The sequence below is a fragment of the Falco punctatus genome (genome assembly GCF_963210335.1).
Source record: "Falco punctatus genome assembly, chromosome: 2".
Lineage (NCBI taxonomy): Eukaryota > Metazoa > Chordata > Aves > Falconiformes > Falconidae > Falco > Falco punctatus.
Window position 1 is genome coordinate 22,842,071 of NC_137581.1, and position 286,908 is coordinate 23,128,978.

Consider the following 286,908-nt stretch of genomic DNA (forward strand, 5'->3'; position numbering starts at 1 on the left):
TTACTTCATGCATTATTAAAGAGTGCATTTTGTAGCACTATTAAAATCATAAACATTCTACTTTGTCTTTATGTATTCATACAGAAAACCAAATTCAATTTGGCACAGTGTGAAGATAAATTTAAATTTGTGCTTACTGGAATTCAGCTAATACTAAGTAGAAAACATTTTACTCGAAATAATACCAGCAATACTTTATATAGCCCTTTCTTTCCAGTAAGATTCTTTGCCATTTCATAAGCAATTAAAAATAGTCATGTTAATGGCTCTGATTAGAACAATTAATGAGAAATGCAAATGGCTACCTCAGACACCAATATGCTAATTCAATGCCATAGAGTATTTATAGAATAGAGAATGATTCCACCCCCACTTGTACTTCATGCTGTTGCATCCATCAGGCATGCTGCCTTTTAAACTACAGCACCTGGTGTTAAGAAGTTGGAATCATCACAGACTCAAAACAATCCCTGGCACCTATGGAGGTCTTTAGTCCAGTCCCTTGCTCAAAGCAGGTCCAGCTAATTCAGGTTGCTCAGGGCTGTGTTGAGTTTTAAATAGCTCCAAGGATATAAATTCCATCATCTCTCTGAGCATCCTGGTTGAGTTTTTGACCAACTTTACATTAAAAATGTTTTCATTACCCTGAGTCACAAATTTCCCATGTTCTAACCTCTATCCATTGCCTCCTTCTACTGTGCACCACTGAGAGGTGTCTGTCTCCATCTTCTCTACACCCTCCCATGAGACAGCGGAAGAGAGGTACTAGGTTTTCTTCACCTCTGCCAGTTGAGGAAGCCCAGCTCTTTCAGCTTCTTCTCCTGTGTCCCTGTACTTCAGCCCCATGACCATCTTGGTGGCCCTCCACTGGGCTTGCTCCAGTATGTCCATGTGTTTTGGCATACTCCAGATATGGTCTCGTAAGTGCCAAAGGGAGAGGAAGAATCCTTTGCCCTGCTGGCTAACCTCTTGCTAATACAGTCCTGGATGTAGTTGACTTTGCAGCAAGGGCATATTGCTGTTGTCCACCAGGACCCTCACATTCTTTTCAGCAAAGCCTCTTCCCATACAGTCAGCTCTCGGCCTGTCCTGTTGCATGGAGTTATTCCAACCCAAATGCAGGACTGTCCTGAATGTCAAGGCTTCTGTCAGCCCATTTCTCCAGCCTGGCTCAGTCCCTCTCAAGAGCAGCCCTGCCCTCCAGTGCTTTGGCCACTCCCAAAAATTACGTATCATCTGCAAATTCACCTGTGAATTAGCACCCCAAAAATGTTTTGTAATATAGTTTCAGTAAGATGTCATCAGTTCAAACTCAGTGTGCCGCTACAATAAACTGCTCATATATGATATTTTTACATCAGGTATTATATTTCAGCAGCAAAGCTTATATTCAGATCTACTTAAAGTTAAATCTCTTTGCCTTCCAAAGCTAAGCCTGTCTTGAAAAACCAATTGGCATAGGTTGAGCTTCTGTTAAAATTACACTTTATAGTGCATAAAATAGTCACATGCTAGAAATCAGATAAGGAAAAGGTCAACTAAGTCTGGCCCTTGCCGGTCTGCAGTTTTTCCTAGAGTGTATTTGTTTTGTTTTGGCCAATCTATTTTAAAGTGATTAAAGGTCAATTCTGTCCTGTTTATTCCTTATAGACAAAAATTCTTTGAACACACTGAAAGTTCTGCCTGAGCAAAATCGTCAATATATGAGAACCAACTTTGTGCCACTGAAATCACTGAGAGGCCTGCTATTGCCCGAGTTGTCTCCTAGTTCCTGGCTAGCAGGTTAAGGACAAGCACTGAAACATTCACAGACAGAAAAAAAACCCAAAACATTCAGCCCCAGGAGGTTCATGTTTCATGAATTGTGATCATCTTCAGTAATAACAGGAAGGATCTCAGAAATAATCGGTGCACAGTAAGTAAGCTAACTGGGACTATTGTGTACAAATCTGATCCCTGATACTCAAGAGAGATGTTTGGGAATGGGAGCAAATGCCCAGAGCCTGCTATGTTTCTGGAGGCTGCCAGAGCCTGGATTATTTAGCTTAGTAAAATGAAGGTGTAAAGGGGATATTCTTCTGTGTAAATAATTACAGAAAAAGGGCAAACATTGCTGTTATTCTAGCTAGAAATACAAATAAGATCAGACATAAATAAATGAAGATAAAATAGCAGTATGTTCCTAATCATTAAGCCAGTTATTGCTTAAGCTGTAGTTAATAGCTCCCAAGAGGGCTTGCAAAGCGCTTAAGGGGAATTGTGAAAGATCAGATTTTTAAAAAATGTATTTTAATATTAATTCTATACTTTTATTCAATACGGTATCAGAAGAAAATCCCCACATTATGCAGATTTACTGCTGGCAGCCTCTCAGTTCCTCCATGATAAAGGGGGAAAAAATATCTGTAATTACCAGCGCTGTCAGCCAACAAGTGGCTAATCACCTTTAAGCAAAACAACTAAATATACATTGTCAGCTGATGCTGACAATATGAGGAGCTGCTTGTTGCTGGCTAGATGGTTTGGACTCAAACAATGTTACAGAGACAAGTGACCTCAAAAAAGTAGTAACATTTACAAGAAGTTTGAGAAAACACTGTATTAATGAAACCAGTTTCCTGAGAAGCTACTCCATTAGTAAGGGAGGAAAGGAACATTAATTGCTTTTGAAATGAAGTTCGACAAATGGATTATGTTATTTGGTACCCATGAGAAGCTGGTCATAGTTACACAACAGCTTCCTTGGAATGTTCCTGATGATTTCTGTATGGTCAGTAATGCAGTATTCACTGCAGACATATACAAGTAGAATGCCATGTCATTCAAATAAGCAGTTGAATTACAGAAGTTGTTCAGTATTTCAGATTTTACGCGGCAGTCAAGATAATGATGAAAGAAAGGCCATTTTTTTTGGCTTCAGTATCAGCCTACCTGCATGAAGTAACATTTTGAATTAGCAGTTAGTGTATAAGTAACCTTAGTGTAACGACGTTTCACGTGTGTGACATGCTGGGCCCCATCAGTTTTTGGTCTATACAGTTTTTGCCTTTTCATTTCTCTCAAAGGCAAGCGGTCATTGTTTTCCATTCCTCTCTCCATGAAACACCTCACTGGCAATGCAGCTCAGTACAGCCACCTGTACTGGCACTTCTGTGTGCCCATTTAAGGAGTTTGTCTGCACAGTCATTTTTGGAAGGTGATTGGTTGCTTAGACACAAATTTTACTCATTTTAACTCCCATGAACCTAGGCTCAGGCTTATATTTACAAAATGGATTTTGTGGATGAGGAGTTGAACAGACTACCAGAAATAACTGACTACTAGAGCTAGGATCATCAGGAAGCTAAAGAGAGCGTGAAAGGGGACGTGTGCATGTCTCAGAGCATGACTCTGAGATGCCACATAGCACGATCCTTTTGGAAGGAGTGAACAATGGAACAACAGGATCAGCTTAAGAGGTGACACATAATACCTTTGGTCAGTAACTTTTTGATCAAAAGCACAGCGTAGATGCTGCACTTCTATGGACGGGTTAACCAATTCACTTCACAATCCTGATTTTCAGTTTAGACTCTTGCTTTTGCAGTTTTATCACAAGAAGAACTGCATTCAATCCTCTTTATTTAACCTCTATTCTCAGTTATTTGTTAAAATTTTGCTCTAGTCCTAATCAGGCTTTTTTTTTTTTTTTCATGTAATGAATGCATTATGTGAGACACAGGAGACCTACACCCTACTGAAAAGGAACATTTTTCATTTTTCACCTCAAAGCCCTTTACAAGCTCTTATTAATTTGAATTCCTTCCACACCCCTGCTGAATAACCTAACACAAATGGAATGTCACACTTGGGATCTGTGTGTATCACTTGGTCCTCTGAGCATAGGAGCGAGCCAGATCCCACTGTGCATTAAAATTTCAGTGAAGGACTGCTGACAAGCCCATGTGCAGAATTGTCATAGCACATTTATTTAGAGAGCTGTTGTCCAGACAGATGCTGCAGAGAAGGGTCAGAAACAAAATGGAGTTCTCCCAGAAAAGATACCAGAATTCTGACTGTGGGAGCTTGAGTACTGGAAATGTGGGGGGGGATTTGGCATGCTACTTTCCATCTGAAAAGCAAAGTGATGTTTTTCTAGTGCTCACTCTTCTGATGAGCCCTCTCTTTCAAGCTCCTTTCCCCAGCAACTTTTGAATTGGCTCCCATTGAAGCTGCTTTCCCTGTCTTGCTCTACCTCCAAGCCAGCAAGAGTAGCAGCGAAACATGGTCTACCATGGTGTAGCAAGACTTCTAGAGTATATCAATGGGTGGAGCACCAGCCTGGGACCTTCACAGGGTTTTAGATCTTCACATTAAACTGAGCACTGCCACTGGCATTCACCCCAGTCTTGAGGATGTGGTGTTTCTGAAGCAGAAACAGATGTGTCTGCTCTACAGCTTGGGAGAAATTGGAATCTGTATCCTACAACTGCAGTTTGATCAAGCAAGAGCAGTTTAGGCTAGCTTTCAGAGGGGATGAAGCAGGGCAGTAAGGGGAGCTATCTGCAGTCTGGAATGTAGAGCTGCAGTTCTCCCCAGTATCTGCTGGATTGCTAGCTCCAGTTTCCAGACCAGAAGTCACTTCACAACTTGTGCGCCTTTATCTGCTCGAGACAGCCATTATTAAGAAATCTTTTTATGAGCAACATACAAAGGCTCTGCAGTCTTTAAGTGGTCAGTAGGCCACAGTTTTGGGAAACCATGTATCAAATGTTGGTAGATAGGATGGACTGACGGACTTCTGGATCAGACCCAGACAGCATGCCCAGTGAATGATTCAATGGAGACAAACTGTGAAACATGACTGTTTCTTTCAAATGTGGATCTCAAGAAGAAACATGCTAATCGAGGTAAATGCTATGAATAAACACATACTGAAAATTTTGAATAAACCTATTGTGCAGTTTATTCAGGGGAAAAATGTAGCAAATCCTGAATGTCTTACTGGGCCCCAAATAAAGCAGAGTTCAATTAAGTTCACAGTTACTGCTCCCTTATGAATTACACTTACATGCTGTATACGCAGACATGAGTTTCAACACGTGGAGCTTCTTCCCCATTCCATCCTGACTGATGTGGAGATTTGCTGTCTATGTAAATCACTGGCAAAAGTAAGGCATTCACCTCACTGAAAACGCCCATCTTCCTTTATTCAATAAGGCATTTTAGGATTTGGCTTCCTGTCTTTACTTTTCTTGATATCCTCCCTGAAATCTGTTTTCAGCATGCTTCCCCACCTAAGAGCTGTTCAGGCTCTTATCTTCACACTTGGAAAAGTTTCATGGTAGGCTGAATGCATATTAAGTGATAGAAATTTTCTTTGCATAAGCATCAGATGCTGTAAATTCTAGATTTTTAATAGTGCAGGGCTGAAATACACTTTTTTTAAGTATAACATTTTACTCCAAGAGATTTTGTGTGTGGAGACAGGGCCTCTTCTGTTATAACATGCCCTACCAGCTAGCTTTACAGGCAGAACCTGATAGTGTATTTAATCCTCCATATCCATCCTTGTGATCCATAAATATTAAGCTAGCTTTAAAAGGATGATAGAGCTTAAGTTTTGCAAGACTACATTAGAGTAACTGTGAAGTTAATCTGAGGATCAAATATGTTTTTATATGCCACTTTAACTAATCATCCCTCCCCTAAATTAAGTAAGTGCTTCTCTTCATTCAAAACAAAAATTCCAGCAGTAGGGCAACTTCTCGCTGAGGCAAGTGTTGAACTGTCCCTGCCTGCTGAGCTCAGGGGAAGGAGGCCCTCTTTTGACTCACTCCTGCCTGCCATCAGCTTCCCGTGATGATTCCTATCTGCTCAAATACTGACGATGCACAACCACGATGAGTCACACTGTCAGCTCTGGAAGCTGCTCACCGGTCCACCTCATTTTCAGGCACCGCACTGCTGATGCAACCTGTGGCTGTATAAAGGCTCTGCGTTGAGAATCCATACTTATCTTTGTGGAAACATCTGCCACACAAATTGGAAATTACGGCATTAGAGTAATAAGAAACCTCAAACCTGAGCAGCCTCTTTACTTCTGCTGTTGATTTGCTTCTCCCACCACGCTTTTCTGCCCAGGGCTACGTGGATCTCCAGCCAGGCAGCAGTGACTGTCACAGTGTAGTGGAAAGCTCACAACACTGCAAATGTAAATGTCAGTGTGCTTCTTTAATGTCATACAAAAACTTCTGGGCCGTTTATATATAAGTGCAAACACAATTTCCTAGGGACGGCGGACCCGCCACTCCACCACAGAACTCGCCCCTCAGGATCCCGAGCAGACACCTGCCTCGTTCTCGCGCTTCCCCGCCGCCCCCGCTGTCAGACCTCCCTCACGGTACAGCCATGGAAACACCGGCATTCATCCCTGATTTAGCGAAAGGGCGGGTTAGTTCGTGGTTGCTTATCAGGATCGCCCGCACCAGGGCTTCCTTCAGCAGATTTGCCTCAGGCAGGCAGGCAGGCAGGCAGGCGCCTCCCCGGGACTTTCTCTCAGGCACGGCGCGGGCAGCCGCACGAAGGCCCCGCTGTTAAGCGCGGCCGCGGCGCCGCCTCTTTCTTTTTCTGCCCAGGCGCCATTTTGTAGGTACCCACGGCGAGGTGTGCCGGGCCCTGCTCGCCGGCCTCAGGTGCCTCCCTGACTCCGGGTGGTGGCGGGCAGGCCGGGCTGGCGGCGGGGGTCCTGAAGCTCCGTCTGGGGGTGGCATGGCCTAGCTGGGGCGGGAGGTTGGGGGAGCGAGGAGGCCGCGGCCTGGAGGCCGCGGCCTGGAGGCCACGGCGGGCGGCCGGATGCTGAGGGAAGGAGGGAGGGAGCGAGCGAGGGGACCGCCGAGGCAAGCGGCGGGTGCAGCTGCGGAGGAGGGGAGCTCCGCCGAGTCGGTGGTACTTGTCTGCGGGCCCGGTGAGCCCTGCGGCCGCTGGCGGGATGTCGGGGCTGGGGAGCGGCCCGGTCCGGCCCTGGCAGCGCGGCTGAGGCGGCGCCCTGGCGTGGGGACCGCCGGCTGCGGCGGGGCTGGGGCTTCGCCGCCGTGCCTGGTGGCAGGCGTCCCTGTCGGGCCGCGGGGCGTGTGCGCCTGGTATCGGATGTAACAGTGGCTGATAATTCTGGTACTGAAGCTCTTGCCTTCTGAGTGCCTGCTGAGAAGAGGTTGAGGGAACTGGACTTAGACGACCCGGAGCAGAGGTGTCTTTGGTGGGCACCTAACAGTGCCATGATCCAGACGATGGATCCTCCTGCTTGGCAGGGGCACGTGGCTGGAGTGTGAGACAGCTGGCTTAAGTCAAAATGCGAATCTCTGGCAGCATATAAGGGAAAATTTTTTCTTCATGATAACAGCCAGGCCTCCATACCAGCTGCGCAGGGAGGCTGTGCAGTAATCTCTCTCCATCCTTGAAGGATTTCAAGGCCTGACTGGATAAAGCCCTGTGCAACCTGGGTTTATCTCATAGTAGGCCTTGTTTTCAGCAGGAGCTTGAGCTAGGTGACTTGCTAGCATCCATTCTAACCTGAGTTAACCTGTTATCTTACTATATAAATACTGTTTTCTATGAGTGTCCAAGCTAATAATGTTGCTTGAATTGACCCTACAATTTCAGAGAGGTGTCATTGTGACTAGGCTTCAAGACTTGATTTTTCTGAAACATCTGAAAGTGTCATCAGTCAAACTTTTAGTGAATGAACTAGTAGTTCTGAATAATTTGCATTCATTTTTGCAGTAATCAGCCAAAATGACGAACACAAAAGGAAAGAGGAGGGGGACACGTTATATGTTCTCAAGGCCATTTCGCAAGCATGGTGAGTATACCTTGTAGTAAGAACATGGTGTGAAGTTACTGACATGTTGGATGTCAACAGTCCCTAAGTAGCATTTGTAAAACGATGGCTTCTGTCTAAAGGATTCTGACAACTTGGGCTAAAAACTGTAGAATGATGTGCAAGTAAACTCTCAGCTCTTAGAGCTTGTGCATTGGTATTGTGATTGCTTGACAGTAGTAACAATGCTAATTTCATCAGTGTTTGAAAACTAATTTGAAGGTGAACAAAATATTTCCACAGTTACACTTAAGTAAATGTACAGTTTTTTGCCTCTTAGCAATGAGCAGTGATAACAGCTGTATCCACAATGAAGTAGTGAATAGTTTAGGAATGAGATTAAAACTAATTTTTCCGGACTTGGTTGGATTATTTTTTTAAAAAATTGGGAGTTTGTGAAGAATTAGTTGCTTTTTTTAAAAAAAAGATGGGTTTGATTTCTCAAGTTTATGCCTTTGCAATGGAATTTAAATTTGAGGTTTTTAAGAAAACTTGGATCAAATGCATGAACTGTGTCCCCCACCCCATTTTCTGTGTGTGTGAAATTGTGGGCTTCATAAGTATCCAAATTTCTATTTTTTAACAGGAGTTGTCCCCCTGGCTACCTATATGCGCATCTACAAGAAGGGTGATATAGTTGATATCAAGGTACTTTCTACAATGCCATATAATTAAAAGCTAAAGCGGTGTAATCCTTTTCAGTCTCCAGTTTCTTGAGGTAGTTTTTTTTTTTTTTTTTTTTTTTTGTTACTTGGGTCATGTGTGTCAACACAAGTATCTGCTGCTCACTTCTGAAGCAATACTGGAATGACTGTGCTACTGAACCAATAGTAATACTTCAGCATCACATGCTGTTCTGTGTGGGGTTTTATATATACATACATACATATATAAAAATTGGCTGTGCTTCGTTACTCTGTGTTCAGCTGAAAAAGTGAGTGAAAGATGCCATGTCTAATACTCAAGTTGCTGTGTAATGCTTACTAGCACTACTTCCATAGGAACCCTGGCTGTCATTTTAATAGGTGTTCTGTTTTGCGTGACTTGCACCTGCTGTTCAGAAGAGCCATAGTTCATGATGGTGTAGCTAATAGTTACGTCTGTATCATTGTAGGACTGTACTTAAGTATGTACAGGGATGGTGATGGCAAAGTCACATTAAAACTAGAAACCAAGAAATAAATGTAAGAATACATCATATTTATAAATATAGGGGGGAAAAGTGGAGCATTAAGATCAACTGTACTTTCAAAATTAATTTGTAGTGTATCTGAAAGCCTTTCATCAAGGATTCCTACTTTGTTGAATCCTTCAGTTCCATTTCAAATGCAGCATTCTCTTAACAATCACACAGAAGATGGTCTGTAATATGCTTGTTTGTTGATTGACTCTTAGAGAACTGCACTGTTCAAAATTAACGCTTCTTGATGCACTGGAGCTTAATGATGATTGTCTCCCGTGATTGCTTGCTGAAAGCAAAGTGATCCGTCATTTCACCGACACTGAAAGCGACCAGAGTTGTCATAGCAAAATTTGGTAGGCTTCAGATACAAAATGCATGGTTATAAATTCTAATGTACTAGTGAAATAGGAGTATTTTTAAATCAGTCTCAAATAATTGGAGATGTATACTTTAAATAACTTCTGAAAGAAAAGTCCTTGATGTTGCTTTTTTTTCCCCCCCAAGTTAAAGTTTACACTTTATTCTTGTTTTACCTCTTAACAGGGTATGGGCACTGTTCAAAAAGGTATGCCCCACAAGTGTTACCATGGCAAGACTGGAAGGGTATATAATGTTACTCAGCACGCTGTGGGCATTATTGTTAACAAGCAGGTTAAGTAAGTAATAAAATTCCTTGTATTGAAACTTTGGGAAAGTTGATCTGTAATTGCACCCTCCTTTCACTTTGCCAGTTAGACAGTTATTGTCTTGATTGGTCATTCAAGGTGGGTAAAGTGTATATCCTTTTTATAACCCAAGCAAATGATGCTTATTTGACTTGGATCCTGTCAAAGGAAACAGTTTTTATTTTTCTGAGGAATACTTTAAGTGATGTTAGCTAATGGAGATTTTCAGACAACTTTCACATTGGTACAGAAATCCTTTCTAAATACTAATTTATATTTGTAGCTGTATTCAACTGGATTTTGTACAGTTTAGTCAGAAGAGGACAAGTGTGGGATTTTTTCCCCAGGAGCTGGACTGGAGTACAGTGGAAATAAAATTATTTGTTTGTATGCTATAAGGGTAAAAATATGTATTTCCCATAATCTTAACCCAAAATTGTCAGCACGTTGTTATATATTAATAAGCTTTCAGTTATGCAAGTTATATCTGATTTGTATCTGCAGCAGTGTATTTTGAGTGATTGCCTGTTAAAGAAAAATTAACTGTAATTGCGCTTATGGAGTTAACTCATGTAAGGGCTGTAAAACTAGCTTGGAAGTAGCCTTTTTTCCAAGTGCAGTAGATTAAAAACTGATTCCCTTTCCTAGGGGCAAGATTCTTGCCAAGAGAATTAATGTGCGTATTGAGCATATTAAACATTCCAAGAGCAGAGACAGCTTTCTGCAGCGTGTGAAAGAGAATGAAAAGAAGAAAAAGGAAGCAAAAGAAAAAGGCATTTGGGTTCAACTGAAACGTCAGGTAATATTTTTATGGTAGTTGACACGTTGATTCAGCTCACCAAATAAAAAACAGCTAGAACTAAAACCATTTGAGTAAGATGTTGTTTTCTTCCAAAGCAACGGTATTATGCTGTAAACGGAGCTCTTTCTGTCTGGTTTTGAAAAGCAAAACAAAACCAAATCCCCACCACACTTGAATTAAGCTGCTTACAGCATTCTGAAAAATCCAGGTCTGTGGCAGATTGTGTTGGAAGTGTCTGCTGCTGCCACCCTCACTTTGATTCGCAATCGTTTTGAGGGAGGTTACTCTTTGAGTAGAGCGGCAGCATGCCGTGTGTCTGCATCGGAGCTGTCAGATATGTTTGGTGCCTGAACAGAGAACTGCAATGTTCCTGGATGGAAATTGTTGCCTTGGCTGTGACGGAGGGACAGATGCTTCCTGTCCTGTTGCTGATCTGCAGCAGGAGTTCTGGCTGGTTTCTAGCATCAGTGTTGTCTTTAGTTTAGTTGAATTTAGCTGCAACAGTTTCTGTTGTAACCCTTTAAGAAAAGAATGAATAAGTAGACTTCGGAGAGGAGATAATGGCTGTTCCTTCTGGAACCTCCGGGTACATTACTTCATGTTAATGTGGTTAGTAAATTGCAGAAGGTAAATTGTAGCGTTTTTTCATTCAGCAATGAAAGTCAAGCGCACTTCCTAGCAGATCATTTTCTTACTGCTATTCTTTGGAGCAAATTTTAAAGAGACTAGGAATGGTAAAATTGCTGTAAATGTTTATATAATAGTATGTTAAATGGTTGTCAAAATGAATTTTCAGTAACGTTGCTTTTGAGTTTGTGCCATGAGTTTTCTTTTCTTTCTTTTTCCTGTTTACAGCCTGCTCCACCGAGAGAAGCACACTTTGTGAGAACGAATGGCAAGGATCCAGAGCTGCTGGAGCCAATTCCCTATGAATTCATGGCATAATACATATTTTAAAAAAAATAAATTAAAGATCTGGTTTTGGACAAGTGTATGTGATTGTGGCTGTTTCCTTTACTTTTTTGGAACAGATGCTTTAGAAACCTTTTCTTCCATTGAAGTTTATTTAACTTGTCTTGCATGGTGCTTGTTTATTTAAATCATCTGCAGCTCTTGCTGATCAGTTTAGTCATTTTTATAGACCATAAATTCTGGGAACACTGAAATTTGCTAATGCTTAGTGATTATCATGAGGTAATCGTGGCATATTTCACCAGCAAACTAAGAGCATATACCAAAAATTGTATAGTATCACTTGAAGGTTTAATCTTTTTTAGTGGGAAATGAGGTAACAGGCTTCACACTTCATTCATACAAACTTCTGGCTAAGGGGCCTCAGATTAATAACAAAGAATTGTGGAAACTGTTTTTGAAAGCAACCTTGAAATGGCTCTGAGTGGATTTTGGTGTTACACCATTGTAACCTGTAAAAGAAGGGGTTTTAGAACATCCCCAGGCCAATAAGCATCCTTATGAAATAGTAGCTTAGAAAAGGCCTTAATTCCAAACTGCCAGCCTTTGTAATTTGATTTTTGTATTATTTTAATTGGCTGGTATAAGTGAACACTTGCATTTTGTATGTTTATTGCCTGACTATTGAACCTAAACACCTACCTGGATGTTCTAATGCATTCCTTCCATCCCATTGATTTATTGATGCTTCACAAAAACCCGGTGCTACCTGCTCAGTGTTTTTTAAATGGAAGAACGTCTTCAGCCGACTACTGAACTAACCAGTGCTGGTTTTGTGAGCTTGTTTGAAATGGTGTGAAGCTTGCTAAAGAAACTGCTGACGGTAACCTGCATGGTTAGATTTGAAAATGTATAAACTCAAGCTTAACTGTGTTACAGCTGCGGATAAATCATATTTTACCTTTGTAAGTGTAATGTAAGGCATTGCTTAGCTACCACAAGTAAGTGATATAAAGGTAATGTTTGCATGTAAAGAGAGTAAAATACTAGCGAAGCTAACGACCTCGAGCAATTTTGTAGGTATTGACTGTTGAAAATTATGGAATGGTCAATTGCAGGACAGCTAATAAGTTTGGGAGTAAGAAATGGAGAGATGATAAGATTTGCTTTTTTCCTTAATTTTGAGGTGCCTTAAGCAGAAGAGTCAAGCTGTACAGATTACTTATAAATTAAAGGGTTAATGGATGTTTGCGTTTACCTAACATTCAATTGTGGGTGATTCCATTCTTATGGAATGTAGTTGTAGGATGTTGAATTGATTGTCTGGCTTGGCCTGGTATTAAGGGTGGCAGGCTTTTTAGGCACAAGAGATTCAAAATCCCAGTGAGCAGTTGCTGTGTCTGAAGTTTCTCCAAGCCCCTGTCTCAGAAGATGAAGCAGGCTGTATAGTTGGAATGACTTTGGAAATGCCTTGAAGATGATGGAGCAAAGCCTACCCGTTAACAGACAGATACAGTACCTAGTATTGTATATTTTGACACTGCATGGATTGGACATGGAGTGCACCACCATCTCCTGAAGTGAGGTTGACGTGTTCACTGTAGCAGCTTATGCGTGTAGTTTTTATGATCAAGTGGGATTTTCTGGGAGCAGTTAGATTTGCATACTAAGCCTTAGACCTTTATCAGCTGTTTTGGCTTGTCAGTTTCCACAACAAATTAAAAATCTGTGTTTGGCTCACAAGCATTGTTTTCCATTAGGGTTTGCATCTGAAGGAATTAAGTGGGAGGCTTTCTTGGGTACAAGCTGTGGTGATGGTATGTTAGATTTATTTTTTTTCTCATGCACGCTTGTGTAAGTTGTTTAGGTCTGTGTTTGGTTTGTACTTCTCAGTATTGCAGTGAATTATCAGTAGCAACATGATGAAATGGTTAACCTTCAGTGGTGGGTAGTTCTAAATTTCTGAACTTGCTTCCAACAATTTGGAATAGTAAGACTAGACAGCATATAATCTCACTTAAGAGCTGTGCTTCAAGAGACACTGTGCATTACAGCGGTTTCCAATTTATTTGGTTTCAGTGTTTTTAAGGTCACTATGCCAACAGTAGATGCTCGTGTATTTGGAAGCTGTGTGTGGGCTGGGAGGAGAAGGAGAGGATGCTTCCCTTGGTCAGGATTCCCAGAAATGACTGAAAATGAAATTGTTTGTACCGGAAGAGAACAGCTTTTTTGGGGGTTTTTACTGTTTGAAAACAGAACAAGTTAACTAAGGTTTGGTTGGCCTGTCTTGGGTGTGTAGATACTACCTGTTAGTTGCTGTCAGTGCAGTGGTGGTTTTCCTGGTAGTCTCAGGTTTGCAGAAGCACAGCCTGGATATTTACAGGTCCTGGTATCTGCTGTTGAAGTTTGCTTCCCTCGTGTTCAGCTGCCCTGTTTTTGCACAGTCCTGACGAAAGAGGGAGATCTGTGAATTGAGAAAAGTTGAATAACTGCCTGTCAGGACACCTTCAGTCATGAAACTAGAGTCTAACTTGAAACGTGTCCTTCTCGATGGGATAGTTTTAAGTGCATGTGGGACTTGCCAAAGGTGTGGGAAGAAAGGGAAGTGATTTTGGCAGTTCAGCCTCTCCACCCCTCTGGGTGGAGAAAGTGTGCTTGCTTGTGGTGGTTGGGTTGCAAGTTCTCCTCTTCGGCTTGCTCTGGAAGGGGTTTTGCACACTCGACCCATAAGCTGTAACCAGTTCTCTGTGGTCCTGTTCTGAGGCTGTGCTTAGCGTGCAAAACCTCGCCATGAGCACGTCAGCTACAAGCTCTTCATACCATGACAGCCGAACTTTGTTTCATTCCGTGATACTTTGAATTGTGGAGAGCTGTTGTGAAATCTGGAAAGCTATAGGTTTCCCATACAATTGGACACGCTGTGAGCTAGCAGAATTCAGGAATCCCTAGTTCAAAAGCCAGTTTTGCAGAAGTTTGGTGTATGTTAACCTGTCGTCCAGTCCCCTTCTAGCACAGAGGCTTCGTTACTCCAGAGCTGGTGGACAGGCGGTTCCTATCCAACGCGTGGAGAGTGAAGTGGCTGTGGATTAGCACAAGCCATTACACTTCAGTGTGGTGCTTTGTCGCTGTTTCGCGGAGCCTAATTAGGAGGTGGGGGCCGAGCTGTCTCCTTACCAGGTTTTACTGCCTCGAACCTTTGCAGCTGGTGCCCTGCCAGGATGTCATGTGGTCTTTAGACAGGCAGGGAAGCCGCCTGAGCTGTTGGCTTTGTCCTTTTTTAGTGTATCCGTGACACCAAGACCTCAGGTTTCCCGAGGGCTGTGTAGGCAGTGTTCATGCTAACACTGTGTGTGGCCAGGAAGGTCAGTGAAAGGACCGGGGAGCAGGAACCATGCCCATGCAAAGGGGCTGTGGGCTGAGGGCCCTAGGAGGGAGCAGGTGGAGTGTGCGTGCCTGAGGGGAGCAAGGGATGTATGGACACCTCCATCCCCATTCCTGGTGGGGGGCAGGTAAGCAGCTGCCGCGGGGACATGCTAACAATTCATGCTTATGTAATCTTCCTGTTGGATGTATCAGATGGGGGAAAACGGTCTTGACCTTCACTCAGTTGTCCTCAGCGCAGTCCTGGACTTGGCAGGTTCATGGCCCTCATGATGAAAGGGGCGTCTAGCATCCCAGACACAGATCCTGTGCGGGGGTGTCCTGGCTGGTCCAGAGGGTGCCAAGAGCAGCCTGTACACCTGCCAGAGGAGGTGACGCTCCCTGTCCTTGCAGACTGCAAGGCACCATGGATTCCTGTAGTTCAGGTGTGTGGTGAAAAGACAAGGTTGAACTGAGCTCGTCATTGTCTGGGTAGCCCCTCATGACTTGGGGGGTGTGTGTGCGTGCGCACGCGCATGTGTGGGTAGTGTCTCCCACAGTGCAGGGGGCACCTTCTGCTGCACACAGTCTTCTCCTTGCATGGGAAGAAGGTACCAGCTGTCCCTGCAATCCACAGGGCAGTGGTATGGAAGACGCAGATTACGAGCTCTTCCTGTCCATGCATCTCCCTTGGTGGACGTACTATGAAGGTCTATGTAAGAATCAACTTGTAGCTGCTGGGATTTATGTTGTCATAACCATCCTTGTTGAAGCGTGGGGTAGGGACATCACTCCCATCACCACCCATACAGCTCAGGAACCCAGAAAAATACAAAGCTCTGGCTAAGGTTGCCGATTTAAGTTTCCACTATTTGGGTGCTGGCCCTTGGGCCCTCAGTCACCTTTTTGTCCATGCCCACTCCAAACTCCTTGGCTGTTGATCAGCAGGCATTGGGGAGTCTAAGGAATACCTGCGGTCTTGCCTTGTGCTCCTGAAAGTTCCTAGGAGAGTGGTGAAGCCATGCCAGCTCACAGCAAAGGTTCTTGCCAGTGCTTCTCCACGTGGAAAAGCTTTGTGCTTGCTGCTGGTTATCTCACATGGTCCTACCATTCTTAAGCCCAGAACTTCTAGCTGACTCCGCCACAGCAGCAGAGACTCCCAGGAAAACACTGTATTCTGTTTCTTAGAGAAGAGCTCCAGAGGCTCTCGGGACAGCCTTCCTGCTGCAGCCACAGCAGTAAGTCACCTACTCCCTCCCCCCAAAGTACCCGCTGTTGATTGTTGCCAGGGCTCGGAACAGGGAGGTGGGTCAGGCAGGTTGTGGTGTCCCTGGGTCATCGTGTGAACAGGAGTGAGTGGTGTTGCTGTGGGAAAGGGGATAGTGATAGGCCATAGGGATGGTGGCGTGGGCCACCTGCATGGGATGGATGAAAGTGCAGCGTGGCACTTCCAAATACAATCTCCAGCTGAGAAAGGAAAGGCTCCTTGGGATAGCTTTGAGGTTCATACATCCCATGGATTGCTTAGCATGGGGACACCTAATCTGAGCCCCCCTATGTGAGGAATCTGAGCCCCAGCTGCTTCGGCCTGCTGAACTGCTCCTGTTGCACCAGAGTAGATGCTGATGGAGAGACAGCTCATCACCCCCCTGGAAATTAATTCCTTTGCAGGCTTCCCTACCTGGGTTTCTGCACTGTCATCTCCGTGCCTGACCATCACCGTCTGCCCTTTCAGGGTGCTCTCAGCAGCAGGCGAGGCAGCATGAGCTCTACAGCTGCCCAGGAAAAGAGTAGCTCCTAAGTTTTGGGAACGGTGTTATGTTAATACTACTGCTTTCACAGCTCGGCACCTGGGAATCATCTGCCTGGAGTGGACTCTGTTCAGTAGCCTTCTAAGGGCATGCTGCACTGAGTCTGATAGCTCTTTTGTAAAGAAACGTGTAAGAATAGCCTGGCTGGCACTGCGAGCGAGGCCAAAGACAAGTGGTCCCATGACAATGAGAGCAGATGACAGTAGCATGAACCTCTGGAAACCAAAAGCTTTTAGTGGTACAAGAGAAATCTTGTTTATAAAATGAAAAGGGCTCACTGGCGTGGTGGGAAGTGTAGAAATTTTAGAGGCAATCAGTTTTTGAAGGTGAAAAGTGCCCTTGATGTTAGGGGTTCTTAGGCACTAGAGTAACGCAAATAATCAACAGCACTTCTTTCACTGTGCTCTTGTGCAGGCACTGCTTCAACAGGTTAATTAGCATGGCCTTAACTTCTGTGAAGTGTGTGCAACCCTTCAGCAAAGAGCAGCATGGAATCACCACCAGGTAGATCATTTCTGGGGTGCCAGGGGAGGATCTTTAAATAGGGCAGAACGTTGTTGTGGGGGGTGGCTGGTCCTTTGGCTGCTGTGGGGTGCAGAGCCTGAGCTATGCCTCTGCTCCCTGCACAAACTCCGTGCCCATGGGCAGCAGGGTCCCCACCCTTGTCTCCACAGTGCCAAGTGTTTACTTTCCTCAGTGACATCTTTGCTCTGGCAGAGCAGAGCTGGCAGCATTGTTCTGGTGCCCTTGTTCTGGGTTGTCATGTTGCTGGAGGGACTGGGGCTGAGGATGTCCAGAGAAGTGCGGAGCAGGTTGGGTACCTGGGCCCTGGCAGGGATGTAGGGAGAAAGCAAGAGGGAGGACAAGAGGAAAGAAAGGAAATACATGACTTGTGTGCATCTCCAGAGAGCTGTATTGAAGGGAGCGCAGCAGCAGCACACAGCCCCACTACTGCTGAGGTTCAGCTCTGTTGCCTGCATGCAGGTGACCAGGGGTGCCTGGGCTGCCCGCAGCAGTGCCGTCACCCCATGGTGCTGGGCTGTGAGACAGCGGTGAGACTGCTCCTTTTGAGTACCGGCCTGCTGGCCGCCTCCATCTCATTTCCTTTGTGTGTATCTCCCAGATGAAAATGAAACAGCCCTTGAACGGATTATTCATCTTGTGAACACTTACACGCTTGCAAAGCAGCGTGCTGCAGCAGTGGTTTTACAGGAGCCAGGGCAACCATTGGCAGAGGCTGGAGCATCTGTGCAGCTGTTCACGGCTTTGAGACTCCTTTAATGGCAGCCTGTGGTGGAGCACCTTCTTGTTTGGAACTTTCTTCCACTTTCTTCCACAAAAAATCAAAGGGCCTCGTCCAGACCTTAAGGCCCCCGTGGACTGCTTTGGTTTCGGGGCTGGCTGTTGCTTGATCCACAAAGCTGGGGTTTTGGGGCTGGCTGGGGAGGGATGTGTCCGGGTGTGGGAAACAAGTTAGCCTGGGAGAAAAGAATAAACCGCTCCCTTCTTTTCGTGTGGGGAGGGTGCAGGAAGCAGGAGCCCCTTGCAGCGGTTGGGGCCGGTGCGGGGGAGCACCCCGTTACTGCCCGGCGGGGGTGATGCAGGCGGGGTGCCGCTGTGCCCGGGTTGCCCGGGCTGTCCCCTGCCCCGCTGGTGCCTGCGCCCAGGGCGGAGGGATGGGGATGGGGGCGCCCCGCGGCCCGAGAACGGGGCAGGGGGTGTTGGGGAAGGGGCCGGCTACAAGCGCGGGGGGGGCGGGAGCTGCGGGGCGGTACCGCCGGGGGCGGTGGCCGGGCTGGGGGCGGCGCTGCCGGCGGAGCCTTGAAAAGCCGCTGCCGGGGGAGCCGAGCCGAGCTGAGCCGGGCCGGGCCGCGCCGTGCCTCCCATGCGCCTGCCCAGCATGTCCCAGTCCTTCCTGCTGGCGCCCATCGCCGAGTGCGCCCCGGGGCCGCCCGGCGCCCAGCTCCGCCTGGCCGTGCTGGGCGCCCGCGGGGTGGGCAAGAGCGGTGAGTGCGGGGGGGGGGCGGGGGGCGCGGGCTGCCCCTCTCCCCGCGTCCCCCCGCCTGACGCGGCCGCTCTGTCTTGCAGCGATGATCGTGCGGTTCTTGACGAAGCGGTTCATCGGCGACTACGAGCCCAACACAGGTGAGGCAGGGGGCGGCGGGGCGCGGCGGGGCCCCCGCGGCCGGGCTGGTGCCTGACGGCTCTCTCCTCCCCAGGCAACCTCTACTCCAGGCTGGTCCAGCTGGAGGGGGACCCCGTCGCCGTGCAAATCCAAGACACGCCGGGGTGCATCCAGGTACGGAGATGCTTCAGATCGATCGGTTCTTCTCCGCCACCTGAAGGCTCAGCTTCTGAGCCCCGCTTTCCCAGGGCCAGGGTGGGCAGCTCTGTCTCCTGAGACTGAGCTCAGCCTTCCCCTTGGAACCGGTGCTGTCTATAGTACAAGCTCTATACTTTCACGGCACGACACCAAATCTGGGCTCTCTGTTGTACCACAGGTGCAGGAGGACTGTGTGCAGGTGCTAGACTCCCTGTCCAGGTGTGTGAAGTGGGCAGAGGGCTTCCTTCTGGTCTACTCCATCACAGACTACAGCAGCTACCAGTCAGTCCGACCTCTCTACCAGCACATACGCAAGGTCCACCCAGATGCCAGGACTCCCGTCATAATTGTGGGGAACAAGGCAGACCTCCTCCACGCCAGGCAAGTACAGGCGAAAGAGGGACTACAGCTGGCAAACGAACTGGGCAGCCTGTTCTTGGAAATCTCCACGAGCGATGACTCCCAAGGTGTCTGTGATGTTTTCCAGTATCTTTGCAAGGAGGTCAGCAAACTACAGCATGCCGGCAGCACGGACAGGAGGCGGTCGTCCATCATCCCTCGGCCCAAATCTCCCAACATGCAAGATCTAAAGAGACGTTTCAAACAGGCTTTGTCTTCCAAAGTCAAATAAACCCCCTGATGAGATCCTGTGTGATTCGATAGACTTTATTTTTGTAAACTTGTTAATAAAAATCTTTATTTTTGTACTAAAGCCAGCGGTATGGAAGTAAGTATGTTGAAGCTTGTCATTTTCTTGCCATTCTCTCTTGTTTGACTGGTTGAGTTATTTAAAAATAATAAATAAAAAAAAGCTGCATTGCAACTAAATAGAGGGAGTTGGAGAAGGGTTTTTTTTTTGCCAGGAGGTTTTGATTCCATTTCTGTTTTGGGCTGGGATATGCTGTTTTTATCCCGCTCAGATACTTTTTTGGGGCCTCTGTTTCCTGTTTGTAAAATAGGAGCGATAATGATGTAACACTCGCCTGCTGTTATAAAACGCTTGGAAAGCCTTTGATGGAAAGCTTTATATGGAGAGAAAAAAAGCTCTATTAAACGTGAAAATGTAAAACTGTCTGTAAGAATTCTGGTTATAGTAGGATCACTTTCCTCCCTCAAAACTGCTGTTTTGCTTGCACCTGTAATTGCCTGGATGATGATAAGCTGTTAGGAATGAATTTTGGTTTCTGATGTTCTTTAGAGATGTATCCCACAGAATTAATCTTTTGAGCCCCAAGCATTTAACAGGAGGGTTGAGTTTCTCCTAGTGATTACCACGGGAGAAAGTGCTGAGCAATCCGCAGCAGAGGAGTGTGTGGGATGGCTCTTGCTTTCTCTGGAGATGTGTGATAGGAAGGACTGATGCGTAGGTTCCCTTAACAGAAAATAGCTACATTTAAAAGGAATTGCATCTTTTATGTTCCCCGGGGCAATTTTGTCGCCATTGGAAACAGGTCAGACTCTACTCTTCCTTCACATAAGCTCTAAACCATACTAGAATGGGTTTTATTAACTGCTTGCTGGGTGTCTGAGCTTGGAATGTGGGGTTTTGCCCTTCAAATATGCCTCTGAAGCATGTGCATGGTGTTGGTAAAAAATAAAGCTCTACTCCATGCTCAGTAAGTGTGGAAGTGGAGTCATCTGTACAGGGCAAAACTTGCTGTCCCCACTCAAGCTCAACTCCAGTAAGAGATATTTGGATTTGATTTGATTTGATTATTTTAACCTCATAGATTAAGTCCAAAGACTGTTTTCTTCTGCCCTTTTCTTAGGAAAGGTGGCAGGTAGCTGCTGTGTAACTCCTTGTACTGCAGGGACTTGGCTGTACCTTGCAGTTAGCAGGCAGCCTCTGTTGTTTCTGACCCCTGGGACTTGAAGCTTTCTGGGACATCTCCGCTGCTGATCTGCAGGTGAAAGTCTTCTTGATGGTGGTAATTGAGGGAAGGGTGACTGAGCAAGTTAAGGATGATGCTCTACAAGGAAGCATCGGAGGCCCGTGTTAGTGCTGGTGTGGGATGCCAGTAGCACTATTCCCCATCCAGGGCCACGTGCACATCAGTCCAGGCATGTTACCTGTATTATCTCGTCTATGAAGGCCCTGTGCTGCCCTACCAAAGGGAACAGGAGAGCTCCAGACCTTCAAGAACAGACTGAAACTGGGACTGCAAACTGGGTCCAAAAGTCTTGAGTTAATTCAGTGAAGTGCAAAAGCATGGTGGCAGCCTGGACAAATCAGAATATTGTTTAAAACACATTTTAAATATTTCTTTGCTGTGAGAGTTGCTCTGCCAGGCCCAGAACATTGGGCTGGGGGCTCAAGGGGAGCAGGGCTGCAGGGTTGATGAGAATGACCACATCCCTAGCAGGCTTGAACTCACCACATGGGCCACACATTCACAGGGAAATTTGAAGGGGAGCTGAAAAATCACAAGTGAGATATTTATGCAGCATTTCACCATCCTGAAACAAGTGATAACAAATTGTTTCCAAGAGAACTCACCACTGTGATAACAGTTTTGGTTGTTTTTTAAACTGTAGCTCTTGCCTTTGGAAATGCCAAAGCTTGATTCCCTACTCATGGATCCAGTACAGAGTTTCACCAAGAAGCTGCTAAAGGTATCCAGCTCCTGTATTGGCACAAAATATGCTAAAAGGGCAGGTAATGTACTGGACCTGTCCACATCTCACTGTGGTCCTCAAAGGCCAGGTTATAAAGAGTGTTTTGCACCAACATCTGGCACCTCCCGTTGCCCCTGGTGAAGCAGGAGCTCGGGGCCCTGCTGTGGTACGGGGGCAGTTTGTGCAGGAGCTGGTGGGCACACGGAGGGATGAGCAAGAGCAGGAAGGTAAATACAGTCATTTGCCCCATCTTTGCTATAGGAAGAACCTAAAGAGATGCCCCTCGTTACATAGGCACCCATGTTCAGGTGGAGGTGCAAACCCTCCGGTCCCCTCCCTGCACTTGCCATGCTGTTGGGCTGGTTCAGCTGCGTGTCAGGGGCAGGATGAGGGGCATATCCTCGGGGATATAACAGGGAATCCTGTCAGCTAATGTATGCCCATGGCAGGGAGGGAGAGCTGCTCTGACCTGGCTCCAGTCTAAGACAGCAGCTGAGCCGGGGCATTCAGGATAATGCTTTTGGGTACGGGTACAAAAATCAGGCATTTAGGCTGTTTGTCAGAATTTGCCCTGGCTGGCACAGATTTAGCTTCACCCAGGAATTTTCAGTCCGTGTGACCCTGAGCTGATAGGCAAAGCTCAGGAGGAGCCCACTAGCTCCCAGGTCATTTTGCCCTGGCATTTTTTTCAGTCCAGGGCAAACGGGCAAAGAGGGGCACGTCAGGGCAGGGAGGGAAAAGCATTTCTCAAGTGCTAGCAGAGGAGCTCCAAAGCCTTGTTTCTCTTGGCTACTCATGCTCTCCCTACCGAATACTCGCCGTCACGTTTCTAAGCCCTTCACCCAGAGGCCAGGACAGCTTCAGGAGGGTAAGTGGGGCATGGCCCAGCCTTTCTCCTTGATCAGAGGAAAATAAGTGTCTGCCTCCTTCCTCCCACCACCTCTGCTGTGAAACAGAATCACAGCAATTTCCCCTGACAAGAAGGATGAGTGGGTTTTCAGGAGGGAAGTGTGCGGCATCACGCATTATTATGGCTGCTACTACATCAGCATCTCCCCCGTTGGGCTATTTTGTCTAGTTATCTCCAAGCACTGAAATCATCCAGTAACGGTTTAAGACTTCATGAATTTTAAAACACTAGCTGCCATCAACCTGCTCTGCATGCTTCAGTTCCGGAGCCACAGATCCCCAGACAGACATAGGGATGTTTTCTTCAAAAGGCTTTATGGATGTCCCCTCGCTTTCTGCCCTGCTTGAGCAGCCTGGACCCAGGCTGCTTCCTCGCTGTGTCTTGGCAGGGACTTGGCTATCAGCACATGCCGTGCTCAGTACTGCAGGTCCATCCTGTATTTCTGTGGTTTGTTGAGATGAAGGACTGTGAACAAGATGGATTGTGAGCAAGGGTTGCATTCACACTGTAGGCAAGAGCTGGGTTCCAGCTTTGGTCAAGGAGCAAAAGCGGTTGAGGCTTGGGTGGACAGACAACTGGAAACAAATGCGCATCCCATGCCTGGACCTCCTATAAAACAATTTTAGTCCTGGGGGACTTCAACAGCTTTTGGTGAAGCTGCTGTTTATTTAAGAAGGTCTGAGTAGGTTCAGAATAAAGTCCTTTAGGGAAAGTTGACCTTTAGCAGCAGTTGTTGCACTTGGCGCATGACCACTAGTGATTCACACCAGCAAGACAGCAAGATCTCTTCAGTTGCTCCTAAAGTCAGGATCTGAAGCCAGTTGTCCTTCTAGGAGCAATATCTCCAGGGGTGATGCTGTCACCACATCACTGCACCAAGGTACATGCAATCCTCCAAAGAGCTTTCTTCCTGAGGTACCTTCAGGGTGATGTCCCTGAAAAACTTATTCTGAGTTAAAGCACGGCTCACAAAGCAGCAGCTCAGCTTCAATTTTGCGTTATTAGTGATAACTCAGACTTCCAGAAAACCCCATTGATTCTCAAATTTGCTCTTCCACCACTCTCCTCTTTCCACCTATCCAAAAAGAAGGAGAAAACGATGCCTTTTTGTTGAAACTGGTTTTGAGATAATTGGTTTATGAAGTTTTCTTCATTGTTTGGTGGTCTTGACTGAAAGAAATATAAATGCATATTGTGGCTTCTTATGCCAGTGTATATTGTGGAGCATAACCAGTTTTATGATGTCATCCCACACTACTAAAAGAACAACTAGGCTATAGAAATTGTGTAACATTTCATTGGCCTGTAATACTTGATTTACAACTGGAAAGCTATGTAGTAAACTTTGCATGATGATTATAGAGCTCCACAGATGCTACAGCTGCTGTTTCTAAAAATGCATTTGGTTGTTTGCTATCCATGTTTTGCTTTCGTTTTGCTTTCTTGACTGGAAATAACCATCCAGAGGAGAAATCCTCACCCAGAGGCCCTCATGGAGTGAGCTGCTGTGTATAGGTGGCTGCTTTAGCCCTATGCCTTATCCTCTGGGCTTTGCTGGGTAAGTGCTTGGACAAAAGCATCTGCCCATGTGTGGGGCTTGTGGGGTTATGGTTCAGTGGACTGAATATTTTGCTCTTATCTGTGCATGATATTGACATTAAAGTGTATCTGTCCAGGAAATTGCGCAAGGTTATTTGTCAACCTGCATTACTGGGAAGTGGTAATTAATTCTTAAAGCTGGAATATTTCTCTTCTAAGGCGTTTGGCTCTTTTCCCATTACTAAAAAAGGCGTCTTCTCAGGTTTCAGATGGGCCTTGTAAACATTTCATAGTAATTTCCCCTCTTGGGATGGTAAGCCAGTATCAGCAAATATTGTTTCTGGGAGCAGCTCTGAGAAGAGGGGACTAAAGCCTCTCCCAGTTGGGGCAGCAAGGTGAATTACTAACTCCAGTCCCACAGCTGGTATTTCCTTCCCCTCCTGCAAACAAATCCCAGCACAGGCAGAGACATGCCTGTTGTCTGGGGCTCACAGCCCTGAACCCTCCCAGGAGCCTTCAGGAGCACAGTTTGAACTGAACCACGCTTAGCAAGCAGACTTTGCACTGATCCCATTTCTTTTGATATTAAGAAGTCTGAAGATCTCTCTAACCCTGCGAGATAGAACCGGCAGAAGCCTGAGGAATGCAGAGATCACAGAGAAATCACAGCAACAGCAGCGTGGTATTGGCAGCCCCTTAGGGCCTGAAGCAGCTAAGGAGGTGTTGCCTACCTGTAACGCAAGAGCAGGCCATAAATTTGGATACGGTTAGGCTGATTTGGATGAAAATAGATGGGTTGCACTCAGCTGCTGGGAAGGAGAAGGTCTGGTGGTCACCCCACCAAGCCCAGCACCAGTGACAGGGGCAGCTGCCCCCCCAGCCCCCAGGAGTTAGCCTTGGGTCCTGCCAGCAGCAGGGGGGGGGACGACTCCCCTCACCTGAACTGAGACATCTACAAGAAAGACATTGGGGTGCTGGAGCGTGTCCAGGGAAGGGCAGCGGGGCTGGGGAAGGGGCTGGGGCACAAGTCTGATGAGGAGCAGCTGGGGGAGCTGGGGGTGTTCAGCCTGGAGAGGAGGAGGCTGAGGGGAGACCTTATCGCTCTCTGCAGCTGCCTGAAGGGAGGGGGTAGGCAGGTGGGGTTGGTCGGTCTCTTCTCCCAGATAATAAGTGATAAGACAAGAGGAAATGGCCTCAAGTTGCGCCACAGGCAGTTTAGATTGGATATTAGGAAAAATGTCTTCATGGAAAAGGTGGTTAAGCATTGGAACAGGCTGCCCAGGGAGCTGGTTGAGTCACCATCCCTGGAGGCGTTTAAAAGACGTGCAGATGTGGTGCTTAGTGACATGGCTTAGTGGTGGACTTGGCAGTGCTGGGTTAACAGTTGGACTTGAAAATCTTAAAGGTCTTTTCCAACCTAAGTGATTTTATGTTTCTACGATCTCAGCAGCTTCTGAGCAAAGCATCCTCTACAGCCCATGAAGAGAAGGAGGCACATGTGACCATTTTGCTCCTCCACAGGGAGGAACCACTCTGCGTGAAGTCCACATCTTGGGCAGCCCCCCCAGTCTGTGCACCCCAGCCATGAGGAGACAAGTCCATGGTCCAGATTTCCAGTATTTCATCATTCTTCACTGTCGTTTAGCAGCCACGTTTCCTCCACCTGCCTCTAAACTGAGTTGGGAAAAAGCTGGCCCTGGCTTTAGACATGAAGTAACCACTCCATCAGTACAGGTAGGAGGGACATTTGAGGATTTTTTATCAGAACTATGATTTTATTTTTTTTAACCCTTTCTCTTACCCCTTCATGTCTCAGACAGCCTATAGAGGCTAAATCAGAGAGCTTTGTTTGGGTTTATTGCATTCTTCAAGGTGCCCGGTATCCCATTCAAGTGGCAATGTACCTGCAGATTAAGGGTGCTTAAAACACAGCACTGGTCAAGAGGGAATTTTTCCATCTGTCCAAGTGCTGCTCACATATGACCTATTAAAAGACCTCCTGATGGACTGTTTTGTGGCTGTTGCACAACAAGGCTTTGGCTGTTATTTAGAATGTGCAGATGAGCTACAGCACCTGCTCTGTACTAGGAGCCCCAATCCCGCAGCCACCCAATGGAGGGAAAGGTGCTGTATCATTTTAAGGGTGGCCTCAAAAAAGCACTGGTGCTTTTGGAGTGAGCACAAGCAGGTGCAATTCTGCAGGTAGGTTTGACTCGGTTTTCCTTTAAACACGTACCAGCAAGTGTTTAACTGCATAAACCTCGAGACAGGACATTTTATATACCTTTTTAATAGCATGGTATATATAAAAGGTATATAAAATGTCCTGTCTCGAGGTTTATGCAGTTTTTTGGCACCTAGCAATTAGATGAAGATGGAGTGTGACTTCTGCAGTTCCTCTAGTATTTAAATAGGAAGATACAAAGCTAAAAGATAGTCTGAGTCTCACGTGCCTATCTCATGCCAGTGATCTTGGTGTAGAAGAACCTAACTAGCACTAAGGGCTGTTAATACGAGGCAGAGGTCTGTGCTAATTCAGGCTCATACCTTGAAGATAAAATATGCATCTGATTGTTAAGGTGACTGCTAATTTTAGCTCTGGTTTTGAATAATGGAATAGCATTATTATTCTGATGTAAAACTGTCCACGTTTCTTATGCAAAATTGCTACCTCAGTAGTGAAGCAGCCTACTTTGATTTTGCCTAGATACTAAAGAACGGCACACAATAAATATGCATGCAATTAGGCTAATAGAGTGAACAATGAGGTATTGCCTAATATAGCTAAAATTCCAAGAACTGATGCATCAGATGCAATGAATTGTTTTCCCTGGCTTTTGATTGTTTCAGGGGTTTCTGAGCAAGCTTGCTTAGAAGACGTTATAGTCCATTTGCCTTTGTTAATGAAATGTTCAGGTACGAAGCTCGTAAAATGTAAGCAAGATCTGAAGCAGAACCGTGTTATTTTAATCTGGGCAATGAGCTATCTTGCTGCCTGCATCATCCTCTTGCACAGTAAGGGGAAAACACAGGAGGAAACTGGCGCTTCCATGGGTCCACCTCCACATGGACACAGCAGAGAAGGAGAGATATGGAAAGGTCACTTCAGCTCCCCACCGTGCTGCACAGACACATGCCTCTGAGCTGTACAAAGGGAACTGGTAATTATAAACGTTTCTTACTTAGATGGAGGTAACCTGGTGGGCTCCACCTTTCACTGCTTGTGCCCTCCCTCATCTTCAGCATCCTCCTAGTAGGGAGCTGAGCTGGGGGAAGTGACTTACAGCCACGGGGGAGACTTCTCCTGGCAACTGACCACAAGTCCCCATGGTTGTGCCTATGCTGGCGGCTGAAGGAGGGCTGGTGACTTAACCCCAGGCCCAGGGCCCAGCGGACTGGCCCATATCCACTCTGCTTAAAGCTAATTGTCCTGCGATCAGCCAGATCTACATGAAATAGCATTCCAGTCCTGGGTCTTTTCTGAGCCCTCTGGGATACTCAGGTCCCTTATGACAATTTCTTCCCTTTTTTTGTCCCCTACAGTTCAAAATATCCTAAATTACTTGAGAGCTGGGTTTGAGCCCATGAGGGTGGTAATTTCATAATGCAAAACAGGTTTTTTGTTGTCTTGCACGAGGCTTGTCGGAGGCATTTTAGGATGCAATGCCCCGTACGGTGCTGTTAAAGGTCGTGTGGGAGGAACCTGGCACCACCCTGTCCGTGCTGTCTTTTGGGGACAACTTGTGGGCATGAGCTGTTCCTAGAGCAATGCCTGGGCACTGGCTCGGAGGGAGCTGCCTGGGCCAGCCAAGGCAGAGCTAGGCACTGAGCTGTCTGCTGGAGTGAGTGGTCAAAGGTCCACCACAGATGTCCACTGCATGACACTCCTTCAGGCCCCTGAAGAGACAAGCCTGGTCACTCCAGTGAAGACCGGGGCTCTTCTGTAGAGCTCACCACTAATGTGTAGAGTTTGGCTCCATTGTCTTTGTCATTGCCCTTCATGTAGGTGCAGGCTGGGTTTAGACCACTCCTAAGCCACCTCTTTGCCAGACTACCAAAACACATGCCTCTCAGCATCTCTTTGCAGATCATGTGCTCTAGGCCACCATCCATCTTGCCAGCATTCTGGTGGACTTCCTCCATTTTCTCAGTGATGTCTTGAACTGGGGGTCCCAACACAGGACGACATTTCTGGGGCAGCCTCACCAACACTGACTAGAAAGGGAATAATAACTACCCTCCGACTGCCAGTCACATTGCTCCTAACGCATCTCCAGTATAGAGTTTGCCTGATTTGCGTTAAATGCTCACTGAAGACTCATAGTAAAGCCCAGGTCTTTTCCTGCATGGCTGTTACGTAGGCAATAGGATGCCATCCTATACCAAATTGTGGGGTTTGCACTGCTCCTGTTGAATGCTATGGGGTTTCTATTGACACAGGTCCCAAATTTGTCAAGGTCCCAAATTTCTCAAGGTCCCTCTGGACTGAAACTCTACCAGGTCTGCCAAATGGAGATGGATGTCATTGCTTCCAAGCTATTACCATCTGTAAATGCGCTGAAAGTGCCCTCTGTGTTATCAGCCTGGTGACTGATGAAAATATTGAACAGTATCAGCTCCTGTGTCATTCCCTGGGGTCCTCTGTTCATTACTGGCTGCCAGATGGCCTGTCACAACATTGATTACCATTCTTTGACCTAATGGTCCATCTAATTTTCAGTCCATCTAACAGTTTGTTCATCCAACTCATGTTTGCTCAGGTTGACATGAAAATGCTGCAGGAGACTTTCCACTGGTCAGAGCTGTACCTGATCATGGAGTTTCTGATGATGGACAGCAGCCATGAAGTCACCCTCAGGTGAATCCCATCTGCTCACCTGGATCTGAATACTTACTTCTCTAGGTAGACCTTCATTTGTTGCTCCACCCATTGGTTGTTCCTCTCCTTCCCAAATTATGCTGAACATGTGAAGGTGTGGGATTAAGCTTTGCCAATGAAAATGTTTGCAAAAAAGACATTAAATGTTTTGGTCTTTTGCTTATCATGTGTCAGTAGGTTGTCTCCCCCATTCGTTGGTGGACCCACAATTTCTCCACAGTTTCCTTTTGCTGCTAACATATGTTTAGTACCCCTTCGTGTTTCTCTTTGTCCCTAGCCAGCCTAAGCTCCAGTTGGGCTTGGTCCTTTCTGATTTCATCCCAGAGTGAACGAACAGTGCTTGCATGCTCCTTTTGGTCGCTCCCTCATTTCCCCAGCTGTTATCTCTTATTTGGCATGTCAGTTAATTGAGAAGATACCTGCTTAGACAAACTCCTGGTTTTCTGCACAAGGGGATGGTTTGCTCCTGAGCTGTCATTTTCATACTCATTGGGCCACAGTTACTTGTCTCTGACCTCCCAGGCCTTCAGCTGGGCTTGGGATAACAGGCCACAAGCATTCCTAACTTGGCATCCCACCTCCAGACTGCAATCCCCCCTCTGTTTACACCCTGGGGCCACTGCACCAGCTCCCGCCTCATCTCATTTCTGAATACCGCAGGATTAGTGCTGAGGAGCCCTCCTGCCCTCAGGCATTTCCAGCAGCTCAGCTCCCTCTCACCAGGGCTTGTCTTCTCTCCTCCATGTCAGCTGTTGAGAAGACAGCAAATAATGGATGTAAGCTGCGGCACCGGGATTTAGGCCAGAAATTTGGAAATAATTTCTAAGGGTCTGGACAGTTGGCTTTAGAAAAGGAGCATGGTAATCCCATAAAATCTCACCCTTCATAATTTTTAAGAATAGTCTAGAGATAAATAAAAAAAATATTAAAAAAAAGAAGAAGAAAGAAGAGCGCAGTGGGGTTAGATGTTCCTGCTCTGGGGCTGGCCAAGCTGGATGAGTTCCTGAGCCCTGCTCAGCCCCAGCTCTCTGCCATCTCTTCAGTGCACCACCTGTTTTGTTTAGCTGTGAGTCTCTGCCTATTTCAACTACTTTCTCCACATGACCTCAAGGATCCTCCCCGACCCTCATATTTTCTGGGCTAGAGACATGCGTTTTGTTCCTTCACCAGGAGCTCCATCTCTTCAAGACTTGATAGAGCCATGCTAGAGGGTGCCTGTGAGAGCACAAGCTCCTGGGAGAAATGGCCTGTCACCTTCCTCCGGGGAGGTGAAGGCTGCCCACCAACACATCACCTGGCATTCCTGGAGCACCTAGCGAAGCACAGGGTGGGTGTGCTGCTGAGCATGAAAAGGATCTGGAAAAGTAAACCAGAACAAACCTCCCACCAGCACAGCTGCCTCCACTAGCACTGGGATTATCACTGGTGGGGATGGATCTGGCACCCTCCCTCTGGCTGCTGGAGCAGCTCCCATCTAGGGGGGAATCCATGCCCTCAAGCATGACCATTAGCTGTGGCTTGGACACTGCCAAGGGGCATTTTTAGGTTACTTAATTTAGAGAATCACTCAGCAAATACCAGCAGAAATCTGGTATAGCTGTCATAATTTCTGTTCTCAATAGTAACTCTTTTTGGTCTCCCCACGCTGAAAAGCAACAGAGCTGTGGCCTGTGGGCCTGTGCTCAGGACACTTTCTCCATCTCCAGTTCAGCAGTGTATCATGGAAACATCGAACCACCTCATGTCATTATCAAATGCAGGATGCAGGGCTCTGCAGGCCCTGGAGAGGAAAGCCCCGGGGCTCAGGGTGCAGCTCAGGTCCCCAGGGGATGCTCCAAGGGCTGCCACCCACATGAGGGCAGGAGCTGCCCCCACCTGCGCTGCCCACCCTCTTCTTCCCCAAAGCTTCAGGCAAGCCTGGGCTGAAGCTCTTGACTTCGGTATGTGCATCTCCAGGAAAAACAGTGACACCTAATCACATTCACCCTTCCCCAGCCCTCCTGCAGGTCAGTTTTACCACACGAGGTCATTGTTAAGGACACTCACTGCCATCCAAGTCACAAGTCAGTGTCTCTGCCCCAGCTAGCTAAAGCCAGGTGTGATAAAACAAAAACCAAACCAAACCTCCACTTTTCCTCATGAAATCAACATATTCCTTGGTATCTTGTGCAACCTGCAGTTTCACAGCTCTTCAAGTGGTTTAGAAAAATATTAACCCATGGGTGTTCATTGCTTTGTTTTAGTTCTCAGTGAATGCTTGGGACTTGCTGCAAAACTGTAAGTTTTGGGATGGTATTTTGCACAATGCAACAGGTGAGGGAAAGGAAGATGATGTTTCTTTTCTGGATCAAGTATTGTAACTTGTAACAGCATGCACTCAATGAAATTATGGACCCTACAACACAAGTGCTGTAATAGTTTATAGTATTTAAACAACACTTTAAATGTGGAAACCTCAGGAGACCTCCTGCAGTTTGTCAATACCAATTTGTATCCTGAGGACATTTTAGAGCAGCAAAATCCTTAATAAAAGATCTCCCAAAGCAAATGGAAACTTGGAACACTTACGTTTCTTATATTTTTTTTCTGCTTGTGACCATAAACTCTGTATAATATCACAAGCAGGTAGATAGAGAGAAGATAGTACTACTGGCAAACACTGACAGTGTTTCTCCTGCCTCCATAATAAAGACAGATTCACAGAGACATTGCTGCTGCTCTCAAGAAAATGCAGCTTTCCTCACCAGAAATCAAAGGCAAGCCAGACTTCTTTTCTTATTAATTTTTCTATATTATTTCTGATGTTATATATTTTTGCATTCACAGTATAAGTCCCGTGATGTGACTTACTTAAAAACCCGCTGCTTCTGGAGATGAACGTCTCCTGTCATTCAAGGCAGATTTATAGCCTTCACACACGAAAAGAAAAGTGATGGGCTATGATGTAATGTGACCCAAAGGCTCAGAAAATGAGAGGGCATCCTGAGCTCCAATGCTTATTTTTCAAATGCTGTGGCTTTGAAATCAAGCTACTGATGTGGAGTCAGAAGTAGGAAGGAGGGAGGATGGCTTGCAGTGATTTTTCTCCCTCCTCCAGCTTTTCTGTACTGTAAGGGAATGGCCATGCAATCCATGGGAGTCATCTGGGGGAGCTGCGGCTCTTGAGAGGAGCCTCCTGGGAGCACTAGACAGGGGCCAGCTGTGTGTTGGGAAAGGAAGCAGTGGTTACTGTACAACATCTGCTTGCTTTCCTGTTGCCCTTTTCTTCCTCCAGGATTGTTGAGCCCCTTGATTCATCCCTTATGCTTGGAGAAAATGTTGCTCGCTAGGGACTTGGACAGCTTTGTTTAATCTTCCTGGGGCTGTGCTTGGAGGCTTGAGCAAGTTGTTACTAGCAACAGCTCAACTTGAACCAGGACCTTGTGGCTATCAGTCAGCACCAGGCAGAGGGTCACGCTGGGAGAGCTGAAGCAGGCGGCCAAGGAAGGAAACCTGCAGGAAGCAGAAACCTTGTGGGTACGAGCCTCAGCGGGGGCTGCTGCCTGGGGGAGGCTGCGCGGAGAAGGATGGGAGCTACTGACAGTGCCTTAGCCCTGGCTCAGAGAAATAAGCCTCTAAAGAGGGTGGGATGTGGGCATTGGTCTTGTCTCCTAAAATGAGCTCAATTAGCACCACAGGGATCAATGACATGAACAACCATGGGAGGCGTTTGTGCCAAGGCTAGTAGGGTCCATCCCCACCAGAAATTTATAACGCTCAGATAAGTCTTTCCGAGTCTTATTTGCCTCCACACACAGGCTGACACTGAGCCCAGGAATAACAATGCACCTGAGCAAGATGTATTGCTGCAGCAGGGAGTACCCTTGACTGGGTTTTATTTTCCTGGAGAAGGGGATGAATGGAGGAGCTGATGGGTCATCAGGTAATTTGGTTTGTCTCTGCTGCAGTGACCTAAGTGAGTGATGGATGGTCCAGCCAGGCAGGAAGGATGTGCTGTCATCCCCTGCTAACACACCTCCTATGCTCTCTCAGAGTGAAGGGGTCTGGAGAGGGTAGCCTTCGGGAGCCTTCTGGAAGGGAGAAGCATTTGCGCACATCCATGGGGACATCCTTTACACCTGCTCAGTCAGGACACTAAGGCTTGGAAAGTGTTAGGTTTACTTGGACTTTCCTGCTCTGGCGCCACACACCTCCCCAGTACAGTCTCAATGTGCTGGCTGACATTTATTTTTTTCTTCAGAAGCCTCAGTTGCAATCTCAAACACCAAGTTTCCAACTCCCGTATGCCGGAGCCCTCCTGCAGAGCCACCTCTGGCATGCAGCTGCTGCCTGGCTTTAACAGGGCTGGGCTCAATGCCCGTGGAGCCCGGACTTGCCTCCTTCGGTCAGCAGGACACAGTGGCCCACGTGCCTGGGCTGCTTCACTTTGCCCTCCAGAAATTTCTGCTGGTCATTTGAGGAAAGAATTGCTGGTTTAACTTCCAACAGATTACTCTGAAGACACCAGTCATGTTGCAGCTGGTTTGTGGCTTTTAAGGAAAGTGCTAGGAGGTTTCTGCAGTGTGGCTGCTGAGCCAGAGAAGCTGGGAGAGAGCGAGATACACTGGGAAATGCTGCGGTGGGCTATTTCACCACCCCTTCCTTGCAGGGGCAAACAGCACATACCCTCCAACCTCATTTCCTACTTGATCTGCCCACCGCAAATGCCCTGCAAGGACATCAGGTTTGATGAGTGGCACTGGAAGAAATTTTTTCTGTTCTCAAGCGCCGCTCTGCTGTCCCTCACTGACTAAGCTGCTGCCAAGAGCAAGTCGTGATGATGGCACCAGTGACCGCAAGTGTAGGGGAGTGCGTGTCCATGTCGGCTCCTGGTGCTCTCCACCCGCCACCCTGTGTCCTTTCACAAGCATCGGGGAAGATGTTTGACCCAAACATTTTCCGCTTAAAGGAATGAAACAGGGTCTTGATGACATCATTTGCCAAGCAGCTGCAGATAAACAGAACTTTAAAAAAAAAAAATTTAAAAATGGGGTTACAAGTTGTTTTCCTCCTACCAGACCCAAGTGTACCCCACGCCAACACCGCTCAGTCCCGGGGGACCCAAGGGTGCTGGAGGCATGGAGGGTGTGCTCAGTGCCACGATGGCTGTGCCGTGCACCCTGTCTGCTTGGTCATGTCAGTAATGACACCGCTGATGTACCGATACACCCACACGTGGCAGGAGGACTCGGCTGCTTCCCTTCCCCTTCACAAGTGCAAACAACTGGTTGAACTGGCCCATCAAGCCTGCTTCGGTCTGCTGCTGTTTGCAAAGCAAAACCTCCCAAACCTCCGCACAACACAGGGGAAGAATAATTAAATGAGAGGAGTGGGTCAAGGGGCCCTTTTCACAGCTTTTACCTTCTACCTGTTGAAACTCTGATGTTCCAACATCCAGGCAACTTTGGTATTTGAGCCACTAAAATCTGAGCCAAATATTTTTAAATTTACTTTATATATACTTTACAAAATGGTAGTGAAGTGCTTCGGCTGCCCTGGATTGCTCAGCTTCCCCACCTGCTTTGCTGAGCAGCCAGCCCATGAGCCTGTGATGCCAGACCTTTCTGGGTGTGACACCTTTAATCCCCAAGGCCCCTGCTACGCTTTGCAGAGAGGTGTTCTGATGGTGTTGCATCAGTTCTGAAAATTGTTCTCTGTAATAAGAGCAGAATTACATCTTAGAGCGTGAAATCTTACCGCTTCTGAAGGCAGCTGAAGGGGTGCGGTATTACTGACCGTGGTATCTGACCTTTAGAAAGCACAGAAGGTTGTAGTGGAGGCAAAAGCCACTGTGAAGACCCAAGTGCTGAAATGAAGGTTTTATTACATCTTCTGTAAAGATTTATTTTTGTATAGACATAGATAAGTTTTGGGTTGCATTTAATGTGCTTTCTTATTTTTTATTATTTTCAGATTACTCCCACGTACAGTCTGATAGCTCTGCTGTGTCTTCTTGCAGTCACTGGCTGACTGCATCATGAGCATCTGTGTTGAGTTCACAGCCGTGCGTAGAAGTGAACTGAAGAATCAGGTTTGACACAAAAAGAATGTCAGAGGATGGATACATAGGTCAACTCCTTTTTTTTTGTGTGTGTGTGTGTGTGTAAAGATGAAAACTATCTTTATTATTCAGGAACAGCAAAGTGGTAGTATTTCTTTTATGAGAGTACAAGTAAAACCAATTTCACTGATTATGGTTAAGAATGAGACCCAAGAAAAAACAACCTTTAAGTATAAACCTGTTTTTATGCTACTGCTCATTTCACAAAAGCTTGCCGAGTTGGGCAGCCTGAGGGGGAGAAGGATTACATATTCCACACTAAGATGACAGAAAATGCTTTAAATGTTTAGCTTGGTTTTTTTTTTGAGAACAACTCAATCTTCATTGATTTTTCTAGAGATCAAAGCTGAACATACGTAACTGGAAAGAATAGCCCCAGGGAGAGCCGAAAAAAAAGAAATACATGACACTTTACATTGATTTAGCCATTATGTTCTACCGGACAAATGGAATATAACAAGAAGAGCCATTACACACAGTTGTTCCCAAAGGTGGCCTTGATATTTGCAAGTACTTACACACAATTACAGCTTTAAGTACAGTAGCAAGTGGTAGAGCTTTGCCCTTCCCTCTTTATGTCATAAAATTACACACAGTGTTTCTTAGTCCTCCAAAGGATGCCACAGGGGTGGGCAAAGAATCACTGTGTTCCTTTTTATAGGGGAGGTACTAAAAAGATGGATAGAAAAAACCCTAAGCAGATACAAAGAAGGAGGAAGGCTTTTTCCATGCAGGACAGATGCTCCACTGGGTCTAACTGGCTGCTGGCAGCTGAATTTTTCAAAACCCTTTAACTCCCAGTTACTGTGGAACACATCCAAGGTACTGCTTGAGGCACCAAAGAAGTCAGAGTTCGAGCTGGGGTTTGCAATTTCCAGCTTCACATGTTGGGCAGTGGAGCATGCCCAAATCCACCAGCTGCTTAAAAATCTCTCCTGAACAGAAGGAAGTGTTGTATGAGAGCTACTTCAGACCCATCCACTGATTTTAGAGAAAGAGTTGCCACCAACAGGTTTGCATTTCACATTTTGGTCCCCGTGGAGAAGGGATGAACTCAAGTTGCCTTTAACTTGACAAAAATATATTCAGGGGTCAGGGATGGGAAACACTGCACACATCTCCTTCAAGAGCAACAAAATCTGCTTCCAGCCCAGGAAACCTGGTAAGTCTTATTTGGGACTGAATCACTCCTCAAACTTTTATGTACATAACCTCATCTCTATGCCCTGATTCATTTGCGGGCTTTCAACCCTATTCTATTTCCAGTATCGTGAGCAACTTCATAACCTACCTCATGTGATCGTGAACCCCTTTTTGGATCTGGAACTCTAAGAATATGCTTATGGCTTGAGGATAGACCAGCTGTCCACGTACTGAATACCCAAAGTGTGCATGGTTTTGTCCATATTGCTGAATACAGAGGAGACTAGACCGAGAGATCTGGAGACTAAATACTGCTGGAAATGGACGCCCAGCCTCACTGCCACGCTGCTCTGCGTGTTCGCACTGCCCAGGGCTAGTCCTTCTGTAGGAGATTTCTCTTGGAAAGAGCTAGTTGAAGACATCCAGACTGGAGCCAGGGAGTGAGCTCAGAGTGTGGGTGACCATGGAGTGATCCAGTGCTTGAACTCTCTCCCTGTCTCTGTTTTACTCAGTAAGGTAGGCGCATCCTTTTAGACTCCTTGTTCTTACACTTTCAGTCCTCTTGTTTATGTGTTTTTCACATAAGCAAGTGTGGGCCTTGACCAGCAAAGACTGGTTTCTTAGAGAAAAGGTAGCAAGTTCTTACTTTAGCTCCCTTGTACAGGGTCCTGGATGTGGACAGCCTGTGCCAAGCATAGCCTTGTAGAAGTCACTTGTGCTTGAGTAAAAGTGCCACTGGGGTTCAACTTCTGCCTGGCACAACAAGGAAAGGGGTGGAGGTCAGAGGACAAGGGAGTCACAGATGACCACCTGCCCCGTCTCCTGGTTGACCCTTCAACCATGCCCCTCTGTAGACCATATCGGAGAAGGAAGGAAGGGATGGATGGATGGGTGGATAGATGGATAGATAGACAGACAATCTGTTTGACATGCTAATTGCCTGAACTGCTTTGTTCCCTGGTTGCTTTCTGTCCTTCTTAACAAATCTTTAGAACAGAGCAGCAGAAAAACTGAGCTAGAGCTTGTCAGAAACATAGAAGAAAATGGGGAGGGTGAAGAAAATGTCAAGTCGTGGTCACATATTTGTTGGTCACAGTTGCCTTTGAGGTTGAAAAGGATACCACCAAACACACAGTGTGAGTACAGTAATGCCTGGATCTAGCCTCCATGACTTTCTGTCTTGTGGGGAAGTCCCACAAAATTCCATCTGACCCAGTAAGATCAGCAGCTGCTGCCCGCAGCATCATCTCACGCATTCACTGTTCGGCCACCAGTACTTCTGCAGTTATTTCCCTGTAACCTGCCTGCACTGCAGGCTTGCCCCCTCTCCTTTCCAGACACCCTCTCTCTATAAGCAAGGTGTGAGGACCTTACCTTTGCTAAAAGAGTATCTGCTTCATTCTGGGGACATCTGCAGGTTAAGCATCGGGAGCCTGCGTATCACCTCGCATTGCTCAAGGACTGTATTGAAGTTCAGGCCCTCGCCTGCGGTCCCTGCCCGAGCTCCCACCTGTGCCTGGCCATGTCCTCCGCTGAGCTCTCACTCTTGCTGCTCCCTGACGAGGAGTGCACACACTCAGGACACAAAACCAAGCAGAGGCCAGGATCTTTTGACCTGTGTGCTGATGCAAAGTATGTGCAGATCTGTGGAACAAAGAGTCATCCTACGCTTTGTCTCCATAATGGTCCCCTGCAATTAACTGCGCTGGATCCTGTGACATTTTAGCTTATGTAATTGCCTGAAGGTATAGCTGTAGGGCTGCACGCTGCCGAGCTGCTGCTCCTCTGCCACAGTCGTGGAATCCTGTTTTTGTTGGATGGCTATGCGATAAAGGCTTCATTCACTCTGTAGTGCTGTTGTTCCCTTCCAAGTGGCTCTTATGTTTCCTCTCCCTTATTGCGCTGCTGCAAGATCTTTGTTATGGGGAACTAAAATAGAACTAATTAATTGTTTGCTAACAACTCCAGCATTTGTGAGGCAGCTGCACGCTTACTCTCCATAAAATAAAGAATTCCCATCATCGTGGGCCTGGCTTGGCCCTCTCTGGAGCCAGTATGACTTTGTTTTGATATGAATTAAGCCTCAGATGCTGAGGCTGATATCAGTAAGTACAAAAAGAACAAGCCCAGCTCCCAGAAGTATTGTATAGGATAGGCAGAAGCACAGCTGCTTCAGAGTTGGGTACTGTGCTTTCTGGTCAGTGGGGCTGACCTTGATGTTCACAGCCATGGGCTGCCCTCCCAGAAATGATGCTGTTACTTAGCATGGATTTTGCCTGCTGGAAGCCAGTCTCTGCTGTAGAAGAGCTACAATGAGGTTCATGAGCAAGCAATTGTACCTGATGTTTTATGAAACTGTAGTAAATGTATCTTCACAGCTCTGCTGGAAGGAGTATTGGGCAGGCAAATACAAAACCAGAGCAACTGCCTGGTCTAATTCTGCAATCCAAAGTGCATGGCATAACTGTAACTGCAACTGATGGTTTTGGGGTTGGTTCCCTCTCCTGACACTGTCACCAGCTGCAATGTTCCTATGCCAAGCTATCAATCCCTGTTGATTTGGTTGGCCACTGCTTGGGGCAGTGATCTGAGTTTCCAGACTGGCTTCCCAGGCTCCTCAGTGTCCATCAATTCCAGATTAATGGCCTTTGTGGATATATAGTGGATCCGCTGCTTCCCTGACATTGGAGAGCAATTGTGCCAGTGCTGGTATATTGAATTGTCCGAGAAGAGACCCTGGCAATCTTGTCTGCAATTATTTTGAATAATATAGTAAAGCTGACCAAGTTTTGGAAAGGGCGTCTAGATTTCCATGATGTTTTCAATTATTCCATCAGACTTACGCTTACTTTACTGATTGCAAAGCAAGCCTGTTCATTGTTTTGACTAATGTGGTATGGTTCATCGACAGCATGTGGTTTTGGAGGAGCCTCTAGTTTTTCAGGAATGCTCTGCGTTTCATAGTTTCTTCTCCTGGGCTGTCTCCTCCAGCCACTGTTACTAGACCTGCACCGGTTCACTCACAGCACCTATGGAAATGACCCAGTGACTCTTGGACAAGGAATCTAGCAATGTTTTGTTCTCAGCTTCCCTAGTGCATTTCTGCCCACATGATTTTTTTTTTTTTTTTTTTTTGCTGTAACTAAGTGTAATCACAATAAATATCCACTCAGGTATAAAACAATCACCTACCTCATAAAGGCCTCTGGTTAAATTGCCCATGTTTGTGTGGGAGTGTTTTCTTTTCCACTGGCAAAAAGTCCTTATAAGGAGTAATAACACTGAAGAATCTGTTAAAGAAAAATGTGTATTGAAGGTTTACTATTTCACAGGTTTTACTGTAGAATCACTTACGCAAAGCCATGAGTCACAAGCTGAAGTTCAGTGTCTGAAATTGCTGGCAGAGTGAATGAATTTTGTGCATGACAGATCAATAATCTGCATGCATTACAGTCAATTCATAATTGCTTTAAAATCACATGGTAAATGATTATAATTAGGACAGGAGCTGTTAAAATCAAGAACAAAAGAAGGCCGGAACCTGAAACTATTTACTGCTATGTTTCTCCTCCTTGAAGGTTTGTGAAAGGCATCCTAACTGGAAAGCACAATAAAAAACATCAGTGCCCCTTCCAGCTGCTGCGGTGTCAGTAAGTTTGGCAGAAACGCCTGCAAAATGCCACATATGCTCGTGGTACATGTCACAGGAACCTAGGCATAAAGACCCAAAATAGTCAAGTCTTGACAGCAATAACTTCATTGTCCTGCCCGGATGGCCAAGCCTACCCAGCAAATTGAAATGACCTCTGTCTGGGGCTCTTCTGTCTCCTCTGCATCCGGGGCGTGCGATACCTATTAATACAGACCTGCCTCTAAGGGGTTCTCTCTCTAGCAGCAAGGAGGAGAGTTGTCTGCGTGTGAAGGGAATATCTCCAGAAGTGAAAGATGCCTTGGGAAAGTACATGTCATTCTTGAAAGAGGTGACTATCCATCAGCCCCACAGACTGGAGAAGGGCTGAAACCACAGCTAAATGACTAGGAAAAAACAGAACAGAATGAAATTCTGAAAAGAGGTATTTTGGTGATAGAGGCTATAAACCAACCACCACCACCTGATAGTGCAGATAGTGATCGATTACTAGTCAATAGGTTAATGCGGTGCTGATGAATGAACGCAGCCTACACAAGCCCCAACTGCCTGGCTGTGAGATCTTGCCATGGCCCCTGTCTCATCAGTGGTGCGGAGACACAGTACCTTCCTGCAAGGTGCTCAGTGCCTCTGGACATGGTGGGAGATAGCAAGTCTCTTGGCAAGCTGCGGTGCTGAGGGAGACACTGGGACAACCTCAAACACATGCAAGGTGGTGATGCAGCGCATCAGCAGTGGAGATATTGCCCAGACTTAGAAGCCATCAGAGCAAAGACAGGATTTTAAGGGGGACTTCATTGTAAGCTACGGCTGTTGCTTCTGGGTATTTGTGTTTTATCCGTGCATGACAGGCAGGGTGGGAGGCAGTGCCCACGTGAACGGTGGGCTGTGGGGCAGAACAGCCCCACCGCTTCCAGCAGGCAAGCTCCCCCAGCCCCATGAGGGTGAGAAATTTTCTGAAGATAGCTCTGTGCAGGAGAAGGATGCTGACTCCAAAGTGTGTAGGCACAACCGAATCAGAGAAGTGAACTCGCTCAGTTTACAGCAGCTGGTACAGATCATTATTTAACTGAATCAGAGCAGAGCAAATGCTTCCTACCCCAGAAATCTAGATGAACATGATTAATTCCTGGGAGATGTTATTATCAAGAGATTATATTTGCTCTTCATATAAGAATTTGGTTGAGGGTCTTTTTTGGCAAGGTCAGCTGTTGTGCCAAACCTGCTTTCTCACCTGTCTAGCTGTCCCCAACACAGCACTTCGTCATGGACACAAGCCACAGAGCTGCCCTTTAGGTGATGTCAGCCCAGGGAGTGAAGCCATGGGCTAACCCCTGCCCAGGAAGGGGACCGTTGCCCACCCCACTCCTGGTGTATGCAGCAGTGGAAGACCCGTTGCTCTGCATCCGAGAGATGCCAAGACTCCCACACCCCAGCTTTGGTTCTGTTCTTTACTGCAGCTTCCATCAATATGCCCAAGAGAGGGCTAATATTTTCTCTTCACAGATGAGACAGAAGTCATATCAGCAGGCAGTTGCTGCTGCCAGGGGAACATGAGTCTCCAAGCTGGGAGGCCGCCGAGTCCTTCAAACAAGGAAGTTTTCTCTCTTCTAATGACTCCTTGGATGACGCAGCAACCCCTATTACCTGCTAGCCTGCAGTTTATGTAAGAATTGCTTTAGGGCCCCTCTAATGTGTGCTAAAATAAGGTTAATCTGAACAAGGACCCTTGCTGAGGCTCTGATCAAGAGGACTTTCTCTAGGTGAAAATACTCTGAATCAGACCATCTTTTTGCTCTCAGCAAGCCCAGGCAGGTAATGCTCCTGCCAGGTTTTCCCTTCTTTCTGCCATGGCCTCTGTAGGAAGGGAAAGGAATGGGTAATTCTTGCCTGCGTGAGGCTGACCCCCTTCTTCTCCTAGAATTAAGAATACTGTCAGATGTTTTGGTGGGTAATTTAGTAACCTTCTGGAACAGCACAAGGAGCTCCAGAGCCTGGAGGAATTATATTTAATACTAACAATCAAGCATGCTGCCATGGCCAGATGTAGCCTCCGTCAGCCACACAAGAACTAGAGAAAAGAAACTTCAGTACGATCAGTGCATTTCCAAACCCAGACAGCACAGGATCCAGACCGATGCTCTTTCAAGAGGCATGTGCAAGTCACTGCAGGTGCTCCCAGGATGTGAAGCGTTTGGAGCGATGCCCAGAGGTCAAGGTGCCTACGCTCTGCAGCAGTTCAGCAGCAGTGAGGCCATGCAATCTGCACCATCTCAGCAGATACAGCTGGTACGATGACTATGGAAACAGTACTAGTTAGGAAGAAACATATGTGCTGTCTATCACCTGTGTGAAACCAAATGTTGTGAGCGTACATTTGTGGCTAGCTGGCTGATCAGGTGAAGAATCCTTCATCTGCAGAAACAGGAGACTTTGGCATACGGCTGTTTCTTTTGACATGTCAAGGAAGAAGTGGGATGCATCTCAGTTAATTGGTTAAGTGCAGGATAAGGTGAAGGGAGCAACAGACCTGAGACCAAAACCACTAAGTACAAAGAGGCGGTTTAGATTCCAGGTGCTTTGAATTTGTGCACTTGTAAATAATTAAGGTGATCCTTAAGGGGTTGTGATAGTGTTTTTTATTTCACCAGCTAAATATAAAACAAACTGCCTATCAGGTTAGCCTTTGCACACATGTCATGCTCCGCAAAACCTTCAAGTACAGAGCTAGAAGGGTCCTACGCAAAGGCTCCAGAAAGTAAGTCCTCTCTGACAACTCACGAGCCAAGTGGTGGGCACGAATGTGAGCAGCTGGTTACCAACTTGCTCTTCTGCCATGATCTGTGGGCTCTAAAGGTGGTTTAAAGTCGTGTGTCCTGAAGAATCACTATCAGGGTAGTTGTTCATTGCTGGGATCACATGGTTATCATTTAAGACCAGAAAGGCTTTTTCCATCATGGTCATATCACAGTCCTTATATATGTTTGTTTCTCAAGCCTTTCTTGCAAGCCAGGCTTGATGCATAACATTCTGTCAAAGCACTTGTGCTTGTTTCTTCTCTTCTTTTCTCCAGATCTAGAACAAGATTAGTCTCCAGTGAGGTGTGGTAGTTCTGTAAGAGGGAAATAGTAGTCTAGGGCAGCTTTAATCCAAAACTCACAAGCTTATACGGTCTCTGTTCATCCATTGGAGAGACCAGCAATTAGCAAAACAGACACAGGCAATGAGTTTTATCATGCTATCCGTAACAGGCAGGTGCTGTGAAGTCTAGCTATGTTTCCTGCATACACTTGAAGCCACTGGGCTTTTGTTTCCGTTTAGAAAAGATCAGTAATAGGCACTATAAATGAATGGGATGGGATATCTACATCCTGCATGACAGTAGTGTAGCAAAGGTTCAGAGAGGCTTCTTACCATCTCGGCTGCATCCCGCAAGTCAGTTCAGTGTGGCACAAGCAAACTGAGTCAGGGTATGCCATTATTCAGAGGGATGTCAAGGCTGTGATGGGCTGAGCAACACGGAAGGAAGGAAGCAGCAAAAAATGCTAAGGAGCACTCTTCAGGAGCACTCCTCAGCAGCTGAATCTTGAAGACTGAATCTGACTTTATTCCCTGACTTCCTTTCAAGTGCGGAGAAGATGACAATCAAAATGAAAGCCAGAAAGAAGCCACACTGGAAGAGATCTAACACTGTCCATAGGATCACTGGATGTCAGAGTGCAGTGGGACTCTTATTGCCAGAGAGGGGTGAGACATCAAACACAAGGATCACATCTCATGGGAAAATTGTCCTGCAGATGTTCCAAGCACTTTTTCATACTTGGCATGTAGAAGATTCCCTAAGGATATCAATTATTAACCATCTAAAGGGACAGACACTCAAAAGGAAATTCCTGTCCAGAGCATCTTCAGTGTTGGAGGAAGATGTGCATCCAGTTGTTTATTCAACAGGCACGTTATTAGAAAAAGCACACGGCTGAAAATGGCTGGGTTTCTTTATGCAACATCGTGCACTACTGGTCTGAGTTATACAGGCTTACAGTCAACTTCTCTGTCTCCTGCCAGCAAGCTTTCCAATCTCACATACCAACGCAGTTCATGTTCAGGGTAGATTTATTGAATTTCTCTCAGCTAGTGGCTACCCAGCCTCATCTGGTTTAGTCTTAGGTTTTTCTCGGGTAGTAAAGGCACAGATTTCTACATTTTTGAAGAATGTTTAAGCAATTTCCAGGAAATAGATGCATATCTGGATGTGCTCTAGCATTACCTAAATGGTCCTTAAGAAATAGGCAGCAGATGTTTTAAGACAGAAAACCCCAGCATTTCACAAACAGTCTCAAGTTCTGTTTATTTAAGAAATGTACTTAATAAGTCCATTGTGAGCATAATCATAAATAAACTGGATGCATTTACTGTGACACTTTTAGCTGGAACTCTTCTGCATTTTGTTTTCTTTGGAGTTCAGCGAGAGCTGAAGACTGAAAAGGTGACCTTCATAATTCATTAATCATCACAAAACACTTCCCTGAGGGAAAGAAATATGAAAGGTATGTGCAGCACTGGAAGAGGGCGCCTTGCTTCACGCAGATTTGAGAGCCCAGGCTCCAAGCCAGAGGATGGTTTTTCTTGAACAAATGGCCCATCCAGCCCTCATGTGCTCGGTGGGTCCATCCAGCCTGGTGTGCAGTTGTTCCCCCTCTGCCCTGCCTGCTCCTTCCATCCTGACACCTCCCGCTCACTCTGCAGGGGTCAGGGCTCACTTCTCTTGGCAGCTCAACTGAAATGGGTGGGATGCTGGCCTGGCTTGTTACTCCAGCTACATCTTAACTCCCTCTGCCAGAGACCATCCTTGCCCTGCTGTTCCTCAGCCAGTTTCCAGCACAGCCCATCTTCTCCTGGGCTTCCTTTTGGTCTCTGGTTGCATCTGTGCACATAAACTAGAAAGGGACGGGTCATGGGCTTTCACCACTGGCCTGTGGCTGTCCTGGCATGCTCCCTGGCAGGGCTTTGGGCCCTGGCGCTACCCCTCTGCGCAGCAAATGCCCGGGCACAGTTCAGCTCCAAATAAACCAAATGAACTGTGTGGATCTGTACCTTAGCTGCAGGTGAAGGCACATTAGCCGAGCGAATGCAAGCTGTGCTCTTGCCACTTACCCTCTGAGGCTGGAGAAGAGGCCATGGACACGTTCACTTCACATGTACAGCTCCAGTCAATGGAGTCCATCCTTCTGCACTGCCCTCACACTTGGTTGCTCTTAAGACAAGCAGAAACAATCTCTCCTGGTACGGAGGAGTCAAAAGAAGCAGTCAAGCATCCCAGAAGAAAATTTCTTTGGCATTTTGGGCTCAGTAACACAAGACTTGTGAGTTCTTATCTTGGCATGCTCTTCCTCAGCCAGTTTCCAGCACAGCCCATCTTCTCCTGGGTTTCCTTTTGGTCTCTGGTTGCATCTGTGCACATAAACTAGAAAGGGACAGGTCATGCTAAAAATAAGCCTGACAGATGTAAGCACCCAGATCTAGCATCACTTTGGAGGTTAGGCTGCCCTTGGGTGTTTCAAGGATCCCAGGAAACTCTTTCACCATTGCTGCCAGCAGCAAGCCCGGGCCTCCTCACCGTGAGCAGAGCTATGGCTGCTCTGGTTCGGTGAGTCCATGTGCCGTCTGCAGCTGGGGCAGGAGGGCAGCTCCTTTAGCACACACCATTTTCCACCGTGGGACCACTGGGTGTCCACTCTTCCCCCACTCATCTTCCTGCTCTCTCAGCTGTGCTTGTGGCCACTTCACTATCTGACCAGTGCAGATGAAGCCTCTGGTGAGTGTTGCGACTTCTCACGTGGTCTCCTGGAGTTCAAACATACTGATTTCTTCAAGCTTGTGCTATTTGAAGCAGTCACCAATATCTGTCTGCCTTACAGTTCTGTACAAACAGACGTGAAGAGCCTCAGCTCTTTCTTCCAGGCCATGTTTCATCAGAAAGCACAGCCCAAGTACAGATTTGTAGAATTAGCATTACACTCCTCAGTCTATACTTGGACATCTAAATAAAGTAGATCAGTCTTTCAAGGCACTCAGCATTGAAGATCCCCCTGATTTTGTCAGCTGTTCATTTAAAAGGAATGAGAACTGATTAGCACTGAAAAGTAAAACTCTTTATAACTCATCTGGGATAACTCTTTGTTTCCTCAAGCAAGTCTGCTTTTAGCCTCATTTGCTACAGAAGGGAAGCTCGTATGACACCATGGTTTAGAAGAGCATGCGTGCAGGTGTTCCTCTTTATTACCGTACCATCAAACTGTGATTGACATGAGCCAATGTGCCCCAGAGCTCAGTTTTTACAAGTTCCACCAAACTAAACGGCTAAGTAGAGGAGAAAAAAAAGACCCTGTGAATGTCTCCATGGGGAAGCAGGAGAGAAGGACCAACATCTTTGCAGACACCAGGGAAGCTCTACAGGAGAGGTACCTTAGGATTACTTCAGCCATCGGAAAAAGTCTGGGAGCTGGCACAAAACAATCCAGTGAACCAGCAGAACACACACACACACACCCAGGAAACAAGTCCTACAGTGCCTGCTACTCACTTCACCTACATTCCCACCATAAGTCATATTTTCTCAGAGTAAACTCATGGCCAAAGCTATCTTCATGCCCCCACTTGTCCAAGTGCTCTTTTTAAGCTAGACAGAAGATAACAAGAATGTGACCTGGCTTGGAGGACCATGAGCTTGTTACATATGTCCCAAACGCATGTAGGGAGGAGAATCATAGAATCACTTAGGTTAGAAAAGACCTTTAAGATCATCAGGTCCCACCGTTAACCTAACACTGCCAAGTCCACCACTAAACCGTGTCCCTAAGCACCACATTTAAGTATTTTTTAAACACTTCCAGGGAGAGAGCAGGTACAAGAACACATCTGGAGTCCCTGAGTGACAGTGGGCAGTAAATCAGACAAACACATGCAATAAAGCACACCCTGAACACTGTTCACACACATGCATTTTGTCATGGCAAAATGGGTGAATTTTTTTTTTTTTTTTTAACGGGCTTGATGCAGAGTAGGCAGAGCCCTCTGGTCCCACTCCAGCACAGCAGCTGAGCAAGGTTTTATTTTAAGGGCATGTGTAATCTCAGCAATGCAAGTAGGATTACTTGTGTGCTTAAAGTTAAGCACAGGTCGGAAATTGCTTCTCTGGCTGTGGGCCAGGGTGCTTACCATGCAGGTCATCCTTGCTGCCTTCACAGCTTCTGGGAGTGCACACTGGACCACCATCCTGGTGGGATGACAGAGTCCAGAGTCCAAGCCACAATGTCAGGAGACCAGAGCGATCAATTTAGAAGGGAAAATCACAAAGCTAAATAGGGTTTGTCTAAAATGTAACACAGTGTGTGGGCAGATGTTAAAATAGTCTGTAGATATCTGAGGAGAGTAAACACCGTTGATAGAGAAAAATTGCTTAGGCAAACATGCTGGCAGTGTAATTAGGGTAAATGAGAGGAAATTAAGAAAAGGAAAATTCAAATTAAACACTACAAACGTATTATTGATGAGAGTTTATACTGTGAAACTGCTGTCTACAGTTCTGTTAACTTCTGCAGTTCTGCTCCTCATAAAGTCATCAGGCTGGAATTGAACAAATTAACATTAATACTGTGGATTTTTAATTTGCTTTTCATTGTAATTAAAATGTCCTTGCATGGCTCAACGTATTTCTGTTACACACCAGACCACTTAATGACACCTCTACAAGAAGGGAGATAATGAGCCAAATTATGCTCTGAATGACACCAGTATCATTCTTCTTCACCTTCACTGGTGTTGGGGAAGTGATGTCAGAGCAATGGAGATCAGATGCTGCCCCAGGCTGTTCAGGTTTAGGTGATGTAACACATCTTGGATGTGTACTTTTTTCTTTTTTTTTTTTTTTTAAATCTTTCAGTGTCAAAGAGCTTATTATACCTTCACATAATTACTTCTATCATCTAAAAATAGTTGACATTTTACAAAACTATTCACACAGCTCTGTCGCATGGCGAAGCAAACCACACGCTGGGATTTTAATACGAGCAATCTGTCTAAATCTTGTGATTGAAGGAGAATCAAAGGCTGGCCCCGATGCCACCTCCTGCAGCGAAGGTAGGCCTGCTGTGATCCGTGGGTTTGAGTTTCAGATAGCTGATGGCTTTGCTTTCACAGAGGACATGTTGCGGGTTGACAAGCCTCTGGATCCAGATCCACGGGATAATTTGGCCCCAGTGGGAGGACTCCAAATGCCTGTGTTGAGCTAGGCAATAGCATACAGAAGAGTTTGTGATGAAGTCATCACCCCCTGGCAGCATTGCATCCTGGTTTGAGGCAGGGCATATCCTGCTTCTGCTCCCATCCCTGCCTTTCAATTCTGCTTTTGTTTCTGCACAGGAGTAGCCTGTGCTGTAGGATGATGGGAAGCCCAAACAAACATCACCCAGAGCCCAGACCCATGGGCACACGTGGCCAGCAGAGCAAGAGCAGAGCTGCAGAGGAATTGTTGCCACTGGCAACATCAGCTCCTGTTTGCCTACAGCCCGATCACCACCATGGATCCCTTGGGGATGTTGCACCAGAGCTGGGCAAAAGGGACTGCTGCAAGGACATAGCGCCGGCTCCAGTCACAGACCACGCCATCCCTACCTGGGAACCGGTGTGCAAGGGCAAGGAGGGGTCCCAGCCCAGCCCAGCCCATGTGTGCAGCCCCCTCTAGCATCCCCAGCCTGCTGCAAAGGCAGAGGGACAGCAGGTCCCGCTCTGCCAGCGAGGCTGCAGGGCAAGCAGGTCACCCCAGAGCTCTGCAGATGCTCCTCCACCCCCGGTGGGGGTTAAAATGTTAAAAGCACAAAGTGTGTTTTAGGGCTTGATTCATTGCTGTGAGTAACTTTCTCTGCTATTTGCCTCCTTGGGGTTGCTAGAAGAAGCTGCCATGAGAGCAAGGTCGGAGGCTTTGTTTTTCTTCCCTGCTAATCCTTTTCTTGGCAAAAGCACCTCCCGTCTACATAAGCAGCTGGTGGCTGAGCAAATAATTTCAGGGGAGCTCAGTTTCTGAGGAAGCATGTGCCCCTTACTGTAACACTCCATAAACACTGGTGTCACTGTGAGATCGGACGGCAGTTATCGCTGTGTTTCATGATAAACACAGATGGTGTTTATGTTTAAATATGCCAAATGTGGTAATGAGAGCAAACTGAAAGGATTTATTTTTATGTTGTTTCCATTCTGGCCTCTGATAATTAAGGCTGCTGTGACCTGCCTTTTGGAGGAGGGAAATACATTTATGCAGTGCTATTCAGGTTTCTAAATTAAGTCAGGGAGGTTTTGTTTGGTTTTTGCTGAAGGACACTGAGCTCCTGTTTCCCAGAAGGTTTTATTGCCTTGTATTGAAAACTGTAGACCAAGGTTTACAGAGATAATCTGGCCGTTGGTTTATGAACATCTTAACTGCTTCTAAAGCATTATTTTTTAAAGGTGTTTGGTTTTTTTTCCTCCAGAAAATGAGATTAATGTAAGAGTTGGAAAAGTTTTACTTTATTCTGTGTAGGTCCTTCCACCATGCTCACACAGTAGCATTGACCACCAGTGAGGAGGGTGTTCAGCTGTGTATCTGTCTTCTGGGGCACATCTCTCATCTCCTCTGGAGGCAAACGTTGTTGGGAAACCCTGTTTCAGACAAGCGTTGACACATGCAAGTACGCATACAAGTGTTTATGCTAGAGGCAAGTTCTAAGAAACAAGTTCTACACTCTGTGAAGAAGGTGACGGTATTTCCCAGAGGTGTCTCCAGAGTTACGAGCATCCCCGCTCTCCTTGTCCCTATGGAAAGAAGCTCCTCTGTTCTCCTGCAGGGTCGAGCCCGGGTTGCTTCACGCACATATTGCTGCCAGCTCTCTCAGAGGAGCTCCTGCTTCTCAGCAACACAAGCACAAAACTTCCCTAGATTATGGTGTTGAAAGCCTGGAATAAATCCATGTGAGGCTGCTCTGAAAGGGCAATCTGACTGCCTGAGCTGGAGCAGACAGCACTCGGATTTGTCTTCTGTCCTCAGGACAATGCACAGGCTAATGCCACTTTGTGCCACTAGCATTGGCATTGGATGCTTGGACTGAAAGAAACGGGCTGTGACATTTCAGTGGGGTCAGTGTGGAAGAGATGCTAATGTGGCATATCAAGCAAGCTATGACAGACAGCTCCAGAGATGCCTTTCCTCCAAGGGCCCAGCACCAGCCATGCTGGTTGTGGGTCCTCAGGATTTAAATTTTGATCCTTGTTATCCCACTATTTTATTGCACTAAAGGTCACAGACTCCCAGGCACCTCTTCTGTTATCAAATATAACCTGTAGCAGAGCCTCTTACACTGAGTTCTTAAATAGCTGTGCCTAAATGTCACTGTTCTGGGAGGAGACTGCATGCTCTGTTGGTACAGAGCTACTGCAGACACAGCAAACTAAGCAGAATAAAAGAAAAAAGTATAATTTCTTCATATTGTTTTAAAATTTTGAAATCATCTTGAGGTGACTATGTAATGCAAACAGCTTTCTAACCATTTGAACTTCCCAGAATACTGGCTTCTTTAAGGAAAGTTAAAGTCTCACTGCATAATTTGTGTCTTTGAGAAAAATAACTTTAAAATCTGCATTCTCCCTTCCCATGGCTTGCAGATACAGTGAGAAAGGCACTGGGATGTTTTTTTCTTACCATTTAAATTGTGGCCAACAAGAGCTGGGTGTAATGGTACTTAGGAGTCTATACGACAGCAGCTATGTTAGAGACAGCTGTATCTGTTTTCATCTTTACTTCAGCTTGGCATTTATAGCTGCATTTATAGATTTGCACAAGAGGCCTCGTTTCCTTTACTGCCAAGCATCTTCAGCTTGGATTAGAGCTTGGATTAGGGGTCTGAACACTGGAAGTGGGAAATACTGACTTCCATGGGTACCTCGGCATCACAGCATCGATCAGCAAGACACTCAAAGGCAGACACAGAGCAGGAGCGGCTGATCACACCCATTTCTCTTTCTTACACATAAGTCTATAGGATGCTACTGGTCTACAGAGTCTGTTTCCTGTAAAACCTGACCCAGCTGAGGACATTAACTTATTCTTTAGGGGCAATGCAAAAGTTACTGTTGAAACGACTGGATCACTTGAAAGAAGGTGGTGTAGATACGGGGATGTTACATGCATTGAGCAAGTAACCTATGATGAAAGCTTGGGTAAAGGTTAACTTTTGCATGTGTGGAAACCCATGAAAAAGGCCTGGCAAACTGGTCACTCACAGAGGCAAGCTTAAAATCAGGTCCAAGTGAGTTCCTACAGTAGCTGCTAAACACTCAAGAAACTTAGACTTTCAGTCCTGGTTGTCCAGATCCCCTATGACCTTCAGCGTTCCGCCTCCTACTAGATTCGTATCACCTAACTTTAGGTATTTAGGCACCCTCTGTTATCTATGGAGAGAGAAAGGCACTTCAGAGATAATTCATCCTACTCACCTCCAGGAATAGGTGACCTCTTGGTGTCCTTTCCTGAGGTTGCCCCAGCCGGTCAATGTCTGTCCTGTGTTGAGGCACCCAAACCTGGATGCAGTACGAAGGTGTCTAGTACATAAATGGTCTATGAGTGCTGATTAGGGGGGATTAATCCTTTCCCTCAATCCACTGCAATGCTCCTGTTATTTCAACCCATATGAGCGAAGGCTGAAGAATGGTCCACGTGCCTCATCCTTTTGCCCAGCTTGCATGAAGTGATGGGGCCATAGGGTCTTTCCCTGGCCCCGTCTCCAACCCATGGCAAGAGCAACTTACAGCTCCACTCTGCATGGACCTCCAGGCTTCCCCAAAAAAATACAGATGAGTTTTAACATTTAAATTCAAGCAGGACTTAATTTTACAACCAGCCTCAAAGATGGGAAATGTCTGGACAGCAGTTTACTAGGATGTGAGCAATACCAGTGCAGCAGAAAAACTCTGGTCCACCTTGTCAGGAAGGTCCTGGCATTTTCCCTCAAGAAGCCCATCGTGATAATGCAGAACTCAGAATAACTGATTTCTTAAAATAAACACTGGAATTTGGTTTGATTTTGCAATGACTAAGTTACAAAAATAGTCACAGCCAAACATTAATCCAAAAGAAACGAGGCATGAAGGATTAAGACATAGACATCACTAGATTTTCCATGTCACTTGATTTTAAACAGTTGTTAGGAACTAAAGGAAACAACAGAAGAGCTTGTCTTTATAAAAACCAAGTTTTTGAGGGAATGCCAACTGCCCTCCAGCATCCTGAGCTGAATCCTAAAATAGGCTACTGAAGTGTGACACAGAAACATGAAAAATATTTTAAAGAGCAGTTGGAAAAGACTGGGCTTGAAGTCCTTTCCTAGAAACGGGGAGCAGAGGTCCCGGGAGCCTGTTTAACCAACTCTCCCAGCCCCAGCCGCGGCCGGTTTCACTGGGTCCGTCCTGCCCCCTTCCCCTGGCTGCTGGCACCACCTTGTGGCATCCCAAACGATGCGATTGATAGAGAACCGATTTCTTCCAAATCAAACCCAGAGCACACTTCATTCCACCGCTCAGAGCATGATTATTAGGAACGATCAATCAAAGAAACTTGCTCTAATCTCTTTCTTATCCAAACCAGTCACGTTGCGCGCATATCCAAATTCCTGGCAGCATCATAGCTGAGCAGATTTCCAAGGTTTTCACATAACTGGTATTTTACAGAATACCACTGACATTTATACAGCTGTAAATTCCAAAGGACTTCAAAAGCAATAATTATAAGGCGCCATTAATTTTTTTCTGGGCTGGAAGATGTCAGCTGGGGTAGGTGAGCAGAGCATCTAACGGGAAATGCAAGAATTTTGCCAAAGGTCACCTGAGCTAACTCATGTTGTAAAAACCAACCAACCAACCAACAACAAAAAAAGTACAGGACCTTAAAATGCAGGAGCTTTCCTTATGGGATCTTACCCGAATGGGCACCACAAAATAAGCTTCATTAAATTTCAGGCAGTCTAACATTTGAGATCAGACATTAAAGCTGCTGAACGCTCGCTCTTCTTCCACATGGTTGACAATCTGAACAGATAATTTTCTGCATGACTTCCACTCTTGTATCTCCAGAAGGAGTTTATTTTATAATTCACGAGATGAAGCATAACATTACTCATTTGTCTCACATGTAAAATACACAGTGCATGCTTGTAGTGTCCCAATCTCTAGCACTGACTGCTAACTAGGGGGAGCAGTGACTAATGGATGAGCTAGCACCCTGCTTTGGAGCGTAAGGAAGCTTTCTTGGTGATCAGATGGAGGTAATCTGGAGAGATTTAGATTAGAAAAAATATAAAAGAAGTAATAAAAGCAATTTAACTGGGCTTAGCAGCAGCAGTTGAGAACTATAAATCCGCAGAAGATACATAATCAAGGAGGACTGAGCTGAGGTTACTCAGGAGTACAGGAGACTGGGGAAGCTATGGGCCCATTAGTCTGCATATCCATGAAGGGCTGAATCATGAAAGCCAAGGAAGTGGACATGAAAGAGTAATAAAAAAGAGCATGGATATACAAAAGATAGGTCACACCAGAAAAACTTGCCACCTTTTTTCATAGGGGAAAAGCAGTATTTAGTCTCTGTGGGTATCTGAAAAGCATCTCATTGGATGTCCTAGGAGAAATTATTAGGCAGGTTATAGAAAATGGGATCCAGCACACCACGTATGTAAGGCTTCAGAGCAACAGCAGATAACCTGCAGCATTCTTCAAGGACTGGTCTTGGAAAGAATTTTCTCAGTGCTCAAGGCAGATAGCAAATAGCTCTCCCCTCTCCAGCTCACTTGTCAGCCCACATCACAACTGGGCATTTATTCTTGCTGGTCCTCCAGCAGGACCCCTCCTGTCCCAGTCTTGTGCTTTAGGAGTTGACTATAGGTGTGATGAGATAACAACATAGGAAAAGAGGATGAGCTGGGTTAACATTTATGGCATTGCAGATATTGCAGTGGCTGCGAGTGCTATTATACCATGTGAACGCCAAAGTACTGCTTGTACAGTTGCTACAGCAGCCTCACCTTGCCTAAACATTCACAAATTACATGCCAGGTGCCAAAATAATAGAAGACTTAAAAATCACAATATTTGAAAGAACAAGTGCTGTTTACTTCCTATTTGCCTTTGAATTCAAGTCTTTAAGTACTGTAGAAGAATTTGCAAGTAACCAAAGCAAGCTTCAGTCTCATGCAAGAATCAAGATGCGAAGCAATACTGCTGCAGTTACAGCCTTCTGGCCAGGCACTTGTACCCAGCTGTATCCAGCCAGAGCAGTTTGTGAGGATGGATCCAACTGTTATTACCTGAAGCTTAACTATAATATTGCATCACACCAGCTGGCACCAGCTTGGAACTACTTTTTTTAAAAGGAGCAGGTATTTCCTTTTTGCAAATATTTGTTGGATTAATAATTATTATGGGTTTTGGAGGCAGTTAGGCAGTTGATTTTTGGTAATGTTACCTTCTACTCTTCAAAAGGTAAAAAAACATTAGAGAAATGACCATTGGTTTGCCATTTTAGAATAAAACCTAGGACCAGTGGCAGCATTTTTCTGTAAAGAAAACTTCACTGGTTTTACTTCTCGTGTTTAGTTTTGGTCTGGATGGTTTGTGAATTTTCAGTGAAAGAAACAGATCCAAGATCTAATCTTAATTAGAGAAGAATAAATCTCAGGGGAATAGATTACAGGGGAGCAACCTCTATTCATGTTTAAAGATTTCCTACAGCTTTGCATGACTCCATTTGAAAACCAAGTCTTGGCTTTTTGTCAAAACCTAGAGAAGGGCCCTGACGTGGGGCCTTCAGGCAGTTATAGAAATAATTATTGGCTTTTACTGGGATAGTTAAACTATCAGTTATGACAGCAGACAATCTCAAGTTTCTCTTACACAGTTCTGTTTAGAGTCATAAAAGCATAAAAGGAAACTGAAGGCACAATCGGTAGATGTCACCCATGCACCAGGCAGCAGGGACGCAAGCCTTAGCCCATCCCGCCCATAAAAGCCATCTCCCTGCTGCAAGCAGGAGCCAAGGCCAGACGGTGAGGCTGGAGAGGAAGGTTTACTTCAAAAGCAGCCCACGGATGGTGGAGGGATGTTCAGAGGGTGGCCAGCCGCGGTGGCCATGCACATTGGCCCTGGCAGCCCCTGTGCATCCTCCGACCACGTGCCCGGGCGAGCTGTGGGCATGGAGTGGTGTCAGCTCCCATGACGCATGTGGACATGGGGAGAGTTCCCAAACTTTTGCCTCCGCTGCCTGCACCTGTGCCAGGGGTGAGCCCACAAGGGAGGAGGTGTTGCTGTCAGCTCCGTCAGGCACAGGGGGACCAGCCCTGAGCATTGCACCAACTCCCAGGGGACTATCATTACGATTTCTGTCCCTGCTGCCAATGGGGGTAGCAGGGATGGGGCTAGGGATGTCCCCAGCAGTGTCACCCCCTGCAGCCCTGTGCGCTGCAGGACTCATGATCCTCAGTGTGACAGCTGAGGCTGCTAGCCCCTGTTGCTCCTCTTTACATGTGTCTCATGGAAATGAAACTTCCAGCTTGTTTTTTCCCCTCTAAAAATCAACTGAAAGCAGCTCGGTGCTATCCAGCTTAATTATTAATAAGCACTGCGTTGTCTAATAGTGTTTGTTCAGGCTTGCCATAAAACATTTAAGAATAAAACCCTGCAATACACCCCAAAACCTGTTCCCAAGAGTCTCATTAATCCCAGACGTAAAGATGCTGCTCAGCCCCTGCATTTTTTATTGCAAGAGATTTAGCAACAGTCAGGCTTACAGCCTGCTCCACTTATCACAGGGTCGTTAGGGCTTGGCCCAGGGTTTTGCCGCTCGGGTCTGGCAGAAGACAGCTGCTTTGGCTGAGCAGCTCCTGCATCGCACCAGTGTCTGGCGCTGGTGGGGAGCTTGGCTGTCTAACCAGCCCTCACATTTTATCAGCTGATAGTGATTCCTGAGCAAAACATTGGGAACTTCCAGCCTAAAGAAATGGAAACAACCTCAGTTGGATATAGCAGTGGCTTTGGCTGTCGCTTTGGGTTTTGTGTGTTGAGCAAGAGCCTGGAGAGTAGGAGCTCCCATCAATCTCTGTGGAGCTCTGTGCTCTGGTGTGCAAAAACACACACTTTTTGAGCCACCTCTGTGGTTTACAGAAATTTAGGCATTGAAACATAGGACAGAAAAACCAGAATTTAAGAAAGCAAATCGGCCAAGCAGTGTGAGATGTGGACAACCTTGATTATATCACATTGACCAAAGAATATCATTGATGTTTCTAGGGTTTTTTGCATGTCAACAAAATGGAAAGGAAATTTTCTACCACACTGATTCTAGCTAAATAATCCCTCCAGGATCCCTGATCACACACATTGAGAGTAGCAGCCACAGTTACACATTGCCTGCAACAGGCATAATTTTTTCTAGACATAGTAAGAGGGTTTGGAAAAAAAACATGTATTGCTTTTCTGACTTGCAGACCTAGACTTCATTTCCCAAATCAGCTTTGGAAGGGGACAAGTCCACTTTGTTTTCCTGACAGGAACAAGAAACTGTCAACAGAAATCAAATGAATCTGATGGAGCAGGTTCAGTCCTGCATTCCCTCGCATGTGAGCAGGAGCTCCTGACCAGTAGTGCTTTCTGTGGGTGCCACCGGATAACGATTTCAAAGCAGCTTGCTCTTCTGCTCTGGCATTGCCCAGCTCAGTTCAGTGCCACAGGACCTTCCCCTGGGGGATTCCAGAAAGAGGAGAACGGTCTGTTGTTACCATCCTGCTTTATGTATGAAGAAAATGGGTAGAAGCCATCTCCCCTGGGTACAGGTGGGACAAAGAGAGGGCCATTTCTACATACAGAAACCCCACAAATACCTAGGTTTGAAGAGCTGCTGACTTGCACCCTCTCCTGGGCCATATCCCTTTTGCTTGCTGAGCACCTGCCCCCCGCCAGTGCTCCCATTTGGCTGACCCAGCTGTGGGTAAGCCCTTGGTCCCCAGGTCTGCTCTGTCTGATGCCTTCCTATTGCCGCCCGCTCTGACCGCATAAAAGGTCGTTTAACTGCCCTTTGCCTCAGTGAAAGATGCTTGTCCTGGCCTTCAACCAGCTCTCTGACTGTCAGTAAAACAGAAATAAGCTGTAACAAATAAAACCTTTTTTCTTTTCAATAGTAACACAAATATTACCACCTTTCACACGTGCTGTACAGGTTATCTTGAGCTGCGGGCAAAGAGCCAGGCACCACCCCACGCCTGTGCTGTGTGCCCGCAGGGGTGACACTGCTGTGACTGACACTGAGATAAAAGCTTTCATTAGACCAGTTGGACCAATGTGGCAGCAGGTATGATGTGGGGCACAAGGTCGTGCTGGGGTTCACTAGCCACCCCACAAAAGCCTCGGGCAAGCTTCCACGAGGTGGGGCTCTGTCCCCAAATTTTGCAGCTCTTCCTGCTCTCCTGAAGGCATCTGCAGCTTCTCCCTCTGGGGCACTGAAGGTGGTGGCAGTGGTCCTGGGGAGAAATATGGCATGAAATTTTGGCTGGCCTGTGATATGGGTTGCTCAGCGTCGGGGACGCTTAGTGTCAGCCTCCTGAAAGGAGTCGACTCCCTGCAAGTGCTCAGCACCATCCCCACCCCCTACCCCGCACCCCAGCCTCTGCAGCCCAGCCCTGGGGGGGCAACTCAAAACAGCACCCAAAGTCCAAAACACCTTTTTTGCAAATAAAAACACTGAGCTGTTGCTTGGAGGGACCCTGCAGAGGCTAAATCCTGACACATACTAAACACCTTTCCACCTCAGGTACTGAGGATGTTGGATCCAGGGAAGATGCTTCCCACAAAAGAGTTTTCTTGGCAGCAATGATTTGCTTCAGGTGGTGGTCACACAGACACGGGCATTTTCTCCATTTCCCTGCACTTGATAGGAGTCATGTTAACATCCCAGTAAACTTGTTTTCTTTTCAGCTACACTGCTTGTAACAGTATTTGCCCGAATTACAGTGAGTTTGCTCTGCAAACTGCATTTACCTTTCCCAGATACAGAGCAGCTGTTCCCTGTACGTTCTCGCAAGGTCCTTGTTTGCACAGACCTTTGTCAGCAAATACACCCCCCTGAACAAGCCACTCACTTTGACTTTCCAGCACTGATAGGGGAGTTGTGGGCCCTGCAAGACACCTTCATCCTTGTCTTCTTGTTTCATTAACAGGCACCTGCCTTCGAGACGGCGCCAACAAGGCTTTGCTCATGCCATCAATCATGACACCAGGGTTGACAGAGTCCTGCAGAAGTGTGAAAGAAAGAAGCAAACATTATTAATCCCTCCTTCAGTGAAAGCTCTTCCATCACACAATGCTGACACTTGCTACATACCCCCACCAGCACAAACATGAAGGTCGCCAGCTCCCAAGTCAGTACCCAACGGAAAACACCGTCCCCGTGCCTCCCCACGTGCATGACAGCATTTGCTGCGACTCAGGTGGAATCACGGTCTGTGGAAAGATCCAAAGCAGTGGTGCCTGCCGTGATGGTGGAGGCAGAGGGGGCTGCCCTGATCCCCAGTGAGCAGAGCCAAGGGCAGAGCGAGGGCTGGCTGTGAGCCCTGCAGTGACAGAGGTTTCCAGGCTTGAACATGAATCTGCTGGAGTCAGAATATTCTGCAAAATACACTCATTTCAATGATGCGTGGACACACATCCACCAGGTGTGGGTGTGAGAAGCTGCCAGCTTGTCTTGCAGGCAGTGAGGTAGCCTGGACTCCTGGGCTCTGCTGAGCCAGGGCTACCCATGACACGCTGGGGACCTGGTGGCTTTCAGGGCTTGTGGATGTCTATTGCAGAGCTGTAAGATGGAACCCAGGCTCTGAGGGAGCCAGAGCTCTGATGTCCAGGAGAAACCATCATGAGCATGGATCCTTCTTGCGGTGGTGTCAGTGTGACCATGACAAGTATGGAAATGCTGGCATGTTGGTGTGTGCTGGGGTCCTCATTGCTCCCACCCTTCTTGTTGTGCATGCAGGAGACTGTGCTTCTGGTTCCAAAATTGGCATTCCAGTCTCTTCATGTCTGCCAGACTTCAGCCTGACATTCAACCTCTGAGAAATGTAACGATCGCTTGGATCTGATGGCAAGAGAAGCCATGAGTCACCAAAGGGTGTTCTGGGTCCAGACAAGCGTTGTCGTCTTTATGCAGCTCCTGAAGGGAAAAGATTTTCACGGATATATGTGAGGGGAGGAAGATACAGGAAAAGTGGAGAGGGAAAAGACAACCACCAGGGGCTTTTCTCTCCATCTTTCACTATCTGGCATATGTCCCCAAGATACACGCTGGGGCCCCCAGAGAAGGCCACCTTCTCCCTTCAACCCCAAGTTCAAGAACTGTCCCGGACACCTGTGGGAAGAACCACTTTGAGTTTGTTGACAAATAAAGTGTCCAACCACTGGCTTCCTCCATTTCTCAATCCACCTCTCAATTCTGCCACAGAATATTTCAGTTTTGAGGTGTACTAAGCTGGAATACCAAGTGGGCCTTCATGTCATCTGCTGTGAGCATCCCATTAAACTGGAATTCAGAGCATCTGTTGGAACCTCTTTCTTACAAAGCCTGGGGAAGAGGTGGCTCTGAGAGGAGTTAATAAGAGCATTGATCACCATCTAGGGCAAGAAATTAAGGTTTCTTCAGACTGCTTACTAAAGATGCCATTACATCTTTGTCCCTACACTGATTGTAAGGAGTTTTGTAGCTGCAGAGTAGGTGGTCTTGCTCAACCACTGTTCTCCCACCTCATATACATGAGAGTAATCAGCAAATGCAGCTATAAAGGACCTGTCCAAAGTGCCAGAGAGAATCTGCAGTAGAGCCAGCAACCGCACTTTCATCTACTAAGTCCCCACTCCATGCCTTAACCTGGAAACTCTCGTTCCTCACAAACAATTGTGTCTGATGACCGAGTGATGTGAATGAAACGACCGGAGAGAGAGGAGATGAGACACTGACGGACAAGACACACACAGTGCCATTGCACAGCTTCACTACAGCGCTGCTCTGGCATCTGAGGGGGCCAGGTGCCTGAGGGGGGTGTGCTGTGCCTGCCTGCCTGGGCAGCGCAAGACAGGGTTTAACTGGAGGCCCCACCACAGCACGCTGCTCTTGAAAGACCCTGGTTTGACAGTGCCGAGGAGACACACCTTCATCATGTATTGAGATCAAGTGAAGCTGCTGGCTGTCGCCAGCCTACCCCAGCTGCCCACAGCTGGGCATCTGGCTCTTATCTTCCTAGTCCTGAGGAGGTCCACACTTACTCTTTCTTCTGCTCTCAGGGTCAGGTACACCTACCAGCATACACAGCTGTGGTCTTCTGACCCCAGCTAGAGCTGCCAGATCCTCAGGCCAGCTCGCAATGGTTCTTTGAAATTTATTTAAACACTTAGTCTTCATCCAAGTCAAGTTGTTACCTAAAATAAGAATGCAGTTTATTACAGCATCCATGGTTTCATGCCTGTTGCAACCAATTCAGCTGGCCCCAGGGCCCTCAGAGAGCAAAACCAGATGCCCTGGCAGATGTGTGCTCAGGGACATCTTCAAGGGCAGGTCCAGCTTTCAGGCAGATGTGGGAGGTCCACCATCCCATACAGTCAGTACCCAGCGAATCTTCCCAGGACATGTTATTTTCCTTGCTCTGAATTTCCTGTCACAGGAGATCGCCGCCGCCTTTTAGCTTGAGAGGGCTGGCTGTAGCTGCCTTTAAACTTCAGAGGGGATGAAGGCAAGACATGGTGCTCCTCCTGGAAAGTGCCTGCAGCAACCCCACCCTGTGAGCTGGCTTGATACTATCTGCAGTCATTCAAGCAGACATTGCATGAGTAAAGAATGTTATACATCAGCCACACACTAAAAGACAGTGCACTAATGGTATTTTACTTCATCCCCAGTGGCGTGAGCAGTTGTTCTTGGCTTATCCTAGTCAGGGGACACATTCCCACCTCCTTGATAGCAGTCAGGCACAAAGCTGTTACATTAGTGATTCATGCCCTCAGCGAACTCTACAGTCACGTTCAGGCCCAAGACTATTAATCCAGACTGTTTTTAACTGACCAAAGTTATTTTAGAGGCCTCCTCTGACCATGATCCATTGAGAGATGAGGATGTGGTGCTTGTTACAGATGTGGATGCAGGCAGCTCTCCGATACGGGCTGTGGTGCTGTGTTACCAGTCTGGCTGAGCTCAAGACTATGAGTGCTGAGGGCAGAATGACAAAGGCTTTTTTCCGCACTGATCATCCAGTGCCAGGAAGAAACCACAGTGACTTTCCCCCTTTTAAATGGAGTAGCTGAGCCAGGTAGGTTGGATGGAGCTAGAGCTGTAATCCAGAGCCATTTCTCACTGGACACTCACAGTTCAAAGCAACTGGAGTCAACAGAGAGGGATATTTTTTGCTATCTGATGAAAGGTTAGTAACTTCAGTCCAGTTCCCTTTGGGCAAGCATCTACCACCACAGCTAACATCTGCAGGTGACCCAGATGGCTCTCGGCATAGGTTGATTACATGTAGAGGCTTGCAGCTTGTAGCTCAAACTCATCTGGGAGCCCCTCAGGGCTGGAGCTTTTTAGCAAGGACTTACTCTGGTTCATATATCTAAACCTGTCAACAAAGGATGTTTTAGCAGCAGCAAAGTGAGATTGCATAAAGGTCATGCGGCACCTCTTGCTCTACTGAAAGGTTATCTCAGCTGGAAATCTCTGACTTGCTGCATTTCCATTAATATACCTCTGTGCAATAGATATAATGTTCCACTAGATGTAGTCTTATTTTCAACACATGTTGGTGCCTTTTCAAAGAAGTTTGACGTTAAAAGAGGTCGCTTTCTGTCTGTATTACCGCTGCCTTCTGACTATACAGGCCTGTGAAGTTGACAGAGCACCAGAGAGACTTTATAACCAAATGATCATGCCAGGAAAACAGAGCCAATGATAATTTAAGGCTATATCAGCCTTAATCAAGTAATCTATGAAAAAGGCACAAAAACCGCCTACCATGTTATCGCTTTTTATCAGGCTGGGATTTGCTTTGATGAAACATCTCAGTTCATCATATTAATCAATGGTGAAGAAATCTGGGGGAATGTGAGGACAGTCACATTAGCCTAGAAAGGTGTTAAAATGAACCGATGAATCCAGAAAAGGAGAATGAAGAACTAGGGAAGTGTAACATGGAACATGAACCATTTGCATAGTCTTTAGATTATATTTACTGAGTAATTTTGGTCGTGTAATGCATATGGGCAGGGCACGTCCCTTATTATATGTCCAAACAGCAGCTGGCTAAATGGCAGATAAATATCATTGATGATAATTTTATATTAATAAAGACAAGCATAAATGCAATGGAAGGTGAGGTCTTCATGCAAGAAATCCTTCACAACAGCAACTGGCAGAGTTTTAAGCTTGCTGTTCACAAGGACGTAGACAGTGTTCAAAAGAATATACAGAAACTGTTCAACACTGGAGTTAACTTAGACCATAACTGCTAAAAAATTAAAATATGTACCACAAAATTTCAATGTAAAAAGGAGTAGGATCCACCTCTATAATGGAAAGGAAGGGAATCTTTTCCACTCATTTTTTAAAAAGAAAGATTTCTTCTTTTCTAATACAGGCAAATTTGTTAGTTCTGGATTGTGAATGTTAACACAGAATAATTTAATCCAAGTAAAACACTTTGATGACTACAGAGATGCCAGCTAATTTTTATTACATAAGTGTAAAGACAGAAAGTATCGGAAATATTACTATTTTTGATTATTTTCTTGGTTTTGTACAAGTAATGTCATTTTAAGACAGTGGCTATCAAAGGATGTTTCAGAAACATCACAAGGGCAATACGTAAGCTCATCTGTTGGTCTGTCACAGTGAACAAGTGTGGTTACATATTTCCTATGTAGCTTTCTGAAAGTGGGAGGAGGTTTCCTGATAATTAAGATATTAAACAGAACTGGCCCCAGTACTGAGCCTTGGGGAACACAGGTTGATTGGTGCTGGGAGGCAGTGAAACAACAGACCAGTGCTCCTGTATCAATGGCACTGATTTCCCTCCAGGGACATCCATCCATTAGACAGTCTGGAATCAAGCACATCACCCTCCTGTACCATTTAAAAATCCAGCTCAGGTGACACACAAGGCATTTAGCAGTGTCTGTGTACCTGTTCCCAGGCATGTGGCAATCTAGCCATCCGTGGGAGCTGTAGGAAAAGTCCTTTCTCCGGCCTTGCATGCCCCGCAGGGCAGAGAGGGTTTCATCTGGTGGCACAAGCAGAGCTGCTTCACCCAGGCCATGAGCTACAAGCAGGGTTGAGAAGGTCACATTGCAGGGGTTGGCCACTGATAGGCAGCGTGTCTTCCCTCCCTGCTTGCATGCCTGGGTTTCCTTTGAGGGCAAGCTGGAGTGTGCTGGGAGCCCACCTTTGGTCCTGACAGTCGGGACATCCCCCGTGTAAAACCAGCCCCACAACGTGGGAAAGGAAGTTTTGACACATGATAGGCGGCAGCTGGAGCCGGGCACAAAGCATGAAGAGGGGGTCGTGCATGGGGATTTTCACAGGAGACAGCTTCAGGTCAAGGAATAAACCCCAAACTCACAGGGAAGGATCTTGAATGACTGCAGTTATGCTTCCACATGGCTGTACCTTAGTCACCATGAGCAGTTCCACAAGTGATGGCTTTTCCCTGGTGTAGGTATAGATGACAACCAAAGGTAATGCATATTTGCATTATAACCATGCTGCACAGGAGGTGCTGGACAGAACACCCCTCTCCTGGACTGAGGACTGCTACAGTCTCAGCTGCACACCGTATGATGATACGCACAGATCACTGTGTTAACTGGAGCTGAAAAGATAGGAAAGAGTCCTTTTTCCTCATCATGACTTTGCTTGTGATTTAAAACACATCAAATATCTTTTTACGCTTCTCATATTTTGCTTATTCCAGGTTTTCTCGCCCGTACCTGAGTCCTGAAAGTGATGTGCTCAGGTTTTTCAAATTTTTACTAGCTAGTAACTGGCAGCCCATGGATTTACTTAACTTAAATTTGAAATTAGGCTCTTACTTCTAGATGCTGCAGAAATGGGACCTCCTGACATGGTCCAAGTGTCTTTCACGGAGCATCAAACAGCTTCTCTGGGAAGTGAAGGCACATGGCAGCCCAAGGAACTGGGTCCATAGTGAGCTTTGCCTCTGATATGCAATGCCTTTGCTCCCTGTTCGCTGTGTCAGACGCTTGATCCATTGAGGGATCATAAAAGAGGTAAGTCACTCGCCCAAGGCACATCAGGGTCTGAAAGGTATGTGTCTTTCATGCAATTAATTTGCTTTCAGGCAATAAACTAAACATCATTAATTAAACTTGATTTTTGACTACTGTAAGACCGCAGGAGGATCACAGTCCAAACCATTCATCAGCTAACATGCCACGGCCAATTTGAGAAGCACCGTATGATTCAGTGTGGAACCGTCTCTCAAAATGTATCAATCCTTCCTTTCTCTTCCTCTCAAAAGCATTTTTGTAGCAACTCCACAAGCAGCTCATCATGCATCATGCAAAGAACATAGTCATGGCCTGCCTGGTTCACCGCCCCTTTTCACTGCAGTGTTGCTTTCACTGTGTAACGCTGGCATTGCTCTGGGATAATGTAGTGAGTGAGTCAGACCCACAGGGATAATACAGATACACTTCATTTGAAGATTGCAGTGGTACGTTATGTGAGCTCTACTCTTTCGTGCATGCTGAGTCTCTGGGTTGAACAGAATACAGCCAACAGCTCTGTGGTTTGCTCCGTCCCTCCTGCACACCCACCTCCTGGCTGCAAGCAGAGGCTCTACTCATGCAGGAATCTGGGTTGCATCCTGCCAGCTGCCAAATTAACCCCAAAAGTTTCCTGCGTTGCAGCAATAGAGAGAAGCCTTCATATTGCAAGGCAATTGTGCTCATGAGCCTGGAGGTTAAAGACCTTCACTGTACCCCATCTTTTCCCACTGACTTTCTCAGTGCTGGGATACAGCGCGGCACGCCTAGTGTCTCGTGGTGTCAGCCCACCAGCTCCCCTGGCCCAGCCAAACTGCCCTGGCTCTCACCAGTCTTAGCTATAAGGGCTCTAAACATAAAGCCATTTCCTTGCAATCAGCAACTGAAACAATTTAGTGGTAAAATCAGCAAACATTTGCAACGTCAGGCTTCTAGAGACCAGAGCAGAGCCCAGGAGAGCTGAAACCAGCAAACCAGAGGCCACCCTCTCTAGCCACGGAGCAGACCCTGCGGACACGCATCATTATCCCAGAACAGGTTACAGCAGTACAGGGGGAAACACAGTTGCCTCAAAGAAGCACACAGCCCCGAACCTTGAAGAACCATTCAAGCCAAAAGGCCAGCAGCGTTTCAGACTGGAACAGGACACTTGGAGTATATTGTTCTGCTCAGTGAAGCAGAATAAAATGGAGGCTTGTTGAAGCTGGCCAGTGTGGCAGTGGCCTTCTCCTCACGCTACGTGGTAGATGTAGGTCAGCTTCTGTTTAAGAGAGCTCAAACAGGAGCAAAGTCTGAAAAGACATACATTGGGAAGCTGCTCAGGAACCCAGCTCTGTAAACAGAGGATTTTTATTGGCTCTGATTGCAAATACAAGGGAAAAATTGTTATTTTGATGGAGGTGTGTGTACAGATACAGCAAGAAATACCAAATAAGAGAGAAATCCCAGAAATTCTAGAAAAGCATGAACTGGGGAGAAAAGTGTAGATTGCAAGCTGGAGAAAGTGCCTGACATAAGGAACGCCAACACTGGTCCCATTCCTCCATTCCCACAGGCACCCCAGTGTCTGTGTTGGTCATCGGTTTTCTTTTTTATTTTTTTTCCCCTTCTTTTTTTTAAAATTAGTCAAGAGAATTGTATTGCAGAATTGCCTGACTCTTCCCTGTCCTGCTGACTGGCTGCTCAGGCCAGAAGCGGCAGCCTGTTTCAACCTGAGAAGTTATGGACAAGCAAAATCCTCAAAGTGATGTATGCTCAGGGACATCATTTTATTAGGGACCACAAAGCTTTGGAGTTAGTGTACTTTGATTTGTTGATCAAATAATACCCCATCACTAATATCCACCTTAATTCTGATCTGGATAGGTCCCCATATCAGCCAGAGCATCACCCTTACCACTCCGCACTCGGCCCAGTAACAGTGCTCCTGTGCTTTTCATTATCAGGGTGACAAAAAAACCCAAAAGCTGGAGGTTGCTCTGGGGTACACCAAGTCAACTTGGACCCACCAAGCCACTTTTTAAGCTGCTCTGGCCTTTCCTTGGGATAAGTCACAACTGTCTTTCACAGACTTTCCCACCAAGGGCAACACCTTAGAAAACAGGTTTCCTCTGATACAGACCACTATAGAAAACACAGTTGTTACTGTACATAAAAAGAGATATATATAAACCACACAGAACTAGGATGAAAGAAAGACTCCTACAAATCCAACTTCTATAGATGAATTTTATTCTTTGCAGAAGAGACAGTCAGTCAGGTGATCTCGTCCAGAACAACCAGCAAGCAAACAGCCCTCGAGTCACTGCAGTGGACCTCGTCCCCGTCAGCAGCTTCATGGCCGGCCCTGCCAGCCCACCCGTGGCAGCTGCCTGCCGCTTGAGTGCCTGTGCTGATTAAGACCTGGAGAGTAAATAGTTGTCCACAGCTGCTGGAAATTGAGTCCTCACTTAATGATGCTTGAAGCTACCCTCACTTAGAGTGGCTGAAACATGAGTTTCATAGGTTGGGGTGTTTTTTTGTACTTAGTGTTTGCCTGTTTACAGGTTTATACTGTTCTGGCAGGTTCAGCTGTTTGCAAGGGGATTGAAGCCACTGCCTAAGATCAGTGGGGTGCACTGTGGGTCCTTCCTCTGAGCACAGCACGGATGGAGTTATGATCCCACACACCTTGGGGAAGGGCAGGCAAATGAGTCATGCCAGGAATCAGGCACCACCATGCTACCATCTGAGCACAGTGGTGCCTGAAGATTAAATATTCCCCTTCCATTGCAGAGGGAAGATAGGCACTATCATCTCACCCGTGGTTGAGTTTAGACCACTCTGCAGAAGAAAAAGTGACATGTCAGGAGGATAAGGTGGGCTCCTGGGTAGGAGCCTGACATCGTAGTCCAGGGGTGAAGTCATTTCCCTGAGAGGAGTGAAGGGTTGCTGGTATGACTCATGTGGATCCGTAATCCTCTGAACATGGTCTGCAGGTCCAGAGAACAAGGAAGAGGGACTGGGCTTGCAAGTAATAAATTTAATATAACCTTTATGTACCCTATCTATGGTTGAAAAAAGGAGAGGATACAGCATGTCCCCAAGAAGAGGTCATTTGTCCTGAGTAGCCCTTGCAAAGCTGTAGGCAACCCTGACAGAAGTCTTGACAAACACTGCAAAAACTCTTGTTCCACTTTCAGACAGTGAAGGTAGAACTAAGTTTAAGAGGCTCTGGGCTGTACCATGCAGGTCAGGCTGGGTGGTCTGCATCGTTTGTCTGGCCTTCAAAACCTATGAGTGTGTCTAAGGAGAAAGGTGGAATTGTAGAGTTTGTCCAATTCATTGCGCCAGTATAGTAACACCCCAGTTTGCACTTAGTGAGTGATGCTTAGAGCTGCTCAGTGTTGCGCATTGTGACAACCCAGTTAATGCTGAACTGACCCGCAGCCAGCTTACGTGATGGCAGAGAGACTGTGGATGGCCTCGTGCCCCAGGTTTCCTCATGACGTCTTTCCTTGTATCCGCTGGATCAATTTTATCTGAAATGTTTGCTGCCCCTGAGCAGTGGTAAGGAGGCAGGAATGCTAAAGATAACTCAGTAAACAGGGAAGGCATGGAGAGGTCAGAGCCTAGGGGAAGGATCAATATGTTGGCTTAACTGAGGAGATGAACAAATTGTATCCGAGGGCTACGTAGACCTCCTGAAGAGAAAAAGCAAGGGGCTTTCTGTCTTTAAGAGAAACCACAGATGATTTTTTTGGCTGTTTAAGGCGAAGGTCCAGATTCATGGGAAAATTGGGAAATAATAGTAATAATATTAATAACAGTACTACAACTACAACCAGTAATAATGGTAATACTAATACTAACAGTAATAATAGTAATCCAGACTGTGCACCTACAGAAGAGGCAAGCAGGGTGAAGACTCGGGCTGCCTGTTGCCTTTAGAATTGAAATGCAGCATGAGTCTGGGGACCTGCACACCGGGGACGTCCCCTACAGCCTTTGAAGGGCTTGCACAGGTACAAAGGCTGACTTCCTCCAGTAGCCAAATCATCGTTCCTTCCTCTGTTACCTTCTCATCAGAGGCATCATTGTTGAGAAAACAGGGTCCTCCATCACCTGTTTCTGGCTTTTCTCTCTCCTCCCTTCAGGCCCCCCTTTGCCCTGTTCCCCAGCATCTGTAGCCTCCTCCCCTTTATCCCCTTCGCTGCCTTTCCTCCCCCTTGCAGCTCCCAGCTCCCTGCCCTGGGTGGGTCCCAGGCCCTCCCCCAACAGCCACTAAAACTATCCATCATTAAATGGTCAATACCAATATCACTTGAGGCTGTGGGGGCCAGGGAATGTATCCCTGAGAGCACCCAGTTTGGGGTGCAGGGTTGTTCCTGCAGGGAGAGAAGGGAGCAAAAAGAAGAGTGGAGCAACAGGGTCGGAGGGTCCTGGTCACATCGATCAACTCCTTGGACTGGGAAACAAAACATCCATTGCTTGGGAGAACAAGAGATTAATTTCAGGTTCGACTCCCAGTTAGCTGACCACCAAGCAGATCTCCTGTCCTGTTCTCAGAAACATTGGGTCCGCCTGGGCTGCTCTTCATTGCAGGGATCTCTGCCTCGAATAGGGTCTGCCCCCCAGCATGGTGTCCTCAGCCCAATGGACTTTCCCAAACATCACTGAAAGTATCCCTAAGAGCTTTTCCTTCATAGCCTCTCCTCTTCCTGCAGCCTCCCCAGGGGCTCCACTCATACCCAGCACTGCAGCACCGGCCAGAAAGCCCCAGCCCTGATGGCAAGGGGAGCACAAGTGCCCCGGGACACTAACAATGGCCACTTCCAAGCTCATTTAACTACCACCAATCCATACTGAAATCATAGTTTTAATGCCAAGAGGGTCCGGGGTTTGCATTTTGTGTTTAAGAACTTGATGAAGTATCAAGACAAGTGATCCTGACAATATCCTCGCCATCTGGTTGGGCATGGATTCTCAGCTATAAAGCCATCACCACTGTCCTTGCTCCAAGATTTCCAGCTGCTTCTTCATTTTCTACCCCTGGCCACAGCCCTGGCAACCCATGCAACAACAAGAGAGATTTTCCACCAGGGATTTCTCCTGCCCATTCGCTGGGTCCTCCCTCCCCTGCCCCGTTTGATTAATTGGTGAGCCACCGGCGCACGCAGCGGCAGACACCCCATCCACTGACGCAAGTGCTTTGTTTTTCCATCCTCAGCACTGCAATATGATGCTGATTAAACAGTCGTGGGTATAAAACCAGGTTAAGGCTCCTTTCAGGTCACAAGATGCTGTTTGCCCTTCCAACATGAAGCCCTGTGGGAAGGGGTCCCACTAACACAGCTCTCTGGGAGGCTGGCAGCAATAGGTGGTGGCAGGAGGGACCATCTTGCTATCGAGGTGGTGGGCAAGTACTCAGAAAGGTTGTGTCCATCAGCTGTCCAGCACTGGCTTGGAGGGTCACCCTGGGCACGTGGTGCTGCCTCTCCAGGCTCTGGTTCCCCAAAAGGAGAAAGTTTTCCCCAAATCCATGTCTTGCCTAGTTGAACTGGGAGCTCACTGGTTTGGGTACTGCCTGCCCCAGGCTCCCAGCTGCCTGGAGAGCCTCAGCACTGCGTCACAGCATCCCGTGTGCAGAACTGCGGGTGTGGGTTAGTGCACATGTTGGTGCCTATGCTTCAGTGAGTGTCTGGTCAGGAGCACCTCTCCTCCTGCACCCCTTTCCCTTGCCCCATCTCCACCAAACGTGGGAGCAGGGAGTGGGCAGAGGAGACCTCAGTCCTGGGGCAACACCTCTGCAGCTTAGCAAGGCCATGCACTCTGGACAGGGGATGAAACCCTACCGTAGGGACTGCCAGAGGCTGCACAGCGACTGCTTGGCTAATCCTTAGGTCCCAGCTTGGGGGGTGCTTTGGGTGTCCCCAAGAAAAGCATGTCACAGCCAAATGGCTGGGATCTGTGCATCATCCTCACGCAGATGGAGTGCAAAAGACTTCATTCAGGAAGGAGGTGCTTTCAAACATCTGACATGGCCTCCCCAGGGGAGAATGATGGAACAGGGATATTTTAGATCAAGCACTTGTTTCATCTTTGAAAACTGTGGATCTTTCTCTGGTAGAAAAGGAACACATGAAGGGATTAAAAACAGTCCTACTGCTTTTAAAGTCATCTGGAGGCCAGTAAACCTCTAGTTCAGGAAGGATTTGAGGTTGCCTTGTAGAAACCAAGAGAACATGGATGGCAAAGAGCCGTAAGAAAAACCAGCCCTGAACAAACACAAGTGAGATGCAGGGCTCTTTGCTTCCACGACGACAGCAGCCGCGCTGCTCAGAGAGCATCCAGGTGATTCCAGCCCTGGGAAAATGGGGACGTTATAAGCTTCTGTGTAAAAGTAGCGTCTATCTTTGCTTCCCTTTTAACAAGATTAGTCTTGCTTTTCTCTCCCTCTTTCTTTTGCTGTCTGCCGGCCACCTCCGTGCTCTCCCACTAATGTGATTAGCGGTGCATGGGGACCATACTGGCAGCAACTGTCACAAAGATCTGTGCTTACTTGAGTGCACCTCTTTCCTCAATGAAACATCTTGTGTTTATGGTCACAGGGGGTATTGTTAACTCCTGGATTCGAATAGAAAGGGATATTTACGACCCTCCCATAAAAGTTGATTCAGGGAGACATTTAGGAAAGAAAGGGACAGAAGACAGATGTGTTTCCTACCACAGATGCTGAGGAGGTTCAATTGTTCTGCATATGTAATGACTTTTTATGGTTCCTTACAAACACTTTCCACACTGCTAGAAAGGTGCCAAAGTCAAATACGCATAGTTGCTTACAGAAGACAATTTAGTGACCATACGGGACACTACAACTTTATATCTTGTTAAATATGTTGGAGATGGACATTGCTACCTGTGCTACACAAAGGGGAATCTCTGCCTGCACTGAGTCATGGCTGCCTTGCTGCCTTCCCCACTGCAGCTCTGCTTTCATTTAACATTTCCTGAGGCTTTCAGAGCATTTTTACTGTCATGTCCACACGGTTAACACTTAAAGCACCTATGGATTTTTTTCCAAGAAAGGCACGTTATCAGTGTTACATCGCCAGCTAAATTCCCTGCAGTTTGTGTCTTCCCAAAAGAGCAGAAAATAGAGCTGAAACCTTCCTAACTGTACAAACAAATAAGTACTTGTAGGTGACAGGACCGGAAAGGTTGCTGGATTATAGGTCTGAAGAGAACAGATGATCAGTGACTAAAGCATAATTACAGGCAAGAGAGGAGAAGGGAGATGGGAAATTGCTATGTTATCCTAACAGCAGCCAGAGGATGCTTGGCTACATGATGCCTCTCCCCGGGGCTGGCTGGTTTTACTCTCAGATGTGATCTCCCACGGTGTGACAAGAGGTTTAAGGTGAGCGTACAGGTGGAAATCTGTATCTCAGGTGGTGAAATGAGCTTGTGACTATTTACAGCAGTGGAAGATCTGAATGAAGCCACTGACTGTGGTCCCCTTTGCTCTTGTGACAGAAGAAAAGCCATTTTCCAAGAGTTCTTACACCAAAAATGTTGTGCAAAAAGTGTCTGTGAGCTGAGAAGCCTGCAGAGAAATGCAGCTCTTCCCAGCTGCACCCACCATCCTCCCGCTGTCATCAAAGGAAGCAAAACTAACACTGGCCGAGGACAAAGTCCTCCTGTCTTGATGCACACAGAAGAAACAGGAAAGATGGGCAGCATGAGATCATCAAGGAGCTTGTGCAACTCCCTTTGTGCTCAAACACAAATATTTTCAGCTGGCCTGGGGTTTTGCAGCGTAACAGAGCTAAGGGGGGTTTCATCTGGACAGCTCACACTTTTACCAGGTTATCTATGAATTTAAAACCCAGGCAGGGCAGGCTCATGTTGGGAATGGATGGATAATTTTCAAATGTCCAGACTGAGTCAAGCTTATTTTAATTAAGAGCTGAACTGCCATTACTCAGGCAGTGCCACCAGGGTGGCTGTTGCTGCCAGGCTGTCTTCCTGCGGTGTGGAATTCTGCATGGGAACATCACAAAAAGTGTGATCGGGTTCCTGGTGCAGACAAGCAATTTCTAGTGATTTTGTATCAATGGATGTATCTTTGTCTCACCGTCGGGGATACAAGCGTCACTCCTGCATTCTCATGTCATGAGCGGCCATCCATTACCCTACTATATCCTGACCACAAAGAAAATAAAATGTTCCCAGATGGGGAAGTTTTCTTTCTCTGGTAAATAATTAATAATGAAACTACAAGCTGCTGCTTGTCTCATACGCTTATACAACAGATGATACTTCCTTTGCCTGTGAATAAGCCAGGTAAAAACCTCATGGGATAAACAGTATGGCTGCAAAAGCCAAACCTCACTTGCTAGAAAAATCTGAGCTAAAATGACAGGGGAACAGCCAAGTTTAGTAAAGGTTGGAGTCAAAAAATGTTACGACTCACAGAAGTCCCTGCTCAGGGGAAGCTGAGCTCAGCCACAGCAATTTCCTCTCAGAGGAGAGCTCAAGCGTGCTCCATCCAGGTTTCTTCTGACATGGATGGTGGACATCCACACTGGCCTGGGGTTAACCTAACCATTCCAAGTAGTCAAGGCAAGAGGAGAGGTTTGCAGCCCAGCTGCCACATCAAGCTGAAGTGAGACACCGGTGAAGCCTGGAAGAAGGGGAAGGCCCATTGCAGAGAGTGTCAGACCCCATCCTGCCAGCAACACAGCGCTGCTGCTAATGCAGGCTTTGTTAATGTTCAACCACCTTGGGAGAAAGTAAGCTCTGACGTGTGTTTCTGGTTTCTGAGGTTTTTGCATTATTTCCAGAGTCAGAGAGTCTTACCTTGTCCTCCAAAATGCTGCATTTTCGTTACCAATCACTCTCACTGCATGCTTTGCAGGCCAGATCCTTTCATTAGGTCCTGTACCAAATCTCACTGAATTTTCAGGAACAAGCCCCTTTCTTTGAGAATGTATTTCTCTGTTTCCTTGCTTTTGATGTGAACAGGAGTGAAGTACCTGCTGATAAGGTAAACCCCTGGCTGCCAGCCCAGGACACCTGAGATTAGTGATATTGGTGGCAGCAGCTTTTCATGCATCTGCAGACTGTGACTTCTGCAATGGCCCCAAGGAGAGGATCAAACAGGGCCGTGCTGGGCAGAGATAACCAAGCTGGTCCAAAGCACATTAGCTCGAGCACTGCAAGCCATAAGCCCAAGGTGTTTCTCTGTGTTTGTCCACAGCCCCAGCCCCACACTGACAGAGCCCTTCCCACCACCCACTACTCAAAGTCACTGCTGTCCTGCCTAGGCAATGGGGATATGCCTCAACAATGGTGGCTGTAAAAGCAAGTTAAGTTGTTACCTAGCCCAGATTATCCTTGTTTTAACTCATGTAGGATTTCAAATCCCAGCTCTCTGCTGGCCCAGTCATTTGCTTCGCCGCGTCTGAGCTCACAGTGCTGCCCAGTGCATCGGGGGGGCACAGCCCTGCCATAAAGTGGGACTGCTGTGAGCGGTGAGGAAATGAAGCCAGGAACGCTGCGAGTTCTTGGCCATAAAAAACATGCTGCAGGCTGTGTCTTGCTGGGCAATGTTAGTTTCCAAAGTTGTTTTCCCTAGTTGTTGTCATAAAACTTCAGTGAAACCACCTACAAGCTTCAGAAGTTGCATGGGGGAGGGGGTATATGTTGAGAGTCCATTGTTAGAGCCTATAGAGCCTCTTCTGCTTAAACTGGCTTGTACTGGTACGGCTTTGCTGGGCTCAGTGGGATGGTCAGCGAGTCAGATCCCAGGAATCAATTAATCATCATTTTTTTCCTTGAAAAGAGATGACTCTGCTAAGAGAATTTTTGAACAAAGGAGTCTGTGCTGGGCTCCAAAACTTTGCTCTTTCATCTTCCTTTAGGGACAGGGCATTTATTTAGCAAGACTGTTTCAAGTGTGAGGTAGAGCTGTAAGCTGCTGGCCAGCCAACATACTGAAATACAGAAAACAAATAAATGAACTCAGCTGACAGGCAGTTTTACAAGGGCGATTGCAGGCACCTCTCTGTGCACATGTACAGCAGACTGGCACTTTCAGAGTATGGCAAATATGTAGACATGCCTCTAAATGAACACTTAATGATTCAACTGACTCCCCTGAATATCATTAGGTAATTGATGCAATCTCCCCTTCTGCCTGCAAACCATCCCCAGGCTGACAGCAGCTCCCCACAGCCATCCTTCCCGGCGGCTCAGCGGCTGCTGGACACTTCATGTCGGAGCTGCAGAGAGCGTTGGTCCGTTCTAACGGGCACCCAAGTGGCACAGAGGTGCGCATTTTTCACATGGCACAACAGTAGGCAGGATCAAGACACAGCATGGCCAAAAGGAGAGATGCAACAGAGAAAGGATGTGCAGATGGAGCAGAGAGGAGAGAGCCAGGGAGCCCGATGAGCAAACCTGGTTGATGACTTATCATCCAAATTGGTTGTAGTCACGGACTTATTAACAGATATGAGGTAGAGCTGTGAAAAACATTTGGTTTTGCCAGCTTGATGCAGAGCTGAGGAAGGGCTTATTTTTTCTTCTTACTGCGCTGGACAGATGGAAATTTTTCAAATTAAACAAAAAGTTGTTTTGCTTGGAGACCTTTACAGAAAGCTCAGTGTATGTTTGTCCAGCTTCCAGCACTTGGAGGATCTGGTGAACTGGGTCTTCATAAAGAGCTTTCTGTTTAAATACATTCAGAATTAGGCCTTTAAATTAAAGATTGACCCTGGCTATGTGTCACAGCCAGCACCGTGGGCTAGCTACAGGCTTTGGACCTGACTCTAAAGTGATTAAAGAGACTCAAATGAACTAACTTGTCACCCCCAGGTTCATACTCAATTAACCGTGGCCAGAGTAACACCTTCAGATGAGAGGGTAAGAGAGAACCATGAGGCATTAAGGCACTTGCGCTGTATTTGTAACAGCCCAGTGAAAGACTGGAAACCCTGCTGTGCCATGTGCTGGACAAGCATGTAGCACAACCTCTTGCCCCAGATTTTAGTATGCAGATTTATGAATAGGCACAAAATGTGGGTGAATTTTTCACCCACAAATGCCCAAAGGGAACTGAGAGGGTCTGGGAAGAGGAACACATAACAAAATGAACAAAGCTAAGTGTGGTAGAGATCAACCATAATCAGGTAATAGTTGCAAGGAATTCTTGTTTTAAATTATAAGCCTACACAAAGGCATTTCTGTTCCTTTGATGACCACATTGTCCTTTTTCTCCTTCCACACCCTTTGCTCTGGTAGCTCATTACATCCATTATTTTAACTTGGCTTAATTATGGATGTGTGAAACTACCAGGATGCTGGTGATGAGTTCCTGGCCGGGACTGCAGGTACGAACAAAACATCAAGTAGAAAATGTCCAAAGAACTATGTCATCTGATAAAAAGAAAACCTTTCTGTGTGAACGAAAGGGAAATTTTGGCCTTTATTTTCCAAAGAAAAGCAGAAGTCAAAGGCTAATCCAAACATGTAGGGACCCCAAACAGATTGTTTTGCTTTGCAGTGTTTTGTGGTGCACTGTTGGGTTTGTTTCCATTCTGAGTCAAACCAAACTTAGCAGCTGGAAATTTTCCACAAAACTGGAGCTCAAGTCCTTCCCTTTCCCAGCACGGCTTGGTATGGTTTAGTCTGCCTCTGCTTGCCCTGAGCTAGGGTGACGCTGGCAGCAATCACCCTGCTCGCTGCAAAGCTGAGGTGGTGGTCCCAGCCCCGCATCTTCAGATGGCCTCCTGTCACATTCCCACAGGTATCTCCACCCTCGTGCTAGGAAAGCGCCACTCCGATGGGATACTGTGCTGCCGCACCTATTTCAGGTGCTTTGAAGTGTTTTTTTGCTCCTGGCACGAGGTGACAATTCTGTCTTTCGGCCATGAGAAAACCTCATGGGGTAAGGAGAAGACCTAGGCTTGAGGGCTCTGGTTGGGACACAAGCACTCTGCCCTGGAGGTCCACCCCTAGGCGGTGTGGATATGGTCTAAGGCACCCAAACACTCCACATCTCAGCTTTGCTTGCAGCACAGATGGGGCCAGAGCTGGCTTTGGTCTCTTTCTGCCCTTGGGCAAATGGTCTCACCTCTGAGCCTCCAGCAGGAAAATCTCTTCATTCCCAGAAGTGCTGGGAGACCTGGACATGCTTGGGAAGGGTAACATAAAAGCTATGGTGGCTACCTTATCACCCACTTCATAAGCTAAGAAGTGTATTGAAATTAGCTGAGGAACAAAACCTGCTAAGTAACCTCATTATCCCTTTCTTTGCAGAGTTTACTGTAAAACGACAGGCTTTAGATCTTAATTTGCTGGGAAGTGCAGTAATGTAATTAGCTAGACTGATAAGAGCTGAGTTGTGTGAACTCTTCAGAGGAGAGAAGGAATGTGCTAGACAAAGAGAGAAGGAAAAGGAAGAAATAAAAACCACGCTTCCTTTGCCAAGAAATGAATTTTTTTCAATATGTTATTGATACAAAATTATAGAAGTATTTTGTTCTGGTCGGAGAGAATGCCATGCACAAATATTTCCTTACTTTAAAATGACACAATTTCCAGAATCTTTTAAGTATTTTTTTTTAAATAATATCCACACATGTTTTGAAATAAAGTATTCTGATTTTTTTTTTCTTTTCTAAGAAGCAACTCCCCTGTCCTAAATTTTTCCTTGTTTGGCTAAAGCATCACAAACCCAGCTTGGGGAAACCATCTCTCCACAAATATAGCCCCACCTGCCCGCTGCACAGCTGGGGTCAAGCTCTGCCTGCGCCTGGCCCCCTGCCCTGCTGGTGAGGCACTGAGGGCTCGTCCCAAACCTTGTCAATGACCCAAGTTGCCTTTTTGCTGTGTGCTGCCATCCCTGCTCCCAAAAGCTTTGCTGAAGACCATGCTGCTAAGCTCTGGCTGTGTGAACCTCCTAAGTTTTAGCCATGCACAGCCCTGGGAGAGGGGCTGCCCATGCATTGAGGACTCACCTGTTCTGGTGACAAATACAGACTTTGGGGGGCTTGCGAAGGTCTTTCGCAGCATGAAATGAAGAATTCATTTCTCTTGTCACTAGATGGCTCTATCTGCTTTCACTAAACACACACGGTTTTCTTCTTGCAGGCCCAAATGAGCAGCAGCCCCAGTGTGAATGCATCTCTGGGAGGTGGCAAAATCCACTTGGGTTTTGATTATGGTTTTCATTATGTTCTTGTTAACAGCCCTGAGCAAAAGGAACACTTCTGAGAAACCTCACGGTTTAAGATCTGTATGAAACAATCCCCTTCGGGAGAAGTTCTGGGTTTTCTTCATCTCAGACTCTGCCAACAGCCATTGCACTCCAGCCTCTGTGCAGATTTGAACGAAAAAGGGAGGAATCTGGGTGGCTGCTTGGCATTTAGCTCAGGTGCAGGTTTGGTGGAGAGCCAGGAGCCTCCTTTTCTTTGTCCTTCATTAGGTGGGAGGCAAAGAGGGGCTGGCTCCCAGCACACCCCTGAGATAACTCAAATTGGTGGGACAATGTCTTCCACGAGCCACCCCTGGGGTGACCTGGCCCCTGCCCAAGGGATGCTGCATCACACCAGCAGCTGCCATCCTGTCCCACACTCACCCCATAGGACTTGATTCTGTGCTGCGTCTCCTTGGGGGCTGCAGCTTCAAGGCCCAGATTTACCTTCAGAAGATGCCTTTCTTCAGGGATGGGGAGCTCACTGCCACAGCCAGTGCACAGCAGCCTGGGGGAAAGGTCTGGGGCAACGGGGGGGGTGGTGGACAGGGAGTTCGCAGGGAAGCCATACTTGGCCCGTGATGGCAGGGGGACACTTTCTTGGGATTCTGTGAGGTGGAGCAGGCAGGCAGCCCTGCCCGCTGGAGCAGAGTCCATGGCTCTGCAAGCATTGGTGTTTAAAGGAGGGGATGCTCACATGTAAGCAGTCACAGGGGGAGTGCAGGGCAGGTGGACAGGAGGGCAAACCCTGGCTGTGCAGCTGGAGCCCTGTGGATGTCTGAAGCCTTAAACCCTTGCACTGAAAGCCATATTTTCCTGGTTTATGTCTCCAAGTAATTAAGAAAAGCTACTGCAGGTCTGACTGGACAAGAAAGTGTATCAGATTGTTGCTTTCTCCAGGAGAAAAACTGCATGTTGAAAAATCTGTATATATTCAGGGGCTCCGCTGGCTGTATTGGCTTAAGGCCGAGTATTTTACCAGTTGCTAGATCTCTCAAGTGTATTTGAGAGATGTTTGAAGCAAAATTCCTTCCTGGAAGAAGTTATATATCTGAGGATGTAATCCAAAGCCATGAAAGACTGGGAGCAACTTTCTACTGATTTCAAAAGGATTTGAATCAGGCCCTGGGGAACTGGTCCGGCATCTTTTCCTCACATCAGCAGCCTCTGTGCTTCAAGGAGACAACCCTTGTAATAACAACTACTTCAGGGGTATTTGCAAGATCACAGCTTCGGCTGCATGAATGATACAAGACACTAGTGACCACGGTGGGAAAGGAAGCAAATTTGCTTATTTAGATAATTAACAGGCATTTGAGACAAGTGTTGCTGTCTAACGCATTACTGACAGACTAATAATTCTGTCTGATAAAGCAGCAATTATTACCATAATGTTACGGTCCACTAAAATAACCATCCCTCCTAGCCACTGCTGCCAGGAGAGGATGGGTGAAATTGCATTTCTCCTTCTCCCAAGTGAATAGACTACATGCCAGAGAAGCACCCTGCAGGGCTCAGCCAGGAGAGGAAGGACTTGTACAGCTACTGTGTGGTAGCTTCTGTTGCAACCTGCCTTCAGAGGATGCCTTGTTTTTATGGTCCCAGATAGCTGCAGGCATAATTTTGCACCTGCAATTTTGGTCAGATAGATAACTGCCATCCCTATTGACCCATGAAATGTGATGCCTTGAGCGGCCAGTGCTGTGAGCACAAATAGTTGTGACTGATTAGGCAAGGCAGCATTTGCAAGGCAGACATAATGCTGTTATGTCCCTTCTGAAAACGGGCTGTGCCGTGAGCAAGGGAGGACTGATAACCCCATCAACATCCTCCAGGCAAGCAGCTTCTTCCCGGAGTTGTGCTGGGGGACTGAGGAGTTGCTCACTTCAGAGGACTGTGATGGTGAAATGGAGAATCCAGGCCATTTTGTTTTAACCTTGTCTTGTCTGATCCTGTCTAATGGCTGGGTGAGTTGAATGCTCAAGGAAATCCTCCAGGGCGAACACAGCGAGGCAGGGGCAGGAATGGGGCGGCAAGGTGTTTTCCAGAAGAGGGCTCCTCCATCACCCCACAGATCATGGAGGGGTTGTTCCCAAGCCCTCCTTTCCCTCATCCCACCCAGAGAGAGCTCGTGGGGAACCAGCTCACACAGTCGGGTTTTTCCCTTCTTTTCATGCAAGCCATGGGAGACAGGTGGAGATATAAGACCCAGGCAGCGCTGTTAACCGACTGGCCTCAAACTGTGTAAGGAACACCTGGGACTTGGCTCTAATTTGGTCTGCATGACATGCAGTGGATTTTATTCAAAACAGGCAGGTCAGGATAGCTGATGGGAGGGTTGATGGGGAGCAGAGGGCTCTGGCAGCTGTTCCACACAGCTCTGCTGTGCAACTTTACTATTGCTTACAGCCTGTGCCTCCCGCAGACAGGAGAGAAAATCAGGTAATGCAGATTTCCTCTATTTCTTCTCTGGGGGGATGAGTCTGTTGAGATATTCATTAAAATCCACTATGCTCAAAAAAGAAAAACATCACCTGACAAGAAAATGCTCTTATGGAAAACAAGTCTTTGATAACTTTACATGCTTCCTGAACACAGGGAAAGCCAGTCAATAACATTCCTTGTGGCCTAAAAGCAGAAACATCTGTTGGAGGCGGCTTGCTAGGCTGAATATAGCAGCAGAAAAGCCCAAATGATTAACTCCATCCTCTTCCTAACATGTTTTCGTGGTTCCCAGAAATCCCTAGAAAGGGCTTCTGAGGACACTGGCACCATTACAAGCCAGCTATAATTCTGTAAACAGGGAGATCAAGGAAACATTATCCTGACTGCAGTTCACGTCTGGCATCCAGTTTGCATAATTCACATGTGCTTCATCTACTCTCCCTTAGCTGTGGGACAAGCTTGTGATTTAGGTAAAGAAGACGAGCCCCGCTCTGATAAAGGAAAGCATAAAGCTGCTGTTGTGAGCGGGAAAACAGGGCTGAGGGGCTGGGGTCCATATGACCTTGCAGGTAGGCTGGAGCTGGGCAAAATGGCAGAGAAAATTAGAGCAGTAATACAGCAGGTGCAGGAAGCATTTCCAGCGTGGCTGCGCTGATCCTTCTCAATGCTAATAACCACCAGGGTCCTTCTCCCACCCCCACTCTTCTCATCCATATTCGTCCTAACAAAGGAAAGCAGCCAGCTTGCTGGGGCTTCCTCTTGATTGCTTTTCACGTTTTGGTCTCCATTTCTGTTTATAGTAATCCCATGGGATGAAAATGCTTAAGAAGAACAGCTTTTTCTATCCCTCCCTCTGCATTGACATTTTTCAAGATGCAACTGTACAGGGTGGTAGATGATGTCATCTGGACTCCCTTTTCAATGAGAGGTTCAACCAGATCATCATTTGAGATCCCTTCCAACCTGGACTGTTCCATGTTCTAGGACTTTAAGCCTGGATTAAGTGACAACTTTGTCTCTGACATGCAGGACAGCACGAGGGAGGCTGCCTTTTTGGTGAGAATGAGGCATGACTACTTGGCAAACAAATGCAATGTCATTTTAAGGGTTGTGTTAGGGAAATATGCATTTCCCATCATGTAGCATGCCTTTTTTTCCGCTCAGCGGTATACTTCTGCAGTACACAAATGCATAATTCAGTTAGAACAATTTAAAAATTACTATTTAAAAAGGTACTGAGCAACTTGGATGCCTTGCAATGCACTTTGATCAAGTAATAATTTTTTTTAAATTTGTAAAACAGGTTAAAATAACATTTAAGAAGTTTCTTCAATCTTCCCCAAGCTGCTAACCCAAAGAAATGTTATTTTCACTGCTGCACTTTGGACAGACAAAAGTAGTTGATTCAACAATTTTTAAGAAGTTTCAGGGACTAGAATTTAAGTTGGGATGTAGATAATTTCCTAATGCCAGGTTCCTGAAGTGTGAGCTTTACTGACCACTTACTGTACAGTATCACTCCTAATTATCCATATGCTGCCTCCGTGAAGTCAGAAAGCTTCAAGAAGGGTTACCTTTCATGTAAGCTACCTTTCAACTAATGCACTGGCATAAAATTGAGGAGATGCACTCCTTTGTCAGCCTCAAAGGACACAGCGGTTCCAAGAAGGCATTTGCACTGGATGTCTTCCAGGAGTGCCAGCATCTGGAAAATATTTTGACATCCTTTCAACTGAATATTACAGAAATAATCATTCTGTGGGGATATGCCTCAACGTTCCTATGTATTCCATATCACCAACATGGAGTACCAACTGCAATCCCGAAACCTTGTATAGCTTTTTTGGCCAAATAGCGAATTATCTGCAATGTGTTTTCCTACAGTATGCTGTATATGAGCTGAGGAAATATCTGGAAGGAAATACTTGTTCTGAACTTCCACGAACTTCTAGACAAAATGATGTCGAGTTCACATTACCATCACCCATTGAAAATATCAATACGCTGTTGAAATCAAAACATTCAAGTGCAGTACATGATTTTTATCTTTTCAATTATTGGTATTGCACCTCCCTTACAGTCTTGGAAATAACCAAACAGACAATAGTATATTCCCTTTTTGACTGTGTAAAAATGAACAACTACCACAAAACCTTTGCTGTTTTCGTGCCTTGAATTATCTATTGCTGAGACAGGGAAAAGCTGGTTTCAGCTATGTTTGCTTTCTTTGTGGGAGAGGATCTAATATATTGCTGGTACACACACAGGTTTCTTCCTAGAAAGATGAATTGTCTTACCTGTATGTGGAAAACTACATTATTGCTTCCACAATCACATAATCCATTGGATTGATTATGGGTCATAGGTTTCCAACACATCTACCACAGCAATATTTTCACATTTCTACTAACAAAAACCTCAAAGTTTCACCTTTATAAGAAATGCCAAAATCACTTACTTGCTGTATTCCACTTCCATCCTACCTTAAATGTGACAGCTCACCATACTTAACCGAAGAACTTCCCCACAAACTGCAGGAAGTTTCCTGACAATTACTGCCAACATTACTGAGCTACACAACACCATTTCTCCACTTACTCTGGAAGGCAGAAAGTCTTTTTTTGTTTTGGTTTGGGTTTTTTTGGACATGTGTCTAGAGTCATTGCAAGATTGCTGACACCCCAATTGCAGTCACAGTCACAAAACTTGTAGGGACCAGGTAAAACCACATAAATAGTAGTTAGCCTCATCCTTCAGCCCCAACCACTCTGCATACCACCTCCACTGCTCCAAGCCAAAAGACCTTAGATATGGTGCCTCAAACAGCCAATATTTAGCTTGCCACAAGTCTAAAGGAAAAAGTAGACTTCCAGTTTGCAAACTCTCATGTGGTGGAATAGTTCCTGCAATTCCACAGCTACTCTGTAAGCACATTTAATTTATCTGCACTGCAGTACACATTGAAATAATTTCTGTGTAATGTTCATAATCATAAGATCTTTGGACTTCAATTGTGCTGCATAAAGAGAAACTACTTTTCTTGGAGAAAAGGTAAGCATGACTTTGCTTACAGCAGAACAACAGGACTGGAAAATAAAACAGCCTTTGGTAGAAAAAGATATGTGGCCCATTCACTCAGCAGTTCTTCAGAGGGAAATGAGTGTTCACAGCACTATGTGTAGTATTTCCTGGATTGATACTTAATTCTGGGTAGATCCTGCCCACTTAAGGAACAGCTTTAATCAGACTCTGAGGGATTTACTACCCTGTGGGGTTTTTACGTGTGTCAGAGCGAGCTGTGTGTTGGTTTTTCCTTCAGGTAACGAACTACCTCAGTTTTCTGGTTTTTTGCTCCCTTTCAGTTTCCAGATTATTAAAATTTAACAGTGGAAGTATGGACCTTGTTTTGGAAACATTAATCTTCAGACTTAATTTTTCTCTATTGCATGTTTACCTGCTAGAAGGTTCACCTTCCACCTCCCACAATGCAAAATGGTAAGATCAAATCTGAAAGGGACGCCACTGGTCCTTCCAGCTCCACTAGAGGACTCTTCAAAATCCTCCCTCTGGAGTCACCTCAGAAGACTTTAACTGCACAACACAATGAGGAGCTCTCTGGCCTGGAATCATCCTCTATTTATATATTTCCAATATTGGATTAAAATTCCCAGAGGACTCTGCTGAAATCTCTAACTGGCATTGCATAGAGCAAAAGCCTACATGATTAATATTTGTCCCTTGTCTAGCCAGTAGTGAAATTTTCCAAAGTTTTCTCCCTTGCATGCTATTTCCTTGCCTGTGTTAGAGAGGCCTTGGGCAATATTGTGTTTCCTCATGCAAAGTCTCAAAAAAAGATGTATATCTTCTTTTTTATGTTTCAGAGGTGGGTGGGTTATTGCAATTCTGAGACAAAGAAAAAAAAAACCCAACAACTTTTTCTTCTAAGTGTTTTGGTTTTAGTTAGTATTAGCTGAGATTTTTTCAGACTGACTTCCCTTTCAAAAATAAGGCGATTTCTGGCCATTGCTTTATGAGGGTCTGATTGATTCAGCTCTCCCCTTAATCCTGCTACAGTTGAGTGAGGTAAGAGGCATCTCCCAGAGCCATGGGGATCTGCTTCTGGCCAGCAGCTTCCCTCCCTGAAGCATGCTGTGGCACAGCCGTTCTGTAACCCTTCCTTCAGCACTCCTGCCATCTTCAGGTGTCCCTTCTGCTGTCCAGTCCCCACGCACTTGATTCCTAGTCCTTATTCCTGTTTCCTCCCCCATTTCCCTAGCCTGCCCCAAGCACCGCCATCTGCTCAGGCTTTTCCAGCTCTCAGAACACAAACAGAGATGGAGGAATAGGAGGTTTTTCTCCCCAGGACGGTTTGCTCGTCACAGTCCTGTTCCAGCTTTCTCCCCCTGTCCCTCACACTTCACTTTGTGAGGAGAATTGCAACAGAGGGGGAACATCTCCTAAAATAAAGCTCAGACGACAGCTCAAATAGCCCAAAGCAGAGCAGGTGATGTGATACCTCAGTACAGCAAGTCAGGTACCAGGGAGGTGCTGAGCAAGACACCACAGCCCCTCAGCTCGGTGAAGCCCCATGTCCCCTTCCCCTATCTGTGACCTCAGGCAGCCCGGGGGAACAGCACGCCCACAGGCCAGGGTGGCAGGCCACCGCTGCCACAGGATCCCGGACAGCAGGGACACCTCTGCTTGGGCTGCAGATGCCTGAGCTTCGGGGCAGGTGGTAGGGAGCGTGCAGCAAGACGCTGGGTGCATGAGAGCGCCCTGGCCTGGGCCAGGGGCCAGCTGGCACCGTGCGGTCCCGTCCGCTCCTCTGGCAAGGCAGGGACACAAACCAGAACTGCTGGGTAGGACCTTGGCCTGGGACATGACATGGCACCTGGAAAAGCTCCCTGGGGAAGCAGCTGAGCCCTTAGGTCCCTACAGCCCCAGAAGGGCTGTGCTGTGGAAGGACCCAGAGTTAGGCCTTTTGGGCCTTCACACCGGGCAGCAACGGGGGTGCTCTGCTCTCCGGTGCACGAGGTAACGGCAGCCGGGGCCTGGGCCGCTCCCGGGACAAGGCTCTCGGGTGCGGGGAAACTGGCGCTGTGCGCCTCTCACAGCCCCTCTGCGGGCGGCGGGGCGGGCGGCACCGGGGCGGAAGGGCGGCCGCGTCCCCCGCTGGCTGTGCGTGCAGGGCGGCGGGACGGCGCCCCGCCACACCGCGCATGCGCCCGCCCGGCGCCCGCCCCTGGGCCCTACGGCCGGCGGGAGGGAGGCGGGAGCGGGGCTCGGGCGGGGACGTTCCCCGCTGGGAGCCGGTGCCGGGCCCTCCCGCATGGCCGGCGAGCGGGCGGCGGGGGGCGCGCAGGAGGGCGGGGGTGCTGCGCGCGCGTCCCCGCCCGCCGCCGGCGGCAGCAGCGGGAGCGCGCGCCCCGCCTGCCGTTTCATCTGCTCCTTCCCCGACTGCGACGCCGCCTTCAACAAGGCCTGGAGGCTGGACGCCCACCTCTGCCGGCACACGGGCGAGGTGAGCCCGACCGGAGCTGGGCCGCCGGCGGCGGGCTGAGGCGCGGGGCTGCCGCTCGGGGTCCCGTCGGCAGGGGGTGGGGGATGGGGGGGGGGTGTGACTGAGGCGAGGGGCGGCGGGCGGGGGGCGGCCTGCGCGTCTCGGGGCCGGAGCTCGCCCGGGGCCCCTGCCGGCGCTGGCCCCCTCGGGGGGCTCGGGTGCCCGGCGTCGCCTCATGACGGCGGCCGTCGCGCCGTGGGGGTCGGTGGGTTGTGCCTGCAATCCCGCCGCCGGGGCGGCCTGCTGAAGGGAGGCAGCCTCCTGGAAACAGCCCGGCCCCGGCGGCTGTCACCGCCTCAGAGCGGCCCTCTCCCTTCCAGAGGCCGTATGTCTGCGATTACGATGGCTGTGGTAAAGGTTTCACCAGAGATTTCCACCGCGCTCGACACCTTCTTACGCACACCGGGGAAAAGCCGTTCGAGTAAGGCCGAACTTCTTCAAGTGGGTTACGCTTGTCCTCATGGAGATGCAGGGGAGTTACAACCGATGTGAGGGTGGTACGGAGCTGCAAGCCTGGTTCTGGTATCATGTGTAGTGCTGTAACAGCCTGCGAGACGTGGGGAATCTCCTGAGCCTAAAACTCCTGTCTGGCAGTGATCCGTTATAGATGCTTAAAGGAACGCGCAGAACTCTCCCTAGAATGCAGAGTTAAAAGAAGGATGGGCAGTTATCTCCTGTTACTAAGCCCTTAATAGCTGCATGTCATGGATTAGGAGCTGGGAATTCCTGTGTGTTTTATTGAAAATCTCTTATGCTGTGTTTTCATGTGGCTTTTGATTGTAACTTAGCCTCTGGCTTTTTTGTGTCTTTAAAGCAAATTTTTATATTTGGGTTGTGAGTTTCAGTTATTCCTCATGTATTCCTCTTGTGCAATGATTTCTGTATCTGCCAGTGAAACAAGTCACTGATAATAAAAAATGCAGTTCATTTGCAGGTGCACAGCTGATGGATGCAATCAGAAATTTGGAACAAAATCAAACTTAAAGAAGCACACTGAGCGCAAGCATCAAAATCAGCAGAAGCAGTATGTGGTGAGTAATTCTCTTTGATACTGCAAAGTGGAAGCTAAACAAGCTCCTTTTTTTTTATATCTAGTGAAATACTTAAACTTGTTGTTATGCTGTACTTGTGTGAGTTCAAATACTGTGGCTGGGATTTCAGCAAACACGTGTCAACTGGGCTGTCATTATTTGGCCTCTAATGATAACTTAATTTCCTAAATAGTGCGACTTTGAAGGCTGTAACAAGTCTTTCAGGAAACATCAACAACTTAAAGTTCATCAGTGTCACCACACCAATGAACCTCCCTTCAAGTAGGTGGATAATTTTAATAATGAACTTTTAACAATTCCATTTAAACACTGCAGATGAGAAAAGGTGCCTTTTCTCAACCTTTTGATTGATGTGGCATTTTAAAAAAATAAAATTAATTAATCTGTAGCCATGGCCGCAAGTACATTTCTTGTACTAGTCCTTTGCTCAGTAGCCTGTTTTGAGCAACAATCTTGGTGCTCTGGAACTTGAGCATTCCAGACTTTTTCTTAAGGTTTATTACAGTTTCACAGGAAAAATAAACACACCACACACCCCCAATTTTTTAGTTCACACACTCTGAAATACAGGCATAGGAGCTTGCACGGTAATGAAAAATGCGGCTACCTCTGTTTTCCACTAAAAAGCAGTGGCTTGGCTAACACTGAAGTGAGCAGTAGCTTAAAAAAGGTAGAGGCTTGGACAGCAGTCTGAGAAGCTGTGCCTTGCAACTCTTGTTATTTACATGACACATCAGTACAGGTCTGATGAAAGCGAAGTTCAGTCTTATTTCTTACAGGTGGAACACACTTAACAGGAGTGTTCTGCTTCAGTGCACTAGTATGGCTGCGTAGCAGGCACAAAAACACTGTCAGCGCTCTGCTGCTGCTGCTCTGGCTGATAGATCTGTACAAGCCACTTAAACCCCTCCACTTTCTGTTTTATGTTTGAAGAGCCTGCTGTGTAGGGATGATATGGGGCTTGATTCTTTAGCTAAATCTTAACTTGCTGTAGATGTGGAAATTATAGTTTTAACTCACGAGGGGAGCAGAGTCCTGTATTATAAACACATTATGGAATTTACTTTTACAAGGTGGGGCGGAGGGCGGCACAACAGATCTCTAGGCATGGGGAAACTTGGATTATTTTGTCCACCTTATTTGTTCTTGACTGAAAGAACAAAATACAAGTGGATGCAGTGAAAGAAATTAAACTAGTGGGTTTTATACCTAGATGTAATAATGAAGGATGTGGAAAGTGCTTTTCTACTCCAAGTCGACTAAAGCGGCATGAGAAGACACATGAAGGTAATACGGTTTTTCTTGCTTCATTTATGTTTTAGCAAGCAAAAAGGACTTCTTCCAGTACAGGGAGTATGACAACCATGAAAGTATTCTGGGCTTAGTGATCCAGAGAGATTAAAAAGAGAACAGGGGTTTTGAATAGTCAAATGAGATACAGTTGCAAGGCATTGCAGTCTTCACTTACAGTGTACTTGTGGCAGGCTGAACAGAGTTTGGGATTCCTCCAGTCACTTTTTTTAACGTGCTTCCTTGTCAATAATTGGCCTTCTGGGCAAGGGCTAATGGTTAAGGCACTAGCTTACACCTCTAGACGTTAGGATCAGTTGCCAGTTCTGCCACAAATTTCCTATGGAGCCTTTGCAAAACATGTAGACTTGCATTTTTAAAGTTATTAATGTACCTGTGTATAAAGGTATGTGAGTGGAATCATCAGGGGGTTTGAGCTATGTTTGAGCTAATCCTGCTATGCTCCTATCCATTCTTCCAGTACTATTGACAGCTAACCTGCTTCCCAGTGTTAGAAAAAAAAAACAAACAAACCCAAGGGACTAGGAAGAGTATCCAAAAAGCTGTGATTCATATTATGTTCCGTTTTTAAGACATGAACTTGTTCATAGTTGTTTGACCTTTCCAGTCCTAGGATTTAAATAGTGTTGCTTTTCTGTGGCTCATTTAAAAACTATCCTGTCTGCTTGATAGAATGGTAGAGTCTCTTTAGACTCTGGAATACCACTGTATGGTCAAGATCTTTTTTTGGTTTTTTTGTTTGTTTTTAATATGTGATACAAATATTTACACAGAAATAACATGTTACCAGTTATTTGCATCTATTTGAGTGAAAGTGAGGAAGTAGCTTTACTGAAGCAAGGAGAGAGAGAGTTTCATAAAATCATTCAGGCTAGAAAGGACCTTTGAAAGTGATCTGATCCAGATCCCCACTCCTCTGCTTAAGGCAGAGTCAGACGAGGTTGCTGAGGCCTACATGAAGTTTTGAATGTTTCCAGGGTTAGGGATTCCACAGCCCCTCTGGACAACTTGTGTCAGTGATACGAGGTTTCCTCGTTAAACCTGTTAGGATTTTCTCATGTTCTGATTTGTGTTCATTGCCGCTTGTCTCATCATCATGCAGTATGGCAGGAGAGGAGGAATACTGGCTTTTTATTTTCAAACTCCGTAAGTGGAGTTACCCCATGTAAAACTGGACCATGTTTGTCAGAACCTTTGCGATTGTAAACATCTGTCCTGTCCAACAGGCTATGCATGCAAGAAAGAAAACTGCTCATACATTGGAAAAACTTGGACAGAGCTTCTGAAACATAATAGAGAAAGTCATACAGGTAAACTCCAAATGCTTTAGTAAACAGAACTTAACTTTTGATAGATAGGAAAAAAACTGCTATTTTGAAGAGGAGTCCTGGCTGAACTCATTTCTTCAACTTGTTGTGCCTAGACAAACTTGTTTACTAACACTTTATCAGTAAAATGGTTGTCACTCTGGCTAGACCTTTAACTGATGAAAATGCTGCTCAGTATACTAACTTTGCTTTGTGATCCTGTTGATGGAAAACTGTATAACACAGGATTCCAGATCTGGATAATTTATGCTGCATTAATCTCTTCCAGTCTCTGAGTTGCTTGCATTTCATGTGGATTTTAGCATTGTTCTAGAGGACTACTTAGGGTTTGATTCTCAGCTCCTGTAAGCAGCTGTTAACTTATACTCTGCCTGTCTGTCTCCCACTCAGAGTCAATAGTTTGCAGTGAGTGTCACAAAACCTTTAAACGGAAAGATTACCTCAAGCAGCATCAAAAAACACATGCTGTGGAGAGGGAAGTCTGCCGATGCCCAAGAGAAGGATGTGGGAGAACTTACACAACTGTATTTAACCTTCAAAGCCATATCCTCTCTTTTCATGAGGAGAAAAAACCATTCTCTTGTGATTATCCAGACTGTGGAAGAGTGTTTGCAATGAAGGTATATATTTTTTAAACTCTTCAAATCTAAATCACATAATCTGAAAGAATAAATGTAACTTTTTTTTTTCCCCTGCCCTTTGTAACTGTAGCAGAGCCTAGCAAGGCATGCGGTTGTACATGATCCTGAAAAGAGAAAGCTGAACTTGAAAGTAAGTTAATACTCTTGAAAAAGTCTTCTCAACCATACCCTGTCACTTCAGAGGAGGGTAAACATTATGTGTTTTAGAATGTGACTTAAAGTCAGAAAAAGGCCAGTGATCCACTTAATTTGGAAGATTCTTGATTTCTGAAACTCCTTTAAATAATGCAGTGCTGGCCTATTCATTGATTTCTTCTTTCCTCACCACATTAGTAGTCTTTGCTCCATAGATATGTTAAGTTGCTAATTCTGGATTTATTTCTGCCAGGCAAAGCGTTCTTATCCTAAGAGGAGCTTAGCCTCTCGCCTGAGTGGCTACATTCCTCCTAAAACACAGCCAGGAAAGGATGCAGTTGTGACAGAAAGCAAGACAATGGATAAACCCATGGAAAATGAAATACCAGCTGTTGAAATTCTGACTCTGCAGTAAAGGTTAATGGAGACAACATTCTTCATGGAATGACCAGCGCAAAGCTCAACAGTAATTTATTTAAAAATAAAAAAACAACCACAAAACTATAAACAATAAAGTTAATGTTGTTTACACCTTTTCATAAAGTCACGGATGCAACTCATTTGACTTCAAATCTTCATTTTCATCTTTCTTTACTGTACTGTTTTTCTGGTCTTCCATCTTCCGGTATACTTTCAACTCTTTGTCAGACATATGTCTGAAAATACAGGTACTAACTCCTTCTCTAGTAACTTTTGGCTTGGAAAGATAGGTGGCTTTCTCCGACACAGTCTCCAAAATCTTATCAAAAAGCATGAACTAAAACAAAGGAGAAAAATAGGACTAAATGCACAAACACATGTAGAGAACAGCCTGAAATATTTTTCTAACGGCACAGGTTTAGCTATTAGTTGAAACAAGCTAGCTGCTTTAAGCAGTTCAGTTTGTCCTCTCCTAACCATTTGTTCTTTACTCATAAGCAGGTTTAGGAAAGTCATCAGAGGGATTCAGCCATTTCCTAGCACTTGGGTTGAATTTCTGACTTGCCTCGTTTTGTTGTTTAAAGGTGTCTGTGAAAGCGGACTGCATCTGACTCGTCTCCACCCTCCTCTCCCACTAGATTCAGGCATATTATTACGGGGCTTCCCTCTTAAGGGCAGTATTGTTCTAAGGTTATAGCAGAATGTGGTAATATTGAACTGAGTGGTGCACTGCCTTCATATAACAAGCTGAACACTTAAGCTCGTGATTAAGCTTTTAAATTTAAGGACAACCTAAATCTGGACTGTGTCATGAAATGTCCTGCTCCCTCCCATAGCCAGTTCTTCCTCCTGCTACTCTTTCCCTGTGAATTCAACCAACTTCCTATAAAAAGTTTTGTTCCTTTTGGAGGAAGTGATAACACAATTTTTTCCAGCAACTTGTAGAGAGAACGAAAGAAACCTAATTCACTACACACATTAAAAGGGGGGGAAAAATTGCTTACATGGAATCTTTATAAAGAAAGACATCTATGCAATGACAAGTCTCAAGGCCCTGCATTTATATCGGTGAGCAAGTTGCCACCAGCTCCCTAACATTTTTATAGATGTTTACTTTTCCAGTCTTCTAGTCTTACTAACTTTAGCCCCAGTTGCACAAATGGATATTCAGAAGAACAGTTAGGTTATTCAAATAAACCAACTAAAATACAGCACAATTTTTTTTAAACCATACCATTAAACTTTTCTGTGGGTGAACTGGCTTAAGGCATAGACAGGAAAATTTCACCAGCCCAGTTAATAAGGTGGTTGCTGCAAAGGAGTAGGAAGTGCTCAGACTTCACTGTCAACGTCAGTATTACAACTTTTCTTAGTTCTTAAGAAAGCATCGTATTTGAATTGTCTCCACGGCACTACTTTTCTAGAACAGTGGTGTTTGAACAGATGCAGCTTAAGGTGAGGCAACTGCTACCTTCACAGGACCTAGACCTTCACTTATTTTAGCAGTACATGATATATTAAAAGACTATGGCAGTACTGAACGGCGGAAGTTAACATTAAGTAAAGCTAGATAATGAAATTGATTGGTCCAACCTTCAGGAGTCCACTTACCATGTCTGTATTGCTATCTTTTGCTTGCCGGATGGTAACTTTAACATGGTATTTCTTTTCAATCCACTGTGTTATTTGTTTTGTCTTGGTCTCTAAGTCATTCTTGGCAATAGCTGAAGAAAAGGATAACTCCTTCTGAACCACCCCTGTTTAAAACAGAACTAAAACTGTTGGCTTAACATCTGACAAACCTGTGTTACTTGCTTTCTTCCGACAGCTTATGGTGCTTTGTCTACTTAACACCCTTCCCCATGCTGCCTTCCCATACACAAAGCATCCTGTCTCATCTCAGCATGCACTACACTCACCTTAGAAGGTGGCTACTTGGTATCTCACACTTGCTGACCTAATTGGGAGACTGAGTTGCATGCTTGAGGCACGCAGGGAAGTCTCTTCATGCTCAGAAGAAAGTGTTTTTATTTTAGTTACAGTTTTGTTCATACCACCCACAGTGCAGGTCTAACAAAGATAAACAGGTAAGCATTGCGTCTGGAATTAGAGACTTAGTGTGTAAATTCCTACGTTCTGTGCGTAGTATAGCTAAATGCAGAAGATCTGAAGTTAGATAGCTCTTCACCTTGAGCCCATTTTCTTGACTGGTGAAGTGCAATATTGAACTGGAAGTACAATGCCTTGTAATATATTTGAAAAATTTGTGGTCTCTTCCTCCTTAAAGATTCTCTAAAGTAGTTACTATTTGCATAATCTTTTTGTAGTTGCTTGGAACAGAAAAACTCACTACCATGATAGTGCTGTCCTCTAAATCAGAACTCTACCCAAAGCACAGATACTTTCGTTAGTGCGAGGATAAGGAAAGAGGATACAAGGTCAGATGCCTTTTTTAAAACCTCTCTGTCAAACTCAGTTTGTTAACTGCTGGAGCAGGGCTGACTTAAGAAAAAACACTAAAAAAGCATGTAATATTGAAAAAGTTGTTCTCTTAGTCAGCAGAAGAAAGGGCTCCAGACTTTGGTCTTCCTAGCAGCAAGCCAGGAAGAGAATGTTTCATTGACTACTGGTGACAAAATTATGTAATTGTATTGATGTATCTGCTGCTCAGTTTGTAAAAACTGCCTGTCGCTTTATGCCTTAGTAATAGAACAGAAATTCAGTGTACCAGCATCTAGTTATATTCACGTGTATATATATATGTATATTAAAAAAAAAAAAAAAGCCAGCAGATGCCAAAATAGTAAATCCTGAGAAGGCAATAGAAGGCTTCTCTGGAAGACTAGACTAATCCAAAATTTTATTTTTACCACTGCAAATCCTTAATAGCCTGGACTGCAGTGACATTGCTTTGGATTTACACTAATGCAAGTAAGAGGATTCATCTGCTGGAACCACTTTTAATGCAGCATTTTTCAAAGCGCTCAGTGTTGTAGTGTCAACAGTGAACGTACCTGGGTTTGAATTTTTTTTTTTCTTTGCACGTTTAAGCTGTTCTTCGTGAATCTGCTGCCCAGTCATTAGTCTGTATACAGGAGGTTCTGCATTCTCATGAAGAAGAACTAGTTTCAGGTCATGTTGATCCATAAGTTTGAGTGCTTCTGCTCGGTGCATATTTCCCAAGCTCTCTCCATCCTGGTTGATGACATGCAAAATCCGAAAGGGAATTCTTCGCCCAACACTTCCAAATGCTGTTTTCTTTTTTGTTTCCATGTGAGATTTTTCAGCTGTACAAAATGGTTGAGGAAGTCCAAACACAGTTGACTTTCTAGGGTCAGGTACCACCATCCAGAATGGAGAAAATACCCTCTTTTGCAGTGTTTGTGTCAGAAAAGTACCAAATAATCTTTCTGCATATCCCTTCTGATTTCTAGTTGCTTGACATAAAAGTTTCATTGTGCAAAAGGCAGTCATTCTGAGGGAGCAGGGAATAAGAAAAAACAAGTTACCTCTATCAGTCTGATGCTTCTAGTTATATTAGAAAGATTTTATTCCAGTTCAGTAAACACCAGTCCTTAAAACTCTTTTGAAAAGATTTATGGTGTTACTGTGTGGAATGAGCAATCAACAGTAATTTTACAATAAACAGAGAGAGGGCTTTAACCCAGAGAGTCGTGAGAGAGGAACAAAATTTATAAAGAGTTGATGTTACCTTCAGAAAGCATGCACCTAAGTATCATTTTGCCAGAATCATCTAATAGAAACACCAATGATGGTATTTTTATTATTCCTGAATGATGAAAAAAGCTTGCAGGAAAAAAAAATCAGAAAAACAAACACAGGTGAGATTTGCCTGCAATACATGGACTGGAAAATAAGCAACAGATTCACATGCCTAAGATCCCCACTTGCAAATCAAAATTTAGATAAACTGTCACAGGCATCTATCCCAGCATGGTATTCGTGAGGCTATAAACTTTCAAAACAAGCCTCAAAAGCACAGAATGGTCAGGGTTGGAAGGGACCTCTGGAGATCATGCAGTCCAACCCCCTGCTAAAGCAGGTTCTCCTAAAGCAGGTTGCACAGAGTCACATCCAGGTGAGTTTTGAATGTCTCCAGAGAAGGAGACTCCACAGCCTCTCTGGGCAGCCTCCTCCAGTGCTCTGTCACCCTCAAAGGAAAGTTCTTCCTCATATTCAGATGGAACTACCTGCATTGCAGTTTGTGCCCGTTGCCCCTTGTGCTGTCACTGGGCACCACTGAAAAGAGCCTGGCCCCATCCTCCTGACATTCACCCTCAAGGTATTTGTAGACATTGATAAGGTCCCCTCTCAGTCTTCACTTCTCCAGGCTAAACAGGCCCAACTCCCTCAGCCTGTCCTCATAAGAGAGATGCTCCAGTCCCCTAAATATACGAGTGCTCGAAATCTGAAGACTCATGACACTAATCTGTGAGGCATTTATTCCATTATATTTCCCCCCTCATTCTTCCCTGGTTCATGGAACTTCCCCGGGAATTTTGGTGCACCTGACCAGTATTTGCATTTTGTTCACAACTTTAAAAATCGCCCATCTTTTAACAGCTGTAAAAACTTTAGAAATAAAGAGCAAACTGTCAAGCATTATCTACAGTTTTGGTATTCCACATTTAAAAGGCAGCAAGTACAGGAAAAGCTAAAGATGGCACAGGAAACCAAAAACATGTCATTACAAGAGGACTTGACAGGAGCATGACTTCATTTGCCTAAGAAGGAATGTGACTCCACTCTAAAATATATATATATGTATACGTATCTACGTATGACATTGCATAAACATGTCTTCACGTGCATACATGTACCTGGGGAAGATCCCTCTGCATGGAAGCGCTTTACTTCGTGTAACGTAGCATTTCAGTGTGTCCCACTGCAAAGCCCGTGCGTTAGCAAGGCCCGCTGACTTTGCTGGGGCTCTAACGCACCGGCAGGCTACAGCTCCCGCACACCGGGAGGTGCGGGTATAGCAACTATCCCTGCACTCGCAGGACACGTTTGCTGCACGCGTGGGTGCCTCGGTGCCTGCGGCTCCCACGGGGGATGTTTTGCACCTCGCAGGAGCTGCTGCCTCGCGTAAACGCGCGCTGTACAGACGCCGTTTTGGTTTCACGCGTGGGTTTCTGCGGAGCGCCCGGGAGAAGGGCTGCGCGCGGGTGCGCAGCACGCCCGGCGCTGCCTGCGCTGTCGGCCGTGCCCGTCGGGGAGCCCGTCCCGTGGGTGCGTGCGGTGTGACCGCCTGTGTCACCCTGCGGCCCTCGGCGCGGCTGGTGCGCGGCTCCAGGCGGGCCCTGGGGCGGCAGCACCACGGCCCCGAGCCCGCCGGGGGCTCGGCCTCGCATCGCCCGCGCCCGGCGGCTCTTACCTGCCGGACGGGACGGGCCGAGCCGAGCTGAGCTGGGCCCAGCCGAGGGCCGAGCCTGGGCCGCCGGAAAGGGTGGAGCTTGGCCCGCCTCTCCTCCTTCCTCTTCCTCTTCCTCCTCCTCCTCCTCCCCCTCCTCTTCCTGTTCCTCCGCCCGCTCCTCCGCCTCCTTCCGCCGGCCCGTGCAGGCCTGCGCGGGCTCGCGCGCACGTCCGCGTGCACACCCGCGCGTGGCCCCGTGCGCGCCGCCCCGCGCCCCTCGCCCGACCGCTGCGCCTGCGCGTGCCCAGCACCGCCCCCCCCCCCGTCCCCGTCCCCGCCCCCCCCCCCGTCCCCGTCCCCGCCCCCCAGCGGCCGCGTGCCCGCGCTCACTGCCCGCACGTGCGGTCGACTGCGCGGGGGCGGCTGGCGGCGCACGGGGTGCGGGGGCGCGCGCCGGGTGTCCCGCGGGCGCGCCGCGTGCCGGGGCTCCGCACCCGTAGGGCCGCGCCGCTGCCCGTGCGGCGGTGACAGCGCCGCGGGCCCCGTGCGTGCTGCGCGGCGGGGAGGGCTCTGCAGGGGTCAGCAGCGGGTGCGTTTGCGGCGGCGTGCGGCTGCGCCCCGCAGCCGGGGCCGGTCTGGGTTTGGCCCCGTCTTCGGTGGCCGCTCCGCCCCAGCTCCGCAGGCTCCTTCTTCCAGCTGGGAGGCGGGGGGCCTGGCCTGGGAAGAGAAGCTGCAGTTCGTGTGGGGACCTGGGTCCCCAGCCGCGCGTAACGCGCTAAATGAGTAAAACCCTCGGCAGCGGGAGCGGGTGTTGTGCTGTGGGGCGGCATGTGCGGGGCGCGGCGTGCCGAGACCTCGCCAGGAGCCCCGCTGTTGGTGTCCCTTGTGGGATGCTGTTTGGTCAGGCTGAAAGGCTGCCTGTCTTCAGCACTTGGTCCAGAATGAAGCCATGGGAAGCAGCTGGGCGAGAGGCCTTGTCTGCTGTCCTTGCTGCTCAAAAACACCAGGACTTTTTAGCTGATTTGCTTTGGGCCATACCCAAGTGACCCTTCTTTCCTCTCCTTCCTTCCTGCCCAGGAAGAAGAAATGCCATGAAGATCTGAGCTGCATCTGTTTGGTTTGAAAGCCTTTTATTCTTAACTGTGCTCTTAGACCGGTTTAATTCCACACGCTGGTTGTTTTGGTACAGTCACTTTGGTACACCCATGCAAAAATGTCTGTCGTTGCTTTGTGCTCTCCATCTTCATGGAAGACACTGTATGGTAATTGTGTGCAAAACCAGAAAACTTTACTAAATTGGTTCACAATCTGAAATTCGTATCGCCTTATTCGCATTAAGACTCCTTGCCTGCAGTAATGAGTATGGGAAAATACCATTAAGAGAACCAGCCAAAGTAGATGGTGAGCTGTGTTAACAGCTTGGCTGACAACTGTAGCTTCACCTATTCTGTGCAAGTAGCGCCTGGTTTTTCCATCCTCTTTTGTTCCTTTCTTCATTTCACACAGGCTTTGTGCCTTTAGAGTTGTAAGTTCCTTGGGAACAGGGATTGCCATTGCTTGTGTCAGCAGAATGCCTAAGAAAACAGGATCTCAGTTTGATGCTCTCAAAACATAGATTATTGAAATGCTACAGTATCCAGCTGTGGAGAGCAAAATATTCCACAATAAGAAAAGGTGAGACAAAAAAGGTTTCTACTGCTCTTTTCATGGTCTGGAAATCAAGTGTGGAATTTGAATAACCGTGAAGGGAATTTCTGGCAGAGCTGAAGCCTGGAGAGGTACTTTATTTTTCATCCTCAGCTCTGCAATATGCATTAGAGGAGAGCTTGTCAGTAGCCCAGCTTGCAGTTCGCTGCTATTGCCCCTCTGAGAACCATCCTCATAAGGCAGATAATTTTCAGCAGTGTTAGTAGGAGCAATAAAGCTAATAATCCTCTTCACTGTGATAAAAACTACCTGCATAAAAACAAGGTACTTTGGAGTGTGCGACTTGCATTCCTTTTCTCTTCCCTTTATTTAATTCCGTTAAGTTTAAACCTGATGCTTGTTTTACTTCATGCCTTTCTAATTAAATTTAGTGTGCCAAGAAATAGTGCAGCCTTCTCATGCTGTTTGTCCTGAATTAACTTGATCTTTCTGGGGGTTCATTGTACTCTTTCTCCTTGCCCTTTGTCTCATTTGTACTGTTTACACTGTAACTGTCTAGAGGGCATGTTTTTTATATGTGCCTGTCACAGTGGGACTGCAGTCTTAATTATTTGAAAGACACTATCATAATAAATGCAGTTAATAACTTTCTCCCTTCTACTTTGCCTGATGCACATCATTCTCTGCCCACCCCTAACAATATGCTCAGTCATTTATTTGGTTTTTAATTCCTAAATCTGCATCTGTCTTTTTTTCCATTTGACATTTAGTTACCCAAGCTGGTTAGCAAAGTAGTTATTTTCACTTTATTATTTTTTGTGCCAAATCAAGGCCTGTTCTGCTAGACCTCATGCCAGACTGTAGATAGTTTGTGCCCCAGAGAATTTAAAATGCAAATATATGAGAAGGAGAAAGGATGGTGGATGGAGAGATTTCTTGCCTTCGTACATGAACAGTGTAGTGATCTGCCAATGTGGAAGTTATTCACGTTGTTAATGCAAGACTCAAGATGCTAGTGAGAAGCTTCCTTCACATTCACAACTGATGGGGGGGGGGGAGGGCGCGGTTTGATTGCCTCCCGAGGATGTTGGAAACTCGTTCCAGTCCTTCTGTGTTTTGGGGTCAATCTCCCCGTGAAGCTATTCGTTCTGGGTACAGTAAACGGCTTGCAATGCCCAGCAGAGAGAGGGAGAATGCACTTAGCTGGATGACAGAGTGCTCACCTGGGGACCAAGGCTCCAGTTTAGTTTCATTCAGACTCCATCATTCATTTTGTGGGAGGAGGAAGCAAGCTGCTGAAGTGCCTTACGCCTGCACGGAGCTCGTACCTGCTGGCTTTGGGTGGAGGCCGGATCTGACTTTGGTTCACAGGGAACATTTTGCTGCTTTCTAAACTGGAGCTGTAATTTCTAATGCCTGGTCAAAAAAATTTCAAGTCCAAACCAAGATCGTCAGGATTTTTTTACTGATATTGCTGGGTTTATGTGATGCCCAGGGCTCCTGGTCATGGACCAGTAGCAGCAGGTGGGACAGCAGCTTTTTTAAATCTTATTACTAAATCTGTGATTAGTCTGTTACAGACTTGTGCTTGCAAAAGTCTGAGCATCTGGAGGGCCACTTACCCTGTGCACCTCTTTTTTCCTGTTTTGCTGTATAATTCCCTCCTTCGCAGGACGTTTCAGTGGGGAAGCTTTGGGAAAGACTTGGAGAGAGTCTCTTTCTCCTCCCCACCCTTGCTCTTTAGCAGCAGCTGGAATGGCTTGCCGCCACCTACCTGCCAGTTATAACTGTGGCCGTGTGGCTCTGCAGCCCGCCGGTTCAGAGAGGGGCTGTAGCCTCCCCTATGCACTCCTTAGTTTTCCTTTTCCTCTTAGTGTTTGTGAAGGACTTTAGCACGTAACTCAGATGAAAACCTCCCTTGTGCTGAGCTGAGCATTGCCGTATGGCAGAGAGCACGTCGGAGTAAACACGTATTTAAAGGACACAGAAATTCTGGGTGTGTAGCAGGTCCAGATTCATGGATTCTGCAGCAGCTCTTTTAATCCTTTTCCATTCTAGCTTTTGAAAGTTGCTTCTTACACACGCTTCCTCTATTTTTATTCTAGCAAGAGACAGCAAAAAATTAAAGCAAACGCAGAAATTCTGTTGAGTGGTAAATGGTCTCTGCTAAGTGGTGCCCTGCACAGAATGTGCGAATACAGTTTAAACAGCTACAGTTTTGTGTGGTTTCTGAGATCTGCTCCTGTTACAGGAATTAAATCTTTCGAAGATGCATGCTCTGCTGTTAAATTGCTTGGTCTGATTTACCAAAAACCAGGCAAAGAACTGATTTTGTTCCCTGAAAATCAAGGCTGACTGAATTTATTTAAATGTTAATCATAAAGCAAGCCTGTAGGTCCCTGGGGTGAGACACAATTAGAGTTAAAACTTCCCAGTGTAGAAAGGTTTTTAACTGTCTAGTTTTACATCTTGACTGTAGGGAGAGGAGTTTCCACTGTACATCTAAGACATTGTTCTACAGCCTTTGCAAACTGTTGGGTTCAGCTGCAAAGATTTTAAAAGCTGCTTTTGTTGGCAGCCTAGGACACATCCGTGACCTTATTAAAGTGGAAGTGAAAGCTCTCCTCTTTTTTTTTTTTTTTTTTTTTTGCGACAGTAAATCTACTAATTTTACAGTCAGTTGAACAGCAATAGATTAATTTGTTTAAAGTCTGCATTCACAAAGAAAACGTGAACTTCGCTGCCTTGAATACCCGAAACTACAGTGTGATATTTAAAGGGTAGAAACTATTACAACTTGCCCTAGAATGGTCCAAGCAGTTCCTTGTCACCTGCTTCTCAGCACAGGTGCTGACCTCCCCGTCTATTCTATCCCTCCTGACAGACTAGCAGCCAGGCTGGGGCTTTGTGTGCAACAGAGAGCGCTTTTCCAATGACTGGGCCTGCCAGTTTTCTTCAGCAACCACAGGAAGCAGAATAAAGAAAAGGTTAAGGGCCACCACAAGGGTCAGAATGGGTTAAATTTAGTTAACATCAGAGGTTATAGCTTTTAACAAGACCATGAAGGAAACTTATTCGAAGATGCAATTTGTTTCTTCTTTGTCAACCATTATTTTTTTTTACCCTATTGATAGTGACAGCTTAACAAAGTTTTTATATGCCAGGGTTTTCATCCTTTAGAGGATAAAGAACTGTGATGCAAAAAAGAGATGCAGGTGGAAGACTTTATAAAGCCTCCATGATTTTCAGATTGAGGGTTGAAAGTAGGCTCCCTGCGTGGCTAAGTCAAAAATAATTTGTAAATCTTTAAAAAAATACAATTATGGACAGAGAAGTTGCTCCCCTCCCCCCCCCCCCTCCCCCCAATGTAACTTGCCAAGAGTAGTATTTTATCAGAGGCTTTACAATCTGACTGGTTTTGTATGTATTTTTTCCCAAGGTAATCTTATTTTCTTTTTTATCTCCCTCTAAAGATGATAAAAGTCAAATGCCCTTAACAGCAGTCTTCATCGTCTCCCTTCAAGATTTTTTAGCATGTAACAGATGATGCTAGTTTTTTGAGGGTTTTTTCCTCCTAATTTAGTGAAGAAGCAAAAACTTCAAAATGCACACAGTGGGTAGCTCCACTGTGAAGGTCTCATTCAGCTTCTCGGAATGCAAAGATGAGTCGAGTTTAAATCTTTCTGAAAAATATTGAAGAAAAATAATGAAAAAAAAGTTCTCCAGGATTTTTCACATGTTTATACACAACAGCACCTTCTGCCAATCCATCTTCAAAATTAATTCATAAAATTACTATTTTTTTCTTGTTTTATCCTGGTACAAAGTAAAGAACTGAAATCAGAATTTAAGACTGATAAGAATTTGTAAGTACAAACTATGCATTTTGATAGTTTGGTGGTGGTTTTTTTTCTTTTTAACATGTTTTCCTGAAGAAAAAAAACCTCTAATGCGATCATCCTGTCTTCCTATCCATCTGTCTTTCTGCAAGTTCTCTTGGCACAGTTTTAATCTCTGGGACGTTTCAGCCCAGCTTGGCAAAGAGATAGGGGCCTCAAAGATACTGTACGTTTATAATAGCTATAAATATTTATATCTTTCTAACAAGTTTTCTGAAAAATCAGTGCTTGAACCGTGGAGACACCCTCAAATTAATGTCTTGTTCTGGCAAAAGAGTTTGTCCAGTTGCCCCGACAGTGTAGGTGTGTGGGCTGCCCAGTTCACCCACAGGTGTTACCAGATCAGCTACAGTCAAGGGTGTCTGTTGCCTCGCCAGCTGCCCAGGGCACTGTGCAGTGATGTGGGAGGCTGGGGGAGTGCTGCAGGGGGGGATGTAGGGACAGGAGAAGGAGCTAGGACATTTTGAGGAAAGCAGAGATGTGCTGGGGGGGATATAGATATCTTTAATTTTGGTATTTGATATTGTAGGTCTGCTGTAGGAGTAATGAAGAACTGTGGGAGTGATTACAGCGGGAACTGGGAGACAACAAAACCTTGACAATTCAAGTACCAGTTAGTTCAGTGCTCCTGGAACAACTTTTGCTTACTTACAGGAGAGATTCCATCTGATTTGTGGTGTTTCAAGCCTCGGTCACACAGACTGTGATGACTTCAAATTGACTTGCAGTTGTGTTAACTCAGGCTAGCGCTGGGTTCCCGGCTCTACAGCTGAGAGCTGGTGTTGCTCTCCAGAGGGCTGGATTAGTCCTTTGAGATGCACATCATCACTTTGACACTTCTGGGAGAGTTCTGTTTGAAATCAATGAGTATGAACTTTTTTGTCGGCATGGAATAAATTCTTCCCTAAGGGACAGCTAGCAGATCTAGGGAAAGTCTGTTCAGCTGACAGGCAGGTGTATTTGTACTGGTGTGGTGTATAGATGTGTATAGACACTTGACTGGCAAAGGACTAGAGAAGGGGAGTAGGGAGCTGGAGAAATACAGGACCTTCTTTGTCCCCAAAGATGGGGAAAATGGCATGATCCAGCCCAAATAGCTGCGGGCTGTGTATCCTCTCTCTTTGGTCCATGCATGCACAGGGGCAGCCTCTGCTGAGGAGGTGGCTTCCTGTGGCCTAACTGCAGCGAAAAACAAAGGAGAAAAAGTATGGCTCTCCACAGCCCAGACAAACTGGCCTGGAAAAACACAGCAGAACCTCCCACTTACTGTTCTGCTCACAAGCTGCCACCAAAACTCAGCTGTGAGGAGAATATGAGCATCTTTTTAAAAATGTAAAACTGACTTTGCCACCTCTCCCCACTCCACCTTGTAAGCTGCTCTTACAGGCTTTAAAGCATAAACTTCAAAAGCTTCACAAAGGCAGCAGGCATCAAACCGTCCAGGCTGAGTGGAAGCTTGGGGAGAAGAATTGCAAAGTAAGTTGTGTGGGTGATGGCTGCAGACACACCAAAGCAAGGTTATTCATTCATTAGATGGCTGCAGACACACCAAAGCAAGGGTATTCATTCATTACAAGTCAGTGATCATGGCTTGTTTTTAATGATGGAGCAGCAGAGAGGAAGAGTTAGAGCAGCCCAAAGAGCCCTGGATTCATATAGCCTAAATTTCGGCTACATCACGCTTGTGTTGGCTGGGTGGTTCTTGGCTGGGGAATCAGGAGATGGGAGTTCTCGCTGCAGTGCTGTCATGACCATGCCCTATGACCTTGGATAAGTCACTTCATCTCCATGCTGTTCCTCTCATCTTTTCGCCCACTTAGAGTCTCTCTCCCTTTTTTCTTGCAGGGTCTTTCCCTAATTAACCATCTGGACCGTGGCTAGCAGAACAGAGCTGTGCTTTCAGGTTAGGCACTGCTGCAATCTGAAGGAGCAATAAAGAAATAGTGCGCTGAGCACCTCACTAGGACTCTCCTGTTACCTCAGGCTTCACCAATAACCTTACTAGAAGTCCTTCAAAAGACTGAGTGTTCCTGCCTACTGCCCAACTGCTTGCTTTTTGTGTAACATCTTGAACGTGAAAAAACACCAGTTGTGATCCATGGGTTGTCAGAAAATAATGATTTATAGTATTTCATGCTTCCTGAATTATAGGTAACATATTTTTTCTTCCTGTAATTTCAGCGGTAGCACTTCACTGTGCCTCATTTTTGTCAAACTGAACTCTAAAACAACATGCCGCTATATATTTTATTAATTTGTATAGGTTTTCCTTAACTTTGCTCTTTTGTGGAGGTGCAGTTCATGTGTCTGAGACTAGGGACAAAGCTTCCTCCAGAATTAGTTTCACAGTACCTCTGAAATCTGCTCTATTTTATCCCTATAAGGATGGGGACCACTGTCAGGATTGCTGGCTCCGCAATAGGATCTCAGCAAAATTGGGTATGTTCTCTAAGGTCAGCTTTCCCTGTAGATGCTTTTCTACCTTGTCCAAGATGTTAACATCTTAAAAAAAAAGAAAAAATTACAATACCCTCGGGGGAAAAAATATCTACATCCTTCAGAAACAAAGCATTCACACCAAGCCATATCTGCCCTTGCAGCTCTTTCTGTTCCAACAAGAATTCAGACTGGATTCCTCCAGGAGATGCATAAGGAAAACTCATCATCCAGAGCTTTGCATTTCACCCTTTCCTGAAATGCTCTGTCTTTTGATTTTGTATCAGAAATGCTCTTAGAGAGCATCTACAGCAGAATTCTCACTGCTAGGCCAGCTTTGAGTGTTCTGTGTAAATGGTCTGATCCCAGACTTTGTACATTGGTATATTGTACTTCTGAACCCCACAGTGCCTTATCTACCTCATGTTTAATTCCAATACTCTCCCTCCCCTTTCCCTTCTGCCCTCTTTCTGCATGCTATAGGGTTATGGGAACAAGTTTTTGGCTCCAGGAGGAATGACTTTTCAAAGCAATTTACTACTTTGTGATACAAGTGTAGAATCGGAGAATAATTCAGGTTGGAAGGGACCTTAGGAGGTCATCTACCCCAATGGGACACCAAGAATTTTGGATTATGACCTCAGCTTGGGTGAAAAAAACCTCATTTATCTGTGAATCACTTCAGAAACCAGCAAGACCCAAGTGATTTTCAGGTTCTTTCCTTTTACATTTTAATGAAGAATTGGGACACTTAACGTATTTCTTAAAAGCAATTACAGTACTACAAAGTCAGTCCACTGAAATATAAGGAACTAATCTGTATTTGAGTAGAAGGTTGAGAATTTATTTGTTAATTTTAAAGCACTTTAATTGTGCTGAGACGTCTTCACATTCCAAGCAATTTATGTATTTATTTGGATTCATATGCCAGTGATACTTACATGGTATCATTCCATAAGTTATTTACATAAATTAAAGGTGGATGATGGAGCCACAAGAAATGAGTCTCATTTTTTTCTATAAAGAACAGCAGGAGGTGATAGTTTCAAGAAGAGATTCAGAAACCAGAAACCAGCTCTGCATTAATACATAGAATTGTACTCAGAAATCAAATGAATTATTCCTATATTCAGCTAAGACCAAGTAACTCACAAACAGAGATGGTGTTAGAAGGACTGAGAAGACTTCATTCATGCTGTAAAGGCTCACATGCATTCATTCTATTTCAATTTGTCAAAGAAAAATCGTTCTGCAAAATGTACTAATGAGAAGTTCTGTAAGCATTATTGACCCTAGCATGATCTTAAAAAAATGTTAATTCACTAATCTGCAGTTTTATAGTGTTTCCCCATGTTCAAGGTAGTATAAAATATGTGCCTGGCCCTAACAAGTAAGGGAATCAGCATACATAGAGAAACTGTATTTTCTTGTCTGCTTGTTTACAATGAAATAGACCAACAGAGCTGGAATTATTTTTTGAACACCCGAATCTCATACTTATTCATCTGAACAAACATGTTTCAACATGCCACTGAAAAGGATAAGAGTTACTGTTAGCTGTTTCATGTCTGGGTAAAAATAAAGTGGGAAAAATTGCAGTAGCTTTTCTTAAATGGCCAAAAAAGAGAAAAAGTTCAAAGCAAGCCTAGAACTGGCCCCGTTGGTGCTTTATTTAGTGGTTCTTTTTCCATTAGCTCACCCTGCTTTTGTAAACTTTGGAAAAGAGTGCTGTGTTATAACACTAACATTTGCTTTGCTTTTACAGTTACATATGTGGGTAATGGAAAACAACTGTGCTTTGTGAGCTTGAAATACAATTAACTGATGCTCTAAAAGGTAAATGTTTTCTTCTAATTATGTCTAAAAACCTGTCATGAGCCAAGCAAAGTGATTTATATAGAGTAACTGTAACAAGGCTATCCCACTGTTTCCTTCTGTTATTTTAAAAGTATTAATTGTAGATCCTTTAAAATCTTTTCAATAAAATTAAACTTTGGAAAAAATGTAGCATTTCATTGAAGCCAAAGGCTTTGCTCTTGGATCCTGGCTTAAGAGGAGGGAAAGGCAGGTTCAAGTTTTCACTGCATCTGCTTCATATCAAAATTTGTTATCTCATGTTGCTCCAGGCTAGATATGTCAACCTAATTTTCCACGTTTCCATACAGTCCTCCCCAGCCATTTACAAACGGACTGCAGGACAAACAGAAAAAGCATACCAAATTTCCAAATGTGGATATTTTCAGTGAAATTCAATTATTAGCTTTTGGTTGGCAATCAAGATGTTTTTGCACAGTGAACAAAGCTACTGATCTCCTTGGTTTTTAAAAAAGATTTTGTCAAATTATAGATCTCAATGCTTTGATATAGAAATGCCCTTCAGTGCCCTCTCCAGGCTGGGTTTTCTGGCCAGATTAAATTTTGCAAAGTACACCAATTCTAAATTTAGTAAATTGTACCTCAGCAGTTAAGCTGAGCCCTGAAATGAACAGGATAGGATAGAATAGAATAGAATAGAGTAGGATAGGATAGGATAGGATAGAATTAGAATAGAATAGAATAGAATAGTTTCAGTTGGAAGGGACCTGCAATGATCATCTAGTCCAACTGCCTGACCAATTCAGGGCTGACCAAAAGTTTAAGCACGTTATTAAGGGCATTGTCCAAATGCTTTTTGAACAGACAGCCTCGGGGCATCGACCAGCTCTCTAGGAAGCCTGTTCCAGTGTTTGACCACTATGGTGAGTCAACCCACCCAACCCAAAGGGTCCCCACTTTGAGTTTCTCAGAGAGTTCATAATGGCATGTCCCCAGCAAAATGTGTTTTGTTTTGGACACAGCTCACTGGGACAGAAGGGGCAGAATATTCCATAGATGGAAGACATCCTTTCAGTACAAATGAAGACCTGTACAGTTTTAAATCAAAGTTTCCCATAAAAACAGTTTCAGTGGAAAAATTTTGGACAAGCCCTAAATAATACCAGCTCCAAAAGTTTGCCAGGAAATAGTGCAGAACAACATTGTTTAGTGACCATATAAGTACTTATCTTTGTTGAAGTCTATATGGGTTGGAAATATCTACCGTAAACTGAACAAACGTAGAGTGTTAGGGTGGTGTTAGTTCAATCACTAGATTGCATAATGTAATTTGCATAATCACTCCCATACCAGTAACTACTCGATACCTCCGCAGTTATGATGGTAGTTTTGTTCAATGCATAAAAGAAGAATTACAGAACCTGCTTCTCCACTCTTCTCAGTTCGCTGTCAACAGGGAAAGGGCCCATTATCTGGGGCAGGCACACAGGGATGCACACTTCAAAAAAGGGTTATGGTCTGTATTCATTATATGCAAATTTGCTGGAGCATTAATCTGCTAGGCATTAACATAATATCAATTGGTGCATCAGGGTAATTCTCATCTGATCCAAAGCATTCCTCATGTAAGCAAAACAGTTTAGCTACACAGAGAAATGATGAACTAATTCATTTTTGATCTAACCATATCAAAATCAGCAAATATGAACTAGAGTTGAACATGACCTGATCATACATGCAAAAAGCCACTGCCTTACAGGCAGTTTATGCATTTAAATAATCAAATTAAACAAGAGAGTCCTAAATGCATCTTGCTTAACTTGATTATTTATATAAGCAGCCATCTGGCATGAATGACACAGATGAAGTTCTTCCTTAAAATTTTTCAACACCAGAACTGTTTTGCATCTTGTACTTATTTCATGTAATTTCTTTACTAGAGCATCTTTATATAGAGACTGGGAGTAGAAGTTAATAGAAATTATAATACAACTACAAGCAGCACTCACTACCTCTACAACTTGATACTAATCAGCTGAAGGGAGTACATTAGCATCCCTCTTTATACAATTACTTTAGCCACGGGAGAATCCATATGTTGCTAGAGGAATACAGCTGAAATCTATCAGGATTAGAAAGCAAGGAAGGCTATCATAAGAAGGCTGAGTAAAACTCCTAGCAGGCTGAAATAATCCTGTTCTGTTCTCTGTTTGTGGTCAGCGTCCTTGTTTCATTAAAAGTATTTTTACCTTTTTGAAAAAGAAACACTTTTTACTATTCTTTATTAAACAGAAAATGCTTTTGGCATTGCAAAGCATTACTTAAGGTCTGATTCTGAAGGCATATATATGTAAGAGCTGCTTTGCTCATAGGGACTGTCCTACTGACTTTGAAGGGATAAAAGGCTTGAGAAAAGTTACGTATGCAGGAGAGTGCTTGAGAATGGGGACTGCTGATGGGCTCATTGGTAAGTAAGTACCTGTGCGTATCTTTGCTTAGAGCTTTAGGTAATTATAGTTACAAGAATTATACTACAGTAAAATCAGTAAGAGCCAATCATGTTTAATTGGGGTGGAATGTTTTTTACAATGACCTTATGTAGAGTCTCTCTCTTATGAATGTGTCCTGTGCTCTGCAGTATCTTGAGAGGAGAGGACCCTCAATTTTGATACTTGTGTAATATATGTAGGAGTAGTATGACCAGCAGTTGATTCCTCTCCCTTGAGGGATGCAGGCCTGTGGAGCTTGACCTAGTTTTCAGCACATATGTTCATCTTGACAGTTGAGTCTCTAAGAAATTCCTAATACTTGCTTTTACCATGTGCCTTCAGATCCCACCATCTTTGCTATGTGGCTCTGGAAAGCCCCTGTGTGTGGATGTTGCTGTGGTATTCACACCATGCATGTTGTCACCTGAATAATGGGCTTCCCTGCCAGCTGTATTTCACTGTGCCCAAACCGACTATTGCCATTCCCCTCCCTGGCTGCTCCCACTCTGCAGGTGGAGGACTCCCCATGCAGAGAAGTTGCGGGCAGTATTGGCAATAACAGCTATATTTGCATTTACGCCACAGAAGTGTGGGCAGAGAGTTGTTAAAATAATACTTTTTCCTCTGTGTCAATGTGCAACATATGGTGAATTTGTAAAGAAAAGAAAAAAACTGTAAGATGCTTAGCATGGGAAACTGTGTGTGTGGGCAAGGTAGCTCAATGAGGAGCTGAGATTTCTGGATTTAGTATTTGCCTCCTACCCTAAAAGCTTTAAAAGTAATTTAATTTCTCTATGCTGCCATTTTCCCTCCCACCTGTTGCTTTGTAAGGTTAGCCAGCAGGCTCTCCAAAGAGTTTTCACTGTTTCACTTGATGTTCATACAGTGAAGTTCATCACAGGGATACGGCTACCACGGCATAAAAAAGGACTGTGCATCACCTGAGCCATAGTCCTTGACTGCACAGCTACTCCTCACCTGTGGGACACACAAGGAAAATCTTTTAAAGTAAACCCCAATGAAAAAAGTTCAAGTTAACGTCGCTGGTTGGTTCTGGTATACCCAGAGCTTGCCACATTCACCCCTGGCTCACCTCACGGAAGAAACTGAGTGGGCCAAGGTAACTCCGTGGTACCCTGAGCCCTCCTGGCCGGGCAGGCTCTCTGGGTGCTGCTGTCATACAAGCAACTAGGAAAATACCCCGAGGAAGGACAGCTCTAGAAAAGGAACCGAGTAGTATTGCTATACAAATGCAGTTTCCTTTTCCTAGGTCAAAATACATTTCACATTGGAGTTACGTAGGAATGGGTCACTAGAAGAACGTCTCCTTCCTTCTGGTTTATCAGCTTCAGATTTTTGTCATGTTTTGAATATATTTTTCCTCCTGCAGCAAAGATTCTGATATGGAAGGAAAATAACATGGCAGGTTTCTCATTCCAAAGTTATTCTGACATTGTCAATTTGATCTTAATGTAAATGGAAGAATGAGGCATCTTTTCTACTGCGGAGTTGGAATAACCTTCCCTCCTCCCCACCCTGCACGTACATGCACTCTCTAGTGCTGCTAGCTGTAGTAATTAGCTCAATGTGCTAATGACAGTTTCCAGGGAGAACACTGACAGGATTAATTAATGGGTGAATTTCACTTTAGTAAATGTATAGGCAATTTTCTAAATGCAGATGGCACCGTCCACCCTGACAGGGGCTCATCCTAGAGCTACTTAATACAGTAAGTGTCTGGGGAAAGTGTTTAATTTGTAATATGCTTCATGATACTGTGTCAGGTTTGCGTGGCAGGTTTTGGTAGGGGGGGGCACAGGGGCGGCTTCAGCGAGTTGCTGCCAGCAGCTTCCCCCACGGCCCGCGGGGCCAGTGCCAGCCGGCTCCCGGAGGGACCCGCCGCTGGCCAAGGCCGAGCCCACCAGCGACAGCGGCAGCGCCTCAGGGGCTGCGTATTAAGCAGGGGGTAAAACCCCCGTGCGGCAGCGAGAGAGCGAGCGCAGCGGCCCCGCAGCCCCGGGCGGTGCGGAGGGGCCGGGGGGCTCCGGGCGCCGCAGCAGCGGCTCCCCCAGCCCGCGGGGCAGCCCCCGGCGGGGCAGGCCGTGCCCCCGGCCCACGGAGCCCGCGGGGGAGCAGCTCCCCCCCGCAGCCCGGGCACGGGGTGCCCGCAGGGGGCCGGGACCCGCGGGGGCCGCGCCGGGGCCGGCTCCGGGCAGGGCCCGTGGCCCCGCGGGGAGGAGCCCGGGCCGGGGCCGGGCCGGGGGCGAGGACCCTCCCCCGAGGGGCAGGAGCGGCCGGGACGGCGGGGGCGGCACCGACCGTAACCCCCAGGCCCGGCTCCCCGGCGCCGCTGGCAGGGAGGAGGGAGCGGAATCGGGGGCGAAGTTCAGCCTGGGGAGGAGGGAGGGCTGGGGGAAGGTGGTTTAAGATTCGGGTTTATTTCTCGTTCCTCAGATTTGATCGGCGATAAATTCAACTAATTTCCCCGCGTCGAGCCTGTTCTGCCCATGACGGCACCTGCTGAGCCATCTCCCTGCCCCCATCTCAGCCCAGGAGCCTTTTGCTGTATTTTCCCTCCCCCGCCCGGCTGAGGAGGGGGTGGCAGAGCGGCTGTGGTGGGCGCCTGGTGTCCAGCCAGGGTCAACCCACCACAGATACTCATCAGAAGGGAAATAATGCTTACATTTGCTTCCCAATGCATTATTCATTTCTCAAAAACTTGGAAATGTGGTGTCCTTTTATATGTTCACCTTTCCCAGACCTATCCGTTGAATCACAAGAAAGGAATGAATGTGCAGTGTCATTAGAGCAGAGTCTCAGGTGTTTGTCCCGTCAGCCTGCACCTCCTGTAAGTCACAAGTTTTATTTTGTATCATAAAAGGAAAAGATAGCAGGAGGACCCTCACTTTGGTTGTAACACAGGCTAAAGACTGTGACATACATTAAAACCTCTGATTGCAAGCACCAGTCCTGACCTTTCAGTTCCAGGGAAACTTGGACCCTCATGGTGTTTGCTGGTGCTTATGGTCCAAGCTCCTCCATGAACATGGTATTCAATAACTTAATTTTGCCACACAACATTCCCAATCTTAGTATGAGGACAGAAAAACAATGTTCTTGTCAGTCAGATCCCAGCAGATTTCAGGATTTTGCAGTTTAGTTTCCTTCTGGCAGAGTAATCAGCAATGTAAACTGTGCATTACTCTTTGACTATGCCTTTCTTATTTATACATAGATAACTGTTGTTTGAACAGAGGTGTGCACCTACAAACATACCTTCTCTTCCTGAATGCTCAAGCCAGCTGCCAGTGTCCCAGTGCCAGGTACCAGTTGTAAGTGAAGGATCGACCCTAGTCAGAGACCTGGGGGCAGAGAACGGTGCTTGACGTCTAGGACGGTGATCCTAAAAGAAAGGGATGGAAGTGTGAGACTTGGGAGAGATTGGCCCCTGACAGTGCACACTTACAGGAGGATGTACAGGCAGAGTAAGGAGAGATTCTTCCTTGGTGTACCCTTCTGGCTTAGGAAGAGTTGTATTTGTGTGCATTCATGTACATGTTTATAAGCATGAATGGATATGTAAGTATATACTTGTAGAACCATGTATTTCCATTTTCTTAAGCTAGAGGTTGCATTACCATCTTTGTTTGTAATAGCACTTGATTGTTTTGGGTTTTTTTTCTTATGCTGTTTGTATCTGTTGGTTTAACCCCAGCCAGCAACGAATCACCATGCAGCCGCTCGCTCACTTCCCCCTCTCCCCTGGTGGGGTGGGAAAGGCAATCAGGGAAAAAGGTAAAACTCATGGATTGAGATAAGAACAATTTAAAAATTGAAATAAAATTAAATATAATAATAATAACAACAATTGTAATTAAAAGGACAGGGAGAGAGGAATAAAATCCGAAAGGAAAAACCAAAACCAAACCCCAAGTGATGCACAATACAATTGCTCACCACCCGCTGACTGATGCCCAGCCAGTCCCTGAGGGGTGATCCCAGGGCCCTGGCCAACTCCCGCAGTTTATATACTTAGCAGACATCCCGTGGTATGGAATATTCCTTTGACTAGTTCAGGTCAACTGCCCTGGCTGTGTCCCCTCCTGATTTCTTGTGTCCCCTCCTGATTTCTTGTGTCCCCTCCCGATTTCTTGTGTCCCTCCAGCTTTCTTGCTGGCAAGGCCTGAGAAACTGAAAAGTCCTTGACTTAGTATAAACATTACTTAGTAACAACTAAAAACATCGGTGTGTTATTAATGCTGTTCTCATACTAAATCCATAATGCAACACTGTACCAGCTACTGAAGAGAAAATTAACTCTATCCCAGCCAAAACCTAATCCCTTTTACAACTCATCTGTGCCTTTATGTATCTCATGCCTTGTGACAACAATTTCCAAAACCTCAGTGAAACAGTACTTCTCTGTTTCTTTTAAAACTTACTGTTCTTTGAGAAATAGCAAATAGTCATTCTCTTTTGCTTTCTCAATGTCATTCATAATTTAACATATCACTCACTGTCTTCATTCTTTTTCTAAACACCAGTGTCCTCATATTTGCAGTCACTTCCCATAAAAGTCATTCCGTACCTTTAGTATCCTTATCTCATTGTTTGTCAGTTCTAGCACATGCTTTTAAGGTAGGGAGACCAGAACTGTATACAGTATTCAAGGTCTGAGTACATCCGTACTATGTCATAATGGTGTTTTCTATTTTGCTCTCTGTTCTTTTCCTAATAACTCCTGACATCATATTTACCTTCTTGACCACCACTGAGTAATGAGCTGGTATTTCAGAGAGCTATTCAAAGATCTCTTCCCTGGTGATAATAGCTGATTTGTAGCCCATCACTGAGCATACATAGTTAGGATTGTTTTCCCCCACGCACATTATTTACCATTTATCAATGTTGAATTTCATCTTCCATTTTATCCTCAAAGTCACTCCACAGCATAAAATCCATCTGCAGCTTTTCATAGCCAGTTGTCATTGTTACTCCCTGACAATTTTGCAACATCAGCAAACTTTGTCACCTTACTATTCACCCCTTGTTCAAATCACTTATGAAAATGTTGGCCAGCACAGCTCCCCAGTGATTATCTCCTTCATTGTGAAAAACTGCCTCATCTTTTCCACTTTTTGTTTCACATCTTTTAACCACTTTAGATTAGTTATTAATCCTCATAGGAGGATCTTTCATGACAGCTCCATTTCTGTAAGAGCCTGCGTGAGGGACCCGAGCGAGAGCTTTTGGGGAAAAAAATAGTTACAGCACAAAGTTCCTTGTGCACAGAGGAAAAAGTACTTATGAAGATGGGTAAAGCAAACCTCATCGTACCTGGAAGGAAGATGCAAGCAAGTGGGAAATTAAATAACTGAGGTGATTCTTTGGATGAAGAGATGCTCCATGGGGCCAGGGTGTTCTCCCAGGCAACCAGGGCATCTCAGTCCTCGCAGAGCTTCAGACCCTGACTAGAGAAGGCCCTAAGAAACCTGATCCAGGTTTTAAATTGTGCTTTCCAATAGTCAGTGCAAAGTCCCAAATCTCCATCCACAGCACCTGTGACTCTGGATATTTTATTTGTCAAGTTCTTCTGTAACTGTCCTGGCCAAAGGTAGTGTTGCTCTAACCTTCTGTGATGATCCCCATGTGCAACCCAAATCATGTCTTTGAGCAGCACCTGCATATGAAGTCATTTCATGCCCCTCATTTTTGATAGCAAATTATCTTTCTCCCAGACAAATCTGATATTCCTTGTCGTTTATTACTACAAATTACTGTAATTGGAGATAGTTTGCTATTAATGGGCTGTAAAAAAAGGTGAATCACTGTTTAATTCAAGCTGCCATTTTGTGATTTAGTCATGACTTGCCTGTGTCCTTCAGGCCAGCAGCAAAGGTGCTGTATGAACTGCTCTGTCTGGAGAGTGCAGTGAGCTCCCCACGTGGAACTGGGGCTCGAGGGTGCAGTTCATCACCCTGGTACACCTGACAATGGAGAAAGTGATTTATTTCTCAACTGAAAGGGCACAGCAACGTGAGTAGATAAGCCCACTGAGGAAAGAGCATCAGCTTTTCTTTGATTCTCTCACTGCTCTCTGTGCACTTGCCTTGGCAGTAACTCCCCTGGGCTTGGTGCAAAACCCTTGAGCCAAACCTGAACAGCTGTATGCTGTGTTCACCCCCATCTTACTCCTCCCTGGGGGCCTGCCACTTGCCTCCAAACTCAAAGCTTTGCTCAAGCTTCAAAGATCTGTAGTCTCAGGAGTCAAAAATATCTATGTAAGTATTGCTTATGTTCTTCAAATAACTAAAGTGGTAATTTTCAGCATTTCATTTACAGTGCTTGTTTATTATTTATTCATAGAGCTTAGTTTTGGAGATAAAGTCATGGACCACAACATCACAAAACAGTTCCTGTTCCATGTTCATCTCTTGAGTCTTCATCACAGAGGGAAGTGTGACAATGTATATTGCATACTTCCTTTGTCTTTATCATACCTTAAATAGTCTTAATATTAATATTAATGCCATACATAGTCTAAAAAGAAACCCAGACTCCTTTAAGAAGTCTTACATCATTAGCAGTTCAACAGATTGCACTAGCTAAGCTTAAAGGGGGGGTTGAAAAATGATGTGATTATTGCTGTGAAGTCTTTTGTGGATGCACGGATCCTGCTTTGGTCTTGACTTGTGCTGCTCAATGCTGTTACTGTATGAAGCAGCCTCAGCAGCTGCTGTAAATTGCATTTCTCTTGTTTCAGCCCATGCTATGTCATACCACCCATTGAATTGTGCAGGAGCTACATCTGTGCCATGAATCATGACTGAAAAACTGATCTGGCTTAAAAATAACTATTTTGCAGGTTTCTTCAGAGGTGAGGCCAAGAGCCCTGACTCTGTTCACAGTGCGCCTGCAAAATGGTTGCTCCAGAGCCAAGGTGTAATGCGGTACCAGGTGGGCAAAGGAATGTGCTGTGGGACTGAGGGGCAGAGATGTATGGCTGCTCACTACAAAGCCACAGCCTCACGTGGAGACAGTTCTCCATTAGCCACTGCTCTCATCTTCTTCCCCTGCCCTTTCATTCCCACCCACCATGCTACCACCTGTGCTATACTGGCACGTGTTTTGTGACTGCTGAGCCAAACAGCTGAAAAATGCCTTTGCGAAAAGGTGTGTTATTCCCCATCCAAGTAAGTGCAGTGGTCCTGGTCACCCGGTGCTGCATGAATGACCGTGCTGGCACAATTGGTGGCAGACTAGAAGCAGCAGCAAATGCTGAAGGTGGGCAATACCCATGCGTGGGCAGGTATTCCTGTGTAGCTGGCTGGTAGTAACACCCTCAGCAGTGGCATTGACTTTGCAGTGGTGGGATAGATGACACTGTCAAACTCTAGCAACAGCAAGAAATATTCCTCAGTACTATGACAGTGTCGCTGAGGTATTGCAGAAGTGTTTCAGGTGGCTGGGGGTGGGGGCAGAGGGCTTGCTTTGTCTGCTGACTAATGGTGGAGGTGGCAGCACAAAGCAGAGCCTGTCTCCTCAGAGGAACACACATGTCCTGGGTGTGTGTTGCCAACATTGCCAGAGCCTGATATAAAAATAATTCTTTGTTATCATGCACATTTGGAGTTATGCACAATGGTAGGGTATTGGTGGGTCCCCATCACTACGCTGGAGCCCAAGGAAGAGCCCAAACACACAGGCAGAAGAGTTGGTGGCTGCTCCTGACCATCAGAGACTCTCCATGTACATGTAGTTGTGTCCCTCATATAGACTGCACAGCTGTTGTGTATTAAAATGCACAGGTCAAATACCGCAGTGGCACGCTGATGTGTTCATATTAACACCTTTCCTTCTGGTCTCCAGCTAAAAGCCTTTTCTAGGATATGGGACAGAAGAGAAAGTTAATGCTGTTCAGCAGGTTTCCACGTCAGTTTTCCCCATGTGTGCACCTTTCCTCTCCTCATTGTGGGTCAAAATAAAGCAATGCTCCAGCATTCCCTGTGAGCTCAGGGCACACATGGCAGGCAAGCTGTGGAAGTTGACAGCCCGTGACTGCCTCTGAGCCCTCTGTCTTGGTAAAGTGACTGTCCCCTGTGTGTGTGCCATTGGGCTCTGCAGGGGTGGGAACCAGCAGGTCCTTCCTACACCCCTGGAGAAGGCAGGTCAGGGTCGTCTCTGGCATGGCAGGAGCTGCTCGTCTCCCCACATGCCGGTAAATCACACCCAGTTCCTTTCCTTAATCTGCTGAAGCAAGCCATACCATTCCCACATCACCCAGCACTGCCCCAAGAGTGTCTTGGACCAAGTAATTCTCAGTTTACTTTGTCCCGGGTTTGTCCCAGGCTGGCTGTAAATCGCACAGGTTGAGTGTGTCTTCCCCCAGATCTTTCTCAGGCCAAGAGCACCCAGGTGAAAAAAGCACGAATCTTCAGAAGTGTCCCCAGCCCTGAGGGCAACAGAGCCCTGGTGGCACCTAACATGGGTGAAGTGCTGAGGCATCCCGGGCATGGCTTGGCCATCAAGGGCACAGGAGCTCTACATGATAACAGGACACTGGGGGGAGGCTCAGACAGCCCGTTGCTGCCTGTGCACACAGGGTCAAATGGAAAGGCAATGTCCTGTCATCCATCGGGCATGAAATACACTCCAAGGTAAAGGCTTTCCAAAGATACTCACTCACAGGGGCAGCAAATCTGGACTGTAGCCTCCAGATCCTGTGTGCAGCCTTCTCAGGAGGCTTCTCTGGAGAGGGCTGTGCAGAGAGCAGGATGCGTTGCTGGGAAGAAAAGGCTCCACCAGTGTAGGGACAAAAATTACTGGCAGGTAATGCATTTACCTTGGGGGCAACTGTGTTCACTAGTTGTTATTTTCAGTTGGTGCTATGGAAGGAAACACACTTCTGTCCATCTTCAGAAAAGAATGGTGGTGGATTTCTCCTGGGGGAAGGAGGGGTGCTTAGGGAGAATTAAAGGGACTGCAGCTCTTCCATCAGCGCAACCTGGCACACAGTGTGCTGTGAATTGTTTTCCTGGGAAAAAGGCTGTGTCTCTGCATCCAGCCTGGAGAAAGATGCAATAAGCAGCTATTAGTATCATGTCTGCAGGTCGCTGAGCGCTGCAGTGAGCTGGTTGTCAGCTCTGCACCAGGTTCCTGCCGTCTGCGCTCTTCGAGTGAAGAAGCCCTTGAAAATCCATCCGTTTCTTAAAATGGAGAGGTCTGATGAATTCATCTGACAGTAACTACGTAATAGGACCAGTTTGATGGTGTTTGGTTTGCTGGTACTGTATTGTTTCTGTGCTCATAAGCTTCCATTTTTAGTAAGTTGCACATTTGATTGCTTTGGATTTTGGTTTGCTGCTGCTCAAATTACCGTGCTAGCCCACACCTCAGAGTGGCTAGTGCCAGGCTGCTTGCAGACTTTTAAGACAGTCTAATTGCCCTGATCTTGGCATACTTAGATCAGGGCTTAATGCTCTCTCTGCAAGCAGTGGGAAGGGAAAAATACTTGTGGGGGTGGCAGGAAGGGATTTCTTCATCACTACCCAGGTTTTGCTTCTGGGGTGTAGAGGGAAAACTTAAACCCAAGTCTAGAACAATCGAAAACAATGACCACATGATTTTCTGGGTTATTCAGGCTGGGTTCTGTTGCAAAGCATCAGCTTGATTGGCAGATCTGATCATAATTTTCTGTGCTGGACCATGTCAGAGGTACCCACCAGGTGAATCCCAGGGGTTTTTGGGGAGTTGCAAAGGCAGGGGCAGGAGGGCAAAGCCAGCCATGGCAATGTTGCTGCTGTCCTGTGTCTCCTGCTAAAGCGTGAAGAAATGGGGAAAAGCTTTGTTCTTTCTTTGTACCCTCACCAGCATGCCCGCAGCTTTTCCACCGTCTGTCTGTGCCTGTGTCTCTTTCCATACCACACATACACAGGTAAAAGCACGTTTGGCAAGAGGCAGGGTGAAGGATCTCAAAAGCGCATTCCTTTCCCTACTTGGGTCTCTTATTGCAAAGATAGTGTCAATTTTTATTGCATAAAGTAAAGGCTAAACAGCATCCATCCAGGAAACACCAGAAGCCAGGCCTGTAGCAGAACAGCTGAGGTGCTAGACGAGGAGCTGGTCGCCTGGAGAGCAGCTGATGCTTTCTGGCTGGCTCTGCTGTTCTGCACCAAGGGGGGCATCGTGTTTGTGACTGCCAGTGTGGGACGGACCTCGAGCTGCCTTTATCGGAGACAAAGGTGAGTGTGGATACCTGTGGGGTTTCATCAGTTTGTAGTGGAAGAGTTGGTATGTGAGGATGTAACTGGCTCCTGTGATAAACCTCCTTTTCTGCCTCCACCACACTCCTGTGCCTGCAGAGGACCTCACAAAAAATCCCAGTTTCTCATAAATTTCCCAGGGTATATTTTCTTTACAGAGCTAAAAGTCCGGAAAAATCAGCAAATGCACACAGTTGTGCTATTTAAGTGTTTTCCCCATCACAGTCCTTTTTGGCGTGTGTCTTAGGTGCATGCCCAGGTGAGCTCCCTGCTGACCTAGCTTCAGCCTGCAGATCCTCCTCATAAATTTGGATGGAAGGGAACCTCAGATTGCTGGGGCAGACTGCCTGTCTATCACAGGCTATTACATTTCATTTGCTTCTGTCTGGAGCCCAATTACTTGTGTGGAAATACAGGCATCTGGCCTTGAGCTGCTATAGCTATTGCCTTTGGCACTGAGAGTTAGTGGTTACGCACCCTGGCTGGTGGACGCCTGCGCTCCAATACTAAGCTGAATTTGTGTGGCTGCTGCTTCATTCCTTGGTTCCTGCTGTGGCTTTCTCCTCTATATCACACGGTCCCTCTGCAACCCCTGTTTTCTCTCTCAACAAGTTCATACAATTTGTAGCAAGGTCAGCTACCAATATCCTTTATAAACTCTTCAGGTTTTTCACAGTAGCATTTTCTCAAGTCTTGAAGTGCCTTTGTGTGTGTGTGTGTGTGTGTGTATGTGCAGCTTCTGAAATGTTGAACACCTTCCAAAATTGCAGAGGCCAGAAGTAGATACAGTGTTAGGGTCATCAATGTGCATGGTTAAAATATCCCCTTCAGCCCTGTTTGGATCTGCAGGGACTGCAGGAGCCCTTTAGGCACACAAGGGATACGTTTTCCCACTTTTCCCTTGAGTCCTTCCTTGGTCACAGCCCCGCTGTCTTGCTCCCTGCCCTACTTCTCTACATCTGGTTCCGAGATTCAAAAGCCTTTTCTTTGTAGGGCTTGGCAGACTGAGAAGTCCAGCTTATGGTGCATGGCTGTCCTGTGCCTACCACTGGTCCCTGGGCCACCTGGAAAGGTGCTGCTCTCTTGGCCACCCAGAAGGCCGCCAGACCCCATTGACTTCCAGCGAAGCCACCACATTCCGCACGCTGACAGCTGCTTGCTGAGGGGTCAGCGGCTGGCTCGTCACTCCTTTCAGGGGTGAAATCTTAAAAATAATTTCTAAGAAAATCCTTTCCGCATCTTTTAGAAATGGAGCGATGCAAGAATCTGGCCAGATAATGGAAAATGCAGGAGAAAGCATAAGGATCAAAGATGGTAACGAGGCAGAAACCAAAGTGAAGGTCCCAAAGGCTTGGGCATACATCTGCGTGACTGAGCTCGCCAAGCCCTGCTGTGTGCTGGCTGCTGGGCTCCAGCTGCTCCTGGGCAAGCTTCTAGGCAGTGGCAAGGTGAAGCAATGGGTATAGGCAGGGACAGGGGCTCAGTCCAACCATGACATTTGGCCTTCCATGAGCCGGGGAAAGAACAGGGTCAGAAAACTGCTGCAACCCAGATGGGATGGTGTAACCTGGCCCAGCACACTCACCTGGCTGGGTTTTACATCTGTCCTGGCAGCCTGAGTAATTGCCCCCAGGAGCTGCTCCAGCATTTCACACATCAGGCCCTGCTCTGAGTACTGAAGCACTCACTCAGGAGGTTACTGTAAAAAAACATTGAAAATCATCCTGGAGCAAAAGCTCATGGGACCTTTGCTGTTGCCTGTGCACCCCTGTGCAGCCTGAGCACCTTCAGCCTTTGGTAGTAGCTGTGAGCAGGGTGGACGGTTCAGCTTTCTTTCAACTGATGGATGCATAGTCCATTGCAAGGACTTGAGCCAATTTTGCACTGGTGCAAATGGATGCAGCTCCTATTAAGTTCAATGCAAAACCAGGCGTATAAACCAAAGCTGAATTTCGGCTGGAGTCTCTTTATTCTGTAATAAATTCCTAAATGGATTGTCAGATTCGATATTCTCTCATAAATGTCTAATTAAGGAAAAAGAGAACCTCTGCTTCATAAAATCCCTGACTGATAGTACTAATAAAATGTCATAAATGCAATGAATGTTGTGATAATGCTTTTAGAGACTAATTGCCTTTCATTATCATTAGCACAGAACTGATCAGCACCCAGACTAAGATGCCGCTGTGCCGTGGTGGCATCGCTGGATGCAGGGCAGGGATGGCCAGGAGGAAGAGGAGAAAGGAAGGGCCTTCGTGTCAGTGGCCGGGTTTTGTACCTTCCTCACTTGTCCCTGGGCTGGACACCACCTTGTGGCCCCGGGAGCAGGGAGCCCTGTCCCCAGGCCCTTAGGAGTTCACTGACGGGGGTTGTCCCTGTGCATGGTCTACCCTCTGTCCTGCAGAGCGTTACCCTTGCAGCAGGGAGCTGAGTGTGAGGATTGGGACTTCCACTGCGGCCATTTGGGGAGCCCCCAGCTGTGTTCAAGGCGAGGAGGGGGCTCCTGGCCCAAATTGTGTACCCCTGGGCAGGGATGCAGGCAGAGCTTTGCTTTGCTGCTCCCCTGGCATCCCACCAGTGTGCTTTCCCTGCATCACACGCTTGCCCCCACACCCCAGCCATACATGGGGTTTAAAGTTGGAGATGGTTGTGGGGAAATTATATGCAAATATGCAAATTATTTCATTATGTTGCTGGCATGAAATGACATGCACAGAGTGGATAAAAGCTTGGCAGCTACAGAAATGGGGAAAGCGAAAAGGAGTTCAAAGAGGGATGCTAAGCTCCCTCATCTTCCTCTTGCCCTCCGCACAAGCAAGCTGCAGGAGGAAAAAAGCCTCCAGGCTGGCCTGGGAAAGCGTGACATCTCCACCTAGCTTTCCATGGCTACCTCCATCACGCTTGGTTAATGCAGCTGAACATCAATGCTTTGGCTGGAATTTATTCACATATCAAGCCACAGCTGTGCTGCATTTGCAGTACGTGTGTATTCTTCCCAGCCTCGTCTAGTAAATTGTCAGTGGTAGAGAGGAGATGGGACCAGGAGCTTCTGTTTTATTTATTCTCTAAAGCAAAAAGTCAAGACCGGCAGTAAAAAAAAGATATTTTTCTTGCATGATTTGTTGTCTAACACAGCAGTGCTGGGTGTCAGGGAGGGGTAGGACAGGACATGTGAAACACCTGGAGTTACAATGCCAAGGTTGTAAAGTTTGGAAAGAATATGCGTAAATCTTCCTGACACATATTTTCTCACCCCTGCCTGGTGTCGTGCTGGCTGTTGGTTAGATGGCTGCACGATCTGAGGCTTGAGGCTGCCAGCACTGACCTGGCATCGCTCCTGCCCTGAGCACCACAGCTGACCGGGGAGCCCGCCTGCTCCAAAACCCTAACCCCGGCTGGCTTCTGGTGGCTGTGTCCAGCCTCATGCTCGGAGCCTCAGCAATTAGATCATTTAATAAACCATCTCATTTCGGGCTGTTTTGTGTAAAGCATTTTACCTGGCTTTATTTCTCACATTGCTTTGTATTCCTTCAAACTCCAACCCTGCAAATCGATGGGGTGCCGCTATTGTTGCCTCTAAAATGTTTACTTCTGGCTCTCTTTAGGACCTAAAAGGCTGAAAACTGCATCGTAATTGCCCAATTAGTCCTAATGCTGCGTAGTGTTGACTGTTTAGTTACCATATATTGTGTACAGAACTAATTGTGGTGAAAGTAAATGAATGTGAAGGAAACAAACAAGCTACTAGAAAATAATTACTTGGAGTGTTTCTTTTTAGTACCTGTACAGCAGATTTCATTATAGTCAACAGCTTCTAAAGCTGCTTGAAATAGTGGTATTTGTCATTTTCATAGAAACTTGATAATGACATTAATTTATCTTAATGGTCTGTTCTATTGTTATAAATAGTAAAATTAGCTTAAATTGTCTTGCTTTTGCTGGTTTTGGATGGCTCCAAAGGGCCCCACAACAGCAGATGAGTAGATAATTTGGTGTGCTTGACAGATTTCCAATAATTTGTTATGTGGAACATGAGGTAATGCTAGTACCATTAATGTTCATTTTCCTCCAAATTCATTACTGCCCTTTTCCCTTCTATCTTTTTTAATGTCTGGGCCATTTTTCTATATTTCAAGTGGAGCTACAAAGCCTATTCATATTCAGCTATAGTAGCTATTAACATTCTGCACATAGAGAACATCATGTAGAAAAACAACTCTTTATGAAATGATGAGGCTGGTGGCTATTTATGCTGCAAAGTAGGTAAAATGGGTTGTTTGCTGGTATTAGGGATTGGCTGTAATTAAGTCAAATGTAATTTTAAAGAAATTTAAATGTTTTCATTTTTATAGCCAAGGTAAAACACAATTCAGGGAAATTCTAAGATGGTGTAAATGCATTAATAAAAACTATTTTCCCTGTTTTCTACTGCTTCTGTTTAAACTTCACTGAGGATTTTATGCACGGCTAGTTATTTGCACAATATTTTCTACCCAATTTAAACCTAATTAGTCTTGGGAAAGTATTAAAATTAATGGTACTTTTATGTGGGTTTGCTGATACGGTAATGCTCTGAACAAACAGAAGAGCTTTCCATCAGGGAAGCATTATTTTGCCGCCTTCTTTTCTTTCTTTTTACTTTTGCATTTAACCAACGTTGGCATCCTCTTCCCCTCCAGGTGCAGAGATGCAGAGCAATAGAAGGGGAGGACGGGGATGAGGTTTTGCTGTCCATATTTCACCAGAGCGTACATAGCATATATAAGAACTCAAGGAGAAGCAGTGAGACAGGAGGCTGACTGCCATGAGGTGACTGTGGAGGGATGCCCAGCAGCACGGCCACGTCGCACCATGTGGCAGGGGAGCAGGGGCAGGCCGGGAGGGGAGGGGGGCTTTACTCGGGGGAGGATGCCCTGGTGGTACCTCGCTGCTGAATGGTGGTGGTGGTGACCCTCCATGCAGCCAGGTGGGAGAGGGGTGGCCCTGCAGGCACTCCCTTTCTGCTGGAAGGCGCTTGGTGAGATGTAGATCTTGGCAGACCAACGTGAATGCTTCCACCAAAGTACGTTGTTTTGATGAAACTTCAAAGAGAAAGCACTCCTGAGTGATGAAAGTATTTTTGAAAATTGCCATTTCATAAAAGCTCAGAGTTGTCTTTCAGGAAACACTTCACTGAGAAAATCCTTTACTTATGTATTGATTTTACATTATTTTTAGATTTCACAGAACCACAGAGGGGTTAATGTGAAGGGAGCTCTGTGTGAAGGTCCAGCCCCCTGCACAAGCAGGGCCACCTCAAGCTAGTTGCCCAGGACCGTGTCCAAGTGGCTTTTGGATATCTCCAACGTGGGAGCTGGTATTTCTTCAGTTTAGGTGTATCAGGCAACATGTGGCTCTGAGAGACCACAAATTAACATGATAGTCAAAACAATGCATTTTTTTAAACTTGCCTTTTAAATCAGCTCCTGCTTATGCTTGATGTGAACATCCACCCTCTAAGCCCATGTCCCAGCACTACCACTTGGCTGGGACAGTGTAATGATGGGATGCCCTCTCCCAGGTTTAACCATGCAGGGTGGCCCTCAGCTAACCCTCTCGCCGGTCAGCGGGCACAAAAACCTCAGGGCTGGCTCAGTCATTGCTCTGGCAAACACCTACCTGTGATCCAAAGGGATCACCTTCCTGGCCTCCCTGCTGCTCATGGAGGCATGATTAGAGGAGATGCTTGGCCTCTGGGTGAGCGAAGCTGGCTGAGATGGGCCTTCCCTACAGCTGCCAGTGAGCTGCATGGGCATTTTCTCTCCATGAAACTGGGTACCCCAAAGGTGGGTGCCGTAACACCAACTGGCATTGCTGCCCAGCTCCCTGCAGCTGACAGCAGCAGCCAGCAAGGGGTGAAGGCACCTGTGTGGGGTGGCTTGTTCCTGATTTATGGAACGTTACCCCTAAAGAGGTCACATTTCCCTGGCAGCCACAAGACCACAAGCTTTAAGCTGGGTTTTGCCTGAGATGCATCATTTCCAACCCAGGAGCGCCTTCCAGGAGGTGGCTTGAGGCAACGGCTCCCCCAGGAGCTCCCCCTCCTCTCTGAGGATCCCACCCCTTGGGACTCCTTTGGTGCCCCATTTTTATGTTTTACCATGTGTGCTTAATGTTGTCTGATGCCTCCTGCATCCCATGAGGAGAGATGAAATCTTTGTGGATTAAATTTTCCTAACTGCTCTTTAAGAACAGGCTCTCTCAGGTGCTTTACATCTGACGTATTTTGGAATATTCCTCCTCCTCCTCTCTACAGTAAGATTAATCTCACCTACCCTTAGACACTATTGTGTGAAGGTTGGCACCTCCCTTTCAAGATGGGGGGGAAAAAAGCTATGCCCATAGTGTGAGTCACCTGATTTATTTTAGACAACTACATTAGGATGAGATGAACAGCACCTGAAAGTGCCAGCTTCTCTCCATTAAGGAGAAAGGGATTCCAAGCTCCCTGGTATAAACATTAGGTATCAATATGACATGTATATGTGCCTGGGCAGAACACCTCTGTCCTCATGCCTCACATCCAGACCGTCGGTGGGAGAGAGATCTGGTGGAATTCTCCTCCACCATGAAGGTCCTGGGTAGCTCAAAGATTCCAAAACTACAGCCATGTTTTACTTCAAGATATGAAAGTGTAATGTAATTACGCATTGCTGAGTCTTTCCAGACTTCCAAGGCTTATGTTCCTCTCCAAGTGTGGGCTGAAGGTTACATGCAGTCTACCCAAAGGTCTGTTTTTCTGTTTCTGTTTTGTGTATATGAGATTTAAGTATTTTTTTAAAAAAGTTGTGCTGGTCTTATTTTTAAATTCTGGGGATGCCACTGTGCACGCTGAATTCTAAGAAAATCTTTTTGTCTGTTGCTGCTCCTGTGCTGAGAAATACATTGACTTGACTGAGCATTTATAATTAAAATATCTGATATTCAAAGCTTCCAAAGACTCACCAAGTGACAGTCAGACACACCTGGCTGAAGCTGGAAATGGCACATTTTACTTGTTGTTTGCAAGTATCTGTCACAACATGCCAGGTTTGCTCCTTGCTCCCTGGTTAGCTTTTATCTGTTTGACAATGAAAAATCATGCTAAACAAAGGGGAAATTTGCATCGCGAAGATGCACCTCTGTGCTCAGCCTTCCACCCTTGTGATGAAGTCGATAGCTGTTTGTTTCAGCATCACAACCCCTACGACTGGTAAAAAGAACTCTCAACCCCAGGTGAGCAGCTCCTTGTTCTTTGCTGTGGATGGGAGACAACGAGAAAGCAGCATCCAAAGGGTACAGCTGATTGATGGAATGTTTACCCTAAACCAAGGAAGATGTCCACCCGGCTGGTCATTTGGAAAATAACAACTGAAGAATGAGCTGCGAACCTCACATCTTACTCGCTCCAGTTGCCTTTACCTGGAGTGCCCGAGAAGAAGCTGTGTCCGGGGCCTGGGGAAGACCCTGCCTGCTGGTGGCAGCTGGTGGTGGCATGATGGCGGGGCTGGCCCTCACAGTGGCTCTGAGCAGGGGGCTGGCAGTGTTGCCACTGAAACCCCTTCTGGGGCTCTAACACGTGTGTATAAAGGTTGATTTGCTTTGGGGCTCTGCACAGAGGAGTGACTTTGTTTAGGGAGCAAGTTTTTGGTTTAATTGTATTTCAGGTCACAGGTGCTTGAAGGCTCCAGCCATGGTCAGCAGCAATAGCTGAGGAGCTGTGGCTTCTTGTGCCACAAAGGCAAAGCCAAGCCATTACAGAGACCTCTTGTTGGTCATCCATGTGCAGCGCAGTCATGTAGCCTGTGAGGCCGTAACACACACAAAGACCTGGACGTAGTTGATCTATTTGCTAATAGGATGAACTAATTGTAGCAATAAATGATGGATTTTCTAAAAGCAGACAAATTCATTAGACTGGGGCAAGTTCTCCTCTGCCACGTGGAAGATGGGGGTGCAGCAGCAGCCATCTGCCAAAAGATGTTTCTGCAGTGCTTCTCGACCGGCTCCACTCCTGGTAAAAATTCCCTCCCCCTACCTTCCTTGCCAACAAAACCAATGAGACACAAAAATAAAATGAAGTAAGTGTAGGCAGAAGCCCAGCTGCAGGACACCTTCAAAGCCTGCCCTGGGGTTGAACCACCTATCCTGGCTGTAGCTTGCAGCAGCAGTTCAGGTCCAGGGTGGCAGGGTCAGTCCTTCCCAGATCTTTGTACTTTGGGGAAGGTAGGCTATATAAACGGTGAGGGGAGGGTGAATTAAGAGAGAAGGAAGCAAAGGAAAAATGAGCATGAGGGGTTTAACCTAGCTAAGACTGACTGACAGCTGTGTGAGGAAGCAGAGCTGTGCCTCAGGGAGCTGCAAGTCTGGAAGAACAAACAAGTGAAATTCAGCCTTGCCCAGGCTGGACCACCCAAAAGGCTGGTCCAAAAACTTTGAAAATTATCTATAATTTGTTACCTATAATATGTAGGTAGTTACAGTTAGTTTTATGGGTAATACATAATCTATACGTCGTAAAAAAATATTATCTATAAAATATGCTAGAAAATGATCTACAGTTTCCCTGTCCTGAGGTTTTGATGGATTACACACCGTCATTCCCAGCCACATCCGATCTGGCTGGGAAGCAGGATGCTATCAAAACATGCCCTTGTGCAAGCACTGCTGTGGCAAGTGGCTCTGGGCTCAGACCTGGGGTTTCAGAGCATGTTGGTGGAAACGGGTGCCACCCAACCCCTCAGAGGTACCCGAGGAGGCCACCGCAGCACAGGTTCACACACATGGCCATTGACTAAAGGAATACTTCCCTGTGAGTATGTGTCCCAGGAGGCTCAGCTGATGAAAAATAATTTTCTATGATTTATGTCTCACTAGATTTCTGGCAGATGGTGGATTTTTTTTGGGGTGGGGTGGGTGCGGGTGGCAAAGCGTTCCATTCAAGAACCTCCTTGCGAAATACAGTTTCTTTAGATTGCAGTTCAGGTTACTCTGGACAGCTGAGAGATACGCCCTGAAAACACAACTGTTTTGGTGTCAGGGAAGGTACTAAAACTCGCTTCGATTATGCTAGTGTCCAGGGGAAAGGCAGTGAAACGGGCAGCAGCCACGCAGGCTGGGGGATGGCCCGAGGGGAGGACGGCTGGGGCGGGAGGTGGGTGTGCTGGGGGCTCTTCTTGCCTGGCTGAATGAACCAGGACTGGGGAGCCAGCCCTGGAGCTGGCTTCGGGGAGTTGCCGGTGGCACTCAGCGCCCACTCTGCTTGAACGTCATGGTGCAAAGGTGTTCACTGGGTGAGAGATGAAAATGTGGACCAGGATCCAACTCTGCACCTCCCATGGTGAAACCAGTCCCACTGAGGATACTGGAGGTCCAGAGCAGGTTCAGACCGTTTTTCCTGTGGAGCAGATGTACTGCAGAGTGCCACCCTCTCTCTCCACCACTACCACCCACATGCCACCAGCTAGCCCTGCCCGCTCCTACAGTGCCACAGTTCACCCAAGAAACATTTCAACACCTTTGGCCCCAGCCAGCAAGTCTGCTCTCACAGCAGCTGAGAGTAGCTGCTCAGACTTCTCGGTCACTGGTTGTCTCCTGTAACTGGGAAGCTTCTCCTGGCGCTGGCACTGGCTGTTTCAGACACTGTTCAGAGGAGTAAGGGACAGGGTCATGGGTTTCCAAAAACACCGTGGCCAGTGCTAGAAAGCAGCAGCTGCAGCATGGCCTAATGGTGATCACCCCTTTGGCATCCACCCCTGCAATGGCCAGTGCCAGGAGAAGCTTCTCAGTTACAGGAGACAACCAGTGACCGAGGTGTTGAAATGTTTCTTGGGTGAACTGTGGCACTGTAGGAGCGGGCAGGGCTAGCTGGTGGCATGTGGGTGGTAGTGGTGGAGAAAGAGGGTGGCACCCTGCAGTACATCTGCTCCACAGGAAAAACGGTCTGAACCTGCTCTGGACCTCCAGTATCCCCAGTGTAGAGGAGCAGTGGGACTGGTTTCACCATGGGAGGCACAGAGTTGGATCCTGTCCATCCTCAGCCTGGTTCACATGCAAGAGGCATCAGGGAAAGAGGGACACTCGCTTTTCCACTCACCTGGAGAGTGACGCCGTAGACACACCTCTGCTCGGTGGGTGAGGAGCTATGCAAGGAGGCTGATGCAGCAGCAGATGTGGGCTATTTCATCCCTGCCTATGGGGCAGGTTAACTGGGATGTAGGAGAGGAGCTGGCTGCTCTCTCAAAGATCAGCTGTAGCCCACCAGCCACACGCCAAAATTTGCCAATTATCACAGCCTGAATTCGACTGAGCCGAGTTGGAGATGGGGTAACAAATTCAACAAGTCTCAGAATATTTGCTCTTCTACCCTGCATGAACTCATACAGATCTACTTCTCAAGGTTTATGGTAAAACCCATTCATGCAGCTCAGGCCAGGCTGGAGCTCTTTTCTGCGTCGTTAATTCCTTGGCTTGTTTTTCTTTTTCCAAAGTTCTCTACAGGTCATTCCCCCCAAGTGCAGCAAGGGATGGAAGAGCACATTGAAACCATTATTGATAAACAGTTGCGTCTCAAAGCTACACAGAGCCATTATTTCACAAAGATGTGAACAAAATGGTTTTGCATCGTGTGAATTATTTTCCTATTTGAAACACAGAATTTCTCTCAAATAGCTTTAAAACCCATATTGTAGTGAAGCATCCAGTTTGTTCCATTAACTACTCACAGAGTCAACTGCAGAACCACTGTTATTAATTTCAATGGAAAGCTAAAATGCAGTTCATTTTCTGTAATTGCAGGCCCATCACCTAAAGACCCAGGAAAAGCTTTTAATCCAAAGCATTTTTAGAAGGGTATGATTACATCACATATCTTCATAAGGTGCACAATTACCAGGGCGTCAATCACAAAGAAACACAAAGAACCAAACTTCCTGGGCTGTTAAGAGACATCCCCCTCCACCGTCCTGGGGCTGCTGGGGTGTGGGGTGCTGGGGTGGGTGCCAGAGGTGGGGGACCTCTCTGGGACCTCGCCATGGTGGGGAGCACCAACCCCAGAAGCTGTCCCAGTGCCAGGCTGCATCCCCAGTGCTAACAAGGCTGGCAGTGATGGAAAGCCCCAAAGACTCCTTATGCCTCCCCATGCTGCAGCCAGCACGCTACCTGTCAAGAGGATGATGCGGAGCGAGCCTGAGCCTGGAGGAAGCATTAGCGGGCTGCAAGATGCCTTGGAAAAAGCAGCACTTCCAGTGTTGTAGGGGAGTGGCCATGCATCACTGCAGCAAGATGGTGAACAGGGAACACGCAAAAAAGTCAGAAAAAATGGCAGAAAGCTTGGGAAGAAAAATCTGAGGGTAAATGCTATTTTGTTCAAGGATGAGAAAGACTTTGTGAGGTGCAGAGTACTCAGCTGAATAGAAATTCACCCCAAAGGCACAGGAAAACCTATTGCAGCTGGATGGCTGACCCAGGATCCCTGAACGAGCTCTCCAGGATGGGATGAGGGCTGCAGTGGCATGGTGGCTTCTGTCCTGTCCTGGCTGCCCTCGTGGACATCATCCCGTGCCAAGCTGCTGGCTACACTCACACCACAGCCAGAAGGGACTGCATGGTTTTAATCCAAGGTCTTTACTACGCTGATTCTATTAAATAAAAAAAAATTACATAGCACCTCTGGCACGTCTGTGGGAAGAGGAAACGCCAGCTGGAGGGAAGAAGAAAGGAAAACCTTTGGGTTTGAATTATTGCTTGACTGTTTCGCTCAAGGAGGGACAGCCATGATCACCTGCCGCAACTGAAGCCTGCTGCAGCCTGGGGGCATATCGGTAGGACCTGCACCCACAGGCAGAGTTTCAGTGCAAGGCCACCATTTCCAAGCAGGATCCTTCGTCCTCACAAACTTGACTTATGGAGAAAACTCAGATTGGTGGAAACCCATAGATGCCGGAAGACCAACTCACTTTGGCGTCTGACATGCATTAACAGCACTTTCCCCTTGGCTCTTGGCTTCAGTCCTCTCCCGCTTTAAGCACTGATGGATGCTGAGCAGTAGCTGCAGCAGCAGAGGGGCGAGAGAGCTGAAACTGTTTCTTTCCAGGGCTGCTTCAACAGTATGGAGGACCCACCTCCCGCTGCATCCCACGAGGGACCATTCAATTGATTGCAAAAAGAGCTGAGTGTACTTAGCACCTTGGTGGATGAGGACTAAGGTGGGTGATAGGGATGGCAGAAGTAGCTGTTTGGGAAGCAATTTAATTAATAAAAAGGTAAGAAACAAAAAGGTCAAGTCTCGCCTCTGCTGTGCTGTATTTAATCTGCACGTGTACACAAGACTTCAGGCTCCCATTTTTGTGGGTTTTTTTGTTTTTTTTTATCTAGCTCATTTCCCCAAACATGGTAACATTTTTTAACTTTAGTGGATGACATTTTGTAATATGTTTAAGGATCTGTAATATTTTATGCTTGTAGCTTTTTTTGCAATTGTTGTTCCAATATGGCACTGATGCTGGTATTAAAGTTTAATATGATTAGAAAGCTCAATTGTATAACCAAGGGGTTATACTCTTTATCTGTTCAAATCTGATTAAAAAGCTTCTCTTCAGTAGCTTTCCACAATCGCTTTATAGCAAAACCTGGGAGCAAAGCCACCAGCACTTTGGTTTGTCCCAGATTAAAAGAAATACCAAATGGGTTCCTTAATTGCATACCTCATTCATTACCATACAAATCTGGGTCCAAACTGCAACCCTGGCTTATTTGGCTTTAGTGGAGCTGCTGGCTGAGAAAGGGCTTGTGCAACCGGCTGGATACCCAGGCTTGCCCTGAGGCTGGTTGAGGTTCAATACTGATCTGCTTTAAGGGCAGGGAAAAAAGCTTTTTGGGCCTGCTGCCTGGAGGTTTCACCCCCATACACTATGCTCTGGGGGTAAAGCAGAGCTGCTAGATGAACCCCCTACTGAGCAGAGACTGTTTTGTGTGCTATGGATCCACAGCATTAGGCAAGCCTAGCTCTGAGACTGGAGTTAGAGAGCGCTCCTGATGTGTTTACATGAACCTTTGCAGCTGCACCTTCAAAGGTGGGGATGGCTGTTCTGCTGACTACCTCCCTGCAAAACACCAAGGCTGAGACACCACGACCGCTGTCTCCTGTGTAGCCAAAACTGGTATGCGCCACCGCAGCACGCTTGATGTGAGATGTAAAGCAGCCTGGATGACGCTGCCTCTTGGCTCTAAACCGGAGTTTCCACAGCTGGTTGCTGCAGCCAAGGCAGGGCAGGAAAGGTCTGGCAGCAGAGTTGAGGTGTTTAAGCCGGCTACTACTACTTGAGAAGGAGGGTGAAATGGGGCAGCCCCTCCTAGATGAAATATTTGCCCCTAAGAGTCGAGGAGAGGCTCTTCCCTTCCATCTCTTGTCCAACTCCTGTGATGGGAGCAACTGGCTCTCACTCCTCCTTTGGCAAAGCAAACCTGGCTTTCCCCGCCAAGGAGCGTGCTCTTTCTGCTTGGCTGTGCTTGCAGCCCCCAGATTCCTCCAGCATAGTTTAACAACAAAAACAACCCTCGAACCCAAACACATTCCTTCTAAAAGAGCTTCAGGCACAGTGAATGCCATGGCCTCTGACGGGACTCTCAGGCCCCCGGTTTCTGAGTTGTCTGGTTTCCTGCATCACTCTGCAGAAGGGAGTTCACCACCATCGTATCAATTGCAATGCATCACCGACACGGGCATTGCACCTGTCTTGCACTGCTAATATTCAGGGGACCCATCCATCCAATATGGCAACGAACAGAAGGACAACACCAACATTTAGCCAGGATTAAGCCTTCTTACCTATATAACATTATTTGACTTGTCCCAGAAGCATAAAGTCTAAAGCCTTCTCCATCCTCTGGGCGACAAGTAATCTATGAACTGTTCTTCAGTAGCTGGACAGATTTACACCAGGTGCGATGAGGTCACTGCAAATCATTTTCCATCTCTCCTTTTCGTATGTGTTGGATGAGATCCACTTTTTAGGTAAGTAAGCTTGCCTAGAAGTTGCCTGAGACAACTGGGATGTCTGTGTTCACTGACCTTCCTTGGTGTTGCACCATCTTCTTGGGTTGTGTGGCATCAGACACATGGCCTTAACTCTATGTTTGCCATCACTGCTGCCCTGCCTGGCATAGTCATTCTTTTAACTCATCAGAATCTCCTACCTTGGCTCCTTAACAAATTTTTATGATCCATTGGGAGTAAATGGTCAAGTTTCTTAACTAAAAGGAACTTCCGATATTATCTGACTCATGCTACAGCTGAGAACCAGGCTTACATTTTCATTATACCCACCCCAGATCTATTAGGGAATCTGCAAATAAATTAATTCTTAAATTTTTTGTGATCTTGAATTCACCCCTCAGTTGTTCTTGACTCTAAATAGGAAGTGGAAAGTGACAAATGAAATATCTTCAGATTTAACTTCCTTGACATGCTGTGAAGCAGAAAAAACTGTTTCACATTTTTCACTGGAGACCCCCAGGATTGGTTGGGAAAGGTGTTCCTCCCACAAAGCTCCAGCACACAGATGTGTGTGGACCACCACCTCACTCAACAGCTCTGTGCACCTTCAGGTGCAATAAAAAATTCATTAATTTGTAAATCAGAACTGATGGTCTGGCTCTGAACTTACAAGACATACAAGAGCTAATTACCTACTGGCAGACGTGGCTGGTTTCTTCTGTGTTTCTGTACATATGCATGGTTTTGTTTTAAAGGAACTCATCTATTTGTAACACGCTAACTGCTGCAAGGAGTAAGAGTCCAGGTTCTGGGCAGCTTTACTGCAAATCATTAAGAAATTGCTTTTAGACTCATTCCAGCTTTACAGACGTCTAAAGATAGAGCCTACTTGCCTGCAGGAGATGGAGATGGGAACTGATTACCAGGAGGCTCAAGTTTCAGCTGTAAAAATGATGTTTCCAGCAAGACTGTCTCCTTGCATCAAATCTCTGCTGTGAAAACATCCTCCAGCTGACTGGTACCAGCTGGCGTCGAGGGGGAAAGAGGAAACACTGTTTGTGGCTAAGTACCGTAAGGCACAGATCTTACCTCCACTTTAGAAACACTTCTCAGTGCTGGAACTACCAGTTAAACAGCTGGTATGTTACTCTGGTGGGATGAGGATGCCCTCAGACTCTTTTGGTACATTCACTAACTGTAATTTATGATAAACCACAGCAGGAAAAAAAAAATAATCTTTAAACTGAGCCTGCATTGAGCTACCCATAGCTTTCGCAAAGAGTGAGGCAATACTTTGAATTATTACAATGAGTAGAATGAACTTTTATTTTCATTCATCCTTCATTAATACCATACAATTAGATAGCAATATCTGGAGAAAAAAAAAATCTTGAAATAATTTAAACCAGAAGGCACAGAAAACCAAACCCAACTATGCAGCTACAAGAGAAAGGGGGAAAATGATTCAGGAAGGGAATTAATTCAGAAGGGTTTTATCGCTAGACATTCTGATCAAAAGCTACAGCACACAGAAACAAAACCGCACCGTTTAAGCTAACCCATGCTTTTGTTACGTATACATATAAAAGAAAAAAAAAAAAAAGAAATCTAAGGTTTTGGATGAAAAGTATAATTTTAAAAATAAAAAACATTAAGTCTAGTACATGTGTCAAAGTCGTCCCTAACATCTACACTAAGATGTACTTTACAAAAAAATCTGCAGTGAGAGCAAAGCATACAGTTCAACAGCATCTGGCGACAGGAGGAAACTTGATCTCGAATCATTTAAAAGTATCAAATCAGTTTGGTGTTTGCTTCAGGAAGAAAGATTCTCAGTACAGTAATATACTGTAGAGGACATTCTTCTGTATTTTAGTATTATGAAATTAAACTGATTGGATACATTACAGAGAGGAATAAAACCACTTCATTCATATGAGATTTTTACAAATTTTTTGCAAAACAGTAACTTTATTTCTTTTGAAAACAAAGCTACTGGAATTAATGACATGCGATAATATGCCCAGATATTACACCAGCTAAGTTTGAAAATAAAGTTCATGCTTCACAATTGAAATACGCTGTGATTCTCAAATACATTCTCTGGTAATTAATAATACAATACAGAGGTCATTCATAAAATCAGTTCAGGTTGGGAACCTGGTTTATAAATTAAGTTCTTTTTCAAATATGCAGAACACTGACAACACACAGGGTTAGCGCCAGGTCAGCACATTTCTTTCTGCACTCCACCCCTCTTTTCTTAAACAAAACGGGTGCTTAGCCTGCAAATACCATGGAAAGGCAAAGTCTAGAAGTTACAGGTTGGTTTGTAAAAATACTAAATACAATCCAAGATAAACAGTATTACTCTTACTGACAACTTAATAGCAGGTGCTCTCTAAAGGGAAAAAAAATAATCCTGAAATGCAAGAGAGATCGTTTCAGCATTTGATATCAAGGCATTTGCACATTTGTCAGGAGGTGACAGAGTAAAAGTGAACTTTGCAGCGTACTTTGCAGTTGGACTTGAATTCAAAGAGCCTTCCTTCTAGCCTGCCCACCTGTAAACCATAACATATGGGTTCTCAATAGCTTGCTTTTTTCCTGGAACTAATTCTCTCATTTAGAAAGTACAACTCAAAGTATTGTTTCCACACATGAACAAAGAGAGCTGACAACTACAATAGAAACAGTAAAAATGACCTTTGTAAAAATGTTCATCAAAATTCTCTGACATAGCAAAACATTTGTTTTTAAAGTAAAGTCTAATACTGCAAGCCATTCACTCAAAGGTGACCTCGGGCACGTGTACTCTTGCCAGCATTGCAACAGGAATTACTTCCACTTCCTTGTCATTATAGGATATAAACTCTGTAATATATTAAAGTTTCCTAACAAAGAGTCCAATTATTGCACTTTATAAAAATTCCAGTAATATCAGGCTTTTGTCCTGCTTTTCTATGAACACTGATGCCCTGCAAGAAAACTCTGGGGGACCGAGAAATTTCTGATGAGTAAGATGGATTACTTGAATCAGTCTGGAATACTGAATCAAAAATGGAAAGGCTTACAAAATGAGGAGACGTACCTTTGGAAACGGATTTTGATTCATAGCAGCAGATAGATGTGTCACTCCAGTACTGACACACATTCTCTTTGCGAGGAAGAACGGGCACATGGCTATTACGTTTATATATATCACATATAATTTGAGGACTGTGCAGAGAAACCCAAAGAACCACTAAGTTCTTCTGCTGACTCTACAAGCCTGACGGGGGAAGCTCAACGACAGCCATAACAGAGTGGGAGTTTCTCTGTGAGCTCGCATATATTTGCATTTGCATCAGCAACAGATATAGCAAACAGAAATGGCTATTTCAGGATGGAAAGATATATACAGTAAGTCTGAGAGGCCCGTAAAAACCAGAAAATACAGCAGTTTTGGCCCTGCTTATAACCAGCTGTATCAATAGGGGAAAAAAGATAGAGGAGATTTTTGTGCCAGCTATCTAGAAAAAGACACTGCTTGAACTGAAGGGATTCACAAATCTATATGAGGCTTCCAGGCCAGCAAATCACGGTTAAAGTTACTTTGTTTCTCTGCTCCTTCAGCATGGGAACCAGTGCAGAATGGCTCATTCCAACTGTGGACAGTCCATTTACAGCAACAATCATATCACCACACCTAAAAAACACAAGAAGAAAAAAAAAACCCAAATGATGACTACTGCTCTGCAGTAACTACTATACACCAACAAACAGTACTTCATTGCTGAGGTGACAGGTTTGCATCAGGTTGAAAAGCGTAGCTAAAAAACGCAAAGGGGTTCAATTCTAAGTCTGTTTTACTGCTGAAACTCATCTGGGAAATTCCCAAATCACTAGATTTCAATTCTAACACCAAGACAGTTCTGCATTAAGAGCTGACCTGTAGGAAAACATGCAAAGAGAGATTTGGAAAGATCTAAGAGACAGGAGGAGATAATGAGATAGCACGTGCATGACAGAAGCATTTCTGTTTGTTTGTGTGGATTATAACACATTTACCCCAAACACGCCTTTACCGTAGGAGGTGTAAGTAAAGATACTTATGGTTACCAACTGCATTCCAACCGAGAACCTTGTTTTCAATGGCTTACAATTTTGTCAAATGTAACCACTTGGCTTGAAATCTCCCTCAGCAGATGGTTCAACTGAGAAGCTGTAGCATCTCTGTGCTTTGAAGCAGGGAACAGAAATTTGGGAGGGTGATGTTTGCCTGCCTTGAGAAAGTTGACCTTGAAGGGTTAGGTTTCAGTTTTTACAAGCTCAAGAGAAACTTCGAAAAGCATCTCAGTTCTTCCTCCGCTGAGCACGCTCCATCTCCAGGCATCTCTTCTCTGCAACTTGAGTGTGTGTTTGGCATCCTCCAGAGCAGTGGAACGTGACTCTGGAGATTCAACAGGGCTTTTCCTGAAACTGATCCTCCCAACTATTGGAGGCAAAAAGATGCTCTCCTGAGCTCTTCTGGTGTCCTCCACCAGGGCAGAGCAGCAGCAGAAGAGGCAGCATGACCCAACACCAGTCAAATGTGCATTCAAGTCCCTCTCTCCCATCACCCAAACCACAATGCTACAATTCACTGAGTGGGGTCTCACTCACCCAGCCTTTCTGCTGAAGTCATTTCACCTTCTATAAAATCACACTAGACAGATCGTGTAGACAGAAAACTGTCTTAACTATTGAACTGTAAAGTTATTTATTCTTTTCCTCTCTAGCCTAACAAAACATCTAGATAATATAAACAAAACAACAGCTTCAAAAAGACCTGCCCCATGATAACTCATGGTGCAGGTTCTAAGGAGCACACCCTTGTTTATGGCCCATTTTTAAGTCCGTGTTCTCAGTGAGACGGTAGATTCAGACAGAGGGTACTGTATCACAATATTACACAAGAACATCTTTTTCATTCCTTACAAGGGAGTAAGTGTGACCACAACTAGTCTTCCACTCCTCTTAGGAATGATGCTTGAATTTCCATTGGTGGGAAGATGTTCGGCATTGTTTAACATCTTTATTGGCAATGTCGACACTTGGATTGAAGAGGGACCTTGACAGGCTTGAGATGTGGGCTTCTGCAAACTTCAACAAGGCCAGGTGCGAGGTCCTGCACATGGGTCAGGGCGATCCCAATCACCAGTACAGGCTGAGTGGGGAATGGACTGACAGCAGCCCTGAGGAGAGAGGCTTGGGAGTGTTGGTGGACAAGAAGGTCAACATGAGCCGGCAATGCGCACTCACAGCCCAGAAAGCCAACCGTACCCTGGGCTGCATCAGAAGCAGCGTGGCCAGCAGGTCGAGTGAGGGGATTCTCCCCCACTGCTCCGCTCTCATGAGACCCAGCTGGAGCGCTGTGTTCAGCTCTGGGGCCCCCAACAGAAGACAGGCATGGACCTGTTGGAGTGGCTCCAGAGCAGGGCCACAAAGATGCTCAGAGGGCTGGAGCAGCTCTCCTGTGAAGACAGGCTGAGAGAGTTTAGGTTGTTCAGCCTGGAGGAGAGAAGGCTCTGGGGACACTTTAGAGCAGCCTTCCAGCACCTAACAGGGCCTACAGAGAAGCTGGAGAGGGACTTTTTACAAGGGCATGTAGTGACAGGACACGGGGGAATGGCTTTAAACTGAAAGAGGGCAGATTTAGATTAGGTATGAGGAAGAATTTTTTTATTGTGATGGTGGTGAGGCCCTGGCACAGGTTGCCCAGAGCAGCTGTGGCTGCCCCATCCCTGGCAGTGCTCAAGGCCAGGCTGGATGGGGCTGTGAGCAGCCTGGTCTGGTGGGAGGTGTCCCTGCCCGTGGCAGGGGGTGGGACTAGGTGATCTTTAGGTTCCCTTCCAACCCAGACCATTCTATGATTCTAGACATTAAGTCCCCAGTCTGAAATTATTTACTTTGTGTTGAACTGGGATCTTTCATTTAATCCAAACTGTTCCATAGTTAGTAAAAAAGATGTTATTTTGTGTTTGGCCAAGCTATTTTTTAATTTATTTGTTTAGTCATTTGTCCTGGTTTCAGCTGAGATAGAGTTAATTTTCTTCTTGGTGGCTACTGCAGGGTTGTGTTTTGGATTTAATGTGGGAACAGTGTGGTCAGGGACTTTTTAGTTTCTCAGGCCTTGCTGTCGGGAGGGCTGGAGGGGCGCAGGAAACTGGAAGGGGACACAGACAGGACAGGTGACCCGAATTAGCCAAAGGGGTATTCCATGCTATGGGACGTCATGCTTGGTATATAAACTGGGGAGGTTGGCCAGGGCTTTTGATCATTGCTCAGGGACTGGCTGGGCGTCGGTCAGCGGGTGGTGAGCAGTTGTACTGTGCATCACTGGTTTTCTTCCCTCCTTTACCTTTGGATTTCATTCCTCTCCACTTCTCCCTCCTTTTCCTTATAACTGTGATTATCATTATTATTAATGTTCTTTTGGTTTTATCTCAATTTTTAAACTGTTCTTATCTCAACCCTCGAGTTTTGCATTTCTTTCCAATTCTCCTCCCCAGCCCCCTGTGTGAGGGGGGAGTGAGCGAGCAGCTCAGTGGCACTTAATTACCGGCTGGGGTTAAACCATGACATCATTGAACTGAAAAATAAATTACCGTCAAGGCTCTAGGCATAAGTACATTTTTTTCTTAAGTTACTTTGTAAGTAAATCTACATGTAAAAATCACGCCATAAAACTTCAAGTTGCATATTCTTTACTGCCACCTTCACAAAAAGTCAGTTTATGAACAAGAGAACCTTTAATACGAATTGTAAGTCCTAGTTCTGAACTAATCCTACACAAGGCTAAGATGCATATGGATGCTAGACCTGGGGGTTGCATCCAAACATAACGTGTAAGTAAAATCATATCATCTTTAAGGTCAGAAGGGACCTCAGGAGGTTTATAGTCCCACCATCCGTTCAAAGCAAGGTCAGCTGTGAGAACTGATCAGGTCTCTTAGGGCTTTATCCAGCTGGGTCTCAGCAACTTCCAAGGGCAGAGACCACGCAACTCATGCCACTGCCTGACCATCGTCATGGGGAAATAATTTCTGTTTATAACCAGTCTCAACCTCTTTTGTTCAGCTTGTGCCTACTGTCTCTTGTCCTCTTGCCCTGCACCACTGTGAAAAGCCCAGGCTGTGTCTCCGTGATAATCTCCTCGTAGGTACTGGAAGGGGCTGTTAGCTGTCCCTGAAGCCCTCTCCTTGCGGTGCAAGCACTCCAGCTCCCACCATCTCAGGGGCCTCTGCTGAACTTGCCTCATTTTATCAGTGTCTTTCACACCAACTAATGACTCTCAGGGCACTGGGGTTCCTTAACAGTCTTCTCAGAGATCTTTTTCATCTGCTTTCTTGCCCTTCTGTTAAAGCAGCAGCACCCATCCTCAGTACCAGAGTTTCCAGCAGGGGCTTCAGAAGGCTATATGAAAGGATAAAGCATTTTTCCCCACTTTACAGAATTAAGTTCTAATTTTTTAGCTGTTATCTAGGAAGACAAAAACGTTACAAACCAGCTAGCTCTGCACATAGACATTGCGAAATGTCTCTTGGCCTAATGGAGAGTTCAACAGAGAGATGGAGACAGCAGGTGACGTCAGCACTGCAGATGGGGAGAAGCACAGGAGATGGCAGAGGTGCCAGCACAAGCACCAGCTCTGACAGACACCCTTTCCCCAGCAGAAACACCTCGCACTTCCCTGCATCACACTCATCAGGCAGGCAAAGCACTGCTGGGTTACGTGATCCCCCCAGCACAAAATGCTACAGTGTATTTCCTTCAGCAACTATTTGCACCAGCACACAACTATATAAAATTGTTTATTATTATTACTAGTATTTTAGCTTACTTTAATCTTCCATCGAAGTACGCAGGAGTTCCAAGAACAATCGTTTTAATGAAGAAAGGCTGGTTTGTGTGGTTCTCCTCATAGCCACCAACGATGCTGAAACCCCAGCTCCCTAAATTGCTCCGCCGCAGTACAACGTCATGGCAGCTATGGAGGCAGCTGTGGAATGGAAGCACAGGATAGCAAGAGAAAAAGCCATGTATACCACAAACAGATATTTTTATAGTAGGCACAGCACCTGCTGTCTCATCATTACCACTGTGCTAAGCGTGGAAGAGACGGGGAGGGACGGCACTTAGACTTCTGTTCCCAGAGTAATTTTGCAATATTCAAACCGATTACCAAAAAACCCTGCAATCTTGAGACAGAAAAGGGTTTTAAAAGATATAATGCAGTGCTAGAATAATTACTTGAACACAGTTAACTCTGTAAACTGACAGTAATAGAATGGCATTTCAGGGATTTCACAGGTGGCAAGAATGTGGGTGGAAAATGGATACCTGATGTGTTCAGTTTGCAAGTCAAAAATGAAGTGCGTTTTACTTCCACCCCCAGTCAGTTTAGGCTTTTTCTACTTTAAGTAAAGACCTAAAAATCCATGCATCATCTTCACTACCTCTGAACTGATGCATCACCAGTAATGAAAATATAAATGATTAACCATTTTATTACACAGAATGTAAGTAATTCAGATCACACTTCACTAACTGTACTGGTAGATGTTATGTCCCCCAGGGAAAATTAATTCTTGCCAATGCAGTTGGCAATGACTGTAATAAAAAAAAACCCCACACAACATAGAAATCAACTTCTGGGTAAAAAAGATGCCAAGCTCTTTACTGATGTACAATACTCATTTAAGAAACAGCAGCACAATGCATAGCATAACTTTAGGAGCCATGCATGGGCATCTGTAGTATATATGCAATAAACCACTGCTGAAGCATGGAAAGGAAGTACATTTACCAAAACTGGAAGCTGTTTATTGAGATTAGGTAACTCTTTAATACCTGAATGGAAGAGAAAGTAATTGATAGTAAAATTCAGAAAATATGTGAAATCTTTGGAGGGCCAATGCATGGTTCTGTTATCTTCAGCTGCATTCTGCTACCAATATGCCCGGTTCTTGTTGTGGCTTTATGCTTAAACTATAGACCTGAGCCTGGTAACTCTACCAGAGGGAGAGGAATTAACCTGTACGCCCTGACTGAAGTTAACAACACCATTCGCTGTAGCAGGAGCTTGTCTTGACAGTAAGCAATGCCAAAATGGCCTCATAGCTGTAATCACAAGAGAGTGAAAAACAGAAGAGTAAAAATGAAACAACTGATGTTCAGCACACTGCAGATTAGTCAAGAGGAGGGAGCCTGCTGCAAATCTTCAAGATTTTTTTGTGCTTGGCAGAGATGGTAATGGGTTCTTGGGAAAAAAACCAAACCCAACCAAACAGAACAACATAAGGATTTGTAACTACAGGTTCATACATGTGCAGGAGACCCATGCCAAGAGTCCTGTCAGAACCTACCAATCCAATACAGCGGAGATAGGCAGGCAGGCAGAAATAAGGGCAGATGTGCTGCAACTAATAAGGTCTCTGCTTTTGTATCTCTCTTGGACTTAGCTTGAAACAGGCAACTAATTATTTTATCGATTAATTCCGTACCTTGGAAGTCCCAACCACATGACCCACGATGGTGACCAGCTGGCATCGTACTCATTTTCACTGATGGTACTCAATTGTTCTTCATTAGCCTGGGGCTGTTCTTCTACCTGGACTTCCAGGGCTTTCAGGGCAACTACAGAAGAGGCAGCACTAGCTTTCAGCATGGCCACCGCCTCGCTGTGACTTAGGTTAGTCAAATCAATGCCGTTGATGTTCAGCAGCACATCACCTGTTCAAAGGTACAAGTGAGAACACATCGGTCTGTCAATCGTTCCTACCGAAAGCACCTCCTGCACCAAGGTTTCATTTAATCCTGTATTTTTTGGAGCTGAGACAGTCTGAACTAACAGCCTGGGAACGTAATAGCTCCAAAGGCTTACACTGTCAGTTTGAAACATTAATGTATTGAACCATTAAGCTGGATCAGTATAATTTATTTCCACATAATGCATCAAATACTGTAGGTTCTACAGTATATCACCCTCAAAATTCGAGACGGAAATTACCTAAGCACCTCACCATCTCAGCTGCAACTGCTGCTGCAGAAGACACTACATAACTGCTTCCAGTGGTGGATTTTAGATCCACACTAACTTTAAAAGGGAAGGAAGAATGATGGAAGGAACAATACAGGCACCACAAAGTAACCAACTCTTGTAGATAAGTGAGGCTCCACGGAGTGTTTTAGGTCTTCTGCTTTTTCTAACTTGTTGCTCAGGAGAACAAAATGGAATTAAAAAATTACTGGAAAGATTGGTAGAAAAACCAGTCCATTAAAAGAAAGACTGAGCATCTCTACAAAGATATTCTGGAAAAAGTCAAAGCCACTAAAAGACTTGCCACAATTATATTTCAGAGTATTTTTAAGAGGTCTCAGAATGAAAACAAGAATGTTATTTACTGCCCAAGCAGTGACAGTTTCCTCTTCACACAGTGTCTCACTCACCAATGAAAGCCAGAAAAAACAAAGCATTTGGAACAAGACTAATATATTAAAAACTTTTTTCCTCCCAGAGAAAGCTGAAGTTGAGGTGCAGCCTCACTTGAAATCACTTCAGTTGCTGCTGTGGCCACGTTAAAGTTACACAATGAAAAAGCAATTGCGATTCCTCTAGCGAGCGTGTTTTCGTAGTAGTACAGAAAAAGAAAGCATAAGCGTTGGTATGTGGGTGTAAATCTCCCTCTCTTAGAAGCATATAAGGATGCTCCCACACTGTTCTTTTTAAATTTGCAATCTGTGAATTTTCCTAAATTTCGTGCCTAAAACAATCTGTAATTCTGCGTACTCTGAATCGCAGAGATCCCACAGGCAGTCTTTGTTTCACATACGACACAATATATTTAAACCATCAAATGCTTTGCTATTATCAGGCAGGACTGATCACCCACAACCACCTAAGCCTCCTGGTTCCCTTCTGCAAAGCTGAGGAACAAGGATGGGGGCTGTAGCACCCCTGAAGACTGGCAAACCCGAGCTGTCCTAGAGGGTAAGAAAGCATGCAGAGGCCAGGATCAACACTGATGTACCTTTGGGGGTAAACTTAGCACGAGTGAGCCGTGGCCTGTCACCAGACCATCTCTGCTGTTCAGACACTATACTGAGGATTTATACTATTCCTCCAACAGAGATGGGGCTCAGCCCACCAAGTTAAACACAAAAACTGCACTACAGTACAAAGCACCACACCAGACCCTCAGCTCAGGGGATTATCGTCAGCTTTAAAGAATTTAACCAGACATTTCCTGGTCTTATCTGCTTCCCCTGCTATCGTTCTCTAAACATCCCTTCCTAGAAAAGGTAGAAGTGCAATACTAAACAGTGGATTTCCATTATTGAATCGTAAGGAAAAGCATCCATCAGCACTTCCCTATGCCTGTGAAAAGACTTTCTGACACCACCTGACTCCAGAGAACACAGTCATCAAAAAGCAATCAGAGGCCACCCGTGCCACCAGGGAAGCCAAGCCCCACCTCGTTTAATCCTGCCGTCTCTTGCCAAACACCCATGAGGCTGTACACTTGTCACGAAGATGGGCAGTTCGCCACTTTTGCTGCCTCTGCCTCCTGCCACTGTCATTCCCAGAGATTCATGTGGCTCTTTTTTCACAGTAATGTGCTTTTCTTGGCATGTAACACACTGGGAGAGATCCTGTTTGACAAGGATAAATAACATTGTTAAAAAAACCCAACCAAACAAAAAACCAAAACCCAAGCGCACACAATTAAATACACCCCAAAGCTATACTTTGGCACTTTAACAGAATGGTATAAAAGGACTAAGTAGTGGAAATCGGCTTTGGCTGGATTTCTTCCAGGTCAGAAGAAAAAAACCAAAAAAAGCCACTCATGTAGATTCTTAAATAGAGACAGAAAGTTTATAAAGGCCCATCTTGAAAACCTCACTCCAGTTTTTCTTAGCATCCTACACTGGAATGGGCTAAATTTTAGGGCTACACTACAAAACCGTATGGTCAAAAGACTGGACACAAATGAAAAAAGATATCTTTTGATGTTTTGGTGAACACCAGCATTATCTCATTTGTCAGTAGAGTATGGCCCAGAACTACAAAGAAGTTCCTAAGAAATGAAAAACGTGTTTTCATGATGACAAAGGAAGACCATTTCAAGCCCATATACATCATGTTGTCTTTAGCAGCTGGTATGTAGAATCTCCCAGAGCACAAAGTAATTAAGGCCAATCAAAGTATTGGCTAGTAATGGGTGCCTTGTACAGACTCCCTAATGATGACAACAAAGACCCAAACTTGAAGCGAGAAGAGATCCTATATTTCATTTTCTAACACCTGAATTATAAAGTTTGGCCTGTACCAGTTTCACTCCATCAAAAGGATCTAAATGTGAATCAAAGTACATTTTATTTGCTGAAGCCTTTCCTCTTCAGGATATTTAATGATACATTCAAACCACTGCACACGCAACTGTAGTAGCACCTTAAATTTATCAGAATACTTGCAAGGAATCCAAAATAACAGAAGAAATAACCTGGGAGATTCTTCCAACTACAAATACTTATTTATTCTCCTGCCTTCTCTTGGAAAATGGCAACACTGCTTTCTGCGACTTCCAGTGCCCCACACTCCTCTGACTGATTGCTGCTTGCGTATACATGTTAATCACGTACGTAGCTGTAAATAAACATATCACAGCTTATAAAGACAGCTCCTTCTTAAGTCTTCAGGCTTTAGGACTAACTGGCTGGTGCCATGCAATTATATAAACATCTTTTAAGCCACAAGACTTCTAAGCCAACTGTAGGTTAATGAGAGAGAGGCAAAGATAAATAGTATGACACATGGGAAATCTCCACTTGTGGTTATGTGGGACTTCCCACTTTGGAAGAGCCCACGGATAGTATTGATACGTGAGAGAAATCAGCTCAGCCAATGCATCAACTTTGGAACTGCAATATGGACACAACCCATGCTGGCAGATGGAAAAATCAGTTCAAGTTCTCTGATACAGATGAGCTCTAATCATTGTGTTGATAATGGCCTAATATTGTGCCAAGTACAAATGGCCAATAACTGTATTCAGAAGCCTCACCTCTGTCCCTCAGGAGGAAAACAAGCTTCCCAGAGCCTCACTTGTTCTTCTCTGAAATTACACAAACTTCTAAAAGGAAACACTATCAACATGTAAATCCTCCCAACAGAAGTATGATGTTAAACAGTGATGCCAACAGAGTGGAGGAGGAAAGGTGGCTTGGTTGACATGGTCAACATGACAATTATTTCACAAAATTAACTTCTCAACAGTGAGAACTCGTATTTTTCTAACTACAAGAACACCTCAGGCACAAGCTTTACTTCTGCAGGTCTTTCAAGTAATTTCCCACGAGCTTCATGAAAACCTCTTCACTGTGCCTTCCTCTCTCTGCTTGATCATGCAGAACTCAGCAGTCTTGCGGTCAGCACTGGTGGCTCACGGAGGAGATGACACATCCCTCCGACGTGCATTTTATATACTGGATGGTGCGCACCACACTTTATGGACTTGCTGGTTGCAGCCAGCACAGAGGCAACAAAAAAATAATGATCTTGAATGACAGCTCTCCCATGCAGCAGTAATACATGAGCTACCGTCTTAAGACAAGGTCTAACAACTTACAGCCATATGAGCTCACAGCACTTGCTTCTTTCACTACAGTCAGCAAATAAAAAAAACAAACCTGTTGCATATCTTTTGTTACCACTGTAGACATGATGCAGGACTTGAGCACTTGGAAGTTGTCATGGGGGTTTTTTTGGTTGTTTTTTTTTTTTTTTAAGTAGGTAAAAAACAAGGTATAACCCTTTCTTCCAGTCTTGCCTTGCTACACACTTAGACCGTCACATGAGTAAAATGGTATTGATACCTCTTAGAAGGAGAAACACCAACCTTATGTGAGTTTGGTCTGCTGTGAAACAGCTGGTGGGACTGGTGTTGGTGTGGGTTGCTGTTGTGAGTCCCAGTGTCTCGGATAATATTGACTGTCTGTGACTTCAGGGGTCTAGAGATGATCAAATTCACTCTCTCCCCACTAGCCTGTTGAATATATAAAACAAAGTAATGAAGTTGGTAGAATATTGACTATTAGCAGAGAAGGAGGAAAACTGATGATGAAATATGAAATAACACAATAGCAGAACTTGTTTTCCAGTTCCTGAGTGTGCCACAAACCGCTTAGACTGTGCAGTCCCTTACTTGCTTTTGCTGCAATTCTCCTCAGAATGGAGGGGATATTAACACTCCTCCTTCGCCTCTGATGTTAGATTTACATCAGCTGGAAATCCTTTGCCAAAAGTACTATTTCTCACTTTGTGTTATCAAGCTTCAAACATTAAAAATCACCCAATTCCATCTGCAGTCTCTGCAAACTTCTGCAACATGTAGCAATAAAAGAAAGAAATGCCCACATCATGGCTCCAGGGTCTGCAGATCTTGATCAAAAGCTCTGAGCACCTCTGGTACTTTCCAAGGAGACTTCCAAGAAAGAATGTTATATATGAGCAGACCATCAAATTATGGATTTTGGGGAGTATCGTAAGACTTAGTTACCAGATGTTAAATAGAACATCAACTCTTTCTACCACCACAAAACCACACCTCAGTAGATACAAGTTACCCAGTGTAAAATTCTGACCACTTCGCTGTATCCAAAAACTGGGAAACTACAATTCCCGAGATTGTTGTTATTTTCTTTTAACTGCAAGGGAAGCTCTTGAAATGATTCCTGAAACAAATATTTACTACTCATTTGCATCAGAGTTCTCTCTGTGGTGCTGAGTTAAGCAAAGATGACTGCACTAGACTGCAAGAACCTACTACTGGCCTGTTCCAGCTTTCCTAAACCCAGCCATTTTCACCAACATCCCATCAGCAAGAAGCAGCAATGTGCTACAGCTGTTTCCTTACAGACTGGGAGAAAGACATGGAGTAAAGGTTTTCCTGTGGGAACAGGGAAGGGTCATGCATCACACTGCATCAAGCTCCGGGTAATATTTGTGTCCAGAGCACAGCCAGACATTGGGAGCAGCCCTTTCTTCAACACTCAGAAAACAAGTTTTACTGTGCAGGACTCATGGAATACCTATTTTTTTCCCTTCCCAGCTCCTACCTATTGCTTATACAAAGTCTGACAAAGCACTTTGCTGTTTTAACCCCACTCAAACACCGGCAGATCAATACAAAACAAAGCCCACTTTCATAGAGCTTACTGAAAGATTACAACTATTGTACATACATAAATATAATAATAATCCTTTCTTTTTTTTCCGAGCAATAGGCTACATGGTACTGTCCTTGCTCACATGAGCAGTCTTCTAACGTTCAGGCTGTAGGCCAGGGAAGACTTAATGCACTTTTCACTTCTGAGGAGGTGAAGTTCACCTGCTAGGTGTCAAAGCACACCCTGTTTTGCACTCGTATTTCCAGAACATAAATCACAGCAATTGCATCGCTGCAGGCTTTTAAGCAGTACACAAGCTCTTCTGTCTGGGACAGACTCTACCCCAGGTTTTGCAAAAGAAATAAAGCTGAACTAAGAACTCAGGTAGGGAATGCAAATTACCTGTATAACCTGAGCAGCAAGCTCAGGTGTCCCATGCTTCAAGTCATGTCCATTAATTGCAAGTACGCGGTCATTGCTGCAGAGCCTGCCATCTTGAGCAGCCAACCCCCCTTCTAAAAGGTCAAGAATAAAAACTCCTGGCTCATCTGTTCTGCGTACAAGTTTAATGCCAAGCTGCTCACTGGAGTCACGTTTATGCAGTGTCACTTGAAAGCTGTCTTCCCGCAAGGAGCTGGTGGTGTCCGTGTGGTTGTGTGTGCGGCTGCCGAACCGCCTCTCCCTCAGCACGGTGAGGTGCAGCACCGAGCAAGGCTGGGAAAGCACAGCTCGAGCGTGGTTGTGAGACACGTTGCTTATGTCAAAGCTATTGACCTGCAAAACACCACCAACAACAAAAATGAGAACAATATTTTCAAGTATTTAATTGTTCCTGGTTACGGAAATAAAGTCCCTTCCAAACTAAATTCAGACCTCACTTTCAAACCAGACTTGGAGCAACATATATATCTGACCCTACCAGGCTTCCTCTCTCACCCTTCGATACTCTCCTGCCAAGCCACTTTGTCTGCTCAATATACAAACCTATTTCTAAGTTGGGAAAGACCCTTAAGATCATCGAGTGCAACCATTAACCTAACACTGCCAAGTCCACCACTAAACCACGTCCCCAGGCACCACATCTACATGTCTTTTCAATCACCTCCGGGATGGTGACTCAACCACTTCCCTGGGCAGCCTGGTCCACTGCTTGATAAGCCTTTTGGTGAAGAATTTTTTTCCCAATCTCCAATCTAAACCTTCCCTGGCACAACTTGAGGCCTTTTCCCACAAAGGTGAAAACATCTCTCTAACAGTGAGCATCCTCTGTCATCATAGCCCAGGGCTTTTGTTCTCCTAGTCTCCTACACTTGTCTTCCTTAGACCTTTACATTTTTCGTTCTCCAGGACAAGAACTTTGCATGTGCTTTCGGTGTCAAGCCCAGCATCACTTAAAACTATAAAAAAAGTTATAAAAATAATACATCCAAATCTCTGAAGAAAGCTTACGTATAACAACAACACGCAGTACTTCCACGATGTGGAAAATTAAAAAAACCCTTGAAATCCAGAATAATGAAACTGTTCATTAAGACAGTAGAAAAAGGTTGTTGTACTAGTTCTCAATTCTTAGCATGAACTTAGAAGATTTTCCACCAATTTCAACTAGGTCAGAGTTTCAGACTTATAACCTGTATTACTCAAAAGATCAGTTGTAAATGAAAACCAGATTAAACTTTCTCTCCATATAAACAAGAATTGTGTTTGTTGTGTGGCCCACTGATAAAAAGATCAGTCATCTTCAGTCACTCCTTACACTATAAAGTTAGGATAAAAGTTGACAGTGCAATGAGATTTAGCAGAAAACATGATCACCACAAAAACCAGCACAAAAGCTGTATTTGCCTTGTTTGTAAGAAGGGGTTCAAATTTAACACTAAAACATCATCCTTAGCACGTACTATTGTGCCCGGATGGAGGAACCCCTGCTCCATAATTTCAGCAGACAGAAACTAACACAAAATGGACTACACTGACCTGCCTTACCTAAGCGTTTTCAGGCTCCCCATGGCAATCTAAGTAAGTAAAAATACAGACTTGCAGCTTCCCACCATCTAATAGCAATATTAACACTTTAAAAAAAAATAGGAAGAGAAGGACCCAGAAATCTATGTACAGCAGCTGCCCCATTTACATCATATGCATCTGAGTTGAGGGGCTCTGAGAGGCCAGTGCCAAACCCTTTGGCCCTGGTGGTGTTAGCACGGTGAAGGGGTAGCCGTACCCTCTTGAGCCACCACCACCTCCAGCCCGATGCCCAGCATAAAGCCACTGCTCCTGGCAGCACCGCAAGCTCAGACACCAAACCACAATCGTGTCCTGGTCTGCTGCTGCTCAGAGACAGGCTGTAACCTTGAGCAGAGGGAAAAACAGGCATAGCTAGGAGAAATAACATTTAGAGCTGCCACCCGCAAAACCCACTAGGGCTCATCCGTCAGAGCCCTTAAATTAAATCTAGTTTTATTTTTAGCTGTCGCTAGCTAAGTAAATACATAAAATATGGAAGCATTCAAAGGGCACAGAAGAATATATGCAATAAAAAGCAAATCTTCTTTCTGCAAGGCAGTTCACAATTTCAGAATAAACCAGCCTTAGCGTTTCTTAGGGAAAGGGATTCTCATTAGAACATGTTTTACATGAATTACAGTCACAGTCCAGCACATTAAAGGGACAGTTTGTACAGCACTTTGAAAATGTTAGGCACCTATCTATACCTTGCAGACAACATATGCTTTTATGTAGCTGTTACTAAATGCTGTTCCCTCAGATCTTAAAAAGGTAATACTTCTTGTTTGACTGGGCAAGAAATGCTGAGTTTCACCTCGCAGTCCTCCCTGGCTTTCTTTTAGTACTTTAATGCTCATAAAAGCCTTTGAAGACATTTTCAGAAAGAGCCGACCGAAGCGTGCATGCTGAGCTGCATCTAACTCTGCACTTAGCTACAGCTGGCAGAGACTGAGCCATTTTAATATTACAGCTCAGCACCTGCAAAGGTAAATTCAAAGCAATAAAGCTACTGTATCTTCCAAAAAGGTTGGCTTTTACCTCCTGTACCTCTCCCTCAGCATGGCAGAAGGACTCTCATGGATGCTCCCCTAGCATATGACAGCCTCAGTGCCAGCACACTGATAGGGAAGGCTCACTACAGCTTATAAATGCTATTTATAGTCAATTTACTGCCACTTATGGCTTTGGAAACTATAATTGACACCTGCCCAAACAGCAAGAGTTTCCAAAGCTTCACTGGAGCTCAAGCTCCCTATTCTGGCAACGAAGGAGAGCCCCTGAGTATTGAAATAAATTAGGCAGCATCCAACCAGTGTCTGCAACTTCTTGTTAAAAAGGCAACATCCTGGAAACCTCTGGGTTGCTTTCTTGGCCAGGCACTAAGCTAACACTCCAAGAGAAGAAAAAGGCATGTTTCTCAAAAAGGACTTTATTTTTTGAAGTGCAAACTGATTTCATTCCATGGTTAACTACAGTATTTAAGCTACTTCTATTGGCTTGATTTCAAAAAAAGTGAAATTAAAAGGCTGACACTACTTTTGGACTGATCTTAGGTTTAGATCAAAAGCAAACATTGTTACTGAAGTAATTTTGAAATGATGGCAATATATTTATTTCAGGTGGAACGATTAAAACCAGAAAAAAGCTGGCTGACAGTCCTGTGTATGTAGAACTCAGTGCCATTCTTAAGAGTCCTATAAACAGACCCTTCCCCTAATATAAAATTAAAAATCCAAAATTAGTAGAATTTGACCTTTTTACACTGCCTGTGTGTGAACACTTAAAACTGTAACAAAATTATGCACTTAATCATAACCAACTTAAAGTTTAATTTCTGGAAAAATATTTAGAGCACCTTGCTTCGAGTTATGACAGTGAAGAAGAATATCACCCACTCTTTTACACGCACCGAAAGATGCAGGTCAACTGCCTAGGCTACTGGAAGGTAATAGTGACCAGATTAAAATAACAGTTTAGATGAAGTCAGCCTTACAATCCACAACTTGCTTTTTACACAGGACAAATTATGCCAACTTGTTAGCAAGAAGTAACCTTGGGTTCCGTCGGAAAGCATGCATTAAGTTGAAATAAAGCCCAAGTTCTACAGTATTTAAAATCAGAAAAATAAACCCATATTTTAAACGTTGATAAGAGATGCTAAGGAGGGAAAATAATTTCAAGGACTGGTCCAAGCAATAATGTAAAACATGACAGCCAAAAGTGCTAGAACAGGCTGTACTCTGAATATTAATTTGCCTTCCAACTGATAATTGCAAAGCTAACATTTATACAACACAGTCTGACAAGGAAAATCTCCTGTCTCATTTAACAGGTGGTTCTGCAAGAAGTGAATGGAAAACAGGCAGACAGAATATATAATTAGGTTCCATACTTGAAGTATTTGGTCTCCAGCAAGAAGTCTTCCATCTCTGGCAATGATCCCATCTCGATAAACCTCTTGAATGACAATGTTGATCAAAGGCGTTTCATTGCCACCCACTATGCTAATCCCTAATTCGATATAAGGATTGGACCGATGGATTTCAATAGTAGTGATCTCTCCTTCAGGCAAGGTAGGTGGCTGTTGATTTGCTGCCATTTATTTTTAAAAAGACAGATGATTAATATCCTTTATACCTCATTCACTTTCAATAAAGCAAATCACCAAAGGACAATGTAGACAGGCCACAGGACAACAGTTTAACAACAAACTAAATAAGCACAACTGGATTAGTTCCACTACTTGTTGGAACACCTAGCTCGTTAGAAACAACTCTCTAACAACTTAGTAGCATCCATGCTTCCTGAAATGGGATCACTTGGACTGGAAAAGAATATTCTTGAACCCTTTGGATCCTGTCCTTCATAATAAATTTCATATACTTAATTTCCAATTGGGTCACTTGTGATGTCACATTTGGTGATGATGATAAAAATGTGGTTTAGGAGTTACCCTACAGCATATGACTTGGTCATGTCTCTTCATCAGCTGGTCTCACAGCTGCACTAGGAGCTGCTGTTAAGTTACTGGGACAAGAGAAGGAGCCCATTTCTGAAGCAAACATGGAGACAACTAAAGAGGAAAAAGGGGGATGCTGAAGGATGGCAAATACAGAGAAGGAAGGGGACAGGACCACCTTCCTCTGTGGTAAGGCTCAGCACTTCCCCTCTAAAATCCCAGATGCTAGAGGTGTTACTGCTTGTTTGGTGCAGATGGATGCAGGAGTTACTCAGCTGTCTTTTTGCTCAAGCAGGACAGCACTCCGTGTGTGGGAAGGCTGCTGATCCAGGCATGGGGAAAGGGGGAAGAGGGGAAAAGAAATCTCATCTTAGAAAGCAACTTTTGTAATTTTACAGAAATTATACTCTTTCCATTTTGCTGTGAGGCCAGCGCTACTAATAGATTAATATGAACTATTGCACCATGGCATGTTTAATGATGATACAGCAGCATGATATCTGGCACGTGCTCTGAGATATTTCTTTCCTTCCTAATTGTGACCTTATCCCAGCTGCATACTTGCACATAACTGAAACCCACTAGTATTTCTCCAGGAACTGCAAAAGAAAAGAGCAAAAGATGATGCACACTCATGGCTGGTAAGAGACAAGCTCTGACACATTTGATAAAAGAGACTTAAGAAGATAGGTGATGACATACTGTCTGCTACTGTGTTCTCCTCAAACGGTGGATTGTCGATGCTGGGCTCGTCTGTCCATGTGGGAAGGGCAGGCGAGGTGAAGCTCTGTTCGGCTGGCACTACTCCCTGATCTGAATCCGGAGATAAACTGCTAGGTTGCTCCATCCCACCAGAACCACTCTCGCCCTCTGCTTCTGCTTGCAGCTTGCTTGTTTTCCTTCTCTCCAGAGCAACTCTTCGATTAGAAGCCCCAGGACACCTGTGAAGACAACGTTTATACCATGCTTCAAGCCTGCAGCAATGTTTGTAGCACAAAATGCCCAAGTACTCCATCAAATGAAATCAGTCTTCTTCAAAGGCACAGCTTTAAACTAACCATAAAAAATATTAAACACTTTGGATTTTAAGCCCAAAATATGTTTTAGTGGACAGAACCCCAAAACAATACTGCCGCCTTCTCAAAACTACCACATAGCTCTTTGTCCATAAACTAAATGGACTGTAAAACCTTCTGAATGTGGACTTACTCTGTTATTTACATTCCAGTTTCTGGAAGATCATCTTGCTGAGAAGATTAAACAGGACTGGCATAAAATTCCACAGAAGAGAAGCCCAGTTCAAAGACACATTTGGAGACCCACTGAAGCAATATCCTTTTACCTTAGTAAGCCAATAGAAGGAAGCATCATGTTTTCCTGGAGTCATTTGGGGGAGGAGAGATATGAAAATTTACCTATATTGCAGTCTAATTGTTAAAATACTGAAACCAATCATGCTTGTCTAGGAGTTCATATGAAAAGTTAAGCAGAAGTAACAGCTCTGCTCATCACCTCCCCTTGAAACAGTAGAAGGTGTTTCATCCTCCTCCTGTCTCTCCTTTTCTCTTCCTGACTTCACACAAGAGATGCAATTTGTTACTTTCCCTCTTGCAACAATGCTCCATCTGCATTTGGTGCTTTTCACTCTAAACTCATTTCTGTGAGTTCCCGTCATTCTTAATGCAGTAATTTTTTATGCTTATGTTTAAAATCCTACAACAGTTTATTGCAAAAAAAGGGCTGCAATGTTGCAAATTCACAGAACGCCTTCATTTATGGTCTTACATTTATATGTAGATAATTGGATGTGGACATCAATCTTACATCTGTCTGACAGTTTTGCCAGTGTCTGATATGTCACTTCTTACAGTATTTGATGTCCTCCTTCAAGTTCCTGCTTCTGGAGCTGCTGACCACCTAAAGATGCTTGTATTGTAGCAGTGTCAGAAAAAAGGAACCATGTTCTTGAAAGGACTCCCTGTTTTGGAACTTGACAGATTGTGCTAACAAAAGAAGAAATGATTTATTGTTGCAACAGGAGAAGAAATGTGTTAACAGAGTAAAAGACGGCAGAAGTCTAACGGTGTGCTAACTTGTTAAACCAGAATGTTTTGAGAATCACAGCTCTGTTCTGACATTCTGTGAACGGGATTTGGTAATTATATGGTTAGACTGTTTCAGCACGAGGGATTTTGAAGAAATGTTAACAAAGTTATTCAGCTCTGAAGAATGTTGGTAAAGACATCTGTATAGCTTTTGTGACCCTCACCAGTGTTATACATACATAAGGTGATACATATATATGTGTGTGTGTATATATCTTAATCATTATATATATATATAAAAGTAATTATATACATGTTTAGAAGAATAGCATAGGGTAACCCAAATGTGCTGTGAAATATGCATAAATACATAAATTAGAGACAGTTCACATGATGAAATGACACATGTAAGAGATCTTTTCTTGGGGCTTTCCCCAAGGCTAGTCATCTTATTCTTCACAGTTAATAAAATGCAAGCACAAAACATGAAAATTACTTGAAAGATTTTGCTTTGTGAAAAAGTTTATCTGATTGTAATGATGGAACACAACCCTACTGCTTGGTTTTGCCAAGGTACTAGTCACTACACGAAATCACTGGCATAGTGGGACTCATCAGCTAAGACATCTGGCCAGTCTCTGTCTGTTCTGGTGGCCAGAGACAACACAGTTACAGGTGAAACTCGGCAGGAAGTTTTTTATCATTGACCATTTCACAATGTAAAACCTCAAAACAAGAATCCCGAAAGGCCAAGAAACAGAAAAATGCAATCCCTTCCATCAGAATTTCTAAAATACTTTAACTTGATGGGTTAGGCTCACACTCCCTCAAATCTTAGCACTGACAGCTGGAGAAAAAACCACCAATCTCCAATATCACTCACTCCTGCAGCAACATGGCAAAGGGTAAATGCTCTCGCAGAAGAAACCTCTTATCTATTGGGAGCTCTGACAGATGCACTCTCCCACACTGATCTGCAAGAGTTTAGGACAAAGCCACTCCAAGCTGCATGTCCTTGCTGTCCCTGAACTGCTCTGCTATAGGAGTTGTGATTTTTCAGCAAAAAGGTGAATGAATAGCTCAAAACTGACAGTCAGAGGACCATGCTCCCATCCCGCTGAGTTTAGCCAGTACAGTCCAGAATGAGTGGACTAATTCTGCCAACCAGATACTTCCTTAGGTATCTTCTACCAAAACACTGTGCTGTTGACTTTTACTCAGCCAGCTCACAAGGCCTGTGGATCCCAAAGGACCTGGTGTAGATGACAAAGCAGAGCTTGGATATTTTTTTTTTTTTAAACTGTATCAAACCAGGATGGAACAAAAATCATCCCTGGAAGTGCCCTATTTCTGCCAAAGCCTTCCAAACCACAGCGAGGTCCTCCTCCACCCTCCTTCAGAGAGCACATTCCCCCATCCTTACCTGGCAGCTGATGAAAGACGTTGCACAAAATAAAAATAGATGTGAGGTTTATTTTGGCCAATGATATTTAATTATCATTTCAAAGGCTAATATCAAGAAATGTAAACAGCCTTCTGAGCACACCTACTCAGCTCAGTGGAATCCCTTTTGTGCAGCTTTCTACACGGCAAAAAAGGAAAAAACCTAGATTCTTCCCCAAACTAATCAGTAATTGTAACAGACTATGATTTTCAGCCTGGTATAGCGCAGCTACGTTGCCAGGAAAGTAGTTGTCTGGTGGAGACATTAATGCATGGGGTACCAGTTCCTAGGTCTTTAAACACGATATACCACCTACCAAGCAGCAAAACCCAGGACTGGTATTCAAGCACATCTACAAGGAGATTTTTCATTTCCACTTGCAATATAAAAAGATTTTATTGGCAGTAGGAATGTATCATTCACAAACAGCAAAACCATACAGCAGTCGTAACACTTAACAAGTGCCAATAAATCTCTAAAGGTGCACACCTTCACTAATACTGTTTTTGTCAAATATCTGGGATAAAGAGCATTTTGGACCAAATCTTGTAACAAGTTATGTACACAGATGGGCATCTTGGGATCAAAACAAACATTGAAGCTTGTTTTTATAGGTACAGGAATCCATTCTTATACAATAAATTGCATAAATAAGGGCTGAAATGAGACCGAAATGTGTCTTACAGGAACAGCATTTCGTATCTCCCTACAAAGCCAGAATATCTTGGTTAGGAATGAGAAGAAAGGCAGGAAGGTTTTTCTAGAATTTCCAGAAATTATTTCATTTCTTTCATGAATCAAGATGCTCAAGAGTAGAGATACTGAAGCAACCAGCTACAGCAACTGAGTGATATTATTTATTGGGAAACTCGCAGGGCAATTGTTCTTGGGTTGTAAAATCAGCTTCTGCTTATGTTCATTGACTCCCTTGTCTCCTCCCTTCAGCACCAGATTTTGCTGAATTCTGCATGGTGACAAAGTGTAGCTTTTACCTTCAAGTCCTCTCAATCCACATCAGACCGAGCAGGTTTTTTTGTTTGGGGTTTTTTTTGTTGTTTTTGTTTGTGGGTTTTTTTACAGCCAAGTCCACTGTGATTCTCATTTAAAAGCTGAGTTCTTGGAACACTAGCAGCAATCCCTCTTTGAAGATAAAAAGAGCTTTCACACAAAATTAAGATGTAGTTTACAGTGTATTCTGTGGAATAACAGTAGGGGTTCAAAAACCACATTTGCTCACTGGCTACTGAAAAGAAAGATTTCATTGTAACTTACGCCGTCAGCTTCTGCCCAGTCTAGAGGTCTGATAAAAGCAAACACACCAAATAGCCTCCAACCAGTCAGACTAAATTGTTTTCCAAGCAGGAGCTGAATTTCAGCAAAGACTGCAGAGAAGCAACCTAAATGCCTTTGCTATTGCTCATAAAACTTTGCCAGCAAAGTGACCTTAAGCACTAATTCTGGCAAGATTTACAGCCGCAATTCAAAGTAAAACACAGTGCTGCTTTGGAAGGTTAAGTATTTGGGTCTTGGTTTTTCTTTTGCCAGAACAAAAAAAAAAAAAGGGGGGGGGGGGGGAGGGGACCACAAAAAAGAGGCAAATAAGAGTCATCTTGGTTTGGGCATCAGAGAAGACTCAAGAAAAACAAAAAAAAGAGTGGTTTTGTTGCAGATTTCTTTCTCACATCCAATGATCTCAGCAGCCTACAAGAAGCCAGGTGGCTTCAGAACAGTGTAAACCACATAAAGATCCTGTACCTTTCCAGGAATGGAAAGAGTCCACAGGGCATGAAGAAACTCTGAATCTGTTGCCTATCCACTTACTAGGTGTAAGAAAAGACCTGCCAGAAGAGGGTTAAATCCTACAGATCCTCTTCACCTCTCCTGGTGCTAACAAAGAGCAGGGCAGGGACAGCGCTTGCAGCTAACATGGGACCAGGTGGGAAGAACATGACTTGGCAGCACTACCATAAACACCAAAATAACTGGGACTGCCAAGATTTTGAATGACAAAATTCTTTGTCTATACAACTGATTTTCCGATGGATCTTGTTAATCTAAATCCATATATTAAGCATGGTGACTGACACACTGTGAATAGCTCAATACTTTCTTCAATTCCAGAAAATACAATCCTATATAAAGTGTGAACTTAATTTGACATAAAATTTGCTATAAGGTTGGCCTCAACATTAAAGCATTTGGGAAAATGAATGGCTCCATCCAAAATGGTAACTTAAACTACCACAGGAGAATATAGGAGGGAACAACTGAAGCCCAAATCAAAAGCAATACATAAACACAATACCTAACCATCTCACTAAAAAGTTGTACAAATTTCAGAGTATGTTTTTGTACAATGGAGTTTCTTCAGGTCTGAATAATCTGTAAGAATTAACTGAATTAAAATCATACACAGAAAAACTCAATAATCCTTCTGTCAGATTTCCTTCTGATAAATACACCTTTGATATTTAGAAGTGGAATTGGCACCTACTTCACCAAACATTAAACAAATTTTCTGTACCAAGTGACTGGGAAAACCTGTACAACTCAGCATTACTCATATATTTTTGTCCTTCAAATCTAATTATGTGCATTGTGTTTAACTTTGAAAACCACAGTTCCCAAGCAAATGTGATGAATATGTTCTTTATGCAATGAGGTATCATGGAGTGAAATTAGTGACCATGAAGTAATCAAGTTTGTGTCTCATGCCTCTCATCTCCTTGCTGGAGCAGCTTGCAGTAACTCTACACTCTGAGATGCCTGGTGCTTGCGATGACATTTTCTTCCAGCTTTTATGCTCAAATGGAGATGATTAAAAGAACACTGGAAAACCTGAGTGTGAATGTTTTTAGACAGTGAAAACTAACCAACTGTATTGTATTTCTTAAAAATACAAACTAGTTCATGTAAGGGCTTGTTGAGACTGGTTTATATTAATCTACGCTGAAAATTATAATAAAACTGGATTTTATATTTCTTTCCCACATTTAATGATCAGTAGTAGAATTTTACTAGATTCACTAATCCATATAAAAACAAATCCAAATTACACAGTTGCTGCCGTTGTTTATGTCAGCAATGATAATTTACAGGTGTTCAGATGTTTGCAAATAAAATTAATTGAAAACGTAAATCATCATATACTTAAAATGCGTATCGACATCCCAAGACAACAGAAGGAATAGAAAATGAGCAGCCCTCTGCAACTGAAAGCTTTTTTGCAGATGACAAACAAAAGCTAGTGACTCAGCTCACTTGGACTTTGTAATAACTTTGTGCATCACGTAAATGAGTATTTCACATATACCCAAAGAGAGCATAGATAAGTGTTCCATGTAGAAATACATTACGTAGCCCTGTTGTAAACAGCCCTAATATCATTCAAAGAGATGCCAACGAAGGCAAATGCACTGAAAAGGTGAGGGATATGACAGTGGGAAAGCAGAAGATGAACCAAATATGCAGCAGGTGTCTTGCTAGCATTTTGCCTTTTATTAAAATCAAACTAGTTTAACAGTATGATTATAAATAGAACAGTTAGGCTTCCTCACCACCCTCATGTCATCATACATATCAGAAATTACTTGCCTGGATGAAACAAGCAAGAGCCTAAGCTAACATAGAAAACATGTGGAGAAAAAAAAAAAAAGGCTCCTCCACTCCTCCTTAGTCCCCACACCTCTCTGATGAGGACACTGCACATGTGTACATTCATGCTGTGGGTACAAAAAACAACAAAACCCCAGCAACCCCAGGCTCACCACATCCTGCACGCCCAAGGTCCTCCCAGGCTACGAATCCCTGGAAGCCTTCAGGATGTAAGGAAGAAGAGGGCACGCTGGAAGTACGTGTATAAACAAACTGCTCCCAAGGCAGGTGGCAGCTGCTCTCTTCCCTTTCTCTGCAGAGCACCTGCCTGCATGCCTACCCATACCGCACCTGACTCCCAAACAAACTCCTCCGCAATGTCACCCTTCACCTGAGGACAGTCTCCAAGAGTCTCCAGATGGACAAAGACTGAGACTTGGAAAGAAGCTCAGCGCGTAGATCCGTGCAGCTCTCAAGTGAGCTTTTCCACCTGGGTGGCCAGCAGCGTTGCTGGACTGGACTGAGGGCTGGCGGAGGGGGCACACAGCTATCACTGCCCTCCTTTGGGGGAGCGGGACAGGAAAGGAAACTGCTCCCCATTCCACCGCAGCCACCACTGTCCCTTCCTCTGGGCCTGGGGTTTTGAGTCCCAATGTGGAGGGGTCTTTGCCTAAAGAGCTGGCACAGATAAGACTAGCAAACCATGAAACACCCCCATGGAACGGGCAACCACTGAAGTTTATGGAGGCTGGTTTAAAAAAAACGTAAAGAAAAGGGGGGGGGGGGGGGAACAGTATCAAATTGAATGAAAGCAAAGCAGGTAAGAACAAAGCCCATGATGAAGTCATGGAAATGAAAAGATCTCATCTCAGCCACTGACCAATGAGACCAGAAGAATTAGGACTCCGATAGAAGTCCTCCTCATGAAGAGCTGCCACACAAAATGCTTGTTTTTACAAGCGTAGCTGACAAAAACACTCAGGTGTTGAACTGCATTTCCCTAGTGCCTTTTGCCTATGTACAATGGATATGCTCAATGCTTATTCTTCTGGGCTGGATGCTTTTTTGCAAGGACAATTAGATATTTTTCTGAAACCTCCCTCTGCAAAACAAACATAGGCTTCCAAATAGCATCAAGCTGTACACAGGGAATATTTTCTGGTAGCCGACGCTATTTAAGTGAATTGGATCCTTTGAAGTCAGACACATTTCCTCTGAATGCATTATTTCCTTCTTTTTGCAATTCTTCACCATACTCCTCTTACAATTTCATAAATCTCTAAACAGTTTAAAATTAGTTGGTATAGATATGCATAATATTTTTTAAGCCCTGACTCATTAATTCCACCGTATTTTAGATTTAACATACATAGTATGTCCAAGTTTTTGTTAATGACTCATGTAACTGAACAGCTCATGATTAAAAAAGCTCTATCTGTTTATTTACTGAAAATATTCTCCAATTTATAGAGGCAACAAAAGATGAAAAATGCACTTCTCAAAACAAGTTCAACATTTTTCCATTAGAAAAGTGGTATTGCCTTACAGAGAAGAATGAAACATCTTCATATAGCAGGGTACCACACACATGGTATGGAGGCAACTCCTTTGCTGGAAGAACCAAATGCACTAGTCTGCAAAATATGAAGTATCATTCTATCTGAATTTGATAATCATAGAACACCAGGTTGGAAGGGACCACAAGGATCATCTGCTCCAACCTTATAACCTTATCCCTCTCTATCATGACCTCCTTTCAATGTTTAAATATTTAGGGCAGGACAACATAAAGCAGAATTATAAAAATATTAACAATGCAAAATAAGGTCCTAAACATTTAGGTGCAGGTAATATTGAAATGTATCTCTCTGACACAAAATCACTCATAAAAGCTGCACCAAAACTTCCCACTGGTGTTAAGTGATGAGTTCCTACCTAATTAACAGGGTGTTGGAAGTGTTCTATAAGCAATCAAAACAAACAACCAAAAAATCCTAGAAACTACATCATGTTTGCATGACATACCATCAACCTGTTCAGTAAACAGTTTTATTTTCTTTTTTAACAGGGAAAAATAGGTCTTGCAGGAGTCTCCAGGGATACCATGTCCATCCGCCTATCTCAAAGCAGAATCAATTCTGCTGTAACTGTTCCTGAAAAAGGTTGGTTTAACATGTTCATAAACACTTCTGAAAGTGGGGAATTCACAATCACCACCCAAGCAATCTATGCCACTGCCAGACCATTATAAAGCATTTTTAACTCTAATCTGAACTAATCTCCTTTGTTCCTATTGCACCACTTCCCTCCCCTCTACAGAGTTTGCGCATCTCTCATTTTTCCCCTCCTTCAGACTTTTTTCCCCTACCATAAACAACCTCCGTTTTAACTTTTTCTGCTAAATCATTTTTTGAGACCTCTAATGAATAATTTCGTTCTCACCACAGCTCTCTCCAAGAGTCATCACGCTATTACTGGTGCAACATCCAATATAGGATCCAGTGCTGTAGCTGTGCACAGTTACAGACAGACCATTTCCCACAGTCTTCTACTGTAAATTTAAAAACCACTACCAATCCTCTCTCCACTCCTGCCCCCAGTTTCTACTGCTACAGAAACTGGCCTATCAAGTGTGTAAGGAACATGCAATGCAAGCACCAGTACTGCTCACCTGTTTTTGAGATGTGCCGCCAGGTCACAGCGTTGCATGACTTCTTGACACACGGCAGAGAACGGGCACAAAACAAACAGCTTGTCTAACAGTTTATGAACAAGAATGCTGGATTTTTTGCAGAGTTTAAAATGGAGTCGTTTTCGATCCAGCGGACAGAAATCCTTCTCTTGCAGAAAGTTCCTTAGGCACTTGTAGCAGAAAGTGTGTCCACAGGGAGTGTCCAATGGCTGCAACAAGGGCTGAAGGCAAATGTGGCAGACCAAGTCATCGTCCACTTCATTCTGGTAGTTGTAGAGGTGGTTTTCCCTTGTCCAGTGCTGCTGGCCACACTCGAAGCACAGAGGGTTCAAGGAGGCATTCTGCTCCACCGAAGCCATGTCATCACCTGTAGTCCCCATTGTACAGCTAAGAAGGCTGACGGATCCTCCTCCTCCTCATATGATGGGGTTGCTCACATAATGCTCAGAGGGAAGCAACTTCTTTCAGGGTGACTTATGCTCTTCAGCCAAGTGTCATTTTCTGCAACAAATAAAGAAATAAAAATCATTCATTTTGCATGAATTATGACGGTTCTTGTCAGAACTTTAGACTTCTTCGGGGTTTACCAGAATATAACAGCTAGATAGATTAAGAAAATACTCCTGTTTTCTGTAAATTTGTCATAGAAGACAGCAACAAAAAAATCTGGAAGTACAATTCCTTTTGCAACATAAATGTGTTATGGCTTCATAACAGCTGCTGCACTGCACAGTTTTCACCTGCAAGATGACCAGTTTGTGACAGCAAGGACGCCGCATTATGCAATGTCACAGCAGAAGCGTGCAATTAGCATCTAGCACAAAAATACCCTATTGTGGAATAATGGTTATATGACCAAGTAATTAAATGTGTTCTTTAATATGAGATTATGATTTTAATCTGGTCCTACTCTTTTTTTAGGATTTTGACTATTAATGTAGAATATTACACATTAAAGTTCTAAATACACTGCATTAAAAGTAACAGCAACAAACCGCTTACTCTGTTCTTTCCATTAGTAATATTGCGTATGTGTCACCACTTACCTTCAGGTTTTCTCTGTGGGTTTCTACACAGTAGGGGGGACTGATTCTATCCAGTACACCACATTTGATGTAGTACAGAGGCCAGTAATAAAAATATGCAATAAACTAATCATATGAAGCTATTGGTTCCAAACAACTAATCTGTTTTGCTGTTTATCTAACAAAATCACAGCATACTCAATGTGGTGATAATAGTGTCAGTCAAAGGACTGTAGGTCTGTCACTGTAGGATTTACTTTCTGAACCTTATAAGCTATTCAACTTTGCCCCTCTTAAAATAGCTGCATGGTCAGGAAACTGTGCAGCCATCATTCTGCACTTTCAAACACTAAATCCTTACTCCTCCCAACCTTATTTACCCTTCTCTCCCTTAGAAAACCACACTGCTTGACACCCGTAACAGGATGATCTAGAAAACAAAACAAATGTTCTCACATTCTTAACTAGATCTCCTCATTCATTCATTAATTTTGGTAAATGTTCTCATTGGTGGGGGGAAAAAGTCAAATTTGGGCAATGCTTACTTTGTGACTAAATTCTTCATTGCAATTCAGCAAGCAACACTCACGACAGACACTTACTGTATTCTAACAGAGTAGCAGCAAGCATACAGAGAAATGAAAACTGCTAGTCTAGGTACCAGCCCATCATTTTTATTTTTAGCTGCTGAAATGTAGTCATAAATATATTCTGAAATTCCTGTGAAACACATGCATTTCACCATGTCTCACTTTTAAGAGAATCCCTGCTTTGGTTTTTGCCCCTTAACCTCACACAGCCAAGCACAAGACTTAGAGCACATTTTACAAGGATTATTATATCCTTTGACGCAAAAAGGATTAAATAGTAATTTGTAATCCAGGCTTCTATTCTGCCGTGGAAATTGATGCTCATCATTGCCCTGACTCGTAGTAGATAATGTGCACCTTCTGGAAAGGATTTCACAACGGAACAGCATAGTGGTTCTTTGTTACTGCAGACTAAGAATGCAAAATAAATAAGAACCCAAAAGAGATTACTCAAAAAAACAGCCTTAAATGTATTATGTAAGAGCTCAAAGATTGGAAAGCAGAGCACGGGGCCCTCGTGCTCAAACCGCAGTGCTCTCACTCTGTGTTCATGCTACTGGATTAACGCAGTAGGGATGAGACCCATCTAATGGCTGTTCTTTATGTAATGCAAAATAAACCAGATAAATGTTCTAGAAAAACACTGCAGTGATTTGTGACTCTACCAAATTATTTTGCTGCTTAGGGCACCAGGAGTGGAACACGTGGCACATGCCATATTGTACTTGGGGGTACCTGCAACGCCAACAGGTATGGCAGAGGGAAGGAACATGCAAAACAGGCAGAGAAAGACATTTGTGTGTTGCCCAAACACTAGACACACTCCTATACTAGCTCTCTTCCTCCTTCTCCAAGTAACCAAGGTCCCAAGAAGGGAGCAAGTCCTACATCAGCAAGGCTACAGGAAAACCCAGGGACCATTCTGTGCCCTGCCGGTATGAAGCTCTGGTTGCGGACCCCTGACAGTGAGCATTCACCTTCCCGAAGGCTTCTAGCATTTCTGTCCTTTGAAGTCTGTGTGACTCACATGGCAGTCAGCTACAGAGCACCAGGCAGCATCAGGCAGTAAATGTACCCATGAAATACTCTGAACACGTACTTGCTACAGTCAGATACCTGCACCCCCCTTTTAGAAGGTTGTAATTAAATCCTTTGTGTGTTAAAAACTTTTAAAAATAGCTTACTATAAATTTTGAACAAAAAGTAAAATAATAAAAGTTATTGAGCAATCAGGCTTTCACTGCCATGTTTTCAATTATCACGACAAGCATTCCTTCTTAGGAAAGGTACATCCAGGGGCAAGCTTTGTTTGCTTAAACCACAAGAGTTTGTCCTCAGTGAAGCACAGGCAGTCGCTCTCTGTTGCCCACCACTGAAGGAGGTGAGCAGGCAGACCTGTTCCCAGGACAGCCCCATCCCAGTGTCTTAACACTGCTGGTGCAGGGCCAAGTGCCCTGGGCTGTGCTTTGCTGCAGAGGTGGCACTTCAGGCCAGGGGCAGGCTCTTTTGCTGACCGCTGCCATTGCCTCTAGCTGCTTCTCAGCGCTGCCAGTGCCCCGTTAGCTTAGATCATCAATAACTACCATATAAACTAGCCCCACCACCTCTTCCACAGCTGCCAGCAGAGCTGCGAGAGAAACAGACAGTGAATTGCAAGATGAAGATTCAAAAAAAACCCAAACCCAACCCACTACCACCACCCACACCACCCACCCCTAAACAGCAACAACAAAAAAAAAGAAAACGGTGAGGTTTCTTCACTTTCACACTGCTGTCTGCTTCCTTCACTTCTGTGCTGCATTTGGGGCAAGCCTGTTCCATGACTAAGGAATCAATCACCAGGACTTGTATTGATTATATACCACAGCTGCCTAATCATCAATTCCAAGACTTTTTACAGGCTGATCCCAGTGCAAAATATTAACTGATTTACATAGTCCACAAACGCAGTATTTGTGGTCTGAGCAACAATTGAGATGGCAGGCAAGGTCTAAATTTCACTGATGTAAAAGCACTATATCCCTGAAATCCACAATGCTGGAGCACTGCCATTTCTAATACCCTACTTCAACCCTCGTTATGCATCCCTTATTTGCTGTATCTCTTATCACTGCAGATCACCAGGTCCACAGGATGGTATCAGCTCGGGAAAGCTGCAAACAGGAAAAATAATCAGAATTATACAAAACATGAAGAAGGTAAAAGAGCCAGCCAGGCCTGTTATTCAAGTCATATAATTCCCTAGGAAATAATTCTCCTGGGACTTCATTACAACAGCCAAACAGTGCAGGTGGTGCCCTGCTTTCAGTTTTCAATCAGATTCTGCTTGGGAACTGGGCAAGACTGGACATCCAACTGTGCAAATTTTTATTTTATTTTTTTACATGGAGTGAGCATGCGAGTGACTTTATACTAAAAAAGACAGCCTTATCCTTAGGCCTTCTCTAGTTCTGACTTACTGATTCAACTAACGTTCTCTGGAGAAGCTTGACACATTTTTACAAAATCGTAAGGTGTCAGGCTTTATACCTACATCAGGTTTCACGATGTTTATTCCTTTTGTCTGAATAGGCACTATAAAAAAAAAAAAACAAACCACAAGCAAACTGGAACTGCAGCAATAACTTAGCCTTTTTACTATGGTTGTCTTTTTTTTACGTCACAAATAATTAACACTAGTTTAAGTTTGAAGTTAATGGAAATATGTATTTTGCAATGAATGCTCTCACAGATTTAAGTAATCTATTTCTAAATTCTCTTATCAAAATCCTGGAGATTTAGAGCCCATTAACTGACTGTTCAAAATTTCACAAAACAATCTGACTATACCCCAGAAGCAAACAGCTAAAGAAAATACTTGTTTTACCAAGTAATCTCTTCCAAAATTACCTTTAAGATACTACAATTTCCAATTTTCTCTACTACTCTATGCAATTCCCTCAACCAAAAGCAAAGGTCAAAAAAGCACCCTTTGATGAATGATACCCCTGTTCCTTTGCTGGACTCGGATGTCCCTGTATTCCAAAACAGCTGGGATGCACATCTCTCAGTTCTGTGGCTAACAACTCTTTACACCAGAATGGACACCATCTCACTGAGATGTATTTAACCACTGAATCGATGCTTAATTTCTACTGTGTAGCTTAAACTGCAGGGGAGAAACGTCCACCTGTATTTCCACTTGATCCACAGTCACCGACTGCTGGCTGCTGCTTCTCATCCCAGAGGGCTCAAAATTTTGCTTCCTCCTGGCAGCACAAGAATGCCTCAGCATATCCCTTCCTTATCCCTCCACAGTGGGGAAAGGGAGGATATGGAAAGAAGTTGTAACAGCTACAGTGAAGGTTTCACATGACCCTAAACTCAGGCAGTCCTTTCCTGGTCAGTCAGATTTGTACTTGCAAGGCAATACGTAACATGTATCGACCAATAACTCCAAACAACAGTATGGTCATCACCCTGGATTTCAGGAATGGTTGGCTTAATTTTAAAATGCCACAGGATTTCTGAAGTCTGTTCTCCATGGCCATGGCACCTAAGTGCCAAAGCTAGCTAGGAAGGATCTCAGAATACCCAAATTCTGCTTCAAACATTCGGGCTATGAACAGGATCTCTTGGCAGCCAGGGGTGGATCAACACAAGCCCCAGGAGAGGGAAATGAGAGAGTGTTACATCCGTTGCTTAAAACCACATCATAACTGATCAAACATTAGTTCTTAGTTCCCAGTCCAGTATCCTTCACAGGAATTAGAGATCAGGCTGATGATTCACAACTGTTTTCAAAGCAGACTTTAGCTCGAGTGGAAGAATAAAAGATAGCAAAAACTGTAATAAAAAACATTTTGAGAATAAATAGGTGGCGCACAGCACAAGAAGGGAAAAGTTATTCCACATCTTCCAGTAAGAGTGACCTAGCTCATTAGATACTATCTCTGTTTTAATATTAAAGCCATACAGCAAACAAGTGAAGCAGAACTAGAAACTTCTATTGACCATACAACATCCATGTTAATTATACCGATATCTGAGGGCTGCACTGTCTTCAAACACAAACCCCAATTCGACTCTAGTTCAAGTTTATGAGACAGTAATCTTGTTAGACTCTTCCTCTTTTGAAAGCACAAACAACTGAAAGTGTTGTCAAAAAATGGCATCTGACAGCTCAAAGTCAGGAAAAAAAAAACTATGAGAAACAGGCAGAGCACAGCAATTAGACTGGGACAGATTTCTGCTAATGCTGCAGCCACACTGTCACCGGATGCCAATTATCCAGTACACCTATTTTTGTGCCAAGGAACAACATTTTTTTTCCATGTTTTTTTAAGTTGTTGAGCAGAATGATTGGAATTTTTACGTTCAAACAAAATAATACCGTGCCTGAACAGTGACTTTGTTCTGCTGAAACACAACCAGGCAACGCTGGGCTTGCAGTAACACCATCTCTCTGCAGATTAATTTTTTTGCCTCTGTGCTTGTCTTTTTGCTCCGTCAAAGCAATGCCCACAGAGCGAAGGTGGCAGCCCTACACCAGATGCTGATGTGGCATCACTGCTGCAAATGCAATGGGGTTGCAGGTGACGGTTTTCCCCACCTCAGGAGTGTGGGTTTTTACATGCAGTATCGTAAAAAAGATATGCACACGTGCTTCCCTTGCTGGGTAGTTCTGGAGTATGGCATTTTTCCAGGCTGAAAAATCCCTCCCTAAATCTGGCGAATAAGGAGTGTTTGGGAAAATGAACAGGACCCTAAGCTGTGTTCGATATTTGTGGAGTGTCGTGTTTCCATGGCAACGGGGGGCTACAGGCTTTAATTACTGACATGACATTAAGGGCCCCCGCTGCACGGCATGTGCGAGACACGCTGCCAGGCGGGGAGAGCCGGCAGGAGCAATGCCTGCACTGCCCCCTGCTCCGTGGCTGCCTGCAGAGGTCTGGGGGGTCTGAGCAACCATTGCACAAGGGAACAAAGAGATTTAAAGAAAGGGGAAACCAAGGAAGCAGAAGACCAACCAACCTTAGGAGTGGTGATGGATGGTGCCCGCCTCCCAAAACCAGTGCCTCAAACCTTGGGATGCTCAACATCATAGGATGACAGAAGAAAAAATAAGGACACGGTGCCCAGAGATAAGTGGCCAGAAGGTTTTGCTGAAACACCAAAGATCATCCTGCAGCCATTTTCTACGGCACAAATGGAATGGCTTCTATTTTAGGACCAGGAGATTAAAATAGCTTTATACTTTAGTCAAATCAGTCTTGAATGAGACAGGGAAGATGAGGATTGCGACCCTACCGAGGTCTCTGCAACAAAATACCCATTCTTTATAGCAAATACAGAGCTACATCTGAAAGACCATCCCAGAATAAAAGAAAAGGAGACAAGAGTATGAATCCTTACTGAAGGTACATCTACACATCTACAGATTAAACTTGGCATATTCACACTGAATGAGAGGGGCACTGAGAAAGAAGGCAGCAAGACACACAAGCCAAGCTAGATGTGAGCCACCCAGGTTCACCCTGCACGAAGCCTGAACCCTACTGGAGGAGAAAGAACTTGAACTTGCACCCCCTCCGCTGCACGCACAGCAGCCACTGCTGCCCACCCTACCTGAAGCCTCGTTCACAGTTATTTGCCCTTCTCTGCCATCCTGTTTCACAAGAGAGGCAGGGGCCACCTTTCCAATTTTCAATAAGATCCATTTTCTGTGGGTACATTCGATTTTCTGCTAAGTGGAAAGAGAAGGGCCTGTTTCTGTAGGCTAACCTTGCTTGGTGTCAAGAGGCCACCCCACCACAGGAACCGCAAACACAGGATGAGTGCCTGGGGGATCAACATGCTCACAAGTCTTTCAATAACCTAGCATGTTTGCAACTTTTAGTCTTAAGCATGCAAAAAAAACCTGCACAAAACCTCCATCAAGCTCCCAAATCCCTTCTGGGATTTCTGTAGCAGTAAAAAAAAAAAAAAAAAAAAAATTATAAAAGCAGCAAAATGGAATGAAAGTGAAAATAACCCACACTTACCTGCCAGTAGACCCGAAGACAAACTTCCTTCTTAGTGCAGAGAATAATGAAAGCAGTATGTCATTAATGCTGTTGTAACAGGTAGAGTTTTATATCCAGTGGGAACAAACAAAAAAGTACCCCAACAGTCAAAAATCCACGACAAAGAGACAATTAGCAAGGCTTTCTTATTACTGACGGAGCAGAGGAGAAAGGCAAGAAAGAGTAAAACATTTGTTTATCCACCATGGTTATTTTCTGCAGTGCAATCTGTCCACCAGCCCTTGCCATATGTGCCACCCTTTCTGTTTGAAGAGATGAAGGCAGCAGAAAGCTGTCCATCAAGATGCTAAACCTTCTGGAAAGCCCTCCCCTGCGCACTTTGCCCTGAAACGTGTCTTTCATGGATGAACAGAAAACACTTAACTAGATTAAACGTAGCTCGTTCCTGGATATGCACAGAGAGAATTTGACTTGATTAATTCAAATTTTAAGGAGTTGAAGCGATTCAAAGAAATTAAAGAAGGAAGTGGTGAGCTGTGTTCCCTTTTTCTGCTCTTCTGTATAACCAGCCCCCATCCCTACGGGTGTGCATGGAGAAATTCAGGGAGACAACACTTGGATTAATCACAAAATGGCTTTGATGACAGACAGAAGCTGGGGGTGGAGGGGTAGAAAGAAGGATAAAAGAACTTTCTGGGTAGTCAAACTGCAGGACTAACTATTTTCAGGGAGAAACACCAGCCCCGTCTCTTCCTTCAGGCATGTGCCACCTTTCTTAACATGTTACAGCTGGTTTCATCCATCAACCACAAACCAAGTGATGGCGGAAAGCTATTTTGAAAGGTAAACTATGCTGTTACTAAGCAGTACTTTAGCTCAGCCACATCATGAAAAAAAACAAAGCTACCCCCTACCAAGCTAACAAAAAAGAACAATCTCTCTCTGAACAAGCATTTCTAAGATCTGTGTGAAATGGAGCCAAAAGGACACACTTCAGAGATGGCTCAGATAAACGATAAGCCACACACTGTCTGTGCTCTGCAGGAAAGCAGGCAGAGTCCTCTGTGGGAGCAAGTGCCCATCAGCTGTGAGGAACCCATGACAACCCATGGCCGGAGGAAGAAACCTGAAAGTATGGGAGAAAAGAGTGCAGAGGATGGTCTAGACAGAAGGTCTGTGGCGGCTTCAGCCTCCAGCCTCAGCCTGCCAAACAGCACCCTGGCAGCTCAGGCGCATCACTTGAAGAGCTAAGGCAATCCCCTAAACTGGTCTGCCCTAAGTGTGGGCAGACCAGTTTAGGGGATTGCCTTAGCTCTTCAAGCTGCTCGTTTTCTCCTTAATGAAAGAAAACAAATATCACCACATCAGGACTCTCCAAAAAAAGAAGAAACTAAAAGTCTTCTTAATGCCACAGTCAAAAGAGTGTTTAACTTGGGCTACCTACACACAGGCCAAACCAGCCAGGAGACCTGACGTGGCCATGAGCAGGGATACTGCTCACAGAGGGGCTGGTTCACCTGCAGAACTACCCCACTCGGTCTGCAGCCCAGTATGACCAGGCAGCAGGGAAAGCTGTGCTGGCTCCGGCCACCCCTTGGCAAACAGGTGACTCGTCCTGAATGCACTGCCATGCCTGAGCAGTCCCTACCTGCGCTAGGAATGATGTTAGGATGCAGTCCACGAGCTGTCACTTGAATTAACTCCATGACAAAAGCAAGTTCTTTGATTCTTAATGCTTCAGATTGATGCTTGTGCCTCTCCCTATTAACTCTGCTGAAGATATTTCACTTTGCTGCTGTATGTAACTTAGTTTCCACCTATTTTCTAAGGAAAGCTTTCCTTCTGATATGTGTAAAAAGGCTATTTTCAGAGCCAGCTGCCTGATCCAGCTTTGAGCACACAGGAATGCTAGAGCATGACCTGTCCTCATGCTCTTTTATATTTATTACCTTCATATTATTTTGTAGGACGCTTGTCAGAAAATAAGAATATTACATTGAGATCTTCTGCTTATGCTCTCTATATGTACATATACTACACCTCAGATAGACATACTCTGCATACTACACAGATACTGAAAATAAATGGTTCCATGCATCATCAGAATTTACGTAACAAGAACATGTTAGATCTAGAAGCTGTAGTCTTAAACATACAAATATCTTAAATAAAACCATTTGAATATTTTGTATGTAAACAGGTCTTTACATACACAGTAGACTAAGTACTTGATCTGGGGCCTTCCAGACAGGATTCAGAGAGGGAAGTGGACGTTGAGTTGACTATGTAAAGTCAAGTCTGGTTATACAAATTTGACAGAGAGAAAAAAATACAAAGAGAGCACTGCATTTGTTTTTAGTCCAACTATAGGAATCATATATTTTCCACTTCAGCCCTTGTAATTCTACAGCCATCAAGAAAGAGTGGAGAGAACATTTTTTGAATAAAAATAAACAATTAAAAACCCCAAACATTTTTCCTAAAACATTTATCTATCCCCTAACCACGTTTGCCAGCTGTTTATTTTAATTACCTTTCCTATTAGCCTGGCTGACTGCATGTTAAATATATATGCAAATACATACACACACACACACATATATATATATTAAAAAAATAGAATATGAGCACCTATTGGATAGGGAGGCTTTTACAGTGCAGTTATCTATCTGCCTGAGGTGCAAAATTTGGCTGCTACAGTAGTGTCCCCTGAACCCTGTTAGAGCTCTCAGAAACTCCTTCAGTAGGAGCACTGTTCAAAAACAGTCCTTTAAGATTCAAGTGAAAATGTTAGCAAAGACGCATAGTAACACACGGTAAGCCAACAGGTCCTGGTATGTATTCTTAAATGAGCGACAGGAGCTAAATATTAAGCAGCAATCTTCTGCCTCCCCCTTGCAGAATGAATAATGTGGAGGAGTGAGTGCCAAACTGCTGTTACAGCACTTCTGGCCACTTTCCTCGGTAGTCTCATTCTCTTTGTTTAAAAAAATAGAGTTGTAAACAAAAGCAGACAAATGAAAATCATCACCTTTAAGTGAGCAGTACAAATTAAAATAAAATCAAAGAATAAAAAAAAAAGACACTAAAGACACGTAAGTGGTAGCACCTATGTAAAACACCAAACTGGTAGCCATATGCAGAAATCATATGTAACAGATATATTAACTATAAAGAAATAAACTAGAATAAAATTATCCCATAAAAGTACAAGAAGGTTAAGTGCTCAGAGAAGGCTACTAGTCCTACAAGCAAACAGGAGGAAGGGTCAGGAGACGTTTCCTGCGGTGGGGAGGCATCAGGGAACTGCTACACTCATCTAGTGAACAAAAGCTGAGTCGTTAAAAAACCAAAGGCCTAGAATTATGAAAGAAAAATGCAGTTCAGTTCTCAGATACTTAATAATGAATTTGCAAAACATATAGAAGACATTTACTCACATCAGTAGGGAATTCTGGTTCACCACATTTTGGGAAGAGAGTGGGAAAGGAGCGATGCGCTGAAGAGCCCCGCCAGGTAGGACATCCAGATTCCTAACTTCAGGCACCACTTTTCTGTATCCGTGGTCAAAATGGTTCCAGCAGTAGAGGCTGACAGAAGCATGCTACATTGGGAAGGAGCCAAACTTCTCCTCCTCCTCCTCCTCCTCCCCCTCCCTGTCCAATCTCTTCTCAGCATGCTGAAATTTTGCATTTGAGATTCTGTGGGGGATGATACAATTTTCATTTCCTCATTTATTCTATGTATTCAACCCTTAAGAGCTACCTCTTAAAATATCAGTCTTGCTTTGAAGGCTACTACTTCATTTAGCAGTGCTTTTGGAAAAAGGTCTTTAAGAGGCAGACAATTCAGCCTCCAGAGTATCCGTCTTCTTTGCACTCCCTAACCACAATGCTCATTTTCCCAAACCAAGCACTTCTCAACAAGTTAGGTTAGGTTCACAGACATAAAAAATTGAAACTCTCATTTATTTCCATACCTGGTTTTTTTTACTCCCAACCCATGCTAAATGCTTTCACATGTTTTATGCCAGATACTTATTTTTAAAGTTTATAAACTTTTTTATTATTGCTATATTGTCCAAGAGCCAGAAACCATCACAGACAATGCTCCTACTGCACTGGGAGCTGTGCAAATGAGCCCAAAAGATTATGCTGTCTCTGAGATAAAGACTCACATTCCTATGAGATAGGTCTCTTTTTCATAAATAGGGAGCAGTGCTGCACACCAAGACGATGAGACCCCAGAAGTGCTACGCAAGGTCCAGTGCTGCTGTAGACACCTGCCTACCTCTCGTACAGAATAACAGCAGCAGCAGCTGTGTTGTTACAAGGCCAGGTGAGCTAAATGCAATGGCACTAGCGTGCAATGGATTATTTGGAAATAACGTACTTCCAAGTTTCTCTGCCCCTATCAGCAACAACTGGGATTCAAGGAATTAAGTCAGAAATTCACCTGCAAACTGCCAGTTCATAAAAACCAGATCTTGTAAGAAATTACTCAAACTTACTATCACGTTCAGAGCAGCCCAGCAGCTGACAGGAACAGGGTCTCGTGGGTCAAAGAAACTATGCAACAAGTCATCTTCACCTGGCAGCATCACTAAAAAGCTAAGGAATACCTTGAAAACGAGCGCACAGTTTATCCTGAAAAGGGTCTCTTCTGCATCAAGCTTGTAATACAGAGAAGTCAGACGGAACAGCCCACCCCCTCCCCCCCCCCCCAAAAAAAAAGTCAGCTCTATAGCTGTCTTTCTAGCTAGACACAGACATTTGAGTCAGAAAATCAATGTTTCAAAATTCTGTAAGGACCTGTTCAATATTGCAATAAAAAACAATCTTGATTTTCACTGGTTTTGAGAGTTAAAAAGCTAGTAATTCCAATTTAATGAACCAAGAGGTGGGCAAACAGGGTAATTAAAAGCCTTCATCCTGTCCTTTCTGTGTGCAATCTGAAAACCAGAGGTGCAGTCAAGAACATGATGAGATTTTCAAAGGAGACATCTTACTTTAACAGCAGCAGACTCAACTACAAGCAACACTGTCTCTTACTATCAGTCATATGGGATGAGAACACAGAAACAACAAATAAAATCTCAGGCAACTAGTCTGCCTCCATGGATTGAGTGAACGTAAACAAAACATACAGGGGAAAGGAAAGAGTCCTGAAAAGGCTATCCTAGCTGGACAATTTTAAGATGTAAAAGGTAAAATCTTTCACAGAGCCAAGAAGTTACACTAGAAAGCTGCTGCAGTATTATAGCATACTTTGGCTAAAAGGAGTAATTTACATACATTTCCCTTTATAAACTTCAGAACTGGAAATATATGAACTCGAATTTACTGTTTGTCTATACAGACCAGTTTAACTGAACATGAAGTTTCAATAAGGTTAAATTCTGAACTGATACTTACTTTGTTAAAGCATGCTGTGTTGCTTTAGCTTCAGCCAATCCCTACTTCTAAGTGGAAATAAATATAAAGCCAGAGGAGTTTACAAAGTGTCTTGGGTTTTTTTCACTAACTAAATGAAAATAAATCACTGGACTTTTCCCATATGCCATAAAAGATGGATTTATCTTTTTTTCTTTGTATGCTGGATTTGGAGAACAACACATCTGTAGGACTCCAGCTTGCTGGAGACCCATGTTCTCCACTGCCCTCCTGGCTCCCTTCAAACTCATGAATGTAACCAAGCGGATGCTTTGGCTCAGAGATTACTATTTAGCTGCCAACTGGAGGTCAAAGCATGCAAAGAACTATCCATAAAACCTTGTCCCAAATATTACACAGTAAACACTGATACACAGCATGCTTAGAATAAGAAAATACACAAATAAAACCACTGAACCTCACCAGCCATTTCAAATCTTCAAAGATCTTCCAACAGCCAGACCCGACATCTCACTTGCTCTCCTGTTTTTCTCTCTCCCTCCTTCCCCTCCCCAAATCCTGGAAAAACAGTGGAACAAATTACTCTTCTGGGACAAAAAATTCTACCTGAAAACCTTACGTACAGTTATTTCAAAATACCTACACACTAGAGCTCTTAATTTTTATTTTTCTAACAAGAAGTCCTGAAAGCAAATAGATTTAGAAAAAGAAGGAACAAACACATGAATGACCTGTTTCACATTCTGCTTTTCAGAAGTCTATCATCCCTTTTTGGTTTTAAAAAAGTCTTAACCAGAGGACTTGTGTTACTTAAAGTCTGCATGCACGGCACAATGCCCAATGAAATGAGACACCTTTTTTGCAAGGTAGTTATAACGTCTACCTGGAAGTTTACCAGGGTTTCTAGGATGCCTGTTGGAAAACCTTATGCATAACTGTACAACTATTACTATATACGTATCCTAGGAGACCAAAGAGCTTTCACATTTAAGAGCTTATTTCCCAGCCACACTCTCGATACACATCTCATGCATTTATAAATAATACAAATAGCCAGGAGAAAGGAGGACATTGGTTTAACTTCAGCCAGAACGTACACTGACCTCTGCTTACATCAGCATAAATGTTTCATTTTATTTCACTTCTCCTTCTTTCTCACCTTCGGACTATAAAGATGTCAGAAATCTCATATGATTCATTAAATGTGTTTTTAAACTTGAATTTTACAATGGAGCAAAGCTAAAGTTTTTTAATCTTTAAAAATTCATATACATACATGCATATCACCAGAAAGAGCCTTTGTATTCATGCAGGTGAAAATTTAGATTCCTGACCACATTTTGCAAAGCATCAACCTGTTAAATACAACGTATCAGAGAACGATATAATTTAGGAAGAAGCCTCAGAAAGAGAAATGCAAAAAACCAAATTAAACAAAAATCACAAACCAGCTAATTCAAGAGAGACTCACTTTATACTTCAGGTTAGAATAGCCTATACATTTGGAACAAGCCAAATCAAAAGCATTCCCTTCGTTTCTTGTTTGTAATCCTTGTCACAGGGTCTAACCTGCAATTAAGCGCTCGGCACCCAGCTTCTGAAGAAGAGCATCTTTAAAATGCCGAGTGGAGCCCCGGAAACACCCAGGTACGATTCCTCAGCAGCTGGCACCGAGAATCTGTTACAAAACCTCCAACACAGAGCATGACAGTGCCTTCCCTTCATCACCTTTTTAGTCTACATTTCTTACCCTTCCATCCCAGTGGAGGCGAGGAGGGAGCACAGCATACCTGCCCAACATAAAGGAAAAGAAGAATATACTGTTGTTCTCCTGGAGGAGGGGGTATCACATGACAAGAGGGAACTTCAAGGGAAAAGGTTGTCGGCACGCTGGTAAACACAAATTAATTCACCGGTGGGTAATTAAAACAGGACCAGCCCCTCCTATAACCACTAAGCAGCTCTCGGGGTTTGATTTACTTAAAGCAGTAAATTCATCTAATCACCTAATCTCGCACGAATACGAGTGAAGCCCTGATAGCCGTGACTCAGTAAATACTAACCAGAGCAGAAGCCAGCGTAAAAGATCTGCAGGCGCTCTCTTACACTGTGTCCTTTTCACATCCTAAACCTAACATTAAAACTAACCACAGGCTAAAATGTCGCCAGCTATTTCTCATGAATGCATAATGAAACGGTGCTACTACATCTAGTGAATCACAGTTTTGTAAGCACACCCGGCGAGCATGTGCAGGTATCACACGCACAGGAAAACTTAAAATAGCTCCATGTATACAGCGGCTTTACAACACATACAGGACATTTCAAGTCTCCGTCATGCTCTACACATGCTGTAAGTATTATGTAAAGCAACACCATGTTTGCAAGAAAAGCAACAAATTTGATTATACAACATTATTTTTCTTTCCTCCTCTCCTCTATTTAAGAAAATTCTGCTTTAAAAAAAAATTAAAATGAAATGTTGAAACTGTTCTCAAAACTGTACATACTTTCTAAGAGTCTCAATTTCTGTATAGTTTTATAATTCAGTACCTCACTACTAGAGGTATTCAGCGCAGAAAGTCAGTTTTACATCCTGAAATTACTCTGCTTTTGTAAACATAAAAAAAGAAGAAAAAAAAATATTCTGTTTTTCTTTCAAATTAATTGACTTCCTGGTTTTTTGAATACTAGATACACACTGGACTTCAGTAACTCCACTTTCACGTGGAATATTTAAGTATTACTTTTCCGTTATACTGGACATAATACAAATGACACGCTGGAGAGTCTACAGCCAGCTAAATGTGACAGCCATCGTATCCCTCAAGCCACCATCCTCTCCCTTCACATCCACGAAGTGGATGAAAGGCTGGCCAGGCTGGATGGGGCTTTAAGCAACCTGGCCTGGTGGAAAATGTCCCTTCCCATGGCAGGGGGGTTAGGACTAGATGATCTTTAAGGTCCCTTCCAACCCAAACCATTCTATAAAAAAACCCTAAACCTACAACCACCACCACAAATCAGCAGTGACAAGTATTCTCCAGCAGCGAAGGGCTCAGCTTGAAGTCCCAGGGAATGCTTCAGAAGACTTCAGGGTGGTCTTTATACCACCCTCCACTTGCGAAAACACGACTGCAAAGTAAATTACCCATCTGAAAAAGTACCAAACCTGGTGGGTTTTTTTCACTCCTCTTGGCTTGCCATGGTCTTAAACAAATAGGCTTGGATAAACAGCGCAATGAAGAGGACTGATACCCTTCTGGTTCACAGGAGAGCTGCATGGCCTAGAGGAGACACCACCCCTGGTGGGGCCACCAGAGCAGTTAAATAAATTCTCTGATTAGGAGCAAGGCCTGTGCTGTTCCTTCCCGTGAGGAAAAAGCTGCAATGCTATTTCAAAGACCTAGATTGCGCTACGGATACTTTTGACCTCTGCTGTAGACATTTCCAATGGCACTACAATGACAATGCCAATTACATTTATGCTAGGTGAGAGCCATTTTCTTTGGGTTTGAGCATTTGCCTGTAATACACCATTTCATCAGGAGAATCAATATAAACCAATCCTGGCTACAGTGTTAACACACCAGTACAACACCTACACAGGCTTCCTTTAGCACCCAAGTGTCATTAATTAAAATAAAGTCATGGCTGGAAATGCCACTTGCTAAGGTAACAAGATTTTTAACATGGGGATCTTAGCTGTACTGTGAAACAGCATGGTGAAACACCACAGAGCAAAGGAAGGGGGAAAGGCTGAGAGAGCTGGGCAGCCTGTGTAGCCTGGAGAAGAGAAGACTGAGAGGGGACCTTATCAGTATTTACCAATATCTTGAAGGTGAGTGTCAGGAGGATGGGGCCAGGCTCTTTTCGGTAGTGCCCAGTGACAAGACAAGGGGCAACAGGCACAAACTGCAAAATGGAAAGTTCCATCTGAATACGAGGAAGAATTCTTTACTTTGAGGGTGACAGAGCACTGGAACAGGCTGTGGAGTCTCCTTCTCTGGAGACATTAAAACTCACCTAGATGTGACTCTGTGCAAACTGCTCTAGAAGAACCTGCTTTAGCAGGGTGTTGGACTGCATGATCTCCAGAGGTCCCTTCCAACCCTGACCATTCTGTAATTCTGAGCCCCTCACCTTGCCCCACAAAAGCAGCCCCCCAGCCCACCCCTGCTGCTGCAAGGTTCCCTCTGAATTTGAATCCCAAAACACTAGCACTGCTGTCACTACCGATGAAGGCAGAGGACAGCCAGGAGCTGCCAACAACAGGCTGAACCAAAATTCTGAGTCTGAGTCCCAAAACTGTCTTCAGGAAGCATGTTCTCCTCCTGAGTGATGAACCTACTCCCTCCATGGAACTGAAGTTTAATGCACAGACTCCGCACTTTTAGCTGTACTTTGCAGCAGGAAAATCAAGATTTTAAGACGATTTCAACTAAGTGTGCCACAGGACTGCAATGAGCAGCTGAATAATAACATTTTATTGGAAAGAAAGAAAAACCCACCACAAAACCCCATATTATACTAACCTCAAGAAAAAAACCACACATATTTCTGAAGGAAGTGGTAAACAACTTTTACCCTCATTAAGAAGTTGAGAAATATGCACACCACCACTAAAATATAATTAATACAGAGTCTTCAGAAGAGTCCAAAGGAGCAATTTAATTAACCACCTGCTGATTTCATAAATGACAAGAACACACAAAGGTAATGGCACCTTATAATTGAAAATGTCCTGTTTATTTAGCTGAGCAATTGTACTGTTCTATGTCATGCATTAATATGAGGAAATGCATTTTGAACTCATGACATTTTTAACTTTGTAAGGTCTGACAGAACAACATACTGCCCGTGATACAGTCACCGTATACTCCATTAATTCAGTGCTTTTACCTAAGAACCTCAAAGTCACTGACAACCATAAAGGTCTTAACCTTTATGAACTCTTGATGGGCTTTTTCCATGCCCTTTTCAAAAATGCAGATGAGCTGGGAGGAAAGAACCCAATTTTATTGGTATCCCACTTCAAACTAACTACCACCTCATGTAGGGCCTTAGTTTATATCTGTGGTTTTCCCACTTTTCATACAAAGGGATCCTCTGTATGAAATACATCTGTTGACGACTTTGTAAACTCATTTTGCAATTTCTCACACTTTTCCTTCAGCTGGGAAAAAGCTTCCTTTCAGCTACTACATCCTTTATTAAAACTGAAGAGAAGCAGCTTTTACTAAGGTAGGAAAACAAGGTAACAAAATATGTGAAAGGCTCTTCCTCATCATTTCTATTGGACTTTTCAGAGATAAAGCTCAACTGAATTAATATTCCTTCTTGCTTTCACAAAACTGAAAATGCCTTTGTGCTGCCACATTACAACCATCAAAGTCTATCTGACTGAACACGAAACAGAGCAACATCTGAATTTATGAGCTGTCCATCTCCTTATCCAATGGACACATGAGGAACATTCATTTATACCTGCTTTGGGGCATACATATTTTAAAGTAACAGACTGAGGAGATTCTTCAGGCATAGCAGTCTCCACTGGAAACTTGATCGCCAGACTCCAAGACTTTCCCTACAGCATTCAACAACATATCGTAAAATCAGTAGTTCGACACTGCAGCAGCAGCAGCATGCAAGCATAGATGCAGCTGCCTCATACATCGGTCTCAGTATCTCTAGTCCCACTTGTCCCCCCTATCAGCAGCCCTGGGATGACATCCATGACTTTACGTAGCATTGCCTTCCCCCTACCTACTACAAGAAAAACATTCAATAGAAATGGTACCATTAAATGCTGATCCCAACAGCATCACTGTGTAATGTTATCTAGTTAAAGCAATTAGCTTGCGTGTACACATTAGACACACATTCCTGCAATTTTGCATCCAACGGTGAAATCTTTACTTATTGGTATTAGCTAGTCATGTTTACTGTTCCTGAGGGTTTCCCATCCATAAATGTTTATGATATTTACTCAGTCTGTAGCAAACCATTACTAGGCCTACCTAGCTGTATTAGCCGCCTGTCAGTGATGCCACCAGATATGTAAACATCTCTCTAAACTGATGAAAACTCCAATTATTTTATGCACCATGGTTTATTTACCAACTAGATGAGGAAAGAAGGGTTCTTGAATAAATACCATAAAGCACCCTCTAATAATTTTTGTAACTTTTGTTTTAAGTCTTTCCCCGTATCATGTGTTAACTCTTTAAGAGCACTCACATTGGACATCGGCAGGTCCCAGGTACCACCTGTGAACACCGCCTCCGGGTTCCTTGTTAGCACGCCCTCAGGTATCCTTCCTCAGAGGACCCTTAGGCAGGCGACTCTCACTGCAGGACCGAACACTGAGCTGTTTTCCAATGGTTAATCATGATGACTGCCGCATGTTTCCGAGATCCACTCAGCTGTGAAAATGGTTTAGATTTTCTGCTTCTAAATGTTATAGAAAAATATATTGCTTAAATTGTAATGTATCAGTCAACTGCCCGAAGCTTCCAAAACAATCTGGACTGCTCAATATTGCTGATTTGTTTCTAACAGTTACTATTGCAATAAACTATCAGAAACGCTCCCAGAATCACAGAACCATCAGGGTTGGAAGGGACCTCTGGAGATCATCTAGTCCAACCCCCCTGCTAAAGCAGGTTCTCCTAAAGTAGGTTGCACAGAGTCACATCTAGGTGAGTTTTCAATGTCTCCAGAGAAGGAGACTCCACAGCCTCTCTGGGCAGCCTCTTCCAGTGCTCTGTCACCCTCAAAGTAAAGAAGTTCTTCTTCGTATTCAAATGGAACCTCCTGCGTTGCAGTTTGTGCCCGTGCTCCTTGTCCTGTCACTGGGCACCACCGAAAAGAGCCTGGCCCCATCCTCCTGACACTTGCGCCCTCAAGATATTGGTAAATACTAAGGTCCCCTCTCAGTCTTCTCTTCTCCAGGCTACACAGACCCAGCTTTCCCAGTCTTTCCTCATCAGGCAGATGCCCCAGTCCCTTCATCATCTCTGTAGCCCTCCAATGGGCCCTCTCCAGGAGTTCCCTGTCTCTCTTGAATTAGGGGACCCAGAACTGGACACAGCATTCCAGATGCTCGCCCTCTTCCATGCCACTAAGGTATTTTGAAAGTAAATGATACTGACTTTTTGAAAGAGCTCCGTTTACCCACCATACTCCTCCCTAACAACTGCACTCAAAGTTTCTCATGTGTTCTTACCTGCAGTAAGAGCACACCCATAGAACACAGATTTCATGTGCTAGGTTAACTAGGTACAAGGATTAGAAAAGAGGCTGACCACTGCTAGAGAAAGGCTTAATCATACAAATTATTTGTCACAAGCTTCACAGCCCGCTGCTGAAAGCTCTCAAAGATAAATGGTGTTTGCGTAACCCACCAGAAATCATCTGGGATGCGGAACAGGGGAAAGGAACAGAGAGTCCTCAGCAGCGCAGGAGAGCTCTGATTTTTTCACAAAATATCAGAACTTGCCATTGAAGAGAGTGGAAATATCAATCTTGAAGGTGCCTTCCTCAAAACCTGCCTGTAGGAACTCCTGTGCTCCTCAAGTTTGTTTCTTTTTAAGTGAGTTAAATGCTGCCTATTTTCCCCTACTGCTAGCCGGGTTATTTTTTTCCTTTATAACACCATTCTCCCAAGTTTTCTGCTACACAAGTCTGAAGAGCCAGAGATGTGGTGGTCTGCAGCTTGTTTATGAAACCGGCCCTTACTGTCTCCCTGTGCATCCTGGAGGGGCAGGCAGCAGCTGGACACCCTCCCTCTTTCTTCTACGGAGATGCAAGATGGATGCAAGCAGATAAGTTATTAAGTGATCAAAATACATACAGAGAAGTAATTCACTTTAAATATTTCACAGGGATGTAATTAGTTTATTAATTGCATCTTCTAGATTAATTTCTGCTTCCATTAGGTCGTGGCACAGTGAAGTGATTTAAATCAAGGGATTTAATAGCACTTTGAATTAGTTTAATAATGCTAAAGCTTACTGGATATATTCAAGTATTTACCTCACAAGAGCTACCTTTTTCACTGTTTTATAAAATTAGTTTAAAATCAAATGTATTTTGTTACCATTCCTGGTAAAGAACTGTATTTAAATTTTATGAGAATAATGGAAATAACTAATACCATTTCATGCTTAAGTACAACTTAAAACTTTAAACTTAGAAGTATTTATTTAAGCAAATTATACTGCTTATCACTAGGAAAATTAGATTCTTTCAGTGCAGTAATAGTGCTTTTTTGCCTTCCTGCCCTCACTGCCACCAAAGAAGGCTTATGTTTGATTTCCTTTCCATTCACTGGTATTTCACCGCAGAACATAATTTTGGAAGTGGCAGAGCCTTGCCTGGAGCTGGAGTTACTGCCGCCAAAAATCTCCTCCTTACAAAATTTCCTTTGCATTCTAAAAATTAGGATCAATAGAAAATAAAGTACAGTCAAAAGTGATTTTCAGGTTTCTCTGCACATTAGCAGCTAACTACCTCAACACTGATGATGTTTCTGCACAGGACTTGCTTTCATACAGCCCACTCAGACTCTTAACTTAGCAGCTCAAAGGACATTTGTTATCTTTTAGCAAATACCTACTGCTATTTGCATTTCACAGGCTTTCCCATAGCTTCTGGTTGTAAGAGCAACCTTCAGGGTGGCTTCCACTAGCACTATCTCATTTCACATTTCAACAGACCAGGAGAAGACAGATGCTCAGTTTTCCAGGCTCAGCTGAGGTAACTTCTAGCTCACAAAACCAGAACCTCTTATGCCATCTCCCTATATGTCTACGAGCATCGCAGCTAGAGGGTTATTTTAAAATTGTCCTATGTATGTGTGTTACCTGTTTTAATGAAATAAAAAATACGAGAAAAGTATTCAAACAAAATATGCAGACTACCTGCTGTAAAACTAACCTGGCAAACAACCTTAGAATTCCCTAAGGGCACCAAATGTCCTTAAGCTAAATTCTCTGAATTGAGAGGAATCCACTCTACTGCTACATAATTTCTTGTAGAAGAATTACACATTAGGAGTTGAGAATAAATCTAGTTCTTTCCACGCCAGGGCCCGCATTCGCTTTGTGGCTTTATAAACTCCAGAATTGCTAAATACACGCAAGCCTCATATAAATAAATAATAAAGCACCGAGAAAATTTTTCTTCCAGAATTGCTTTGCAGTCTAACTAGAATGATACTTCTCCTTCACTGCAATATTATGTTGTGGTACTAACTCAAAAGTTCAAACCATTTTCATTTCTTTATTACCAGTAGCAATCTAGGAAATCCTGCCATCAATAGTAAATCTACATGAAGTCGTACTCCTCTGGTACATTTTGTGCATAGCAATCAGTTCGTAACACGATCTTGTGTTGTTTAAAATTCAGTTTATTCTTCAATTACTCTGCTAGCCCGGCTCTAATTTATTATATTTTCTGGTACATTTGATTTTGGATATTATGACATCCTGGCTCATGCCATTAGAGAGGAAACATAAAATGGTGAGGATGTCTAGGGACAGCTGAGAGTAAGATAGCAACAGCCTGGAAAATTAACAATATCACTGTCTCTGTGCTCAGCTAGACCTCTCCTGCATTAGTGCTAAAAAAATTTGGCAGTATTTCTCCAATGTAGAGCTGACATCCAGGAATAGCATCAGAAGCACCATAAAACCTCAGCTAGTGCGGCGGCCAGCTCAGGTGGTTGGGAGGGGGACGGCAGCCTCTGAGCCCACCGGGAAAGCTGAGCTGCAGAAGAAAAACACTGGCCCTGCTGCTGCTTGGAGCCCACCAAAGAAACCAACACAGTGCTAAATGCCACCGATACTATATACATTGATTCTTACTTTTTAGCCTTGCAGTGTCTCAGTCCTAGCTACCATTTCTTTCTCCCAGCACCCAAGGTGACATGAGAGGCAGCAGCCAGAAGCCTTCTCAAAGCATCTTTCTTGAGAACCCCAGCAGAAGGGAGGGCTTCACACACCCCCTCCAGCTTGGCAACCCGACTGCATTAACCTTCAGGGCACACTGCCAGCCCCACCTGCTTACTCAGGCTTTTGCCAGCAAGGGAAGCTCTCACCGCACTGATTTGTCCTTTGAAGACACATCCTCTATTACTTACTTCTTACTTCCCGCTCTTACATTTGGTGTCCGAACTCCTGCATCCAGAGGATGGAAGGGCAGTCCTGATGGGGGAACATGAGGCTCCTGTATTCACATCTGACTTTTTTCCCTACAACTGATTCTGACAACTTCCAACATGAAACATCCTCGTGTGCCTGCACAGCTTGCTCTGTCCCAAGAAATTCCACGTTGGGTTTTGAAAAAAAAATTGTGTTTCACTACTTTTGTCTGTTCTTCAGAAAGCTTGAAGACAGCTTACCAAAACAACACCCAGGAGCGAACACTCTGCAGGGAAATCCAGGCAGCTGGACCCACGAGAGGCTGCCAGCATTGGAAAGAACTTGCGGTGGGGGAAACCTGGCTGGACCCAAATCCTCACTGATCATTTTTGGCTCCAGAAAAAAAAAAAACCCAAGCAACTACTTTTCCCCTATAAAGTCTTATCCTGTCTCTAAGCAGTCTTGCAGCTCAGGCAGTACTGCCAGCTCCTTCTAAACCTCATAAGCAGTAAGCATTTTACTAATGATGCAGTTGCTGCAACTGTTGCAGTCATTTAAAAAGACAATGTCAAAAATTACATGTAGCAACATTAAAACACCATGATTCAGGTTGCAAGATAATTTACAAAATTAAGAAATGCCACTTCTTAGCTTACCCGCTACCTTTCAGGTTTCCCCACTCCTCCTGAACCTGTGCTGTAGCCCAGTTTGTTTCTCTGTTCAGAACTTTTTTCCCTAGCAGCCCAGTCCCAAGCAAAGGATGGACACAAAGGGGAGTACAGCATAAGGGATGCGTAAGTATTTCCAACATTAGGTTGCTTGATTTTACACTTTACAACCCCACTGAAATAAAGTTATTGGTGCATGAGAAATACAGAGTACAATTTTAGCTTGTGAAGTCTGACAGAGTCAGAACAAATCAGATCAGACCACACTTAGATGGGATGGAGAATTGGGATGGAGGGGCTCTTTTGTCCTGTTAAATGCTATCTCCCATACCCCAGTGTAATGAAACATCAACACGGTGATGAGACAAAATTGCTCCTCTCATTTTGGCGTATGGGTACCAAGAAAACATATTGACCAAGTTCTTTAAAAGCAAACGACAACTTCAGCTCCAACCATTTTCTCTTTCCAGTCCCATATACTCTTAAGTAACTTGTCCATGCTTATGCTGCAAATCAATGCCCACGCTCCAGTGTCTCCCTGCACCTGCTCCCATTACCCTATGTTTGAAACAGCCAAGAATCGAGACCAGAGACTCGATTTCACTTCGCAGCATGCAGAGAATAATTATCAATAATTGATTTCGGTCAACTTCACCTGGGGCACTGCCTCAGGCATGTAATGGAGACTTACAGTACGTACCAAGAAAAGGAGGATTTATAAATAAAATGATTTGATAATCTGAAAAAAACCCTCAGTAAACAAAGGAATTTTACAGATAATTGTATTAAAGATTAGAGTTGTTTTAAAACAATGCAGAATGTATTCAAGAATATCTGGGAAGAAAGGTGGTAGTTTTAAAAGCAAAACCTTGGGGGAAAATATTTTCCCCCCTCAAACAGAGAACAGTAATTCACTTTATTAAATCCTAATCCTCTTCAATTCATGTTAAAGCAGAGCATTTTTTCCAATAAAGAGTTTTATCAATCTATTTAAATGCAATTTTATACACAATTAAATATGTCAATAGATTTTAAACCAGTTTTAATATCTGATTAATGATTGGTTATTCCATCTTTTTTATTGCTTCCATTTTATTTCATATTTGAGAAGCAGGCTAATTTTACGTCAGAAAACTGAGTAAGTTTATTATTAAACAAGGTTAGAACTTACCCTCTGGATCACTCTGGATTGCAAAAGCCATCTCATGTCTGTCTTTTTGTATGTACCTACTCATCAGCTGGAAAATTAAGAATAACAACTCCTTCTATCTTAGTAAATGAGTGATGGAAAAATAATAACATGTTTTCCAAATTTTAGTTGTGACAATTTACGTGAAAATCCTCCCAATACAACTCAAATTGTTCATGACATTTTCTATAATCAATAATATTTAGACAGATCTTGTATTTAAAAAATGCACTGTTGAAGCTCCTCACTGCTCTAACTGCTGACTGTACCAGAAAAATAAAGCTACTCCACAATTAAGAAGAAAAAGCAAAAACTACAGAACTGAACAATAATTAAGTTGGTAAAAACATACTGGGTCTGGTTTCTATAATGTCTTTACCTACTGTATTTCAGCTTTGTTCTTCCATAAAATATGCGTAATGTTAGAATTAAATCTGGAAGGAATTATAAGTTAAGATCTGGAAAGAAAGAAAGAAAAGAGAGAAAAAAAAACGTGTTGAGAGAAAAGAATAAGTACAGGGTTTGTTTTTTTCCTTTTTATACCACTTTATTTATATATAGAAATTAATTTTATATATATATATACACATATATGTAAAATAAGTTCAACGACAAGTAGAATGCTAACCAGATTTGTATCAGCAGGAACTGAGCCCTTGCAAAGCAATCCCATAAGGGATGCCTTGCTGTAACCACATCATCATAGCTGTGGTGAATTCAGCAATTTCCTCGGGAGCAGAAGCAGGCAGGTCTCTCATGCCCACAAAGGACCCTGTGGGGTCACCATTGCAGACTCAACTGAACAGTCAAGCTGTAGGGATGGCTAAGTAGGCCTCAGCATGTGATACATCATCTGAAAAATAGTATATACAGGGTAGCAACTGCTCCTAATGCATACGGTATATTGCAGCGAAGCCCCTTCTCTCTTGCATTTCAACTGAAAACCTGCTTAACAGGCTTTCAGGTAAACATGGCTTCACCTACATCAACACTTTAGAACAAACCATCTTTATCCTCCAAGCCTGAAAAAAATTGCAGCAAATGCTGACATTACTATATGAAGTAAGTTGCCTTCACTAAACTTGAGACTTTAACTTAAAGACAAACGATACCTGTTCTGAAACCCGTATGGTTCTGATTATTTGTAGGAGGTAACACATCAAGCTGTACCCAAAAGTTCTTCATCAAATATCTTCTGCTTCATAATAGCATGACAACTTCCCAGCTCCGCAGCTTTTCAAACTTTTCAAAGTATTTCTTAGGAAAGCATTACACTTCCACAGCATTTCTCAAGTCAATGGCACACATCCCTTACTGCAGAAGAAAGAACTGTAACAGTTTCATTTCACACTCCAGTAACCCAAAATTCTGCATTACCGCTCACTTTAGTGTTAATTTTCCCATAGATTCTCTTTTTCTGCTTACATGGCAAGACAGCTCAGGTCAAGTGCACAGACAAGCTGTGCTGCTGATTCTCCTTTTTACCACCACAAAATCACCTTCACTTTTGCTTCACCAGAAAGTTATTATCCCTGCAGAAAGCAGGAGAACCACAGTCAATAGATAGGTCAGCAGCTATCACTCAAAATGGATTTCCAAGCAGGAAAAAACCCTTCCAAAAACTAAAACTACAAGTATTATTTATGCAAGATCATGCCCACACTGTATAAATACACCACGACAGGTATATTTGCTGCTGTACATGCAGTGAAGCCTAATTCAGCTTGTGTCACTTCCAGCTATAGACACACACGTATCAGCAGCTATAGAGTATAAAACTATCAGCGCTGAACAGACATGCTGAGCTATCCCCCAGGTAACAGGAATGAAGAGCGGTTATTTCACTAGACAGGGTAGGCAGATACCCTTTTTTTACTGATGATTCAAAAAAGAAACACATTTGGTGGTTGTCGCTGAATTCTTACGAAGCTTTGTAATGTGTATGTCAAGATCTAACTTACATACCTTTTTAAGACATTTGGATGAAATGCATGACAAACCCACAAGTATACAAACTTACCTTTATAACCTGGATGAGATTAGCTTTACCATTTAAAAGGAATTAAAATAGTTAAGAAGCGAACCTAAATTCTGAAGGCATTCAATACTGAATGAATAGCATTTTATACTGGTTTAGTATAAGGCAGGAAACCCTGTGATTTTTAAAGCTTCAGTCTTCATTAAAGCAGCAACGACAGCTTAGTAATGGACTATTTGTAAAAACAGCCCAGGAATTGACTTGTACTAATTTTTAATTAACATAAATGCAAGATCTAACACAGACACAGAACTATTTTACTAATTCACTGAGTGAGCATTCATTAGCTTCTGTCAGTAACAACAAACGGCTGAGAAAACTCCTCTAGAGCAAACAAGACATAAAGCCAAGAAAAAGAGGCTGGATAGAAGGAAATCCCCATCAACCTGCTCTGGAAGAAGCTTGACTGAAAAAGGTTTTTTCAAAAGTTTAAAAACCAAGTTACTTCAATTAACACTTGGGGCAGCCCCCCAGAGCAGTAGGGGTTTTGATGATAGCCACAGTGCATCCATACTGTTATCAAGGGTATAGTTACACCTGTATGAACGCAATGGGGTTTATAGCAAACTCTTTGAACATGACCAGAAAGTTTATACAACACATTGGGATCCATGGTGTATGTGATGTATCAATCAACTTTCACTGACAGTTATTTGTCTGGTTACAAACAAATTTTGAACAACTCAAATAAAAAAATATATAGAAGAAAACAACGATATGGGACAGGGGAACAGATCTAATGAAAGAGGCAAGAACACAAGGAAGGGTGGACTATTAGTAAATAAATGCATGAACGTGGCAGTAACAACAGGCATCCTTCTCTGCATGAAGTGGCAATACAGCTGTTACTAATCTTTTTTCTATAACTTTTAACCTCCAAACATGTAGAAGCAACTTAATATGGTCCACGTTTAAGTATTTAATCAACTGCAGATATTCAGAGCACTATCCATGAGACACATACAGATATTAACATCTCCAGTGTCCTCCTTGAAATGTGACTGGGTCTAGGTGTAGGCTACCCAGCCATAAGATGGACTTCAAAAGTACTGTTTTGCACAGACTGTTACTGAAGGCAGTGAAAGAACTGTGCTGAAGTCAAAAGAGCCTTGTGGGGTTGTGGGTTTTCTTGTTGCTGTTGTGTTTTTGCTGGTGTAGCAGGTAGCGATGTCAATTAGGGGAATGGACGACATCACTACACTCACAGAAAACCCCAGTATAGGCTCTGTTCTACTGCCGTAAGAGTATGTTGCTGATACAGCTCGTTTCATCTGGGGACTAATACAAGGTACACAGACAAAAGCACACTCATGTTGTGACAAAGTAAAAGGTATCAACAAAGAAGGCTCTTGACACCAGCTAAGCCTTTTTTTTTTTTTTTAAATGAAGACTTTGTTCAGGAATGTCACCCAAAACCTGATGGCCAGAAAATTCACAACACGCCTAGATTCTGAAATGTTGCTTTGTGTCAGAAAAAAAAACAAAAACCACCAGCCATGGGTTGTTCCGTTCAAAGCAAACATAACATTCCTGTGGCAGAACAAGACAGTTTATCTGAGCACAATATAGCAACTACTGAAAACTGCTTTCCATGAATTGGGCTCAGTACACAAGTAAGCGACATTTTACCTCCATCAGCTTTGCTTGAATTTCCATTTGCTTCTCTTGTGCCAAAAAACTCTGCTGCACCAGCTGTCTTTTTCCTACGTATGAACTCAGAAACGAGGATTAGCACCGATCTGAAGAACAAAGAAAGCCACAGGAAGGTAAGAGCTTAAAATCCTCCATTACTAGCATTCTTCGGCCTTTCAGGGCCAACATTTTGAAAATGACACTGCGTAAAGTGAGGGCTGTCTGTGGAGGAAAGCTTGGTTGGATTCAAGTAAAAGTTCTAGCTACATGATGATTACAACCGCAGAAGTTGATAAAAGCATTGACATACAGGAACACTGACTCGAACCCCAACTGTGCTTATTCCCAACTGTTTCCTAACCTGTCAGACCCCCAGAATGCACAACGTCAGCATCCTGACACCTTCCACTTACAGAATCATAGAACCATTTATGTTGGAAAAAACCTTTGAGATTATCAAGTCCAACCGTTAACCCAGCACTGCCAAGTTCATCACTAAACCATGTCTCTAAGCACTGCATCTCCACATTTTTTAAACACCTCCAGGGATGGTGATTCCACCACCTTCTCGGGCAGCCTGTTCCAGTGCTTGTGCAACCTCTTTGGAGAGGGTCATGGAAACACACGGTGGCAATGCAATCTCAGGGGTTGGGGTGGGGAGCACAGTGTACAGCACACTTCAAAGTCTCTCCCACTGCAAAGAACATACCAATGCCGAAGTAGGTAGCTTGCTTCTCGTTCCTCCCTACTGTGCTGAATAAGACCTGACAGCACTACATCACTCCAGGCAACCTGATCCAAAAGTGCTGCTTTGCCTTTCTGCAACTACTGGGCTCCTCCCTCTGCCCAGACACATACGAGTTCTCCTGTAATGTGTGCCACTTTCTGTTGTGCTCTATTGCTAGAAAAAAGATAATTAAGTCATAATTCCTTTTTCTTCACTATCTACAACTACTTATTACTACCATATACAACATTTAAAAACCGGATCAGTTCATATATTGGATATGCTCCTTGATCAAATTGCATTTTGCTCTACAAACAAGTGTTCTTCATAAAAATTCTATACACCCCATCAAACAGTGGTTAAGTGTGACAAATCTCTTCAATGAAACACAAAACCACTTCCTTCTCCAAGTGATAGAGCAGCCAACAAGGAGAGGTGCTATGCTGGACTTTGTTCTAGCCCACAAGGAGGGGCTGGTGGGGAACGTGAAGCTCAAGGGCAGCCTTGGCTGCAGTGACCATAACATGGTGGGGTTCAAGATCCTTAAGGCAGCAAGGAGGGCACACAGCGAGGTTACCACCCTGGATTTCAGGACAGCAGGCTTTGGGCTCTTTGGGGATCTGCTTCGTAGAGTAGCATGGGATAAAACCCTGAAGGGAAGAGATGCCCAAGAAAGCTGGTTAATATTCAAGGATCACCTCCTCCAAGCTCAGGAGTGAGGCATCCTAGCAAAAAAGAAGTCAGGCAAAAATGCCAGGAGGCCTGCATGGATGAACAAGGAGCTCCTCGCCAAACTCAAACACAAAAATGAGGCCTACAGAGGGTGTAAGCAAGGACAGATAGCCTGGGAGGAATACTGAGAAATTGTCTGAGCAGCCAGGGATCAGACTAAAAAATCTAAAGCCCTGATAGAATTACTAGCAACAAGAAATGCTTCTATAGGTAGATCAGCAATAAAAGGAAGACCGGGAAAAACGTGGACCCTCTCCAGGAGAAAACAGGAGACCTGGATACCCAGGACATGGAGAAGGCTGAGGCAATCAACAACATTTTTGCCTCAATCTTCAGCAGCAAGTACTCCAGCCACACTGCCCAAGTCACAGAAGGCAAAGGCAGGGACTGGGACTGAGACAATGAAGAACCACCCTGCGGATCAGGTTCAAGACCATTTAAGGAATCTGAAGGTACACAAGTCCAAGGGAACTGATGAGATGCATCCACAGGTCCCAAAGGAAGTCCCAAAGCAGCTAAAACACTATCCCTCACATCTGAGAAGTCATGGCAGTCTGCTGAAGTTCCCACAGACTGGAAAAGAGGAAACATCACTCCAGTTTTTAAAAAGGGAAAAAAGACGACCCAGGGAACTACACGCCAGTCCCACCTTGGTGCCCAGCAAAATCATGGAGTAGGTCCTCCTGGAAAGGCACATGGAAAATAAGGAGGTGATTGGTGACAGCCAACATGGCTTCACCAAGGACAAATCATGCCTGACAAATCTGGTGGCTTTTTAAGACAGGGTTACATCATTGGTGGGTAAGGGAAAAGCAAGTGACATCATCTACTCAGACTTGTGCAAAGCATCTGACACTGTCCTGCATGACATCCTTCTCTCTAAATTGAAGAGATGTGGATTTTATGGATGGACCACCCCATGGATAAGGAATTGGCTGGATGGTTGTGCTCAAAGAGTTGCAGCCGACAGCTCGATGTCCAAGTGGAGACCAGTGATGATGAGTGGCGCTCCTCAGGGGTCGGCATTGGGACCAGCGCTGTTTAACATCTTTGCTGGCAACACGGACAGCGCGACTGAGCGCACCCTCAGCAACTTTGCCGGCGACACCGAGCTGTGTGGTGCAGCCAACACGCTGGAGGGAAGGGATGCCATCCAGAGCGACCTTGACAGGCCTGAGGGGTGGGCCAGTGTGAACCTCACGAAGTTCAACAAGGCCAGGTGCAAGGTCCTGCACATGGGTCAGGGCAATCCCAATCACCAGTACAGGCTGAGTGGGGAATGGACTGACAGCAGCCCTGAGGAGAGAGGCTTGGGAGTGTTGGTGGACAAGAAGGTCAACATGAGCCGGCAATGCGCACTCACAGCCCAGAAAGCCAACCGTACCCTGGGCTGCATCAGAAGCAGCGTGGCCAGCAGGTCGAGTGAGGGGATTCTCCCCCACTGCTCCGCTCTCATGAGACCCAGCTGGAGCGCTGTGTTCAGCTCTGGGGCCCCCAACAGAAGACAGACATGGACCTGTTGGAGTGGCTCCAGAGCAGGGCCACAAAGATGCTCAGAGGGCTGGAGCACCTCTCCTGTGAAGACAGGCTGAGAGAGTTGGGGTGGTTCAGCCTGGAGAAGAGAAGGCTCCAGGGACACCTCAGAGCAGCCTTTCAGCACCTAAAGGAGCCTACAGGAAAGCTGGGGAGGGACTTTTTGCAAGGGCTTGTAGCAATAGGACAACGAGAAATGGTTTTAAACTTAAAGGGAGTAGATTTAGATTCAATATTAGGAAGAAATTCTTTCCTGTGAGGGCGGTGAGGCCCTGGCACAGGTTGCCCAGAGCAGCTGTGGCTGCCCCATCCCTGGCAGTGCTCAAGGCCAGGCTGGATGGGGCTGTGAGCAGCCTGGTCTGGTGGGAGGTGTCCCTGCCCATGGCAGGGGGGTGGGACTAGGTGATCTTTAGGTTCCCTTCCAACCCAGACCATTCTATGAGGATTCTATGATTTTCCTCTGTGGAATGAAGGAAAAACAGCCAGGCAAAAACAACATCTATCACTCCATCTCAAAGTAAACCAGCTCTGTCTGGGCAAAAATTAACTTCTATATACAAAATTGATCTGACACAGTTACAACCTCACATTACTTTCTTACACAACTTGGTCTCTTTTGCTGTGATGACAGCAAGAAAATTCTAGACATTATTAACAAAATGCCACAACCTCAAAGTAACATCACAAGTTGCTTGCTTAAAACAAAAATGAGGTTGCAAATATTGAGCTACATTACCCCAAGTTTCCATTTTTAAAATAAAAATAGTTCCCACTAATTGGGTAGAAAAATTGTAGAAACATAAAGCAAATCAGAATCTTGCATGTTCACAAGTTACCTTGTGATTTTATATCAAACAACTGCATACTTGAGCTGTTTTCACCGTCTAATGCACAGCTCGGTGTGAGAGACAGCAAGAAATTTCCCTTATCTTCCAGCCCCCAAACTACTTGTAATAACAAAAACTGAAATAAGCATCTAAGAGGATGTAAAGGATTGACGTATTTGCAAATTTATATCACCATAACCACTGTAGAAATAAAAGACACTCCTGTAGTATTGCAAAGCACGTTGCAATGATGAAGTCAGCTCAGGTACAGCACTGCTACCCCCTGTAACGCGGCAGCAGGGCTGGGAGCACCTCCGTACGTGTCTGTAGATAAACCAATCCCCAGTTCCAAAGCAGAAGTCAGCTACCTATGCTATCTCATGCCGAATACAGAACAGTCAGTATAAAAACACATCACAGGTTTATCCCATGAACTTTGCAAACATAAATCCTGACCCTGAGAACATTTACATGCAGGCTTAACATTAAGCCTGAGAACAGACCCACTAAATCCAAAAGAAATACTTGAGTGTTTAAAATCAAGCACATGTAAGCATGGACACCTACAGAATTGGGTTCAAAAAAACCCAAATAAGCACACACCACTTTATTATTATTTTTTATTGCTCCATAGACATCATGACCCAACAATTAATGCTGGTATTTTAAAGATTTTTCATCATCGAAAGGCACTACACTTTCTAAACAAACTCCACTGACCTAATAAAGCAATTAAGCAGCATGCAATTCAATAGTGTCACATTAAAATTGCTTCTGCAAACCAAATTAACAAAGAGTTTTCAAATATCAGAGATGAGCCACTGCTGTATCAAACAGGCAACCAGTTTGGTGCCTTCTAAACCAGGGGCATTTTAATACTGAATGAATGCTGTTTTCTTCTTAGTTACAGCTCTTAATATCTAATAGCTCTTAAAACAAGCAGCATCTTGCTGATCTGAAACAGTAATTTCTATTAATCCACTGTCTAGTACACATCATATCTTTACACATTTCACTTTGATACTGCTATCATTTCTTCACAGTTGCTTTCAACTATATCAAGACATTTCTTAAGAGTACAGAAAAACAGGATTAAAAAAAAAAGAGGGGGATATTTTGAAGTATTTTCAAGTAGACAGTTTTAACTAGTAGCTAACAAACTTCTGTTGGTTTTTAGTCATACAGGCCCATAACTACATACCAAGATTGAGACTGACAGGCTGTTCAGCACAGGTAAAGCCTTAGGAAAAAACAAAGGTTCACTGAAGTCATTAGCACTTGCATGAGAGCTGACACCACAAAATACCAAAGCTTGCAATGTCAAAGCCAACATTTTTGTAATTATGCATGACAGGTTTTAGTAAGCTTATTTTTTAACCTGTCATGAAGAACAGTACTTTTCCATCCAATCGCCTGCTTACATTCCTCTCGCATACTTTTATCCCTAAATTGTCGCTTAATTTAAACTTTTTTTTTTTTTTTAATAAAAGATTAGAGTCCTGTATTAGGAAATCACGCTGTGTTTACAAATCTCAGACCAAGTCCAAGGCCCTGGCTTCTCTCTTGCTGAAGTCACCAGGCAGAGGAAAGGGCCAGTACGGTTAGAAATTCAATACTGAACTCTCATTGCAAAATTATGCCTTTCCCCCTTCCCAATACGCCCAGATTTTAGAATTGTAATAACACAAGCATTTTAAAACATAACATTACATACTACTATTTTTTTTTAATTAAAAAAAAATCTACTGGGGCACAATGGTGTTCTTTGCAGCCTGCTGATTTTGGAGTTAATCATTTTATGTTGCATTGCGTTCAGGAAAGAGGATTCCTCCCTCAGTGAGCTGATCATTTAGAAAAAAAAAGTAAATTATAAGGACCCTATTAAGTCTTATGGTTCTAGCAAGTACGCCAATACACCTTGTTTCCATTTTGAGGAAATTTGTTTTAATAAAGTTCAGGCAGCATATGGTACTAACATGCTTATTTTCCAAGTAGTAGAGAGTACTAACTGAAACCATCTGATGTTTCTTCCTAAGCCTCCTTGATCTGCTGCTGGACTGCAGCTTAGAATGAAACACTATGAAGCCGAAAGGAATTGGGTAGGGGAATAAAAAAAACAAAAAACCAACAGTAATTCAAAGCGTTTATTTAATGAGAGCCTAGCTCAGAACAGTTTCTCTATTGAACAAAGGCTCAAAAGCATTTATTTGAAATTTATTTCCAGAGACTATCAAACATACCCCAAAGCTAATCCCTAACAGACATTTCTTACTTTGCACACAGAGACAAAAATAAACCCACAATATCATGTAATTAAAAAAGGAATTAAATGAAGCTCAGAAGTACTTAATAGTGGATTTCTACAGAAGTAAACAATCAGCACTATGCATTAGGAACACTGCAAGAAAAGTCACAAGGGACTGTCAGATTTTTCACTACCACAGCCCCAGCAATTCTCTTCTCAATTAGTTGACCGAGCACAAATCTTCTGTCATGAGCAATGATAATTTTAAAAGCATGCCTTGTTAAAAGTTTAAAAGCCACGAGGTATTAAGTTTTTAAACCACGTTTTCCGCGGCAAGAGCTAACAAATGGGGGGGGGGGGGGGGGGGGGGCGCGGCACGACACGGAAAGTCTGGGTCTGAGCACCGAGAACTAGAGCTAACGTGTTGAAATAGCTGCCGGGTACCCAGGCTTCAGGGACATTTTACGCACCGCCACGAGTTCCTCTGGCGCAGCTGTAAAACACACAACCTGAAACCAGCCCTGCAGCAGGGGTTCGCTCGCAGCTGTTCCCCGCCTCCCCCGCAGGCAGTAATCCGACCCCTCGGCGGGCAGCAGCACCGGTGTGTTCGGGGACCCCAGAACCAGGCGCCCTGGGGGGCAGCGCCCCAGCCCACCGCCCAGCTTCGCAGAGCCGCGCTGCGGGGCCCGGCGCAGCCCCCGCCCAGCCCCGGCGGGCACAGCCCCGGCGCCCGGCGGCAGCCGCCCTCCGGCGGAGGCCGGGAGGAAGCCCCGCTCCTCCCGGGCGGGGGCAGGGCCGGGGGCCGCGCTCGCAGGCGCGTACACCTCAGCCCCGGGCGTCACTTCGCAGGCACCGGCCCCTCTCCCGTACTTGTTGCCCACGCAGGACGGCCCAACCCGGTGCCCGCGGCAGGCCCGGCCCCGCCGCCCCGGCGGGCAGCCCCCCGGTGCCGCCGCGGCCGAGAGGAGGAGTGGGGGCGCGGCCGCCGCCCTGCCCAGCGGCCCTCCCGCCGGCGGAGGGGAGGCTGAGCCGCCCGGCGCCGCGGCGGGGCAGGGAAGTTACTCACCGCCGCCGGCTCCGCGCCGCACTCTCCTCAACCGCCGCCGCGCCCCTCGGCCGGCCCGGCTGCGCCCGCCCGCCCGCTCCGCCCGGCGGGAGGCAAACTCCGGGCGGCACTCGGCGGAGCGCGTCTCCGCCGGGCCGGTGCTCCCGCCTCCGCCCCCGGCAGCGGCGCGGCCCAAGTGACAATCGCGCTCCGCCACTCCGGCGGCAGCGCGGGGCCGGGCGGCGGGGCGCGCCGCAGCCTATGGGAGCGGGGCCGGGGCGGGCCGCGGCGGAGCCCCGGGCCGGGGTGTCCCCGCCACTCGCCTGATCGCAGCTCGCCGCCGGCAGCGGGGGCGGCGCGGGGGGGTGCGGGCGGGGCCGAGACGGAGGAGGGGCCGGCCGGCGAGCGGAGCCCGGCCCGGCCCAGCCCTGCCCGGAGACCTGTCCCCGCCCGCCCGATCCCTGCGGCCCCGCTGAGGGGCAAACCCCGGAGGGCTCCGCCGCTGACGGGAGGCGGCAGCGCCGCTCTCGCCTCTCCGGTGCCACCACCGAGCCTGCTCCCGCCCGCCGCCGCTCAGCCGCGGGCGGGCGAGCGAGCGAGCGGGCGGCGGCCGCCCTGCGCCTCCTTCCCCCGGCGCAGAGCCTGCAGCGCTCCTGCCGCCGGGCCGGAGGTTTGCGGTGGGTCCCGCCGGCATGCAGCAGGGTGGGCGGGGGCCCACCGGGCCGGCTGTCGCCCCCGTTCTGCCCTCGGGGGGGGGGTCCGGCCGCAGCCGCCGCTGCCCGCCGGTGCCCCGGGGGGTGTGGCGGCAGCCCGCTTCGCACCGCCCCGGCTCCTCCCTGCCGGGGTCCTCGCCGTCCGTTGCGCCTGCCCCACTGCTCCGCCCCGCCTCGCCGCCGGGCCGCCAGCGGGGTATGGTGACGGCCTTCGCCTGAGGAGCCGGGCCCTAGCGGGAGGAGAGCGGGCGCCGCTCGCTCGTCTTCGTCGCGCCGCCATGGAGGAGGACCGGGAGCTGGAGAGGTGACGGGCGAGCGGTGGCGGGGGGTGTGTGGCTGAGTGACCCCGAGAGCTCACGGCCTCGGCGGGGCCTCTCCGCCGAACGGGGCCCGGCATCGTCTCCTGCCCGGCGAGGCCCGGGCAGCGTCCGCCTGGGGCCGCCAGGAACGGCCCCCTTGGCTCTACAGGGCCCTACGCGGCGCCGGGGCCCAGCGCTAGCGCGGCCGTGCGCTCCGGAGCTGGCTGCGGCTGCGGGGCGTCCGCTCCCGGCGCCGGGCCTCAGCCCTCGGGCTCGCCGGGGCAGGAGGCGGCGGGGTCCTGGGTGGAGCGGAGGCCCCTGGGCCGGGCCCGGCCTCCGCAGCAGCAGCGCCGGGCGCGGTGAGCGTGCGGCCCCAGCGGTGTGCAGCCTGCAGCCGGCGTGCACGGTGGCTTCGGGACAGAACTTTGAAGCCCTTGCGGAGGCAGTTGCAATAGAAAATCTTCCCTCCGTGATGGGAATACTCCATTGTTACAAATAATAATAATAATAAAAAAATCAACTACTCTTGTGGTGCATGTTAGTACCATTTGGAAACAAGGCTCAGAAGTCGTAGGCGGTTCATCTTTCATCAGTTACCATTTGGTGATTAGATGAACTTGGTAAAATTTTGTAAAAAATCAATTCCTACAAATTCCAGTTTTCATTGTTGGAGATGTGCCAGTTGTCTAATTGTTAAAAATGCCCTGTTCCTTGTATGGAATAATACAAAATGCTTGGCAGCTATTTTGTAAAAAAAGAAAACTGCTTTCTACATGGTATTTCATTGGTATGAAAGGATTCATCTCACTGTACGTACTGAGTGTTCCCAAGCAAACATTGAGGATTAAAATGCAGATGTCTATAATTGGATACTCAGTCACAGTAGACCTCTCTTACTTTTGCATTAAGAATAGACTTGAGGTGTTTATATTGTGTTTTTTCCTGGTAATAATCCTACTTGTAGTTACTGGGATTTTTATTTTTTTTAATTTTTTTGAGCTTATTTGTGAGTAACTGTACTTTTCTTAGGGCTGTTTAAAAAACTGTTGCAATGTAGTGATGGCCAGGAGGTTTCTGAACTGTTGTTCTCCTCATGGTTCTCTCCCTTAACTTTTAAGAAACCATTTGTGAGAGTGCTTGTAGAAAATAACTTGTTTCTGCTTGTATCTGGCAAGTGTTTTAAATGGGCTAAGAGTGTTAGCACTGGGGTGGTAGAAGGGCTAGAGAGCATAATGCTTTCTAAGAGGCCTTTAATTCTTGGTAAGCTACTTCTGCGCTCGGATCATCAGTTTAATAATTAAAGCTTCTTTCTGTATATGCATGAATGTTATTTTTGCTGGTGCCATTCCAAACTTAAACGTTTTTTCTTTGTAGCAAGTCAAAGCCATGTTACTGTTCTGCCGTGCTGTCTTCTGGCTGCTCTTGCTGTGCTGGGGACTTGGGGGTCCTCTGGGTGGTTCAGGGCATGGCCACTCACTCTTTGGCTATAGCTGACTGCTCCACCGTCACCTTCTGATGTTCTCCTTAACAAGAACCAGATTCAAAGTTTTATCCTGCCTCATGGCTTCAATCTGAGTTAGGATTTGCTATTCCTTTTGTGTGGCAGCATGGTAGATAATGAGGATGAAGCTTAATTATTGAGTGGTACACGGTAGTGTTTAGCTGTCCGATGCCTTCAGTCCATGCTACTGTTAATCTCATCTCCACACGTGTTTAATTGGCTCTGAACACATTTTAAGTACCATATAGTATACTTAATGATCATTGCTTTCTGCCCTGGATCCACCTATTATTAGTTACTTTTTCTTACCTTTAGCTGTAGTAACAGCTGGGTTCGCTAGTAGCACCCTGAATTCAGTTCATGCTGCATGCATTTAGATGTTATACTTGTGTGTTTCTTACTCTAAATACACTTCCCCATACAGTCTTCAAGAATATAACACAGACCTGTATTCTTTGTTTTACAGACATTACTTCTTAGTTTTGTATTCAATGACCTGTTGATCATACTTTTCTGTGAATAGTACAGCAGTGGTAGTGAAGGTTTCTAATTTTTAGGCTGTATAATATGGCTTTAGCATACAAATAACAGCATTTATGTTTTGTAGCTACAATAACAGCTTGAGATTTTTGTATATGTGTTTTTTATTTAACTTACCACGGAGGAAAAAGGAGTGTAAGGAGGGGTCTCTTAATCTGGCTTGTTCTATTTCATCCTTACTGCCACATTTTCCTGCTATTATTTTTCAGTTTTACTGTGTCTGATTCTTGCTTGACATTGTATTTGATGTTTTCCTCACTTTTAATAGGAAGTGAATGCTTCCTAGAAAGCTGAATACCAACTCACAAGTTACCATGCTGTTTAGTAATCTGGATTTTAAAACTCTAAAAACTGTAAATACCACAGGTATTTATATATATATATATATAAAATAGTAGTATATATATATATAAAATAGTAGTATTTGCTACATTCTACTGAACTCTTTCCTCTTCTCCATCTCACCCAGTAACCTTTGCTGGAAATAAGAACTGATGTTTTTTCCTGTGAACTTGCTGGTACATCAGTGAAGACTCGGAGTCTTGAAATACAGTGTGATTCTAAGAAAATTCTAGGCTAAATTCTGTTAATATATATAATTAATGGTATTGTGAAGATGTGACCCAAGAATGAGAGGGAACAAAAATAATGTTACAGGTCATCTGCTAGGAACTGTTTAGTCAATTTCCCCACAAGCCTGTGTATGTGCTTTTCCTAGTTTATTTCAACTAAATATCCACTGGGATATTACAGGGGTCACCATTTTCATCTACAGAGGTCACTATTTTCATCCCTATCTAAAAAAAAAAATCTTTCTTCCCCCTCTCCTTCCTAAATCATCATCATGGTTCTCTGTGTTTGAAGCACAGAAAAGATGTCATTTCTCTGCGAATATAAAGGATGTGGCTTTGTTATACTGTGTATTATATGTCAAAATCCTTCCATAATTTTTGTCTTTCAACAGCTATAAATATTTCATAATATATGACCTTGGATACCATACCTTATTAGAAGTGCCTACCAAGCTTGTTTGGAGCATCATTTACTTGGGATTAAGTGTTTCCTGAGGAGATGCTGCTCTGAATCACAAGGAATGCTGTAATTCTGTAATAAGAGGCCTGTAGTTGAGTTGAGAATCAATAGTCTAATTTTGTTGCACAGGCATCCACATGACACTTTTTAACAAGTGAGCTTTGGGCCATGGAGAAATTAATTAATATTCTTACTGTTGTTTTTAATAGTTATAATTGAAGTGCCTGGATTCAGTATGCCATTCTTTCCCATATTCATGGAGGGAAAAAAAAAAAAAAAGTGGTCTGCAAACTAAAATTGGTATTTGAAATAGAGTGGTATGTTCACTACTCAGGCTGGTGAGAATATCAGCACAGAAATGTGCTGCAAATAGCACTCATGGGACTGACAAATAGAATATTTAAATAACTACGAAACCTGATCAACAAAGAATGAGAGCGTTCACATACCCAGTGTGGAGCGTCTTTGCCTTTGAACAAATGTTAAGAAATTTGTGGCATGTTTGTGCCTTTTTTTTTCCTTTGCTCTTAAATGTTGTGGCTTAGGCTTTGTTCTCAATGTTCCTTTTCATCAGTTTTCTTAGCAAGTGTGAGCAGATCAGACAAACCAGCTCGCAGGTGCCAATTGTAAATAACAGTGGCCTTCATTATTATTCCTTTATTGTAGAAGGCAGTATCTTCAGTCCTTTACTTGACTGAAGGTCTTGATATTAATTATTCAGATGTAATCAGAATACCAACATCCATTCTATTTCCAGTCCCATGCGTAGTTAAAAATAAGTTGTATAGTCTGCATAAAACTACTTCAAGAAAATTGATTTAAAAACTTGCTAATTTTTTTCCTGGGCTTGCAGCTTGCTGTCAGGACCTAGAGTCCCTCAGGAGGTAGGTTTAAGCGTGATTTTGGGGATCACAGTAGCCAAGCAGCCTGACCTTTGAGCTTGAATGGTAGTGGTATAGACTGCAAGGAGTTACTGATGCTATGAAGGTCTTTCACAAAGATGTTTGATAAAGGAACCCCTTCGCTGACTCTGGGAGGTGTTGAATATGAACGCTGACCTCCTACTCCAGGTCTGTACACTTCAGTAGCTGATTGCATGCTATGAAGCAATTCCAGTAGATATATTTTCATTGGAGCTCCCATCAGGATCTTTAATGAGATGATGGGGTGGGTGTAGATGGCAGACTTTATTAGGTTATGTGCCGAAAGCTCCCAGGCATGCCCACGGTGGATTAAAGAGAGACCAAAGTGGATGGGGGAGCACAAGTAGTGCCTAGCCCTGGCTTTTTCCAGGCCAGTCCCAGGAGACACCAACCCATCAGAGGTTCATCTCTGCAAACCCAGAGGTGCAGGTGGCAACCCACAGCAAGGACTCAGAGGAATGAACATGTTCTCTGGGCCCCTCCTAGGGGTGGTCCCAGGAGACAGGCTCAGCCTGCAGGTGTGACACCCATCAGGATGAGTCAATGCTGAGGAGTGCCTTTGAGACTTATTGTAGGTGTTGCTGCCTACTCATGTGGGATGCAGGAGAAAAGCATTGTGAGATTGCATAAGGCTTACTATGGGATGTGTAGGGGAGGAACAAAAGGTAGGGAAAGGGATAGATTCAGGTGACTTGGGGAGAAGCAAGAGTGGGGAAAATGGAAGAATAAGGGGATAAAAAGGTCTGGTCGTGTGTGAGAAGGCTGCTGGTTAGTACACTTGTCTGACCGTGCCCTGCACCTGTTCAGTGCAGTCTGTCCTGTCTTCCTGTTAAAGTCCTTTCTAACTCTTTCTTGGGTGAGGGACTCGGTGTGAGGTGCTACATCAGTACTCGGTGTACATCAGTGCTAGTGACTAGAGTCAAACCATGGGGTCGAGGGACCATGTTTCCATGGTACCAGCAACTGGAACAAGTGTAGGTCTGGATCCCAGCCAGAGCTGGGACCCTGGGCTGGAGGGTTGGGTGCCAGCAGCCGGGGACACTTCATGGAGTGAGTAAAAACCAAGTGTCAGACACTGGAGTGGGGACCTATTTATTTGTGCTGCAGTAGTGGAGCAAGTGTGGGCGTGTTGGGGAATGTGTGGCTGCTAGTGAATATCCAGCTGAATCAGCTGGTGAGTGGGTGAATGAGGTGGGAGCTGGGAGGTGAGCCTGTATCTCTAAGAGTGAGCCCACGAGAGGAGCTAGCCGTCGGAGGCACTGAGGAGTCCTGGCCAGCTGCTGGAGAGACTGCAGGGTCAGGGGTCTCCAAGGGCGAGACATGTGTGACCATGTGTGCCTGTGGGTTTCTACAGGCAAGACTACAGTGGGGTTGGGTGCTGGGGGACCTGGGAGTCCCAGCCAGTTCTGTGTGACAATCTGTACCAGCAATGGAATTGGGCTGGAATCTCAGAGGCTTCTGCACCTGGCCAGAGAGAAGAGTGGGATGAAGCTGTTGGTGTGAGTGCTCTGTGTGTCAGTGATCAGTGTGGCCAGTGGTGTGTGTGTGTGTGTGTGTGTGTGTCTGCTGGGAGTAGATTTTCAGCCTTGCTACTGGTTGGACCTGTGCATGGAGCTGTGGCTGCCTGGCTTCTCGGCTGTCAGATCCAGCATGATATGTTTTCTCCTAACAGAGTGGTCTATAGTTACAAACATTGGGTGGTCTCTGTAATGACATGGTGCTTTGGTTGTCTGTAACTGTATCAGACATACCTCTTTATTACCAATTAGTCATTTTTCAGTCTTGTCTATTTGACCTTTTGGAAAAAATGATGAAGCTCTTGCCCTGAGTGAGGAATAGAAAATATCTCTGGGTTTGCCTGACTTGGAAGCCTTTAACGTTCTCCCGTTTTGGGCCCATGCATTTGTGATGCAAGTTGTTAGGATTTATGCAACGGGAGCTTTGCCTGTAACCTTGGAATATAAAGTCTAACCCCCATAAATGTAAATAGGTCTTGGACCATACTCTTGAAGATAAAAGTATCACTGCTTATACCTTCACGTTACTGTAATTCTGCAGCTAAGCTTGATTGTTCAAAAAAGACTGGCACAGCAAGTTCTAAGTGGTGTTTCCTATAAAAGGTGCCAGAACGATGACAGTCATCTTAAATGTGCCCATCCCTAATTCTCCCTCCTGTCAGTCCCCTGATGTTTGGGTGGTTCTCATGTGAAAGTTGCATACCGTGTTCCCTTTGCTCATGCTGCTGTTCTTGGAGCTGAAGCTGGCAGCCACAGGGCTGTTTGTATTGTAACCAAGACATAAAAATGAAGAGAATGAGCAATGCGGAGTCCCAAGAGGCCTCTAAAAGCAAAAGTAAAAACCTTGTTTGCATAGCTTTTAAGCCTTTGGCTTACTTTTGTAGAGGATATAAGTTCAGTGAGTGGAAACGCATTATTTCAAAGGGGATCTGAGCATTTTTTTTAATTTGCCTGTGTGAATCGAAAGAGCTTTGCTAAGGTGCAGTTATTAAGAGTGATGTTGAAAGACCAGTATTAGGAAGTGGTGTTTGGTAAGAAAGGAAGGTGTCAACTTATAAGGCTACTAAGATGGGCACCATGTTAGTCTGATCTTTGATACAACTAAAGCAAAAAAAAAAAAAACCACCAAAAACTTAACTACCTCAGGGTTTATAGTTCGTACCTAAGTTAATAGAATTTGTGTCACCATATTTATTCTGATGTTTCCCCTAAAACTGAGTTGTAGCTGTTTAAAATACGTGTGTGTGCTTTATTAGTGCATTGTAGCTCAGATACTTTTGTTTATGATATTAATTATAAAATAATGGCAGATTTTTATAATATAAAAATAATGACAGGCTTTTAGTCTGCCTCCTGGTCAGGTTTCTCAAAACAGAATCACAGAGTTTGGTAACTGTGGTAAGTAAAATCAGACTACTCTTCTTTATTCTTTCTTCCCTCTCATCTGACACTGCTGTTTGAAGGCTCAGGACAGGCTTTTATAAAGGCCACATGTTCCTGCTGTCCTCACTATAAACTAGCTCAGGCTGCTCAGATAGCAAATTCTGGGTCTGGAGAAAAAAATATCTTCTTAATTAAAATAATAAAAAAACCCTCTAGTGTCTGGAGACCTGTGTATGGAACATCTCCCATTCCATTTCCATGAATGTCTGTGGTATGACTGGATATGCAACATATCCTCACAGTCAGATGCGTGCTTAAAAAAGGATTTGAATTACCCTAAGCCCAGCTGCTACTGAGATCATACCTATAACCTTATATGAGAGAGAGATTTTGTGAGGAACTGTAAACCAATATTGCAATATTGCCATTAATAAACTACTGCACAGAGAAGCAGGGCTACAATTTTTTGATGCGTTTCTTGATTGTTGTTTCTGTGGAAGTCTTGGACGCTTTCCTTTGCAAAGCCCTTCGAATGCAAACTCTCAAATGAAAAAGTTATGACCTCTGGGTATTTGCATGTTTGTCTGGCACAGATCTCAGCTTTTGCTGCGTGGAATGGTTTCCCCTTGGAACAAAGGAATATATATATAAAAGTTGGTCAAGGATTATTTGTAAGTTTGAGAACTCGTGACTAATTCTGGAGGCTCATTTAGCAATCTTTAGCTAATTGCTGGAAATTACTATAAAGTGGGGAAGTAGTTCCATGGGAGCTGATTAGTAAGTATAAAATATGAAAACTATATATAAGCAGAACTGCAGAGTAACTGTAGAAAGAGTAGCTGCACCTTGGTGTACATTACACTCGCATTCATTTAGCACCAATTCATTTTCTATTGCCAGGGTAAGCCAAAGCATTCCCAAAAGCAATACAGAAGAAAAAACTTCTGTGTTTATAAAATGTGACCAGCCTATACTAATGAATGAACGAATCCACAATCACAAATGTGAAGGGGAGCCAGTAAAGGCATATGTTAAGACCATAACAAACTGAAGGTTAGATCTGGACTGACAGATGTAGGTTGCTGTGTGACTGCATAACATTTTCTCATTAGCTACTGAAGGAAATTCTGAGCTGCTTATTTTTATTCCCTGTTATGCACATGCAGTGTGTGTGTTTAAACCTAAGGCTTCTGGTGTTTTCTATGTAGACTTTTAATAACCTAAATGGTAATAAACCACTCTGTTAGGTGTTTAGAGCCCAGCATTAACTTGTTAGATCTTCACACGGACCCGCCATGTAAACCACTTTTCTTCTCAGACCTGCTTCTGCTATTGGGTGATGACTCAGGACTTCTCTAGACTCGAATTTGACTTAACAAAACTAATACTCGGGCATTTTTTAATCTGTGGCAAAGCAGCAAAATCCTGCTGTGCTGATAATACCATAACAATGTGTTGGGACATGGCTTCCTTGAAGTTTGAGTTGAGGTCTGTTGACAGTTACCTTTTTTGCACAGTCTAACACACACTTGTACTATCAAGGTGATGATCATGTTTCTGATGTAGTCCAAACAACCAGCAGCCATTCTGGCACATTGTAGCTGGGAGAGCTACACAATAAATACCCTTTTTATTACCTCTTACCTTCAGTCTTACCCGTGTCAGTGTTGTTAACACTTAGCTTCGTTTACTGGATATTATGGTCAGGTGTGTAGCTTTACTTTTCTGTCTTGCAGTTATTCATGGTTGACTTCTGTAGTTGCTTACAGTTAACTAACCAAATTGTTAGTTTATGCGTTCAATTTATATAATAAATGGCTTACATTATCCATTCATTTGTTTTCACATTAATTTCGACCAGGAACTGTAGAGAAATTACTTAAGTTTTATTTGAGATGAAAATTAAATTGTAAAGAGAACTGAAAGACCGACATTGCAGGAGTTACCTATAATTAGCATAATTAACACTCTCCAATGATGTCTTATGCGGGCACAGTTATTTAATTGCTTTAGTGTTAGTCTGGCCAGTTTGTTCTAGAAGATGCTGATAATGTAAAAGTTGGTCGTTTTGGATGGCAGCAGATCATAGTCACAAAGATGAGCACTTCCACCGTTCACACAAAGCTAGTACAGTTTGACGACTGGTAGTTGCAGTGATTTTACTGTCATCTGACTGCTTGCTATTTTACTGGTGGCAGTTGACTGTGCTCAAAACAGGTCTGCTGTGGTTGAGAGACTTAAGGAAGAACCTAAGTGAAGTGACAGCAGGGAAGAGCATTCCTAAGGTGAAATAACAGGGGCTGTGCTTTTTCAGTGTAGGACACCAGTTTCACACACTTTATTTCTACTGTTCAATTAGTGTTGCAATTTTTGTATTTGTAGTTGTACAAATATTGCATTTGTAACAGCTTTGATTGTTTTTAATATGTCAAAATGTTTCTTTAAAGCTTGGTGCATAGGGATCTGAATTATCTTATTAAGAAAGTCAAGGTGATTTTGGTAGCCTCTTTATTGCTTAATTCATTACAGTGAGGAAGCTTTCCGCTTAATATACATAAGTGCATAAGGTGACCAGTTCTCGTGTTCTGCAAGCAGTAACTTTTTACTTTTCCTCATATTTAGGAAGGCTGTGGAAGAGTTACTTAAAGAGGCAAAACGTGGGAGAACCAGAGCTGAAACAATGGGAGCTATGGGTTGGTAAGTTGTGCCAAGAGGAAATGAATGCTATGACTGATGCCTACATAAATTTTACATTTAATGTGTGACGGAAGTCTCTACCTTTTAATTTGCTTCATGTTTAAATAATTTGTCTTCATCTAGGTATGAATTTGTCTGGGAAAAAAATTGAGTCCAGATAAGAAAGAAGTTCAAGTAAATTCTGCCTGCATGAAATTTCTTGACTGAATGCATTTGAAGTCAAAGCAATTGGAACACTGGGAGTAGCTTCTGTAGTAGTATTGCCTTATAATAGATGGAATTGCTAAGTTTGAATTGGAACCTCGTGAGTCTTTAAAATACGGGGTAGCTTCAGTGTGCATGTAGTTACATACAGGCCATGTGTTACTGGGTTAGAATCTGTTTAAGTTAAAAGAATTTATAGCCTGACAAAGCAACCTAAACCCTTAAAACAATAAAAATAATCAATGATCTAGTAGAGAATCCATGTGTAAACTGCAGCCAAAAATGAACTCGGAGTATAATCCCATTTTGGAAGGAGGTATTTTTAAATACTAAAAAAACTGTTAAAACCCAGGGGCTAATTTGTATAGCAAGTGGGAAAAGAATCACTGTATTTAAATCTTAAGTGAAATACAATATTAATTCTTCAAAGCAGTATTTCAGTTTTTACAGCTAGATTATCATGGAATGTAATGCATGTAATTGTAATTAAAGAAGTAATAACGTGCTGAGTCATTCATCTAAAATAACATATATGACTTTGATAAGAAGCTATTGGATCTAGGGATATTCACCCTAATCGTGCACCAGTTGACTGCATTAAACTCATTTGTAGATAAGGTTTGGCTTCCTCCACCAACAGTAGTGAAAGATAAGCCTGCACTGTTAATGAAGTCCTCAGCTGATTTTTGGGCTGTGTTTTTGCATCTCTGAAGAGATTAACTGTTTTCAGCAAGATGGTATTTTAATTATTTCTGGTTTTGAAACAAATTTTGGGTTTTTTGAATATTTTACCCAGTATTTCTGCTAGGGATGCACCTTATACCCTTTATGTTAAAATAGTTAAATTGGTTTAATCCCCTAGAGTGGTTATAACTATACTAATAGAGCATGCTTTTGCCTTGTCAGTGTCCCAAATGGCCAGGTAAACCAGTGCAGATAATTAGTACCGTGAAGTGTTGCATGCATCCAGTTACTGTGAATTTGCAAGTTAATTCCAGGTATGGAGACTAAATATTTCAGTTGGGAGATAACCGAGGGTCCCTGTGCAACTTTGCTGCTGCTTGTGCAGTCTGGAATACCTGCCAGGAATGTGTATGGTTTTCTACTCCTGGCCCTGGCTACTTATTCCTTGTCTGTAAAAGAGTAGTGGTCCTGCTCGGCTGGCTGTGATGATGGCTCAGGGTAACATGCAGTTTGCTAAAGCATGCCCAAGACCTGCCAAAGCAAGGGATACCCAAGGGTGACCTGTTCTTCAGAACAGCTACAGATTCCATTAAAGTGAAATAGTGTCTGGCTAGGCAGACACTTTAACCTCTGTGTTAAAGGTGTAGGAGGAGAGGATTGTCAAGAAGGCTTCAGGAAGAGGAAGACTTGTTGACATAGGGATTGGCATGGCGATATCCTGAATTGAGACTGTTGAAGTAAGGATGCTTTCAGCTGCAGAGGAACATGAGAATAGCAATACTGGGTCAGAGGATCCGTCTCTGCAGTGCCCTGTCTCCATCAGCGGCCGGTACCCAGTGCTTAGGAAATGGAGCAAGAAAAGTACAAGAAAGTAGCAGTATTTCCTCAAGGTACTATCCCAGCTTCAGGCAGTCTGCAGCTCAGGATATCCTGCACTCAGAAGATTTTTTTTTTTTTATATATGATGCTTCTCCAGGGATTTTTCCCTCTCTGAATTTATCCTTAGAGAGACTGGTAGTAATCCCATTTGTCACAAATCTGCTGCCTTAGAGTTTGGCATAGGCTAGTGTATAGCTGATGTAAGTGGCTGTAAGGAAGGTGTAAAGTCCCCCATAGGCAGACTCCCAGTAAGTCCTCGGTGTTTCGTTCTGCAAGTGCAAGAAACAGAGCACCAGCTGGAAGCTGCCAGTGCTCTTTTCCCTTTAATATTTTTCATGCCCCATTGTGCTGTTCTGGTCCTTTTGAACTGGCCCAGCAACTAGGTATTGCATATATGCATGGGAGATGAGATAACCAGTAAGATATTTGGAAGGAAACTTAACTGTGCTCAGCTGAGTATCACACTTCAGCAAAATGCCACCAGATGTAACTGATGTTTCAGTAAATCCTGAAGGGCTTTAGAGATTAGATCCAGGACTGACATGTAACCTTGCAACTCTAAACTACTTGAGAGGAAGGTTACTGCTGCTCTGAGCTCTGTGGACAGCAATTGAAATGAGCAGAAAAGTTAGTGCGTGAAAATGTGTGTTAATAGACCAAATCCAGGAGAGCATAACTGGTAGAAGCAAAGGACAAGGTCATCACCAGCTTGTCTAAAAGCACAGTCTTAACAGGTAAAACGCAAAACCTTCCTTCCTTGCCAAACTCAAAATGCTTACAGGTTTGTTTCATGAGGACTCAGCCCTTTGTCAGAGGAGTCCTGGAGAAGAGATGCACAAACCCTGGAGACATCTAGTGTAAGGCCATCAATCCTGCATGGGCACTGCATAGTTGAAGCAACTCGGCCTATGAAGAAAAGATTTGTTCTGCCATCTGTCTTTGGGTAAGGAGAAGCAGAGGCTGCTGCTGCTTGTACTTCTCTGATTACAGTTTATGTTGCTCTCCAGCAGCTGTTAAATTCTGGGAAATACATTTCTGGAGTCAGTGGCATTTGACAGGAATTGGTTAAAGGGAGGTGTGTGGGGAGGTGGCATTCCCAGAGGGGGGGAACTATTGTGCATACCTTTACAAAGGAGTAGTGTCTCCTGGTGGGTGTTGATGGCAGCAAAGCTTTAGCCAGCAAGCCTCTGAACACTTGTTTTCGACTGCTTTCAGGTTCAAGCCACTGCTGTGTTGCTGTCCGGAGTGATTAGTTCTCCATAGCTCAAGTACACTGTTTGAAGAAGTTCCCCAAGCACCCCTACCTAAATTTTTGCTGTCTCCTTGTATGACATGGATAATCAGCTGCTGTTTGAGCCTAAATTGCAAGCATCCAAGCTAGCATCGATGACAGCTACAGAAAAAATGTAGAAAGCAGTCATCCTTTAGCCTACTGTCTGATACAAAGACTTAGCCTTGAAATACGGGACAGTGTCACTAGTAGGTATTTCTTCCAGTTTTGGAATGTTTTGCCAGTGCTACATTGTCTTACAAGCTTGCTGTGGATGGCATGGGTGGGTGCTGCAACCTGTAGGGGTTAGATGCTAGTAGGAGAAAGGCCTGTCCCAGACAAGGAGGCTGGTGGTGGTATCAGGCAAGAGTTTATGTGGGAAGAGAAATTATCTGAGACTCTAGACATGGAGCAACTGTCAGTGTTGCCAGTGGGGCTGCATGAGCCATTAGTTGGTTAAGAGTCAGCTTGCTGGCCTCCACACTCAGGACTGCGCAGATTGACAGTATCTAGGTCCAGGGCAAATTAATCCAAGAAATAACTGGATATTCGTATTTGTAGATCTCTCATTATTGGCTTGAGTATTGACTTGTGCCTTGGATGTCCTCAAGATTCTTGTTCTCAGCACTGCAGTATTTCTAGTTCCTGCAGTGCTCCTTTTGTATGTACTCCATAGTGATTCTTGTTGGGAGTCTCCAACATCATTATGATACCACATGATGTAGATCCTGCTGACCATGTATCTGGTTTAAGCATTAGTAGAGCTAATCAGAAGTAAGAAAATGTGTGAGGGAAGGGGAAGAGAGGATCTTCTTCTGAAGATGTCTTAATCCTGGAAATGCTGAGCAAAAGAGCAGAATCTCTGGCTGAATCACAGTCATGCTGCTGTGATGCTCCAACTTTTGAGATAGGATATCAGAACAGCTGTCTAGAAGTTAATATTTGAAGGGCCAGCTGGATTCAGGATGGTAAGTTGTGGACAAATAGTGTACAAACACTTGAAATGGTTAGATAAATTTATCCTAGATTCATCAGAGAGTATTGGATACAGATGCATTAATGTTGTAGAATATTTGGGGTTTTCCATCGTGTGTTTAGATAAAATCAACCTATAAGCTCGGCTTTCCTGAAGGTGTTTTTTTTGGTCCTATGTACATAATTCATAAGCTTCCTTATAGCACTGGAGTTATGTCCTGTTTTAAAGGGTTGTTGTGCTTTAATTGAGAAAGGCAGTTACAATGCCATACAAGCTACTGTGTGGAAAAGTTCTAGAGACTGACTTTGTTTTCACTGGCATATAGGTCTGATCTTCAAAGACGATGGTAGCAAGTGCGCTAAGGCTGCACTGATTGTAATCTTCCCTGCTTACTTGAAAAGCTTACCTAAAATATGATATGGAAACTGGGATTTTTTGGGATAGTTTTTTCAGCACTGCCTCATAAGAGTAGATGAAATTGCAAAAAGAAGATACATTTTGAAAGCATGAAATTATTTTTAATCCTATTTATTGTAAAGCAATCCTAAAATTGCTTTCATTCCTATAGATAGCTTTCTGTTCAATACCAAATCTGTTGAGAGTATTGCAGAATATAAAATAATGAAGATGAAACTGAAGCGTTTGAGGGCACTGAACTGCGAAATGCTGTATTGCATCTTGTCTCTGAATGAATGGGTGTTGCATGACTGTGCAGAAACACTGCAGTGTGATTCCCCTACACCTCATCCATTTGAATGGGAAGAGGAGGAGAAACAGGGTACAAAGAGAGATTGCAAAGTAAATACGTTAAAATCTTGTAATAGGAGCACAGGTTCCCATCCGGCATCCCGGCATCCTGCCAGCTGTATCTAGCTGCCAAGACCATAGTCCTCCCAGGTGTCCTCTTTTGTGAGTTCCCTTGTGAAAGGATAACGGCTTAGATTAGTTGGTTTGGCAAAACAACCTCTAGCTGCCTTCCCCTCCCCCCCCCCTTCAGTCACTCTTCTGTTAAATACTGTATTTTCCATGGCATTTTGGAAGTGGTAGGAATGTACTTGTAAGTTCATCCGTAATGAATTTTATTTCCTGGAAAGATGTGATTTACTCTGTATACTGAGGCTTACTGTGCCAAGCTTGTTTGGTATGTCCAGTTACTCAGCAGAGGAGAAAAGACTGTGGTGCATGGCACCGTATTCTTGTGTCTTAAATGGTGTCAGCATGTTTAGCTGTTAGGAACTTGTATGGTACACTTCTGTGCTGAACCGCACTGCTACACATGATGACAGGTATTGACTGGAAATTCTGTTATTGCACAGATATTGGCTTAAAATGTCAAAAGTAGAGTTAAGATACTACCTGTGTTCACAATAATGGATTTCATCTTTTTTTACTTGCTCAACGTGTGCTGTTGACTCTTTGTCATTGCATAGTGGAGAGATTTTGGGGGGTGGGGGACTTATCTCTGGTGGGAAACAAGGTTCTGTAGGTAAGAATAGCTTGGTTTAGCTTATTGGAGCACACAAAGCAAAAAGCAAACTCTTACACTGAATGAATACATTGCTGCAGAAGCGGAGTCCATTTTGTAGACAAGACTGCTCTAGAATTGCAGGTTGCTTGCTTGCTTTGGTCATGACGGCAGCCGTGCTTCAGGCATGCTTCAGTTTGGAACTGTAATGTTCTTTTAACATTTTTGTCTGTTTGTTTTTAAAGAAGAACATTTAAAATCTGTTCTGTGGCACTGTTTACTAGTCAGCGGTATTGCATTCCACCTTGCCTAGGCTGAGCTTGCCTCCCAGCCCTTCCGAACTTAAATTGAGGGCAAAGCAGTCATTGAACTGAGCGTTGCAGGATCAGACGTACAGCAAGCCCAAGAGTTGTCTTTGGGGAGGTCGATTTTCTCACCACTAGAAATGCTTTCAAAGGTATCAGTGGATTAATACAGATCACTTGTAATCTTCACAGTTCCACATATACCATGGATATATTTAAACATTATGGGCTTGTGTGTATGCGTGTGTAACGTAGCACGTGCCATACATCTAATTTTCTTTAAGACTTCAAGGTAGAATTTGTTTTGTTGAAGTCTGAGGTCAATGAAACTAAGGAGTACTGTTTCTCTTCAGTGATGTAACTTACTGCTGCTCTGTGAGAGGCCAGTGGCTCATTTTTATCAGTGTATAATGGTGAACTAAAGGTGTCTCTTAGCTGACTCTGAAGCCCTGCATTTCTCCTAAGTTTTCATTCTTAGTATAGCTCAGGCACCACTTATAGTGCCAAAAAGAAATAAAAACTTCATCAGGGTAAATTTATTTAGGGCAAATTGTCTCATTCTTGTGTCATATATATTAGTGCTTAATCCAATGCATTACCTCGTAAGAAAAAGCAAGAGGAAAGAGACAAATGCGAAATAGTTTTTGCCTGGATTGCGGCCTAGAGAAAGCTGCCCTCCTTGGTATGAAATGTTGAGGTTTCACAGTTTCATGCTGGCATAAGATAAACAGAGGACTTGAATGTTGGCTGTTCTGTACTATGTCTTGACTGTAACCTGTGCTATGGCGTGTTCAGCACCATGTTCATAGGTGATGTAGCTTGAAGTAGAAACCCTATTCTAGTGACATATGTTAGTTTTGTATTTTTACTTGGTAATACAATTAATGGATAAATACTGTCTCCCTAATAACTCTAAAACTAGCTATGGTGTAGAAATGTGTCAAGAAATACCCAGCAGAAATAAAGCAGTGTGGCTGTTTAATGTATACGTCTAAAATTGCTATCATAAGTTCTTTGAGGATTTAGGTTAAGAACAATTTCCAGTGATGTTTAGCAGGCAGACCTAAAGTAAAACACAGAATCAGAGTATCACAGAATGGTCAAGCTTGGAAGGGACCTCTGGAGATCATCTAGTCCAACCCCCTGCTAAAGCAGGTTCTCCTAAAGCAGTTTGCACAGAGTCACATCTAGGTGAGTTTTAATGTCTCCAGAGAAGGAGAGTCCACAGCCTCTCTGGGCAGCCTCTTCCAGTGCTCTGTCACTCTCAAAGCAAAGTTCTTCCTCATATACAGGTAGAATTTCCCGTGTTCCAGTTTGTGCCCGTTGGCCCTTGTCCTGTCACTGGGCACCACTGAAAAGAGCCTGGCCCCATCCTCCTGACACTCACCCTCAAGATATTGGCAGACATTGATAAGGTCCCCTCCCAGTCTTCACTTCTCCAGGGTAAACAGGCTGCCCAGCTCTCTCAGCCTGTCCTCATCAGAGAGATGCTCCAGTTCCTTCATCATCTTTGCAACTTTTTGTAAGACAGTGGTAAATGCCATGTCCAGTTAAAAGTCCTGAAGTATGATAAATAATCAGACATAGGATCTTCATTGCAATTTCCTTCTTGTTCTGATACATCTGATTATTCAGAGGTGTCAAAGGTTTTTAAATGCTCAGGGTATAGTTTCTACACTTACACAAAATATTCAAGTAAAATAGATACCTTAACGTTGTGTTGTTAGGATTCATTGACTCCATAGCTGATTCATTTAAGTGGCACTGTGATCTCTTTAACAGCTCTGCTTTTTTTCAGAGTAATTCCATAACTTCTCCATTATCATGCAAACTGAAAAATGTTGTGAAGGCAAACACCAGGATGGCTCTCACTATAAACAAAGTCTTCAGAGTGATTTCTGCAGAAATATACTTAAATTTGTTTTTTCTCCTTCCATTCTTTGAGATGATAAATAGGGAATAAGTAGACTATAGCTGATATCAATGAGATCAATGAAATAAATGTACAGTACTTGTTTACTAAAACTAGCTCATAAGTTATGTGCAGAAATTTTAAGCTGCAAGAGGAGAAAGTCGGAAACAATGCAAAAGAGTTGAATAAGTATGCTTTCTGTTCAAAAAAAAGAAATAAAATGTTTTGTTTGGTGGTTGCCAGATACAAGTTAAAATTGGTATGCTCGTGTATGTGTTTTATCACTACAGCTGTTTGGGTTCTTCATGCAAATCTATTTTCTACTTTCTGACTATCTCAGTTTGTTGGATAATGCTGACTTTAGTAGATTATTATCTTATAAAACATTCTGATTTGACCTAGAATATGTTACTAAATATTTGATTCTTGAATACTGAAGTTAAGAACTGCCAGCCTTAAAATACAGTCATCCTCTGCTTCTGCCTGCACGCACCACCTTGTGAAAATCATGTGGATTTTCACTGTGTTGAAGTAGAATAATTTTCATCCTATCAAGAGTAATATAAAAGGAGAATAGAGACAACCTTGAGCATATCTTTCTGTACTGAGAGTTTACACTAGGTGGCATGCAAGGAAAGCCAAAAGCACAAACCTGTCTTAAAATTATTGAAGTTAAAACAGCAGACTTGTTTCAGGATGTTTTTATCTTGTCTTTTGATCGCTTTTAAATGTCTTTACAGGTTGAAATGTCCTCTTGCTGGTACAAATAAAAGATTTCTTCTTAATACCATCAAAAACACGTTACCGTCTCAAAAAGAACAAGACCAAGAACGTGAGGAAAAGGAGGACAATAAGGAGCCTGAGCCAAACAAAAGCAGGAAAGAAGAAAAACCAAAGAAACACAGAATTCACCCATACACACCCAGCTTTCAGTCCAGACGTAGAGTCAGCTACTCTCCTCCAAGGCACCGAAACAGGAACCAGCACACAAAGGATAAGCATGAAAAGTGATCAGGCAAACGATGGGGAGAGGAGAGTGCCGAATACATGGTGTGACAAGCTGGGAATGTCATTATGAATCGGACTGCAGGGATTGTCTCGCTTTTTCAGGAAAAGGTGCTGTTCAAAACTGAATTTTGAACAGTTGCGTGTGTGAAAAGTAACCTTGAGGTAGCTTTAGAAAACTGTTCTTTGGGATCTTTAAGAGAAAAGCAAAGTGCAGCATAAGTCTTTCAGTTGTTTTAGAACAGACGTTCCTTTCCCTTTGCTTCATTCCTCTCTCCCCTTTTGACTAAGCTTAGGGTCTTAGTGATGGAGTGTGATACACATGTCACTGTCCGATACAACTCATTTAGTCATGTCACTCCTTTGGAAATAAATTTAAATTAAGCAGAAATCTATTTATTGTGTAAAGTTGGAAGAACTTCTTTGCTGCTAACTGATAAAGAAGTTTTGCGTGTTTGAGTTAGTTTAGTTACAGAATCTAGAAGAAGGGAAAGCTGGTCAGTGCCTGACCAAGCACATGCATTTCGTATAGGGTATAAGAATTTGCTTTCTTTAGTATAAAGAGAACAAATTTAAAATGGGCAGTGCTGGTTTTGCTTTCCAGGAGGGACTACCAGGAAAGACTGTTTTTGCTTGTTATTGTATATTCACGAACCTGTCATAGATAATAATAAACGTTACCCCTAAAAAGCCATAACTGCAATAATTGTCTCTGTTTAGACTTCCCTCTGGAAGGAAGTAGTTTGAACAGTCTGTTGTCATGGTGCTTTCAAAACAAACCTTGAAGACAAAATTACCTGTCCACTGCTAGAAAGTTTCCAAGTAAATGTGTAATACTAGAAATACAGAGGTGATGCTTCAGTACAGTAAATACAGCCAAATGCTCACTCTCCAAGCCTGTGTGACAGTTCTGTAGTGGTACAGTTCTTAAACATGTGACTTGGGGCACACGAGATGCACGTAGTCATGTTCAACATCTCACTTCTGTTTGCGTTACGGTAACAAACTTCTGTGTGAAATATTTTGTACGTCGGTATTCTCAAAAACTAATTGTTTTGAACATAGGTTTCCGTTTTTAAGTGTGTTGACAATAAATCAAAAATGCTCATTCGAAGCGCTTTGTGGAATTAATGCTTTTAATGGGTTTTTTAACTGAAACGGGCCTCGAAGGGAAAGGAGCATTAGGGCCCCGTGGTCCTTCGGTGTTGTGTCAGGGCAAGAGTGCCACCTATAGGCTAATCTATACCTTGTCCTGCTGTACTTACCTGTCTGTCTTGGAAAGAGCGTGTTAGCTAGGGGATGGGGAGACCAAAGTGGAGATCTGCTGTGGCTGAATTGTGATGCGTGAGCTGGGAATTACTCTTCTGAGTAATGGGTAGTTCAGCTGGTGTTGAGTCCAGCGGTGGCTGCCAGGGTCAGTGTATCAAACAAAGTAGGATACTTCCACGTTACCACTGAGGAGCTGTGGCCAGTTTCTCTATTTCCTATCAGGAACCGTAACACTAGAACTCCCAGCCTTTCAGAAAATTTCCAACAATTTAAGTGGCATTGGTTGAAAAGTAGTATCTTTGTAGGGCTATCTTTGGTTTAAGTAAACATACACTATTTGCAGTCTATTTTGCTGGACATTGGTTGTGTTCTAATAATCCTTTTCAGAAGGACAGCTCTTCTAATACCAGCTGGGCTCTACTGCAGCAACAGTGCTGAAAGGATGTGGCTTTGCAGCGGAGAATTCATCTCACTGTTGATCAGGTTTGGGACCAGAGATGTTCCACAGAACAAAACTCCATGAATTATTGCTGGTCTGGCTTGTGGTGATAATACGGTGCCCTGAGAGTTTGCCACACGCAGGCCTTCAAACACCCCTTTAGGATGAGTGCTGTTGTTGGTTCTACGTTAATTTAAGCCAGGCTTTCAGGTGGGGAAAGTGATTAGAGTGTGCTTTCAAAATTGACTTGGATTGTTGATGGGGAGTGCTTCTGTACTAGAAGTGCTCAGCTAGAGGATCTGATATGGCCTAAACCAGATAGCTGAAGAAAGCCTGTCTTCATAAGTGCTGATAGATTCAGGTCTAATTCCACTTTTTACTTACTAAAGCACATACGTGAATTACTAATCTTTCATTGGTTCATTCCATGTTTTAGTGCTGTCTTTCCTAAGTGTACATAATAAAAATTGCTGCTGCTTGTTAACTGTTCTTAAGGCAAATTTTCACCTGCTGATCACTTTTTTAGTAAGTAATAATTAAATAAATAATGGGGTGCATAAGGCCAGGTTTGTATTGTGTCTGCAGTTGCTTGTATTGTGCAGCACCAGCATCGTGTCTGTAAGCTGTCCCTGAACCTTAAAGCTTGAACATGACTGTTCAAAATGTGGTATTAACTGCTGTAACTCCAAACACTTGCTACTCGTGAAAGTGCCTAGTCCTTAAAATAAATAAATACATAACGAAATAAGTAGTGTGTCCTTGGTCTCAGCTTCCTGTAGTAGTGCATTGCAGCCTAGTTACTCAAAGGAGAGGGGAGTGCACCTTATGTTTAATGTTGCTGCAATGAGAACTTTGAAGGTGTTCATTGTGTATCTGAGCTACTAATGTTGTCTTTGTTTAGATTCAGTGCATGTTGTGCAGATAACAAAGTTTATTCAGGCTATTCTCTTGCCATAGCCAGAAGAACTTCTTAATTAAATTTTATTATTATGTTGAACAGAAGCCTCCAAAATGTTCATTTTCATCAACCTGAGACTGAATGTAGGTCATAAAACAATGTGAAAGAAGAGGAGAAAACATTTTATGAATCGGCTTTATGAAATACTTCTATTAATTTTGCCTGTCAGGGAGATAGTAATGTGCAGTTCTTACATTCATTGTATGGCCTCTTCTCTATTGTAAATCCAGTTTGAATTATTTACAATGAATCATGGACATCTAAGAAAAGCACAACAGATTTCACTTATAACGTGACTTAAAGGCAAAAATAAATCCTGTTTTTTAGACTGATCCAGTCTAAAACAGAAGTTTCTTGAGGTGCAGTTGTAAGAGCGTTCCTTAGTGATTATGAAATTTCTACAGAAAACTAGTTAACAAAGGAGATGTAAATGTTTGTAGATCAATGGAATAATGTAGCAGGAGGGGGTTGCTTTTCCTGCACAAACAGAACTGGTTTTTGTCTTGTGGCTGCAAGTTGATCACCAAGAAGCCTGTTTCCTCTCCTGCCCTATTGGAGCTCTCATTAATAATTATGTGTTTTCAGTTAATTAAACTGGAACAACACAAAAGTGGACTTGCTTGGATAAGTAGCAAGAAAACATATTTCAATTGTGTTTGGAGAAGGATTTTATTCATTCTTATCAGTGGAGTCACTGATCCACCAAATCTTTATTCATGTGAGTGATCTTTGCACTTGCAAATAATCCTGTTGTAGCTCACTATCTATGAATGAAACTCTTGTCTGCATTAATATACACTCTTTGTTTCAGTGACTGTCAATAGGAAATAATCAAGAGTAAATGTTAAAAAGGGCATAGGTCCAATTTAAAAAAAAAAAAAAAGTAAAAATTTTGCAAACTATATATACATTCACAAACTTATTTCCAGGTGCAATAGTCCTAAGACAGAAAAAACCTCAAATACTTTTATGCCAAAAATTTAGCAGCCTCTCAAAGTCTGAAATGAACACTCTGGATGTATCTTCCTTATTTATTTTACATCAGTTCAGTATTGCTTAGACTCTAAATTTACCAAATACCGTTTTAGGAACTCTCAGGCCATTAGCCCCCACCTTATAAAATGGTTGTAAAAGCCTGCATCTGCAGTGAATCTCAAAACATTGAATCTCTATCTGTACACGACAAAAATAAAACTTTTTTTTAAAGGAAAGCAAGAAGTATATGGTATTTTTACACAAAACTGTTGTTCATACAATAGTCACTGCTACACAAAACAATGAGCCTTATGGCTGGATTGTTGAGTGTCTTGGTTTCAGCTGGGAGAGAGTTAATTTTATTCTTAGTAGCTAGTACAGTGCTGTGTTTTGGCTCTGATGTGAGAACAAAGTTGATAGGACACTGATGTTTGTAGTTGTTGCTGGGTGATGTTTGTACTAAGTCAAGGACTTTTCAGTTCCTTGGGCCCTGCCAGCGAGAGGTCTGGAGGGGCACGGGAAACCGGATGGGACACAGCCAGGACAAGTGACCTGAACTGGCCAAAGGGATATTCCATACCATGGGACATCATGCTGAGTATGTAAGCTGGGGGAAGAAGAAGGAAGGTGGGGACATCTGGCATTATGGTGTTTGTCTTCCCAAATAACCATTATGCATCCTGGAGATGGCCGGACACCTGCCCGCCCATGAGAAGTGGGGAATGAATTCCTTGCTTTGCTTTGCTTGCGTGCGCGGCTTTTGCTTTACCTATTAAATCGTTCTTATCTCAACCCCTGAGTTTTACATTCCTTTCCGATCCTTCTTCCCATCCCTCGGGGTGGGGGGGAGTGAGCAAGCGGCTGCGTGGTGCTTGGTTACTGGCTGGGGTTAAACCACGGCATTGAGCCGAATGGTTTAGGCTAAGGAACAGTGTGAGTTCTGCACAGTTCTTCTGAGAGCATCCCCTCTCTGTTATATTGCAGTCGCACAGGGCTAACTGCACAGATGTGTGGGAAGTGGTGTGGTGCCCTGGGGCCGGGTATAGTCCCCTGCCATCTTGGGGTAGGTCTCTGGAGTTCGGTTCCACATCTACAACTTCCCTGTAGGATCTTTGGCAGGTTTTCTCATTGCATTGGATACGTCTGTACCATAAAGAGTAGGTTTTGTGTGGTCATAAGCACTGTAAGGCTGTTTCTCACCCACCTTTTGTCCTCTTGGCTACTCTGCAGGTGGCCATCAGCTTCTCAGGGTGGCTGCATTTGACAAGGGCCCATGGGCTTGTGCAGCCCTGTGGCCTCCAGACCCTGGGGGCACTGCTGTCACGAGCCTTGACTGTGGATGTGGGCAAGCCATGGCCACCACGGCTTTGGCAGTGAACGGGGCAGAATCTGGGCTTACTTGCTTCTCTATAAATAGAGATTTGCGATGTAGGAATACACAGAAGATCGATACATAGGGATACTTTGAGAAAATCACATCACAGCCTCACGTTGATAAAACCTCAGGCACCGTGTATCGCCTGTGAAGCACCGTTGTGCTCTGGAGAATGGCATGACAGACTCATGTTCTGCCCTCTCACTGTCATTGCAAGCTGGAACATGGTCACAGAAAGAGCATTACAAGGATATGACACTACAGTCACAAAGGCAAAAATCCAAACTGTCAGAAATTGAAGGCAATGACATCTTTAACGCAGTGGGTGAGAAAAGGCTGTCTAGACCACAGTAGAAAACCAGTGTAACTGAGGAGTTAATTGGACTCTTTTAAGTCTGAAAGTAGAACCCAGAGAGCCAACAGAGACTCTTGCTAGCAAGCAGAAAGGACACCCTGCTGCTCTGGGCCACCCTCCCACCCACACTGGTTCAGCTTTTTGTGGGGGGAGCCGTGGCCACCCCATCACACCCAGTGCATGTTCCCTTGGGTGGCAGATGCAGCACAGTGAGGGTCTTCCTTGGCCTCCCACCGATCCTGACCCATCTCAAGTCTGTGCTGAGATGGCAAAAATTCTTAACATTTGTCAGCTTTAAGGCTAAAGGCACAAGTCCTGGAACTTGGTGGAGTTGACTCTGACGTGTCACAAGCATACAGTAATTAACATAATAAAAAGTAACACAAAGTACTGTAGCTACTTACATCATTGATCCTTTTACACTGTACGTTTAGCAGTTTCAGTAAAGCTCACCTAGTGGAGGTCCTTCCTTGCTTTGTGCCTGCGTGGTTGCAGCTCCAGCAGGTTGACCACCACGAGGCTCCAGCTTGGGGGCATTCAATTCCGTCATGGAAGATCTGGAAGAGGAACATGAACACAGGACCATGGTATGAAAGGGAGAATGCAGGGGTGTTGCCTGGTGTTTCCTTGGGCAGTTGGCAGCCAGAGTAGTCATGGCATGGTCTCGCTTCTCCCTCCGGCCGAGCAGGAGCACACACATTCACCTCCAGCCAGGCATGTCCCCGGTCCTCACCTCGCCATGAAACCCATGGCCCAGCCAAGCTGCCTGTGCTTTCCTGGGGCACACAGACGGGAATGGAGAAAGTGCAGAAATTGCTACAGGAGCAATATTACACACAGCTTAATATCAGTTGTGTAAATACAGCCAAAGTCTGTGTTTGGGAAGCGTGGGTGGGCATTCTGCTTGAGGCTCTGTGTCCTCTGAATTCTCCAGCTTTTCCTGGAAGGGAGCTGCCTGTGTCTTTTAAAACATCCTACGAGGGATGAAAGTTTGCCCAGCACTAGTCATTCAAAACATCTGAGAGAAAATATGCTAGGAAGCAGTTAATCCATCAGCAACAGCAACAACAGACAGTTCCTGGTAATGAGCTGTTGTTTAAGTTCAATAATAAGAATATTAAGAAAGCAGTATAACACGCAAAGGAAAGTAAACCCTGCGTGAGCTATCGCTTTAGCTTAATCCTGTGTACTATACTCAAATACAGTTTTTCTCTCCCTATCGTATTAATAGACACCAGAGTAATAGTAAAAGCCAAAAGGAAGGAAAGCAAAATAGTTGACATCTGGATGTCTAAACTTGGACAACTCTGCCCAGAGCAGACCCTTAAATTAAAACATCACACTTCAGCATAATCCAGTGTGTTGCTAAAGCACTGGAGAGGTGGTGTGGCTGGATTTCATGGCGTTGCTGGTTCAGTTTCTAACACTCCTCCAGTCGGTGCTGGGTGGTTAGTGCCTCTCTGAACCCCTCCATGCAAAGGCACTTGCAAAGTCCTTGGAGGATGGAATGCATTTTGTCTAGAAAATAATTTAACTCTGAGTGTTACCTCCTTCTTTCTCTCCTGGTCTCAATTTATTAAGCTGAGGGATGCCTCAGGGAGAGGTTAGTGAAGTTTCCCATGGTCTGGCCCTGTGCCTCCCTCCCTGAGGAGCCCAGCAAGATGCTGTGTTGGACATAGCTGCTGCAAAGACCTCCTTCATGTCAAACACCTGAGACCATTCTGGTTAAATAAATCTGTGGGAGAAAGTATAGGCTCCCAGGAAAGCAGATGGTGCCGTGTCAATGAGTAAATCGTCATCTGGTGTGGATCAGTGAGGTGGTGCTGCCGTCAGCAGAGCCGGGCTGGTTTGCACCAGCTAAGCACCTTGCTCTGCCTCCATTGAGGCACTGGCATGTAGGTTGAAGGCAGAGGGAAGCCAGAGGAGTAGTGCGGGATCACCAGCAGCTCCTACCAGTCTCATTTTCCCCCTGGGGCTCATTATTTGGGCACTGCTTCCCCCAGCCCTCACAAATGCTTGTCCAGCAGCGGGATTTTGCACCACCTTTTCCTGTGGATGAAGACCGTGAGGCTCAAGGCAGGTTTTCCCTGAACTGCAAGGGAAAGAGACCGCAAATTTTATTTTCCTTCCCTATCACCAGGCTTATATTTAGGGTGGTTGGTTACTTTATTGAAAATGTTGTATCCGGAGTGTGCTTTGCAAATACATGTAAGGAATCGCTGTCCTCCATGCTAAGACCTGGCATTAGCAGGGTGTTAGGCCAGAGGAGGGTGAAGCTGCACTAGCATGGCTTCTGGTCTGCCCCCCCCCCATCCTGCCTGCCAGAAGCACTGTAGACGCACAGGTAGGCATACAGCTCCTTGCAACACCTGCCGGGGGAAAGAACCGAAGATCAGCCCCACGGCAGGGGAATCCCTTCCTGGGGGTGGCTCGGGGTCTGCCTCACCAACGGGTCCCGTTTGGACTTGGATCCCTGTGGGAATCTTATTCCAACAAAGAAGGGAGCAGGAAGGTACAGCTCTACTTTTTCATAGCAGGACCTATTGCATCCTGTCCTGTAGGCTCCCTGCTGTCTAAGAAATCAGTTAAACTAGTAATAAAAACCCAAAGAAATGGGTTTTACCTAAGCTTCATTTTTCTTTGCTCATTGTAAATAATTTCCCAGGCACCTCCACCCTCAGAAGGGAGCAGAGAGCCCCCACCACACTCTCATTGCTCAAGATTCACCTCCAGCCGTCCCTGCCAAATTTTTCCTTTTTTTCTCTCCTTTCTAGGTTGAGGTCTTTAATAATTTTGTGTCTCTTTCGGCCTAGGCTCCAGCCTGGGAAAAACAAACCTGCTAGCCTGGTGAAAGCCAAACACACACGGCCCAATTACCAGCTTCCCCACTGTTCCTTTGGGCTGGCTGGTATTCTCCCTGCCTTTGTTTCGCTGCCTGCTCCCTGCCTCTGAGCAGCTTCCTTTGACTCCGCTCCACGCAGCCGGGCAGAACGAGATCCAGCAGGTAAACTGAGGAAGGGCTATTGTCCAGCCACCCTTTGCCTGCGGACCACTGCGGTTTATCTGCTGGTGGAGCTTCATGTGGGCGTACTTTGGGCATAAAGGGCTGCTTTGCTTTTTAATGAGGGGAAAATGCGTTGTTCCTTTGCACTTAAAATACTTGTGCATGGGGAAGGCAGCGTTGGTGTGTCTGTAACAGCGGGTGATGTATCACAGTTTGGGTGCTGGGCGCGGGTCGCATTGTGTGGACTCTGACTGTGTGGTTGTGCCTTGGCTGGTGCTTGTCCTGGCAGCCTTTGGAAGAGTCAGGGAGGATGGATGGGGCAGCCTCTGCAGCCATGCGCTCCTGCTGCTCTCTGGGATGACGGAAGATGCATGGGAGCACTGCTGTGAGGACCTGGCCAGGCTGTCCTGTGGTGGTGGGAGGCTGGTGCTTGTTACCCGTCAGCACAATCTGGGAGGTGGGAACTGTCAGGGATGAGCCACTGCCAGCTCCCAGAGTAGGTGCTCACCACAGCAGGGTCTCAACTCCTGCCGCTGCCGAGCTCCCTCTCTGCAGCTGCAGGGGCATCCACCTCCCATTTTATAGGAGGGCAAACTGTTCTCTAAATGTGCACCAACTGGGATCCCCAGAAGAGCTCTGGAGGGTGAGGAGGAGGAGCAGCCAGTCCTATGTCCCTTTCTCAGGCAGCACCAGCTCATCCCCCTGTCCCAGATACCCTGTCTTGCTGTGACCTGAGTGCCCGTGGAGTCCCAAGCTGTTCAGGTGATGAGGGCTCCTGCTGAGGACCAGCTCGCCACAGTTACATCTGTGCAGTCCTCCAGCCCTGGGGCTGCCAGGTCACATCTGTCTGGCTGCAGTTGCTCAAGCCGGGCAGCCCCAGGCAAGCTGCCCACGCTGAGCCTGGGCACGCTCTGGGGTGATGCTAGCTGGTAGAGCTAAAGCCATGCCAGGGTGGCACTGCCTGAAGGCAGGCAGTCGAAGAGAAAAGATTGGGGTTAGGTGGGTTTCTCCCACTGACTTAGTGGAGTAGTGTAAGGGTGCGAAGTGTGGGGCATGCAGCTGGCCACTGGTACCTGTCCTCAAGAGCAGGATGCTTTGGGAGATGCGATGGATGCCCCAAGACAGAGTCCCCGAGATGTGCGGCAGCTGCATGGCTGCTCTTGAGTTAACAACTAAAAATCAATTTTGAAGGGTGAGAACTGACCAGAAACAAAATATCTTCCCCGTTTTTCACTAGCATGGCTGTGGCTATGAACGCACGCGCCCTGCTCAAAGGATTTACAGTTCATGAAGGATTTCTGTGTGGGGAGGGAGCCAGCAAGGGGAGCACTGGGGAGAAGCTTAGAAGTGAATTGTTAGAACATATCTCCATCTCAGCGTTCAGTTTGTAAAACAAATTCTTCAGGCAGGTGCTTGAATTCACAGCCTCTTTAGAGGGAATTTATCAGCCCCAGGAATATATTGGTTAAGAAAAAAAAAAAAAAAAACAACCAACTATTGCCATCAGCTGCTAGGAGGGAAAAGCTAATCATCTAAACTTTACGGCGGGAGAGGTGCAGCTGTCAAAGCAATAAGGTAAATGAGTCTGAGGCTGAAATGGTTTTTGCAGCAGAACTCTGCTCCCTGCTAAATAGGGGAGATTGAACTATAGCACCATTCCACTATTCCCTGGTAATGCACCATTTTGGGGCTGACTGGGTGGTCTTAAGTCCATTGCTACAGTGGCTATATCGCTGATACCAATCAAGGCCCCGCAGCTGAGACCCTGAGTGACCTGCTTCAGCAGCTTTTTTCAAACCTCAATTCACTCATTTGTGTGGGATGCTTTTCTGCTACTTTATTTATGGGATTACATAAATGAGCCATTAAAAATGTAAATCTTCAGAACAGTTGAATAATAAAGATTTAAACAATAAGCTCAGGGCGGTACAGTACAGAAACTTCCCCGAACCAGCAGTACTGCACCATCGTGGCTATGGCAACAATAGCGGGTTAAGGGAAAGGGAGAGCAAGGAGGAAAATAAAACATCCCGGCATTGTTACAGTCACTGGCACCACAGAAAGATTAGGGATTTTTTTTTTTTTTTTGCAGAGTATTAGAACAATAATGAAGATGTGCCATTATGCGCCACAAAGGAGACCATGCCATCCCTCACATAGTGCAGGTGTCAAAACAATCGGGCTGGCCACAGAATTGAGTTTAAGTGAAGTTTGTCCCACCTCACTATGAAGCGTTTAACCCTTCCTGGGCCAGAGCCAGCTGCAGACATGCCATGGCTAGTGCAGGCTTTTTTCTCCTCTCTTCTGTACCGTTAGGCATCTGGTCTGAGCATCTTTCTTCATCAGCAGTGGCAACGAAGATGTACGCTATGTACCTTACTGAGGAGGAGCTGGCTGCAGGTTTTATTTGGCTTTCCTTGTGCTTATATCACATTATAAGTACCTGGTGAATCAATAACACAGTGAAGAATTTTACTGAGGTTTATGTAAGTCCCACTGTAGCCTTCTCTCTGCAATAAAATGATTGAAGTAGCTTTTAAGCTCTGCTAAGCTCAAAATCTATGAAATGAAATAGCAATCTACTGATATTCCCTGTACAGCTGTGTGTTTTACCTGTCACATAATAACCTTCACATGACAACTGTAGCGAAGAAGATGACGGTTCCACCAGTATTTCAGACATGCCCACCCCAAAGACAAGCTCTAAGCCAAGTGCTCTCCCTAGAAGCATATTACAGCATGTGGTGCACTACTTTAATAAGTTTTTCCTATTGATTGGTTCTGGCAACTAAGTAGATATTCAGTATAAGTGAATTTTGGAATTTATTTGGGAGAGTAAATTTAGGAATTTTTATAAAATTCCACAGTGGATTTTGGAATTTATATAAAAGACATATTACCTCCCTGCTTCAAAGGTCACCACTCTCTGGATTTGAGTATTTCTAACCTAAAGGCAATCGTATACCCCTACCACCCTAATTCCTATGCTGTAAGAGGGGTGAGGCCAGGGCTCAGCATCCATTGCTTCCTGAGGAATCACGACTCACAGAAAAGGCGATGATCCCACCAAACCTGGGCTGTGTTTATAGCTGTGACCATGATGAAAACAGCTGCATTCAGATACAACATTTTGAATTGCTTGGGCTTGTAAAACTTACAAATTAAGTGCCATATGGAAAAAGGAAAACTTAAATTCTTCTGTAAATAATACAAGTAGGCAAGATATGCTATGGTTTGCAAGTGAAGTCCTCTACAACAATGGGTTTTCATGCATCGCTGTATTAGACTGATCTTTAAAACATCGTCTTATTTCAGAAACATGGGACCTGAGCAGGATTCCCATCTTACAGCTGTGCAAATCCATAAACATCAGAAGAGTTATTGTGAATTCATGCTGGTTAAAATTAGAAACGAAGCTGTTTTGTAGTCTCTCTTACCCTTAAAGTTCAATATTCTTTGTCGATTCTTGCTATCTGTACTTTCTGAAGACTGCTTACAGTAGTGTACCAATGTCATAATGAGTTTTTAGCAATATAACATCCAGCTTTCAACTCAGCATCACAGAGGGGTTGATGTTGGAAGGCACCTCCGCAGGTCACCTGGTCCAACCTTCCTGCTCAAGCAGGGCCATGTAGAGCTGGTTGCCCAGGGCCGTGTCCACACAGCTTCTGAATATCTCCAAGGAGTTACGAGTATCTCCAAGTATCCTGGTGTTACATTATCATATTGTGATGAGTTATTATAGGTGCAACTTCTATTGATAACAATAGGACCTATTTCACTGTACGTAGACAATGGACCCCACAAAAGCATGCCAACCCCCTAAAGTTTTTTACCTGCTGCAAGGGGAGAGGAAAGATTCCTGGTAGTAGAAACAGGGAAATATTTAAAGAATACAGTAATGGCAACGATGAAGTTTATTTTCTAAATGGTGGCTCTCCCAGTGGGGTTGTATGTTTGGGGCAAGGGAAGGGAGAGATGAAAAGGGAAAATGGATTTCTTGGCAAAGTAGAGAGGTCACAAGAACGCAAAACGTAGACAGCTTTGTGTTAATGAGGAAAGTCTTCTTCTGGGTTGCATATCAGACTTTTTGAGATCACTGGATTTATCTCAGGGCAGAATTGGGATTTTAGGATAGACAGGTCCTGCCCTCAGTCAGTGTGGTGAACTTGGTGGTATTTCCAGATGGTCCTGCCTTACTGTGCATGATACTCTTAGGTACAAGTGGTTTGTGCAGCTCTGAACACTAAGGTGGCAGGTCATGGACTGCAGCCTCATCCAGTCCCAGAGCAGAGTAACCAGGCATACCTGCTCCAAGCCAGCTCCCATGCATGGCAGAGTTGCTCTTGCATGGAGCAGGAGGATGTCATTCATATCCAAAGCATATTCTGTATTGTGTTTAGTTTCTACATCCATTTGCATGATGTGAGTCTCCAGCAAGCAGGCCCGTGTGACAGGCAAGGGATACAGGGCTTCTGCGATCCAGCCCAAAGGCAGCTTTGTGCAGCGCCACCCACCACGTGGCTAGCACGTACAAAAGAGGTGCCCGTGTTGGGCAACCACTTCAGAAGTCCCCACATTAGCTTTTCCACCTCTGTGCACAAAGTGAGGGGGCAGTACAGAGGAAAACTGGCCAGAGGAAGATCTCCCAGGGGTTAATAAGTCACGTATGTATTCACACTTCTGCTAAGATATTGTGGCCTGAGACATCTGGATCCAGGTCCTTAAGCATATTTAAAGAAGAAGTCATGGACTACAATCCTGTTTACTTCAGGAGATAGCTGAATATTAATCTTAGCCTTTTCAATCTGAAAGCAGGTGCTTTGTGGAAAATAGAGACTTAAGAAGATCAGCCGCTCCAGCATCCTAATGTACATGATTTTCTTTTCTCTTCATTCTACATCAGCTTAATTCATTTATTTCTGAAAGGGAAAAAGGTCTATCCTACAATGCAACCAAGGAGACTTTCCCAGTGTCTTATCTATGAACTCTACATGGCCAGTGATCCCATTCCCCGTTCCAGTTCTTAGTGGTGTGACTTGTAAGTGCCTGCAAGGAGAAGGGCAGGGCATGGTGTGAGCTGGTGAGCTCCCCTGGCATGGGGTGCTGCCTTCCTGCGTCTTGGCTGGGTAAGTAACTGCAGAGGCTGAGCTGACAGCCCAGTCCAGGCATTTCTATGCTCAAACAGCTCAAATGGGTCCTGGCTGTGGCTGCGCTCTATCCTGGTTAAGGCTGAATCCATGTGGCAATATGGGACGTGCCCACCAGTCTCCCAGCTGTGATTCTGCTCTGAAATGGAAAAGCAAAACAAATCAGTTTCCAAATCAATTAACAACATACACTTGCAGGAAAAATCCCTCTTTGAACCACCAGATTTGGTTAGTGATGGTTTTGAGTATTACATCATTGCTTCAGTCTCTATATGAAAGTAAATAATTGTATTTCGTTTCCAAAGTTGGTAGAAAGATAGCAGCAGCCTTCATCGGCTTTTCCTACATCTCACTGGCAAGCCCGGAATCGGACCCTGAGAATATTAGGACACCAGGGTTGAGGGAGGTTGGGTTTACACAAACGGCAGGTTTACACGGTGGGTGCACGATGAATTAGACACTTCCCAGTAGTTCACGTGTCAGACTGGAGCCCTCCTGGTGTCATCAAAGCGGTTCTCCTCTCTGTTCCCTCGGTCACCAGCACTGAGGGAAGCCTTCAGGTCCTCTCTGACTTGAAACCTCTCTTATGATGTAGGAATGAAAAGTTTGGACCTCATGAGGAGGAAGGAGGGAACTTTTTTAATGATCTGGAATTGTGTGAAGCAGCTTCTCTTCTTTGAGCAGGATTCAGTCCTGAGCTCCAGGTCTTTGCTGTGCCATTGTTGCCAGGAGCACTCTCCTTCTTCCCGCCCCATCTTCCCACAGGCAGCTTCAAGGCTGAAGGTCACCTGCACCAAACTGCTTCATGCTGTTGTCCTGGGTCAGGAAAGCTCATAAATATGAGCTTCAGTGGGGGAGAAAGACCAGGGTGGCTACCTCCTCTTGTCGCAAATATTTCAGGGATAAGAAAAGCCAGATTTCACCTCTGGCTTTATACAAGGGAGGCTTCCCTTACAGCTTTCCCAACATGCCAGTTTTTAAGTACTTTGGCTGGTATTTAAATGGGGCTGGAAGTCTTCAGCAAATACGGAGTCCTAGGTTGGACAGCTGCATCAAGATAGGTCTGGGAGTCTCAGAGCCCTGCTGCAGGACCAGGAAAGCCAGGAGAGAAGCTGGTGGGAATATGGGAGTTGTGCCTGTGTCCTGAGTTCCTCAGAGACTACAGGGCAGCCCTGGCCTTGGGGCTGGTAGTGAGGGTGGAGATGGGGAAGGACGGCTAACACTCTCCTTTATCCAAAGCTATGGTAGCAAACTGCAGCCCTGGGCATGATTCACACTGGCCTTGCTCCATTGCCTTACTCAGACAGAAGTGCAATTGCTGCCTGGCTCAGATGGGAATGTCCTGTGCTTACCTGACACAAGTGTGAAGGCTCACCAGGACCAAAGACCATGAGACTCACAGCTGCTGAGCTCCCCTGCATCCTCCAGGTGGAAAACTTGCTGCCAGGGTCAACAAGGTCCTCACTTTTTTACTGACTTCAGGTTAAAAATACAAATCGATACAACCAGCTCATTTCCGGGGGGAATGGAAGAATGAGGAATGAAGGGTGTTTTGCAGCCTCATCACCGTTGCTCAGGTGGGTCAGCCCTTTCACTGCTCCCCTGAGTTAGCAGAAAGCATCACCATGAAGCAACAGAAAATTGACCTTCCTTTGAAATGGACAGATTGAAAGAGCCTCCCCATACGCTGCTATTTTCCTCCTCATGCCTGCATCAGTGCATCTGTCTCCAGCCCTCTGCTGGGACCCATCACAGAAGGTGGCCAGGAGCTGAGGTCAGCAGGGGCTACTGCCACCCAGTTAAGCCACAGTCAGGTGAAAGCTAGGGTGCTTTGGAGTAGCAGCAGCTGTGGTGAAAGAATGGCCTGGGGTGGGTGCCTGCAAAGAACAGTTTCCAAGGAGCAGGGGTGCCTACCACAGCCTGGAAGTACAAGAAGCTCTTGGAGAACTAAGTCCTTCTTCTGACCCAGAAAGGAGACAGAAACCTTCTTAATCTGAAGTCTGTGGCTCCTGTTTGAAGTCTGAAGAAAAGCTCCTATGCCTGAAAGTTTTATTCTCCATCTCTGTTAGTCTAATAAAAAGTTTCCATTGCACCAACGTAAGACGCTTTCTTTGCTTCCTTCTCCTTTCTTTTTTAACCTGTTTGCCCCCAAATGAAAGTGATAATTTGACACGGAAAATAAAGCTAGATTTTCCCCCGTCATAAACGGTGAATACAATTGCAGGAACAACATTGACTATCACCATGTGTTTAAAAAAAAATAAAACAACCAAAAATAACCAGTGTGAATTCAAAGTGAAAATGAATGGAGTCTGCCTCATTCATAAATGTCATACAAGACTTCGGTTAAAAAGGCAAGCCTGTCATCCCAAGGCCAGCAGCTGTTGTTATGTTGAACAAAATGGGTACAAATGGGTATTATTTTAAAGCGAAATGCCTAATCCCAGGCCTAACAAGCCCACTGTCCTCTCTGTAACCCTGTGTCATACAAGCCATGATCTCCAGTAGAGGGCTTGATTGCACAGGAAATAAAATTCCCTGGCTGTGCCCTACCAAACCGACAAACACCCTGGCAATGTTTGAGTTACTATGGCAATCACAAAATAGGAAGGCCTTTTCTTCTTTTCCCCATCTCTGCATGCAGCCGCAGGCTGCTCCTGAATAGCTCACATCTGCAAAAAGTTTTAACACGGTACTCAGATAAAGAAAAGGATCCCAAAAATGGGCATTGACCCGTCTCAAAAAATGTTGCAAATTTTATATACAAGAATTGGGGAGCTGTGCCACTTTGCGCAGGTTATGTCATAATGTGAACAAAAAGGGATAAAAGCTGATGAAGGCTTTTGCTGTCAAATATGGAGAGAGGGGAAAAAGCAGAAGTAAATGACAGCTTTAATGCAGATGTAAGCAGGAAAGTCAAAGATGGGTGACAGAAAGTTGCTGGTCAATGAATAAGGGAAAATTTTCAAACACAAAAACCAAACAAAAGAGTAAAATACAATAAAAATCTCACTATAGAGAATACTGAGAAAAGTCCCAAAAGCACAGTGAGCAAAATCTTGGAGCTATCAAACCATGTGAAACAGACATGTGGTTCTTTAGAGCGGCCCATTTCAGGCATTAATAGCTCCTATTATAAAGGGGGAACCTGATCTCTGGCCTGGAAAGCTTTCAAGAAGCAGACTTTTTACAACAAAATTGAAAAGCAAAACAAAACTGAACGTTTCTGCCTTGCACAAATTAACTAGGATTTTGGTCTTTCTAGACAAATTTGGTCCTGCATAATGAACTGTTACAGATTTTACCAGTTTTCCTTGTACAAATGCTTTCTGGTAATGGAGAATAATTATGTATTTAAATGGAGACTCGCTTTCTGGCAGATCTTACGATCGTGCACTTTCTGACAGTACGCTTTCCACCATTAAAATATATTTATTGTTAATAGAAACTCATCTTTACCAACAAGCTGATTTCAACCACCTGATTTAGATGCCTGCGTAGAGTATGTGAATGCATGTTAAGAGCCTGATGGTCTCACTGGGCTATTTAATCCCAGTCGGGGGAAAGGTATGAATCCAGGATTTAATGCGTAGGTCTGCTGCTCTGAGCTAATTTTTGTCTCAGATGTCTGGATCTGTGGTGTGGGAGCTGGAAAGTGCCACCACCGTCTCTATGTATGGTAGCTCCGTCTCGCAAGAAGGTTCAGTAAGAGTAAATTTACTCTTAATTTGTTCTTAATCCTAGGTTCGATTGACACATTATAGCTTCTGAAAGTATTATTGCACTTTAAAAGCTCTTACTGACAAGTCACATTAATCACTAGCATCTGAGAAAGCCTTAATGTGGGGAAATGAATGAAAATGGCATAAACAGTTCACAAAAAAAGTCCAAAGGGCCAAAAGAAGCCCCAAATCCAGTAAAAGTGGGACTGCATTATACATTCATTGACTCTTGTTCTTTTGGGGGTGTTTTGGTATGAAAAGAAAGAGACAATAGAAGACAATAGCGGTACCTTATCAAAGTTCATTCAAGCAGCTATTTCAAATACTTTTAACGGCTTGTCACTGGGTCTTGCAAGTCTCCAAGAGTCTAAACACTCTGTCACATTTGTGTACTAACCACTTAAAGTGCTGCTAAAGCCTTTTGACCTGGACTGACTCTCCTTTATCTGGGTCAAAATGCAAGGCAAAGCCTTTGTGTTCCACGGCCTTCATTAAATTCATTGATTTGACCTGTATTTTAAAGACCAAAAGTCAAATGGAATGGGAAGTTAAAGTTCCCATACAAAATCTTCCACTGAGCACTTCACTGCCTCCTTGAACTATGTAACATTCAGAAAAGGCCATCTCACGGCCATTTGAAGTGTGGGCTATAGCTGGAGTGGCAGTTTTGTCCATTTTTTTCAAGACCATTGAAGGGATTCATCAGAGCTTTCCCTCTCTTAAATGAGGACAAAAAAGTTGAAGCTTGCAGACAGTCCCACTGACCATTTTTTCTTGCTCTGAGTCATCTGTTCAACAGGGCATAGCAAAGTTCAGTGGTAGATAAATATTATTTAAACCTCTTTAGCACACAACAGACAGGGATGAGGTTTGTTGCTTTACATTAGACTCTTGATGTGCTCCTGGTCAACTGCACTATTGGGGAAAAAGAAGCAATCAGCTTTTAAAGGTCAAGAAATAAACCCTATTCTGCTTTTGGAGACCAAATTTCAGAACTAATGTTCTGGAATAGAGCGTAAAACCCAAACCCAAAGCCTTTAGAGAAAAAGCATAAGTTTAAGCCTTAATTTAGTTTTCCACTAGGACTCAGACATCAAAAAGCTTGAAACCTGGGGGTTTCATTTATCCCTAGTAAAGGGTACGGTCTTGGACCGAGAGATGTTTCTGCATGTGGCTGACCCAGCTGATGGTGTGGGTCTGAGAAGGAAGAGGCTGCTTGTAAACTGGCAAACCAGTCCAGGTTGACCAGGGAGGCAGGTCCTGCCCTGTGGGGATGTGAGCAAGAGCAGATGCCAAGGACCCTGGCTTGCCTCTGCGATGCCCTTGTGCAAGGCAGGAACAGGCTGGTCACCTTGTCTTGCCTGGTTGGAGTTCATGGCTTATTTACACATGAAGAGTGAAGTGAAAGAAAAATAAATTACCCATATGAAAGTACACTTTAGCCAAATGACAGGCCACACAGATCTTCAAAAACATCAGCTTGCCTTGAGAAGATCTGCAAGTTTATAATTTCACTATAAAAAAGATCATGCATGGTCCAAGTATTTGGCACAGATTTCCAGAAATTCTTATTTTTATGACTGGCGTTAGGAGTGTGATTCAGCTGCCTAGAGGTGTTAGGTCATGCCACCGAAGGCTCATCCCTGTCAACATGAAGAAGCACGGAAGAACAGTGATGACAGGGCAGGAACCCCCATAACCTGATTGAAGAAAACCAAGAAACCTGGGAAAACCTGCCGTTCCCAGGGCTGTCATGGAGAAGGCATCAGCCTCATGGTCTGGGCGTAACAGCCCCCAACCGAGAGGCTCCCTGCTCACCTTACAGACTGAAGGGGTTATTGCCTACAGGGGTGTGGGACTCAGTATGGGGAGAGGGGGAAAAACATTTGAGGATTGTACAAAACTTGCTGTAAGAAAGGACTAAAGGTGGGGACAGAGAGGAGTGGAGGTGCTTCAGGGAAATACGCGTGGGGAAACAGGGAAAGAGAATGAAAAGGGCTGGCTGCGTGTAACGAAGGCACCGGTCTGACCGTGTGCCTGATCGCTGCACCCTGTCCCATCTTCTCATGAAACTCCTTATCTAGCTGCTTCCCGGGGCACGGGGTCTCTGTGCCTGGGTGTGCATGGAGGTGTGAGCACCAGAAACCAGAGCAGAGCTGTGAGCCACACATGTCCATATGGCAGCAACCATGGTGGCCTCTCAGATAGCCCTAGATACCCGAGTCAGGCACCTGGCTAAAGGCTTTTAGCTGTCCGAGCGTTGAGCCAAATGCTGGATGCAAATCTCCTCCTTGCAGCCAGTCAAGTGGCTCACTGACATTTCTGCTCCCGGGAGCTGGGGTGGCTCACACCTCCAGCTTGCACATCAGCCTGCACATGGAGTGACTTACAGGCAGGACGGGTATGGGATGAAAGCGTTTCAGAAATAGGGGGGATCCTTACTGCTGAAGAAATGGGCTGGAGCCTGAGGAGGGATGGCTCTTGGAGTGTATCTCCACAGGATCTGCAGAAACTGATTTTCAGTTGCAGAGACCTGACCATTCGTTTTTCACATCTCACCCACTCGAATCCTGAGAGCTGTTTACAGGCGTGAGCAACTAGGAAGCTAAGAGATGTGAAGGCAGCGCAGAGTCCAGAGACACCGTGGTGGGAAGACAGCAGAGGGAATGAGCGGAGGAGAGAAGTGTGGGTCAGTGCTCTGCTTGGATTCCGTCTCAGCAAAAGTTTGGCCATCCCACACTTCCTCCTCTTCCTCCCCAAACACAGCTATCTGCTCTTGGCCCCCTCAGAGCAGCAACGCTCTCAGGAGCTTTGAAGTGGTTAAAATGCTTTTTCAGGTGGTGCCAGCAGACTGCATCCAGCTCTGAGCTGATGCACGACCAGGGTGAACCAAATGCTTTAATCCATAAAACAAATGAACTCAGTAACCATGGCAGCTCACACGGGGATCACTGATGAGTTTAAATGTTCAAAAGAAAGTCCAGGAACAGGTAAAATCCTCTTCATCTAGCAGTAGGTCTCTAAAAGAATAGTTTCTTCTATTTCTAGGTTCACATAATTATGATTTTACAAATCTCACCACCTAAAAGGTGTCGAGGAAAGGAAGCAGCAGAAACAACACATGGTGCCTTTGGTGTTGGGTAGCGGCAGGATGTCCAGCCAGCCTTTACAGAAAGGCTGGCTGGAAAAATGGAGGAATAAAGGTTTCTTTAGCTTTTGGATGAATTCTGTGGTTCCCAGAAAGGTCAGTCTGACATCTTCCAAGGGTGTAGTGTTCATTCAAAAGAAGCAATTGCAAACTTAAGGGAAAAAAAAAAAAAAAACCCAAAACCAACCCAGAAGTAAAACAGCCCTTTGAGCCGTTATTTTCTATGATTCTGATTTTGTACAAAATCAAGATTCTAAAAGCCAGAACAGGACTCCTAACCAAGGCTATTTTACTTGACATTTTCTTGTTTGCAAAATTATTTGTAAAAGGATTTTGTTTGTCTTATTTATTACTCACCTGTAGCGATTTGCTCAGCAGTTGGGCAGTCTCTGAATTGTCTGCAGACTCCTTGTCTATTGCTTTGTGCATTCCTAAAATGTTTTTTCTTTTTATGTTTTGTGACTGGGACATAATTGGTAACTTTGAGACACTTTTTTTCTGATGTCCAGTTGGGCAATTCCTGGAGCTTTGAAGATTTACCAGATGATCCTTTCCTACTGTGACTCTTCATGGAGGAGCATGTTTGCCAGAGGCTCTATATCCATGAGCATCCTAGCAAACCATATTCCTCTTACATCTCTGGAAAGGAATGAGATGAAGGAGGAGTTGAATGCCACCAAAGCAGACTGATTATTTTGTATTTTGGAAAACATTCGCAAAAATCTCTTTGGAGTTAGCTGTAAACAGTCATTCTAAAACAGTGTCTCTGTTAAAGGGGTATTGTTCCCGGCCACCAAAGCAGAATAAAAGTAACTCCAGGACCACATTCAGAGATGTGGTAAACATCTACTCCACGGCATGCTCCCCCTTCCTGCCAGCCCATGGTGGTCCCTTTGCAGCAAGAGCTTTCTTTGGGCTCTGGGGAGAGCAGGAAGCTGTTAGGGGAGAAACTGCAGAAGGTGAGCTTGAGAAACACCCTGGTGGGTCAGAGCAGTAGACCTCTATCGCTCTACTCTGTCTCCGTCGGTGGCGGTAGGAGCTGCTATGAGGTAGAGCACAGGAGTTTTACTGCTTGTGTTCCATTCACACTGCTGGGGTCCCCCAGCCGCAGAGGTCATGGGATGTCAGTAGGAAGTACCTCCGTAGGCTCCTGAGTACTGCCTCATGAGCCTGATGGCCACAGATGTGTCTAATCCCCTTGTGAACCTGCTGATACCATTCACCTTTGCAGCCTCCCATGGATGTGATTTCCAGATGCTTGCTACCAGCCACGCTGTCTCCCTGAATTTCCCTGAGTGGGTGCTTTCTGGTGCTTGCATTAAGGGATGTAGTGAGCAGCAGTTCCACGTTTGCCTTATCCATCACCTTCATGGTTTTATGAACTCTGTATACATTCCCTCAGCCTTCTTTCCTCTAAACTGAGGAGTTGTCTTAATCTTTCCACATAAAGTGGCTTCTTCACCCCACAGTCATTTTCACTGTTTTTTTCTATAACTTCTGACTTCACTATATCCTTCTTGCGATGCACAGACCCAAACTGCACCCAGTAGTCAATGTATGGGAGAAATAAGGTTTTCAGCCTCTCTTAATTCTAAAAACAAGATGAAAAAGAATACAAAATCAGTTAAATGTAAGCCACATTATGCACTAAATAAAGAGGGTTATGTTATACCATGAACACCATAGAGGGTTATGTTATACCACGAACACTGTAGTAATCCTATGAGTAGCCCCGGTTCAAACAAGGCTCCCAGTGGGAGAGAATTTGTCCGTGTGAAGCCTGCCAGGTGCTCTGGAGGTTACAGCACACACAGGCTGCCTCCTGAGGCAAAAGCTGCTTAAAAATATGAGGCTGAGTAACAGCGTCTGAGCTCAGGTCACCCATCTCTGAAGTACAGACGCACAGTAAGTCTCAAGCACTCCCCTGGTAGGATGTACAGCTGATAGGCTAAGCTTTTTTATCCATTTAGGATAACAGTTTTGATGTGTCTATTTATTTTAGTGCTTGCTGGCTTTACTCGGAAGTTTCAAGTCTACGAGCTGTGAAGATTACAGCTAATTCAAACTATGGCTGTTCGAGGGGCAGAAAGGAAAAAATAAAGCATTTAAGGCTCATTTTACTCCGACAAACCACAGTTAGCACTAGGTGCACGTTATGCTAATTGAAATATGTGGCCGGAAACTTTCCCTGCTTGAAGAACTTGCAACCAAAATGGGCAAGGGAGGAAGAAGGGGAACAGGACCATCGAGGTGAAGGGTGATGCTTACATGGGGGACCAGAGAGATGTAAAACCTGGCTCTTTTCTTTCCAGGTTTGTAGTCCCAAGAACAAAGATTTTTCACATAAGAAAAGTATCTTCAAACATTCCTACCTTTTTCCTCCCTGACCCCCTCAATCTCCTTGTCAAAGAATCTCACAGCTCTTTAGAAATGCTCATTTGCTCTCAGGAGTCACCCGGTGAGTATCCCACAGTTATTCTTGCTTTGCAGAAACACCAAGTGAAACGACTCACTCCGAGTGGAACCGTAGCTCAGACTGCTAACCCCCTTCATCGCAAAACACAGCACTGTCCTGCCTGGTTCCCAGGTCCCCAGGGTCAGTCGCTTTCCCAGTGCAGGCCAGCGTGATGGTGCAGCTGGGAAGCAGCTCTTGGCCTCAGCAGCTGCCCCTCTGCTTTGCCGATGTGAAGGCAAGCATCACCTTTGAAACCAGGCAGCACTTCCCAGGGGACCCGGCATGGCAAACAGTGCATGGGACCATAGTGGCCATGGTCACAGGGGTAACTGCACCACCAGTGTCCCTGGGTTTGCCGTGGGCTTGTACCGGTGTTAGCAGAACAAACTTTTAGCTCTTTACAGGCTCTTACATCTTTCTCTTTCATTTTGCTTCTTTTTTGGTCCCTCTCCAAAAGTGTATGCTTGTACTTTTACAAACACCGGTCAGCTGTGCTGTGTACAGAAGAGGACCATCCTCTGCAGCGTACACACTCATGAGGGAGTAGCTCACATTTTCAGTGCAACAGCAAAGCAACAGTGCTTGAATCCCAACATAAACCCCTGAAATGGTTGTTTCAGGCTCTGCTGCCATCACGGGAGTTCCTGTAGCTCTCTCTGCCCCATGCGCATCCTCCCGGGCTGCCTGCAGCAGCTGGGATGAAGCCCAACAGATACTGCAGGAGCTCAAAGCCCTTATTTTACCTTGTCACCTTAGCATTCACAAGGGGAAGGCGCTCCCTACAAAGTGCCCTGCTCAAGCCCCAACAGGTGGGAGCCCACAGCTTTTTGTATTAAGGAGTTCAGGAGAGTTGTATTGATCTGCTGAATGGTCACGTTGCCTGACTGCCTTGTTTGCCAAGCTGCGAGCAAGCGAGCAGCACGAAGCGTACCAAAACCTAATGATGTACTACCAACATCCACACCAAAGACAAGGCCATTTAGAGCAGAGAGACAAGCTGAGTTAGCATAAAAGAAGAGGCATCAATCACCATTCCCCCAAGACAATGGCGATAATTTAATGGCTGTTTTTTAAGAAGAACTGACACTATACAAAGATTGAGGAGAAAGGTCTGGTAGGCTTCACCTGCAGCTGAGAGCTATTTGTTCCCATTGTGCCAACCAGAGTGAGGTTTGAAATGGCAGTTTCTGCAGCTGGCATCATATGCATCAAGTTATGCCTGCAACTAAGGGTTTACTTTAAATTGCTAGATTTTCTGGCTCAGGCTGTTATTAGTCAAGCTTGAGTGACTTTACTAATGAATTAACTTTCTGTTGAATTTTAATCTAACTACAGAGTTCTGCAGCAGGATTTTTCTTCTGTTAAAATCATTGAGCATTTTTGGAATTATTTCCCTTTAATCTGCTAATTCTATGACACTTTTTCTATCAGGTTCACAGAGATTTAATTTAGACTTAGGACAATAATTTGCAAATCTATTTTATTTAGCTGAGTTGTATCCATGTACTATAGCCCTATATTTGACACTATTTTGTTTTTTAGAAGGATGAAACAGTGCAGATATCCCTAGAAGTAGTGTAAGGTGACTACGTCATCAAACCAAAAGTACTCAGGGAGCTAAAGTCATCAAAGCAGATCCACTCTGAAAGGTTACAAAACAGCAAAGCGTCAGAATAAGGCTGGAGGGTTTTTCAAGAGGTGTTTTAGTCGAGACCATTGCCACAGGACACGATCACCCCTACCTGTCAGACAGAGAGTTCTCCAAGCTGTTCTTAAAGATTTCCCATGATGGACAGCACACACCTCTTTAGAACAGCTCCACTCCTTCGCTGTCTACACCATTGCTAATTGTTTCAAGTGTCTTACTGGAACATACACGCTGCACCTAAGTATGTTATTTCTTGTCCTATATGGGCATGAAGAGCATTTTGCTCCTTTGCACCAGCTCTTGGAGCATTTGAAAAATACAATCAGGAAATCTCTGGCATACACTAGAGCAACCCCATTTCTTTCATTTAACTTTCTGGACTTACTGTCATTCTCCTTGTCCGCCTCTGCGCTCTCTATTTTCCCTGCAGCTACCCAGACGTGCAGGTCCCAGGCTGAGCCCCAGAGCAGCGTGGACCAGTGCTAAGCAGAGAGGGAGAGTTAGCAGGGTTCAGCCTGTAGTTCTCCTTGCCAAATGCTTGAATAAACATTTCCTGTTTCGCCTGAGACCTTCTTGGGATTTCAGCAAGAACAAAAAATTTTGGCTTTTGCAGTCTTCAGGAAAAATGTGGTAAGGACACTAAAATGCTTTGAAACAAACAAATCTGAGAAACCAGCAGTGCTCAGGGTCCTGCAGCAAGAGCTGACTGGACTCACCAGTCCCAGAACCGCATTTAGTTTATCTGACAGCTTTTAGTTTTAGTCCTAACTGTTCTTCTGAGGGCTACACTTCATACTTTGAACTGAGTCTTCCCATTTCTTCCAGCAGCTATGGCTTGTGCTGTAGTAACCGTTGTTAGTAATAGCTGCTGAAATGCGTGCGGAGGGGATAGCAAGCCTCTTTAAACATACTGAGTGATTTCTAAAGAAATTGCTGGTTTTCACAGGTGTTTTCATTTTTTTCAGATTTTAACTTCCATTTCTATTCTTCTCTTCCAAACTCCTCCAGCATGAACTTCATGAGCGTGATGGGCCAGAGAGAAGTTCTTTCTGTCATCTGCTCTGATGTGGCTGTGGACATCCTGCAGAACTTATGAACGGGACTCAGGAGGCCCAGCCTGCTGCCGCCTTCCTATATGGTACATTGAATTCAGTCCATCTACACACCACAGCTACCCCAGACAGAGAGTGACAACAAGGTGATTCCATGCAGCATTGAAATGTGAAGCGGGCAACTTGATGGTAAGCATCTTGCCCACGCTGCAGATGGAACAGCAATGGATCAGCAATGGTACAGATACAATTAAAAAGCTCCAAGTTTACCTCAGACTATTTTTTTTTCTGCCTTGTCATTATGAAGAGGAGGCAATTTTGGTTTTACATCTGGACTTCAGGCACCAGTCAAAATGTAGCTTAAACGCTGCCTTGGTGCCAGGACCTGCCACATTCAGTTCTAGCATGAAGCCCCTGTTCTGCTGCCAAGCTGGATTGTATCCACACTTGGAAGACCCCACAGGAGACAGAAACACCTATATCTGCATTTATCCAAGTGATATTGAATGTCCACCCAGATTTTTTTAAGTCCTTCACTCTGCTCCATTGCTGAGCCCACTGCTATTTCCAGGGGAGCATCCTGCAGTGAAGCCATCGCTGCCCTCACTGGGCAAAACTCTTTTAAACTTCCTTACAGGCTTCTCATGTGCTTTAGGGTTTAATGTAATTAGTGCATCACCTGAATGCTTCAGCCCTCCATTTTTTCTATCAAGCCCTCACACCTCGAGGCTCCGAAGTGGATAGGAGGATGAATGCAAATAAAAGCATTTCTTAACCAGCTTGTTCATTCAAGCAAGCCAAGCCCGCTCCTACACAGTGTGCTCAGCTCCTGTGAGACAAACATAACCCTACGTCAGATTCCTTCCCTTCTACAGTGGAGGGCAAGCAGGGGTATTGGAAGCACATTGAAAGTATTGATCTCTTCCTGCCTTTCCGAGTCAATAACTCAAGGACTTGCAGCGCCAAAAGCTCCTTCAGCCACCTCCAGTGCGCACAGTGGCTACGCATGCTGCCTTATGGTTCTCATGTATGATTGTTAGGTGTTATATCTTGAGTATTTGGTCTTCAGAACCACATAAATCTTGCCTCTCTCATAAATATTTGTCCTCTAAATTGCCCTAGAGGCCACTGCCAGATCAAGAAATGGAGTTAATGACCTCCTATCGTTCTTCTTTCTTAGCTACTGAAATGCTAACAGGGACATTAGGAGCAGTTTGGGACATCTGACTGTGCTGGAAATGAGAATTATCCCAATCTGGCTTGCATAGAGGACTGTGGGCAAATGCTTTATGTAAGCTTTATAAAATCAAAGCTCAAGTGTGACTGTCATATCCATCAGAAGAAACAGTCCTGGAGATAACTCATGGCTGAGTCACTGATGCCTTGGAAGACAAAGACCAGGTCTCTGTCTGGCTTGTAGCAGGGACCGAGGGGTGTATTTTGATACCTTAGTGGTGTACTCACACAGCTGCTTAGCAGTTGAGCTGCCACAAGTTGAGCCAACTGCAAGTTCTCAGAGAATCAGAAGGAGCTGAAAAAACCCAGATCTTTCTGTTCCTACACGAGCTGCCAGGGTGCCCACACCGTTATGTGGTTTTGTGGCTACCTCAGGCTCTTTCTATCACTTTTCCTCAAAGACAGAATTCCTGTGATGAAAGCAAAAGCCTGTGTGAGCCCAGTAATCCAAGGGGGTTAGTCCAGATTTACACACGCTTCCACACAACTGGAAATGGGAAGCAATTCAGTTGAAGTTGCTGGGTTCAGTTCCCCAGGACTTGCACTGGGAAGACCTGTTTGCACATGTTCAACAGCTATGCAGACCAGAGGGGTTAACACACTGCTGTCTGAGGCAACACAGCTGTCTAGAAAGACAGCTTGTACAAGGAGATGAAACTTCACCCTGGCTAGAGTAATGCTGGTAGAAACAAAAGACCAGTTGGTTCCATGCTTTCAGGGCAGGGTGGAGGTAAAGGGCAGCACCTTCACTGGTGCAGCTGGAAGATAAGGGATCCCCACCCATTTACTGCAGCTCCATGCACTTCTGGGGTGTCATGACAATTTATGGCTGAAAATTTGCCTTACAAAATACTTTTTATAATGTGATTACAGTTATGGTTTATATCTTCCAATTAAGTAGATATGCCACCAGCTGGCCCTCCATGAGGTTGCTGCACTTGCTCTGAAATGTTATCATCTCTAAGATTGTGATGCAAAAGTAGGTGGAATCTGAAGTGCCCTTATTTTTATTGGAGTTTTAACTAAGCTTTCAAAGCAAAATAGGTGAAACCATGAGCAGATGGTGTGGAATCATACTTCACTTGTGCAAATACCTAACCTTTGGCCAAACAAGTAACAGTGACACCAATATTGTTCAACTGAGCAAACACATGGAATTATTTGGCTTGGACAAATGCATAGCAAATCATTTTAGCTTTTTCTAAGGAAGTTTATCAGATTTGGCAATCAATCATCTAAGTTGACCAAGGATACAGTGTCTTTGCAATAAATGTTCATGCTTGTCATCATTAACATCATTTAGATTTTAGACTTTTTCTAATTAAGAAAGGTTCCCACCAGCAACAGCAAAAATCCCCACCACCTCTTTCATTATCTCAGCTTTTCTTCCCTTTAATTACTATTGAGCTCCTGGCTGATTAAATTAGGGTTTTTAGGTCTTTTCTGAAATCTTAGGGAAATTATCTAAAAATCATGAAATCAATTCCCTTACGCTGTTTTAATCTTTTATGTTTTGGGCTCCAAGAGGGACGGGCGGACAAGTGCAGCCCCTCGGAAAAGTGTGCAGCACTAGACTGCTTGCCAGCCTTCTATTGCCTTTGTGGACCATCTGGGTCAATTTCCTTCCAACTAAATGAAATGCAAATAAAAATTCCAGCAGTTTTTCAGCTGCAGGCTGCCCAGCTGATTAGCATGACAGAGGCCGGGAGATGAGGCCTGACCCTGTGCACTTCCCCTCATCTCATTAAGTTGTAACTCTACCGTGGCTGCATTCATGGTGTTTATTGACGCTGAAAGGCGTCTTTATCCAAAACTAGCTAAATTCACATTCAGAGTTTTTCCATGAAGGCTTGCCTGCTACAGCATCCACATGAAAGTGAACCTATTGTAGCTCGGTGATGTGTCCTGCTGATTCCTTAACAATCTGAGCTTTCTCCAAAAATGTTAGATTCACAAGTTTAAGGTCCATTTAAAAAAAACTTAAAACTCAAACATTTTAACTTTGTTGTTTATCATGTTAGGAGTATAAAGAAGTTTCATTCTGATGATGGCAGTGTGTATATTAAACTCACACAGGAGGAGACAATCCAGCCAAAGTACAGTAGTGAGTGAGTGCCTGTATCATGTACGACGGCAGACAACGGGGCATTATATTTATCCTCGCATCCATCAGCAAGGAGAAGGATATAAGATTTAAGAAGGCAACATCTTCAGCAATTTATAGTGCTCTGAGAGTCACAGCTGGACAATGGAGAGAAATACACCTTCCAGCTGCCCAGTATTTCATGTCTTGACACAACTTAACATTAAAGAAAGGGGAATACTGTGGAACCAAAGTCTGGTGGAAATGGGCATAATAATGACTATGATCCTTTCACCTTTCTCTTGAGCACCATAACTAGCATCCTAGCTGGATGACACAGTTGTGTAGCTAAGACACTGCTGCTAAAGCTCTAGGGTGGACAGGTCTCATCTATTTTCTCTGTTGTAATGTCTGAGGGCCAAGTGGGAACAGACGGGCATGGAAAGGAATAGCAGCTACCACAGTTTTTGGAAAGGAATAGCCAAATGCTCATGCTCTCCCTACTATTTGGGTCTACACAGTAAAGACCAACCACGCTCTTACGGGGATCCCAGACTGCAAAGAAGAGTCGGGGAGGGTTCAAGCCCAACGCCAATGCACCCCTGGAGTCAAAGCCTCAGTTTTAATTATTTCTGCTCATGGTAGCTAGACTGGAAAAAGAAGACAGGAGAATTTTCACTGGACCACTGCCAAGGCTCTCACAAGATATTTTATTATGTCATTGGGAAGGAAAGGATGTGGGGCTTTTGTTATGGAAAACAGCTTTTTCCATTTCCACTGTGCCAAGGCAGATATAGGTGAGCAAATGTAGGGGAGTCAGTCAGAGAATGACTCTTTCGGTGAGGTCACGAGTGGCTACAGGGCTGCAAGCACCTCATCAAAGTGATTTGTACCTGTGCCGGACTAAAAGGTGAAGTCAGTGCATAACACAGACTGGCATCACAGGCTGTGAGAAAAGGAAAAATATTGCATCACCTCTACTCCATTCAAAGGTCACATGGAGCAGAGAATATTGAAGGTGATCTCTGGTTATCCCATGAAGAAGAAATTCAACAGAAATTTGCCCATGGCTCCTCCCTAGACTTTCCATCTCATCAGCTAATGAGTCCACTTCGCTTGATGCAGACAGGCTTGGACAAATGCTGTCTTGATCTGAGAAGCAACACACAATGCTTGGGCAGGAAAATGCAGTTTTTAAAGTTCATGGTACATTAATGTCTTCCCACTGAGCCACAAGCCATTAAGAACTTTAAAACAACACTTGGATCATTTCTCATAATCCTACCAAAGTCAGAGATGTTCTGTTCATTTCCATAGGGGTTTGATTCTATTCTTTGCTAGTCTGGCTTAGTTAATTGTTGCCACAACTCCACATGACATGGTAGACACCAACTGATCAAACATCTCAACGCCTGGCTTTCCTGTTTCTCCAGGTTAGGTTTGCAGAATAGATGAAAACCACTCAAATATATCGTCACTCTCACTGTGTTGTTCAAGCAGCTTCTTTGTTTAGGGGCATGTAAACAAGGGTTTGACTATAAAGGCTTCTACTTGAAAGTCAAGAAGGTGGACATGTGGCAGAGCAGTGGGAGCATGATGTGTTTTGACCACTCATCCTTCAGATTTGCAGGCTCTGAGACATCTCCCTGCTATATACTGGTGCAGCCCCACTGCTGACAGAACGTGGCTAAGGTTTGCCTGAAATCAGGAGTTTAAGCTGGTTTAGTCAAAAAAAGTGGAAAGGCCTTGTGAACATCCTTGTTTGATTTAAATGTACATCCCATTTTAACTAAAATTAATGATGAATTAATGTCATTAAACTGAAACCAAAAAAGCTTCCACTGTAGTGAGAGTCTTGAGTGCACCCTGCCTTGGTGCAAGTAGATGGATCCAAACACTTTGGTGTTCTATTAGGCAAGTTTAATGAAGTTCTGCTTTTCAGAAGTAGAAAGAATTCGGAAAAGAGGCAGAGAACTACCTTTTTATCCACTCTGCACTGATGTGAACTTTATTTGCTTCTGCATTTTCATTTGAACTGATACGCTTTCTCAGCAGTTAAAATCTCCTGAGAACAAATGGGTGACACTTCAGTGACTAGCTGTAATGTGGTTTGTGCTTGATGCTTTTGTCATCAGCCATGTCAGCTTTAAAGCCAGCCTATAACATCAACGGCAGCTTATGAAGTGTGCTTTTAAATAGCAAGTTATGATAACTGCTACCTGTATAAGGAGTCCCATGACAAGTGGGAGCACGCTCGGAGCAGCAAGGAGCTGACTGCTGTGTTCCAAGGAGGCTGGAGGAAGGGGGAGAAATGCTGTGGATATACCTCACTGGTTGACATTTCATATCAAACTATAAACAGATGCAAAGCCAGCACTTTAAATTCCCTGCCAAATGCACATTTGAATTTTTAAAAGTGTGATTTAGGAACCTTGAAGGATTTTGCTTTGTTAATTCAGCAAATTTTCATCTTACAATTCATTCAACTTTGATAAAGTGAAAGCATTATAATAAAATGTTAGGTAATGATAAAATATATGTCCTACAATAACACCAGTACTGGAATAAAAGTGTCAAACCATTGAATTTTGACTTTATGAAAATGGAATATTTTACAATATTATTAGTATGGAATAATAAATCACAGCCACTCCTTCTAACTGAAAATTTTTAAATCTTGGTATCTTCCTTGGGCACATTTTGATGTTGACAAAGCTGTCTTTATGATAGAAAATTGTCATTAGGAGGTTTCATCCAGGTTCAGTTATCACTGTTATCCGTTTGACAGAATATGGGAGTTGGGGCTTGTTTCACTTTGGAAAGTGAAAGCAGTGATAGTCATGCTTTTTTCTGTTATGTGTCAGTTTATTTCTTTATGGAACAAAAGCAAATTATTATTTTATAGAGCACTGCAGGAAAAAAAAAAGTAGAGTGAAGAAAGAAAAGTGGAGAAAAAAGTAAACTTCACTCAGGGGCTGAATGATGGTTGGAGCTGGACTTGTCCTGCACAGGAGGAGCACAGCTGCTACACCCACAAGCCTTGAGGCCAAGGTAACAGAAAGGAGGGGGCATGTGAAAAGAAGCAGAGAGGAAAAAGACCTGGGGACATAGGGACAGGGGAAGAGCCCTGTGTGAAGAGTCTGCAAAGGGAGAGAATGTCCTCATCTGGGTTGCTTTCTGCCAGATCAGCATAGCAAATGGGACAGGCTGATCTGATGGCAACAGCAAAAAAACAGCGAACTTCACCATTTGCCAGGTTTGGCAAACCTGATGAATGTCTCGTGATTTCTATTTTTCCCAGTCCCAGTTCCTCTAGTTCTGAGTTCTATGTTGTTCTCAGCTTGGGCTAAGAAACAACCGTAATATGTTGCATGGTATCCAAATCGTAGAGAAGAGTTTGAAAAGGTGACCACTATTGGCTAAAACACAGCAGAAACAACAAAAAAAAAAATTACCAAACTCAGATTTATTATTACAGATGTAATTTCTGGGAGCTTGATATTATTATTAACTAATGTCTGGAGCTCTCTATATTGCTTATCTTGGAGATGAGATGCAGCAGTGATATCTACCCTGATTCTGAACCTAAAGAGCGTCTTGAACCAGCAAAGACACTGTCTTGTCAGGAAACTTGAACTAACTCCCCAGAATACGAGAAAGGAAGTTTGCGGAAGTACACCTCATTGCAGTGGCACTGATCAACAGGAAATACACCACAGAAGACCTTAATGCCTCTCAAAATACAAGGGAAAAAGAAAGGAAATCTACAAAGACAGTCGTTGAGTATTCTGGGGAAATATACCCAACTTGGTGGAAATCTGCAGCAGGACAGGTGCAGAACAGCGTGCAGGCAACAGCCAACAGCAGTAGCTCTGCGGTCCTGGGCCCTTGCAAAGCTGCTGCTATAAACACCCTGTTGGCATTTCTTAAATCTTGGTCTTGAATCAGGAGAGCTAATGCCCTCATGCTTGGGGACTGGTTTTATTTCTTGCTGTGTTTTTGAGATTCAGATCAATGCAAACATGTTTGAAATCAGACCAAACATAGCCTGCCTGGGACTGGATCCAGGTTTTTTACTCCTCTGCATTCAACTTTGGCAGCCGTAGGGCAACGTTTGCAATGAACTGCCATTTAGCAGTTCATGGCTCTGAAGCATGCTTCTTTTTCCCTTGCTTTGCACAAAGAGTGCTCTGCAGTACCACACATGAGAGCCCAGGGTACCAAGCCATGCTCAAGAGTTCGTGGCAGTTTCACCCTTCAACGTGCGCCTTAGGCACAATGAGGGAGCAGAAATTCCCTTCTATGGTAGGATGTTAAGGCTCTTCTGCCCTTGTCTGACCCCTTCTGATGATCCTCCTCATCTCATTCCTCCTTACAACCCCAATTCATATTTCATCCATTTTCCCCCATTTTGTCTCTTTTCAAGCCTCTTGTCAGTCATTGTGCCAGTAACAATGTTTCTGTCACAGGCTCCTCTCCAGCCTTGCTGGCTAGGTCCTGGACTCTCTGATCCAGACTCTGTAGCTGCCCAGGCTATCCCTTGTACCAGCTTACAACCCTCACGTCTCCACTGTGCATCCAGTCCTGCCTCCGCAGCACCGATGGCTGTGTACTCCTCCCAGCCGTGCCCTCCTGCCCAGCTCTTACCCAACTCATTCCTGGTCCTCCCTGGATGCTGCAGAGTGAGCCCATGGACATGACTAAGTACCTTTGAGCTTGCACACCAGGATGGCCCTGTCTGGCCCTGACATGGAGTTTTAAGTTCAGTAAGTAAGAGTTGTTCAACCCTGCAAAGTCTACTGAGCATGTCCAAAATGTGTTCCTTAAGACCCTGGGGCAAAATGAGGTGACAGCTAATAGAAAGAGCAAAGGCATAATAACACCCCTTCTTTGCCTTCCTCTGGTGAAAATTCCCAGTCCTTTCTCCAGATCACATGGTACAGCTTTACAGTGCATAAAAATGTCACATCAGACACGGGCAGAAGAACATATTTTTCTCAGGAATGTCCAACTTGCTATTATTTGACAATGTGTAGTCACACGTCGCATAAGTTTGGGTAGTCCAAACTTCAGGGTTACAGTACAGCAGGTTGACAAGAGGCGGGACCAAGGGTTCTTCAAAGGAGAGGTGCCAAGCAACCTGCGATGCAGACATGCCTGTCGGTGAACTTCCCTGTTAGCAGGCACAGCAGGCTGCATACAGGACAGCACCTTCTTTTAATTTGTTGGTTCTGTTATACTTTCCACCACTCTGTTTTTTCCCCTTTGAGACCTAACTTTTGAATCTTTGCATATATTTCATAGGACTACACTGCTGTAGGTGGCTGGGTAGGACTGGGCAGGAGGGTCAGATACTTCTGTGCAGGGGTCTCACACTGAGCTCAGTGTGAGTGGAGATGTACTCAGTACAGCCTGTGGAGGTTGGAGGACAACCCAGTTCCTAAATTCAGCACTCACATTTGATCCTCTTGGATCACTGTTCACTGCTGCATTGCTCCTCGTCTCCATTTTTCTTCTGGTGAAGATTTCCTTTTTTTTTTTTTTTTTTGTGCTATATACCGTTTTCAGTCTGGGCCTGGACCCCAATGATACATACATTTACAGAATCAAGGAATTTAGGGATTTAAAAAAAGGCCAATATTCTAGAGATACTCTAGGTCATCTATCTAGCCCATTACACAGGATAAATTTAATCAAATAAGAATTGAATCATTCAATTGAATAAAGGATGAGTCCTTTTTAAAGGACTTTGTGGAGGGCAAAAGGAACTGAAAGTTGTCTTAAAGGTTTTCTGTCTTCAGTAGTCCCTTTGAGAACTGCTGCTGAATTGAAAATTCTGGATCAAATAAAACAAAAAAAAAAACATTTCTAAACAAATAAAAATTTTTCTTCCCTCCCCCAAACTTGGCTCATTTTGTTGGTTTCACTGATCCACACATTCAACCACAATCTGAAGATAGTATATGGCATACCTATTGGATTGTGCAATGTATGCAAATTGTCACGTGTATTAGAATTAACAAAAAATTTAAGATAATATGAAAAGTAATCAGTTCAAGATCATTACGGTGCTCAGCATATGACCTCAGTATTGTATGAACCTATTTATTTTCGTAGTTTTTCTATAGGACCCATATTAATGATTCAGGATCACTAATTTAGTCATCGATAATGCAATGACTGATGCATGTTCTTAACTTCACGTGGAAGTTACCACATACTTACATGTGGAAAGCTGGGCGTACACAGGAGGGTTACAGCCTTGGGCAACGTAACTGCAGTGCGGTTACAGTCAGTGCAACTGACAGATGATACATGTGGTTGAGCTTTGCAGTGGAGTCCAAGGGAAATGAGGTTGCTCTGCTGGAGGATTAGTTGCCAGCTGGAGATGCTCACCTCCCTCCATGAGCTACAGCAGGAGCCCAGCTGACTCGCTTCCTCTCGACTTCAACATTCTGGGAAGCCAAGGGTGGATGTGATGACTCCCACCCTTACATAGTCAATGAGTGTTCCAGGTGTTTCTGGAGGTCTGTGAGGTACCTTTAGTTTAGTATGTTCAGGACGCTACTGTACTTCCAGGGAATGGCTGGGGCCACTTCAGGGGATATCTACTGCTGGTTCCCACTTGGCAGTGAGGGTCAGCTAGCCTTCCCCTTCCTCCCGCTTCTCCTTTTCAACCTCTGTCTGTTGGAGATTGTACATTTGCTGTTATATTCCACCACAAACCTAGTCAGTGTTTGTTCTGCTAAGCCCATGCTTCAGTGCCTCGAACATCCACTCACTGAAGTGCTTTCACCTCATCAGGGCTCCTTACTTACCACGCCACTCTGTGCCATCCACAGCCAACAGCCCAGGCAACGGAATGGGCATTAGCAAAGGGATGTTACTTTGATTTCATCTCAGTCCTCTCCAACACCTCTTTCCTTCCCTCCTCCCACTGCCCGCACCACCTCCCTGTCCCAGCCAGACCCAGCTCTGGCCATGGTTGCGGAGATGGGTCCCCTGTGACTGGACATGTGCCTGTTTGCCACTGCCCTCTCACCCATGCTTGAGGGCCTGTATCTTCAGCATGGAAAATCCATTCAAAGGACCAATGCAAACGTGAATCTACACTCACTTAAACTCTCTGAATTTTTTACCACGCAGTTTTGGCACCTGTCTCTTTCCAAAGTCCAAGGTCCTAAATGTCCCACCATACCTGTGGGTCTGAGACCAAGGCTCAAAATACCTCAGAGGCTTTCTCTCCTGTGTTGCTCAGCATTCTTCATCCACAGTCCCTCAATGGCCATCCACAGAGCAAAGGCATGAGCCGTCTTCACCTACCAAATGGCTCTTCTTGCTCTCTCAGCAGAGGCACCAGCAAAGGCGCTCTTGTTTGCGCTCAGTTGCCAGCCAGACCTTCCCAACGCCTTAGCACAGACAGCTGATATTTCCTCTCCAGTCTCCATGAGTTTTGTCTACCAAGGCAGCAGCCAGTGTTGTTTTATGATGTGTTGTAAAACTACCATGCTGCCCTGAGTGTGCTCAGTGTGGCTGCCTCATTTATCACTGTTCAGCCTTCACACTGGGACATCATCCATCACTGCCTCCTTAGAGCTAAGAGTCAGAACCTGGTCCGTATTGCTGCCATAGCCCAGAGTCGTGTGAACACCCATCAGCAGGTCCCTTTGTCCTCAGGCACTTTTTTTTTTTCCAGGAAATGTGACTTCTTCTTACATTTAGTTCCCAACCAAGACTCCAGTATAGAAAACCAAACTTAAAAATTCAATTGACTGTGCCTAATGGAGGGGATTTTAATGTGTGGCCTTTCACCCTTATGTATTATTGATGGAAATAAAGACTTTTTTTGTTCCATATTTGAAGTTAATGGTAAAAGAAAAATTTGGAGGTTTTAATTTTTTTATTCTAATAGTGACCTCCCATGTGCATTGTGAAACCATGAATAATCACCACTTGTGAAAGGCATTTCTATGAGCAATCTAGAAAGTGGACAAAGGAACCTTTGCAATAGTTTCATATGCAGGAAAAATCTCAAGAATATGCTTGTGTCTGTCTGTTTTACTTCTTGTGCTGTAGAAAGACAAGTGCCCTTCCTTTTATTAATTGCATTAATTGCATTGCACTTCTGTCGTCATCTCTCACAAAGCTGTCCATTCTATTCTAATGATAGAACTAATAAGCAAAACCTGTAAAATGTCAACCAATGTAAAATCTGTAAATTCAGAGCCTTCTCCTACTCCTACTGTCATCAAAGGTAAAAATACCATGATTTTACCAAGTCTTTGTAGTAAAGGTGGATGTATTGCACTGGACTGAACATGGAAATGGGACTTCAGTTGTTTCTGTGCTTTAACACCCTTGTTCTTCAGTGCTTTCCTACTTCTGGGTGCACTGCTCTCTCATGGATGAGGAGGTTGCAAACATGACTCAGGCACCTCATAATTCTTTCTTCAGGATTTAGCCTCCTATGTTGGAAGGCACTCTGCATTGTGCACAGCTTGTGGGGCAATTATCCTCTGGGAGAGGCCATGGCACATAGCAGTGAGCGTAGTCAGCTTTATGCTCTTCTATTGGATGTGAACCTTCAGAAGAGTGACCTTCCAGGAATTGTGCAGGTAGAGGGGGTCAGGCTATGCACTGATGGTGGCTTCCTCTGCTCCAGGACCGATGTGTGTGTTGTGCAGGTCACACTCATGATTGTCAGTGATTTCCTAACAGAGAAATCTGTTTAGAAGTTGAATGAAGGTTGCTGAATGTTGCTTATTCAGCAAAGTGATCAAAATCTGGACACTGATTAGGAGTAGGAAAAACAGTATTTAGGTTTTAGACGCATTGGTTTTCCACTGCAGCTCAGTTTCCATCCATTCGATAACTTGGAAACAGTCACAGACTCAGCAGGGTGAATTTGGATGGCCTGGTTACGGAGACAATAAGCTTTTTTTCCCCATAGATGGGTGCCCTTCACCTTCTGGGGCTGCACCCACCCCAGAAGTAATGCAGCATAGTAGGGACAGGAGGCCTGAAGCCTCTGGTGCTGTGAACCCCTTCTTCTACATTCATTTTCAAACGAGGGTCTATCTTCTGAATGAGTTTGGGGGTGGTCCCCTGGATCAAATGTTTCCACTGCACCTTTGCTTTGTTGCTTCGTGAGGGGCCAGTAACTGGTTCAGATCCTTGTGTCCACATGTATGGGTTGTAGCCCACTTGATGTGTCTCTTGGGCACAGCTTCCCATTTTGCTGTTCTCCAGAAGGCACCTGGCTTGCACACACTCAAACTGTTCTGTCAACCAAGACCAAGGGTGATATGAGGAGACAGCTGGGGGGTTGCTTCAACATAATGCTATTGCTCCTACAAAAATGCTGATGTAAACACATCCTAAGCAAGATCTATCACCTGACATGAGCTCCTTGCGTTTAGTCACACAAGACTTCCCCTTGTCTGGAGTCTCCCTAAAGGGCTCAGCAGCTGCTGCTGTTGCTCTTGGCACTTTCAAGACATGGGAAGGATGCCTGGACTGTTCTCCAGGGAACCACCTGATGTCAGAATGGGAAATGAAGCTTTATGAAGATAAACCGTGAAGGGGAAGTAGGATCAGAGACTTCTGAACCTTATTCCTTGTGCTGGTGTAGAGAACAATGCAAAACAAAACAATTGAAGACTGAACAACTAAACACTGGAAAGCATTGCAAGGTGGTAGGTATTCAAAAGCTATTGAAAGCAATGGCAGCTCTTCCACTGGGTTCAAAGCACATTTGACCTGGAATCTGAAGATGTGATAATATTTAAGAAATGAAGTTTAATTTGAGGCAAGGAAGCACAGAAGTAGTAGTTTTTCCCCTTGTAAGGACCCACAGTCTCTCAGCACTGGTCCTGTTTGGAGGCTGAGAGCGGGACACATGCCAGGAGCCATCCACCACACCTAACTTCCCAGAGACTGATGTGAAGCAACAGAAAGAAGCAGTGACAGAGCAGGTATGATATGTTGGTCTGAGAAAATAAATGGAAATGAGATATTCATTGTGAACAGCAACACTTCTACTATATTTTTTTCCCAGGTTCACCATTTTTTAAAAAAGTCAAATGAACGGGTTATTTTTTGGTTTGATGTTTCTCATGTTTGGGTGTTCACTGTGCTCTTTGTTAGTTTTTATTCTAATGAAAGATTCTCTCTCCTGAACTATTCTGTGAGGCTCTACTGGGGATGTTTTTCCATGACTAAGAGAGGATTTCTCTTGATTATACCCCACTGTTACTATAAAATTTTAAATAGTAAAAATACTATTTGTTGAAACTTTGTTGGGGAGCATTATAATTTAAATATCTAGTGTTTTCAGATGCCACTAAACTCTTCAGAAGGTCGGGTTTATTCTGCAAGAAAGCATAATCCATAAATTCCAATTGAAGAAAACTGACCGCTGCTCTTCTCTCACTTTATCCCATTTACAGAAGTGCCAGTTGTCAATTGTCAGTAATGATGGGCACATGGAGAACAGTGGTGAGCAATGGCCAGCCTTGAGAAGGGAGGTTTGCATTGGTTCAGATTTTTTTGTGGTGGGTATAGCTTTTTTGTGGTGGGTATTTGCAAAGGTATAGCTATACTGAAAAAAACCCAAAACTTTAACAAGACATGAAAACACTAGCAAATAACCTTTGACACTTTTCCCACCTAGTTGTGAAGCTGTCGAACATTGCCAGCCTGAAGCACTGAGAAATCATGAGGGAAGCCTCAGAAATACATGGTATTTGGCTTCCATGCTACATTTTCATTAATAGTACTCCTCCCTTGATTTTGCTAGACCTAAATCTTTATGAGTTAAGACCTTAACCTTTACAGGTTCACCTACTGACTCCACAGAATGTTGCCGTGAAGTGACTTGGTGGAGCCTCAAGCTCTTTTTTACTGAAGAGTGCAAAGAAAGCCACTGCCTGGGACCTCAGCTCACCATGCAGGCAGCTCCGCAGGGAGACATGCGTAGGCAGGCCACACACCCGTTAGTGTGGCATTGCTGTACTGGGTTTGCGTGGCAGGTTTTGGTAGGGGGGGGCACAGGGGCGGCTTCAGTGAGTTGCTGCCAGCAGCTTCCCCCACGGCCCGCGGGGCCAGTGCCAGCCGGCTCCCGGAGGGACCCGCCGCTGGCCAAGGCCGAGCCCACCAGCGACAGCGGCAGCGCCTCAGGGGCTGCGTATTAAGCAGGGGGTAAAACCCCCGTGCGGCAGCGAGAGAGCGAGCGCAGCGGCCCCGCAGCCCCGGGCGGTGCGGAGGGGCCGGGGGGCTCCGGGCGCCGCAGCAGCGGCTCCCCCAGCCCGCGGGGCAGCCCCCGGCGGGGCAGGCCGTGCCCCCGGCCCACGGAGCCCGCGGGGGAGCAGCTCCCCCCCGCAGCCCGGGCACGGGGTGCCCGCAGGGGGCCGGGACCCGCGGGGGCCGCGCCGGGGCCGGCTCCGGGCAGGGCCCGTGGCCCCGCGGGGAGGAGCCCGGGCCGGGGCCGGGCCGGGGGCGAGGACCCTCCCCCGAGGGGCAGGAGCGGCCGGGACGGCGGGGGCGGCACCGACCGTAACCCCCCGGCCCTGCTCCCCGGCGCCGCTGGCAGGGAGGAGGGAGCGGAATCGGGGGCGAAGTTCAGCCTGGGGAGGAGGGAGGGCTGGGGGAAGGCGGTTTAAGATTCGGGTTTATTTCTCGTTACTCAGATTTGATCGGCGATAAATTCAACTAATTTCCCCGCGTCGAGCCTGTTCTGCCCATGACGGCACCTGCTGAGCCATCTCCCTGCCCCCATCTCAGCCCAGGAGCCTTTTGCTGTATTTTCCCTCCCCCGCCCGGCTGAGGAGGGGGTGGCAGAGCGGCTGTGGTGGGCGCCTGGTGTCCAGCCAGGGTCAACCCACCACAACTGCTCACCCCTTCCCCTCGCCCTCCTTTGGACAGTGTCTGTGCCTGTCCCGCTCAGGGGGGCAGTGGAGCTGCTTTTTCCTTCTCCAGTGAGATACTTGTTGATACACAAATCATTTAGCCACCAACAATTTCTGTCCAGTCCCCATTAGCAAGGACATGTTCACTGAAATGTTGGCAAACACTAAAAGTTGGTATCTTTTATTGCAGCTATCTTTCTAGTCTTCCAACAGGTTTACTATGATTTCAAGTATCTTTCCACCAGAAGTATCACATGTACAGGGGACTGCCCCACCTAGGTCTCCTCCACTGCAGACTGGCTTCAGTGTTGGTCTGGAGGGGCACTGAGGTGAAGATCCTCCTTGCTGAGGTGAAAACTCAGTAATTTAGACTAATTTCCTAATGCTTTGCTTGGACCGTGTTCTTCTAACTCTTACACTGTTGTGCTTTTAGTGAGACACTGTGATGAGCAAGCTGCATTGCCATCCTCCCAGGGGCAGGTTACATGAGTATACTCATTGATTTGGGACTAATGCAACCAAAGGGAGTCAGGTTTCTCTTCTAACCCACTGAGCTCCTGATTTTTCCCTTGTCTTTTAACACACATATATACTCATGGTAAAAGAAATACCCTATCTGTTTTACAGTTCTTCATCCTCTTAATTATTCATTATTTTATCAATTTTTTTAATGCTGTGCTAACCAGAACAGCTTTCTGTGGCTTTCACTTTTTCCTAATTTACTGATTTTATATCTCTACCATATTTCCAAGCAAGTATGTATTAAAATATGTGAGAGATCACAACATACCAGATAAGTTGCCCCAAACAAGCTCCCCATGTGGCAGAAATCATCTGCCTCAGTATCTAAAATGCTGCCACAGGCATTCAGTGTTAAAAACTCCTCATGTCAACCTGCATGCTGAATTAAGAGAAAGAACACAAAATAATGCAAACATGTCACAAGGTTTTTGCCTTCTCCTCTTCTTGGACTCATCTCTCCAATCTGCACAGAAGAAGGATGCTTGCTTGCTGGTTTTGACCACCATTTCAGAAAGGATGTAATTCCTCCCCTCCTCTGGGCTGGAGAAGAGTAAAATTGTCTCTAGTTTGATTTACATTTGATGTCTGAGCTGCTCCAGGATCACCCAACCTGAGAGAAGAGCTGCAAAATGCTGTAATGAAGTGTCACCCTGCCAGCCTGTGCTCCCACACCCTTGGTTCAGGGTCAGCTTGTGGAAATAAAAGGCTTTCAGGGCTGACCTTGATGGAGCCTGGTGCTGTGCAAATACCCAGTCAGAAGGTTTCTGCCCCAAGGAGCCTGGGGCAAAGCCAGAGGAGAGATGTCGAAAGACAGACACAAGGGCAGTGTGCATGCAGGCAGGTTGCATTTAAAAATGTTGTGACATTACACTTTTCTCTGTTTTGGCCAAAACTGGACTGCTAGTGGCAGTGAAATAACACATAAAGAACACAGTGGTATGGGAAAAGTCAAAACTCTATTAGCACCTTTTGTGTTCACATGGTTCAGGGACTTAAACAGTAGGAAATAATAGAGAAGATTTATACTGAGGGCTTCATTTACATCTCACACCCATTTTTCATAACTCCATGACTTCATGACAAAGTGTAAATTGACATTGTCACAGTACCAAAACACCTGCAAGCACACACAGATGGTACACACATGCACATTCAGCTGTCCCAAGCCCTTCTCACAAGCACTCATTTGCTAGTGGTTTTTTTGACCTTTTTCTGTGTGCAAGCTCTGTCTGTGTGAGCAGAGGTGAAGCTTCAAGTAAGGACTGGTAAACAGTTTTCACATGTAATTTGGGTGAAATTATATGTACATGTTTCTCACCAGCCAGCCAGCAATACCACAAAAGTGACTTTCACTTCCTTTTCATTTACTGCTGCAGCAACGACAGCGAGTGAGCTCTGGTTGTGCAGGAGGGAAGTGCAGACATGCACGCAGACACGGCTTCCCAGAAGGCCAAGTCAACAGTGAAACATCAGAAACATCTGTTCAAACCCACGCACCCAACACCACCATTTCCTGAGGAGGGTTTATTCCATGGCCTTTAATTCCAAGCAGGACTGTATGTGACTTGGCCAAGTGAAACCAGCACAGAAACAGTCTGCCGTGTGCTGTTGCTGCTGGTACGTGTCTGAACCCCACTGTGCTGTGCTGCCCTGGACCAGGTTCCTCCAGCACTGCAATGCTCGACACTTCAGCCTTCTGGCACATGTTAGTTAAGGAACAGACAGCTGAGATTTTTACACTTCTAAACTAGGGAGTTGCTCCACTTGAGTACCCCACACTATTTCTCATGATACTCAACACAATTCTGAGACGCCTTTCAGCAGAGATGGGCATTGCCCTGCAAAAATTACTTGCTGAAAATGCAGAGCTGAGGAAATTGGTAGAAAGCAGCTGGCAGTGGGGGGAAATGTGTGTGTAGGGGAGACAGATGGGGCAACAGCTGTGCGCACCCACACAGTTTAGTGGGAGCTTATGCAGGCACAACTTTACTTGGGCACTGAGGGGATGAAGGTAATTATTCTTTGTCCTTCCTTATTTTGCCTCCCCCATCCAGTGCCACACATGCTCTGATATGGCAGTGGCAGAGCTGAGCTCTTCCCTTTGCCCACATTTACATCTTAGCTGCCTTCCCCCCTCTTATGGGAGCTGCAGCAAAGGTAACGCTCCCTTGTTTCTCCCTTGTGAGCATAGCTGGAAAGGCAGCAAAGGGACATGTGCAAGGGCTGTTGAAATAATGCTGCTTTGCCCACATTGCCTGTGTTGAACAAGCCCATATAACCAGGAGAAATAAGATCCGAATGTAAAAGAAACACAGAAAACAAGAAACTACTTTTAAAATCCTAAGCAAATTTTCCATACTAATTTTTCTGAAAAAAATAGCTTTGCCAGCTGCTACAGGTATCAGCTACTATTTGAGCATCTTTCTAAAACACTGCACCTCTCCTGTTAAATATGCATCAGTGCTAATAAAAATCTGAAAAATTCAAATCACAGGACATAAGGATCAGTTCCCAGATGCAGACCACAGAAGATTCATTTCATCTGATCCCAGTAACATATAAGGAGCCAGGAGTGATAATTGACAAGCTGTGACAGAGATGGGACAGGACCTGTGATGCTTGCCAGGCAAAGAGCCCACTGACAGCAGCTTCTGGAGTGACCAGGGGGTCTGTGGAATGAGTTGGTGTCAGAAAAGTACTAGTGTTGTATTCATCCCTGACAAACGCTCTGAGATAGTATAACAAACAGCTGAATTATATTCTGCATGCTGGTAGGCTTCATGGGGCTCAAAATGGTGATTTTCAGCTTCAAGTATTGCATCTTTGTATGTGTGTTTGTGCTTTTTTTCTTTTTTAATGTTTTACTGGCATCTTTGATATTTCTTTGTCTTTGTTTTTCAGGGAGAGGGAAACATTTGTCATGACTTTGACTCTGTTGTAGCAGCCTTCGCCAGACGTTCAGTCTACTTCTGAGCTTGCTTTACATTGAATTAGCTGTCTTGTCTGCAAAGTACTTTTGGCATCTAATTTAGATTCCAAACACCTGCCTCAAAGGAGTGTCCCATTTGCAGGCAAGCTTGGGACAGTCCCGAATAGACAGGCACAACACACACGTTCTTGTGCTCTTTTTTCTGATCACATGCAACCAATACAATAATTCACTCAGAAGGTCTCATCCCTTCCAAGGGAGATTTTACTGTTGATCTAAATGATGTTACTTTAGGAAGAGGCAGAGAGGCACAGAAGTTGTGGAGCTGTTGCCACCATGGACACTGAGCCTGAGGGCTCCCAGCGATGGCCGGGGTGCTGCTGACACCCAGCCGGCTGGCACTGCAAAGGCACCGGGTGCCCCAGCGCCGAGCAATGCCCTCACCCTGCTGCAGCTCCTGGTGGTGTGTGCTGCACGGCCACCACGGCCACAGAACAGGAGACCTCCTTCCACAGCCACACACAAACATGCCCTGTGTGAGACAAAGTGGCAGCAGAGAAAAGGTCAGCAGGAGAGGCCAGGGGGCAATGAGAGGGCTGCACCCCCTGGCCAAACGTGGGGCTGGGGGAGCCCTGGGCACTGCTCGTTCTTTGCAAACTTGCTGGGGAGAAACAAATTACTCTGAGCCCAGCCTTGGCTCCGGGACTGCTGATCTCCCCAGGGATGGCTTGGGAAGGCACGGCAGGGACTCCAGGGAGCCTCTCCAGCCACCATGGGCGCGGAGTCCTGGCTGGCCATGCGGGAGGGTGACCAGTGGAGGCAGGGCTGGTTGTGAGGCTGCTCCACTCGGGGGACCCCACGCTGGGATGGGGCCCTTCTGCTGCCTGCTGACCACAATCAGCCCCTGCCATGGGCCTGCTTCCCCCACAGCCACAGCCAGAGCCCCTTAAAGAAATCTCATGTTTCCAAAAATGGGACAGTCAGATCCCTCAGAAAAATGTGTTTCTGCTGAGCCAGACACCACACCAGGGGAACAAACAGCCAACACACAGACACACACCCCCACACACAACAGCATGGCATGAGACAACAGAAGTCCTGCACTTGTACCTCCTTATGATAATGTTTTCTTCTCCTTCCTAACTCGTGTCATTTCCTTCAAGAAACACATCTGTGTAAACGTGTCATATACTTCCTCATACTTTCAAAATCCAACTTTGATGAGCCTGCAAATAGGTAGTTAATGCAGCCACCCCAGGCGATGCAGGAGCATGTCTGGTGGCCCTGGGGCAGGGACGACACTGGGTTCAGGGCCCCAGGAGGCCATGTCTTCAGGCCAGGGCAGTAACAGCCTGCAGCTGCAGCTGGATTCACCTGCAGGTACCTCTCTAGTCCTGATGCACCCGGGGAGCAGAGCCTACACCCTGAAGGCTGTGAGATATAAATCCTGCAGCTTTGCTGCCCTGGGAGAGATGAGTATTTGCACTTGCTGTCTGCCTCTGTACGTATGTGTGTGTATAAAAAACAATAAATGCTGTGAACTGTATCTAATGGGATGATGAACAGTTGTGCTTCATGGAAGTTCTGCTAATCCTGTATATTAAAGTAATTTTGCACATGAAGTACCATAGTAAAGACAAAATGTACGTGCAAATGGGTGATTAGTAATCAAGCCTACAAATAACTGCCCCAAAATGTGTAAAATAAGGGAGAGCTGTAGGATTACTTTCTTCCTGTGGAAGCACTCCGTGTTGCAAATTATTTGGTTATTATTTGGTTATATATTATTATATTTGCTGAGAGAAGGCGAGCTTCTCTAGGCCAAAAACAGCACTGCAAAGCATGGATGGACCAGCTGATGGAAGAAGTGGTACCTGAAAACAGATCAGCTTAGGCAAATACCCTTAGGCAAAGGGAAGAGAGGGTGTTGCAGCTTCATGAAGACGGTGATGGTAAGGCCAAGACTTGTGAGCTACAGCCACCAAAATGATTGCAGGACTGGAGAGAGAAGCCCAGCAATATCCAGGCCGGTCACAGCCTCCTACAAAGTGCTGCTGCTTTTACTTAAGAGCAGGATGCTTACTATACCAAGAGATGCTGCAGCGTCCTGCTTGGAACAGCAAAGCAAATTGGACTCAGGATCCTTCTTTCACGGTCTCAGCTCCCACAAGGAAGATGTAGTTTTGAGGCCATTAGTGGTAAAAATACTCCCATCCCTTCTGAAGGAAGGAGGATCTTTCCTGATGTGAGGTTGATTATGCTGCTGGAAAGGAAGGGATTTAGTGAAACAAAACACAGAGCGTGTCCACAGGACAAATGAGGTGGACACTCATTACAGACATGCTCCAGTCTGTTTTTTCTTCCTGTAGAACAGCTCATCTGTAAAAGCGGGTAAAACTGCAAATGCAAGTAGGAGGTTTTGTGCCACTTTTCCTTGTTCTGCCTTTGCCAGTACTGAAGAGTCTTTGCGGGTAGCAGAAAGGCTACAGAAAGGACTCTGTGCTGCCTGCCTCCTGCCAGGCCCAGAGGTGGCCAGGGGAAAGATGTCTATGTGATGACAATACTGGTGAGCATTTCAGAAGATCATGGAATGGTTTGAGTTGGAAGGGTCCTTAAAGATCATCTAGTTCCACTCACCCTGCCATGGGCAGGACACCTCCCACCAGACCAGGCTGCTCACAGCCCCATCCAGCCTGGCCTTGAGCACTGCCAGGGATGGGGCAGCCACAGCTGCTCTGGGCAACCTGTGCCAGTGCCTCACCCTCATTGTGAGGAATTTCTTCCTAATATCTAATCTAAATCTACCAGGATTGCCAGAATATTTAAGGTCCTTTATGTGACCCTGACTTCTCTGTTTGGTCGAGCCAAATCTGTAGCTGTTTTAATGGCAAAAGAGCTGGAGGACATGCATTGGCCGTAGTTTTACCCTTCGTACATTGACATAATAATGATTTCCACTTGCAGAGAGTCTCTTGTCCTTTCCTTAAGCAACGTGGCCAGGATGCGACTTAGCAAAGAAGATCTCCTAGTTACTCTTGCGCAGGGGTCCTCAAACTACAGCCTGTGGGCTGGATACGGCCCCCCAGGGTCCTCAATCCAGCCCCCGGTATTTACAGAACTCCCTGCCCCCACCCCCCCGGGGGTTGGGGGGGAAACCAAGCAGCCGCAGATGACTGCCTGCCACTGCATCCATGTGCCGGCCCCTGGTTAAAAAGTTTGAGGACCCCTGATCTTGTGTGTACATTAAGCATATCAATGAACATACCAAAAACCAGCCTGGATCTGGAGGGTTCTGACATCCTCCCAACTTCCAGTCCTTTTCCACCTGTTTTTAACCGTGAAGGAAATAATTTCAATATTTGATCTAAGCTTGGTCATGGGGAAAAAAAAAAAAAATGGTGAAAGTTTACCTAACATTCCTTAGGAAGAAAAAGGTATGGTTTGTGCAATTGCTGAGTTTTTCCAATTAGTGCTGAAGATTGGGTCTAAGTATTTATTTGCTTTGGGCACAATTAGTCTTCTGACAGCTGTAGATAATTCTGAAATTTCTCTCCTCATCTTGCTTAATTGCAGCATTGCTTTTCCACCAGCCTGTTCTTTATGGTGAGATTAATATATCACTTAATTATATGTGCCCATCACCAGGACAGTAGACTCCTAATCTGGGGCAGAAAAAATGCTGTCCCTTTATGGTGCATCCTTTTTGGTTTTTTTCCTAGCCCTGTGCCTGGGAAATGTGAAAAATTTGCAGAAGATACTATTGATCCTGCTTGTCCTCCCTTGACAAGGATCCTTGATCTTCTTGTGAGGATAACTGGAAGACTTCATTCATCTGACTCAGACCTTTTCTCTCACACTTCTGAATTAAAAGCTTTTAGAAGAATTGCTCTATTTACTGAGATAGTGATCTGGCTGAAGAGAAGAACACAAAGACAGTGAGTGAAGGTGGTGATGGAGAAAATTACGGACACTTTGAAGAAGAGGAAGAAAAGTAAGGAGAGCATCCTCCAAAGAAGTTGGAAAACTGGAGGGAAAAGTTAGAAAATACAGAGTAAAGAAGAATGGCTGACTGAAATCTAATAGATCACTTTGGTCTCCTGGGACACATTTTTAACACACAGGGTTCTACTTAGTTTCCATAATTGGGGACAGGAGTGGAGTTGAAGGGCTCTGACCTCACCTATACAAGTTGCCAAAGGCATCAGAAGAGCAGTGGTTCAAACATAGAAGTCAAAAGTGGGAGAAGCCGTGGAGTAGAGGGGTTCTACACAGCCTGCTCCTGGCTACCACACAGTGCACCCCATGGCTTCTGGAAAGTTCATGCTCCAAAGAACTGCAGCATCCATCCATGAGAAAAAGCAACAGCTGAGGCAGAGCAGTACAGAGAGACAGCATGAGTGAGCTTCGCCTGGACAAATACACCTGGGTTAGGCATTTAGGCATTCTTTGTAGCACCAGATAGGCATTTCTAGTGGGATTTTTTTAATTCTAAGGATTTTTTAAATAAGTCAAGTGAATCCCTCCCTGCAGATATCTGTTTCTCCCCACTGACTACAAAGGCAGCCAAAGGTGACCAGCTCTTACATAGCCTCCCTCCTCTTAAAACAGCACTTTCCTTACGTCTGTAGTAGGTACAGTGCAAAGTAACACACTGAGAAGAGTTTATGTACCCACAGTAGCACTACATGGAGAATAAAGTTTGATTAAGATTATTTTGTTTCTTACAGAGGATAATGAATATTTTTAATGACTGCCAGTAAGCATTTATAGTACCGCACATTTAGCCTTTCATAAGTAAGTGTTTAACACAAACTGCGAAAGTTGAAGTTCAAGGATCTCACAAGCTCTGTGGGATTCCAGAATTCCATGACATCCAACTTGTATTTTGGACTATGCCGTCTTCCCACTGAACTTCACTGACATAAGGCCCATATCTTGAGATAATCTCTTTCAAACAGCTACCAAAACACACAGCTTTGGGCTATCTTCCCAAAGCATAAAACAGCTCTCCTTGGGATCGTGTGATGGACAGTATTGCTGAAGCACAATGGGTGCAACCACTCTAGCCCGTGACGGAAAAGACTGGGCCATTAGACTAAAGCCAAGCAGTGAACTCCTTCAAGATAAACTTTGAGCCTCCTTGCTCATGTACATCCCTGGCAATAGCTCCAAACTTTCTATGTGTTGGGTCATTATACTTACAAAAAACAAGGAAGTGGAAGAATGAGGTTGTCAGACTTTACCTTAATTTGAAATACACAAAAAATGCAGGGCCATCATATATGTTTGTCATGTACTGACTTGGATATCCATGTTGGTGTTTTTGTTAACTAATGCTTGTTTTGCTCCTCTAAAAAATGTTCTGCTTTGTACTGGAAGATTTCCATGCAAATGTAAGGAGGTCAACAAATGACTGTGCTCAGCTTCCAGGAAATTATTTCTATTACATTGCTACAATATGGTTGTGTATGGCTGTACAAATCCCATCCTATACACTTGATATATCAATTGATATATTTAATAATATAATACACAAGTTCATATCCAGATATGCAGACACAAACACGTGTAACCTAATTTCTTCTGGATACTCTACTGTATTCAAAAGGGAGTTTTAAGCCTTCAAAATGTAATGAAAAGAAGAAAATTATTTTGTCAGTTCAGAGTGTTCTTTTTCTCAGTATACTGCCAGAACTGGCAAGTTAAAGGAATTAACGTACCTTGGTGAGGTCTGCTTTACACAAGCTGAATAAGCATCTAAGATAACAATTTCACATTTATGTGTGATAAACACTTGAGGAACATGCATTTGCCAACATCAAAGAAAGAACCGAGCTACACAGTTCTGATCTGCAACCTTCTGGCTCTGTCACCACACCAGTGGCAGTGGCCAGGAAACCCTGCTGCAGGCAAGCAAGACTCCCTCTTCACTCCCAACCCTTGCCTTTCCCCATGCACACCCTACCAGCCATGGATCCACAGTGAAACACCCTGCCCCATTTGCCCTAATCCAGGGGTCCTCAAACTTTTTAACCAGGGGGCCGGCACATGGATGCAGTGGCAGGCAGTCATCTGCGGCTGCTTGGTTTCCCCCAAAACCCCCGGGTGGGGCGGGGGGCGGGGGGGGGGGGTGTAGATACCGGGGGGGGCGGATTGAGGACCCCTGCCCTAATCCTTTGACAACACTCACGGTGTGTTTCTGCATGTAGCTGGATGCAGCATTGCAAAACTATCTAGGAAATGTCTTCTTTGTGTTGGGCAACTAAGTCTGGGAAGTTTAAGTTCTGACAGTCTTCCTAGCAGAGTTTGATCTTGAGTGCCTTTATTGACTCCAATATCTTCAGCTCTTTGGTATTCTTTTTTAAATATGGGGAAATCCTGCTTTTTCCTTTCAGTTTCCTGTGCAACTTCACTTAGGAGAAGCTGAAGAAAGATCTTCAACAGTGACTCTAACAGACCTTTATTTGTCTCTCTTCCATCACAGAATGCACTAGCCAGATGTCTCATTCAGCAATAACCACAGTCACTGCAGAACCCTCCTTATCTGCCAGGCTGAGGATGATAAGCCACACTGAAACCAGTGTATCCACAGTCCCAAGTACACAAGCTACAGATCAATATGGTTTGTTGAGTACTTGCCACATGAATGTAATTAAAACCTGCAAAGAAGTTCATCAGGCTGCAGAAGACTGTTCAAATGTTCATACAAGTAACCGATACGACATCGTCCCTTACCATATGACATAACAATTTCCCTGTGGATGTTATCAAAGAGCAGGCTAACAATGTCAAAAACTTAGAGTTTTTAAAGGACTTGACATATGTACAGGTGAGAAATTTGGAGAAAATAGAAGATGACAATAAAAAATGGCTGGGAAACAGGGTGAATTCTGCAGCTGAAGGGCTGTATCTCTAATGATTTAATAATTTAACCAGATTTGCAGAACTCATACCCAGCTCCTTTTTGCAATTCCTTGTTTTCATTACCCTCAAGAGCTTCTCCATCCTGTGTGTCCTTTTGTCTTACAAGGTCACCAGCAATTTGCAATGTTTTTTCTCTGTAAAAGCAAAAGGCTGCTTTAAATTGTATATTTTACCTGTTCTTACTTTTCCTGTTACTTTTTCACCATTTCTTTCCAACTACATTTTTGACATCTCCTCCTGAGTGAAAGGTCAAATCAAAGAGGAGAAACAGAGCAGCAAACTGTCATCTTAGAAGAAGATTACAGGATTCTTTTGCAGACCCACCCTGTTAGCAGGCAGTGAGCTTGAAGAAAAGCTAAATGGCAAACCTCTACCCAAGATACCTGCTGTTGAAAGAGAATAAAGGAAAAAAAATGCAAAAAAACAAGCAGCTTTGGAAACAAGCAGCTTTGATTTGGTCCTCCTGTGGCACAGGTTTTACTGACATAGATTAATTATTGTCTTGATAGCTTGTGATGGAAACTAGATGAAACTGGATGAACCATGATGGAAATGTAGCAGGGCTGCACAGTGAAGGCTATTGCTGGCAGGCTACCAAATTTATACAATGATAAATTTGGAAGAAATTGATAGGTAAGACAAGAGCTGAAGGAAAACATAGGGAAACTTCATGACAAGGCAAGCTGTGGTTTTACTTTTTTAAAGAACTGGAATTAAACACAAACATATAACTTATGTTTCTGGAATCCCTTGCATTGTGGATCACTGGAGGTCAGGAGTAAACCACAGAAAGATCACTCTTACACTTGTGCTTTTCCCATCAGCTTCCTTAGATTTCCACTACAGCCACTGCTGCAGAGAAGTTACGGCAGTAGATGGGCTGCCAGTCTGATGCAATGCAGCCTGTGTTCAGACTGCGGGTTATTTCTGCTTCTCTGATGGTATTCACAGACAGTGCAAAGTCGATCACTGAGCACATGGTGAAAAGTGGAGGGGTTTGCCCTGCAGATACTCAATACCTGTGCTCTTCTCACTATCTTGTAGTCTGCTTCCCTTCCCCAAACGCTGGCTCTGAGGGTGCCAAACACTTCCAGCACCTGACTGAAGTCAGTGCACAAAACATATGCTGCATTTTTCAGACCCTGGGCTTCACATAAACAGTGACACAAACACTTCACGAGCATCATCTTCTGCTGGTCCCGGATAGGTACTAGCCCTCATCACCTTGGTTGTCTATCAGCAGAACAGAGCTTGCTCCACCTCTCCTCTGAGATGCTGTGGAAATAAAGAGGCACTGTTGTGTCAACGTGAAGGAGAAGCCCATGAGGAAACATTCATTCCACAGAGAGTACAATTCTAATCAGGAGCCAAAAATAACGTATTTTGGATATCTGTTCATGCAGTTAGACCTGTTCAATCAAGCAAGAGATCAACAAGGAAAGTACAGCAGCCACAAAAATCAATTTTGCTGATAAAGCAGTGATTTTTAAAAAAAAATATATTTCTGGTTACTCCAGTAAACCTAAGTTTATTCTGTGGTCAAGTTAATTAAAAGGGTGCACAGGTATTTTACAGGCTTGCTCCTGGGTGTGTTTGTCCAATGTATAAAGGCACATTCTTTGGACAATCCACCACACGCTGTGTGGCTTGTGGTGTGTGGCTTGTGAATTGGCTTTGGTTTACATTGGTTTATTTGTCATTAGAAAATCGTTTCTCAGGCTAGGCTGGGAAATATTACAGTCACTCACAAATTGTCAGCCCTCCTCAGCTACCAAGGACATGGTCTCCTTGGAAATAGTGGTTCCATTCCACCCCATTAGGATCTCATCCTCACCTCCCCTGCCCCCAGACCAACGCACCTCTCCATGCTTTCCTCAGGGCCTGATGGAGTACGTCACCCCCCACCCCCAGATATTAACAGGAACCACCCGGAGAGTGAGGGCCTCGTCAGAAAAGGCAACGGCGTGCCCCTCAGAATGATGAGGGACCTCTTTGAAGCCAAAGTCCATACAGCTGTCCCCAGGCAGTGGCAGTGTGACACCTTCTCCCCTCACAGGCAGGGTGGCAGAACACACACACACACAGCCCCCAAGGGGGAAGACAGCCTCAGTCAGTGCTAACGCTTTTACTCCCTCTCTCCTTCCTTCCCCGCAATGACACCGGACCCCACCTTCACTGAGGGTCCCCCCCAGGTGATGCTCGCCCTACCACCTCCCCATCCCCTTCTCCGGGGGGTGTGACAGCCAGTGCGGGGGGAGCGCGGGGGCCCGGCACTTCTCTCCTTCCGGAGCCCAAGCACCGGGCACCCCTGTCCCGGCACGACCCCCCGCGAGGCCGGGGTGGCCCGGCAGCGTGCGGCCGCTGGCGGAGGCAGGTCGCGGCGGGGCCGCCCCGCAGCCCCGGGGAGGGGCGCCCCCCGCGCCGCCCGCAGCGCGCACCCCGCCGGCCGCTCGCTTCCCCCCGCTCCCGGCGCCGTTTTCGTTTAGCGGCGATAGTTGCGAGATAGCAAACATACGAGGCGAATTTCCCCTATTAAAAAAAAAAAAAAAAAAAAAAAAAAAAGGAGGGGGCGAAAAAGGCTGGGGAGGCTAGTTTAAAGCTCTGGGATTAAAGGTCTGTGCTAGTTTCAAGCGCTCATAAAACGGCCTGAGGATGCTATTTTGCTGCAGTCTGGGTTATTTCAGCCCACAGTTGCACAACAAACCATTTAAACATTTCAGCACAAAACAGATTCCATTGTTGGACTGCACATTAAAAAGTGTTATTCGCTTTGAAGTTTTTGTCTAATGGCTCTAAACTGAAAGAAAATGTTTTCCTATTACTTAATTCAATCATAGCGAAGAGGCTTGGTAAAAAGCCCACGGATTTTGCCCAAAGTGTGACAGAGTTCTCTTTGTGTTTGCTTATCCTCTGCTGTCACACACTTTAATTCGCCTCTCTTTATCTGGCATTCAAAACTTTCTTCAATGACATTCAATAAGGTCCAGCGGCTGGAAAAAAAACTGGTTATTTTTTTGGATATTCTTTCCCAGTAGCTTTGGGCTTGGTGTGCATTCAGGAGCTGTTAACCCTTTGCCTCCCTGCGGCTCGGAGCCCTGGGGTTCAGCCCCTGGGCAGCGGGAATCCCTCGGGCTGAGGCTGAATCCCCCCCCCCCCTCGGTGGCTGGCCACTTCTCAGCGGGGAGAGATGCCCCTTCCCGGGCGCCAGCTCCAGCGGAAAATGTTTTAAATTGCCAGTTCCTTAAAAGCAAAGCAAAACAAAAAAAGTCCAAACCCCGTTAACGCTTTCAGGGGAAGGACACTTGGCAATCCTTTCTAAATCATTGCGGGACGGAGTTTTTACCAGCATTCGTTTTGTTCGCTCTGTATTTTTCGCCGTTTATTTGTGCACACACGTACATTTCTAGGTTCGGGTATCAACAGTATCACGGCAAAACTCCCATAGATTTCAGTGAGAAAAGCAACTGCAGGCAAGAACAGCCTCTGCGCAAGCCGGAGACACGGGATTACACTGCTTTCAAGGCTTTTCTTTCGCTTCCTCCCTTTTCCCCTTCCCTTTAAAAAAAATCCATTTGTTTTTGAGGCGGGCAGGTTACTGCAGGCAGAAATCGCCCCCCGTTTTGACGGGACTCGGCGGGTGCGTGTTTTGCCTTGTTTTCCCATATGTTAAACGGGAAGATCGGAGAACAAGACATACCCCAAGGAAATTTTTTTCTCTATTTGTTAGCATTCCTTATTCACTTACAAACTCATCTCGCTCCGGGGAGCCCAGCTCCGGGAGCTCCTGCGCGGTCCGCGCGGGGGAGCGCCCGGTGCGCATTAGCTCAGACCAACGCGCAGAAATTCGCGTTGGAAGTTTCAGCAGCCAGTGCTAAGAAATTCAGACGCCACCGGTGTGTTTAAGCTAAATCTCATCCTAGGAGAGAAATAAACGGGTCCCCTGACGGTGCCCGCAGCCCCAGGGACTCCCCGGCGTGCTTGTGCGCAGCGCGCCGGGGCCGGGGCCGGGGCCGGGGCCGGGACCGGGGCCGGGACCGGGGCGGCCACGCGTAGAGCACGGCGGTGCGGTGGCCGGTGTTACCGGTAAAACCGGGCAGGGGGACCAGGTATGAAGAGGTGCGGAGCGTGCCGAGAGTCTCTTGTCCCTCCGCTCAAGCGCTCACTGCGGGTGCCTCCGGCACGGAGTGGTATCTGCGCGTCGGGGTCCCTGTGCCCGCACCGGCACATCGCGCTGCTCGGGGCGCTCCGTGGCCGTTATCCGTGCCCGGGCGCCCACGCCCATGCAGGGGCCGGGCGGACGTGGCTGCCCGTGGAGCCACCGGCGGGCACATCTCAAGTGGCCGGGGGTTTCGCCCGACGGCGGCGACGGCGAGAAGCGACGGGTCCCAGCACCGGGCTGGGAACAAAGGCGCGGGGCTGGGGACGGCGGCGGGCGCTGTAACGGGGACGAAGCAGCCCAGCGGCGACGGGCGCGAGAGGGGCCGGCGGGGCTGGGGGCCCGACCTGCTGCCACAGGTGGGAAAGGCACGGGGGGGCTGGCAGGGGAAGCTGGCGCCGGCGGAGACCGCGGCTGCACCGACAAAATAAACAAGGGGGAGCGGGCTGAAAGCTGGTCTGAAAGCGAAGGAGAGCGATAAAGAGAAAGAAAAGAATATTAAATCGCGAGAGAATGAGAAAATAACCCCGCCAAAGGGAGAGGAGGGGAGAGGCCGCCTGCTACGGCGTGGGTGGGGTCGACAAGAATAGAGTACATTATGCAGTTCATTTAGTTAACAAGGGAAATAATGAGGGAGCGTGCGGCGTGAATGCCAAGAGAAGAGGCACAGAAAGCCTATTGAGCGCCCCGGCGCCGCCATCACATGGCGCGGGCGCTATTTAAAGCGGGCGGGCGGGCGCCGTTCAGCACCACTCGGGCTGGCCAGCGGCGCTGCGCGGGTGCTGCGCGGGCGCTGCGCGGGCGCTGCGCGGGGCCATGCCGCGCTCCTTCCTGGTGGACTCGCTGGTGCTGCGGGAGGCGGGCGAGAAGAAGGGGGAGGGCAGCCCGCCGCCGCCGCTCTTCCCCTACGCCGTGCACCCCTCGCACCCGCTGCCCGGGCTGCCGGCCGGCGCCTGCCACGCTCGCAAGGCCGGGCTGCTCTGCGTCTGCCCGCTCTGTGTCACCGCCTCCCAGCTGCACCCGCCGCCGCCCGCCATCCCCCTCATCAAGGCCTCCTTCCCCCCCTTCGGCTCCCAGTACTGCCACTCGCCCCTGGCCCGCCAGCAGCACTCCGTCTCCGCCGTCAGCGTCGGGCACGCACCGGCGCTCTACCAGGGCGCCTACCCGCTGCCCGACCCCCGGCAATTCCACTGCATCTCCGTGGGTAAGGGGGCACCACGAAGGGGGGACAGAGGGGGCACGCCTGCATGCTAACGGCGCTCGCTGCTGGGAGGTGATGGGGATCCCGAGGGAGGCAGGACCCTGCCGACGGCACATGAGGCGGTGGGTCACTGCCCAGCGCCCGCAGGCTGGACGGGAAGTCCCGGCACCTCTCTCTGCCGGCGTCCCCAGAGGACGCGCAGGGGAAGCCCCGCTGCTGCCCGCCGAGCCTCCGACCCAGGCGGTGGGAACGGGGGGAGGCGGCCCCGGCACCCCGTCAGCTCGGGATCCAGGCCGGCAGCCGCCTGCCGAGTCGCCGGCCCCCGGAGGAGGGAGGGCTGCGGCCCCGCAGAGCGGGTGGCGGGGCTGCGGGGGCGGGGGGCGCTCAGCGGGGACTGGCGGGCGCTCGGCGGGTCCGGCAGGTCCTGACGGTGCGCTCCGCTCCGCAGACGGCACGTCCAGCCAGCTGCCCAGCAGCAAGCGGATGCGCACCGCCTTCACCAGCACGCAGCTCCTGGAGCTGGAGAGGGAGTTCGCCGCCAACATGTACCTCTCCCGGCTGCGACGAATCGAGATCGCCACCTACCTGAACCTCTCCGAGAAGCAGGTGAAGATCTGGTTCCAGAACCGACGGGTCAAGCACAAGAAAGAAGGCAAAAGCAGCTCCCACCGCGGCGGGGGGGCCGGCCACAGCTGCAAATGCTCGTCCCTTTCCACCACCAAGTGCTCAGAAGACGACGAGGACTTGCGCATGTCTCCGTCCTCCTCGGGGAAGGACGACAGAGGCCTCGCAGTCACCCCTTAGCCCCCCCACACGCCCACCTCGGCTCCCCAGGAACTGTAGCGAGGGCAGGAGAAAGACTCCTGCCTGCTCCGGTGCTGACATCCAGCAGAAGGATTTTATACCGTTTTGTATAATCTGTGTAATTTACGAAGGACTTTCTCGCCTTTCTAGACCCCCGGCCCGTGGGGGCGGGTGTCCGTGCGCCCTGTTGTAAATAAACTGCTCCCTAGGACCCCAGGCGTCCCCCAGTAGTGCTGTCTCACTTGTCTCCCCGCAGGCGCAGCCCCGGGCCCGGGAGGCTCCTCTCAGACCTGCCCGCACACCGAGACAGCGCGGATGCTGCGCGGCGGCGGGCGGTGCGGACTGCCTGGAGAGATGCTGTCCCGGCATCCCTCCGGTAACTCGGCGGTGCCCGAAAGCGGGCGGACAGGGAGGGTCGGGAGCTGTTTGGGTTATGATCTTTTTTATTATTTTTTTTTCTTTTCTTTCCAAAATTGTTCTTGATTTTGTTTTGACTTCGCCGCTGCCGGGCGCGCAGCTCTGGTTGTATCGGTTCCGTCCCCTTCCCCCCGCCCCCCACCCCACCCCGGGAGATATTTATTTATTTATTTATGTGCAGAGAAACGACGATGGCGATGATAATAATGACGATTATAACAATAAAAGCTCGTTGGTGGTTTATTTCCTTCCCTTCACGTAGAAAGCAGCCGCTCGGTGCCCGCGGCGCCCTCTGGGCGCACCGTCGCTCTCCATCCCTCTCCGCCGTAGCCCGGCCCCGGGGCTCGCCGGCCCCCGTGATCGCGGCTGGCAAGCGCTGTTCCTTTCTCCGGGCCGCGCTGAAGGTGCGGGATGCGGGGGACCCCTGCGCCCCGTCCTGGGGGCTCTCTCGGTGCTCCCCGCGAAAATAAAGGTCAGGCTGAGGACCCGCTCGGCTGCACACCTTTCTTCCCTTCTCGTCCCATTCGCAAGTCTGCGGGAGAGACACTGTTTGCACACGCCTATACGTACAGCTATAGGTGAGTACAAGCAGCCGGCTGGCGGCTGGGCTCGGCTCCTCTATCCAGGTGCCCGCCGCTGCTACCCGGGAAGGATGGACCCGGTCCCCCACTAGTCCGCAGGGGCCGGGGCCGAGCCTGCGGGGTCCCTCCTGCACGGCCACCGGGCTCGGGAAGGCCCGCTCCGGCCTTGCAGCCTCCGGACAACGCTTTGCCGTCGAGGGAGCGGAGCGCCCGTTTTTACGCGCGGCTTCCCGCACCCGCCTGGCCGAGACCCCCGGTGGAAAAGCAGCCGGCAGGTCCCGCAGCCCCCCGGGTGCCAAACGCGGTGGCGAGGCGGCGGGGCCGGACCGGCATCTGCCCCCCGAGGGTGCGGGACCACCGGGGCCCTGCGCTCCCGCCGCCGCTCCGTTCGCGCAGGGAAAAGCCCTTTGTGCGGAGCCCTCCGCTCCCTCCGGGCTCTCCGGTGGCCTACAGCGGCCTTTCCTGCACCGGCGGCCGATGCTTCGGGTATCCCCGCGGTGACGCTGAGCTCTGCACCGCCCGACCCGCCGGGTATCATGCCCTGCAGCCTGGGGATTGTGCTTGGGTCCCTGGGCTGCCATCTGTCCTTGCCCACACCCAGACGGGACTTGCTTTTCATCCCGGAGCAGGTCCGAAATAAGCAAGACCAGTGGGAAGAGCCAGGAACAGAGATGTTGTCCCTCCCGGGAAATCTCTGTGGAGAAGGTCCACACGGCTCCGCACATGGGTTGAGCTTGGCGTGGAGAGCTGTGGGTTTGGCATCCCCAGGCACCGAGGGTGAAGGCAGAGCTGGTAAAACTGCCACTGCCAGGACAGCCTCAAGCCCTGTCCGTAAAACAAATGTGCCATGCTGCCCTTCCCAGGTCCCTGCAGCTCTTTGTATAGCTGTGGGGCAGGGAGACCTACAAGCTCCTACAGCTCCATCCCACCGGTGATCAGAGAGCATGACCCTGCAGCCCACGGCATACTGTGGGCCTCTCTGGACACCCCAGGACAATGGGGGTGGGGTGGGGGGGTGGGAGGGGGGGGGTATGGAGATGTGACAGTGCAGGACAGGCACAAGACAGTACCCATGCCCTGCTGTGACTGTCGATTGTGCTCCCTTGCTGGAAGGTGCAAGGGCTTGGAGACACTAGGCAGATGCTGCACTGTCAGGTTTGGGACATGCAGACACAAAGTGTTTGGACTGCTCCTCTCCTTGGTGGCCTGCCTCCATCCTCTGCCTCCTGTGACTCAGACCTCTGGCTTCTCCTTCCCTGCTTCCTCCTCTGCTGACTCCCCACATCACCCGGCTGCGATGGGATGGCCAGGCAAGCTAGTGGTTAGGACATTCTGTGGGCGGCATCTTTCTGGCTCATTTTCCCATGGCTGTTGGGATGATGAACTTAGGAGGTGAGAGACCAAAACCTGACCTTCCTACAACAGTCAGTCAGTCTCGCCTGGTGTTTGGCCCTGTGATGTTCCTTACATGTCCTTTCCCAGTGGCCCAGGTCCAAAAGGAAAGTCCCCTCAGGGGACCCTAATTGGCTCAGCAGGGCCCTGCAGACTCTCCAGCCCCCACCTCCCTTCCTGCCCACATTGACCAGACTTGTTTTGAAAAGTCATTTCAAAATAGAGACATGGGTTTACCAAGGGGTCTGGCACCCTCTTTAACAGGGCACTGGCACTGGAGTAGATGAGCATCCATAGAGGCATGTATGTGTGCGCTCCTTGTGCCTGTCCAGTAGCACGGGTCTGAGCCAGCTGGCTGGCACTGGGATGTGAGGAGCACCAGCGCTGGGCATTGGAGTGCTGCTATTGAAGTGCTGTTGTGGCAGTTGCATTGAAACTCACGACATCCTTGTCTGCCAGCACATTCCCACCATCTCTTTGGTTCTTTATGGCACAAGCTCTGATATAAAAGTGTGCCTCCTCACGCTCCTGCTTTGGGGCTGAGGAGAGGTAGCCAGGGACAGCTTTTCACCCTCGTGATAGGGATGATGAAGCAGCCCAGCTTGCTCCTCCCTTGCCGTGCAATCTGGGCAGCAGCATGCAGGTACCTGAGGGACAAACACATTTTGTCCTGTGAGACCAGAGCTGCCGAGCTCCTTCTGGGGAACAGCTAGGAGACTTTCTGGGTGTGCAGATGCAAGTTTGCTAGCGCATCCTCACAGCAGGCACAGCGGCTGTAGGCTGCCAGGAAGAATCTTGCACTGATGCTGTTCCAGTAGGTGCACACATTACAAAGAGTGTGTGCACTCATGTGCCTGTATCCTTTATGAACTGAGTTTGTCAGCCAGACAATTTAGGACTAATCCTCAGCCCTAAAAGGTACCTCATATATGTAAAGTAGCAAAGAGAATTCCCCCGTATGGTATAATTTTGTCTGAACAGCAGTAGAGTATCACAATGGATGCCCCCAACCAGACAGTATTAATATTCTCCGATATACGTGGGCCTCTGCTGCAGACCTCGTGTACCTTGCAAAGCCCAGTGGGGCTCTCAGTGCACTTGACAGTCATTATGCCACATCCACATGCAGAGATAATCCCTCCTTAGTTGGGCATTTTTCTAATTTAGTGAGAAATCATTACAGCAAATGCTCAGAGTGTCATTTTCAAGGACTCTGAGGTTGGGCAAATTAAAGTCATTTTGCTGTGGGAAGAGCGTGGGCACCTCTACTAAAGTGAATGTCATAACACGCCAATTTTCAACTTTCTATCTCTAGCCATTTTGACGCAGGTTTCTGAAAGTTGCTTAAGCATTTTAGCATCTGAAATGCCCAGGCTCTCCTGACAGAGATGGGAACCACATTTGCAAGTCCATAAAGTGAGTCTGAATATTTTCCAGCATACACTTTTTTGTCCATATTTCTACCTAGAAGTTGGATTATTTCTGCCCTAGCATGCAGAAAAGAGGCATTATTTGGATGCTATAGAGGCTTTAAAGACTGTATCCCAGAGCAAAGGTGGCTATCCTGGCAGGGGAAGGAAGACAGAGGATGATGCTGGTGTTCCAGGCTCCCTTTTCCACTTGTTGGCATTGCTGGGTGTGGGTGTCCCACACCCCATCCATCATGTATGCGGCCACTCTCCCTTCACCAGTTTAGGCACAAAATGTGAACACGAGAAATTATGAATACCTGGAAAAAACAAAGATATGGAGTGAAGAACCTTTTCAACACTGAATACCTGTGTACTTACATCTATCATAATATTAATTTCCATTATTTGGCTATGATATTTATGTGATTTTGATTTTTATCCCTAGACTTCATTTCATTCCACACAAAGGCTACATCAAATAGATTTACAGTTGAAAACAGGTATTGGTATTTTATGTGTCATTCCTCTTAACCACAAAACTAATATTATTAACCCAGGAATTTCATAATTCAATTTATCTGCAGTTAACATATTTACACAGTGTTAGCTCTGAGCTGGCCCCATGGATCTGGAATAGTGTTTGGAGTAAACAGACTATCTCTGAACTGAAATAGCATTACATCAGGGGTAGCTGGGTGTTTCTTTCACTAATATTTTCTTTGAATCAATCTGTCCTGTGAATTTACCGGGATAACAAGGCTTCATTTTTAATATGGAGTTCCAGAGAGAGGCTATGAAATTTGAGTCTGAAATGTCCATATCATTTTGTCTGTGAAGGTGATTACCTTAAAATATAGGTGGGTGTTAACTAAATACCCTAAATAATTTTTTTTAATCATATTCCTAATGATTTGAAGACAGGTACATCAACAGTAGCTGTCTCTCAATTACATTAATTTTGAAAGTGTTTTTGCTATGAACACAAAGTGCTCATTTATCAGGATGTAATTATGCAAGATCAGGAGATCTCCTAGGATACTGACACTAACGATGGCAGCAAATAGCTGGGCCTGTTGCTTAATGTGGCTGTAGCTAGACAGGAGTGACTGCCTGGTGCTGGACAGCCAACTACTCTGCAAGTACCTTATATACTCTATAGACTGTATAACCCATATATGCTCTAGTATAGATAAATTTTTTAAAAGGCTTAAAAACAAACCCAAAAAACCCAAAAGAAGTAGTAGCAACGATCACAAAAGGAAAAAAAATACATCAATCTTCATTGTTAAGTTTGCTATATCCCCTTTGTCATTCTGCTGCAAACTTCTCATTTTCTCTTTTCTTTCTTGACATTTTCTGTTAGGCTTATTCCCAGCAAAGAACACATGGAAAAGAGTAGATTTTCATCATATTACAAGTCTATATAGACCACATTGGGAAAACACATCAAAAGAATCTCAGGATGGATGGAAAATGTGCCTTGGAGACAGTTGCTCCTGTCAGACCTGTGTCTAGTCTCTTCCTTAGCCTCAGCTTTCTGATTGTTAAAAGTATTAGCATCAGTCACAGACTATGAATACGTTATTTTAGGCACTTTGCAGCCAGACAGGTAGTGGCTCCCGTGCTTAAACACAGGTGTGTAGCAATATTTTAGATCTTGGGTGGCAGTATCTGTCTGGCTTGCTTTCCAGAAAGTCCTGGGTCTGCTGCAGGTAGGTCCTTTCTGCCAGTCTGGTGAGGATGTCAGACACCCTAACACAGGGGTCCTCAAACTTTTTAACCAGGGGGCCGGCGCACGGATGCAGTGGCAGGCAGTCATCTGCGGCTGCTTGGTTTCCCCACCCAACCCCCGGGGGGGGGTTGTCTGTAGATAGCGGGGGTGGGGGGTGGGGGGCGGATTGAGGACCCTGGGGGGCCGTATCCAGCCCATGGGCCGTAGTTTGAGGACCCCTGCCCTAACACATGCTAAATAGCGGTAGGCACACATCCCGGCACATGGAATGGTTCTTGAGAGAATTTACACCTGAAGCACAAGGAGAGCAGACAGGTACAGCCAGGTTGCTGGAGAGAATACATGGTAGCAGCGACTGTTGGTGCCAACACATCCGGGTGTAGTTTGATTTTAAAAGATTTAAGTATCCTGTGCGGAGAGCTAACTGCCTCTAATTGACTGATCCTGGCCTGGGCGGACTACGAAACTGCAGTGTCTTGGATCACGCTTGCTTTTTTGAAAAAAAAACAACCTTTCCAGTCAATGCTCAGGTAAATACTGATGAACGCCAGACAGTCCATACAGACCTGCAAGATGTGCATACGGATGTTTGGGTGGTTTGTAGAGAGCAAGGGAGAGCAGAATTGAGCAGAGAGCATGGTATGGTAAAATGTATGTTTGTGTGTTGTTTCAGTTTTCTTTAAAGTCATATCCATTTTTCACTTAGCATGATATAAGCCCAGAATAAATCCCCTGGAATCAGTACTCTGGGAAGAAAATGTCCTCACAAGCCAGGTGGTGCAAAGGAGGTACAGGGACTGAATAGGCAGAGAGGCTGTTACCGGTGGAGTGACACAAATACGTACGTGGGAGCTGTCTCATTCAGTCTGCTCTCTGACCTTTGCACTAGCCAGGACTCTTTCAGACCAAACCTGTCTCCTTGCTGGTGTCCACATCTTGATGACTGTGCAGGAGGAGGTACAGTGTCAGTAGGGCTCCTCACCTGCAATGCTAGCTAACAGGAGTGGCAATTGGGACAATGAGGGTGCAGAAGATGATGGGCACATGTCTGATCAGGTAAAGGTGTTCTAGACCTGTTCCAAGGTTGTGCTGGAGCAATTAACCCTAGTGTTCTGTTGACTTGGGTGAGTCTGTTCCATGCTCACAAAAGCCTGCCTTGCTTGACAATGGACACAGCACACTATCTGATCATGCTGCTTTGCTACAAAACAATATTCAAATTGGATTCTGTGCTGGTGCCTGCAGGTATTCAGTTCTCAGTGCTAGAAAAGCCACCAAGGCTTGTTATGGATATGACATACACAAGTCAGGAGCTGAGTTTTCAGCAAAGAGTCTGAATAGCCATGTAAATAACCATGGGCAGCATCTGGAGAGGGTGGATATCTCACTAGATAGCCATTTCACACTTGGTATTTACCACTGATTTTTGCTTGTGTAGTTCATCAGCTAAAATAATCTTCTTATAAACAACATTGGAACAACTGGACTTAAGCTGTGAGCCACATCTTTTTTGTCTTTTAGAACTCCGTTAATAACCCTCCTTTTGGTTATTTGTTTGTTTGTTTAGCTTGTAATGTACTGTCACAGCACAGCACACTGTCCTTGTTTGAATTTTATCTTACCTCTAGTTCTTCTATCATTTGCAGGTTTCTCTACTTGGATGGGAGGGACACCAGGCAGCAATCCCCTCCTGTCCTAAGTCATCGGTCAGTGTTTTGTCCATGTCTGCTTCAGAGCGATTTGTGCTCTTTATTATCTTAGGTGTTGATGCCAAAAATACTGACTGCTGCACTGAGTCTTGAGGCAGGAGGCACACTGAAATTCAGTACCTGAGAGTCTTCTCACTACTTAAAGATGAGAAAGGAGAATAAACCTACATCAGATAAGCCTGTTTTATTGGAGAGGTGGCTTTCTAGCTCATGCTTGGCATGAATTACTGCCTGCCTGCTCGACGTATGCTGACCTGGAGGTAATGTTAAAACATGGAGGTAGCCACAGAGATGCCTGATCTGTAGAGGCTGTCCTGCTGGACAAGATGTCCACATCTGATGTGATTGTTTCTGGAGCATATTTTTGTGGTCTCAGCTATGACCAGTACATGGGATTGCAGAACCATTTATTATAGCAGACACAGAAATGTTACCATGTCTTACTGCAAATTCTTTCCTTCAGAGAAACACAGCTTTGATCTCCTAGTTGACCAGAGTTTCAGAGGTCCACAGAATCCACACAAAAAATTTATCTTCCATGCTACCATGGCAAATCTGAATTTTCTTACGTGCCCGAGCTGGGAGGACGCCACACTGTACTAAGGGGTAGGTAAATGAAAGCTGATGATGTGGGAAACTCCTATCCTTAGTTCCTGGGCATCAAGATGCTCTCATAAGCCCAAGCAGCCCCCAGACTAGCTGCGCGATGGGCACAGAGGGAAGACAAGACAGCTGGAGAGGACCTCATGCCTTCTACCTAGGTGCCTGTGACTGCAGTGTAATGGTCCTGACGTGTCTGTGGCCTGTCTGAGTCCTACCCTGGCCCCATGCAAAGCTGATTTAATCTCTCCCGACCCAGATCCCAACTGCTCCGGTACCCCCAAAAGCCTGCTCTGCTCCTGTACATCTGCTTAGCCTCACCTCCAGGGCTTCCAGCCCCCACCCCCACACTGACTGGGGGCATCCTCACACCCCTGGCTGACCCCAGCTCCAGCTTTGCATGCTCTCAGCCATTTTCTCCCATCATTCACAATTCTTTCCCCAGTTTCTGTCTTCTCCCAGGCACCATTCTTCCAGAGACCTTCTGGGGCTGTTTCACTCCCAGCCCTGCCTGCACCACTGTTGAAGACAACACACAGGTTACCGGCAGTGGTGAGCAAGCAGAGCTTCATTCAGTGCAGAGGACCCACATTGATTTATACCAGCTGTTTGGTGGGTGTACCACGCACTGCCACACCAGCCTCCTTGTACGCAGCATCCCGGCATAGCTCTCCACGTACCCCTCCAACCCACCAGCTCCTCAGAGCCAACACCACCTTCATCCTACACACCCATCCTGGCCCTTCTGCAGTGCTGCCAGCTCACACAGCCGAGCTAACTCCCTCCCACAGTTATTCTCTCTTCTACTAATGTATGGCTTCTCACTTCTCCATGTCTTTATTTTCCTTTCCTGTATTTCAGCCAATCACCTGTTTAAAGTTAAGGACATGCTTAAATACTCTGCCAGAATGAGCCCTAGATTTTCTTACGTTGTTTTCCACTCTCTGTTTGATAATTACCCTCCTACCCATTTCCCCAGAACATATGGAGGACATATATCCAGCTCTTATGTTTAATTTTGCACACAGTTTAGATTACACTTTGTATGAAACATGCTACCAAAAGTGAAGCTCTCTTCTCCTTTCTCTTCCTTTCTTTCTCTTTAGTTAAGCATACGTGTAAAGAAACCTTTCAATGCATTTGCAGAGCCCGAATACAGTAGAGTGACACAAAGCATTCTGGATATTGCTATGCAAATGACATGCCAAGAATGTTTAGACTGTACCTTGAAGCAGTAAACAAGTTGATTGTCATGGTGTCATGGTAACTAGAGCTGGATCCGCTTCATACGAATGAGGTCCCAACCTTCGTTTTTATTTGGATTGTTAAAGCAACTCAGTGGTCCAAAGCTCATCACCCCTTTGGTCCTCTAGAGAGCCAGAGGTACAAGAAATGGGCTCATGTATCGGGACACCATTTAAAATGAAACAATGAGCTACTTTGGCACACAATTTCAGGTCGCTGAGGATATTCAAACGTACACAGATGTAAGTTGGGAGATGCTGTCAATGCCACGGGGATTTGCCATGTGCCTGGGCAGCGTTTGCTGTCCCACCGGGGTAGTTACAATCTGCAGAGACAATATTTGGGGGTCATGATGCTTGTGTTTTTAAACCAGTTAACTGCTCCCTTCTCACAGAAGCATGGAAGCGTGGATACTGGAGAAGGCAGTAGGGCTCCTCTGTGAGCAATATCTCTGTATGGATCTGTAGGATCAAGACCTCAGACTGCTGGTCAGCAGCTTGTATTGCCCACACTGTACGTGATTTCTTGCCAAGCAGAGCCATGACCATTTCCCTGGTTTTGATTCAGCCATCCTTCCCTGGGTAGCAGGGAAAGTCTCTAATGGCACAGGAGAACCACACTGATACCTTAGAGATTACAGAGTCATTTTCCCAACCTTGTAACTCAGGGCTGAAATATTCCTGGTTCTGTTGAGCCACCTCATATACCAAAGTGCATTTAGCACTCCTGGAAATTGTTCATCCAAGCTGAGCCACCACAGCTGGCTCCAAAACTCATCTTCTCCCCCTGCAAACAGAAGATGCTTTCACTAACCAAGCCAGCGTGAAGGCAACATTGTTCTGCTTTACAGAATAAACTTACTAGAGTTTTCTAGATGGCTGTGGTGACATAAGCTTGAGAGTAAAAAATTCTCCTTACACCGAACACTCAAAACCCACCTTTTTTTAAGAGTTGTGTGTCCAGTGGTGAGTGGTAGCTGATCTCAGAGCATTATTTTGGCAATTTGCTCTTTTTTGCATTGTTTTTCACTGCAGATCTGGGCTTTAAGGGGGATTACCAAGCTGCTGAGCCAGCCTGGTACAAACCACAGGGACTGACCCAGGACTCAGCTTACTATCACTCTCTCCTGGTTCTTCAAACTCACTGTCTCCACAAACAGCAGAAGCAGAAGAGCAACCATACTGGGTCAAGCCAAACATCTGTCCTGACTCTAGCAGTGGACAAACATTGAGGGCCAGGGATGAGTGCCGGAACAGGTCTGATGAATGTGTTATTTCTCCCAGTCTCCATTTGCCGCTCAGGTAACTCCTGAGTTTTTCTACGAAACCTCAATGAAAATGTCATCCATGCCTCCATCCTGTACACTGGAACCCATGTAGCCTTTCAGCACCTTTTAGCATCCATAAACGTTGCAGTCTGCATGATTTCAATAGAAACTCACTGTGTCAATAAGAGGATAGGAATCCTCCCACCAGCTGCAGGACCTGCACTGAAGATGTCACACAGCTACTGGGCCAGACTCCCCGTCCAGAGTCAGAGCAGAGGAACAAGCCCTGGATGGCAGGAGTTATCCCTGTCCCGGCCAGGCCAGCTGAATCAGGCCCTGAAAACCATTGTAACACAGGCAGTCTAGGAAGACCAGCTCCAGTGTAGCTGGATGCACTCTCAACACCAGGAGGGAGGCAGAGGAACCCCTGCGGATTTATTACTTGTTGAACTAACTTCCTAAGCTGGAACAACTGCATTTACACCACTGCACTTCAATAACTGAGTTAAGGAAATCAGGGGCAGTGGCACTGAAGAGCCACTGGGGCAGGATGTGGCGGGGAGACATCTTCAGCTGGATGCAAAAGTAGGGGCTGAGCATATTCCAGACATGGTGAATCAGTTCCGTAACTGGTGTAAGCCTATTCAGCAGCGCAAGCCAGACTAGAAAGAGATCTAGAGTAAGGATCTTCAAGGCTGTGAAATGAGCATGTCCACCCTGGTTGTGCCCTTCCTGCCCATCTCCAGGCCAGAGTTACGGGAATGAGCATGTGACAAGGGAAATTTTCTTTCCTGTGCTTGCTGGCCACTGCAAGGTCTCCTTGGAAGTAGCTCATGGAAAGTATGAGCACCCTATAGGAACAAATCAAACCCTGAGCTAGAAGAAGAGTGGAAGGGATTTACCCCAATCATCTATACCTATTACTGAGGGTAATTTAAGTGCTGTCAGGGACCGGGTGCTAACATCTGATTTGATTAACTGACTACAAAATATCTTCTCTGACTACAAAATATCTTCTCTGGCACCTTTGATCCTAAAGTCTAGCAAAGCTTCTTACAGTCCTCACAAACTCATCAGTGGAAAAGTCCTCATTCCTTGGTGAAACTCTGCTTTTTCTGAAGCAGAATTTGGACACTGCTTTATCTGGCAAGTGCAGTTTTGGATGTCTCAGCAAATACAGTAGAACAATCAATGCTGTATTCAGCAGGACTGAGGTAGGCACCAGAACCCACATCAGCTGGAGAGAGAGATGAAGGGTCATATGTCCCCTCTGCTGCATGCTCCAGACTGCTCAGTGGAGCTGTGGAACCATTCCCTGGGAGATGACTCCAGCTAGTAGTGTTACAGTGTGTGGAATTGAAGTCAGCAATAGATTCTAAAAAGTGCTTTTGTGTGGCTCACCCATGATCCAAGAAGACTGAAAAGCTGGGTGGTGCTTGTGTACATATAATACTTCCAGGTGGATATGTCACACTTTTCCATTGCATTACAGCAACAGCTGCGCTGAGGTTTGAGCATAAAGCAGTGAGCAAGTGATATGAAAACCTTTCTGTCTGATGACATGGCCCAAGGCATCTTATTCAAGGAGAGGTATGTTTATTTCTTATCCATATTTAGTATTTAGTCCACAGTAACTCAGAATGTCTGGCAAGCCCTCTCCACCAGTGACTTTGTGGACTTCTTTTTGGCCATATTTTCTCTGGGTGGTGCTGCATTGTCGGTCCAGCTGTAGGTTGTTGCATGGGTTGGTGTCAGCATGCAGCACCCTGTCTGGGCACATCACATGTATGCGCTGTGGCTGAGCTCAGACCTCTCTGAAGGCCTCCTGGGAGGCGCTCTCTGCCTTTGGGAAATCCTCCTCTGTTTGACAGGGGTGCATTTGTCGGGCCATGTGTCAGCCTGCAGGGACCACTTGCCACCTTGTAGGTCCCAGGGAGCTCTTCAGAGCTCACAGTGTGATCTGGCTAGGCCAGGGAGGTTGGATGTTCTCCCTCCTTGGCTTGCCCATGGT

The 286,908-nt window shown here is 45.2% G+C and overlaps 7 protein-coding genes and 1 long non-coding RNA gene across 18 annotated transcripts; 6 read left to right on the plus strand and 2 right to left on the minus strand.

Moving 5' to 3' along the window:
* The first annotated feature begins 6,536 nt into the window (after window positions 1–6,536).
* Window positions 6,537–11,502, plus strand: RPL21 (ribosomal protein L21). 2 transcript variants are annotated; one of them, XM_080376462.1, is made up of 6 exons: window positions 6,537–6,674; window positions 7,762–7,840; window positions 8,445–8,506; window positions 9,585–9,697; window positions 10,355–10,505; window positions 11,364–11,502. In XM_080376462.1, the coding sequence occupies exons 2-6, from the start codon at window positions 7,774–7,776 to the stop codon at window positions 11,451–11,453; spliced, it is 483 nt and encodes a 160-aa protein (XP_080232588.1). In that variant the 5' UTR covers window positions 6,537–6,674; window positions 7,762–7,773; the 3' UTR covers window positions 11,454–11,502. The 2 variants fall into 2 exon arrangements, with proteins under 2 accessions (XP_080232588.1, XP_080232589.1); XM_080376463.1 differs by having other exon boundaries at window positions 6,581–6,627.
* Window positions 11,503–18,430: 6,928 nt separating this feature from the next.
* Window positions 18,431–19,626, plus strand: RASL11A (RAS like family 11 member A). The gene is made up of 4 exons (XM_080376460.1): window positions 18,431–18,597; window positions 18,680–18,736; window positions 18,811–18,890; window positions 19,093–19,626. Exons 1-4 carry the CDS (start codon window positions 18,477–18,479, stop codon window positions 19,543–19,545), a joined length of 711 nt encoding a protein of 236 aa, XP_080232586.1. The 5' UTR covers window positions 18,431–18,476; the 3' UTR covers window positions 19,546–19,626.
* Window positions 19,627–85,024: 65,398 nt separating this feature from the next.
* GTF3A (general transcription factor IIIA) lies at window positions 85,025–90,380 on the plus strand. 2 transcript variants are annotated; one of them, XM_080376457.1, is made up of 9 exons: window positions 85,025–85,331; window positions 85,691–85,791; window positions 86,305–86,401; window positions 86,595–86,683; window positions 87,636–87,709; window positions 88,960–89,043; window positions 89,452–89,681; window positions 89,776–89,832; window positions 90,091–90,380. In XM_080376457.1, the coding sequence occupies exons 1-9, from the start codon at window positions 85,140–85,142 to the stop codon at window positions 90,250–90,252; spliced, it is 1,086 nt and encodes a 361-aa protein (XP_080232583.1). In that variant the 5' UTR covers window positions 85,025–85,139; the 3' UTR covers window positions 90,253–90,380. The 2 variants fall into 2 exon arrangements, with proteins under 2 accessions (XP_080232583.1, XP_080232582.1); XM_080376456.1 differs by having other exon boundaries at window positions 85,027–85,331; window positions 89,773–89,832.
* Window positions 90,292–95,813, minus strand: MTIF3 (mitochondrial translational initiation factor 3). 3 transcript variants are annotated; one of them, XM_080376452.1, is made up of 4 exons: window positions 95,656–95,813; window positions 93,272–93,732; window positions 91,869–92,014; window positions 90,292–90,594 (listed from the first exon to the last, which is right to left on the minus strand). In XM_080376452.1, exons 2-4 carry the CDS (start codon window positions 93,729–93,731, stop codon window positions 90,382–90,384), a joined length of 819 nt encoding a protein of 272 aa, XP_080232578.1. In that variant the 5' UTR covers window position 93,732; window positions 95,656–95,813; the 3' UTR covers window positions 90,292–90,381. The 3 variants fall into 3 exon arrangements, with proteins under 3 accessions (XP_080232578.1, XP_080232577.1, XP_080232576.1); XM_080376451.1 differs by having other exon boundaries at window positions 91,869–91,981; window positions 95,099–95,734; XM_080376450.1 differs by having other exon boundaries at window positions 95,099–95,731.
* Window positions 95,814–96,067: 254 nt separating this feature from the next.
* LOC308059320 lies at window positions 96,068–134,602 on the plus strand. 3 transcript variants are annotated; one of them, XR_013926200.1, is made up of 3 exons: window positions 96,068–107,898; window positions 122,862–122,991; window positions 123,400–134,602. It is a non-coding gene; the product is annotated as an uncharacterized lncRNA (long non-coding RNA). The 3 variants fall into 3 exon arrangements; XR_013926201.1 differs by having other exon boundaries at window positions 96,068–105,452; window positions 107,804–107,898; window positions 122,862–134,602; XR_013926199.1 differs by having other exon boundaries at window positions 122,862–134,602.
* On the minus strand, window positions 133,507–198,235 carry LNX2 (ligand of numb-protein X 2). Of its 5 annotated transcripts, XM_080376411.1 has the most exons (11): window positions 197,948–198,235; window positions 190,815–190,924; window positions 162,112–162,633; window positions 153,060–153,298; window positions 151,791–151,990; window positions 147,794–148,165; window positions 146,122–146,268; window positions 143,695–143,872; window positions 141,724–141,952; window positions 140,061–140,219; window positions 133,507–135,884 (listed from the first exon to the last, which is right to left on the minus strand). In XM_080376411.1, the coding sequence occupies exons 3-11, from the start codon at window positions 162,510–162,512 to the stop codon at window positions 135,749–135,751; spliced, it is 2,061 nt and encodes a 686-aa protein (XP_080232537.1). In that variant the 5' UTR covers window positions 162,513–162,633; window positions 190,815–190,924; window positions 197,948–198,235; the 3' UTR covers window positions 133,507–135,748. The 5 variants fall into 5 exon arrangements, with proteins under 5 accessions (XP_080232537.1, XP_080232535.1, XP_080232536.1 ...); XM_080376409.1 differs by lacking the exon at window positions 190,815–190,924; XM_080376410.1 differs by lacking the exons at window positions 190,815–190,924; window positions 197,948–198,235 and adding an exon at window positions 175,608–188,461.
* Window positions 198,236–198,779: 544 nt separating this feature from the next.
* On the plus strand, window positions 198,780–218,345 carry POLR1D (RNA polymerase I and III subunit D). The gene is made up of 3 exons (XM_080376459.1): window positions 198,780–198,943; window positions 208,457–208,531; window positions 216,967–218,345. Exons 1-3 carry the CDS (start codon window positions 198,918–198,920, stop codon window positions 217,235–217,237), a joined length of 372 nt encoding a protein of 123 aa, XP_080232585.1. The 5' UTR covers window positions 198,780–198,917; the 3' UTR covers window positions 217,238–218,345.
* Window positions 218,346–270,929: 52,584 nt separating this feature from the next.
* On the plus strand, window positions 270,930–274,542 carry GSX1 (GS homeobox 1; the record flags this gene model as incomplete). Its single annotated transcript, XM_080376458.1, has 2 exons — window positions 270,930–273,741; window positions 274,187–274,542. Exons 1-2 carry the CDS (start codon window positions 273,354–273,356, stop codon window positions 274,540–274,542), a joined length of 744 nt encoding a protein of 247 aa, XP_080232584.1. The 5' UTR covers window positions 270,930–273,353.
* Between the last annotated feature and the right edge of the window lie 12,366 nt (window positions 274,543–286,908).

Excerpts from the sequence above, each read along its gene's own strand:
- RPL21 (XM_080376462.1), top strand. The coding sequence starts at position 7,774 with ATGACGAACACAAAAGGAAAGAGGAGGGGGACACGTTATATGTTCTCA. Across the intron at positions 8,507-9,584 it reads GTGATATAGTTGATATCAAG|GGTATGGGCACTGTTCAAAA; the intron begins GTACTTTCTACA and ends ACCTCTTAACAG. Across the intron at positions 10,506-11,363 it reads GGGTTCAACTGAAACGTCAG|CCTGCTCCACCGAGAGAAGC; the intron begins GTAATATTTTTA and ends TCCTGTTTACAG.
- RASL11A (XM_080376460.1), top strand. The coding sequence starts at position 18,477 with ATGCGCCTGCCCAGCATGTCCCAGTCCTTCCTGCTGGCGCCCATCGCC. Across the intron at positions 18,598-18,679 it reads CCGCGGGGTGGGCAAGAGCG|CGATGATCGTGCGGTTCTTG; the intron begins GTGAGTGCGGGG and ends TCTGTCTTGCAG. Across the intron at positions 18,737-18,810 it reads CGACTACGAGCCCAACACAG|GCAACCTCTACTCCAGGCTG; the intron begins GTGAGGCAGGGG and ends TCTCCTCCCCAG.
- GTF3A (XM_080376456.1), top strand. The coding sequence starts at position 85,140 with ATGGCCGGCGAGCGGGCGGCGGGGGGCGCGCAGGAGGGCGGGGGTGCT. Across the intron at positions 86,684-87,635 it reads ACCAATGAACCTCCCTTCAA|ATGTAATAATGAAGGATGTG; the intron begins GTAGGTGGATAA and ends TTTTATACCTAG. Across the intron at positions 89,833-90,090 it reads AGAGAAAGCTGAACTTGAAA|GCAAAGCGTTCTTATCCTAA; the intron begins GTAAGTTAATAC and ends TATTTCTGCCAG.
- MTIF3 (XM_080376452.1), bottom strand. The coding sequence starts at position 93,731 with ATGACTGCCTTTTGCACAATGAAACTTTTATGTCAAGCAACTAGAAAT. Across the intron at positions 92,015-93,271 it reads AAAAAAAAATTCAAACCCAG|GGGTGGTTCAGAAGGAGTTA; the intron begins GTACGTTCACTG and ends TGTTTTAAACAG. Across the intron at positions 90,595-91,868 it reads AAGATAGCAATACAGACATG|TTCATGCTTTTTGATAAGAT; the intron begins GTAAGTGGACTC and ends CCTTTGTTTTAG.
- LNX2 (XM_080376409.1), bottom strand. The coding sequence starts at position 162,512 with ATGGGGACTACAGGTGATGACATGGCTTCGGTGGAGCAGAATGCCTCC. Across the intron at positions 151,991-153,059 it reads GGAGAACACAGTAGCAGACA|CAAATCAACAGCCACCTACC; the intron begins GTATGTCATCAC and ends AATAAATGGCAG. Across the intron at positions 140,220-141,723 it reads ATGTGGTTGGGACTTCCAAG|CTGCCTCCATAGCTGCCATG; the intron begins GTACGGAATTAA and ends TCCATTCCACAG.
- POLR1D (XM_080376459.1), top strand. The coding sequence starts at position 198,918 with ATGGAGGAGGACCGGGAGCTGGAGAG. Across the intron at positions 198,944-208,456 it reads GAGGACCGGGAGCTGGAGAG|GAAGGCTGTGGAAGAGTTAC; the intron begins GTGACGGGCGAG and ends CCTCATATTTAG. Across the intron at positions 208,532-216,966 it reads ACAATGGGAGCTATGGGTTG|GTTGAAATGTCCTCTTGCTG; the intron begins GTAAGTTGTGCC and ends ATGTCTTTACAG.